This window comes from Stigmatopora nigra, chromosome 11 (genome assembly GCF_051989575.1).
Source record: "Stigmatopora nigra isolate UIUO_SnigA chromosome 11, RoL_Snig_1.1, whole genome shotgun sequence".
NCBI classification, from domain to species: Eukaryota; Metazoa; Chordata; class Actinopteri; order Syngnathiformes; family Syngnathidae; genus Stigmatopora; species Stigmatopora nigra.
Window position 1 is genome coordinate 3808106 of NC_135518.1, and position 278425 is coordinate 4086530.

Here is a 278425-nt window from a genome sequence, read left to right on the forward strand (position 1 = left end):
GTAAGGACTTTGCATATTCCCCCCGGGCCTGCGTCGGTTTTCTTCAGGTACTACGGTTTCCCCCCACGTTCCAAAAACATCTTAAAGCCGCACATCTGCAATTTTTTTGTTCAAAACTGCATTCAAATCTGATGTACGGTATTTTTTCCATTTTGTCCTTTGTTTAACAATCAGCCTAACGCACACATTCTCAGAAATGTGTAGTAATATGTACAGATATTGCAGAGCTCACCAATTATTTCTAGCAAGAGGTCTAGCAACTCAGTCACTGAGCCAAGGTACCACCATGTGGAGAAAGGGGTCTAAACAAATACTATATGAAATGCATTATTTCCCTTGTGTTGCACACATATATGATCCTATTTTCCGTGAATGGTCCTCACAAGTAATTTTTGTCCAAAGTTATGCCTATTTTGAAATGCAGCTTGATGTTGGCAATTTTAACAAACACAACACAATCTGTGTGTACAAGAGACAGGCCTTTCAGAATTTGTTCTGAGCTAAATTAAATAAGATTCCCTTCACGAATCTTACAAGATGAAAATTACATATTTTCATGTATTTTATATATTTCATTTTTTCATATATTTATTTTTGAGTGTTCTGAGATATGACAAAGATCCAAATTACGAAATCACCCAAAAATTTAAAGGAATTTCCTTTTCTGTTAACAACCACTATCCATGTTTCAAGATTCTCTCTTACATACCTGTTCAACCACAGCTAAATGTTTCCTTTATTAGGATTACAAAACCCCTTATTGAGCAATTAAAAACTAATTTTCATGTTACCTCACATTCCTTCATACAAAATTTCACCCCTTGAGACACTTGGACCAAGTTTAGAGAAACGTGAAAAGAATTATAGAATTTACACATTTAGTATTGCTCTACTTATCAAATGTTCAAGTTCCAAAAATGTCTGAAATCAATTAATTTGGTAAGTAGAGGTACGACTGTAATCACAAATGAAGGCAATGGAATCCTTATTAAAACTGGTAGAATTCTATATTTTTTTCCACAAAATATCAGATAACTCCAACCAGCTCTAAAAAATAAAAACAAAATTACCTTTTATTCACATTTGGAGGCAGCATTTAGCTTTTGTCAAACAGAAAATAATTCAAAACTTCTACTCTTAAACCATGAGGAAAGAAAATACATTTGATAAGTCTCTCCAGTCATTAGGAATTTCAATGGAGAGTAAAAAGAGGCATCATTAGAAATGTCATTTTCTTTATAATTTATATTATCCATTTTGTTCACAAGGTTGCTGGTTCTCCAGCAGCATACTTATACATGATTGGGAAAAAAAACATAAAAGTCAGAGCCTTTGAGGCAGTAAAAAAAACAAACAATGTCCCTAAACCTCTGCAAGCTGCATCAATAATGTCAAATTGTATAAAGGTCTTAGGCCCTGCAGGACTCGTTTGATTTATTACAAAAACGAACAGACGTCAGCAACTACTTTTCATACACCCTAAAATTGTAAATAAACCCGACTTTGTGATTTAAATGAGCAAAGAGCACAATATGATGTTGAAATGTGAACCACAAATTCAAGACATCCTGAGTTAGGGAAACAAAACAATTAGACGGTGGCCAGAAGTAGTGCAGGTCACATTTGTCCTAAGGTTGCTGCTGTTGTTGTTGTTGTTGTTTTTGTGTTTGTCACTTTGATGTCAGTCCAAGCAACTTGGCTTGTAGTCCATTATATACCTTCTGTGTGGAGCCTTGCTTCAACAAGTTGCGAACACCTGCAAGAACAACTACAGTCATTGAGGCGTAATAACAATAATTGCACAAATAGTACTTTAAACTACATGTAGTATCGAGTTGACATTAATGCTGCCCAAGAACCAACCAGAGTTCGACACCCTTAATAGCTAGACGTAAAACACAACCTCTAACCGCTACTATGATAGCGCAATCTCGTGCATGTACACTACAATCCCCTACTACTACGTTCTAATATCACCATTACCACCAACTACCGCCACGTTTTATAATCTGGTGCGTCTTATACTATATATGTAACATATTTTAAGATAGAAGGTAAAATGTGCGGCTTATACTGAAGAAAATACGGTGTTTAATTATGAATATATAATGCGCAACTAAATGATCATTTCATTTACAAGTAATTTTTCTAGAAATTCAATAGAAATCAAAAACAGGATAATAAAACAACTAAAGGTAGTACATGATGACTCAGAATGACCCATGCAGGCAGCATATATGCAGATTGTAGAAATTGAGAATTCTATATCTGTGTTCAAAATGCCAAACATTGGGAGCCTACTGAAATTGAAAGCGTTCAAACTTAAGCTATTGTTTTTAATGATTTCTTTACCACTCACCAGATTTCTGCTTCTCATCTAACTGCGTCTGAGGGAACTCCACGTCAAAAGTGATGATGAGTGAACCACGAAGGTTGATGTTTTCGAAATTGGGCAGTCCCTCACCTTTCTTCCACATCCTGGCCCCGGGCTTGGTTATCTTATCCCGCATGATATGCACCTAATCAACACAAAACAGGGATATAGCACTTTGACAGTACCTACAAATGATGGTGATCTCTTGATAAAAGTACCTTGTGCCCATCCAAATGAACAATGTCCATTTCAAAGCCTACTAGCGCCTCCACCAGGGAGATGGTAACATTGGTATACAGATCATCTCCTCTGCGCTCGAACACGGCATGCCTACGAAAGGACACGCCTTTTTAATCCTACCTTCATCCTTTGCACAAAATGTAAACTGAAGTTATGAATGAAGGTGGTTCCTACTTTAAAACTTTGATGCGGAAACGCAAATCTCCGGGTTCGCCGTCGATGTGAGGCTCTCCTGTAAACAAAATCAAACAGATTTTTTGTTTTTTAATTAAATTAAGTAATAAGTTACTAAAGAAAGAGTGCATTAAAAAGGGATGTCAATTTTCATTTTGACAGGAACAACATTGTAATAATGGTTGCCACTACTGGGCCATTACGACTTTCAAGCCATATCATTGTTTAATTTTATCAATATATATCGTAAACATACACAACTAATTGATGAAATCATTAATATTAACGATACAATTAATTGTTTGCTTAGGTATTATGAAAGAATTGTTCAAGGTTTGTGATGATTTCACACTCAAGGGGGGAAAAAAAGATAAATCTTACCTTAGAAAAGTAAAGTAAACATAGATAATTTACTAAACCAAGGCTCAACCTCAGTGATGTGTTATTTTCGTCTATATTTTTGTTCGAATGCTAGTTATGACAATATTGTTAGAAGCACACTATTGCAGCAATCTACCTTAGTTGTACATCTAAGAATATTCTTACCAATTGCACTTTGTGATTGATGAATTAGATTACCCCACCGAAATTATTTATGCAACCAAGGTGACTGAACGGGTTCATTTATGATCCCATTGACTTTAAACAGGAATATTTCTTCATCAATGATTCTTTGACAATACTTATCTAGTATTGTATTTCTAAAACGGACAGGCAACCACTTTTTTCTACAACAAAAAAACCTGATGCTTGCGCTGATGAGCCGCTTTAAACCCACACACAACAATAAAACATGATACTATCGTTTTTCCAATTAGAAATAATCCAAGCCTTTGTAGAGGCATGATTTTGATTGTAGCAGCAAAGGTACTGATATTTGATTTTATGCAATGCATCTGTATCATAAATATAACTGAGATAATTGTAGCCCTGAAGCTTACCTTCCCCAATAAATGGATACTCCATCTCATCTCTAACTCCTTGTTCAATTTCCACCTCCAAAGTTCTCTCTTCATTCACCAGCCTGGCACATTTCGACAAAGAATACAAAAATTCACTGTTGAGAGCACTTTAAAGGGTTTCATTAGATAAACATCAAACAAGAGGTGGTGACTCACTTTACGTTAGGACATTCATCGCACACCATCTCTTGGGTCATCTGGAATCGGCCCGGGCCGAGCTGAGTGGTCCTCATCTCTGGTCGACAATTGCACTTCCTTTGTCCGGGGGCCTCTTTGGCTACTGGTTTATTTCGGACTACCTGAGGCGCAAAATAAAAGAATGCTTGAAAGAAGGCCTTTACAAAAAGTACAAAATATAAATACTCTGTCAGTAATACTTGTGTGCCTCCTGACATGACCAAGCAAGCTGTACACAGCCTTAGAGCAGGGGTGCTCATTACATCTGCTGCTAAGGTATTACTTGTAGATTGCCTGAGAATGGGATTTGATTGAGTCTGTTTGTTTCCTTCAGGCCTGAAAAATTCTCCGTTTGTGCAGCAATTTTGCAATATGCTAAACTTAATACTCACCAAGTGTGGTACTAATAGCCTCACCTAATATAAATGACTTGTCACAGTTGCTTGTTCAGGTGTTCCTTTAATGTTGAACAGCTTCATTTTGGCACTTTTTGTTGGTAATCCCTGCCTCCAACCTCAGTGGGAGTTGGCATATTTATTCGAGTATAACGCGCAAAATTTTGTACCAAAAAACTGAAGCAAAGTTCGGGTGCACATTTTACACGAATCCCATTCGACTGTGCATGGGCAGGATCTGACGAAATCGTCTACAAGCATGGTCATAACATGCATTTTCCACATGGGACATTCAACTCACCTCAACAAAATTCCCAGAATAGACTTCTTCAAGTGTGACCTCTAAATCAAGTACAATATCGTTTCCTCTGGGGATATTTCGGTCCTGCTGCTGTCGGTTACCTCCGAACATGAAACCAAAGTCGCCAAAGAAACTGTAAAAAGATACAGAAAAAAACAGACAAAAGAATTGTAACTTGAAACAGTTATTCATATCACTAGTCTATGAAATTAGCTCAAAATTTTCAGGAACAATACACTTCAAATATCATATTTTGGTTTTTCGAAAATTACAAAATAACTTTATTATTTGCATGTTTGGCTGGAATACAGTGAACATGTATCCCTGATAAATCTTTAAGTTATAAATCCATTATGTCGCTTGAGCAATTGACTGCTTTCCAACATTTATGTTTTTATTTTTTTATTTTGTGAGATGTTTTCATACATATTTGATTTTAATTCTATATTCAGTGACTAATAAACCAAAACGATAAAATAACTAACTAAAAAATAGATAATTGATAAGATGATTGACTTAATTATAAGTAGTTAATTAACAATCAAATTGAAAAATTACAATTTCCAAAATGTAATATCAGGGTCTGTCCAATTTTCCTATCATCCTCCATTTATATTAGCAATTCTAACCTGGAGAAGATATCATTGTGTGAACCGTGGTGGCCTTCTTTGAGTCCATCCTCTCCATATGCGTCATATTGTTTCCGTTTCTCTTCATCTGACAGTACCTTTTAATAAAATACCAGAACCACAAAAACATTAGATTAATACACCTTTGAGAGTCAATCAAAGTCAGAATGATTTTCATGATGACAAAATTGCACAGCTCTGAATTAGGTGTCATTAACACTGTAAAGAAGACGCTTATGCATGCGTCAGTGGTTACATGTTATTAATGAAGAATGTATGAAACCTATTTTTAAACATTTATTTTCTGTATTGCTTATACTCACAATGGAACATCAATCAATTTTGGGCAATAACATCAGTATTGTACTTATCTTGACTGCTCCGAATTGATATAAACTTGATTTTGAAAATAATAGGATCACGAACTTAATGTTTAAATAAAAAGGGGAGTTTGATGAATATTGCGGTTAATGCAGACCAGACAAACTGCATAGGTTGAAGGTATGATATTCGAGGGATTACTGCCCAGAGTACAGGTGTACCCTTTATTTTTGAAGGTACTACCACGTAAGCCAATCAGATGCAGCCACACAGTCGACTTGACAAATCATGGCCAGCATTGTGTTTCCATCGGCAACCAAATAGCAAAGCTGGCCGAATTCCCCGGGATCTTCCGGGAGGTATTTCACGGCAAAACCTCTTTTTAAAAAAAATACTACATCTAAATCTTAGTAGGGGAATTTAAATATCATACTTCATAAGCTGCACCCAGGTCGGCGAATTTGTCCTGCGCTTTGGGGTCATCTTGGTTCCTGTCGGGGTGTAACTGAAGAGCTAGCTTCCTGTAAGCTTTCTTGATGTCCCTAACTGATGCACTCTTGGTCACCCCTAGAATATTGTAAAAATCTCGCCTAAAAAAACAAAGAAATTAATCTTAAATACAAATAGAACAGTATGTCACAACAATTATCCCGATGCTAAGTAAAAAGAAGAAAATGGCAGCGTTATGAGAATCAAAAGCACGGTTCTTCTCATGTAGTCATTCGTTGTCCCTTTCAATGACAGTATAAACACAAAAAAACGTACAAAAAGAAAACAACCACTTTAGAAGCTTTCTCGCTCTGCTGGTTGAACCAATCACAGTGGAACATGTGTACCAGCTGGCGATGCTGCGTTACAAGAACTCCGGTACAAAACCAACGACTTACCCGGCAAAGACTGCTGTGATTACCCAGAGAATGAGGCAGCACAAGGTGCACAATTTTACCCCTTTCGTAGCCATAAATAAACCCTCGATTAGATATATTTGAAGAAATTTTGAAAGAAGAACCGGCTTCTTGTGAAGGTTGGTTAGTATAGCTGCCAGTTTCACTAAAGCCCTTTTCCGGTTTGTCAAGGAAGTCCCGCCTCCCGGCAACTGGATTAATACCCCGCCCCTATTTAAAGTGATATGACACCTTGAAATGAACGCGATACAGGACATATATTATAGCACGTATATAGGTTGCTCATATGTTCTCCCAAGACCTGTGTGGGTTTTCTCTGGGTTACTGAGATAGCATACATGGGTGCATATACATAACATATATAGTATGCAAATCAATGGAACTGGTTTGGTTTGTTCTGTCAAGAGTTTAGGTTGAGGTTGTCAAGTTAAGCAAAACAAAACAAACACATCAAGGTGAAATCAGACGGTGTAGCACTGTAATATACTATTTGATATACTATTTGATGTTTTACCACAATTAAAATTAAATAATAGAACAAACATTTTAATTAATGGTGATAATAGTTTCATTTGTACTTGCTAGCGCATGCGCATGAGGATAAGCAGTGGAGGCTGTCTCCCTCCTTCATGCGCATGCGCTATCGAAGAGGGAGGCTACCCTGGCAGAACACTGGAAACACAGGGCGCCAATAAGAAGTATACGTTGGGGAGAAATGTTTCTAAGCTCGCTCATATCGCTGAACAACATCCGAGGATATTAGATTACTTGTAACACCTGAATGATTTGGAAATTTCGACCAGGTTTTCTTCCGCCAAAATGGAAAAAGCCGATGTATGGCCCTCAAAGAATGCTGAAAGTAAGTATACACTGACATGAGTAGCGTTTGTTGGTTTTCATTGGTTAATTCATCACTTTAGGCTAAAGCATTTGCAATCATTATCTTTTGAGCGATCAAAGAACAAAAACACACATTTGAAGGGTTAAAAGCACTTCTTGTTACTTATGAGAGAAAAGAAAGCGCATTAATGCGTTCGATTCCGCCGAGGGGAGGCGAGTGCAAAGTTTCTACTGCAATTAGTAAAGGCGGCAGAAGTCTGGTTGCTATGGAAGCATAAAGTGCCACCATCTTACGTCATATACATAGATGAATACATTTATATATTCATGATTAATTGGTGTTCAGCAGCGCGGTAAGAGTGGATACCGCGTCGGCCTCACAGCTCTGGGGTCCGGGGTTCAAGTCCAGGTCCGTCCATCTGTGTGGAGTTTGCATGTTCTTCCTGGGCCTGCGTGGGTTTCCTCCGGGTACTCCGGTTTCCTCCCACATGTCAAAAACATGCATGGTAGGCTGATTGGACAGTCTAAATTGCCCCTAGGTATGGCCTGGCCACAGTCCCCCTCCTCTGGCCTGGAGTTAGTTGGGATGGGCTCCAGCACCCCCTGCCACCCTAGTGAGGACAAATTTGTTCACAACTTGAGATGAGACCTCCATATTCATGTTTTTAATAGGGAGTACAAATGTGTTACTTTGAAGAGTAAATTTTAAGAAAAATTATCGCACGTGGTATTTTTGAGATAATGTATGAATCAAAAGCACATTATTAGGGTCAGTATCATAAGGAAGTCAGTAATTCATCCAGCAATGGTTATTTTTCCCCTGCAAAACAGAAAATAACCAACAAATAGTAAATGTTAATTTGCCAACATCACCTGGTTAAAAAGAGTATAGCAACTTTGTAAGTCTTGTGCACATATAAGCCATACCCTTGATTCAGTCGTCATTTTATTTAGTTATGAATACGGTTCATATGCAAGAAAATACAGTAATCCAATTTCCAACATTTTCACAGACTTGGATCCAGATAGCGTAAGCATATGGCCACGTATGGAACCCTTCCTCCTGGGTGTCCTTCAGGTGAGTGACCAATAAATGAATCTTTCCTGCTTACGGTTCTAAATTTCCTCAGGTGTCTCTGATCTTAGGTGGCTCCCTCCTCCAAATTTAGCCTCCACTACCTACGTAAGATGGCCACCTACGTACGCACCCGTGATGGTTGTTTCCCCTCCTTGTCCTGGCCCATGTGGAAACACATTGCTTGTGGCAAGCTGCAGCTTGCAGAAGACTTGGCCTGGCTCTACTTCGAGACCTTTGACCTTTTTACTAGCCACTCAACTGCAGACCGACTGGAGTGGGCTGAGAGTCTTTCACAGTGTTTAAGCAAAAGTGAGCTTGACCAGCAGAGGGGAAAGGTAAAACAAAACAACATTTTAAAATTCATAACTGTTTAAACTCTAACTGGTGGCAGATTTATATATGGAGCACATCTATTTTCAGCTGGCGTTTACTAGAGTATACAAAGCCTACCATGTATTGTTTTATTGATTTTTTTTATATAGAGCAGGACATGATGTGCAGTTCAGGAGTGAAATGTACTGTAGTGTCTGCAGTATGTCAAACATAAGCAGTACACAATCATCCTGTTTTATGTTTTTGGGATACGTTAAACATAAAAGGCAAATACAAAAATGACTACAAATTTTAACTATATCGCAATTAGGCAACATTTCATTTTTAACTAAGACCTCAAATAATTTATGCACACATTTATTTTCCGTAATACTTATTCTCACAAGGGTTACAAGGGGATGCTGTAGCCTATTCCAGCCAACTATGGAAAGTGGGTGGCACGGGTGGTTCACCTTGTTTTGGCTGTCTGCCAATCGCAGGGCACAAGGAGTCCGACAACCGTTCACGCTTAATTAATTAATCATTAATTGATGTTTCTTGTTTTCCCTTAGATGTCTGTGGACACACTGCAGTTTCTCCTTTTCCTCCACATCCAACAGCTTAACCGTGTGTCTTTGCGTAACTCTCTCATTGGTGAAGAATGGCCCAGCCATCGTGCACACTCTCCGCCAGAACGTGAGGCCAAGACCAACACCCAGAATAAGGTTATCCTCTACTACTTTAGTTGTACTATACAACTCCAACCATTTCATAACTTGGTCATAATATTGAATCTTAGCCAATAAACGAGTTGTATCCACATTTGTTTCTTCCCCAAAATACCTTATCTCCAGTTGAAGTACTACATTTGGTAGTGGACATACCTCCCGCAATCATGCATGTTCATACATTTATACCTCTACCTTTTGAAGCGTGGTCATTGAACAAAAACAGTGCCTTCGAGTAGAAAATGTCAAGAAAAACAATGTGAAACCTTAAAAAAAGACAAACAAAAACAGTGCCTTAGAACAGAAAATGTCAAGAAAAACAGTGTGAAACAGTGCCTTGGAGTAGAAAATGTCAAGAAAAACTGTGTGAAACCTTGAAAAAACACAGATTAAAACAGTGCCTTGGAGTAGAAAATGTCAAGAAAAACAACAAACAATTTTCAAGCTAATCACAACCTGCCTAGACCCGTGTGATGTGATTCTTAAACATTATTTTTTGTGTTCAGTAGAATTGGGACGACCAGGCCCACCTTTCATTTGTCCAGAGCCACCTGGTGGAGCTTCTGGAGCTACTGGTGGAGCCGGAACAACTGTCCGAGTCAGGAATGATACCGCGTGATTGTCAGGTACCGTATTTATTAGAGTATAACAAGCAAAATTGTGTACCAAAAACGTTCGCGTGGCCGTTATACATGAGGTCTTTCACTTTTATGACCAAATCCTGGTGAAAACCTGCCGTCTGTAGCTGTTATAATGGTAGATGTAAAACCTGTCTTTGTCTGCCAGATGGCGCACAAGAGCTCGTTCTCCCAAAAGCCAACCCTTTCCAAATAGGCCATATAGGGGGAGGTAAAATTAAAAAAGGTTGCTCCAGAGAAACGTTAGCAAGGCAGCCTCTACCTCGAGTCCGCCCAGAGAGCGCTATCCTCAGATAGGCTTCGCTGACACTGGCCAGTGCTCACACTTATAAAAAATAACTCAAGAAGAATGGCATCCATTGTTTGGTGAATTAGACTTTGAACAATTTTAAATATTATGATGATGAGTTACAGTTTAAGGATTTAGAATTGCATATTCTATTGTAGAATTGTGTCTTTACTACTAGTATTTTGTTTTACCAGGTTTCCGTACCCTATGTTGTGAATAAATGTTTTGTCATGGCGACGTGCTCACCATTTGCCAATTATGAGTACCAGTGCAATCTTTGGTGCGACCTGAGGAAAAAGTGAAAAAAAAATGTATATCAATTTTTAGTCACAAATTATGGGTGCATGTTATACTTGGATAAATAAGGTATGTGTAGATTAATGGTAGCTAACACCACGTAAGAAATGGCTGACCTGCACCTTGTCTGATACCAGATTTCCTTGGCGGCTGTGCGTAATTTGGGCCTGCTCCTGGAAGGTTCCATGCACCCGGGAAGCTCTGTCCAGCCTGTCCATAGGTTGCTAAGTAGAGGTCCGCTCCAAATGCACGCAGGTTACTCTGCGCTCAACCATTCTTTCCCGCTGTATCAGCTTATCGCCTGTATTCAACACCACCTTACCTCTAACCCTTTTGGCATAACATCCTGCTTGCGCTCCGGGAAGAGGGTTGCCTGGGCCCAACAAGGTACCCTTAAGCTTTAAAATTGCACAAATCCTCTCTGTAAAGCTTCCGCTGACATTTTTCTTGTTTTTTTAGTGGAAGGAGGCATAAAGCGTGCCAAGATAGCCCGAAACACTCATTTGGCCCCAGCAGGGAGCAAGATGGTGCTCATGTCTCAGGTCTGCAAGCAGACCCTGGCCAAGACCTCTGACAAAATGACGGGAGCCAACATTAAGATCCACCGATGTTCTGACGCCTACATCTACCTCCTCTCGCCTCTCAGGTTAATAGTCACTTTCAATTCATGACAGAAAAGTCGGCAGTTTAAGACACTGGAAATGAAAGTATAATACATTTACACAAGTTAGTCAGTAAAATTGTGTTCTTCTGTATCAGCGTAACATCATAAAATACAGATGGCATCCAGGTATTAATAGATGCATTTCAAAAGATCCTTTTTCATAAATGGCAGAAAATACCTTATCTTTATGAATACCTATGTTGTTTTAAATGTTTTATTAATTTTATTATGATAGACACGCTATTATGTATAATAACACAGTTTCATATTTTGTTGTCAATGTTTTATATTACAATTATTTTCTAAATATCAGAGATTTTGAAATCTAAGCAAAATATTTGTAATCAGAAACTCAATTATTATATATACATATAGTAATAGTAATGTATGTGTATGTATGTATATACATGTATGTATGTGTATGTATATATATATATATATATATATATATATATATATATCTATATCTATATCTATATATATATATATATATATATATATATATATATATATATATATATATATATATATATATATATATATATATATATATATATATATATATATATATATATATATATATATATAATATATAAATATATATATATATATATATATATATATATATATATATATATATATATATATATATAATATATAAATATATATATATATATATATATATATATATATATATATATATATATATATATATATATATATATATATATATATATATAATATATAAATATATATATATATATATATATATATATATATATATATATATATATATATATATATATATATATATATATATATATATATATATATATATATATATATATATATATATATATATATATATATATATATATATATATATATATATATATATATATATTCAAAATACCATTTAAGAATGTTTGTACACTTTCAGATACATGCATTTACTCATGCACTTTATCCAGATTCAACATTTTTACAGCAATTTGTCTGTCAACTTAGAAAATGTATCTTGTTTCTATCAAATTTCCAATTTGAGTAAAACCTTTTTACTTTGTTTCTAGGTCTGTAAATGTGGACAAGTGCAGAGATTGCACAGTGGTTCTGGGTCCAGTGGAGACCAGCGTGCACGTGCACTGCTGCCAGAACATACGGGTGGTGTGCGTGACAGGCAGGCTTGTTGTCGGGGCCTCGTCGCGCTGCATACTTCATGCCCTGACGCCAACACGCCCGTTGCTCCTGCCTGGCAATACTGAAATCACCCTGGGCCCCTTCCACACCTTCTACCCATCCCTTGAAGATCACATGGCCAGCGTGGGCCTGGCAGTGGTCCCCAACTTGTGGGATCATCCGCTAACGCTGGGGAACGACTCAGTAAAGGCCTCCGCTAACCCGGACTTGACTTGCTACCGCCTCCTGCCCCCAGAGGAGTTCCACATGCTGGTGGTGCCTTTCCAAATGGAGGGAGATACTTGTGAGGTGCCGGGGGGATTGGCTCCTCGCTATCAAGCAGCACTTGACGACAAGCAGAACAGGATACAAAGATGGCAGAAGACAGTTATGGAGGCTGGGCTTAACAAGTAAGTAGAAATCATTATAATAATAGTATTGTGTATAGACTTGCTTCAGGCAGCAATCGTAATTGATTATATGCCAACTCCCACTAAGTGGACTATTAATGGTCAACTCCAACTATTGGACTGAAAGCTGGAACAGAAAAATTAAGTGGAAACACCAAGTCGCCCCAAAAATGTGGTTCAAGAACTGCACGTTTAATTGTGCATGAACACATTTTTTTCTAGTCAAGGACTACACTTTATTTGAAAAATAAACTTTGGGAAGACGGAAAACAAGCATGTAGTACTTCTTGAGTGCCGCCCCATTTGATCCAAATGGAAAGTCACGGCTGCTTTAACAGGTATATTAACCCTCCCCCAAAAATATTTTGGGTAACACACGCAGATTGACTGGTAGATGTATTTTTCCACTCCATGGGGAAAGAATTTGGATCGAGAATTGAAGTCAACAGTCAATAACAGGGTTAGATAATGTCAATGTGGCGGTAGTGCTACAATTGCTCGAGGGCTGCTGAACTCTATATGACCCTGACTTCATAATGTAACAACTGAATTGTTTCACTTAATATACATAACTACAATAGCGAAGAACTACACCCGAAAAAAACACCACTTGGATAACATCAGTCACTATGACATACACCTCAACCAAAGTCAAACAATTCAGGGAATGGCCATTTCATAATGGAACCAATACTACTCGTCCTGCAAAGATCAATTATTACTGAAGAGACATAATTTACTAATGTTCCACTTCACTCATTTTACAATATTTTGAAGTGTTTCAGGGATAAGAGGTTGTAATTGAGGTGTGCCCTGCTTGAAGTGTCTTATCCAAGTCATTTTTTTCGTAATTGCAGTGGTACTTAAGTATAAGTGTTGCCACTTCCTGCAAAATATGTCACATTAAGCATACAGTATATACATAAAGGTCTTAAAGCTATTTGCATTTGCTGTGGGTGTACAGAACATTTCTAGTACAATGTTTTGTTGTAGCTATAATACTGTACACAATAATGTCACATTTTATTGCACATCATAACCACTACATAGGTATTTGTTACATAGTGTAGGTGGTAAATTGGAACAATTAAAAACATATTTCCATTGTCGTATCCTATTTTGATATATTTTTCAGAGGGTGGGAACACAGTAATTTGTATTTAGTTATTTTATATATATATATATTAAAAATAAAAAAAAATAAAAAAACTATATATATATATATATATATATATATATATATATATATATATATATATATATGTATATGTATATGTATATGTATATGTATATGTATATGTATATGTATATGTATATGTATATGTATATGTATATGTATATGTATATGTATATGTATATGTATATGTATATGTATATGTATATGTATATGTATATGTATATGTATATGTATATGTATATGTATATGTATATGTATATGTATATGTATATATATATATATATATATATATATATATATATATATATATATATATATATATATATATATATATATATATATATATATATATATATATATATATATATATATATATATATATATATTATAATTAATTGATTTAGTAATAGATATGATTATCAAGAAATGAGTAAATTGACATACGAGCCTACTGTATAGTCAATATAAGTGCCAAAAACACCAATAGCACATTTACTGAGCAGGTCTTCTTGTGTCTGTTGATTACTCCTAAAATCTGTTGTCTATTCTGTGAAAAGGGAGCAAAAAGGCAAATTCCAGGAGCTAGTGGAGGCAAAGTTCTACACGTGGCTACAGGAAACAGGTCACCGGCAGGAACTGGACAGCCTTATCCCGCCTTCCGTGTCCTCACTGCAAGTGTCTAATGGGTGCTCAGTCACTGAGATGCCAGTGAACAAAGTCATGTTTGTGAAGACAGGAGAGACGATTGAACAGTCACCTATGGCTTGTTGAACCATTGACTCTCTTCATTGTGCGAAGGACTTGCCCATAGTGAGTACTGTTGTTTTTTTTTGCATTCAAACTACTGAAGGGAAGGACAAAACTTGTCGTTTTGATTGATTATATTAATATTGTATAAATGTGAATAAGGCTAGCATTCAGTAGCTCACAGACTTCCACAAAACCTGAAAATAACAAAGCAAATGTTTATGATTGAACCATTACAAATAGGAAATAGAAATGGTATTCAAAGGAATTTGAAAATGCTAAAATAGCTGATTCAAAAAATGGTTTAGCACTCTGTATTTATTTGATAACCAGTTGAAAGTCTAAATATCATTTTGGAATCGTGCTTTGTTGAGTGCTTCAGTACAACAAGAAAAACGACTCCGGTAGAATTCCCATTTTTTTCAGTTATTGGAAATGAGATCTATATATTATGCCTTTTGTTAGGTGATGAATATAGAAATACTAAGTCAGTCATGTATGTAAGTTTCAACTCACGTGCTTCCAAGTTTATTTTTCTATAAAACCATTGATTTATGTATATATTATATTTTTTAACAAATTCATTCAGCCTAAATGGCTCCTTGTTTGCACTTCTTTTGTTTAATATGTTAACGTTTCTCTGTACATCAGAAATGTATATATGGTTTGATTGTAAATGCCCCCCCCCCCCAATAATGAGCTATTAAAAAAACAAGTTGCATATTGAATTGGAGAAATTTACAGTAAACACGTGGTGCATCCTTTTGTTTCCCTAAAATAAAGATATTCATGTAAAAATCTTTTGTGACTTTATCATTTTTTTCATTACAAAGATTTCAAATGACATGGTGTCACTGGACAGCATCTGGATGCGTCCACAAGGCAGGTGGGGGCAACCCAGGGTAGCTGGCACATAAAATATGTTGGGGGGAGGACTGGTGTTGGATGCAGCGAGTGGACGAGTGGGGTTATTGGACGCTTACCATGCCCCGCATTCATTATGCAGTAATCCTGCCTCGCTTTTCTGGAAAAACTGAATAGCGCTAGAATCACTGACTCAATTTTTGGATCTCATCTTCATGACAAAGCGATTGTTCCCCTGCTTGCCTCCCACTGTGGAAAGGCAGGGCTATAAAAGGGAGTCATAGAGGTCTCAGTGCAAGATCGAGACCTCAGGGCAAACACCGACCGCCACCTTAGCATCACAGAGGCATTACCGAAACAATCTATCCAAGATGGGCAGGGTGAGTTGAGGCAAAATTCGTTTCCCAACTGGGTCTTTGGATTGAAGCTCTAGTTCAATTCAAAAGTAATTCTTATCCAAATCGGAAAGTAAGATATTTCATTTTATTGCTGAAAATGTTCAATATTGTCTCGCCCGAAGATTGTCTTCTATGAGGACAAGAACTTTCAGGGTCGCCGCTACGAATGCGACAGTGACTGCTCAGATTTTCACACCTATTTGAGCCGCTGTAACTCCATCCGAGTGGAGAACGGCGCTTGGGTGGTGTACGAGCGACCCAACTACTTGGGCTACCAATATGTCTTGACCCGGGGCGAGTACCCGGAGTACCAGCGCTGGATGGGCCTCAATGACCGCGCCAGCTCCTGCAAGATGATCCACTTTGTAAGTTGGACAGTTTATGAGAACATTTATTACCATGCAAAAAACTTGTGGTTATCTTAATGTCCCGCTAACCCATTCAGTCGTTACCCCTTAAAAATCAATCTATACTTGGACAAGGCCCATGTACAATTGATGAGCTTTAAGGTCAATCTTAATGACCGATTTTTCCAAACTATGTCTGATCCCATGTGTGGGTTGTCTTGGCGAGTCTTTTTCTAGACTCAGTTTGGTTCGCGGGCTGCATTAACATCGATTTCATGTGGGCCGGACCATTTTAGATTATAATTATTATTATTTTTTTTTAATCGGATTAAAAGAAATGGATCAAATGCCCCAAATTTAGATATTTTTAAATCAATGCCCAAAATTTAGATTTTTTTAAATCAATGCCCAAAATTTAGATTTTTTTAAATCAGATTAAAAAAAATGGAGCAAATACCCAGAATTTAGCCTGCTTTATTTATTTATTTTTAAAATCGGATTAAAAAAATGGATCTAATGCCCTAAATACTCATTTTTAATACATTTAACTGTTTATTTGAGATTTTTGTTCTTAGTATGGGAAAATGTCTTTTAATCATTTGTTTTTCACCTCAAAAAGAAACAAAATATTTATTTTCAATAATAAAGTGGATAACAGAAAATGTTTTTTATATATTTTGGATTTTACAAAATGCTTCTTAAACAAAAAAATTAAAGATTAAAAATTTGCAATCATTGATTTAAAGGGGAAAAACAGGAAATATAATATACATGTATAATCTTCATTTGAATTTGATCCTGAAACAACTTTTCTAGGCCACACAAAGTGTTGTGGCGGGCCAGATTTTGGCCCCCGGGCCACAACTTTGACACCTGTGTCCTAGACTATCTTTGTTCCTCTATCATTTCAGGCCAGCGGGGGTCTCTACAAGATGCAACTGTACGAGAAGGCTGAATTTGGGGGTAAGGCTTTTGAGGCCACAGAAGACTGCCCTTCGCTAATGGAGAAGTTCCGCTGGAGGGAAGTGAACTCGTGCAAAGTCTCCGACGGTTGGTGGGTGTTCTACGAGCATCCCAATTACCGTGGGCGTCAATACTTCCTGGAAAAGGGCGAATACCACAAACCCGGTGATTGGGGCGCGGCAAGTGCTACAGTCCAGTCATTCAGGCGCTTCACTCAATAAGTCAACCCTTATCCCACCACCACCTCCTCGCTCAGCCTATGCCATGAGAGGAAATTAAAATTAAGATATTTCCAACTAAAGTTAGCAAAATAAAAGCCTATCCAGCAGATTGAGATGTCTTTCATTTTAAAAAGCTCTGCAATTCAACAGTTTGTGTGCTACAAATTCTTCTGTTGACACTTGAAGTGAATGTAAACAAGTACTGTTTACTTTAATCATATATGAGTGTGATGCTACGACTCCCTCACACTAATAGAAAATCCCATTTTGAAACTTTATCCCTCATGCAACATTTACCTAACCCTAACCTGTGTCACAATTTAACATTAACGTTTCTTTTAAACATAATTCCAGTAATGCTGGTTAAAGCTGAAACCTTACCTAGAATTTTAACACTGGACTGTCACCAAAATTCTGCAATTCCCATCTGAACACAAATCTTTCTTTAAATCCTAATTTCAAACTTTAATCTTGTTTTGAACAGATAACCTTAGTTTAAAATACCAGAATCCTTTGAAAAGGTAAAAAACAGCTCTGGCTTGAAACTTTTAACCCTTTAAAACAGGCCCGTTAAACTGATTCTGCAAAGTGTTCTGGTCTTTGTTCCAACTGATCCAGTGCTGACAGTTTAACCAATGACGGTCTTCTAAAATAAGTAGGACTTGACTACAATCAACTGACTACACAGTTATCCTTTGGTTTGAAAGAACACCTGTACCTCAATTTACAAAACCCTTTGTAGCGAGAAGTTGTCAAATGACAAATAGGGTCAAATGGAAAGACATTTCCAGCTGAGGCATGCTACATTTGCAGTCAAGTATCCAGTTGGGAAAGAGAGAAAATTGTGATTGTATTGCTGATGGAGAAATTAGAGGAGCTCACAAATGTAGGAAAAAAATGATTATACAAGTGGATTTCATCACCAAATGGTGAAAAGGCAAGTTATGCACATTCCATTTTGTTCTTGTTTTGTAGAATCCTTAAAATAAAAATGACATTTTTTTAATGTCCTCATAGCAATAAAACAATTCATTAATATTGGAATGAAGTTAAACTTGAAGCGGCATCCATCATACAACAGAGCAGTCATGGGACGTGTCACTCTCTATAAAATGCACTTCTGGTAAAATAAACACAATCATAAATACCCATGATGTATTTGTAGCCAACCTAGTTATTTTGATAATAGGCTACTAAAAAGATACATACAGTAGGTGACGCGTTCATTCTTAGGTTTCCATAAAGCGTTTCATTTTTTGGCGGCTCCAGACATTGTATTTTCTCAGATATATACGTCGTATTTGTCGCTAAAAAAATGATGACTGGCTCAAGGGTACGGCTTATATGGGCACAAATTAGAAGTCTTCCAAAAGCAGTGCAAGATATCACTGAAATTTCTTCGTATATTTTGGTAAAAATAAAAAATAGTTCACAAAATTAAATTAGATGTTAACATTTTGTTGAGTCAAATTAATCAAAATTATTGTTATTTTGATATTAGCACTGGGCTGAGGTCTACAGTGACAAGTTGAGGGTTGAAATGTGTCCCGAAGGAGAAACAGTTCCCACCTCCACCAACCAGGATCAGCTCTGTTTCCTTCTCGACCATCAGTTCAGAGCAGAACGAGTGCAACATTAAAGGCCAAGGCACTGAAGTCTATGACAGGAAAGAAAAACCCAGTAAGATCCCTGTGTAATCATGTTTTGAGTGTTTTTAACTGACCGTATCTATCTTGAACTCCAGGCTGCAGTGCGTGGAAAGGTTGACCATGACCACACCCGGAACGCTATCTGAATGTAGCCAAACTCCGCCCACCACAATCAGGTAATCGTCAATCACATGGGCACCATGGGAATATCTATGGGACAATTATCTCAGATTATTTAATCGAGTGGTTCTCATTTATTAACAGTGCACGTAGATAACGAATGAGGCAGCCTGGCGGTGAGTGGTAAGCGTGTCGGCCTCACAGCTCTGGGGTCATGGGTTCAAATGCAGGATAGTCCACCTGTGTGGAGTTTGCATGTTCTCCCCAGTTTTTTTGGGGGGGTTTCCTTGGGTACTTTGGTTAGCTCCCTCATTCTGAAAATATGCATGGTAGGCTGATTGGACACTAAAATTGCCCCTAAGTATGATTGTGAGTGTGAATGGTTGTCCATCCCCTTGTGGCTTTCAATTGGCTGGCCACGGAAGTCAGCTGAGATAGGCTCTAGCACCCCGGGTGACCCCTTGTGAGGATAAAGCGGTTTAAAAAGTGAATGAATGTATAACAAATACTAATTAAAATGTGCTGTCTGCAAGTTTGTGCTAGAAAAACAAACCTTTCTTTTGTCATTAAGAGAAATCCTAACTGGTTTTCTAGCTGAATTTTCTCAATTTTATGACATTTTCATTAACCTGGCAAGCCAGTTTGAAGTCTAATTTTCTATGGATTGGGCTGGATTTCAAAATCGATGCTAGAAGTGGGGCTAACAAGCACAAACTGTTAAAAATATAAGAGAACACGATATATTGTTGTCTGCGGTACCGGTACTTTAAAAAAATAATAATAATAATAATTAAGAAAAAAGGACAAACACTCAACGTCTGTTCAAACAGAGATGTCAACGTGATTAAAACCAAATTAAAATTGATTATGATTCATTTTCCAAGATTTGAAGCATTAAATAAATGTAAGAAATCTACCTGGCACAAAGAGGGGGTTGAGCGTCTATTTTCTCCCAGCAGAAGCCTCTCTTATTTTGCTTCATCATGACAATGTCTCCTAGTGGCTTCCCTCTTCTTCCGTGTCCTCCGAAGAGAACCAGGCCTCCCTTGTAGGAACATGCTGAATGGGAATGGCGAGCCTCTGGCCCTTCACCTTCTACTGTCATCTGAAAATGTTGAAAAAAATAATACTGATCTTTTTTTTTATTAAAGGTTGGCTATTTGTATGTTTTGTATAAGTATGTATTGAAACATTGAAAATTAAAAAACAAATCTCTCTACTCCAACTCTTGAATAAAAACTGTAATCTCCACTTGGCTTGCAAAATGTCTCAAAACCAACCATGACTGGTTTTAAAATCACACTCCCCTCCATTTAGACCGCTCTTTTTTTTCACGATCATTATTATTATTATTTTAAACAGATGATTGCCACATTATAGCCCACATAATTTGTATTATTGTCCCTAAAGTATAAACTTTGCGTATATATATAAGATATTGACCCTCCCCAAAAGTATTGTTTACATTAATTTTTCATACTGCTTATCCTCATAAGCATCACAGATCATTGTTCAAAGTGACAACTTGTTGGTTGTTCAAAACAAATAAAAAGTAAATAAAATGAAATAAAATTCATTTGTTTCTTGTTTCTGTTCTACTAAAAACCATAATCTGACTGCATGTAACAGCCAGTTCTGATAACTCTACAGTACATGTATGTTTAACAACCAATCAAAAATCAGAACCTCAGTCCAGTGCTGCATATCCAAATCCAGGAAATAACCATCACCCAAAACACCTTCAGACACATTTTTTCCACCAAAGACAAACAAGAAGTCTTTGCCTAAAGAAAAAACAAACAAACCTGTTTAGTTGCGTTATTATATAAAAATTACATTTATACAAAAAATACCTGGACTTTACCTTTATGTGAGACCAAAGTGGCAGAATGTCTCCATCTAAGTGGTGGATGAGCACCTGTACACACCATCTGTTCCTCATTAAGTTCAATTACACCTTGAGGACCAGGTGAATCTTCAAGATGGAAGCTGATTTTATGAAGGTCCTCAATTGGGTTTAAAGGAGAGGAGCGTCCGCCATATATTAAAGTCCCTCCCCCAGGAATAGAAGTAGCAGTGTGGTAAAGGCGAACACCTACGGAAATGCAAAGTATCTAGTTTACGCTGTCATGAAAAAAGATGCCAAAAAAAATGATTAACTCACTGAAATGGGTTGAGGATTCGACATGGACGGATCTCCAGCCTTCACTGCCTTTGAGCAGGACTCGATTCGGAGCCCCCCGACTGGTCCTGCAGGATCCTCCGGTGAGCAGGATGTGTCCTCCATCCAACATTGTAGAGGCCATCCCGAGACCCTCCACGATAACTGGTTGTGTTTTGACAAAAAGGGCAACAGAGTTCCAAACTGGCCGGTGGAGTGGCTCTGATGGAAGAAAAATATAAGTAATGCAAAATGAATAAGATAAACACAAATGAGAGCAATGGGGGGGAAAGTACCTGTAGGATGAAGGAGCAGCGATTTTGCTGTGAGTGAACCTCGAGAAGCTGTTAGGATAAAGTAGTGTGAGCATTTCTGGTGCCACTCCTGACGAATAGAAGGGATATCATTGCAACTTACATTAGAAAATGACCATACAACTCTTTATGGCAGTTTTGACATTTTATATTTTGGGGTTAAAATGGCACGGCATATTAAACAATAGTTACTCCTTTTCGGGTTTTAATTATTTTTTTAAATTTATGTATTGCCTACAACACGCGTCAAAGTGGCGGCCCGGGGGCCAAATCTGGCCCGCCACATCATTTTGTGTGGCCCGGGAAAGTAAATCATGAGTGCCGACTTTCTGTTTTAGGATCAAATTAAAATGAAGAGTATAGATATATATTAGATTTCCTGATTTTCACCCCTTTGAAATCAATCATTGTCATTTTCTAATCATTTTTTTCTGTGTTTTTAGTTCAAAAATAATTTTGTAAAATCTAAAAATATATTTTGAAAAAAGCTGAAATATACATTGTTTTAGATCTATAAAAAATGGAATATTCAGGGATTTTAATCCAGTTCTTTTAATCCATTTATATTTAAAAAAAATCGGGACGTATTTCTTCAAATCTTTTCATGTTTGTTTCTATAATGAAACTGACCTCATACTCATCAAAAGGCTCCAAATGTTCAACTCGGCATCTCTCGTCATCATCAATCAGACTGAGGAAGAAATCGTTCATATCCATACAAACACACTGCTCCCATCCCTAAAAATCAACAAAAATAACAAACACACTCAATCAATCCATCTTATAAATTTTCAAAGTGTTAAATCTTGTATTTTCTCAAATAGTGGTTGTCCTTTCAACTGGAAAGTATATGAAAAAAAAAACGGTCGACCTTTTCCAACCAAGGGAAAAAAGTATAACAATTGTCAGTATCTCGTTTACATTTATTTTGATACCTAATCATTTGAATTCCATTTCCAACCAAGTAACATTAGCACCTCTGGATAATGTGTACCGTATTTTCACGACTATAAGGCGCACCGCATTATAAGGCGCACCCTCAATGAATGACATTTTTCCCATATATAAGGCGCACTGTATTATAAGGCGCACTGTCTATTTTGGAGAATATTTAAAACTTTTAAGTGGGCCTCATAGTCGTGAAAATACGGTAATTGCTATTGACTTCCAGGTATGAAGCACTCACTACACCGTCACCTCTAGAGCCAGCCATTGTTGATGTTTTGGATTTTTTTGTATACAATCTTGCAGTGGGGGAGGAGCTATATGATGGAAGATGTTGTAAACTAAGATGGCATCTGCATATTTAACAGTACTGTTTCAGTTCGGGCATTTGTGTTTTTATAATATCCGACAGTGGTGTTTTTTCGTTTTCGTTTTTTTCCAAATATAAGGCTCACTGGATTATAAGGTGCACTGTCTATTTTGGAGAAAATGTAAGACTTTTAAGTGCGCCTTATAGTCGTGAAAATACGGTAGTTATGATAGTTTCTATGTGCAGTAATAAAAAATGTTACGAATGTTATAAATATCGCTTTACTCATATAATATCTGCAGTCAATGTACAGGTAAATATGGTATTTTTACTACTGTAATTCTGCAAATACTGGCCTTGTCAAGGAACCTGTTCTTTTGCGCGTTACAGTCAGGATACTTTAGGAGCGCATGCAGAGTAGAATTCAGTTTGATGAAATGCTCCTGCATGATGCGACCAAATGGATCTTGGGGATGAATCTGTTCGTACAACACAAAAAGAGCCTCGGGAAAGCGCCTCGCTGCCCAACTAATGATGTCATCTGATCTGGAGGAGCATAATGTAGAAAAAAATATGATTACACTTATATAACTAGACCTCCCAAAATGTCGGTCTATCTTTTGGCAGCATATAGTATAAATATCACCAGAAGAACAGTTTCAGCCACAGGTGTCAAAGTGGCGGCCCGGGGGCCAAATTGGGCCCGCCACATCCTTTTGTGCGGCCCTGGAAAGTAAATCATGAGTGCTGACTTTCTGATTTAGGATCAAATTATAGTATAAATGTCCTAATTTTCCCCTTTTTAAATCTATAATTGCCATTTTTTAATAATTTTTCTGGTTTTAGTTCAAAAATAAGTTTGTAAAATCTAAAAATATATGAAAAAAGCTTAAATAAACATTGTTTTAAATCTATAAAAAAAACTATTTTAAAAAAATGTTATTAATTTTTAAACAAGTCTATGTTTTGACTTGTATTTAACAACATAACAGATGAGATGCCTTTATTTATCAAGAAAACAGACAGACAAAATAAATAGATCTTGCCAATTAGAAAGCGCTTTGATTGTTTTTGGAGTTTCCCCAATTCACAGGCAGTACAGGAAACTGTAGTATCTGTATTGCTCACTGTTGTGTTTCCATGTAAGTGAGAACCACTTCAGAAAGAATCAAAGTAGGGGCAGTCAGATCCAGTCCTGCCATTCCCAAAGCTTCTTCAACTTGGGTTTCATTTCGCATATCCACCCCAAGCAGGTTGTACTGACTGCTAGACACATACACAGGCCCTAGAGACACATTATATGATCAGTTATCGATCTGCCTTGTATAAAACTACTTGTAGAGAAAGTGCATTTTACCAGTCGGAGAAAGTTCAGGCTTGGAGTGCAACAATTCTAACAGTGACACATTGGACCTGATCAGTGCCGCCTTTCGCCGAGTCACGTCTGGGAAATCCACCTCGAAAATGACTGCCCGGTCAAGAGCCGCGTCGGCGTACAGACGGAAATAAAGCGAGTCGAATCCAGCGCCGAGAGACAAAATCTACAAAAAAAATGATTGATAAAAATTGAAGTAGCAATTATTTGCTTTTGTGATTAATTACATATTAAATGAAAGAAGTTGGCTTGCCTGTCTCTTAGCACAATGTTGTGTGACTTTTAGGAATGACCGCAAGCAGTGATCCACTGCCTTCCATCGCACGTAGTAGCCCCTAAATAGAGTAATAATACAATATTTTATGCAACATTGTGGATTTGTAAACCCTATATATAGAACTGACAAAAAGAAAGAAAATGATGATAATGTTTTGCTTGTAGTACTCTTTTCTGCTCTTTAATTCTGAGCATTTGAACATCTTGAAGAACATTGGATGAATCATGTTATTGATGCCATTGACATTTTTACTCAACAAAACCCCCTAGCACATCATATTAAAAAAGTATATGCAGCCCTGCAATCATTATAAACAGTTAAACTGTTATTCTTCAATTTTGTGAAGTTTGCTGCAGGTTGAAATAGCATATGACATATTTTGATGCCCACCTCACTGAAATATGATGAGATTAGCCTGATGTGGTGTAGGCACATTCAACTGTGGGCATGAATGGATTCATATCTTCTTGCTGAGTATTCATTGAGTAAGCCTTTTGATTACAGTAATCCCCCGAATATTGCGATTAATGTAGACGAGACATGGCCGCGATATTAAAAAAAATTGAAGTAGGGTCAAGCCTATTATAACTACCTATTTTTTCTCTCTTCAGTGCCGAGTCCTTGTAGCAAGAGTGGTTTCCATTCACGAGTTTTAGCGTGGATTTTCACTTATTTTTAACTTTAAAAAAATCATCTTTAAAAATAATTAATAGCAGCGGGGAAAATCCCAAATAAGTGAATTTACGATAATCGAGGGAAGATTGTATACCATGTTCATCAAAATCAGTGAGGGGAAAAAAGCCAGTTAGAGACCTTGAACTAGGACAAACATAATGGTAAAGTGAGTACAAGTTCATATCTCAAATTTCTCGTATATTGGGGCACTCGTATATCAAGGTATTATTGCACTTGCTTTTTTTTAAATGTAAAAAAACTTTAAATGACAACTACCATGAAACGTTATAAACCACTTTTTTTAAACTGCCTTACCGTGCATATTTAGCATACTATTTCAAACATGTGACATGAGATCACATGTCACTGTAGACAGGCATGGCACATTCATTGGTTACACTACTGCGGTGCACGTAAACAGGAATGTATTATTGTCTGGCAAGAAGGAGAGCATTGTATCAGACCTGTTGATGAGTGGAGCTCTTCTCGCCACTTTACACACAAAGTGCTGCAGGAACAAGTCGTGGAAGTAACCCTGAGCTGCAGCAGACACTTTACTTACAACGCTGCTGTCATTGGTCCCCTGTACCTGAAAATACCACAAGAACTTGAAAGCACCAGAAGCCTGTATTCTGTCAGTGTAAGTCCCATTCAAATAACCTTACCGCCGTATCCGAACCCTTCTGCTTCTTCTTGTTAGCCATGCGTTCAATAAGCTCTCCCGTTATTTATGAATGCTACGACAAAGTCATTTCAAGATGTGGTATATATTGTGTTTATCCACTTATAAAGAGTTCAAATCATCGCTCACTCGTCTTCACTCGGCTTCGCCATTGAGAGCTGATCTGTTACACAGCGCCTCTAACAGGCCTGGAGAAAGCCAGAGAAATTCCAATCAATGCTTACACAGCAGGGGTTTAATTTTCCCCACTGCTCAGCCAACTATTCATTGCATCTCTTTCCCGTCCAGATTGTGCATAAAAAGCAATACCCTTTGAAAATACACAATTCTTTGGATGTGGATGTCATTGAACGCATCATTTAGCCATATACAGCTCGGGCGTACAGATATCTTATAAGGGAGTAAATCTCTCAAAGCGTAGTCGACTGCGTAAGTAAGTAGTGGCCATCTTGCTTCTTGCTCCTGCATGATGCGAACATTTGCAGCAATCATTTTTGCAACCAAAATACTCTCAATTTGCTGAATTCCATGCAATATTAGACACAATCTGGATTATCATAAACAGCATCGACGCAGCTATGATTTGGACTGGATTTTGGGGAAAACAATCTAATATTTAGGACGCATTTAAATAACCGCATTTGTAACGTTTACGAAATATAGACAGTAAGTTGGAACTCGAGGAATTTATAGAAGTTTTTAATTTCATTTTGACTGAAAATTTGTCTTTAGCGAACGGCTTTGATGCAACACGGCCGACAACAGATAACGCGTCTTCCAACCGGCTCACGGCTTGCATTGAAAATCTAGCCTAATACATAGACATGATATCGATACACGGGCCTTCTTGACAATGCGGCATACGAAGCGCATGCGCCATTCTCCAACAGGAAGCGTTTGGCTTCAGCCAGCTGATGTTGCTCCATTAATGTCAACAGTCTGGACAAGTGATACCTTTTAGGGTAGGTTTCTTTTTGCTTGATCTAATAGTCTTGACATGACATTAAAAGCCCGATCTTGTTATTTAAATGCATGGTCGCTTCAGCATACTATCTTTCATGACGTTCAAGCCGTGGCCAAGGCAAGTGGTCAATGCTAGCGACCCAACCAACGATAACATCGCATGGCGTCACCACTGGAATAAACAAGGAAGCTAATTATAAAGCTTGTTCAAGGGTTATTGTATCCTGCGAGAATCCTACGGTTATAAATTTAGATTTGATAGGTCAGACAGAAGACAGCCTGCCTTATAATCTGTCTGTATTTCTCAGATAATTATAAATATGATATATCAAATCTAAATGTATATATGTATGTATGTATGTATTGATATATATATATATATATATATATATATATATATATATATATATATATATATATATATATATATATATATATATATATATATATATATATATATATATATATATATATATATATATATATATATATATATATATATATATATATATATATATATATATATATATATATATATATATATATATATATATATATATTCTGATTTATAGCATACTTAATGGTTAAATTCATGAAATAACAACAACTGATAAAAAGACATACGTAATCAATAAATAATAGGTCCATAATAAATACATTAAATAATATTTATGATACAAAACACCAAGCCTGTGCACCCAGGCAGTCAGTGTTGTCAGAAGCACTCAACCTATCCCAGCCTAGTTAAGCTATTGTGTCATCAAGCGGACCCATTGTTTTGAAAAACAACAGTTACAAGTTTAACTATGTTTCGCCAGAACCTATTTGGAAAGAAGACAAGTAAGGAAGCAAAAGAAGTGAGACAGCAGAAGAGGAAATCCTTGACAAAAGAGGTAAAAATGTACATGATTTTTGGTATTTTAAGTGAGAACGATCAAAGGACCAATCCTATCTCTAAATTATGCAGATTAATTGTACCAATGAATTTTGGCAATACCATCAATTTATTTGATCATAAACTCTCAGTCTCTCTCAACTTGATTTGCAAAGCTCTGTATGCACAGGGGAGGGGCACTTTATGCTCTGTTGTGATTGTGTCACACTTCAACTACTTAAAAAGACACAAACCGTTTTATTTCTACACCGTGGAAAGCAACTATCATCGCAGAACAGCTAACAAATTCATTAATATACAGTTTCAGAGCGCACGTGGGCCACTCGTTTCATCTCCAACGACGAATTAAAAAGGCTTTCGGGGAGGAGAATATTTTCCATCTTCATGCCTGCCATGACTTAATTTGGCAGACTGATCGAAGTCTCCCTGTATCATAAGCATTGTTCAAGAGCCCTCTCAGGGTTAGCACTGGGTAATGCAACATCTTAGTCTCGTCATAATTGAGTTCGCCTCAATAAAATATATTCAATATTTACATGGAGAAAACCCACAAATGACCAGTAGAACTTGCAAACTCCACACAGTAAGGTCAGACAGAAACTGGGATTGAGCCCTCGATCTGAGAACTCCGAGGTCAACGAGCGAATCACTCTCCCGCCGTGACCAATGTTCCCTCTAATTTTTCGTTGGTCTGGGCAGAAAGACGACCTCCCTGAGCATACTGAGTACCAGTGTGAGCGACATCATCATTGCTCGCTATGGGCACACCAGTATCACACCTGCCATCAGCAGGTGCATGTCAATGTTCCCTCTAATTTTTCATGTAAAACATGCTGTAAAACACAAGAGTAAATGGCGCCATCATGGGGAACGGGGTAAAAAAAATAAAAAAAGTTTCGATTTTATTTACTGCGCGCCATATGATTGCTGCTGCGCAGAGAAGATGAGAGTAGTGCGCAGCTTAGAGGGAACATTAACTGGGACGCCCGGAATGTTAATATGATATTATTTCTTAAACTCACAAGCTATCAATATACATATGGATGTATAATAATGTATGTTCATGGACAGCCTTTTCCATGTATAAATAAACCAAAAATAATCTAATGTGATAAATTAAGTTACGTATTGTTGTGATTTATTGGCCCAGTGGGTTGAGTGGTTAGCAACTCAGCCTCACAGCTCTAGGGTCCTGGGTTTAAATCCAGGTCTGCCCTGGGCCTGTGTGGGTTTTCTCTGGGTACTCTGGTTTCTTCCCACATTCCAAAGACATGCATGGCAGGCTGATTAGACACTCTAAATTGCCCCTAGGTGTGAGTGTGAGCGTGAATGGATGTTTGTCTCCTTGTGCGCTGCGATTGGCTGGCCACTAATTCAGGGTGTCCCCCCCGCCTCTGCCCCAAAGTCAGATGGAATAGATCGCAGCACCCCCTGTGACCCTAATGAAGATAAAGCAGTTCAGAAAATGAGATGAGATGTATGTCCATGTGATTCATTCTTACAACCTCCTCTCACAGGGCAGTCAACACATCAACTGTGAGGACTTGACCCCACAGGTTGTAGAAAAGAGCAACAAGCGGCCTTCCCCTGACGGCGGCGCCCTCACGCGGGTCGCTATGAGCTCAAGAGGGAGTGGTGGCCGCTCTAATGGCATGCTGACCCAGACCAAGATCTGCCAGTTCAAACTGGTGCTGCTAGGTGACATGGCAGTGGGAAAGTCTAGCCTGGTGCTGCGATTCGTCAAGGGACAGTTTGATGAATTTCAAGAGACGACCATAGGAGGTAAGGCCCGATGGATATTCTTCATGTCATTTGCATTTTTGACATTTTTATTCGTGTCCTAGCTGCCTTCCTGGCACAGTCGGTGTGTTTAGATGACACCACTGTCAAATTTGAGATCTGGGACACAGCAGGCCAAGAGCGTTACCACAGCTTGGCACCCATGTACTATCGAGGAGCCCAGGCTGCCATTGTGGTTTTTGACATCACCAAGCCGGTATGCAACTAACATATTCCACCATTGCTTTTATATTAAGGGTTAAAATCAATAGATTTTAGATCAGGGGCCTGTTTTTTGCTCAATAAAATACAGGGATCGGGTTGGAGGTGACTGATTACATCAGTAAATCGTCAATTAATTATTACAGCCCAACTAAATAAATCACTAATGGCAAATTATTTTTTTCCTTTTGTTTAGAATGTTATTGCCTGTGTTCATTAAGTCGTTCTCCTCACTTAAATCTAAATCTGTGCGCTGAAAATGTCAAGTCGGCTTCAAATCATATTTTTAAAATGAAATGCGCAAAGTATAAGTAGGAAATACAAAAATACAAATATGCATTAGGTGGGATATTGATAATAAAATAAAAAGCAATTTCAATAAGGATCGTAAAAGACAAAGATAATGTGTGGTGTGACTCGTCTTCGGTATCATCAGGGTTTTATCTGCTACTACTCATTACATTTTAAAATTATACCTCTATGTTTTTGGGTGGCTGCGTTTTAAATGTATCAAATTTCATCAAGTTTTTATTATTATTATTGCTGACAAATTATTCCACGATAATTGTCGTTTTATCCCCTCAGGTCTAGTTTAGCCTATCACTACTATTCACAAAGTGAGTCTTTGGGCACAGCATATTGAGAAATTTGGTCGTGGTGGTCTTAAAGTCTCTTCCTCAGCGCTATTCTACTCACCCAATAACAGCAGATCCGAAAGAGTCATGTTTTTATTGCACGGTTGTGTTGCTTCATTGGTCGCCTGCGATTGAGGACTAGTACTGAATAAATTATTGGATGAGTGTATTCATCAAATATTCATATGTCCTGTGTCACCATTTTTGTGTTGAATTACACAGGAAACCTTCGAGAGGGCGAAGGCCTGGGTAAAAGAGCTTCAGAGGCAGGCTAGTCCCAATATTGTCATTGCTTTGGCGGGCAACAAGGCCGACCTGGCTGAGAAGAGACTAGTAGAGTATGAGGTAAGCAAACCAGCTTAATGATAAATATATGAATGATGGAAAATTGTTTCCAAAACACCAGAAAATTTGGCAATAGAAGTAAATAGGACCTTAATATACTATTAGTAAGATGCATTTTTTTTCAGAAGCATAAATTCTCCCAGCAATAGGCAGTCAAAGGGTTAAAATTGTTCATGAATGTGCCCTAATTTGATTATTGTGTGTTGATGAAGGAAGCACAGACCTACGCTGATGACACTGGCCTCCTCTTCATGGAAACTTCGGCCAAGACGGCCATGAACGTCAACGAGCTTTTCCTGGCCATCGGTAGGCTCCTATTTGTCTCGGTCAAAGTTCTTTCTTCGATCTTTGTGATATAGTATATATATGATATACAGGGTGACCCAAAAAGATGCGTGCCAATCAGTTTCGAAAACGTTTCCATTGGTACGCATCTTTTTGGGTCACCCTGTATTTAAAAAGTGAAATTGCTGATACAAACAACCAATGATTTCTCAAGGAAAATCTTGAAAATCAACTGGACTGCCCTAATTCATACAACATGGAAATGAAACTTGCAGAACAGAAAATGTTCAGTGACAACAAAAATGGCATGAAAATCTCAATTCATTCATCCATTCATTTTCTGACTAGGGTCGCAGGGGGTGCTGGAGAATATCCCAGCTGACTTCGGGCCAGAGGCAGGGGACACCCTGAATCGGTGGCCAGGCAATCGCAAGCGACAAGGGGACCGACAACCGTTCACACGAACACTCACACCTAGGGGCAATTTAGTGTCTCCAATCAGCCTACCATACATGTCTTTGGAATGTGGTAAGAAACCAGCGTACCTGGAGAAAACCCACACAGGCCCAAGGAGAACATGCAAACTTCACACAGGTGGACCGACCTGGATTTGAATTTAGGACCCCTGTAGCTGTGAGGCTGACGTGCTAATCACTCAAACCGCCGGGCCATTGAATCGCAATAAATAGTTTAATTTATCACATTAGATTATTTTTGGTTTATTTACTTTATCATTTTAACAAAATAGTGAAATTCTAGTTTCTTACATTGCTTTCAACATGTCAGGTTTGGACCCCCAGGCTGACACTATAGGTGGCGACCGCCATCTAGTGTTATATATGAGTAGTGCAAACGAATGTAGGCTGAACTTAAGCTTCTTGTGCACAACACACTCAATATTTTCATAATATGAATATGTATATTTCTTAAATTGACATTCCTTCATTTGGACTGCGTGTTTATACAATGCACTCTTGAAAGTATATAGTAATTCCTTAAAATCAATATTAGTGCTACTTTTTTAGGCTGCTATTTATGTCCAAGCCGAGTACTAAATCTATTTTCCAATGGATGATAAAAATCTGACAGTATAGGCCTATGTATATGTTGCCAATTAAAAGTATATTCTTGCTTGTATTCCTGCAGCCAAAAAGATGCCAAAAACAGACACCCAAAACCCGGCACATGCTGCACGACATCGAGGAGTCAACCTTCAGGACCCTGACGCCCACTCCACTAGATCATGCTGTGGTGGGAACTAGACCACGCACATCCTCTTCATATGTGACCTCCACTACTGAAGTCAGAAGCATCCCATCTTCTTTAGCCACCCACCTTGAACGATTGTCCTTATTGTGATAAAATCTAGCCAAGGAAGAGCAAAAAAAGCAACAACATGGAGGATGGGAATTGTGAATATTATGCCTTGTATCATTTCAGCTTGATTCCAGTCAGATAACCAACACATAGTACATGTTCAAAGCAAACAAGCAGACAGAAGTATAAGATGAAGTAAAATAAAAGACGCTATGTGCTAGACAGGCTTTATCTGTCCACTCCTCTGGGTCCTTAAACCAACATAACACATTTAATGTGAGTGTGTTTTCATGTCAAGGGCCTATTAACTCTACACTACGAGACAAAATACAGTACATGCTATTGCTTTCTCACATCATAGCAACAATAAAGACTCAAGCCAGAGTGTATACTCTTTTGACATATTGCAAATTCAAATATAAATAAAAAAAGTGACAGAAAGCACAGAATAGTATTGATTATAAATGTAAAGATCAGTGTAGAAAGGAAGGAAAAATAAGGATAGTAACGTGAATTAATTTATTGTTTAATAGAATGTTTGGAGTAAGTTTTGTGTGAGGTGTACGGATGTTGAAAGTGAAAATGTAATAAAACTTAAACGATGAGCTGATGTTGAGAAAATAGTTGTGTATTAAAATTCCAATTGCTACTAAAGCTTGATGCAAACTTGAATATGGACATTGTGTGTTGCCCCCTAACTAAAAATACTATAAAATAATGATTAATCCACCTGCAAATTTACGTGTGCACAAAAATGTATTCACACATTTCTGTGTGAATAAAGGCACCACTAAAGGAGGCTTGCATGAGTTTAACTGATCATAGCTTTAGAAAAATGGCCTCAACAAGTCATAACTACACTGGTTAAAAGGGGCAGGAAGGAATATGTTAATTTAAACATGAAACTATATCTTTAAGTTTAAGCATTTTTTTTATTTGTAAATTTCTGTACAGCATTGCATAGAAATTGACTTGAAACAATTAAATAATTAAACAGTTTAAAAAACAAATCCTGTTTAGAGATTGTACAAATTTTATTTTAAGGATACAGATTTTTATCTTTTTTGCTGTCTTCAAATCACATTTACAAAAAAAAATAAGCATTTTCCTTGTTTTTTTGTTTCTATTTAAAACAGAAATGACAGTGTTGCAGCTAGACATGAACAATTAGGGGAAATCCCCCTTTACACAAACAAATGTGAAAAGGACACCTTCAGTGGTGAGGGTACGGGATACGTCTTAGTAGACGATTTGAATGCAGTTTTTGCCAAAAGTTGGCAAATTTACATCTGTAGGGATGCACCGTGGCCAATTTGCGAATTTGGACTCCAGTTTTTCAGAAATCAATATTTGTTTGTACCAGGGTGTTGCATTTTTTAGGTCGGAAAGTGCAGCTTTGGGCCATTTTTCTCCGTATTTGCTCAACTTTCAGATCAAAACTACTGTTTTGTAAAAGCACCATGACGAAGATAACATTGAACGTGCATCATTTTCCAGGACAACATTGCACAATCATTATCCAGGTCATTCGTGTTGTCTTTCTAAAAATTGATAAAAACCCTCAATTTTGGACACTTCCTGTAATGTATCCAAAACAGCAGAATGCCAAATTACGAGCCCGAAATGATCACTTATTTGGGTCTTTTGCCGAGTCATACGCAGTTTCTGGGTATGATGACAATTAGGCTTTTGCTGTTGATTATGACAACAAAGCCTATGTCATATACACATTTATTTCCTATTTATTATTTCTTTGTGTTTGTTGTTGTTATTTGTGCACAATAACTATTAGATTTTTCTTTCCTAATTGAAACTTAAAACGTATGTAAATAATTAAATGAATTACTTTCCTCATTCAATTATGAAAGTAATTATGTACCCGTATTTAAGACAAAAGAGAATATAAAATATGATTTTACATCACCATTGGCAAGTAGAATATTTTCAGACTCACCAGAAGAAACAATATAAATTTATCTCGCGTGGCCCAAAAAAGAAATGAATACAAGTTGGATGAAGTTAACCAATTTTTACCCACGGTAACAAGATTTAGATTTGTACAAAATGTTCATAAGATTTGCATAAAATGCAGTCCTTGATATCAAGTAAGAAAGGAATTACAAGCTGTCCTCAAATGAAGAGAGCGGGTTAAGGAAATTTTAAATAAGGCTGCCTTTTGTGCACAGGTATTAAAGAGCATTAAAAAAATAAAAAATAAAACAACGACGGAGACGACACTTGGATCTTTTAATGGGTCACCTCAAAGTTGTCCTGCATCTCATGATAACACATTTTGGCTGTTATATAGCCATAGTCATTTTGCTTTGTTGATCTGGACCCAACACTCACGTCACATCAACGCGCCTAGTTCTTTGGAATTTCGTGTTGTAGTGCAGTTTAATTCTATCGAATTTTATCTACTTTTTATTATTATGGACTAAAATTATTTGATAATTATTGTTATCGTTTTATCACTCAGGTCTAATATATAGCATATTTGTCTCTCCTTTTGGCGCCAATACGCTACAAAGTGGTTGAATCCCACAATCCTGCAGTCTAGATGCCACACTGTTAATAATGCATTGAAAAAAAATAAAGTTTTCCGCTATTCATCACAGTCATCCTCCACTGTGGCGTAGATTATTTGGTTCCTCCGCTTGATTTGCGGTGTCGTGGTCTGACCTGAACCTGCTACTTCGCTGGTTCTTTTAAGAAAACGCTCGCCGTCTATATCATTGTCACTGTCACAGGAAGGAAGTCGGGGAACTTCAGGTGTCGACTGAGCGTGGGGAGGCAAATCTCGGAGAGGCGGTAGAAAAATGGGTGATACTTGGGATTTAGGAGGCGGCAGGACCATGGTTTTGGGTGTGTGGGTGTTACTGTTGGAGGGTTTTGTATCAGTGCTGCTTTCAGTGCCTTCTTCACCTTCCTCTTCATCCCATTCATCCTCTATGGTGATCTCATCAGGATTAAAGGACGTGCCCGAAACATCAGTTGGGTATTCGCTAGGCTCGTCACCACTCTGAAAGTCGCCTTCCTCCTCTGTACGAGGGCCACTAGTGGCGCTAACCTGGCCTGCTTGGGCGTAGAGATCTGTAAGGCCCAAGATGGCACACAACTCTGTGGTCTGGGGGTTGGTGTTGTAACTGGGGGCAGCATGGAAGTGAGGATGGCTTGGGTCGAAGGGCTGTACAGTCTTAGTGAAGTTGCTTGGGATGACAAGATTGCCGTTGAGCTGCTCCACCACTTTCATTAGTGTTTCTTCAGAGACTGTAAAGTCCCACCTAAAAGCGGGAAAACCAGAGGTTATGGGTAATAACTTTGGGGTGAGGTAAGATGAAAATATGTTGGGCAATGATCAGCCTCCTATTGGCTGACTGAAGGTAAGTGAGAATTAGTGAGAGGTAACTGATCCGCTCGGGAGGTGATGCGATGTATTCACCACGGCAGAATGCCAAATTACAAGTAATTATCACTTATTTGAGTCTTTTGCCGGGAAAGGTACCTTATGGAGAAGCACTGCCAATTCTGTCATACGCAGCTGGGTATGATGATAATTAGGCTTTTGTCGAGTCAATGATGATGACAAAGCCTATCTCTGATTATTATTATTACGATTATTACATGATATAACATATTACTGTATTTTCTGAACCATAAGGCGCAAACTAAAATAATTTTCATAAAAGGTGGCGATAACACGATAACGGTAACTAGTCCAAAATATTTTTTGTAATCAAAAACTAAGTGTTTGATAAAAGTCGATAAGTTTAAGATGCAATTACACCATCAGTCACTAGGCTTTAAACCCAATCACCAGACCAGGGTTCGACAATAATGACTGCCTGAATGCCTGGGGCATGAATTATTGATCAAAATGTTAAACGATTTATATTTATTAGTATTCCTGAACAGAAAATGATGTAATGATTTGACTTCTTACTTCCTAGAACAGCCCAATGAGTCATGTTTGGCTGTAAAAAAAATAATTTGATCTAAATTTGTATATTCTATCATTTTCCTAAGAGACAAGTAAATAAATTTAAAGCAAAGTAAATACTTTAGTGTCGCATTGCTCATAAAAAGTACACACCGTTCATGCAGGCCATTATTTTCAGGAGGGTTCCATGGATGAGAGCTGGTTCTCTGCAACTCATTTGTGAGCTTTAGTATGGCAAGCCACTCGGGGTCATATTCCAAGTCATCTGATGAACCGGCTCTTTCTGGTAAGTCTACAATCTACAACAAATTTATTGACGTCAATTTAGACCATCTTTCTCCTTCCAAACACACAACATTCCATTACCTGCAGGAATTCTCGATAGGGCAGACATTTATCCAGAGATAGGAACTTTGTGGCCTTTGGGGCAGTATTGGGTTTTGCCTGGAACCATGTAGAAAAATATGGCAAGAAATAAAAACAGTCAAATTTGAAACAACTTCCGGTTCAATTAGTCTTACCGGATGTTGCTTCACGGCAGCAAATTTGACGTGAAGATGTGCCGAAAACCAATAGCTGGGCTGAAGGTGCTCTAGAAGCTCGGCGGCAGCGGGACTCCCCAGAGAGTTGCACTCAACCTCGTGTCGCAAAAACTTCTTTTTACGCAGTAGCTCTTTCGTGGTTCCATGATGATAGATTCCGCGGGGCCAGTCATGGCTCATGAAAATATCGATAGGCATGCAAATCTAATTGGGAATGGATTTAATTTGTCAATCATTTCATTTCCACGAGAAGTGGGTCTTTGAAAGTAAAAAAAAACATTTCAGTGGACAAAATTGGTTGTCATTGGGGGTTTCCTTCCACATGCATAAAACATGCAGCATATGCTGATTTAATAATTCGGGGTGTCCCCAGCTGGTGCACGTAGTTAGCTGGGATAGGGTCCAGCACCCATCATTTTTCTCAGAAACTACATCATGTAATGAAGATAATTCCTGGTTTTTACACTCATTAGGTCAAAATTAGCCTAAATATCAATGAGAAAATACAAATGCATACTTGGCAAGAGTTTGGGCCTTAGAAGGTTGAGTCATGGATGTCAAACCAGTTCTAAAGGCCAGAGAGGGTGCAGGTTTTCATTTAAACCAAAAAAATAGAATACATTTTGCCAGTGTGGTGTTGTAAAAGTTCAATCAGTTGATCAGGAGCTGGTTTCAGAAGAAACCTAATTGGTTAAACTATCTGTGCAGTGCAAATGGGAAAAAAAACCTGCACCCAATGTGGCCCTTTGTGGAATAGTTTGGACATCCCTGATTTAAGCATGTTGCTTAGTTTCTGAATTATGAAAGAAAGAACCACTGTGTTTGAGTGATGATTACCTGTTTTAGTTTGAACACCTCAATATTTCGCACATGATAGACACTTCTCAGCGTTCCAGGATTGTAGGGTGGGAATTCATAGTGACCTGCAATGAGCACAAACACTTGATGGCACACTGCTTTAAGATGTGTGATAGGTTTCAGTGATATGAAAAAAACCTTTTCTGTAGTCATGTGACTTGAAGATACCAGACAAGCCGCCAATTCGTATTCCTTTGTAGCGAACCACCCCAGCATAGCCTTCAACGTGAAATTGAATGTTAATGAAAATTTACTTGAGAACCTTTTGTTATACCTCTTGTTTTTTTTGGGCACATCGATAAAAATTAGACATATTCACTTGGGTGTCACATCACTTGTTCTGCAGCATCCCTAATTTGAAGCAAGAACGCATAGAATACTTTAGTACTACCAGCAATTGGATGAAATGTAACATTTCTAACAACAACAACAACAACAACAAAAAACAGCACTACCGCTCTTGCCTGAAAGCCCCTTACCAAGATATATAGTAGGAATAATTTATAATGTAAAATCTGTAATGAAATTTGGTGTATATAATCATTGTTCCTTACCTAGATAATATATATTGGGAGCCACCCAGCCTCCATAAGCGAGCTCCTGCAGGTGATTAGAGGCCTCATGGTTACCACCAATGAAGATGGTTAGAATTGGAGCTTTTTTCTCTCCAGAATAGTACCTATGAAAAAGGTGATAGTTAAAAATTGACTCATGAATAAAAATAAACAAAACATTAGAAAGCAACGGCACTAACTTGTAAAACGTCTGCATGGTTCTGTACTTGACAGGCACCGCCATACATGTGAGGTCTCCTTCATTACGCACAGCTTGGAAGTCACCACAGCAAAGCAATAGCTCTACTTTGACGTCCTCCTTTTTTTCCAAGTGGGCAATAGTCTCGTAGATCTTGTCCAACTCACCATGGCAACAGCCCTCCACTGCAATCTTCATGGTTGCAGCCAGCAGAGGCGATCTTGAGTCTCAGCTCTATTGTTGTTAAAAAGAAAAAGAGACGAGAAACTGACCTAATAATTCTGCTCAAGAAGACATCTTTGAATGATTTGACGTCATTCAAAGAGCGACTCTTCACCACCGAACAAATAAATCCCACGTGTATACTATACATACGATCGATCAATACATTTAAATATCGTAGTTACAATAGTTTCCATAATAGCTAAAAAAAAGGTCCTAAACACCAGCATTTTTGTTTTTTCGTCTGTTTTTTTGTCCAACTCAATTCGGAACTCGAACACATTGGCGAATAACGCACATCGTCTCAAAACAATTGATCTTTGAAACAAACAATCACTTACGGAGGCGTACACGATGGGTAAAGGTGACCAGGCCGTTATGCACACCACAATACCTCCAAATGGTAAATTAATTGCAATTTTTTTTCCTGAACAACTGTGCAAATGCTGGAGATCAAAATGAATTTCCCACCCCACGTTCACAATCCAGTGCGCCTGCGCAGCAAGTCAAAAACAGGCATTTTATATTTTGATCACCAACGGTAGATTCAACACTTCCAATAACAATTAATATAGCAATGCAACTATTGTGAACTTAAATGATTTTATTGCGACCTTTGTGCACACATTCTTAATTTAGTTGTTTGCTTATCTGGTGGGTCGTGTTGTGACGAATGTACTATGGAGGGACCATTTACGTCACGCCTGTGTTTACTTGCCTGACAAATCCATTGGCTGTCAGACGGACAGCACGCTAAATTAGCACTGTTACTTTGAAGCTCGCAATCAATTCGTGCCCACTGCACAGGAGATGCACTTGACTTGTTTAAATTATAAAAGTCAAAGAAGACTTGGATAGACTTTATCCAAATTTCTTTTTTAAAAGTCTACCTGAAACCGCTCCGAGGGGGAGGGGGAGGGTTTTCAAAGTGTTGCGCCGATTGGGGCGCCCGATCGGGGACGAGAGATGGCGTGCTTGTTGGAGGCCCCTCTCCGCATCAGTGTGCTGTCTGTGAGTCTTAACTTTTATCGCTTCAATCAGTAGTTTGCACTTCGGCTGTGTCTCCTCTTTCTCGTCCCGTGTTAATTGATGAAAAATAATTGAGTGTGTACTTGTCAAACTAACGCGGTTTGCCCGCTATTAGCATATGGCTAAGTCAATGGCTCTGCAACATGTAGCTCTATTAGCGTTACGCCTACTGGAGCGCGCACCAGAAAATGAGCACTCGTTTGTTTTATATTGTTCGCACGGACAGGCGGTGACAGTCGGAATACTCCGGTTCACTTTTACGGTGTGCTGTTCGGGCAAGTAAAACGAGCGCCACGAGCTGTCAGTGTCTCTCGGAAGGAGTTAGCGGCTAACAGCTACGAGTTACCACTACTACTGTTTCTCTTCACAAAAAAAGTGAATGCAAAAAATAGATTTATTCCTTAAAGTAACCACACTCCCCCCACGTTGTGTTCTGTCTATAAACTATATTGATCGTAAGTTAGCAGGTGTCAGGTGCTCAAATGGGTAAACTCTCTGACCCTTGTTATGCATTATTTATTATGCATGGAAATAGGTATGAGTGATGTGTGGTCGTATTCGTTGCACAAACGTGTCACTTGGTGCTATGACGACTGTATCCTTCTGGATGTTCATTCATTCATTGCCCTCACAAGGGTCGTGTGGGGTACTGGAGCGTATCCCACCCAACTATGGGCACTAGGTGGGGTACGCCCTGAATTGGTGATCAGCCAATCGTTGGGCACAAGGAGACGACAACCATTCACGCTCACACGCTTACCAATTTCTGGATGTCACAGATAATGGCGAAACTTTTAGAGAAATGTACTCGTATTTCAAATTCCCCGTACATCGTAAGTCAAGGTATTACTCACACTTATACCAAGAGGCAATTTAGAGTGTCCAATTCGCCCACCATGCATGTCTTTGTTTGGAATGTGGGAGGAAACTGGAGTACCTGGAGAAAACCCACAAAGGGCTGGAGAACATGCAAACTCCACACAGGTGGACCGACCTAGATTTGAACCCAGGACCCCCGAGCTGTGAGGCCAACGTGCTTACCACTCAATCCGCCGGGCCGCCTATCAGTCGATCACTACTTTTCTAATAAATGTCTCATACCTTTGTAGTAAAATTGCTTTGAAAAATTATTACAACCCCCCCCCCCCCCCATTGCATGCTTAAACTTTTTAACGATCTTTTTTTTGTTGTACGGTAGGAAGTTACTGCCACAAGTCGACATTATGTGGACCGTCTGTTTGACCCCGACCCACAGAAAGTACTGCAGGGAGTCATGTAAGTTCATCTCACACCAAGAAATGGGCCATTTTAATCAAGACTGATTACCACATTAGCCCTATGTATTATCTGATTTTAAATCGCACTAGCCAAAGAATGAACAATGAAAGGTGAAAAAATATTTATACTATGTCGCGGTCAAATATAAGATTTTTTCAGAAACGAAAAAAAAAGTTCAATTAACATTAAAATGCAAACAACAGACAAATTATGTATCTGTTAATAACATCAACACTTTTTCTTATAACTATAGCCTAAAAAACAGCACAACAAAGCAAGTTGTTTTCAGTCAGAATGGTTAAAAAAGATATAAGCCGAGGCCCAGGCAAAGTGCACAAAAAGTGCGACTTATAGTCCGGAAAATACGGTATGCATTTATGTAAAAATATGTTGAGTAATTGTATTGCATGAATATGTTGGCACATCTCGCCCATGTCTTTTTGTGAACAGTACAAAGTAAAGGCAAATCTTCACAAACACTATTGTCATGCACTCATCTTTTTGTGTATTGTTTGACTCCACAGTGACATGAAGAACGCCGTTATTGGCAACAATAAACAGAAAGCCAATTTAATCGTCCTGGGAGCTGTGCAAAGGTACGCAATTTTATTTCCACCTCCTCTCCAACTGTCGTACAGTCGTTGATCCATCCATCCAGCTACTAGTATTCTTGCTACCTCTACTAACACTACCTTTTGTTGTATGAATGGGAATAGTAGGGTACACTGTTGATTGTACCTTGTGCCATGCAGTTGAAAAGCATTTTTTTGTGATGCCATTTTACATAAAAGAAAAAGTGTGTGCACACATGTTTTTCTCTCTCAGCTTTCTTCAGTGCCATCTCTAAAACTTAAAAAATAAAGAAAATCATTTCTATTCCCTTAATATTATTGGGCACCATAGTTTTATGTTATATTTTGAAAGTTCGGTCTGTCATCTCAAGCATCTTCAGATGTGTTACACAGAAGCATTTATGTGTATATTTACAATGGGGCAAATAAGTATTTAGTCAACCACCAATTGTGCAAGTTCTCCTACTTGAAAAGATTAGAGATGCCTGTAATTGTCAGCATAGGTAAACCTCAACCATGAGAGACAGAATGTAGGAAAAAAATCTGAAAAGGATATTGTTTGATTTTAAATGAATTTATTTGCAAATTAGAGTGGGAAATAAGTATTTGGTCACCCACAAACAAGCAGGATTTCTGGCTGTCAAAGTTATCTGTATTAATAGCATCTGTTTTAACTCATTAGCGGTATAAAAGACACCTGTCCACAACCTCAGTCTCACACTCCAAACTCCACTATGGCCAAGACCAAAGAACTATTGTAGGTCAAAAGAGACAAAATTGTAGACCTGCACGAGGCTGGGAAGACTGAATATGCAATAGGTAAATTGCTTGGTGTAAATAAATCAATTGTGGGAGCATTTATTAGAAAATTGAAGACATACAAGACCACTGATAATCTCCCTCGATCTGGAGCTCCATGCAAGCTCTCACCCCGTGATGAGCAGAAATCCCAGAGTCACATAGGGGAACCTGGTGAATGACCTGCAGAGAGCTGGAACCACAGTAACAAAGGCTGCTCTTAGTAACACAATGCGCTGCCAGGGACTCGAATCCTGCACAGCCGGCCGGGCGTGTCCCCCTGCTGAAGCCAGTACACATTCAGGCCTGTCTGTGGTTCGCTAGACAGGATTTGGAAGATCCAGAAGAGGACTGGGAGAATGTGTTATGGACAGATTAAACCAAAATAAAACTTTTTGGTACAAACACAGGTTCTCGTGTTTGGAGGGGAAAGAATACTGAATTGCAGCCAAAGAACACCATACCCACTGTGAAGCATGGGGGTGGAAACATGCTTTGGGGCTGTTTTCCTGCAATAAGACCAGGACGACTGATCTGTGTAAAGGAAAGAATAAATGGGGGATGTATCAAGAGATTTTGAGTGAAAATCTCTTTTCATCAGCAAGGACATTGAAGATGCATTGAAGATGAGACATGGCTGGGTCGTACAGCATGACAATCATCCCAAACATACAGGGCAGCAAAGGAGTGGCTTCATAATAAGCATTTCAAGGTCCTGGAGTGGCCTAGCCAGTCTCCAGATCTCAACCCCATAGAAAATCCGTGGAGGGAATTGAAAGTCTGTGTTGCCCAACGACAGCCCCAAAACCTTTACTGCTCTAGAGGAGATCTGCATGGAGGAATGGGCCAAAATACCAGCAAGTGTGTAAAAAGCTTGTGAAGAGTTACAGAAAAAACATTTGCCCTCCATTATTGCCAAGAAAGGGTACATAACAAAGTATTGAGATGAACTTTTGATATTGACCAAATATTTGTTTTTAAACATGATTTGCAAATAAATTGTGATTTTTAAAATGTCATTTTCAGTTTTCTTTTCCACATTCTGTCTCCTATGTTTGATGTTTACCCATGTTGACAATTACAGGCCTCCCTAATCTTTTCAAGTGAGATAACTTGCACAATTGGTGGTTGACTAAATATTTTTTTGCCCCACTGTAAGTGGATAAGTGGATTTGTCTTATATCCCTTTTACAGGTTACTTTACCTACTGCAGCAGAGCTCTTCCAGCTTGGAGCTAAGGACTGATTGTGCTGTAGTGTTGGGCAGCCTGGCCATGGGCACAGAGAATAATATCAAGTCCTTGGTGGACTGCCACATCATCCCTGCCCTTCTACAAGGTTTGCAGTGCAAGCACGTACACATTATTGAAGCAGAGTGTTGTGTTCCTCATAAGTAAACATATTATATATTGTATTATATGTATGTTGTTGCCTACAGGCCTATTGTGTCCTGACCTGATTTTCATTGAGGCGTGTCTTCGTTGTCTCAGAACGGTCTTTATCAGTCCTGTCACTCCAGTGCAACTGCTCTACACTGTAGGCTCACTTCCTATTGTTTTTCTCTTGATCAAATACTCTCTCATCAAAAATGAAATTGGTGTGTTTGTGTTCCTACTAACTACAGGACCCCACTGTGATCCCTCATTTAATGTCTCTTCTGAGCCGGTCACATAGAACGCAGGAGTACACCACGCAGATCTTCTCCCACTGTTGTAAGGTATTTGCTGGTATTGCTTCACACAAAGATTGAGTACTCATGGCAGACATTTTTCGTTCATGTGTTGTTTTGTTTTCAGACTCTAGAGCACCAGACAGTTCTGTTTAACCATGGTGCTATTCAGAACATTGCCCCTTTGCTAATATCGCCTTCTAATAAGGTATGTGGCTGTCTTTTTTGAGGTGTTTATTATATTTGGGTATACTTGTGGATATTCTCATTTATTGGTGCCTTTTTTAATTCTTGAATTTTTAAAGCAATCACTAATGCATTTCTCTTTAATTTAATATTTCAATTTGACAATTTTCTATCATTTGAATTTCATTTTAGGCAGTGATAAGTGCAAACATTTAATTTCCACTTGTATGGTATTTTAATATCTCAAATTAGATGCGAATAATGTCATTAACACACTTTTGATGAATGCCATACTGACACTAATCAGGCACATACATACAAATGCAAAGCACTAATGTACACATCTATTTTGTTCTTTCAGGTCCGTATGCAGGCTCTAAAATGTTTCTCAGTGCTGGCGTATGAGAACACTCAGGTTTCCATGACGCTGGTTAATGGTGAGTTCTTTAGCCTGGAGTTCAACACAGTTGAGCCAAATTTGAGCATTTTCTCTCCTCCCTTGCTATCAAACTCACTAAAGGCCTGACCAAAGCATGCACACAGCACATTACCTAAACATGAGTTTATTTTAATCCCTTGTGTAGCGGTGGCTAGTATACATATATCTTTCATAAAAAAAATTAGGGCTAAAAGATAATTTCACAAGTGCAGCCTCTAGGTCAGGGGTGGCCAACCCGCGGCTCGCGAGCCGCATGCGGCTCTTTGCCCGGTTTCATGCGGCTCTTACGTCCATATCAAAGTTTGTATTTGTGTTTTATTTTTTTTTTTTGCGTGTGCGCTTCGCTTGAGTTCAATACGGTATTTTCGTCCAATGCGCATGTGCTTGGGATGAAAATACCTCAAAGTTTCCCAGTAGGAGCAAGGTCATTTGAGTAAACGTTTTTAACAGAGTGGGAGAGCTCCCGTGAACCAGAAGCGACAATGAACGGCGTCGCGCACACAAAAAGTATCCCAAAGATCGAGCGTCGGCTGAAAAAGCCACACCCCCTGCGAGGCAGACCAAGGCGAGAGTGCTCAGCCGGGAGCAGCCAATAGGAGAGCGAGGTGTACACCCACGTGGTGGGCGAACTAGCGCGCCCACCACGTGGGTGTACACCTCGCTCTTCTATTGGCTGCTCCCGGCTGAGCACTCTCGCCTTGGTCTGCCTCGCATGAACATTGTGTGTGCACTGTCTCACACAGACAAACTCTCAGTTCAACCAAGTCCACAAACAAAAATATAATAATTTACAATAGCGTTTTTCTTTTTCTATGCATGTTACTTAGTGGGACTTCTGTCATAAAATCAGCGCCTATTTTTGCGCAACATTCGCTCCTTGTGAGCTGTCATTTATTATGAATGGCTTTTAACTAGCGAAAAGCCATTCATAATAAATGACAGCTCACAAGGAGCGAATGTTGCGCAAAAATAGGCGCTGATTTTATGACAGAAGTCCCACTAAGTAACATGCATAGAAAAAGAAAAACGCTATTGTAAATTATTATATTTTTGTTTGTGGACTTGGTTGAACTGAGAGTTTGTCTGTGTGAGACAGTGCACACACAATGTTCATCGTTGATAATGACTGGCCTGTGCTGTTAGTACTGTAGGAGTCAATTTATGTCATTACTATGCTGGTGTGTGACATTTACAATAAATCTGTGTGATGTGGCTCTTTGCGGTAACACAGTAAAAAATGTGGCTCTTTGCGGTAACACGGTAAAAAATGTGGCTCTTGGTCTCTGACTGGTTGGCCACCCCTGCTCTAGGTCAACCCACATCGACTCATCATGTCTATTCACAATAACATGCCCCACTTGACCATCACTGGCTGCAGATGATCATGTGACATTGCTTGTACATTATTTAGTGTTACTGGTCAACAGCGTATTGGCCTATGCAATGTACTGATTATAATTGCGATTGAAATATGAGATGAAACAATAGAATTTCACGAAACAACCTAAAGCTCATGTAATTGTTGGACACAAATGCGAAAGTAACTCATTGGGTTTTATCACAACTAAAAGAGGAAATGTTCTCTTCAATTTCCTGACCTTAGAAAATAGGCTTAAACTTCATTCTTCTACTACTACTCTTTGTTCTTTCTATTTTCTGGCAGTCTGGATGCCTTGTGGCACCATGCTGCCTCTAACAGGTCAGTCTTGCTACTATGACAGACATTGTTATGTGCGTCCTGTGTTGTGTTGGTTGTCTTAAGTACGCATATTTGCGGCACAACAATTATTCTTTAGAACATATCCTCAGTTATTTGCAGAAAAACTCAATCAAGAAACAACTATTCACTATTGTAGCTGTACTCAGACCAAAGCAATGACATTACTTTAGTGAGCTGTTTCTGGAGGTAGATGTTTTATTTTGACAAAATACTAATCATGTGGCATATTATTGAGGTTATAATTAGTATAATATAATTAATTGCAGATATATACGCTATTTAGGGTCAAGCTCTGTGCCGAACACCGCGGTAATCAGGGAACACTATACACTCTAAAAGCAGTAAGCACATCTACATTGATGTATGTGGTGTGTGTGTTGCTTGCTTTAGCCAGCACTCCTCACGTTGAGAAGGTTTTGTTTGTACTTGCAGTTCTGGTAGACGGCGAGCTGCTATCTCAGGTATTTGTCCGAATGATGCAAAGGGATCAGCCCATTGAAATGCAACTAACGGCAGCCAAATGGTCAGTGGAGTGTAGTTGATGAAATGCCTCATGTTGGCATGTTTTTGACAAATGGTCTTTTTTCTACAGTCTCACGTACATGTGCCGTGCCGGCGCCATCAGTACAGATGACAGCTGCATTGTCCTAAAGGTTGATTTCATTTCTTGCTCGCCAATATGTTTGGAAATGTTTTCCTTACTTTGCTGTGGGTGCAGACACTACCGTGCCTCGTGCGCATGTGTAGCAAGGATCACCTATTGGAAGAAAGGGTAGAGGGAGCTGAGACATTGGCCTTCCTAATGGAGCCTGATGTGGAATTGCAGCGGATCGCCAGCACTACTGACCACCTTGTGGCCATGTTGGCCGACTACTTCAAGTACCCCAGCTCTGTGTCAGCCATCGCTGACATCAAGAGGGTGTGTTGGCATTGCTGTTGTTTTTGCCAGTATTTTAAAGGTTGGTTTTATTGAGTTTCTGTCTTTGTAGTTGGACCATGACCTGAAACATGCACATGAGCTCAGGCAAGCAGCATTCAAACTGTACGCTTCGCTGGGCTCCAATGACGAAGATATTCGCAAGAAGGTATGTCGTCCATACTTTTTAAGTTTGGCTGAAGAACTCACCCATCCATTGTTCCTGTGCTCAGGGCAAATTGCTTAAAGTATTATTGGGGTATCATCTGCTATCTTTGTGGCGGAAAAAAATATTTTGGAGGCTTAAAGACTTTCAATTCAATAAAATTAATCTTGAGGTATCTATATGCACTAACAAACTTTTTAAGGGGTTTTCAATAATTATAAATCCTGTTCATAGATGGGTATTCCCTTAACCACCAAGAATAGTGGAACCCTACAATATGCAGTGTATTGAAATGCCTTTATTTCTTGTTTTTTTTATCTAGATCACAGAGACTGAGAACATGATGGACAGGATAGTCAGCGGCCTATCAGAGTCCAGCATTAAAGTTCGCTTGGCGGCCGTCAGGTGAGAACATCGTTAATCTCTTGTGCGCATCGGTGGCGGGCCGTCCATTTCACACCAAGGCTTCAGTAGTGCTCTATCTGAATCAAACCAACCCTTGATAATTATTTGATGACTATAAAACTTTAACTGCAGCAACACAAAAAAAACATCAATAATAACCTCATAAATGTGCAATATAATTTTGTAATATTGCCACATTTTAGTAAAAACATTGCAGTCACTCCCCGAAATGAAAGTCCCTGCTAGCTGAAACAGTCTAGCAGTCTAATTAATATTTCCCTATTTTTCTTTACCGTTGGATTATAGAGCTCTGTTACCCTGCAAACTTGCTCACTCATTTCCCTATTTTTCTTTACCATTGGATTATAGAGCTCTGTTTCCCTGCAAACTTGCTCACTCATTTGTAAATCCACTCCCCAAATTTTTCAGAGAGTGCCGTTGCTCGTAAGTGTCCGGCAGTGCTTTGGTGTCGCGTTCCTGCCTTGGTTAGGCAAGTCAAATGTAGAAATCCAGTATTTCTCCAAACACCATGTCAAATCTGTGGCAAATAACAAGCCCTCCGCAGCATTGCAATTTACTGTATTCCTCAGAGCCTGTGAGCCAGGGATACCGCTCCATAGTTATGGGCTGTGGGTGGACCCTACCACAGCTGCCTTCGGTCTTTGGTGGCCAGCCATTCGCAGGGCACGAGGGGCAGTGGAACAATTCACGCTCATACGTAGTGTCCAACCCGCCTTCCATTCACATTTTTGGAATTTGAGAGGAAACCAGAGTACCTGGAGAAAATCCATGCAGGAAAACATACAAACTCCACACAGGTAGACTAACTTGGATTCAAACCCAGAACCCCAGAGCTGTGAAGCCCACAACCTAACCACCCATCCCCTGGGCCACCTTAGGATCAGTGTGTGATTAATTTTTTTTTTAGGCCAGCAGAGAAGGCCTTGCAAAGCCCTGGTGGCCCTGACGGCCCACCACAGGTGTGCTACATGGTACATTAAACATAACCTTTTAAGTAAAGCACATAAAATACTCATCTTCTCATATACAGATGTCTTCATAGTCTTTCGCGGTCAGTACAGCAGCTGAGAACCAGCTTCCATGACCACGCCGTGTGGAAACCTCTTATGAAGGTTTGTTCAAGTTGTTTCATTTGAATGAATGAGAAAATTAAATGTACCGTGGTACCACGAGATACAAGCTTAATTCGTTCCGGGATTGCGCCCGTGGCTCTGGGGTGCTCGTATGTCAAGGTACCATTGTACAATAATACCTCGACTCACGAGTGTCCGAATTTACGAGAACTTTGAGATCGATAATTTTTGCCTTGGGATACAAGACAGCGACCATACGAAATGATTCCTGGTGCGGCTATCTGAGTATGCAACTCATTTTTAGAGGATGGGAACAGATTCATTTACATTTTCGTCTTTTCTATGGAAAGAATTGATTTGAGATCCAAGTAAATTCACATACGACCTCGGTCCCGGAAAGCATTAAGCTCGTATCTCAAGGTATTACTGTAATATTCTTGCATTTATCCCTATAAGGGAAAATGAAAAATAAAATGAATTTCATGATTCACTTGTGAATTTCGTGACAAGTTCTTGTGCTGGTGTGCTTGCTTTTCATTTAGCTTTTGCAAAATGCCCCTGATGAAGTCTTGGTTATGGCGTCTTCCACACTATGCAATCTTCTGCTCGAGTTCTCACCCAGTAAAGAGGTAGACAAGCACATGCACACACACACACGTTGGCAAATTTCACTACGTACATTTATTCAATAAGTGGACAGTAATGCCAAAACAAAAACAAATATTGTTCTACATTTGAATAATTTATTTTGGTTATTTGGCCCTGTAGTGGATAGTATACATGTAATTGTTAAGCTGATGTCGTGACTGCATTTAAGCAGGTTTGGATTAAGATGGTTAATTCAACGTATTAAGTAAAAATTAATGATTACTTCCTTAAAAAAATATATTTTATTACAACGGTACTATTTTAAGTGCATAAAACGTTTTCTTGTTTAGTTAAATAAAGGTTCTACGTATGAAACAAAAAAAATCAAGTGTCATGTTTATCAGAATTTCAGAAGTTCTCCTGCCTGACATTTTTGTCTGGAAGCAAAGTTTTGACGTAAATTGTCAGTTACTATGTGCATTGAATATGCATGTTTATTTCTGGCCTGCTTGTGTGTGCAGCCCATTCTTGAATCAGGCGTCATTGAACTGCTATGCAGTCTTACTCAAAGTGAGAGTCCTGCACTCCGGGTCAACGGAATTTGGGCCCTAATGGTGAGAAGTGTATCCCGGACACGCTTACCCTTCAAATCAACTGACCCAGTTTTGTTAACTGTATGTATTGGTGTGTGCCTGTACTTGTGTACACAGAATATGGCCTTCCAGGCAGATCAGAAGGTAAAGGTGGAAATTGTTCAATGTTTGGGCACGGAGCAGCTCTTTCGTTTACTATCCGACCCTGACAGTAACGTGCTGATGAAGACTCTTGGTTTGCTGCGAAATCTCCTGTCAACACGCCCTGTGAGAACACACACACGAAACCTTGCTACCTTCCCAGTGTTGTTTTTAGCGCCCCTTTCAATTTTCGTCTTGGTTGTTTGGACAAAAATACGTATTAGTCTGAGTCTTTGAAGTTACTTCAAAATGTTTAAGCCTTTGTCTAATCTTCGTGACTGAATACTTAGAACTCCTTTGTCTAGTTTTATTTGGTAAATCCTAAAAATGTCGAACTTTATCAGTGACAAGACCAAACATGGTAAGGTTGCAGGCCGACTAATTCACTACACGTACAATAGGCAAATGTCATGCGTTGTGAAAATATGAGAGACAAGTATTTTTCGTATTTTCATATTCCAGGATTCACAGTACCTAAATAGGTCAGAAGTTTTTCTTTTTAATTTCTAAAACTGAATTAATATTGAGTGTCAATTTCGTTCAAAGTAGTGCTGGCCGATATGATGACATATTTTGTGAAAACAATAGTAAATGTTCTATCTTCATAATTACCATCTATCATTTATATTATGATTTATTGAGTATAGACGGTGAATGCAATCTGAACAGAACTGAGCATATGCACTGTTGTAACCTGCATATGGACTGTCCAAAAATGCAATCTTTTTATGGTTTCCAAAATCGTCTAGTCATAGTATTACCCGCAATTTTAAAATAGTATTTTCGTTCCTATAAGAATGTCAGAGATATCCCGATATACATTTATCTTGTACCATCATAGAACGTTTCACATTTGAAAACAAATCTGTCAGAATCGTTTTTAAACACTTTTTTTCGTTTTTTTTCTTCCTGTCAGCACATCGATCAGATCATGAGCTCTCATGGCAAGCAAATCATGCAGGCCGTCACGCTCATTCTGGAAGCAGAGCACAGCGTGGAAGTCAAAGAACAGGTGAAAAGAGCCTGAATTAGCCATGATTATATTGGGATACCATTTTTTTAACATCATATCTTTGACCAGACCCTGTGCATTCTCGCCAACATTGCCGACGGAAACACGGCCAAGGAGCTCATCATGACCAATGATGACATGCTACAGAAAATAAAATACTACATGGTTAGTCTTTTACAATTTGTTTTTGTATAAAGTATGTTTTCAATGTTTTACACCAGGTCTACAGTGGTGCATATGTAATGTGAAGGAAACCGTGTGTCACTTCAAAGCAGAACTTTTTTGATCTAGCTCTGACCTTTTTCAGCTGAGTTTTGCATTTCAGTAATTAACTTTGCTCCAGCCACACATAAAAAGAGCACAAATGAAGCCTCTTGATTTCTTTTCTACAAACATGAAGCTAAGTGTGCATTCTCATGAATGACAAACACAATTAAGAAGCATTAATCTCTCTTTGCAAGAACACGGCAATTGCTGGCAGCCAAATTCAGATGGTGGCTTGCAATTTTGATGGCTTTTTGCACGGCAACATGCTCGTTTCATAACATAAACAAATTTAAATGAACTCGATTATGATGCAGACACACTCAAAAATGAGTTTAATCTAAACTTAATTTTAATTTTGTTTTATATTTTTATACCTTTCCTTCGTCCAGGTTGGCACTGTTTGCCCCGCCTCCACCCTTGCTTTCACTATCGATGGGCTGTTTGCTTTTGTATTCCCTTCAAAATATTCTGAAAATGACGCATACAAATGTCCTCACAATAGGATAACGCACGACCACTTGCCAACGAGAAGTAGTCTTGTATTAGCGATCGCTCTGCCAACGGGAGCTGACAGGATAAGAAAAAATGCAACGCGGTGCTTGCAGAGACATTACAAAGAGGGAGTTGCGACCAGAGAAATTACACGAGGGAGTTGCAGGGAGAGAGCCCCTAATGTTTTTATGAGCAGCCAACGAGAAATTATATATACTACTCGTATTAGCAATCGCTCTATATTCCGCGCTGAGTGATGGAAAAAAACACTGAAAACAGTGCAACGCTCAGCCCAGTGCTCGTAGATATCTGTTATATACGAAAGAGATGCAGCAAAATAGACAGTGCGCTAAAATCATACACAGCCTCTCATGTCTTGGCCACCTGGCTTTCTTGTATCTCGAAATATGTCTTGCATCTAGAGATAATCATTTACTCGAAATGTTACTCGTATCTCGAAATGCTCGTATGTCGAGGTACCACTGTACTGTATAGTTGTATTGTAAGGGGCCTTTTACCAGCTATATGGCTATATTTGAAATGTTTGACATATTTCTCTAACCCATAGGGGCACTCCAATGTGAAATTGCAGCTTGCTGCCACCTTCTGCATCTCGAACCTCATCTGGAATGAGGAAGATGGTAAAAACAGTGTTCAATCATTTTATTTACACATCCATTCTCAGTGGGTTGGCAACAAACAACTTTATACTAAAGTTAATATAAGAAAGTCATTGTGGTTAATCTCTACTTTTTCCATTTGCATCAATTATGTTCTGATTTTGTTTGAATGTTATGGGAATATTTTATCTTTATTATCCATATCAAATCAGTATATTTTCAAAATGCGTTAGTGTTTGATTATATGGAACTGAAAATCAACCCTTTATCAATAGGGAACATGGTGTCATTTTGGAAGATATTCTTGCAAGGCCAGATCTTGGAATTTTGATATTTTACACTTAATTTTTGGGTAGAAGGGGCAGTTGAAGAATTTAACTTCTTAACGTTTCAATAGAAACAAATGACATCAATGGTAATTTATCACCGTCCAGTTTGAGGAAATGTCTTAGATCTGTTTTTTTTTCAGGTTCTCAGGAGCGCCAGGACAAGCTAAGGGAAATGGGATTTGTGGACATGTTGCACAAACTATCACAGGCCTGCGACGCCAACCTCAGCGACAGGTCAGGTTCTCAACTCACCCTCAGGCCCTCGTTTACAACTGTTTGGAACCAAAAGACAATTGTTGCGCTAAAAAAATCTGTTTTGAAAACTGGGTTAGATGAGAAATACAAATTTCAGTAACACGCATAGCATAGCAAACGTGTATACATTTATGTTCAGGTAGGCTACAGAAGAAGTTCAGCACTTTAAATCAATCATGCAAAATGGTACAGATATGATATGAAAAGCAATTAAGCAATTCAATTCAATCAAACCAAAGCATCAGTACGATACCAAAACAGCCCTAGCAGCTGTTGCTGATTTAACTCCAGTAGATGAAGTACCGGAATACTTTTCCTTACACCTGGCCATATGAATCTCCCTATTATCTGCGGGCCCCACAGCTGGTATTGCCCCTGCTAAGTCCACACAAACTGAATAAATTCACTCTGGTGTCCCTACAGGGCCAAGGTGGCCATGCAGCAGTACCTGGCATGAACACAGGCACCCATCGGGGAAGACGTTTGCTGTTATGGTCTGAACAGCTGAGACTTTTTGAGTTGCACAAAGACACCTTTTTTTCAAATGGTATTTTTCCAGTTTACCTTGACGGTTTGGAGACTCACTATTTTTTGTGAAGCTCGGAGGTTTTTGGTGTGACAATTATCCTGTCATGGACTCCACTTGTTGAATAAACTGGATGACAAGTTTTTCCTCTTGTTGTTATTTTTACATGATTATTCAAGACGGTGCTTTGCTTCTTTTTCCTCAAGACGAAAGGACACCTTAAGAGGGGAACCACACACTCAGCTATTTTTAAATGTGGATGTTTTCATTCTTGTGTATAGATACCTCATAAATCTATATAAATGAGCATATAAATATATCTATTTTTTGAATGTTATTCTCTGTCTTCCCGTCATTTCATATAGGCGTTCCAATTGAAGCCATTGTTTTGCCACACTCAACACTGTTGCCCTCCCGTTTGTGTTAAAGCAATTCGACAAATCAACTATTTGTGCAGATTGCAAGAAAATATTCTGAGAAAAGCCCACCTGTGTGAATATAAGTTGAACAAAGTCAGCATATGTTATCTTCTCCCTTGCTTGGTCTTTCCCACACATTTCTGATACTCTGAATGTCCTCACCAAAAATATATGCAGTCCCTACAAGCAGTTCATACATCCATTGTTCTTCCTATAAGTCAAAGTCTATGGATCCATTTTGTCACGGCGGCAACACCTGTATCAGAGAAGCTGTTCAACTCTTTCCCAAAGCTTCACAAAGCGTTCCGGCTTCCACAGTCTCCTCTCAGTTAAACATTCCCAGAATTACTCACCAACGAGGTGTCAGCAGGCATTATAAAGAGATGCCCGATCCACCTCATCTGATTCTTTTTAATGCAGTGGAGCAGCGGCTCTAATCGTAGCCCCTGGCAGATGATCGCGTTTGTCACTTGACCTAAAAGGGAGAGCTTAGACACCCTGCGGAGGCAACTCTTTTGACCACCTTGATCTGGGATCATTTTAGGGTTGCTTGGTTTTGTTTAGCTTATTCCCCATTGGTGTCCTGTCTGAGTGATTGCCCATTTGTGTTCAGCTGCCATTTCTCCGCCCCTGGTGTATTCCCTGCTTGCTCCCTCGTGTATTTCCCAGGTGTTTTTAATTGTCTCGTCAACCCATGTCAGTCTATTTAAACTCCACTGCTTGTTATGTCATTCAATGGATCATCTGCTTTTGTTTGTCCAAGCCACGTTTCTACATTACCTCGATCCATGTTCCATGTGCCTCGTTTTTCGCTTTCCCGTGTCTCCCCTTCTCAGGTTTGGTTATGTGATTTGATTTCCAAGTCTTTGTTATTTTCGAAGATCCTGCTTAAGTTATTAAAGTTTTGGTTTGAGTACCACCTCCCATGTACTCGCCTGCTTCCTTGCGATTGGGCCCTAATTCCTCGTTACCTCGCCACAACGTCTTTCCAGATACATAACAAATCATCTTTGTTAAGTAAATATTAACCATGACAGACTTTTGCAGAGTCTCACTGATGACTTCTCACCAATCTGCCTCTTGATCGATCTCACAAATAATACCCTGAGATACTTAAAACTTTTCGACCTGTAAAAAGATCTCGTCCCTGACCCGGAGAGGGTATTCCACCTTTTTCCATTTGAAGTTGACAATGGTCTCAGATTGTGAGGTGCTGTCAGTCACTCCTGTGGGAGTTGAACATCATGGTCTACTCTACTGCAAAAAGCAGGTACTGAGATCTAAGTGCTTTTTCCCTACTATAGTCTGTGTTGACCCTACATGGTGAACCAAAATGTCTTGGAATCTATCCATAAGTGACCTTATGTGAAATTCCGTTCTCCCCTACTGATTCATGTTGAGTCTATGACCTGGTAGGAGTTCATCTCTTTTGATTGTTATTTCAATCTTTGTTTTAAGTTAAACCGCTTTGCAGATTTGAGATCAGTGAGGGTGTAAGATTCCACTGTTCCTGATTATATATAGCTTCCCAATTTTTTATTTTTACACGTCTTGGCCAGGCCACATGAACCCTGAACGCTAATATTAACCTACTGACCCAATGTCTCACTACCCAACCAGAGCAAAGTTTGAATTGGTGGCCAGCCCATTGTAGGTCACAAGGAGAAGGACAACCATTTATGCTCACAATTTAAGGTGTTCAACCAGCCCACCCTGCATGTTTTTGGGATGTGGGAGGAACTGGATTACCTGGAATAATTTAAGAAACTTATCTCGGGGTCTTGTTTAAAAGTGATGGAAGAATGGAGTTGGAGATCGACAGTCGGATCAGTGTGACTTTTGCAGCGATATGGACTGCATCGGTCCCTTGTGTTGAAGGAGCTGAGCCGAAAGGCGAAGCTCTCTTTTTACCGGGCAATCTACGTTCTTACCCTCATCTATGGTCATGAGCTGTAGGTCATAACCGAAAGAACAAGATCCCGAAAACAAGCAGAGAAAATAAGTTTCCTCCAAATGGTGTCCAGACTTTCCCTTAAGGGTAGAGGTGAGATCTTTAGCCCTGGCCCGAAAACCGACCTGAAATTCAGGTGGAGTCAGGGCTGAAATGTCAATCCGTACTAAGGTTTCGGGTCAGACTGGGAAATGAGAAAACCCCACAAACTTCACACAAGTCCATCATTAAAATTAGAAAACTTTTTTATTGTCGTAGCTCCTGCTCAAGTGTTGTGTCACTCCGGAAGAGGATTAGTGGCAGTCAAGAAAATATATCGGTTTAGCAGAATTCTCCTTTTAAAGTCAGATATCTCATTTAAAAAGTGATAATTCTGCCAACTATTGTTTTTAAATTCACTGGTCCTAATCATTTTCCAAATGTAACAGTTTTTTTTTTACTTCTCTCTTTCTCGTTCTTTTAAATATTTTTTTATTTTTATAATAAAATACATGTTAGACCTGCAACTATTTTTTCTTTTTTTTTAATACAAGCAGCTGACCCAGTGTAGCTCCAAAGCAGGCACATTCCTCATGCAACAAAAGCTACGACATGCATTGGATTGACAAGGTTTTTTTTCGCTTTTGGTAACAAAAAAAACAAAAACAAATAAAAATTAAACAATACAAAAGCAATTTCATCCCATTCCAAAGAGATTCCTTGTCTTGTGGGAGGACAAATCAACAGAATGATATTACAAGTAACATGGTGCAACATTATCAAATTATTATTATTTTTTTTTACAGTTCTGTCGAGTCTCTCTTACCTCATCCCCATTTCATTCATATCACAGGTAGCGTTAGTTTTTTTTAGCAGGAACGGCGTACCGCTTTCGCAAAAAAAAAGATTTAGAAGGTGAACACGACTGTGTGTCTGCTACATTTCCTAACAAAAATATTCCCTCCACAAGTACCAAAAATATGTGTTGGAATCAAGGTGCAAGGTATAATTAGATGGCTTTTATTTATGTGAATTGTTCCAAATGCCTGCTCAGAATATCAGTGTTGATGTAGACGAGAAGGCACCAATGGTTGGATGGCTAAAGCTCAGGAGCAATGTGAAAGTTGTCTGGATTAACTGCAATGACGCTATAGGACAGTTATCTACTTAATCAATGACAATTTTGTCCTTGGCACCCACCATTAGTTCATTTCAAAATGTCATTAAATGGGTTGCAGTTTGCTTGATTTTGATAGTGGGTAACCATCATTAGATTTAGGCACAAGGGCCAGAAGACCTTTCAAATTAGTAGGCTTGAAAATTAGGAAAATTAGCTATTGAAACATTTATCCTCAGCCTTTTTTTGGGTGTCAAATGTCAATCAAAATATTCAGAGTTCTCATTTATACATAGTGTAAAAATTCTATTCCCTGAAAGTTTGAAGGTGGGCAACTAGAAACTATTACTAATTAATACTGTAACTTATTTTCCGGACTATAATAAGCAGTTTTTTTAATATGGTTTGGCCAGGTGGTGGGGGCTATATGTGAAATTATTCACACGTTATAAAATAATTTTGATCATTGATGTAATGTTTACACTGAACTGCAATAGGGCGCTCCAGGCCTGTGTCGATAATGTCAACATTAGTGGTGGGTGGACTTTTTGCTAAAGCCCTCAGGGGGCGCTACGGCAAACCCGAAGAATTTCCGGTAACTTACAAAAAACTAAAATAATAAAAGTAATTGCTTTTTGTGGTGTAGTTCTCTTGTGAAAAAAACTTCTCCCTGTTTTTGCTTTTTATCCTATTTTAACTATCATTAATTTTATTTTAAATGCCTTTCAAGGTGACGTATGTTCTTTGTTTTGGATTGTATCAAAGAAAATTCCCCCAAATGCACTTTTTTACTCCAGTACAGCTTATATGTGTCTTTTCCCTTTCATTGTACATATTTTTGACTTTGTGGGACTTGTTGTCCGAAAAATACAATACTAAAATATTCTATGAAATTATTAGGTTGTCATTGGGAAATTGTTAATAGTTCCTTAACATTGTGCTTAATCAACTTTCATTTAATACCTGCTGGTTTTTCTTTTATCTACTCAGCTATCTTCAATCCAACTGTATCGTTTTTTGTAATGATTAGAAAACGTTTAAAAGCGGCTGATAATTATGGCTATTATGAATGTGTAGCTATTATGGGCCAAATATTTAAATTCAGGACTACTATAGGATGTCTTCAAAATTCAGAAGAGTCTTCCTTACAATATACATTGACTCAGTCCCTGAATGTTACAATACCAAACAATTGAAACCTGACTATCGACATTCGCTGCCTAAATTACGTTGAGTCCATTCAAATTCCTTCATTCATTCATCTTCCTTACTGCGCATCCTCGTAAAGGTTCAGGATAGTTTATCCCAAATGACTTCAGGCAAAAGGCAGGTGTATACTCTAAACTGGTTGCCAGTTAGCTTCAGGGCATACATCGTGAGAGAAAAATGCAGAAACTCCAATAAAAGTAGCAAATAAATTATAAATTGATTTGGCTACCTATTGTACTACATCAACAGGATTTTCTCTTTTTTGGGATTAATTAAGTCATTTGAAGGTTCAAAAAGCGGTTATATTAGATTTTTTTGCTGTCAATTGGCATAAGTAAAGGAAAAACAGTACAAATGTCGATAATAATCCACTTTATACCTGGTATTTAGGCGCTTTATATGCAATCTAGCTTTTGACATTCAAAAATATACCTTGCTTTGAACTTCAAGGACTTTTTTGGATCTCTCAAAAGGATAACCCTTATAAAACCCCAATCCCTGAAATTTGCTGTATGGAAAAGGATGTATAGACTTTTCACACGAGCGACCGTTTGAAAATAAATCCGATTGTTCTTCTAAGATTTTTGTATTATGGTCATGTTTTACCTGTGGGTCCCACTATTAAATTCAACAACAATTTATTTTTCAAAGATTATAAGTTTGTTCTAAGTGGATATGAGAATGCAGTCGATTGAAAAGTACTTAGAAGTAAAAACATTGGATTTTAGTCTTAGGAGATAAACCATTTGCAACTGTGTCCTATTTGGAAAGCTACTCCCTGAAAGTTCATTTTAAAAAGTTGTTTGTAAAGATAGTAGTACTTAAGTATGGCATTTTATTTTATACTGAAGGGTTTTTGCTGGCTTATCTTCCAAATCAAGAGGGTTTATCCTTCATTAGAAAAAAAACTAACAAATAAAACTCTTAAATTTGAACAATAGTTTGACTCCTGGGCACTTAATGGAAAACCGCTTTTGTTATGGTAGAATGAGCCATTGGAACACATAACCAATTTTCTCCCATTACTTTTGAAGTGTAAGGGCCATGAAAGAGTGACAAACATCCTATAGGTGCAAATATGACTCGACAAAACCAAATACAGTGACATTAAGAAACATAAATGGTGTGTCCAAAACCATGTCCATTTCCAACTCAGCATAAGAAAATTATAACTTGAGTAGACTTCTTCAAGGAAGTTCTACTACAGTAGTTTCAGTGATGGACCTCCAACCGCTGATATACTGTAAGACAGGGGTGTCCAAAGATTTGGTGGAGATGGCCATACATAGAAAAACGTCATGGATGTTTTCACCCAAAATCTAGTCGGCATGTAACAATTCATACATAAATACAAGCTGCAGCCTTGGGTGTCCTGGTGCTAAATGCATATATGGACACCCTTATGCTTGAATATAGTTTCATCATTGACAATCAACGACGGGCATAGAGGTCCAACAATAGAACACCGTTCGAGTTCTACTCAGGGGGGCAATCTTATTAGCCCATGTCTGTGTTTTTCAGTTCTTTTTACTTCTTCATTTCTTGTTGCGTCCTTGTCAGTGTTAGGTGTGCGTCCAAGGATTGGTTCGCAGTTCGTGACATATACCTCCTCATTTTGTTTTCTCATTTGCAAGAATAGTTGTAAATCAATTAGAATTTCTTGCTACATCACCTTCCATCTATTCTGTGAGTTTTTCTTTCAGCAATATAGTGGTACTATCACTCTAAAGCAGTGGTTTTTAACTACCGAACCTTACCAGTTTCATATGCGCATTCACCGAACCCAACTTTAGTCTAAAATAAAATGATATTTTTCAAATTCAAGATATATAAATTCCTTCCAGCACTGATTGGCCGATCTGCAGCCGGTAACGGTCAAGCAGGGCATGCTATCGTGAGTCTATGTGTCATGATCTTCGCAGTAGAGGCTCTATCGAACCCGTGAGACTGACTCACCGAACCTAGGTTAAGAACTACTGCTCTAAAGCATGTGTGCAATTGACGGGTTGTGTTAATTCCTAATTTTTAGTGTGTGACGCTAGCATAACCATGTATGGCCAACTGCAGAGGCCTCTCCGGCCGTAGTTTGGACACCCCTTAAGACAACCTATGTTGTTGACTCTCAATCGCCTGTCCACTGGAAACCTTTGCTCCTCATACCAGATTTCCCTGATCTTGTGTTTTTGTTCTCATTATTTTCTGTACTGCTGTCCTTCACTCCTCCGGCTCATCTTCATCAATATAGCTGATGTGCTCCGTAGAGGCCCTCCCTTCCCCTACCTCAGTGCTCCATTGCTCCATCTCTATCTCCTGAGGAACACTGTCCCCTGGCCAAGTCCGTTGGCGAACGTGCGAGTTCGAAGCCCGTATGAGATGCAGTTCGGTGGGATTTCTGCTGGCTGAGTCTAAGGAAGAAGGCAGGGAGAAGAGGCAAGGCTGAGCCGTGGCGACGGTTGTCACCGGAGGGATGGGTGGAGATGGTCTCAAACAACGTTCGCCGGGGGAAGATGCCAGAGATGGTGGTGCGGAAAAGTGTGGGGGCAAAGGTGTATCCTGGGAGGGTAGTGGGGGGATCAGGCTTCTGCGACAGTTACCACTGGCCTGCCGCAATGGGTGGCAGGAGGAAAGGGATGAAGAGGAAGAGAGAGACATGGAGAAAGAAAGCGATGGTGACGGTGTGACAGACGCTAATGGGGGACAGTCCTGCACCAGGGACATAAATGTACCAGAGACTGGGGACCCCTCGAAAAGTCTGTCCTTTTCTAAGGGGAGATTGTTGCAAGGGGGTGTTGAGGGATGAGGCCTTTGTGGTGAGTGAGGAGTTGGCAGAAGGCATTGCGGCAGGTCCACCTCTTCCACATCCCCACCGTCCAACAGGGAATGAACATCGGGTCTCAGCACAGAACACGGCGTAACAGGAGCCGGCGCCATCAGGCTGGCGCTTGCTGACAGCCGGCTGGTGCTGCAGCTGGGAGGCGGGGTCAGATTTGGCACAGCGGCCACCAACAGGGGCTGTGGCGCTCTGTGAATGAGGGGCTTCAGTAGGAGTGTCATTTCCTGAATCTCCTGGCTGAGTTTGGACACTTGTTTGGACAAGGTAGTCATCTGTAAGGAGAATAATGAGAACATTTATTATTCAAAAAGATTAAAAAACAACTAATTGCCTTCTCCAAATGTTGCAGGTCAAGGGAATTATTTTTTTCCTATCTGAGGAATATGTTCAGGCAGAAAGGTTGTTCCAAAATTGTTGTTTTCAAAGCACAATGGATATACCAACAGAAAACGTATTGTTTTACATTAGTAAAAAATGTATATAGTGTTATCTCTACTTACGAAATCAATTGTTTCCAGGAACATAGGTGTCAAAGTGGCGGCCCAGGGCCAAAATCTGGCCCACTGCACGTTTTGTGCGGCCCGAGAAAGTAAATCATGAGTGACACTTTCTGTTTTAGGATAAAATTAAAAGGAAGAGTATAGATGTATATTATATTTCCTGATTTTCTCCTTTTTCAATCAATTTTTCTGTTTTTAGTCCAAAACAGCATTTTGTAAAATTTAAAAAGGAATATAAAATATATTTTTGGTTTTCCACTTTACTATTGAACATAATTAGAAAATATTTTATTTCCTTTTGAAATGAAAAATAAATGATTAAAAGACTTTCTCTTATTAAGAAAGAAAAACTCAAATAAACATTGTTTTAGATCTATGACACACTGAATATTGAGGTTTTTTTTAATCCAGTTCTTTCAGCCAAATTAAAAAAAAATCTAAATATTATATTTAAAATGAAATGAGATCAACAGTATACGATCAGGGTAACAGCCATTCATATTTAAAAACTAAACTTCTTCAGCCATTTCATCCATATCTCAAAGCACCACTGTAATTGACATCTACTTTTATCATTGAAATAAACTGAATTTTCAACACTAGACCGAACAAAAGCACATATTTGTCATCTTTAGATTGATAAAAAATTCTGAATTGTGTAAACAAACCATGAAAGAGAATGTACAACATAATTTTGATTGACTAAATGTTTCAATACTTTGAACATAGTGAGTCAGAAGCAGTACAACATTGTGTTTTTTTATTTATTTCTACATTTTCTTTGTGAAAAAGTAACTTTTTGAACGTGTTGCATTGAAATTTATTATGGTGAGTGGCTAGATGATGAAATGTGTAGAGAAGGAATTTGAGTTATTTTTTAATGACTAGGAATGATGCATACTCCTTTTTTGTATGTATTTGACAAACCAAGTTTGGTAATTAATCGGTAACATCAAATAATTATCAAATCAATAACAACTCACTTCCTCTGTCAACTTCAACACACTCTGCTTGATCTCAGTGGACTCTCGATTTCCTGCACACACAAATAAATACAAGCACATTCTCACAGATATATTACACGGACACACTGCAAAGAATGTTACATTTTGAAAGACTATAATTGTTTATGTGTATTACCTGGATACGGAGAATGCATGGCTGCAGGTGACATGCTTGGACTAAACTCAAACTTCTGAGATGACATAGAATTGTTCTCCGTTTCGATGCCATCCACAAACCTAGGCAGAAACCTTATGGTAGGTTTTTCCATATAACAGAACATGCCGTCATGGCTGCACATGCATCAACTAGCCATGTGAAAATTTGACTTTGTAAGAACTGATTACATCTGCTTGTCCAGCTCGGTGTGAATGAGCTCCTGATACAAGACGCCTGATTACTGGATAAATGTAATCTTGGTCAATCACTCAGTTCATTCTAGATAGTTTAACTTCTAACCTCTATGTGGGCTACAGCAGGGATTTCAAACTCAATTTGTTTCCTGGTCAGCATTAATGGCAATTTATGTGTTTTCCGCACTATAAGGCGTAAATAAAAGACTGCAATTCTCTTAAATTAATTAATCAGATGTGCCTTATTGGTTAATCATTGTATGAAATTCTCTTTAGCACAGTTCCATCTTCAATAAAAAAACGGTATATTAAAAAAAAGATTGGTTCGTTGTAATTCATCTAAGCCACACCAGCTTGTAATGGACCTACTAGGACAGGGGTAGGGTAGGCTCGGGAGCCACATGTGGCTCTCTTGATGAGTGAATCTGGCTCTTTGATAACTTGTGAGCTAAAAATGGAAATTGCTGGTGACAGAACTGAGATATTACATCTAGAACTGCTTTAATCTTATTTTTTTGCAGTAGACTCTTCTGGAATGCCTCATCTCATTGATTAGCAACAGCATGAGACTATTTTAAAAAATATTCATTTTTTCCACTTTAAAAGTGGTGAAATTACAAAAAAAAATTGAAAAGGCACTCGTTTACATGTATGTATTTTGACTTTTAAATTCGTTGTATGGCTCACAAGGAATATGACATGTACTTAGTGGAGATAAAAACAAGGCATAAAAATGTTGCTCAATAACGACAAATAATTCTCAACAAATATGGGAAATGATCCAGTCATTTCATTTGTCCCCAAAATAGATACAGTAACACCATGACATACGAGTTTCCCAAAATTGAGTGTCAACAAAAATTAGTACAAAAATTCACAAGGAATATGACATGTACTTAGTACATGTCATATTCCTTGTGAGCCATACAACGAATTTAAAAGTCAAAATACATACATGTAAACGAGTGCCTTTTCAATTTTAGTAGTCCTAGTACTACTAGGACATGCATTTTTAGCCAGAAATCAAGCAAAATGAACATATGTTTTAAAAGCTTTCCAAAAGTCTGTTTACCTGGGGCTGAGCTCTGCAGGTGCCCTTGCAAAGCTGAGTACAGGTATCTGCAAGGTGACAGGGCGAGATTGCTCAGCCGCGGCACGAAAAGGCCTCGGGGGCAACAACGGGGAACGGAGTGGGGAGTTGAGCCCCCGACTGAGGCGCAGAGGTGAGCGGGGTGCACGGGACACCAAATTCTGCTCCTCATCTCCTCCTTCCTCATCTTCCCGGATTGAAGCCAACTTTTTCACCAGGCCACCGTTACTCTCCCAGTCGGCCTGACACACACACAAATACACACAAACATGCTTGGAAGTCAGTTTGAGAGGAGAAGAGCAATTACCATATTTTCCGAAGTATAAATTGCTCTTTTTTTCTGTAGTTTGGCCGGGCCTGTGATTTTTTTCTCAAGTGCCACTTGTGTCTTATATTTTCTTCCACTCTGGCCCTCGATAGCTTGGTATGTTTTTTTTTAGGCAGTAGTTATTGACCTATGTTTGTTATTGGTTTCTGATATTTTTTTGAAATCTTCACCATAAATGCAATTTATACTCATAATTTTTTTAAATTTTATACACATATTTTTTTCCTTTTATTCTGCATTATTTATTTCATTTACTGTGCGTATTGTGCGTATTGTGCAAAATACGGTACTTTTATCGTAATGAAAATATCACATTTTTTTCATTCATTTACTGAACCGCTTTATCCTCATTAGGGAGTGCTGGACCAGAGGTTTTTGGAATGTGGGAGGAAAGCAGAGTACCAGAGAAAACCAACGCAGGCCTGGGGAGAACATGCAAACTCCACATAAGTGGACCAACCTGGATTTGAACCCAGGACCCCAGAGTTGTGTGGCTTAGGCACTAAACACTCATCCGCCGGGCCACGGGTATGTGTATATATATATATATACATACATTTTAAGTTTCATACATGCATTTATTTTTCAAGAACTGATTTATTTTTCTCGACATGTTGGCCACTCACTCCATTTAAACTAGGAGTCCTCCCAATGATCATAACTTAACAACAATGTTTATTGTTGTTCACCACCATCATCAAAGTCTACAAGATGTTTTATACTGACTGTGTACAAGTGTAGTGATTGCGGTACTTGAAGCTCTCTTTGATTTCGGATACCGTTAAACATTGTATACTACTTTTTTTATTTGTTTGCAAGCATGGACTTTTTCTGGCATCATCTTGATCCCATTAACAATATTTCTGCTGCCCCTCTTTTATGGCACACTTACAGCTGAGTTCAAATGATAAAAGAAAAAAAGCTACTTCATACGAATTTGTATCCTCATTTGGATAAAAAAAAAAGTCTATGCCAATGTTAGACAACCACTTGCTGGCATTCATTTACATGTTTTTTTCTGGCTTTTACACATCAGAAAATAATTATTTCTGCTGGGATGGAAATGGAATAAAGGTGTTTTTCCATTCATATATTCATTTTTTAAACCGCATTATCCTCATTAGGGTGGCAGGTGGTGACGGAGCCTATCCCAGCTGGCTTTGGGGCAGAGGCAGGGGACACCCTAAATCAGTGGCCAGCGAATCACAGGGCACAAGAAGACAAATAACGCTCACACTCATACCCAGGGCCAATTAAGTGTCCAATCAGCCTTCAATGCATGTCTTTGGAAAGTGGGAGGGAACCGGAGTACCTGTAAAAAACCCAAACAGGCCCGGGGAGAACATCCAAACTCCTCACAAGTGAACCGAGCTGGATTTGAACCCAGGACACCAGAGTTGTGAGGCCAACGTGCTAACCACTTGCACCGCCAAGCCGCCAATTGATATCTTCCCTTTTAAATATTGTGAGTATTTAACCTCTTTTGTTTGTGATGAACCCTATACTATTTTATTTTGTTGTGATATCCTAATGGGTGGCCCGGTGAGGGAGTGTTTAACGCGTCAGCCTCACAGTTCTGGACTCCTGGGTTCGAATCCAGATGATGTCACCTCTGTGGAGTTTACATGTTCTCCCCGGGCCTTTGTGGGTTTTCTCTGAGTACTCCGGTTTCCTCCCACATTCCAAAAACATGCCTGGTAGGCTGATTGGACACTCTAATTTGCCTATAAATATGAAAATCACCAATTTTGTGGTGCATTGGCAACTGTTACAATTACGACCGCACGCTTTCCACTCGAGGAAGAAAAAGCCAGTAAGTGTATCTTTTCACCAGTAGGTGGACCACTAGCACCGTTTCATACTGGTAAAGAATTCGACGTGCTTAGACGCTCACTTATACAAAATGTTCATCTTTAGAATTTTACCATAATTATGTCAATGTGATGTCAATCAATTTTATGATATTGGATGTTTAATACTGCACGTTATGAGATACAAAATTTACTATTACAAATAGATATCTGCTGTGCAAAACCTCCAAAATAGGCAATATATTTATTAAATTTAACTTAGTGACAACTGAAAGCTCGGTTAATATGTCTGATCACGTGTACATACTCAGTCAGAGTCATGAAGTAAAGAATGCTGATTTAGTTATCATTCCTCCTTGAAAGGAATAATCAATTCAAAATAATATGCAGGTGGTCTATGGTGAATTGTTGGATTTGAGTAAAATATGGGTTCCAATGTGATTGAAGAAATAGCAATACTATAATAATAATAACAATAATAATAATAATGATAATAAAAATAATAATATTCCAACTAATAATAATAATAATATTTCAACTAATAATGATACAAATAATGATAACAATCTCATTTCATCTCATTTTCTTAAACGCTTTCTCCTCACAAGAGTCGCGGGGGATGCTGGAGCTTATCCCAGCTGACTCTGGGCCAGAGGCAGGGGACACATCCGAAAATGGTCAATAGGAGCAATTTAGATTGTCCAATCAGCCTACCATGCAAGTTATTGGAATCTGGGAGGAAATGGGAGTACCCACAGAAAACCCACACAGACCTGGGGACAACATGCAAACTCCACACAGGTGGACTGACCCTGGATTTGAACCCAGGACTCCAAAGTTGTGAGGCTAACACACTAACCACTCACACCACAGGGCCGCCCGCAGCACTAAGTAGAATGTAAAGCCAAACAGATGAGCAGTGGCGATTGATAAGACGGTTAAAAATTTAAATACGAAAGCTAAAAAGTGCTATTTAATGCTAAGCTATTTTTAATTCTTTATTTGATTTTTTTTAAAATGTGTGTTTGTGTACTTTGTTGACTAAAGTTAGCTTCCTCCTTACACATATGCACCCGCACCAAGATAAATTTGATTATTTGTTATTCATTTTAATGCATTAATGAATCATTTTGTTAACATTGTCATTTCTGTGTGTTTCTCATACCTTAAACACAAAAAGGGTGTAGTTGGGATTTATTTTTTAGGACCCTGGAACAAATTATAGAAGCCTCATGAAATACTTCTCTTGGTATGAAAAATCCAGGTTACAAATCAAATAATTTCATCTGTAAAAGTGCCATTAAATTTAAGAATTGTCTGTTTTGTCTACAAAAACAATAAAGCATTATTATATCTCTCTCTCTATATATTATCTCATTATGCAACCAGATTTCCTAATTGCATCTTCTTCATTCCTCATCTTTCCCACTTGGCTTTCTCTGCTTCACTGCCCCTTCCCTCCTCCTCCTCATTTTCCTCCTGTGGCACTGTGATTTATTTTTAGCTCCTCTTGTTCTATTCTTAGATTTCATTTCCAAAGGCATCCAAAGCGACCTTGCATGTGCAATGTGGGGGCGTGATCATCAAGTGTGCGCAACTTTGCTGCGACACTCTTGTCTGTGTGTGTGTGTGATTGTAGCTGGAATGTGTTTGTTACTAAATGAACAAGTACGTGCCTTTTCACACACTGTACTTATCAATCAATACAAGTACTTGCCCTTGACTAGAGAGCAGGCGTACATAGTAGATGTACGCTACATGACAAAGAGATCCGTGCTAATCAGTCATGTTGTATGTGTGAGATGTTCTCAGGAGGTCCTTGCCACAAATCGATGTTCAGAATTTAATTCAAAACTACAATGACAGCCCAGAGTATTGCGTACACCGGTAGAATAAAATGGCGTCCAAAGCAAATAGTAAGTCTATCGTTCTGTTTATTCAATAATTAATACATTAACTAGCTCCTCCATTCAGTCAGTTCTCCATTCATCAGCCTATCCATTGCAATGGCACCTTATTTCATCCACTCATGTACTTAGTGTTATGTACGCTTCGGTTGCAGATTCGACTTGACATGCACAAAACTGCACGGTGACAAAGACCAAACGTTATAACGCAAGACAAAGCGGTCGATATGGTCATTCTTCTAAAAACTGAGAAAAGATAAGAAAGATAAAACGGTTAACAAAATGTATTTTGACGTCTAAATAAAAAAAAAAAGCTCTATCTTGCTTAAAGCGGGAAAATCAGTTTTAAAGGCCAAAATGTGCATTTGTGTGTGGATGATATGCAAAAGTGAAGAAGTTATTTTTGTGAATACCCTGTTGCTTGTGGTCAATGTTTTAGTCACTTATCCACAATCGATTCATTGTTTTCCCATCTCTTCATCCATTCATCCATCCACCCATTCATCCATCTTTAAGACTGTCATCCATCCATCCATCCATCCATCCATCCATCTATAAGCCAGTCATCCATCCATCCATCTATAAGCCAGTCATCCATCCATCCATCCATCCACCCATCCATCTGTAAGCCATCTATCCATCCATCTTTAACCCAGTCATCCATTCATTCATCCATCCATCTTTAAGCCAGTCATTCATCCATCCATCCATCCATCCATCCATCCATCCATCCATCAATCCATCCATCCATCCATCCATCCATCCATCCATCCACCCATCCATCTGTAAGCCATCTATCCATCCATCTTTAACCCAGTCATCCATTCATTCATCCATCCATCTTTAAGCCAGTCATTCATCCATCCATCCATCCATCCATCCATCCATCCATCCATCCATGCATCCATCCATCCATCCATCCATCCATCCATCCATCCATCCATCCATCCATCCATCCATCCATCCATCCATCCATCCATCCATCCACCCATTCATCCATCTTTAAGACTGTCATCCATCCACCTATAAGCCAGTCATCCATCTATCCATCCATCCATCCACCCATCCATCTGTAAGCCATCTATCCATCCATCTTTAACCCAGTCATCCATCCATTCATTTATCCATCCATCTTTAAGCCAGTCATTCATCCATCCATCAATCCATCCACTCAACTTCGAGTCAGCCATTCATCCACCCATGCACATGAACATTTGGCTGGTAGTGTACGCTTGCTTTCCTATTTTGTTTCTTTGCATCAACTCCTACCAGAAGAAACAAGAAAAAAGGATGTCAGCTATGCAAGAAACATGCTCCTTAACTGTTTTCCCTCATGCATCAAACTTCTCTCATGTCAGAACACGCGCTCACTCGGACTGCAGTAAAAACAGTGCAGTGGGGGAGGAAGAGGAGACGCCAGGCACAGTCATCCTCCTACTCCTCGACTGGCTGGGGTATTTTTAACCACCCTGATCCAATCTTAGCAGCAGCTGCAGGGGACACAGCCAGCCAGGGAGAGCCCGTGCTTCCCCCCTTCATCTCTCAGCTCTATTTTTAGCTGCAGGAAGGCTTCAAACAGCAGCGCTGAGCTATTCTCGGCTCCTACTCCTGCCGCAGCACCCGCCGCTGCACTATTTGTGTGTACGTGTGGCTGCACACTTTGGTGTAAACATCCCAGTGCATGTGTACTAAATTTGCATTAGCCAGATCATGCATGGCCACCATGCATTAGAGCTGCTCTTAAGGTGAGCATTCCCTCAGGATGTTATTTTGCATGTCAGTGGCTTCACATGTACTGTAGGTATGTGTGAAGTGCACATACCATGCATTAGATTTGAATGTACATATTTTACTTACATACTTACACGTATTTTACATCTACAGTTGCCTTTATATGTTTCCTATTCTTACATCAGCGTGATATAGGATGGCATGAATATCAGCCGAATCTAAGCAATTATCCATCGCCCAAGTAAACTGAGCCAACACATTGTATTCACACAAGTTTAAACCGGGTAAATCCCAGATCATTATCACACTTTAGTTAAGTATAGTCATGACTTGGTTCGATGTGAAAAAAAACATACACGCACATACAAAGACACTTAAGTAATTTTTGAAATATTTTTAACAATGTGATGCCTAAAATAGGTCAAAATGGGAATAAGGTAGAAGGGTGCAAGCTGTTTTATTTGATCACAATTAACTTTGTAAGTGAAATAATTTTAAAGTATTTTAAACAATTTGATGTCTAAGATAGTTTGAAAGGTGAATCTGGTTGAAGAGGGTAACCTTTTGTTATTTGATGGCAATTACATTTGTAAGTTAAATCATTTTACAAAGAGTAGGTTTTAAAACATAACACCATAGTTTACTATTAGTGCCGGCAGTTAAATGTGTCAAATTAGGTCGTTAACGCAAATTGCATGCGCTCTTAGTTAACACTTTTAGTAGAGGCAAGAACATTCATAAAACTGGCTATCCAAATTGTATTTACTGTAATCTAATATTATACTTTACTAGTATAGCTGTTTCATGGCGAAAGTTAACTTCGTAGTTAGGTAAATGAATGTGCTAACTTTAAAGCCATGTTCTTTTTAAGTAAACATGGTGTCCACATTATCGCCATGAATCCATTTTAGGTTTTATTTTTGATATCACATTTTGTGAAAGGATGCTAAATCCTTAGCTCTGCAGTGACTGCTGCATATTCAAAACCATTTTGCTTTAGGATGTTGTACTGGTATTGGTTCAAAACACCTACATCCCTTAAAACCCTTCGGTATACTTGTGCCTGCATTGGCTTGTGCCGTTGGTGTCACAAAACTTGTTGGATTAGCAACTGTAATTTAGGAGCGGGTAATGTGGTACCTCTACATATGAGCAGCTCTACCTACGAGATGCTCAAGATACGAGAAAAAATTCGAGATGCGAGAAAGCCAGGTGGCCATGGCACTGTCTTTTTGCCGCATCTCTTTCATGTATAAAATATATCTACAAACACTGTGCGGAGTTTAGCATTCCCCCCCGTTTTTTCCCACTGTTAGTTGATTCATAATATTAACGCAATCTGTCTCGGTAACACATCCTTACTCATCATTCTACATGCCTTATACAAAGTGAACAAAATGGATCGGAAGAGTTTTGCAAAGAAAAGGTGAATGTTGACAATCAACATTTAGCGCGAAATAATTGAAAAATATTTGTGGTGCACGTGTCACCGAGCTTGCTTGGCAATACGAGAGGAATATGTCAACCATATCCACCATCTTGATGCAGAAGGACGCAATTAAGGAGAAGAGGCCTTCCAAAGGACTAACTATAATTTCCCACTGGCGCTGTGACATTCATGGCAGAATGGAGAGCCTTCTTTTATTGTGGATAGAAGATAAACGTAACCGAGTCAACTATATGTGAAAAAGCCAGCGGAATTTACATGGATTTGATAATGAAAGGGTCTGAAAAGGGGGAGCCTTCAACACCTTCAGAACCCTTTAAAACGAGTCATGGCTGGTTCGGAAAAAAAAGAACTGAAATACACTCGGTAATCAGACACAGGGAATCAGCACATTCCAATTCAAAAGCTGCGGTGGCATTGATCAAGACATTTGCCTCGATTATTTCCCAGGAAAGTTACATCCCCCAACAAGTGTTCAACTGCAACAGATCTTTTTTGGAAGAAGATGCCCAGGCGGACATTCATCGTAGCAGAGAAGAAGGCACTACCGAGGCATGAACCTATGAAGGACCGCTTAAATCTACCCTATGCCAGCGGTGACTGTAAAATTAAGCCACTGCTGGTGTACAATTCGGAGAACCCGCGTGCTTTCAAGAGACAAAACATCTCGAAAGAAAACCTACAAGTTGTGTGGCTCCCTAATTCTAAAGCTTGGATTACGCATCATTTTTTCACAGAATGGGTTAATCTGTGCTTTGGTCCAGCAGTCAAAACGTATTTGACCGAGAAAAGCCTGCCAATGAAATGTCTCCTGGTCCTCGAGAATGCCCTGGTGACCCTCCTGCTCCTCGACAATGCCCCAGGTGACCCTCACACAACGAACTCTGAATTCAGCATTGACAAAATTGTGGCCAGCTTCCGCTGAGAGAGACTTTGATACAGAAGCCACTGCTGTACATGATGAACTCGTTGTCATGGATGATATCATGTCACTTGGAAATTCCTTGGGGCTGGAGGTTAACGAGGCAGATGTGAATGACCTAATCGCCGAGCACCGCGAAGAACTCATGACACAGGATTTACTCAAGCAACATTTGTTGCCGGAACTCAGTAGTGAGGAGCCGGTGGAAGAGGCGGGGCCCCTGGCTACAAAGAATATCAAAGACATGCTCGCGAAGTGGCAAGAGTTTTTGGATTTTTTAGAAAAGAGGCACCCAGACTAAGTGGCAAGTGGTCAAGCGTTATCGTATTGTGATGACATTTGTGTCATTTTCAAAATATTTTGAAGGGAAGGCAAAAACAAACAACTCTTGATGCGTTTGTTTTAAAAACTCCGGCTGAACATTCTGGTGGAATTAACCCGTAGAACAAAGGTAAAAAAGATTAAAACAAAATTAGAATTCAGTTTTGTGTGAAGTTACATTAAACGTATGTTTAAGTGTGTCTGTATATATTAATCCAAGTTATTAGAACAAATAACAATGTTTTTCCATTCCAATATCATTTTTTTGGTGTTTTTAGAGGGTTGGAGCAAATTAATTTGTTTTTAATCCATTTCAATGGGATACGTTCGCTCGAGTTACGAGATATCGACATACAAGCTCAGTCCCGTAACAAATTAAGATCGTATGTAGAGGTACCACTGTATTTCCAAAAGTTACATTAGATCCAGTCAGATGCATATTCATCATTTGTGTTCTTTATCATGACTGGGTAATGGCATGTGGACTTCATGATTAAAAGATGACTTACATCTGAGCCGTGGCCCTCTCGCAGGTTGTAGGTGAGGTCATGTTGGATCTCGCTGATGAACTTCTGGGCATACTCTGGGTAGAGTCGTAACACTTCTCGGAGGCCTTTTAAGCTGATGTACTGCAGGTCGCAGTAGGTCAGTGCTTTGACATTGGCATTGGTTTTGATCACTTGCTCCTTTGTTAGTGAGTCAGAGCCAATCAGATCTCCTTTACCTGCATGAATACATCCACAAATCGATTGAACATCAATGGAATGTGTTTATAAAATACGCACTTCTGATGTAATAAACGATAGATAGGCACATGGAGCAAAGAATCCAGAATCATTAAAATATTCGGAGTGTTCATTGACAAACGGCATTAAAATTAATTAAAAACTGGGACATTTTAAATCATTGATAAAAACAAAAACAATAACATCCCCTGATTTATACCCTTCAATGGCCCTGAATGTCTCCAAAACCAGGGAACTCATCCTGGACTTCAGACGGAACAAGGCCGCTCCGCTCTGCTGATCTCACTTGGAATACTGATTTATTTATTACTTACTTATTGATTATTTATTTGTCTATTTGTTTGTTCTTTTATTTGTGGACTTTGTGGTACAATTTATTTAAAGTATCATTACACTTGTATAATGACAATAACAGCATTAAAATACATTCACTTCAATTCACCCAAAACCATGAAAATAATTCAAAGACATTTCCATGTCTACTCTTATTTTGTGATCATTATATTATACTACTTCATCACATTATTAGAAGTATATGCTGTATTAAACACATCTGCTATCCATATATTAATTAATCAATGGCTCTCTCTGTTGGTCTACAAAAAAAACGTCTCAAAATGTGATTTATATAGAAACTCAGTGATCCATCGATTCATTAACATTGATGAACTGAATGATGTTGCATTGGTGAATAGATGGATAAAGAAGATGGATGTTTCATGGAATCTGTATTTAAAAACAGAGGACAAATGTCTTATTTGGATACAGGACACAGTGATGAATAGCAGAAGGTAAAAAATGATTGAAGAGTGGGTAGAACGAAGGATGCCAATTGTTTAAAGGGCAATACATTAAGAAAAAAAAGTCTGCAGTATGGACATATTTAAAGGGGGTGATTAATGGCCGGAGATAAGGATGAGCAGACAGCAGATGGTTAAGTGATTGGGCATATACCGTAATTTGTACGAAAAATGTGTGTTTGTGGTTGATAATATGGAGGTTGGCAGTTGGATAATAACGTAATTGTAGCGATCAGCAAAATGATGATGGATGGATCATTTTCATAAATGGGTTAAGGGAGCAGTATGTAAAATTTGCCCTTCAATTATTTATTAAATGACCCTAATATATCAAGAGGCATTAGAGAAACATGTTTTCCGGATATAATGCTAACATGGTTCAGAACGGTGAAGCCAAGATTTTAACCTTTAAAAGTCGATAGTCAGGCCCAAATAGTTACTGTTGTTATTCTTATTCTGTGTTTTTAACGGATTTAGCATTCAATGATAGATCGTATGGCGTAAATTGACATCTCTGATATGGGCATTTGGAGCCAATATAATTTGCAATGACCTTGATAGGATTTTTTTTTATATCACAAACTAGAATTCATGTGGCTTTGTTGTTCACAAGCTGGAATAGACGTAGCCGTGGTCATGACCTTTTGCGACAACACGCCCTTTTCTCAGCATCCCTTAAGTCACGAAAGCATAAACTTTAATAGCAAGAATCAATTCACAATAGATGCCAAAGTTGTAGGTGATGTACGTTTGATTTGACCTATACTGCTTTCCTGTATGGTAAACTGACAATAGACATATAAATTCTATGTTAATTTTGTGGAGCATCTGGGTCCACTGAAAAGGGAGGGTCTTTACATGTGTTTGTGGAAGATTTTTTTTCTTTATGGATGGATCAATGTATTACTGATTGAAATATGTGTTGATATGTTGAGAAAGGCACATTAGTTGTAATGTTTTGCATTGAGATCAGTTGATTGACTGGGGCAAAGAAAATTCTTATAATTGGTATGAAATTGTTTTATTTCCACTTTTTATCAGCTGACACGCAGGGTTGCACCTGTACTGTTAACTGGATAAAGCTGAAGATTTCACCATGATAAAACAAAATGTATTCACGGCATACGGTACGGAAACCTGGTAAAACAAACTACCAGTATGAACACAATTCTGAAATTCAATTTACAATTTTAAATCCTTAAAGTCTAATTCAACATTATAATATTTAAAATGTTACAAAGTCTGATTCATCATCCTCATCAGGTTCACCAAACAATTGATTCCATCATTCTTGAGTTAGGATAGTGCCTCCTGGGCGGGAATTTAGTGGATGCCCTGCTAGCGTTTCTCTGGAGCAACTTCCTTTTATTTTACCATCCCTATGAACTTGCCCGAAGGCCATGTAGAAAGGACTGGATTTTGTAAAAAGAAGGTATATTTAATCCCCTGAGAAAGGAGGTATAAATTTAACTGCTTTGGGACCTGGTAAATCGGACTCTCGCACGCCATCTGGTGGACAAAGACAGTTTTTACGTCTCCCATTATTAACGATATGTAGGGGACTTTTTCACCGGTGGAGGGTAATTTTTCACCGGGATTTGGTCTTGAAAGCAAAGACTTCATGTATAACATGCACCCGAAATTTGCTTCAGTTTTTTGGTACAACATTTTGTGCATTATACTCCAAAAATACGATAATATTCATAGATTTTAGAGTGTCTGTTCACATGAGCATCGCTATGCGCAGTTTATTAGCAACTGTCTTTTTTATCGGAATGCAACATTAGTATGGTAATGTAGCATGATTGCAAGGCACTCGAGGCAACCCAAAGGGACAAGGATATCGTGAAATTCAATATTTTGATCCTTGTTGCAGTATCATATTTGGCCATCAGTCTTACATTTTTATTTTACACTTTGAAGTGGAGATCGTAACATTATTGGTGCACTAACAAATCACTGGCAGCAATAATAGTAACCGAAAGTGAAGCCATCATCATCTCCTCTTGGAGCTCTCCCTGTGTGCTTGGAATCCTAATTTGCAGTGCAGAGGAGAGGATAGGGCAGGAATAAAAAAAATACTGATGGCATGAAGAGGATGAGAGTGAATGAAGGAAATGAAGCTGTAAAATGGGATAAGGTTGGAAGGCATGAGAGGGCTGAGAAGAGAAAGACTCAAACCACCCACCAAAGACTTTGCAGATGTCCCTCCCTCATTTGTTTATCCCCCCCCCCCCCCCCCCCCCCCTATTCCTGTGTGTGATGAGCAGCAGTTCGCCTGACAGAGACCGCTAACAGCTTTGGGGAAATCTGCCGTTAATAATTGCTGCAAAACGTTCAACTGAGCAGCAGATGGAGCTCCCAAAGTGACACTACAGACTCGATGTTCTTTCTGTAGCTGCATGTGTAGAGCACAATCTATTTCTATTTTTTATTTTTTTTATTGTCAGTGATTCTAAGCTTCTCTTTTTACTGTGCTACCTTTACCCTGAAATGGCATTGTGTTGCAGTATGGTGAAAAACAATGTTTGTCTCCAAAATCTATTTTTTGACACAATCCTGTTATCACCCTATCTTATTAAGTTTTCCCAGTTGACTGGAAAAGTGTGAACACGAGGAGCATCCCACACACACACTTGATTACAATGACACTCAATCGGCTTCTTTTTAATTGCCGTTTGCAAATGTGCTTAGTTTTTGTTTCTCAAATGCATTACAATGCGTATACAAACATGTTATTACATTCTATTTCAAGCTCAACAAATTTATTTTACACTGTATTAGCCAATGTATTGCTTGTTTGGATATGTGGGGTCTTATGAGAATTAATATATAATTAATCAAATAAGAAACAAAATGTACTAGTTAGTTGCTTTTCATTTTCCATTCCAACTTGGAACTGACTGAAAGGGACTTGTACAACAAAGAAAATAAGGTAAGATAATATGAATAAAAAAATAATACGCAGTAATGTTAAAATGGTACATAGGCTGTCACAATGGAGGCCAAAAAAATTGCTTCTGCACCAAGTGAAGTGAAATAATATACAAATTGCAATGTTATCCTTTTACTTTAACTTAAGCAATGTTAGATGTTTTTATAACATTTAGTAGGCTGCATTTAAATGTAGTGGTTGAATATACTATATAATTTGCTCTAACAACAATGATGCTTAGCCTGTTTGCTGGAATCTATCGCAGTCAAATAGGGGCAGTAGGCAGGGGACACCCTGATTTAGTTGTAAGCCAATCGCAGGGTACGAGGATATGAACAACCATTCACAAATATACCTAAGGATGATAGTGTCTACAACCAGCCCACCTTGCATGTTTTTGGGATGTTGGGGAAACCGGAGTACCGAAAAAACATCTATATAGGCACGGGAAGAAAACATGCAAACTCTACAAAAGAAGGTTGGAACCAACTGGAGATCCTACCCTCAATCTCAGAACTACACCATGCCACCATCATATTACTAGTTATGTATGAGTGTGAACCATTAATGGTTGTCAGTCTCCTTGTGCCCTGTGATTGGCTGACAATACCCAATAGGTGGCTTGGTTGGCCTCAGCACCCCTCACAACCCGTGTGAGGATAAGCGGCACATAAAATAAATGAATGAATTACCTAACAGTGATTCATAATAAATGGTGAATGTTATTTTTATTCATGAGATGAATTCTGCCATCTCGTGATGTAGAGGTTTACTTGCTTGACTTCAACGCAACCTGTCGCGGGCTCGATTCTCGTTGGTGGCGGATTGATTAAGAGGGCGTAGGGTTGTTTGTCTCTCTATGTGGCCTATGGCTGACAGGCGACCAGTCTAGTGTGCAGTCTGCCCCTGGATTAGGCTCTAGCAACCCACACAACCCTTTCGAGGATGCGCGGTATGGAAGTTGAATAAATGAATAAATAAAATAAGCTTAGCTAGCATGGAAAGTCTTGGGACTGAGGATGCACATTTCAGTTTGAGGCTTACTGGAATGGTTGATTGTAGTCCTTTTAATAAAAAAAAGCACAGATAGGAAAGATATCTAGAATGGAAGCAACTATTAGATATAGTTTTGTTATTGTGACATACATCATGTTATTGTTAGATTGGGTATGGACAAATAAATTGACCAGATTTCATTGTGAATGATTTTGAATAATTTCAAAAACAAGCTGCAGGTTTTTTTTTGTTTAGTTTTTTTGCAATGGTGTCAGGGGATCCAAACAAATATGTGTACACTTGGCAAGATAAATAATGCAAGCATATTAATAATGTAGTTAGTAATCTATTCAGTTTTAAAATCAGCACAATCGTGTGCTCCTTTGTTTGATATGTGTTCGTGCGCTTTGGTCAAGAGCAAACGTGGCTTTTGGCACTTGGATATAAATCCACTTCAACTTGCAGATCTCCACGTGTTCACCATTTGTTCAAGACATCTTGACCTTTTCGGGAAGTGAAGTTGGAGATGAATACACGTGTCTTCTGTACACACACACACACACACACACACACACACACACACACACACACACACACACACACACACACACACACACACACACGCACTCCCCTGCTAGAACACCCCCACTATCACACACTAGCAATAAGGCAGGAACAAAAACAATAATGCAGTTTGCAGATGGTCAAACACCCTGAGGAAATTAATTGACAGGAAAACATTAAAAATATTCCATAAAAGTCATTAATATTTTTTCTAGTCATTGTCCATTGATCACATAATATTCCAAAGAAATACCATTTCATCTCATCTCATTTTATGAACCAATTTATCCTCATTAGGGTCGTGAGGGGTGCTGGAGTCTATCCCAGCTGACTTGGAGCCGGAGGCGGGGGACACCCTGAATTGGGGGCCAGGTAATCGCAGGACACAAGGACACAAACAACCATTCACACTCACACTCATACTTCGAGGCAATTTAGAGTGTCCAATCAGCCCACCATGCATGTCATTGGATTGTGGGGGGGGAAACCAGAGTACCCAGAGAAAACCTGCACAAGCCCGGGCAGAACATGCAAACTCCACACAAGTGGACCGACCTGGGTTTGAACCCAAGACCCCCAGTGTGAAGCTGACGCGCAAACCAATCGTCCGCCAGACCGCCCCTATAAAAAATCCCATTGCAAAAGAAAAGCAGACACCTTAATGTCTCAGAACCACAGTTAATGTTGTTTTCATGGTATGATACTCACTAAAATGAGTTTACACAGTGAATACTGCCCTCGTGTATGGCAAGGGGATTGGGACAAGATTTCAGTGATAAGAGCCTTTCAACCATACAGGCCACACAGTGGTCCCTCAACCTACAAATACCCTAACTGAAGTTTTCAAGCTATGAGTTGTCTCCTGGTCATTTATCTTATTTTTGTTTTGTGCTGTCAACCAAATTGTGAGTTATGAACAAATTAAGTGGCTGGAGCTTATCCCAGCTAACTTTGCAGTAGGCGGAAGACACCCAGAACTGGTTGCCAGCCAATTGCAAGCCCTCATATAGACAAATAATCTTTTATATTAACACCTGAGGAGAATTTAGAGTGTTCAATCAAACAGCAATGCATGTCTTCAGGATGGAAGCTGTAATAACGGGAGAAAATACATGCACACAAGAGAACAGGCAAACTCAGAAAATGAATGAATGAGAATAAAAAGGTTCTTCAATTTAGTTGGTGAATTACAAATTATAAATTAAATTATTCTTGTTAGCTGGGAGAGGCTCCAGCATCCCTGCAAACATCGTGAGGATGAGTGGCTCAGAAAATGAATGAATGAATATTCAGTTTCAAAGACCACGATTCAAATCCAACAATACAGCTTTAACTTATGTAATTCAGATACAGTTTCATGTTTCACCCATTCAAGTTTCGGATTTAGTTTAGAAAATCAGATTCAATCAAGTATCAGCCCATTCTATTCACTGAAGTGTGAAATTGAAAATAATTATGTAGTGTTAGTCTGCCAGGCAGTTTAGATGAGTGATTGGCACGTCAGCCTCACAGTTCTGGGGTTGAGTGTTCGATCCCAGGTAACCAAACAGTGTGTAGTTTGCATTTTCTCTCCGGCCTTGTGTGGGTTTTCTCCGGGTACTCTGGTTTCTTCCCACATTCCAAAGACATGCATGGTAGGCTGATTGGATACTCTAAATCGCCTCTAGGTATAAGTGTGAGCATGAATGGTTGTCTGTTTCCGTGTGCCCTGCAATTGGCTGGCCACCAATTCAGTCTCCCCTAGTGTGCCATGATAGGCTCCAGCACCCACACAATGATAAGCTGTATGCAAGATGAATGAATAATAACAAGCCTATTGTTGTATATGGAAAAAGCGCACTCACCCAGTATGGCGAGTACAGTATTGTCTTTTAGGACTTCCATGGAACCCGAACACACAAAGTAGATGGCTTGCAGGGCATCTCCTTGCCTGATAAGGAACTCGCCAGGTGCGCAAAAGGACGTCTTGATGATGAGCGAGAGTGAGCGCAGGCAACCCCTGCTGGCCGACTCAAAGAGAGGGAGCTGAAGCAGTTCCTTGTTCAGGTGCATTGCAATGTCAGCCCGTAGCTCATCCGGGAAGTCCTTCAGGAGCTGAAAAGAGAATAACTTTTCTGATGAAACATACATAAACTAAAGGCAGAGCTGCAATAGTTTTTATTAGGGGTGCATATATTAATGTTAGCAAACAGTGTACAGGTCTGTTAAGCAGGCTTACAATATTTGTGATTTGTGACAATGTTGCTGAATCACATGTACATTTTCACTGTTCATTTTCTCTCTCTGTAGTACACACTTTCAGAGAACAAGAGAAAGAATAGCGTTCCTTATAATTGTAATATATCAAAAGTATCAAGACAACTTTCTTACCTCTTTGTCTGACTTTATTAAAATTCCAGGGATTATATAAATGAATTAGGGCTATCAAGGATCTAACCATTAGTAGTTAATCAGACTCAAATATGATGTTCTACGTTAAAATTTCTACGCTAGCGCTGACAGCCCTTTTTAATGTTGAATGTTGATAACACATTTGAAGACTAGTTGCACCAACTCTCAAGCTTCCTCAATACCTTACCCCTGGCCGGACGTTTGGTCGCTGGACATTTGGTCGCCGGACGTTTGGTCGCCCGGACATTTGGTCACCGGACATTTGGTTGCCGGACCAAACGTCCGGGTACCCAATTTGTTCCGGCGACCAAACGTCCGAGTACCCGATTACCTTGCTGAGAATGTAAAGCTGGACCACTGTTGCTCAGCCAGGACAAAACCAATATTGCTACTCCTGAAACTGAGGCTCAACTTCCCAATGGGCCATCCACTTCAGTACCTCTGAATAGACCTTAACAGGGAAGCTGAGGAGTGTGATCCTCTTGTAATTGGAACACACCCTGCTATACGCCTTCTGGAAAAGGACCACTCTAGTCTGCCAATTAATAGGCACTATGTCCACGTGAGGCATGAATGACAGCCAAGAAAACCTCTTGAAATCCAGAGCCTTTAGAAAAACTGCCTTGTCAACGAGAAGTTTTTTTAACTACACCTTAGTGAATTCAATACCAGTGAAAAGAGCTCGTCCCAGAGTCCCCAAGGTCTTCTACCTAATCATAAGGCATGCTAGTAGAGTTGAGAAAGTCTTCGAAGTATTCAGCCGAACAACTCACATCTTCAAGTCGAGGTCAAGTGTCCCATCACGACTTTACACAGAATTAACGGTACACTGCTTTCTCCTTCTGAGATGCCCGATGGTTAACCAAAATTTCTTTGAAGGCATCTGTAAGCCCTTATGTTTGAAGATGATCTTCATTATTGACAATCTTCGACTAGCGTCGATATTCAATGATTATATCTAATTTTTATTTCAGTTAACAAAAATGTTTTTCTTTTCCATTCAATTTTCCCTTTTTTTATATTTTGCGGAACAAGAATAACCTTGTTTGTTATGCTATTGAGTTTAAGGTTGATTTATTTAATAGGGCACAGCACATATTAATGGACATATCTATATTTACGGTAATGAACATACATATACGTAAATATGTCAGACTATAGCCAAGGGCTAATTGCCATCTTTAGTCCCTTGTGTAGTAGGTTGAAGATAGATGATGACACACACACACACACACACACACACGTAGCAGAGTTTTAGACAGCGTCGTGATCGCAGTTTTGTTCGTCTAATAGTTAGGCTTTAAGATGATTGGCAAAGAGATTCAGAGATGGGAGTTCACGAATATTCATTGGTATTGAGTTCCAGGTATTTGCGGCACGGACAGAGAAGGTGCTTTGGCTGAATGCACTCTTTTTGTAGGAAACTACACAGTCACCTCTAGAGCCAGGCCTTTTTGATGTGCTGGATTTATTTTGGTCAAAATCTTGCAGTGGAGGAGGAGCTTTGTGTTGGATAATTTTGTAAACTAAGATGGCATCTACATATTTAACAGTATTGTCGCAGTTCAGGCGTTTGTGTTTTTTTTAAATATCTGACAGCTATGTTGCGTTTTTGGCTTTTGGGCTAATACTTTCAGAACTTGCTTATAATTGGTTTTAGTGCTGTTTTACAGGCCGATGACCAACTTGTCAGGCAGTGTGTCATGTGTGATACGGTCATTGTATCAAAAATATATATGATTCAGGCATTAGATTGTTTCTAATGAACCTACAATTTGACAAATTGAATTAAATTGTATTATCTATTGGTTAGAGACAAGTTGAGAGTCAAGAGTGATTCCTAAGTATTCAAATACTTGGACTACAAGGATTGTTTTTCCTTGGACACTGTTGTTTGTCGCTCATTTTGAGAAGTATATACATAAAGATTGATAGATTGTTAACCATATGATAGGTGGGATTTTTCAAGCCACTTATTGACGCTCGTCATTGCATCTGTGAGTTCCTGTGCAGTGTGTTTTTTTGTATTTCGCGTGGACATCTAGAAAGGCATCCTCGGCATGCATTTGGCAGGTGACAACTGAAGGACAACATCATGGCAGATCATTTATGTAGACTCATGAGCAGTGGACTTGCACTGATCCCTGCGGTACCCCAAGAATGTTATTCGGCGAAGTAAATTTTGTGTTTTGCAAAGCGGTTCAGAAAATGAGATGAAATGAAACATCAATAGAGAATGATGTTTAATAAATTCATGCGGCTGTATTTGATGTTAAAGTCCAGTATTGACAAACTACTTGCAGAAAGAGACACAAAAAACAAAAAGTAAAAAGTAGGGAGAGTTTGAGGCTGCATGATTTGGCGACGTCAGCTTGTCTCATTGAACATTTAATTTTCACATTAAGTGTAAAATCAAATCAACTCACCTCACTGACATCAATGCCATTGTTGACTGACCAAGTTGTCTGGAAACATTCGAGCATTCGTTGTTCCAAGGCTTTGGGCAACCGATGCACTCTTATGAAGTCCTTTAGGTCCTTTGTACGCGTATGATAGAGCGAGCGGCGCGAATACATCCTCTGGATGATGGCGGTCACGTTGCCAAACACCACAGCGTGCATCAGAGCTGTCATAAAAGCAGTCATTAAATTAACAGCCACAATCACATTATAATACAGTCTGCCATGCAATTCACAAGAAAAAAAGACAAAGGAACAAACAAAAAAAACTATCAGACCGTAAATGTGTAGAATAGTGACCATGCTGGCTGGGTACAAAAGAGATATCACTGTTGCAAATCGTGCCAAAGCACAATTGCGAACCGCTTGTCGGAAATTTTCTATTATGTAGAAGTCAGTGGTGGATTGGCAGTGTGTTACTCTGTGCTCTCTACTCTGAACAAACAATCAGAGGAATGAAAAAGGGCCGGCTTGCTTCACAAACATCATTTACATGTAATTACAAAGTTGAAGGCTTATATCTAGAACCCTTTTCGAACTCCTTTTAAATTTTCATTTCGTTTATTCAAAGAAGCAGAAACTATAAATGAACATAGAGCATCCTTAATGATGTTGATTGATTTTGTTAAGCAGTTTTCTTTTCCATATTTGCTTTTTCTTAATGTTTTGTTTTTGTTTCTAATTTAAGTAAAAGTCACATTTCTAAACTATAGAAATCCTGTTTTAAAGTCCCTGGGCAAATTGGTTAGAAATTTGAGGCTTTGGGTTTCCCACAATTTCCAGTGGTTTAACAGTTATGTGCTAGGAATGAACTAAGAATAAACTAAATTCATGGAACAAATACTGGACTTAAAAGTAGTAGATCAATAGTAGAGGAGTGAGGATTCAGTTTATAATGATTCAGTTCCTAAGGCATTTCACATTTGACAGTTCAATTCAAGGGCGATACCGTTTCTTTTAGAACACTCTGATATGAAACCTATTAGTAAGTAGAACATGTATGTGCCTAACATGAGGGCCTGTTATTTGAAGACTTAATCTCCAAACTGTGTGGCGATGTGATATCTATAATAAATTATTAACAAGTAATGTAAAAGAAATAAAAGCAGTAAATTCGGATAAAATCCTGCTGTGTAGGTGTTGGACTCCTAGCACACATAGCAATGCTACACATTCATGTTAAGGAGGGACTTATTTTTCAAATTGGTGCAAATATAATTTGATTGAGTCCATCCATTAAAGAAGAATTTTCTGTACAAAATGGTGCCACCACTTGTAAAAATTGATCAATACTGTTTTTTTTAAATCTAGTGTATGTAAGACGATCCATTGATCCCCTTTTTGTGATCTAATGTTGAGTATTCTATCATTCATATTTCAATATGTGGGCACTGACAAGGGTTTTTCCACACACCTTTAATCATTGACAAAGATTGAGGATTATTAAAAATAAAATTGCATGTATGGGATGTTTCTGCATAGGAATAATGTTTGTAGGTTTATCAAAAAAAGTTTCATCTCAGTAGGAATATTGCTATCAGACATTAAGAGCAATTGAGGCAATTGATAATAAAGGATAATGAGATAGACCAATCACACTGAAAGAAATCCAAAAAAATGAGTTAAATAGGAACACATGATCATTGTTTTGAAGGGAATTCAGAGCGACCACATGTAGCTCAGAGAGAGGATAACATTCAGTAGGATTAATTAATAGGGCACCACCCTTAGCTTCCTGTCTCTTCACTTTCAAATTCTCACCTCTCTGCAGGAGTGAGCTCATTATAATGCAATGTAAAAAAAAAAAAAAAGTTGGTGCCTGAACTAAATATAGAGAATGCTCAGCGCAAGCATTATTACACACAAGATCGTACACATTGTTGACATTCATTTAAGCTTGATAGCAATTTATAGAATTATCCAATTACTATTGTTAGGTTAACATTGTACATCTATCTAGATTTGGTATAAATCAAAGTTATTTTGCAGTATTTCCTTGTTTATAAAGGATTCTTTTCTTTTCATCGTCAAACCAAAATGATTGATTTCTGCATCTTTTCGACCAGAGGCTCATTCATTCATTTATTCATCTTCCATAACGCGCATCGTCGAAAGGGTTGCTTGTGCTAAACCCAACTGACTTCATGTGAAAGGCAGTCTATACCCTGGACTGGTCGCCAGTCAGTCGTAGGGCACTCAGAGAGACAAATGACCGTACGCACTCAATTAAACTGCCACCAGTGGGAATCAACCCCACACCTGCCCGCACCAAAGTCAAGCGGGTGAACCTCTACATTACAAGGCGGCTTGAGGAGGCTCACCGGTCATATTTTGTGTGTATATTGGATAGAAAACCCTACTAAACGTACTTGTGTTTATTGTGTGAAGTAAGTCCAATTTTCCAGGCAGATTTTACTACTCAAGTTCAGACAAAATCCCCACAACTACCCTACCTAATAATTTATCATCTGAAAATATTAAAACTTTTATAGTGTTGAACTTCTGGCGATGTCGGGACCAACAACATAGGATAATACATTGTTGTTTTGGTTTACATGTCATTGTTAAAAACTTTTCCTTGGCAACTAGTAATTTGTCACCTGGTTAAAGTCTGTGCTCAACACACTCAGTTCACTGCTTGATTTGATGGAAAAAAATAGAAGCTTACACTTGTAGTGTTTGTAGTTCAGCATATTTCACAATATTCATTCGGTCATATTGTACTGCGTACTCGGGGGACACCCTGAATTGGTGGCCAGCCAATTGCAGGGCACAACGAGACAAACAACCATTCATGCTCACACTTATACCTAGGGGCAATTTAGAGTATCCAATCAGCCTACCATGTATGTTTTTGGAATGTGGGAGGAAACCGGACTACCCGGAGAAAACCCACAAAGGCCCGGGGAGAACATCCAAACTCCACACAGGTGGACCGACCTGGATTTGAACCCAGTCCCCCACTGCGAGGCCGACGCACTAATTAATCACTTACACGCAGTTCCATTTTCCGAATATAAAAATTCAATATCTTGAAAAGTAAATAAATAAATGCTGGCCGCCGGAGCAATGAAACTAAACTGATGAGTGTGGAGTGTTCGAAATTGCATACTTTCCCCTACATTGCTTTGTATAATGACTATCTTCTTGGACATTGCCGATATGGGACTGTGTTATGCACATTTTTGGTTTATTTTACAAAGGAAAAGACTAAGGTCTGTATCAGTGAAATGTAATCAATCAAATTCTACAAAGTAGCCACTGAGGTGATAATTGGACTTTAAAGGGCCTTGGATTGCTTGAACATAATAATTCTCACACACACATTAAACAAAATCAGTTATACATTTCACTTAAGGCAAATAAAAACAATGCAATTTATAATTGTATTGTTAAAACATTTCAGACATTTGAATAAAAACTGTTCTTTTTAGCAAAAACCTAAAGTAGCTAAAACATGACTATGTTGGCTGATGTTGCATTTTGATTTAAACTCAATGGCGCTAAACCAATCGATTTATCGATCAGATACATGTACATCATTGGTGTAAATCCTCCACTTACCGCCAATGAGCATGGTGCAGATGGAGAAGATCTTTTCTGAGTCCGTGTTGGCAGATACGTTGCCGAAGCCCACGCTCGTCAGGCTGCTTAGGGCGAAGTAGAGCGAGGTCACATAGCTGCTCCGCATGGACGGGCCTCCGCCCAGAACTCCCAAACCTCCTGCTGACGTGCCATCGACGGTTGATGCGTTCCCCCCATAATGGCTAAAATTCCAGGAACCTTGACCCGGTGACTCTGAGCCCGAAACGTTCCCTTGGCTGCTGTTTGCTGGCAAAACACTGGAGGATGTAGGGAAGAGTGCGGCTAGAGGTGAGAAGTATGGTGTTCCCAAACGCTTGGCCAACTCATGCAGCCAACCTTAATAATGGAGAGCAAGGAGAAATGAGAGAGGGATCAGAACAATTTAACAAGTCATTTATGAACAAAAGCTGAGAAAAATATCAATGTAATTTTGTAAATCAGAGAAGCAGCACATAGCATCTCTCAGTTCTCAGTTCTCAGATCAAGGCTTCAATACCCGGTGGATTTCGACCTTCCCGTGTAAAGTTGCATGTTATCCCTGTGTCTGCGTGGGTTTACTCCAGATTCCCCGGTTTATTCCAATCAAACATTCAAAAAATATACAAAACAACGGTTGTCCTGTCTCTTCATGCCCTGTGATTGGCTAGCAACCAATTCAGTGTCCCTTTTGTTATGGATGAAATAACTATGAAATGTTCAAAGATATTTGAATACCAAATTCATCAGTTGCATGTAATTGTATTAGAATTTTCATTTCAGTTTTTGATATGGTTGGTCGCCATTTAAAATAACCTGTTATAGAAAAATAACTAATTTCTTAGAAAATGCAAATGTTTCTTTTTTTACACAAGATAGTAAATACGTATAACATTACCTTAACATACAAGTTGAATTTTTATTAAGTTGGCTACTCATTTTACTTGAAAATAGCCCAATTGCATCCAGAATACATGCCATTTTTCTATCTTGTTTGACAAAATAAAATAGCCATCATCAAATGCCCTTACCCAGGCAACCCGGCCTTACCCTATTTTCATATTTTCTGGAATAGGTAGGACAGTATATATAGCTCAAACTAAGAACCTACTGTCATCCGGGTGTCTGCATTTCAAATGATCTTCTTTACATGCCTGGCAATTAGTTGACACCCAGTGCTAATGATAGTGGATCACATTGTTTGAAAAAAGAAAATACAGTACTATTAACAGTGTTGTTGACTTTCACAGCCAGCATCAAGTTTAAAAGTTTGTGGAGGCATGTCAAAGCATTAACACAACCACAAAAATAAAGAAAAATTCAAATGCTTTCTTGGTGTTTAATCTGAGTAGTCTTTGACAAAGCCTCTGAGAAGTAGTGTCAATGCGAATTAGCATTAAAACTTTCCATGAAGACTTTTGCAATATTCACTCACTAGTCATCAACCAACAAATCCTATCTATGCGGAAATAAGTCATGTAATGCCAATGACGAGACATTTCAAAGGGCGGGGAGAGAGCAACGAATGCAGGCTGATGAATAATTGAGGGAGAGCTTGAGAATGAATGAACATAACGTGGCCAAGCTCAACCTAGCTTCTGACTGCACTACATGAGGGAAGAAAAAACATACAATATGGATGGTGTTGCCCATTGATCCATACATAAGGCTCACTATCTGCAGTATCTATAGAACCTGTCTGCCAGGCTATCTATTGTATCAATCTACCAAGCCAACTACCGAAAAGCAGGTAGCTTCCTGGTGTTTTTCACCTATCTACCAGCATTGTCATTGAGAGGGATTTTCTCGGCGAACAGATTGCATCATTCTCCAAGATTCAGGACTCAAGTGGTCTACGGATTGGTAGATGGTGTCATGTCTGTGTTCTCACTGATTCCTTTTTTCATATCAGGATCTGTTTGAGCCGAATGGGTAGTGCTTTGCTGCACACCTGTGGCATATTAGGTGCACTAAGTATTTAAGGCAGAATTGGTAAGGGTTTGTGATCATCCAGTCAGAGGCATGGAGGCAATCAATCCCTTGCTGGCTTTGTTTATTAACGCAATCCAAATGTGGCAGACTAATCGATTCAGTAGTTTTAATTTCTAAAGATTAATTATTAGATGCCTTACGGCTGACTGACGACCAGTCTAGCTAGGGTGTAGTCTGCCTTTTGCCTGAAGTCAACTGGTATAGGCTTTAGCAATCCCTCCAGACCTGCAAGATGAATGATATTATTACATTTTCAATCGGCAGATTTACTTTTAGAGTGGAGGTTTGTAAATGTATGCTATTTACCATTCAGTAGATCTATGTGAATGGAGCTTAAGATGCATCCGTGCTGGGTAACTTGGGTTGTGTTATAATGCCTAAGCCTCAGACTTTGTACAAATTCATTGTCTTCGGGACTTATGACAAACTTTGAATTTTGTAATCCTTTATAAAACCTTGATAAAACCAATAAGAAGTTGTCTACATACTGTTTCTTTTAACGCATATACCCACTGGTATATCTGGATTTCTTGTATCTGTTTTTTTAAGAAAGCTGATGGCAACGTTACATGAATTATTTTCTTGTACAACTTCAATAGTTATGGATTTGTGAGAATCATGTTTGTTAATTTTAAATACAGAATTCTTGCATTTAATTTATGTGTAAAAACATTTGTCTCACTTTGCACTCTTTTGATGATATAATTTAAATGACAACCTTGACATTTTATGTTGAAATTGCTATTTTACAAAATAAAAGGGGATCCAAGATATGTTTAGCATGCTTTTTCTTTCTTCCCTTCTTCCATAAAAAAAGTATCTGGAAAAAATATTGCATGAGTGATCTAATCCATACCAAGAGTTTTTGTAACCATGACACTGAACAGCTGTGAAAGGTTATATTTTATAACGAGGTCCACTTGAGAATGATTCTATTCCGTGTCAAATATCATATTTTTATTTGAAGTAAAGTACATTATCTTGTTGTAAGAAGGGTGGAGGAAATCAAATCTACTCGTGTTACCTTATCTTCTCACCCATCCATCTATTCTCTCAATGCACTAAACCTTATCAGGATGGCAGAGAAGTAGAACCTGTTCTTGCTTGCAAAGACAAATTACAGTCTGAAATAGTCACTAGTCTGTCACAGGGCACAAATTATGAAATGTGTGAAGTGAACACTCTTTGCCTGCACAAGTCATCATCAATGACGACTGATCTTTTTACACCAAATTGCTACTTTTCAAACGTTGCGGTGAAAAGCATTTTCCAGATGCTAGATGTGTGCTTTTGTTGGACGTAAAGATGTTTTTTTTCTCTTTAAAGAACATTCTAACTGTCCATGTTACTGTACGATTTTGTCCTTAAGACTGCAGCTTTTTTTAATCACTCAATCAGCTATAGTGTAAGAAAGAAAGTTGTATAAGTGCATATATAATAATATGTGATATAATAATTTGCATAAGTGTATATATATAATATGTAATATAATAATTTGCATGCTTTTAATACTACTTTCCCCCCCCCAAAATGTGAGGTCCATAACTAGTGTGCAAACAGCAATTTGATTGGATACATCAGGCAGCAAGCACAAACAAACACATGATGCTGCTTTAAATAACAGTTGACACTGATACTAGATTAAACTGGCTTGTATCAACCTATGTTACAATGCCCCAGGAATTTATTTGAATTCAGTTAAATTAATTACCAACCAGTCTTAAGTGTAGTAATTACTATTAAATTTATTCTTTCATTCATTCGTTTTGTGAACCATTTTATCCTCACTAGGGCCAATTTGGGTGCTGTATCCTATCCCAGCAGACTTCGGGCCAAAGGCGAGGGACACCCTGATTAGGTGGGCAGCCAATCGCAGGGCACGAGGTGGCGGACAACCATTCATGCTCACACTTATACCCAGGGGCAATTTAGAGTGTCGAATCAGTCTACCGTCCATGTTTATGGAATGTGGGAGGAAACAGAAGTACCCAGAGAAAACCCACGCAGGGAGACCATGTAAACTCCACACATTTGGACTGACCTAGATTTGAACCCAAGGCCCCAGAGCTATGAGGCCAACATGCTAACTACTCAAGCTGCCGCACAGCCCCATTTTTTCTTTCTATTCTTATATTAAATTTCAGTTTGCCAGCATCGAGTGGTGAGAACAATGCCTCACAGTTCTGAGAACAAAGGTCCAACCCTGGATGGTGTTGTAAATACAGCACACTCATTTATCAGTATTAATTAACTTTAATTTTTGTTCAAAAAGGTTACTATCAAGGAACCGCACTTGATATGCCCCATTTCTTTTCCCGGGGGTTATGGGATGTTTGTTGAAGCAGACAAAACACCTTGGAATTCGAAGCAGAAGCAACTTTTGTATTCCTGGCAGGGTGTTGGAACAGAGTAGAGCTCTATGGGTTTCTCCTCTGCTGAGGACAACACAGTCAGCAAAGCGTGTGTGCGTGTTTTTTAAAAATTGTTTTTGTATGTAACACCTTTGGACTTTCAGTCTTTTGGAACATCTGCTGATGTAAATCGATAGAGTACACTGCTGAAAGGATAATAGTGCGGATAATAGCGCGCACAATAGTACAGTATTCGTCAATTGGTGGAAAAAGGGAGATGAAAAGTGAACACAGTGGATGGCAAGCTAATAAGGAAAACAAAACAAACTACGTAAATGATAAAATGTTTTCTTAGTCGTCAAAGGTGGTTAAAAGAATAGATTTATTTGAAAGGTGACTTTTTTCTATACAAAAATAAAATGTTAGGGGCGATAACCTACTATGTAGTGACCATGTACTGAATTAGACAAAATGTACAGACAACATTTAAAAGTTATCTCCTACCCTTTTGAAAACCTTCTACAAGAAAAATACCTATATCAAAAGTTTTTACAGTTTCACATCTTTCTAAAATTATGTGAAAGAATCAGCTCATGAGTGAAATCAATGTAACTTTAAACTTTAACTTTCAACTTATTTTTTTTTTAATTTATCATTGCACCATGTGTAAAGCTATGAAACCAAATGTCTTCCTGCTTAATTTTGAAAAGGCCTCAATGTTGGAGGACAACTCACCAATGTCCCAGGATCCTGGACTCTCGATTTCCTTGCGTCCAATGAAGTACCATACGCAAGCCATCCAATGGGCCAGCAGAGCAAACATGGACATAAGCAGGGTGAGGACTACAGAGCTGTACTGCGAGTAACGTTCCAACTTCTGCAGGAGTCGTAGTAGACGAAGCAGACGGACAGTCTTCAATAGGTGCACCCCAAAGTACTGCGGAAGATAGCCTAACATTAATATAATATCTCCAATTTTCATAATTCCCCAAAAAAGAATAACATCCTAACCAAAACACCGGCACCTATCAAGTAGACACATGATCAGAATTGTCATATAACCATATTTTCCGCACTATTTTTAAGGGGAAACTAAACGACATCAATTTTCTCTATAGTTAAAAACCAATGTTAATACATTTGGTACAGTCGCTTTTGTTTTCAATTACAGAGGTCAAACATTATCTGTACTTTTTCACCAGGTTTGCATCCTGTCTTATGTGCAGAAAAACACTCACATGGTGCTACCACCCTCATGCTTCATTGTAGGGATGGTGTTCTTGGGATGGCACTCATCGTTCTTCTTCTTCCAGTGGAATTATGACCATAAAGTTTTATTTTGGTCTCATAAAACCACAAAATGTTCTCTCATGACTCCTCTGTATAATCCAAATTTTCAAAAGCAAATTGAAGACAGATCTGGCATATGCTGTTTTAAGCAGAGGAACCTTTGGTGCCATGCATGATTTCAAACTATGATGAGTGAGTGTATTACCAACAGTCACCTTGGAAACAGTGATCCCATCTCTTTTCAGAGCATTGACCATGTCGTCTCGTGTAATTTTAGGCTTATTCCTTTCTTAGGATCATTGAGGCCCAACGAGGTGATATCTTGCATGGAGCTCCACTCCGATTAACATTTTCTAATATTTCCTCCAATAGGTGACCCTCGGAATTTTATCTGATGGACAGGTGTTCAAATACTTACGTATTTGAATAAATCGTTAAAAAAAACAAATCATACATTGGGATTTCTTAGATTGTTTCTCTCACAGTGGACATGTACATACCTACTACTACCACTAAGACCACTACCGCTACTACCACTACTACCACCACTACTAATACTAAGATCACTAGTTTTACTACTACTACTACTAAGACCTCTACCTCTATCACCACTACTACTACCAAGACCATTACCTCTACCACAACTACTACTAAGACCACTACCTCTACCACCACCACTACTACTACTAAGACCACTACCTCTACCACTACTACTACTAAGACCACTACCTCTACCACTACTACTACTAAGACCACTACCTCTACCACAACTACTACTAAGACCACTACCTCTAATACTACTAAGACCATTACCTCTACTACTACTAAGACCACTACCTCTACTACTACTAAGACCACTACCTCTACTACTAAGACCACTACTACTATTACTAATACTACCACCACTACCACCATCTTCCACTACTAGCCCCATCATTACTACTTCTACTGTTTTATAATCCAGTCCGCCTATATATAAAACAGCTTATTTAGATAGACCATTCATGGAAGGTGCGTGTTATAGTGCGGAAAATACAGTACTTGGAAAAAGAGAGACATTTCCGATAACTTTTTATATTTGTATATTCTCCAAATTAGAGTACAATCTACACAACATGACTACTCTGAAGCGGTCTTCTATGACGCTAAATTGTATTATTATTCCTAAATCAGGACTAATTACAAATGCAACACTCACCACGCTGACATTGAAGGCATAGAGTAGGTCAAAGGGTAGGGCAGCAATGAGGTCCACAAAAAGCCACGTGGTAACGTAGTGAATGCAGATAGAGCGAGCGTCATACACCACCTGACCCGAGGTGCTAACGAAGGTTGTCCGAAAGTTCAGCACGATATCTGCAGGTGACAAATGACACAACAAAAATTATTCTGTGTCTAACACAAAAAAATCACATTGTCTTATACATTGAACTACTTTATTGCAAAATTATTTGACTTAAATCGCATGACAATAATTTTTCATATAAAAGATTTACGTGGAACTGATGGGTAAAGAATAAAGAAATATACAAGTTTGGAGCCTTAAGGGCAAGCACTCCTTAGGTCCTATAAATGTTTAAAATTTAAAGTATGTATTTTTAGAACATAACAGCTTTTATTGCCATTGATCTTCACAAGCACAGAGCAACAAAATGTTGAAATCCTCATAAGAGAACAGTGACATTAACAACAGACATATAAAGGGGGGTCGGTGGAGTGGCTTTCGGCGCTGCTAATTGCCACAATGAAAGCAAAATAAGACATTGCATGAAGTGGGAAGAAAAGTATGGAAGAGACATCTCAACATTCAGGTAACACAATAAAATTAAAACAAAAAATTCTAAGAACTACATTTAGGTTGAGGCGGCCGAGCGCTTGAATGGTTAGCGCGTCATCCTCATAGTGGGGACCTGGATTCAAAGTCGGTCCACCTATGTGAAGTTTGCATGTTCTCCCTTGGATTGCGTGGGTTTTCTCTGGTTACTCCAGTTTCTTCCCACATTCCAAAGCATGAATGGTAGGCTGATTGGACACTCTAATGTGCTCCTAGGTATGAGTGTGGGCGTGAATAGTTTTTTATTTGACTGAGCTCTACGATTGGCTGGCCACAAATTCAGGGTGTCCCCCACCTCTGGCCCAAAGTCAGCTGGGATTGGCTCCAGCATGTGAGGATAAAGTGGTTCAGAAAATGAGATGAGACATTTAAAGTTGAGCGAGGGATGTGTTTGGGGTCAAGTAAAAGGAAAAGTTAAAAAAAACAACTTTTTTAAAGGTAGATTTGCCATTAATCAGATTTTTTGTGTTGTTTTTGCAAAAGAGAGTGATAGTCAGGACTACAAAGATTAAATTCTATATGCAATACACCTTTACTAATTGCTTTGAACCTGTAGGAATGAATACTTGGAATTCGGGGGGAAAAAAACTATGCTTTGATTTGACCAAAATGAATATCAAGTGGGCGGGTGTTCGAGTGGATAGCATTACAGCCTCATAGTTCTAGGATTAAGAGTTTGATCCTAAAGCATACTTGTTAGGCTGGTTGAAGACTCAAAATTGCCTCTAGGTATGAGTGTGAGCGTGAATGGTTGTTCATCGCCTTAGTCCGAGTGATTGGCTCGGTGTCCTCATTTTGGTTTTATTAGTTGGCTGGGATAGGCTCCACCACCCCTTGTGAGGCTAACCAGTTTGGGAAATGAAATAATGAATAACAACTGAAAAAAAATCTTATTAGATTATTTTAAAATAGTTTGATACCCAATTCTGTTCAGAACAGATGTCTTATTGACTGACTCAAGGGCCCACCACTACAGTGGGTGGATGGAGTAATTTGATGAAGAACTAGCATTCACACTTTTTGCATTAAGAACAATTGCTAATCTATGGGCGATGGTTCACATTTCCGTTGCTGCGACTAGCGGGCTTCTTATTTTCTAGGAAATGACTGAAGCCATCAGATTTAATGTTCACTTGCAAGTGGCTCATATTACTCACTTTGATTTTTATCATGATGGCAATTTATTTGAATACTAATTCAAAAGGACTGTATTATCACACTCCTAAACTATGACAGTAAAAAATGATCAGTTATATAAATTGGCATCTAAGCTCAAAATGTTTCCTGGAGTCTCACCTAGCATGAACAAAATCTCCACCAGGATGTCACTGACACTTGGGGGACTTCTGGGGGTGCTGCCTTCATCTCGCCCGCCCACCACAGTGAAGCACACATTATAGGGCACAGTGACAGCCACGTAGAAGGTAGCCAACAGGATCAGCCAGTCCCAGCCGGCTTTGAAGGTGCCGTAGTGGAGTAGGATGAACCGCGACTTCTGGATCGCTGCTACCTTGTACTCTGGGATTGGAGGTTTCTCCCCGAACATGTTCTGCACAGGGAAGGGCAGGAATATGCAATGTCTCATGCATTATAATGGCTATGCACACAGCCCCAACCCTTGGCCACAGCAGTATTGTCACTCACAAATGTTTTTAGTCCAAACACCTGTGACTAGATGACATGACTAGCATACATTTATTTCCTGAAAATTAAATAGCACTTGCGTATAAATGTGAAATTACTTAATAAAAATCCAAATGATAAAAGTGAAATTACTTAAAAATCCAAATTATATTAAGTAAAAAAAATGTTAATAAATATAACCTTCCCAGCATACAATTAAAACTATTAAACATTTGCAATCAAGTAATACTAAGAGACATATTCAATATTCTTTTTTTCTTCTGAAAATGCAGAGCACAAAATAGCAATTAGAAAAACTAGACATCAAGTTTAACACATCACCCCAAAAATATAACAAAAATCTGATTCAAATTATAGTTATACATTTCAATTGAAAATATAGCAAATGTAATCCCTTTCTCCCCCAATTTGGATTAAATATGTCCTTTTTTTGTGAACAAATCAATCCAAAATAGCATTTTAAGGTGACCATTTCTTGTCATTTAATGAAAATTGATTAATTCTTGTGGTAATGGACATGCCTGGTGTCTGAATCATTTAATTGTGTCTGGTTCATGTTATATAGTTCTACTATTTTTATAACAATGTGTTGACCAATTGCTTGAAAAATATCTTACTCTGGCCAAGATGCACTCAATGAGTTTGACATTTATACCGTCTCGTTCAATCTAAATAAATACCTTATTTTCTGGCCTATAAATCGCAGATGTTTTTTTGTTTTTAAAGGGGGTCCTTGGTAGTCCGATTTAGGCTGTTAAATAAAAACACGACTTAAAATCGAAATTTAAATTATTTTTGCCATTGGCGATGATGACAAATATAATGAGATAGCAGAATAAACCCTTTAAAAGTATTCTTTGGATGTCCTGAAGGGTATATTTTGATTCCACTACCTTAGTGGCTAAAAGCAAGAGTGATGATTCACAGAAACAGTGATGGAAAAAACTCAGCAAACAGCTTTTAAAGTCCAAACTTTGTAAGAATTTTATATTTTTACAAAATGGTGTGGCAATAAAGTTCATGTGTATAAAAGAACATGAAATATAAGAATAATGCTACCAAATGTCTACTCAAGAGCATGCCCAAAAACCCTTTTTACATACACTTTTATTTGCCTACTCACATTGTTGAGGTTGAGTTTGCTTTTATCTTGTTTTTGGAGATGTCCAGAAAGGTGGTAGAGGACAGCTCGACTGCGACGGCGGTTTGCATTAAAGCCAGGCGGCCGTGTAACCCGATGAACTTCCAGACCCGTCTCCTCATCTGTAGATTACATAACAGGTTCAAACAAATATTCAAAGATTATAATTGTGGCTTGTTTAAAAGAATAAATGTGTGTTTGAACGACACTCGATGAGAAGAGGGAACTGCATTTCACTCTAATATTTTGTGTCACTGCCTTTATCTTAGATTACACTATGTATTCAGTGTGGCAATGTTTCAATACGTTTTTTCAATGTCACAGCATTTATTTTCATCAAGTGTTTTCATTCATATTTCAGCAAGATGTTGCAAAGATGACGTTTTGTGAATTTTTTACTAGTGCCTTCAGCTATGTCTGAATCAATCCAACCCTCAAAAACTATTTTATGGCTATAAAAGCTTTACTGCAGCTACAGCTGCGACACACAAAAACATCAATAATAACCACATACAATTGAAATATTATTTAGGAATATAGCCATATTTTCCTCACGAAAAATCCTTTTTATCTGTACACAAAATACATCCTTCTTTCTTTCCTCCTTTTCTATATCGCCATCGAAGCTAATACTGAAACCTGAGCTTGTCTTGTCGTAATTCTGGCATGTTTTATTCGATTTAGTGCTGAAAATGTTCGTTCCTGGTTGTGTCAGGGTTGCTTGCTTCGGAGTTGTCCAAACCTTTCTTATTGATGTCCAGCTTCTTTTCTTGAAAAGTCCAATCATAGTTGGTGAAAGTGATGACGTATCCCTATGCCTGCGAGAAGGCATTGGTGCTGCCAACTCGAAATTTGATCGGTTAAAGCAACAGTTTTATCTATGCTTGTTTTATGCAGCAGAGCCTGCAGAATCAATTGTGAAGGCCTCAAGTCAGGTTTCTGACCCTGGCAACAAATAATAGCTGAAATGTGATTGGTTAGATGCTTAAATATAAAAACACATCTGGAAGCAGCACAACCAGGGGAAAAGCAATGTAAGGAAGCCGACAAACAATTTTGAATTATTTGATAAGTATTCATGGACGAAACAATTAACACCAGTCTGTGATTCAGGCATTTTTTAGGCCAGCAGAGAAGGTCTTGCAGGCTTTGACGGTCCACCACTGGGTCTGATGCGTCTAAATTTACCATAAATAGGCAGATGAAGTGATTTACACATCATGCCTATTGTCATCATGCCTTACACTGTACTTGCCTGTGGTGGCAGTGTAATGATCTGGGGTTACCATAGTTGGTCAGGTCTAGGCTCAGAAAGTGAATGTTGCTCAATGAACGAGGTTAGCTGAATATCTTAATAAATGTTGACCAGAGGAGTTGTGTGTGTCTCGATATTTCACCATTTGAATATGTAGGCTTCTGGTAATGCTAGGATAATTCTTTCATTCATTTTCCATGCTTCTTATTCACACGGGGGTCGCAGAGGTTTTGGAGCCTATCTCAGCTAATTATGGGCAGTAGCCAGTTGACAGCCTGAATGGGTGAATAGCCAATCGCAGAGCGCAAATTAACAAAGAACAAGTCACGCTCACACTCATAACCAGGGACAATTTGCAGTATTCAACAAGCCTGCTATGCATGGTTTTGGGATGCCTGATGAAACTAGAGTTCCTGAAGAAAACACAGGCATGGGATGAACTGGATTGAATTCTTAATCTCAGAATTGTCAGGCTGAGGCAGTAACCACTCTCTTTCACCGTGCTGCTGTCATGCCATACAGTACATTATATTATTTTCAGATAGCGTCCCTTGAGTGGTTTGTGATCAATAAAGGCCTTTGTTTATCAATATTCCACTTGGATTGCAGGGAGGAAAATATGTAACAAAAAGGAAAGGCCTCAAGGAGGACTATAGCTTGCTTCTTCATTTTCACACATCTACTGCTGTCTCAAGGGTCTTAATAAGAAGCAGGAGGGTGAGGGAAGGCTGGACATACATTTTGAATTATTAAGGTACTGTTTTCATGCAATTTGTGTTATGTGCACAACCAAGCAGGGGCTCACACCATTTTTGTTGCCTCTTTCATTTTGTTGTGCTGCAAAAAACATTGCTGCATTTTAGCTGTAATAAATGGGCTTTTCTCTACGATTGTCTTTTACACAGAACCCTGTATAGAACAACGAAGGTGCGGTACTGCAATATTTTTGCAAAAGTGCATTGCAACACAGCATTCTGCAGTAATAGAATTGATGTCACCAAAAAAGCAGGACATTACTAGCGGTTATGGGCAGTGTGAAAATGGCTTTGTTTGCTCTATGAATGTTTTGGGCATTAATTAACATGATTGGAAATTATTCCCAAACTAATAACCAGTCCATAGTCTTGTATTTTAAAGAAATGGTAAGATATCACCCAATAGAAGTCCTTATCAAAATACATTTTCAATATTAGTACTATTGTACTGTACTGTACATTTTAGAGCATCAGCAGGTCTGAGTAAAAATGCAGCAACTAAATTTATATGAAAACAATGTATTTATATTTGTCTTATACTACGTGTAAGATGACGTATGCTATAATATTTTCATGTCGACATCGATACCCTAAAAACAATTGATTCTGCGATACAATTTTGCTACTAAATAAATAAATATACATCTCATTGTTTTACTCATAGACACTTTCAGTGCCATTGTTGATGACAGACGTCTATCTTGTCACAATTAAGAACATTTTTAACTCTTTAAATTACTTTATCGCTGGTACACATCCAATCATTTTGAAGTGGGAGGCTGGTAGCGAATTAACATTCATTACAAAAGCAGCCGTAGATTTAACAAGGAATCTGCAACAAAGTATTCTACATTTCTATCAAGAGTAGTAGAAAAATCAAGTTCACCCCAAGACACCAAATATCCGGTGATCTGTGGTTGTGCAGTTTTGAAACTGTTGCAATCAAATATTGTATCCACATACAACAATTCACCAAAACCTTTGACTATAAAGATATACACTTTATCAGCCTGTAAAAATATACAGTAATACTCACTTGATGACTGTATAAATTAGTATTCAAAGTAGAGGAAAAAAGTAACATCTATAGTCCTGAAAACTAGTCTAAATACAGCTCAATCACCTGTGTCAGGTCCTTGTTCTGAATCCTGGTCTTTCTTCTTGTCGGTGATGTCTTTGTGGGACACCAGGAATAGGACCACCTCACCCTTCTCATTCTTGATGGGTACAATGTCCAGAAGGCACCAGAACTGTGTGCCTGTATGCAGAAGAATAATAGTAAACATACAATCCATTACATATATCTACAGAACACATTTAAACTTTCTTTCAAAAGTGCAGAGTAGTTTTTTGTTTATTACACTGGCATTAAAGAGTCCAATACATACTGGCTTGACTGCTAAAACAGGCTGAGTGTTCTTATTCTTGAGGGCTGATTAGCTATATCCTGGATTCAATATATAGCATTTTTTTCATGATCTTTGTGTTATGTGTGTCTGTTGACAGGTTTCTCCAGAATGCTGCTGATAGAATGTTTATTAGTACTACGACATGAGTACACTTACCCTTGGCTGTGCACTCAGCTCGTCCCGTCAGTCGCAAACTTATGGCCAAACACAAATAAGGTTTCCTAGCCAGATGGCTTTAAATTAGATACGATTACCGGTACCTACATCCTAAAAGCATTGACAGAGTTTGTGCTGTGAGGGTTGCTTATCCCCTGCAAATAGGTATATTATTAATACAACTTGTGGTTAATGAGGCCATTTATTCTTCTAATAAAAAAGGTAGCCCTGCGGCTTGAGTAGTTAGTGTGTCAGCCTCACAGCTCTGGGTTTAAATCCAGGTCGGTCCACCTCTATGGAGTTTACATGTTCTTCCGGGCCTGCGTGGGTTTTCTTTGGGTACTCTCCCACATTCCAAAAACATGCATGGTAGGCTGATTGGAGGGTTCAATCAACAAAAAATGCATGTCTTTGGGAAGGAAGCTGGAATAACGGAAGAAAACCCATGTAGACAGGAAAACAGACAAACTCAGAAGATGAATGAATGAAATTAAAAAGGTTCTTCAATTTAGTTGGTGAATTAAACATTTTAAAGTAAATTTTTCTTGTTGGCTAGCAGAGGCTCCAGCATCCCGGCTCAGAAAATGGATGAATGTATGTTCAGTTTCAAAGGCCATGATTTGAATCCAACAATACAGCTTTAACTTATGTATAATTCAGATACAGTTTTAGGTTTCACCTATTCAAGTTTCAGATTCAGTTTAGAAAATCTGATTCAGTTTCTGATGGCACAAGTATCAGCCCATTCTATTTACTGAAGTGTGAAATGGAAAATAATTATGTAGAGTTAGGCTGCCAGGCAACTAGATGAATGATTGGCACATCAGCCTTACAGTTCTGGGGTTGAGTGTTCGATCTCAGGTAACCGAACAGTGCGTAGTTTGCATGTTTTCTCCGGCCTTGTATGGGTTTTCTTCATATGGTCTGGTGTCCTCCCACATCCCAAAAACATTCAAGGTAGGCTGGTTGAACACTCTAAATAGCCTCTAGGTATGAGTGTGAGCGTGAATGGTTGTCTCTCTCTCAGTAGCCAGCCAATCACTGGGCGTCCCCCCATTTTCGGCCCGAAGTCAGCTGGGATTGGCTCCAGCACCCATCGCGACCCTAATGAGGATATAGCAGTTCAGAAAATGAATGAATGAATAAATAATATTTTAACTATGCAGAACAATTTGTTCCAACTAATGGAGAGCAGTTGATTCGTGTAGCGAAGGCAAAGCCTGGTAGTTGAGATGGCAAAAAGGATTTGGTTTTACCAGCTTTGAGGCAATTTGTTGAGCCTAAAGGTATGAAGTCATTTGTCTTCTGGCCAAGATTCACCCTCCCACCAACCAAGGAATTTTTTGTCTCCTTAAACAGCCTGACGGACAGGCCGAGAGGCAGGCGGACAAACAAACCAACATGCTATCCAAAGCCCTCATTCTTAAAAATTGGATCACTTTGTCCCTGTTTCAACTTTCTCTGTGACAACTGAAGCGATTACTAAAAGATACGGTCAAACAAAGCCAATATATTTATGTATTGGTAATGCTTTTGTTTTGAGTTCCTGTGACTCTTAATCCCTCGCAGACGATGCATGGCAGTTAAGGATACTGTTTCCTGCATGACCTTCCCAACCCCAGTGTAGCAAATGTGTGTGAATAATACAGGAGGACAGAGTGCCTGATTAACCTTATTAAACATATTGTCCTTGTTTGTTTGGAGTAAAATGGTAAAATTAAGCAGCAACATGATACTGCTGTTTTGTTTCAATAATATTTGTCAGAGACTAAGAAGCGTAAGATAACAAAGGAAATACAATTGGCAAATAGGTGGCATAATATTTATTTACGATTGCAGTAAATATATTAAATATATTTTTTTGTCAGTAGACAGTGTTGTATTGTGAGTTTAATTCAGCCATGATCTGTCCATGTGATTACCCATTGAGTTTCCCCGCCCCTGGTATATCTTCTGCTTGCTGCCTCTTGTGTTCCTAATTCTCAAGTCAATCCAAGTCTGTCTAGTTCAGGGGTGGGCAAACTTTTTAGGCCGGGGGCCACATTGACTTTAAAAATTTGACAGATGGGCCAGGTCAGCACAAGATATGATACATATAAAAAACTGCATCCGTTAACAGTACATATGAAACATAAACAGAAAAAAAGTACTAAAGTATTAACATACTCATCATTCATCATTAAAGTAAAAAGTATAAAGTACAAAGTAAAGTAAAAAATGATTGTAATAAGAAATATTAAAATGTAATTTAAAAAAAAGATAGAGGGGCTGTAAAACACGAAAAACAAATAAGAGAGGACAGAGCTACTGCCACTGGCTTCCGCGTGACGGCGCCACCTTGGGGGAAAAATTTAAAAAATAAAAAATACATTATTTGGACAACGTCGGCGGGCCGGATTAAAACACCTCGAGCGTTGGATGTGGCCCGCGGGCCGTAGTTTGCCCATGTCTGGGCTAGTTAAACCCTGTGTTTTTTAGTCTTTGTCGAATTGTCCGCAATGTCCGTGTCACATGACATTGCTCTGCGTTTCTATGCCATGATCCTCGTTTCCCCGTGCCTACCGTCAATCCTTGTTATTTTCCTGATACCCTCGCCATGTTTTATTAAAAGTTTTGTTAGCGCACTATTTCCATGTCCTTGATTACTTCCCCGCATTTGGGCCTATCTACGCTCCACGCCCGAGCTTACGTCACAATGTTAAAAGGAGTAGAGCCATGTGGACTCTAGAGGGTTGTTCAAAACCCAACTTTGACAACTGAGACACCATGGAGAGAGAGCAGCAGAGATAAATTAGAGATAGACTCACATGCTATTGCAGATGTGCCCGTGAACATTGCCTGCAGGCAGTAAGATTGGGAGGATGTTCAGCTGAATAAAAGTGAAATGTGTTTGCTCACAGTTTTTCTCAAGTCAATTCATAAGTAAATTCATTCATTTTCTGAAACGCTTTATCCTCACAAGGGTTGCGGGGGGTGCTGAAGCCTATCCCAGCTGACTTTCAGGCACGAAGCGCTGGACACCCTGAATCGGTGGCCAGCCAATCGCAGATAACCATTCATGCAAACACTCATACCTAGGAGAAATCTAGAGGGTCCAAACCATATCATGCATGTCTTTAGAATGTGGGAGGAAACCGAAGTACCCGGAGAAAACCCACGGAGGCCGGGGGACACCATGCAAACTCCCCACAGGTGGACTTGGATTTGAATGTAAGACTCCAGAACTGAGAGGCTGCCAGAAACCACTTATCCGCCGGGCCGTCCATTTACAAGTACAGACAAAGGCATATCATTTGGATCAGGAATGTAACATGTGTAACGCGGGTAAGGCCTGAACAAACACTAAAAGCCCATTATATGTTGAAAAATGTAAGGCGTTACTTATTTACAGCAAAAAAGTAGTTTTTTTAATGTAATGTAACACATGTAATGGCACTAGTTCTAATAGGAAGTTACTTTTTAATCAGAAAAAAAGACCATTGATAGTGTTTTAATTTGACGCACCTTCTTTCTTGTAGAAGACCAGTTCAGTTTTGAACTCGCGCCTGTCATCCAGGGCTCCTTGGATTTGCGAAGTGAAGCGGTCACTGGTCTCAGGGCCATACAAGAAGTGGCAGGCACAGCTCTTCTGCATGAGCTCTGCACGAGCATAGCCAGTGAGCTCACAGAAGCCATCTGAGCAGTAAACGATGGGGTAGAGCGACTGCACCTGTGCATTGCCCAGCACAAAGTTGCTGTCTGAGACACAAGACATGAAAAAACACATCAAAATGCATGACTGTATCACCGTGCATCAGAAAAAAAACTCAAATGTTCAAGAATTATCATCCCAAATACAAGCATGAATTTGCGTTTTAGTTCGAGGACACAACAGGGCCAGGGTGGCTTAAGCAAAGACGATATTTTCTAGAATATAATCACACCTGAGTGTAAGTTGCAATAGCCAAAGAATACATAATGAAGAGAAAAAATATATGTCACACAAGTATTATTTTTATACATTGGCCCAAAGGCAGTTGAGATAGGCTCCCGCACCACCCACAACCCTAGTGAGGATAAAAGGGTTCAGAAAATGAGAGATGAGATAAAATCTGCAAGTTGATGCACTAACATTTGCTTCTGTACTTAAAGTAGACTCATGTTTTATTTGGACATAAATTTAAGGCCTGTCGTACCCACAGTGCTTTTTTAATCTTTTAGAGAAAACGAGGTGGAAGATTTGTAATCTAAAAAAACACACTGGCCAGAATAAATAGGCTTTCTTTTTAATGGTATGGTTTAGTACTTTTTGCATTTAAAGGTTATTTCTAAAATAAATGCAAATATATATACATTATAGTTTTAGGTGAAAAAAATCACCTTAACATTTTTATTTACTAATGCAAACATTTTGATCTGTCTCTTAAATTATGATTTAACATTATTTATTCATTCTTAAATCTTTAAATTAAACATGATTTTACATTAGCCTTACTCTTGAGTTTTGTGTTTGAATTTAATTAAAAAAAAGAAGTGATTGTCATGACCCCCTGGGGTGCGTGACGAGGACAGAACCCAGGATTATAGGGAGGAAAAAAGCAGCAAAAGTGCTGGCGCAAAACTCAGGGATTTAATGACAAAATTGATTCTTGCAAAAGTGACAAATAAACAGGGGAGGACTCACACCGACGAAGAGGCAAAAACATGACTTCCTTGCACAAAGTAATACTACTCCCATAAAAACTTCACCAAACACTTGAGTTGAAATACCTGAACAAGGGGTCTAATCAGAAAATAGAAACAACTGACCAGGAGAGGAAAGGGAAGCCAGAAGGGACAAAAAAGGCAAAAAGCACACACAATGACCAAGCACACACAAAGAAAACACACGCACACACCTCCACTAAAAGCCCAACGAAATATGACATCTGTAAAGCATCGTTCTGTCATGGCAAAGCAAGTGGGTAGTTATAAACTTGTTTTGATAAAGGGACATGTCGTATTTATTGTTTCCCTAAAGGAGTCATTCATTTTAAAACATTTTCTCTTTTGGAAATATAGATGTATATTTATTTAATTTATTTAGACTATTTATCGGCCATTCACACATGCAGTATGAATCATTAGTTTGCATTATTAATTTGCTTTATCAATCGCAATGGTTCTCCCATTCACTCATTTTATCACATAACCTGGACTGATCATGTGACAAACGAAGGTTGCTTGACTTGGACTTCACTTAAATTGACCGTCCATGTGCCGTGAGAACATCAGACGGGTGTTTATCTCCTCTACGGCTACAATTTCTGCTTGATAATTAGCAATCAGTAGAGGATCGTTGTCAATGTGTTTATATGTCATTCTGCTGGTGCTGATTCAGTTAATAGCCGGCAGGCACAAGAAAGGGGCAAGTAGGTTGAAACCAGCTTTGCATCCGTGAACACAGAAACCTTGTTATGTTACATTCTGTGTGTGTTTGTGTTTTATTCGAGAGAGAGAGAAAGTGAGTTAATCCCATAGAGAACCAATAATTACTGTGCTGTCTCCACATCCTGTTAGTTTGTTCCTCTCAATGGACCTAAAGATGTCAAGAAATAAAAATGATAATAAAAACCCTGATAAAGTAAGAGAAAGTTCTGTTCAATGCTCCGAGGCTGGACACACACACACACACACACACACACACACACACACACACACACACACACACACACACACACACACACAATAAAAGCATGTGTTGCAATTGTACACTTTGCAAAAAAAGCTGCAAATGCCCACAAAATTCACATTTATTACAATTTATTTTGGAAACTTGGTGGTTCTAACAAGACTAAATCTCAGTTGATAAATATTTAACTGCAAATATTCTTTAAGTTCTATATTTTGATTTGTAAGATAAGTTGAACATATTCCAAGCATCAGATCTGGTGGTTCTGATGTCAGCATTATGATGCTTGCAGCCATTATGAGACATTTGATTGTACTTTATCCTAGTTGACTTCATTAGACAGTTTGTGCACACCCTTGACGGCCTGGCAGTTAAAGTCTGTTTTTCTTAATGTCTTTTGAGGACATCATTTTCATCATTGTCATTTATTTATTTAACTCAAGTGACACAATACAACTCTGAACAATCAGAGACTTGGACAACAAAAGCAATGATTCTAGTCTTTTCAATTCAAAAGTGATTAACTACATGTTACATACAAGTATTCAAAGTCCTTTGACTTGATGCCATCTTTAAAGATGCACCATTAGCAGCAATGGGGGTTCACTGGTCTAGGACATTTTGACATGGTCACAAGGGTATAGTATCAACCATTTTGATTGCAAGAAGACCTCTTTAGCACATGAGCCAGGCTGCCTCTTAAATCTAAGGAGAGTAGAATTAATAGAAGAGCTGAGTTGAGGGCCGAGTTGTTGTTTGAAGTCCAAATTTTCTGATTTGGATTCACCTCAATGCGCAGCTTGGGCTTTGATATTAGTTCTCTTTAAAAAAATGACTCTCTTAACAGTGCAGGTGTTGGTAAAAACTTGGCTGAGTGCCTATTGGTCTGGGTTCATGAATGATTTGTATTCAGCAACGGATCCCATTCATAAATATAAATAATCTGGCCTTTACCTAATTTGGCTGTGTTGTGTTTGGTAAGATTTGACAATCTTAACACAGCATTCATGCATTAAGATTCAGTTCCATCAGAGATCAATAATTCAAGTCCTATGAGATAGAGAATTTAGATGATCACAAGTTATGTATGTACCTTTGGCTCAATGAATCCCTGCCAACCGCCAGAGGCAGTACTGAAAGCACTAAATGAACCCTTCGTGCATGAGCAAGTACTTTCAGCACCATCCCTGGTGGTCAGCAGGGATGAAATAGAAGGCATAGTTTTTGGCATTTTCCATTTTATGCTGGCTGTGTAACATATTACTATAACAACATTCTATTATTTTCTAAAACGCTTATCCACACAGGTGTCGCTGGGGGTGCTATTGCCTATCTCAGCCAACTATAAGCACCAGGCAGCTGATACCCTGAATTAGTTGGCAGCCAATCGCAGGCACAAGGAGACAGACTACCATTCATGCACACACCCATACGTAAGGGCAATTTAGAGTGGTGAACTGCAGTACCTTGGAGAAAACCCACGCAAACTCCCCACAGTGAGGAGCCATCTAGGATCAAACCCTTGACCCCAGAATTCTGAGGCCAACTGTAACAATAGTACTTTTCATATTAGTTAAAAATAATGTAAGCCACATGTGTCTAAGTGGAGGCCCGGGGGCCAAATCTGGCACGCCGCATCATTTTGTGTGGCCCAGAAAGTAAATCATGAGTGCTGACTATCTGTTTTAGGATCAAATTAAAATTTCATGATTTTTTCCCTTTTAAGTCAATAATTGTAATTTTTTAATCATTTTTTTCTGTGTAAAAATCATTTTGTAAAATCTGAAAATCTATTTAAAAAAAACTAAAATAAACATTGTTTTAGATCTATAAAAAACTGAATATTCAGGGATTTTAATCCAGTTCTTTTAATACATTTCTAAAAAAAATAATCTAAATACTATATCTAAAATGGTCTGGCCCACGTGAAGTCAAGTTGACGTTAAATCGGCCCGCGAACCAACCCGAGTCTGACACCCTTGAAGCCATTAATCCTCTTCCGCCAGCTGCTTTTCCTATTGAGCCTGTGATTTTTCGGATGCCCAGTCGCGGTGATTTGTGTAATACGAGTCATCTGTTTGCTAATGGCTAACACTTAATTGCTAAACGGTTTACTGCAATTTCTTCCAACCCTTCAAAATGTCCATCCAATGCCCGCTTTTATGAGTACAGACATAAAAGCACATCGGTTAAAAGCAGTAAATATTAACTGTTTTTATTATTTAGTGCGTCATCACAGTAGTTGTTGACCTGAGTTCAAATCCAGGTCGGTCCGCCTGTACGGAATGTGCATGTTCTCCCGGAGGCTGTGTGGATTTTCTCCAGGTACTCCAGTTTCCACCCACATTCCAAGTACATGCATGGAAGGCTGATTGGACACTTTAAATTGCCCCTACGTATGAGTGTGACATAAATGGTTGTTTGTCTCCTTGTGCCTTGCGATTGGCTGACCACTAATTCAGGTTTTCCCCCGCCTCTGGCCAGAAATCAGCTGGGATAGGCTCCAGCACCCCCATGAACTTAGTGCGGATAAATTGGTTCAGAAAATGACATAAGATGAGATTGAGTCCAAACTCTTCTACAGCGTGCTAACCTTTTGGTACGTTTCCCCATTCTTCCTAGTGAATGGAAGGCCACTGAGGTGTTGGGTGATAGGCAATGGTAAAGCAACTTTAGCAAAAAAATTAAAAAAATAAATTACAGAGGAAGAGTAGAGTATTTATATTTTAGTTGAATATTAAAATTTTGTTAGATGTCTCGTAATCTTGGAACAAATCACATCAAAAGTTTCACAACCTGGAAATATCATATGCAGAAGATTTCTTAAGTAGAAGTATCACTGTATTCATTCATTCATTCATTTTCTCAGTCACTTTTTCCTCTCTAGGGTCGCGGGGGTTGCTGGAGCCTATTGGTGGCCAGGTAATCGCGGGGAACAAGAAGACAAATAACCATTCACACTCACACTCATACATAGGATCAATTTAGAGTGTCCAATCAGCCTGCTATTCATGCTGTTGGAATTTTGGGAAGAAACTAGAGTACCCAGAAAAAAAGTCCAACAGACCTAGGGAGAGCATGCAAACTCCATACATGTGGACCAACCTGGATTTAAACCCAGGATCTAAGAGCTGTGAGGCCGGCGTGCGAACCACTCGAGCCGCAGGGCCGCCTTATATTACATTCAAAGAAAGAAATGGCCTCAAATTAACCACAACTTGTATTAATAATACCTATTTTCAAGGGATAATCAAAACTCACAGCACAAAGTTGTATTATTAGTGGCCCGCCTGTATCACTGTAAATTAGTTGAAAAGTATATGTATGTGATATTGTTAGAAAAGACTTGTTTGTGAAAATACATACTTATTACTTGCTGGGAAACCCATTTTTAGAGAAAATAATGGCATTGGCTATGACCGACAAGAAGCACTTGTCATATTTAATGGCTACATTATGCTTTATGCCCTAATGCAAGGCGTGTTGCCTTGGAAGCATTTTTCAACCATAAAAATCCTAAATATGAATCAAGTTCAACATTTAATATTGTTGGCTCCAACCTGTTTAAAACCCTTGACAAATACACTCTTAACACACTTCAGATACAAAGCTCATAGGATAATTTTATGAGACAAAATTATCTAATATTTGACACCCATTTCAGAAAAGGGGAAAACAAAACATTTATTAAGCCTTTTTTCACATTTTTGGTCAAGTAAGGTATTGTTTTAAGCATGTCATATGATATGAAGAGGATGTAAAAATAAGAAAAATAAAAATCCATAATGCATTGCCATCACCACATGATTATAGTCTGAACAAATCATTCAATCGCATTGTTATGCTGCTCACAGAGACAAAGCATCTTGGGGTGGTCTCCTAATCCACAAGAAGCAGGTAGACATACAAAAAAAGGAAACAATCACAATCCAACAGGTTTTACCAAAGACAGGTTGCCATTAGATTGTCATACTTTATTCCTTATTTCGGCATATCTGTTAAGCATCAAACCAAATTTTGTTGTCACATTAACATTTCTTCACAATTGCAAATTGGAATTGGCATAATTGGTTGCATAGAACATGTTGTTTGCTAGGCACTGCTCAGCTGGTGAGATACGCTTTTATGAATGCAATAGCAATTGAGCAAAGCCGACTCAACCTTGAGTGAAACGCACATAGATAGTACTCTCAAAACTCAACACTGCATTTGCAAATGCTGTATTTATTCATGTTGTTGGTTGCAAAGCCCTGTTCTTTGCTCCAGGAGTCACTGCTGCACACACCTAATCGGGGAAAGGTAAATGATGACAATTCCTAGTTTACCTCCTTTGCAGTAATCATTTTATTCAGGAGCGTTTTCAAGTTCACATGTTTGGAATGTGAATATAGTTTGCTTGTCCTAAAGCAAAGGTGTGAGCTTCCAGGTCTGAATGTGACCACTACACCATTTTACTGTATGTAGCGAGGGGTGCTGGAGCAAATCCCAGCTGTCTCCAGGTCAGAGGCGGGGGACACCCTGAATCGGTGGTCAGCCGATCTCAGGGCACAAGGAGACGGACAACCATGCACACTCACACTAATACCTAGGGGCAATATAGAGTGTCCAATCAGCCTACCATGCATGTTTTTGGGATGTGGGAGGAAACCGGAGTACCCAGAGGAAACCCACACAGGCCCGGGGAGAATACCAAAAAAAGCAATAACAATGTGCAATATTTAAGAATTTACCTTGCCCGGACGTGACTTTTTATATCACTTATTTATGTTTTTTACTGAGAAACACGCACTTTGTGGAGTCTCCCCAATAATTTCTCTATACACAGCTGTTGCATAATGACAATAAAGGCTTTTGATTTATTAATTGATTGATTGATTGAACATGCAATCTCCACACAGATGGACATGACCTGGATTTGAACCCAATACCCCAAAACTGTGGAGGTGGCACACCATACACTCACACCACTGTACCTCTTGAAAGACATGGTTACCTAAAATTACATTACCTTTATTCATTTATTTTCAACACTGTGTCTTTCTTAGGGGGTGCCATAACCTAACTCGACAAAAGGCAGACTACACCCTAAACCGGGGGTGAGCAAACATAGGTTCTGGAGCCGCCTGGGTCTCTCTAGCGCTGCACTAGTGGTTCCTAGGAGCTTTTTTAAAAACGTTCAAAAATGGGGGAGAAAAATATTTTTTTTGTTTTAATATGTTATTTCTAGGAGGACAAACATTCTTAATGTTTTCCAATACTGTAAGAAGGTGTAAAATAAATATTTAATTTGAAAAGAAAAAAAAATAACAGTGGATTCAAATTGGACAGAATCATTTGCATTCATTGCCAATGCGGAAGGATTGTGTGAAGTTGTCAAATTACAAAATGAATCATGTGAAAAGACATTTCCAGGAAAGGCATGCTAGTTTTGCATCCGAGTACCCATTTGGTGAAGAGAGAAAAAGAGCCATTCAATTACTTCTGGAGAAATTAGAGGAACACAAAAAGAGATTTGAGAAGTGGATTGCATCTCCAAATTCGAATAGTGCAGCCCTTGAAGTTTTGTTGCAATCGGGGAGATAATAAAGTGTGGAAAACCATTCACAGATGGAGAAGGGACATGTTATGCTCACTCCATTATGTTTTGTATTTGTCAAATGCTCCAAATAAAAATAACATCAAAAATCGTATTTCTTTAATCTCCTCAAAGCAATAATACACAATTAATTCATAATGTAAGGAAGTTAATTTTGAGTCGGCATCGTAGTGAATGCAGAATGGACTGGAGGGAAAATTATCATTTAATCATGAATACTAATGATATATTTGTAGCCCTCTGAGTCAATTTGATAGTAGGCTAATATAGACACATAGTGCATGTGTTGAATTCATTATAAGGCTTATATAAGGCTTTTGTTTTTTTTGCAACTCCAGATATAGTACTTGTTTTTTTTGTTCAATTTGTCTCTTTGAACATTTTGGGGGTGCCGGCCCCTGCCCTAAGGCGTAAGACACAAATCATAGAATGGGAATCAATCCCATGCTACCCGCACTGAAGTCAGGCGAAAAAAAACACTGCACAATCAGGTGGCTTCATCTTCCATCATTAAAAAAAAAAAAAAATTCCACTCTTTTTGTTTAACATCATAAATATCTTAGTTTATAAGTGTTTATACTCTTGAGTTAAATATAATAGGCCCTGTTTTGATGTTTTGTTTTTCAATAGAGAGAATGGGTGTGCCAATTTTCCATGTTGGAAGACCTGTGTGGCTGAAATGAATGCTGGAGAAGGGAATTAGTGTTCATTATACTTTCAATAATTTATTTCTTGAGTTAACATCAAATAGCAACAATGAACACTCGCGGATCCATCATGGAAAAAAACATGCAGAGCTGCTGTACAACTGTGATGAATTCCATCCCATTTGCAGCAACTTCACATCACTTGTGTGTGTGCTTGTAAATTACCGTATTTTCACGACTATAAGGCGCACCGCAGTATAAGGTGCACCCTCAATGAATGACGTTTTTTCCATATATAAGGCACACTGTATTATAAGGCGCACTGTGTAATAAGGCACACTGTATTATAAGGCGCACTGTCTATTTTGGAGAAAATTTAAGACTTTTAAGTGCGCCTTATAGTCGTGAAAATACAGTTATTGCTATTGACACACAGGTATGAAGCACTCACTACACAGTCACCTCTAGAGCCAGCCATTGTTGATGTTTTGGATTTTTTTTGTATAAAATATTGCAGTGGGGGAGGAGCTATATGATGGAAGACATTGTAAACTAAGATGGCATCTGCATATTTAACAGTATTGTTTCAGTTCAGGCGTTTGTCTTTTTTTAATATCCGACAGTGGTGGTTTTCTGTTTTTTCCATATATAAGGCGCACTGGATTATAAGGCGCACTATTTTGGGAAAAATTTAAGACTTTTAAGTGCGCCTTATAGTCGTGAAAATACGGTAGGTTCATCTGGTAGCTGCATATTTCATAAACAAACGTCACAATATACAGTTTATATGCTCATATCTGCTTTGCTATCAATGACACATTTCAAGGTCAATTCAGTACCTTGTTCAGTTTACTGAAACACACTTTTGGCCTCATGCTATGCTGTCAAATCTTTGAATTCTACCTTCCGAGTTCCTAAAATAAAGTCATAGAAAAGCAAAGTATTATTTTAAGACATGTTTCAACAGTCACATAAGACATTTTTTTTCTAAAAACTGTCACCTGAGATTAGAAAGAAAAATTTTAAACTACAACAACTTTTTTTTCTTGTCAGCGCAAGCATTATGCATATTTATAAAGGTATGAAAAAATCCTTTGTCATTTCTTTGTGTGAATTCATTGAAAAATTGAATACAAATGTCAACTTTGATTATTTTTAAACATGTATCCGTACTTCAAGGGTGTGGATATTTTGGCCACCTCTGGTGTTGAACGAATATTTAATATGAATATGCTATCATTTCATTTCTGTTAAAGCGTCATGCAAATTGCAGGCTGGCACAATTACTGAAAAGAGAAGAAGAGCTATTTAGCTCTAATTTCTTGCATAATGGTGTAAGAGTTACAGTATTACTCTAATCCTTATACTTTATAACATTCTCAAAATGAGTCATTGTGAATTCCACATGCAGAAGTATTGTCAAATGGTGAACTTGGGTCACTTTAAATGGATCGTTGTGAAGGGTGATGACCATTACTGCAAAGGTTTCCAACCTGATGGTGCACATCCAAAACAGGAAAAACACATTTACTTCATTTTTTTGTGTTTTTGCCAGGTAAGCCTCTCCAGAGAAGAGGAGAAAAAATATAGGTCACAAGAGAGGTCCTGTGGACTGCTCAGGGAGTACTTGGATACACCTAATAAAAAATTGCAGGTGTAAACCACTCAGAATTAGTTTGGTAATGCACCATGAATTTTGGGGGAAATCAAGACACCAATTCAAATTCCAATGGGCACCATCACATTTGTTATGCATTTCTATCCTGAACAGATCTACAAATTAGTCATGCAAACACAACAACGTGATCAGATTGGTTTAAAGATCCCATTTCATGTAAGTTTAGTCATTTACGGGTTCCTTCAAAAATCAAGACTTGCATTTTGCTTGCAGGTTATGTTCCAAACAAGGAATCTTTGTCAGTGCAGAATTTTTCTGCCACATTAAACAAGTTGACACAAGGAAATACAATTAAACAAGCACGATTCATTCACCCATTTTCCATACCGCTTAACCACAAATGGGTCACTGGGGGTGCTGGAGTTTATCCCAGCCAACTATAGGCAACAGGCAGGGGACACCCTAAATTGGTGGCCAGCAAATCACAGGGCACAGAGAGACAGAAAACCGTTCACAGTCATAACTAGGGGAAACTTAAATTATTAAGCAAGCGTACCATACATGTTTTTGTGACGTGAAAGAAAACAGTACCCGGAGAAAACCCACATGGGCATGTAAAGTACACATAGAAGGTCCGGAACTCGGATCGAACACCCGATCTCAGAACTATGAGGCCGATATGCTAACCAATGCGGCCAATGGCCTACCCTAGGCACAATTCATCGTAAAAAAATATTTACGTGGAGTTTTAGGTAAGTCTAATATTCATTTTTTCTTATGATTCTTCTACCAGAAGAAGTAAAATGAGCTACTTTGTGTGTGTTTTTGGTCTTTTTTTCACTATTTAATTATAGGCTTTTGCTAAAATAGCGCTAAGGGAATTTTTAATTTCCCAGATAATAGCTTTTTAACTAGTATGGCTAGAAATACAATTGACTGCATTGCAACTATATTCGTCCACTAAAATCCTTTGCATTCTGAAAGAAATATTTTTTGGCGAAAAATATTGCTGTGTGATTAAAATGTGTTTAAGCATGATTACTTAACTACAAATCACTGTATTAATATTTTTATTAAATTGACTCCCACTCCAATCATGATGTATAATATTTATTCAAGCTCTTTAATAAATTAAAATTTCCCCCTAAATCCCAATTATGTCATATATTCTAGTTATTAAGGTTTTTTCTTCTAGACTGTGCATTTTTGGGCTGGAAAAATTTCTACTGCAAAAAAATACGGCTTCCTGTGAGTGTTTTCAGGATTATATGTTCAATTAAACAAGTGTAGATTCCATTGAGTATGCCCCTTTGAAAAAAATAACAAACAAAAAAACAAAATGAGATTATCAATATATTCAGTACTTCTACTCGTTCAGACATTTGTGTTTGGTATTTATATATTTATTACTCTTGGCTGACTCACTAAAGGTTGAAAACAGAGACAGGTTACTCATCAAAACTCCTGGAACTACATATGCACAAATAATTAGGAAGACAAAACATCTAAAATGTGTTTTGTCTTTAAATAGTCAACATTGGCTTATTCTACCATGAGAGAATGATGAGTGGCTGTTGGCACTTTAGTTGACAGACTGGATGCTCTTGTGTGGGATCAATGCAAGATTATTGACACATGGATGCCAATGCTGAATTCAGAGGCAAAAAATAGCTAACAAGCCTGGCCACTGATTTCTTTATTTTGTTTTAGAAAGGAAATAGCTGTCTCAAGAACAGACATTCCCACCACCATATGGACTGTATATGTAAATTACAACAATTGGCAATATTGTGCAGTTAAACCTCATTTTATTTGGTAGTTTAGTGTTGTTAAAGATCATTTGTTTGCCATGTTTTGTTACATCACACAAGGATTAGGTTTGATATTTTTGTGGGCACTTAAATGTGGAATCAATTGAAAGTGGGTTGTTTGTGTTCCTATAAGCGTGAAAAGAAACAACTGATTTCCAAGGAATGTTTGGAATTCATATGGTGAAATAAAACTACTGTTGTCCTTCACTAATTTGCGGTTTCAACATTCGCAGCTTCAGTACATCACGCTTTTTAAAAACATTAAGTATCAAAATAAAAAAAAACTAATAAAAATGTCAAAATTCAAAATGAAACTCGCAAACAGAAGACAGGAGATGAAGCCAGGGCATCGCTTCTTCTTCGACACTGAGTGCCAGTGTTTTGGGGGATAATTCGGGGGATTATTGTATGTACGGATTAGGATCTGTCCTATGGAAAAAAGTATATTACTCATTTCTAAAACGAATATGATTTGAATGCAGAGCTTTTTCAAATTATTTCTATTAGCTACTGTAAACTCCTTTTATGTAATAATTCATACCAAGGATGATTCATTTGATCCAAACACTTGAAATAACAAATCATATCAAATCAGTGTAACTGTTATTTAATATTGCAATAATTATATAATTAACTGGTTAGCACGCTGGTTCCTGTGTGGTGTTTGCGTGTATTCTCTGAGCCCGCACTGGTTTTCTCCGGGTACTCCAATTTCGTAGGCTAATTGAACACTATAAATCAAGGATGGCGAACAAGTTAGACACAAAAAGCCAACAATTTAAACTGTGAGAATCAAAGGGCCACAGCACTACATCAAAAGTAGCATAAAAAGATTCAATCTGCCAAATTATTTTTTAAATATAATTTCTTATTTGTTTTTAATGGGCCCGGATGAAGGTGAGTGTGTTTTAAGAGAGAATAAAAAAGGGGAAAATTAAATGAGGCAAAGAGCCACAGTATAAACAAAATAGGATAAGAAGCATAGAGCTGCATTCATTTTGGCCAAGAGCCGCGTGTTTACCACCCCTGCTCGAAATCATCTGTCCTCATCCAATGGTCCGTGAGCCACCAGGTGCTGGTCCATCAGAAAAATAAATATTAACATTTTAAATCTCATACACACGAGCCACTGGTGTGCTACAGTCCACACTTTCAAAATCACAAAGACTACAAGCCAATCACACCTTAAATCCAACCCACTCAGTTCGGCGGAAATTTTTGCCCAATCTGTCAACACCATCTACACGTTGCACACTCACTAAAGTGCTTGTCACCCCACAACTAACCGTTGCAGCTCGAAAGAACAAAAGAGCTGTCAAGTCGTTTTTGTAAGGATTCAAAATTGTATTGTCCTTTAGATGACACATGCTACTCCTATTTCTGACAAGACTGATCTTTTCTTGCTTTATTTCTAATTAGGTGCATTCCGTGTCAATTCGGAAATCACAGTTTTGTAAACGATAACTTCAATTGCAATCCAGCAAATAATATTTACTGAACATAAAGCTATATAGTTGTACTTCTATTTACGAATGCCTCTAAATGCCGTGGAATGAATTTGAGAATTTACATATAAAGTACTACTCCACTTACGGAAAATCCAAGTTACAAAACAAGTTCTGGAACAAATTTAGTTTCGTAAGGAGAAGTACAAATGTATTAAAACCTGTGCAAATCAAGTACAAAAAAAGGTATTGCATGTAAAGCCAAGAAAAACAAATCGCTATCTCCCACATAAGGCTGACGGCGTACTGTGAGTATGTGTTTCTCGATTTTGACATGTTGTTACCACCCCTAATTCACTCATATGGTCCTCCCTTAGGTGCAAGTCACCGAACAGCTAAAATAGGCTCCAAGACCCAGCGACCCACTTGAGGGTAACCATTACACAAAATGAATGAATGAATGAATACTTCACATCTAATGTGTAATAAATTCTGTGGAAATAATCTCAACCGTAGAAAAGGTTAGGATCTTGCATGGAGTTCACTGGATCTCATTAATCTGCTTTCTTACTCATACAGTAAAAAGGCCTGTGTGTGACATAAAGGGTGCTTGAGTTCCTGTTAACGACATTTTGTGTTTGCTTTAGGCCATCCACAATTCAAGTGTCAGTCACAAGTACTAGAAAGGCACCAACTGCAACAGCAAATAAGGAGGAATTACAAAAACTAACCCATATAACAAGACTAAGTAGTAAACGCAAAGGGCCTTTCTCTGAGTCTACACTATGAACAATATATATATATATATATATATATATATATATATATATATATATATATATATATATATATATATATATATATATATATATATATATATATATATATATATATATATATATATATATATATATATATATATATATATATATATATATATATATATATATATATATATATATATATATATATATATATATATATATATATATATATATATATATATATATATATATATATATATATATATATATATATATATATATATATATATATATATATATATATATATATATAAGGTGAATTGGTGGCCAACCAATCACAGGGCACATGTACACAAACAACAGTTCACGCTCACACTCATACATAGGGCATTTTAGAGTGCCGACCATGCATGTCTTTGGAATGTGGGAGGAAACCCAAGTACCTGGAGAAAACCCACGCAGGCCCGGGAGAACATTCAAACTCCACACAGGTGGACCGAACCCAGGACTCCCACTGTGAGCCCGCTGGGGCACCCCGTGCAACAGCATCCAGGCAGAATAATAACTAGTGCATCATGTGTCCAATAGCCTGCCACAATTAGATTGCACAAGCTGAGAGAAGAGGAAGGAGAGAGACTGTGCATGATTTGTCTGTCAAAGCGAGTCCTCCTTCTGTCTGACAGATAGTGTGCTGATTGGTTTAGTCAGCAAAATTAGCAAATAAGCTTTCAGTGTGAGCGCGCTTCAATTTACTGTATCGAATCGACGGGGAAGTTAACCCTAGTCTCAGTCAAGGTAATTCGCGAGATGTCAGAGGGAAAATTCTCTAGTAAGAAACAAAAATACAAACCTCACTTATAGGGAGAATACACCAGTAAAGGTATTTCCAGCTAAGGTGATAAATTATGACACTGTTGTTGTATTGTGTTTAACAGTATTGCACCTTGACCATTTTGTATTATCCCTGGGTATGAGTGTCTGTGTGTGTGTGATTGAGTAGGTATACTCTATTACTACCCACAATTAGCTGGCTATTTTTTTGTTTCACATTAATTTTTGTGTTCATCTTGTAGCATTCTTCTAACTTTCCTCCTGTAAAATATTGCAAACATATTCAATATTAAATAGATTTGATCCTGTTAATTGTCAACCCATTTCTAGTTTCAAATTTCTTCTCTCTCAACCCTTTGGTTGAGTGGTAGGCGCCTCATTCTCAATTTTCTGAGATCAATTGTTCAATACCAAAAATGAATGAAAACATTTCTCCTGCAACTTTGTACTCAAAGAGAGGGCATTGCATCTTCTTTTCACCAGATCCCTAATATTACTTGTCCCTAATATTAATTGTTGGTTAAGAAGTGATAAGAATGTAAAGTATCTGCAAATGTGCTTTAGTGCATGTTCATTCTTTCATATGAGGCTCATCTACATACATGTGTTTAGTGCCGCATGCAGTCTTGACTGCATGAAAGGCTTTGGCGGTAATGGCGTTCAGTCTCCTGGGACACTCATGATAGCTGTAACGGTGATGAACTCTTTAACCTGCATCTGAACTCTCCCAAAGGTGTGGACACTTTGTGAGGTGACTTTTTATGACCTTTCGCACTATGGTTTGGATTTTCAAATCAATAGAAGCAACTTGCTTTATTGATATTAGCATTAGAAAAGCCTTACTTTTGTTACTTTTAACCTGTAGTGTTTCTTTTTTTATGCAGTGTTCACTTAATTTGAATTTGGTTGAAGTTTGATTTGGATTTTGTCATCGTTAATTTCATTTGATTGATTAAAAGAAAAAACTACTTTATAGGGCATTCCATGAAGATATGTGAACAATAAAAAGTGGTTTAGCGAGGATAATCTTGATCTTGACACTAGGAACACCATGAAAATGTGTAATAAACTCTTATGTAATATGAGAAGTAGGATTATCTCACCTGGATTTAGTTACATACGAGTTATTGTCACTGATGTGGACAGTGTCAGATGCAGCCATAGCGAAATGACCCGGCCACAGGCTGCGTTGGCAAGCTTATTCGAGTGACTGATTCACACATGCTTTTTCTTCTTCTCCTGTTCTATCCCTGTTTAACTAGCCTGACAGAAAGCTACGGCTGGGCAGTGATCCAATTAACAGCATCAACAAACTTTTAAAAAATAAATAAATAAAAGATCAACATTCGCTTTTCTCTTTGCAACATATACAAACATTATCCACATTTTCTGCTCCTTTTGCAGAAAGGGAGAATTGATTTCCTTCTCTGCTTTTACAGCAAAAATGTTGTCAGTACTCACTTTCCTCAGATCAGCACCAACTATACATTTCCATCAGTCATCTTTATTGACCAATTCTGGCAAGCATGCCACTAGTATAACAAAAAGTACATTTAGGATATAAAACCTAAGTACAGGGAGCCATTTCGCAATGTAAGATTGCCAGTAGAGCATAGGTAATGAAAATTGAAGGTTATGCAAGCAATATAAAGCATTGTCCAACAATAAGAGACAACAAGTGATCATTATTATTATCCAATAACAAATGAGCATATCATCCAGAATGTCCTAAAGAGAGGTATACCAGCAGTTTAAATGGTATAAGTGGTGGTATTGTTACCATATGTAAATGCTGAGCAAAATGTATATTCCGTAACGACGTAATAACAGTGAAAATGGTATAGCTGATGAAACAAAATTGTGCAAAAATTGGTAAAACAAGAATAAGTTGCAACTATGGATTTGTAACTTGTTAATAAGTTAATTGCCTAAAGGAAGAAGATTAAATACGAGCACACATCTACTGAATTTTCTCATCAAGACTTGTGTTTAGGGAACAATAATAGGGGACTAGGCAAAACAGGGGGGGAAATCCATCCTTTCACTTTCTTAAAGAAACCAACAATGATTGAGAAAGACTCTTAACAACAATTAGAATGTTTTTAGTACAATTTTAAAAAAGATCAGCTGTATTATAAACACCACCAGTCACATCTTCTGTGTCATGGTACATTATCTCACTCTTTAAACACTCATGTAGAGTATGAGTATACATATGACATGTGCCTGTGCATGCTTGATCTTTTCGATAAGAAACACACACACACACAGACGTGTACGCACACAACCCAACATAGACAGTAAAGTTGTGTGTAGGTGCACGTGTGCTCATACAGAAGCGTTGTCTTGCAAAGACACCAGCGAATGTTGCCTGGCGACAGGTATCAATTGTGGCGCGTTTCCGTGGAGACAGTTGAGAGGGTGGGGCATTTGAGGGGAAAAACACAGTGCCTCTTTCCACCACCCCAAACAATGGAAGAATTTCAGAAAAAGTCTTGTACAAGTTACTGAAAATGTATTGTAGCAAGAACTTTTAAAATTAACCCAGTGGGAAAAAATGTCATTGTTTCAAACACTTAAACATCAAGTAGAGAATTGCAAAACCAGGATACCCAAAACTATTTCTTCTATTTACAATTATGCCGCTTAAACCTGAGTTTTCCTCTGTAAAGCAAAATTAAAAATGCCATGCTTAATATATAACAATAGCATGCATCAAATGCTGGTGCCAAATTGAAAAGATTTCAAGTGACATTTAAAAAATATGGCCAAACTCTATAACTTTTTTATTGTTCACATCTGCAAAATAAACTACGCAGTGTGGATAATCCGTATTTTGGGGGGATCACTCTGTCTTAACTTTAATGACAAAGATTTGATGTGAGAAATTCCCTTTTACATCTGAAGATAGTCAACCATAGTAAAAAAAAAACGTATATAGTGTGGACTTTCTGTGTGTGGCTCCAGTTTCTTAACTAGGTCTACAATGTCTTGTGTGTCTTGTGTCTGTTTTGCCACAGCAACCAAGACATACTGGATGAAATAAAGTTCTAATCTAATCTAATAGCCAGTGACAATTTATTTTGGTATGACTTAACGGTTATATACACACACACACACACACACACACTTACACACACACACACACACACACACACACACACACAAATGCATATTTGTATCTTTACAAAGACATAATGGATCCACTCCACCAAAGAGATGGGGAGAGCAATGGTGAGTGGACATAGGAAATTAAAGTGCTCATTGTGCATAAAACCACAAAAATTAATAATCAACTGAATTGAGACTGAGTACTTTTCTTTTTCAGAAGGTCTTGGTTTGTTGCCGGAAAATGAAAAACATAAATACTATGTTGAGATTTTGTTTTAGGCCACTCGATGGTTCAATGGTTCTTTTGCCTGACTTTGGTGCAGGCGGAGTGGGATCGGTTCCCACTTGGTTGTGTGATTGTTAGCGGAATGATTGTCTCTAGCCATGTGTGCTCTACGACTGAATTGCCATCAGTCTAGAGTTTAATCTGGAGCTATAGTAGTAATCGTAGTAGTGGTTAGGAGATCTGTTATACATCAACTAGATGGAGCTGTGCTAAAGGGAGTTCCCCACAATGATTAACCAATATTGATCCATATATAAGGCGCACAATTGGCTTTTGAGATAAGGCTTTTAGTTGCGTCTTATAGTGCGGAAAATGAATTATTTATTGAACTATTTTTGCACTGGAAATTTTTGCTATATGAAGTTATATAAAAGAAAATGAAAATCAATATCTTGTTAACTTTAGCAAATAAGGATACGTATATATTTAGCAACCTTCTGTCTGCTGTGACTCTATGTTGATCTGATACTTTAAAATTTAAATATTTTTAATGACGCCTGCTGCTAGTAGTATTTCCATTATTTTTAATGAGAACATTTGTCAGAAAATAACAAATTATGAATACGTCTTAAGTAGAAAACAGATCCTAGTATTGAAGTACAGTATTTCACTATTGATATGCCAAAATATCCAATACACAAAAATCATATTTTAACAATTTTAAATATTTCTGTTCTTAAATCATGATTACAAGAAGTGAAATGCTAACATTTTATTGTGTGAGAATACCTGATAAATCATAATTGGGTATTAACATGCGCAGAGCAATTCACATAAGGGCTCACTAATTAACAGGCCTTGATCGACTTTTGCAATCAGCAGCCTTACAATTGAACGATAAATCAGGTGTTGGATTTTCAGAGGCCTGGGACATGAGCTATTAGTCATTGGAGCCAAAGAAAGTTATTTCCACAAATATAGGCACTGGCAAAATGGTGACATTGCCATCAATCGTTGTGAGCATTTGGTGGAAAGGCAGGCTAACAAAACTTTATTACTTAGTTATCATTGTGGTGCGTTGCATTGAAACGCAAGCTGACACCCGCGCGAGCCTGCCCAATTTCAAGTCAATTATTGGAACATAGATACATGATAATGGGAATATTGTTCCGTGCACACTGTGGCTTAGACACAGTTTAAGCATTAACAGCACTTTAGGAAATGGTCGAACATAAACGGAAGTTGATCATACACACAAATGTGCACACACAAACACACATTCTTTCACCATGGAAACACAGCATTAGATGGGAAATGCTCCGCTCCCATCCCATCTGAAATATTTGGTGTGTTTAGAAGAATGTTTCCTCAAAGAGGCAATAAAAGGTTTGTCCAGCCCTCTTCGTGAAGCCATAATGCAACTGCTGGCGCCTCCAAATAATCCTGCTAAATAATACATGAAGCCAAGCCCGCAAACAAAGTCCAACCCAATTTCAAAATGGATATGAAAAAGCATTTAGGAAAATGCTATGTTGAATGACAGAGATTTAGATTTCAATGTGATCATTGCACATTGAAAAGTACCTTTTTTTCCATTTTTGTATGTTTTGCTGCCATAGATGGAGAACCAAAACAAAATTAAAGACATGAATGAACAGGCCAGAAAGAAAATCAAATATGTATACCTACAGTGTAAAGAAATATCAGACCATTCTGAGTGGTGGAGTTATTTCATCTTACGTTCCTCCCTCTCTTAATCCTTTACGGGACATTTGGCTCTGACCTTTTGGAGCTATGATTTTAGAACGAGGTGTTTTAGGAAGAGATCTGGCCCGCCGCATCATTTTGTGTGGCCCGGGAAAGTAAATCATGAGTGCTGACTTTCTGTTTTACGATCAAATTAAAATGAAGAGTATAGAAGTCTATTAAATTTCCTGATTCTCCCCCTTTTAAATCGACAATTGCTATTTTTTTAATCCATATTTTCTTTGTTTTTAGTTCAAAAATCATTTTGTAAAATCTAAAGATATATTAAAAATAACTAAAATAAACATTGTATCTGGTGCTAGCTGAATTAGTATTCCATATACCACGTTCGCTAGACTTTTCTAAGTGTTTTAAGGTATCTAAAGTAAAATTTTAGAAAATGCCATTTTTAATGGTATTCTTCTAATATGCTGCAGTCAATATTTGTCAAACTTAGAAAAACGTCAGATGTATGTGCAAACCCTGTAGAAATGCCCTACTCTCAATTGAAAAATATCAGTTTCGATGGCTTCATTGTATAATAGATTTAAGTCTACCATTTAGTTGTACATTGCATGAATTCTGTTAAGCAAAACAATAAGAATTTTTTTCCCATGAGAACCCACAGTGACACAATTATCACTAACAAATTGAAACCCCAACTCTCCTGCCTATAAAACTAGGTTCTGATTTTCGATATTATCTTCATTTCAAGAAAAGGGCTCTTTAATGGTTTTAAACCAAAAACATTAGGTTATCATGAGACTCACTAACATATCAGTTGTGCTGATGCTGCATCCAACAAGCAGAGTCCTGAAACCAATCATGCAGCAAAGAAGAGTTTGATGGGGACATTCAGCTGTGTGTCGCATGTGATTTGCTCGTACTTGGTCTCATGCGAGCACCACAAATTAGATAAATGAGTCAAAGGGCTGACACAGAAATGGACTCTCTCGAGGTAATAAAACTCAATGGAAAGCTAAGCTTGTATTTTGAAATGAAAAAGCCCTGGGAGAAATTCTGATGAATCCAATTGAATGTTATTACCTAAAAGAAATCCTGGGTAAGCCTGAAATATTAGGATGTATGTGCGTTTTCCAGAAGTTGCCATGTTAGTATTTAATTCCTCAATTGTTCGCTCACTGTGTTTGTCTTTACAAGTGTTTCATGGTTAGTATTTTTGATCTTTATTGTTTTTAACAGTTATTTGTGTTTGGATGTTCTAACATTTGGTTGCTCTTTTCTTTTTGAAAATGAATATTTTCCTCGTTTTTTTTTCCAACTACAATGCTGCCTCTGCATCCTGTCATGTTTTGATATCTGCATTTTTGTTGAACATAAGGTGGTTTTATTTAAAATGTTCAATGGAAGTGTGTGCTTAGCCAGTAACTGTGAGCTTTACACTCGTACAGGTCGTACACTACGGTATCGTATCGACGATCAAGAGACCTCTTACATTGCTAGGATTCTGTAAGTGTCTGCGCCCCGTCTGCGTCGTAAAATTCATGAATGGTTCTTTCAATTGGTTAATTTTTAGTGGTTTAAGGTTCTTTTAGGAATTTGGAATCTTAGCATGCACATACAAGGCGAATAATCGTGGACATTAAAATTACCACCCTCATTTTTAATTACCATGTGCTACATGTATTTATTGGATGTCATGACAGGCTTGCACAGGAATTTGGAACTACACAATTACAAATGAAACTAACATATCTAGATCTAGGAAACTATTCTCATCCACTTTAGCATGTGTTAATAAAACTACGAATATAAACTGTAAATGACTTCTAAAGGCTTTTAACTCGTATAAGACATCAATCAATTGCCCTGCTATAAATCTGCTTCATGAGATCCCATGTACAAGACTTCATCTATTGAAAATCATCAAACGTGTCAATGTTGGCTAACACTTAGTGAGTTAGTGAGTGACTAAGACGAATTATGTTACAACTGTGAACTTACAGTTTACACTGACACTTGAGCTAATGATGGCAGGGAATGAACAGTGACTGTTGAAACCACCAGCCTACATAAGCACAAACTCTTAAACATTACAGAATTTGAACATACGAGCATTGACAATCAACATTATTGTTTTCTGAAAGGGTCACTGCTCGCCAAATACGCCAAAACACAGCAACATAAACACACAGCAGTCCAGTCCCGGTTAAATCCCTTCCCACTCCCCTTATGTATGTGATAGGTTCAAGATTATAGTAGTTTATTGAGGATTTAAGGTCATACTTTTGTGACACTTAGAATTTGAAGTTAGAATCACAAGGAACCTTCAAAATCAATAAAAAAAAGCATACACTAACAGTTTTTACTTATTTATGGAGTTTTATTTACCTTTTGTTGAGAATTGCCTTACAACTAGTGGTATACTAATACCACCGATTGCTCCCAATACCTGACTGTGTAGTACGAGTCATTACAGATATTGTACCATCACCACATTTAAAAAAAAATCTTCCAAAAAGTTTTTTTCCAGAAGTGTACATCCCATATTGACCTTACAAGGGAAGTACTTTGTCCTGTATTATTATGAATCTTGAAATTTGTAGAATGATTGAACAATGATTGTGTGCTTTTTAAGAATATTGTTGAGATTAGCGCCTTGGGAGACGACGGTTTCTACTTGTGCAGAAATGCAGATCTGATCGGAGCAAGAGCCAAAGTGGAGGAAATTAACAATTTGAAACATATTGCCCACATCTCCGATGTGCATGAGGTACACTCACATCAGATATGACAAATATAAATGCAGTGGTACCTCTACTTACAAAAATAATTGGTCCTGAAGTTTTTTCATAACATGGATTTTTCATAAGTAGAGGCATATTTGACATTGGAGTAGTATAATTTGTTTCACAATCATTAATACTACACACTATAAACCCTTTAGAATTATAAAATTATACCAATTTTGTAAGAACTATGTATACAGATGCAAGACAAGCAAAAATACAAGAAACTTTTAATAATTAAGCCATTAAAATGACACTACAACACTGAGCCAAACAAAAACCTTTCAAAAACAACCTCAGTTAAAACATGCAATTTCTGAAGGGGTTCGTGTACCTCAATTCTCTCTTGCTGGTTTTCTCACTTATCACTCACATGGTGCCATGTGGCCTAGTGATGCTCCTCGTGGTGCATTTGCAGGCCAAGGGCTGATAGGTGAGCGAGCAACAGCACCCTGACTATAAAGAATTGTGAAGTGGGCTATGCAGTGTGGATGTTGCTGAAAAAAGGAGTAGTGAGTATGGCTTGAATGGCGGCTGCAGAAAGTGAAATCTATGGAAGCATTGCAGCAATTCCTTGTTATATTTACCAACGTAGCGACGTGTGGCTTGATTTTTCACCAGTGAATTTGTAATTGCTTACCAGGAATCGCTTTGTATTTGTGTCTTTTGTTAAATAAATATGGTTATGTTACCTGGTTTCTCTTTCCGTCCAAAAAAAATTTCCACATCTCAAAATTCTGACCAGCTAGTCCAAAAATAGAGCTACAACCTCTAATTAAGCTGCACTTCTAATGGAACAGCACTATGGAGGAAAGTTTGAAAAATAGAACGGCGTGCCGTTGAAATAGAGGTTTTACGGTATATGATATACCTATGTTTCATAAGTTGGACAAAGTATTGTATCTTAGATTTTACATATAAAAGTGTTTTGTCATGTGAACATTTTGCATATTGAAGCGTTCGTAAGGACATTACCAGAAAATACAAAATATACATTTTAATGAGAACATTCATTTCAGCAGATAGATCGTGGTGCTGAGTGGAAAAGGACAACGTGGGTATAAAAATTCAACTCGAAAAAGTGCCAAATAAAGGTCTTGGAGGTAGGCCAGCCAGAAAGGTGGGAAGCGGTACGTCTCCTTGACTAACTTCATCCAAATTTTGGTGTCACATTCCAAGGGTATAAAAAGTCATATTTAAAAAAAATATGTTGTGATAAGGAGAGCTTACTATCAACCACTATGCCAAAGTTCACATGGCCAGGCAGTAATCTTGTTTTTATTTACGTACTGGTAATGAAAGAAATAAAAACATACGTTTTCAAACTTTTTTTATGGTTTGGGAATTATTTCAGAGATTTTTTTACGAAAAAAAAGGCTTGCAACGACCACCTGCAGCTTTATCCAGATGATTTTTTGTCGTTATTGCATTTTAATCATCACATAAAAACCAGATCAAACTGCCTGCTCGCTCCACAAAGTCCACACTAGGTTACAATCTCATCTCCCGCTGAGAAAGGTTCCCCTCACAACAATGAATGAGATACCTACAACTCTGCATGTGCCAGATAACATCCATCCTCTTTATCTTCATCTTAAAATCATCTCAGCTGGAAATGAACTTAGGCAAAATAAACTTTCAGATTTGGTTTACAACATTTCCAAGTTAGCACAATGGGTAGAATTTGCAGTTTGTTAAGCTAACTTTTTAATAAAATGAATCAACAGTGAAAACATGTTTTACTTCAATAATATATTTTTCTTTCATGATTTTTTCCCTTTTTTTATTCATGCTGACAGTTTTGCTATGAAGACATCAAAGACGCACGTTCATCACATTAAATGATGTGAATTGGGTAAAAGACAATGTCATTTCCAAAGCCTGTTAAATTAAATTCTTGAGATGTCAAACTACTGTTGACATATTCATTTTCCTTGCAATTGAAACTTGATGGAGTTAGCTGCTTCAAATCTCCACCAAAACAAACTGAAAGGTCATGCTCTTTTTTGTTGTTGTGACCTTTCTTTGAACATCCTGCAAAGCAGTTTTAGTGTTAACCTTCTACAATTTGTATTCTATCCCCCCTAAAAAATTAAAACTTTTTTGTAAACTTTCAGGTGTATTCATGTCCTTCCAAAGCGCAACAAAACCCTGTTCCTTATTTGGTTTTCTTTCTGACTTTCTTTTAACTCTATTTGACAGACAAAAGGTATCTTTAGCTCAAAGGTGAAGGTCTTGCGATAGAGACAAGTCAAATAAAGACACATTTGTCACGGAAAATACAGTTGTATCAAAAGTTAAGTTCTAAAGTAAGTAATTCAAAGTAATGCATGTGTGAAAATCTATTTGTCTCTCCCAATGAAATCAATGACAAACAACACTATGGCACAAACTAGAAATAATCAAACAAACTGAACATAGCAAACAACATTAAAAGAAAACTGATTTAAAAAGTTCCATAAAACTTTGCAATATCTTTCAGCAATAGACTGTTGCACCCTCATTGCACCCTCATTCCTCCCATCAGCTGCCAGGCTCTTTAACAAAACAAATGGCTGGGTGTTAAGATCTACCGTATGCATGCATGGACATCTATGTGTATGTATGTATATGTGCTTATATAGGTATGTGTATGTATGTATGTATGTATGTGCATATATAGGTATGTGTATGTATGTATGTATGTGCATATATAGGTATGTGTATGTATGTATATTTGTGCTTATATAAGTATGTGTATGTCTGTATATATGTGCTTATATAGGTATGTGTATGTATATATGTATGTGCATATATAGGTATGTGTATGTATGTATATATGTGCTTATATAGGTATGTGTATGTATGTATATATGTGCATATATAGGTATGTGTATGTATGTATGTATGTGCTTATATAGGTATGTGTATGTATGTATATATGTGCTTATATAGGTATTTGTATGTATGTATGTATATATGTGCTTATATAGGTATGTGTATGTATGTATATATGGGCTTATATAGGTATTTGTATGTATGTATATATGTGCTTATATAGGTATGTGTATGTATATATATATATATATATATATATATATATATATATATATATATATATATATATATATATATATATATATATATATATATATATATATATATATATATATATATATATATATATATATATATATATATATATATATATATATATATATATATATATATATATATATATATATATATATATATATATATATATATATATATATATATATATATTTGTATTAACTTACTTATTACCTATCTATTTATGTCTAAAATGCCTTTCCTATTTCTGCATCCTCACCCTCTTGCTAATGAATGTTAAGAGAATCTGCATGCAGATGTTGATACAAGTCACTAGTAGAATCCCTTTGAAAACATCAATGAAAGATTCTAAAAAGAGAGTGAGAAGTGAGTGAGAAGTAATGAGGGAAATGGTTTTGGATGTAGAAGCAAATTACTGAAATGGAATTGAAAATTGACCAAAGGAATTTCTTTTGAACCAAAGTTTTTCCATTCAGAAGGCTTAAGTGACGTACACAGAAAAAACAACTTTTTTTTAGTATTCACAATAAAAGTTATATTTCCGAGGGAGTCTTAATTTCATACAAATGAAGACAAAATATTTGCATTTTTATATGCAATTCCATACAAATGAAGTCAAAATATTTGCATATTTTATTTCACCTAAGTTTTAGGAACAAAATAAAGTTGCATTTTGGGATAGTAAAACATTAATTCAATCATTTTCCAAACAGATTATCCTCACAAGGGTTGCGGCGGGTGCTCGAGCCTGTCCCAGCAAACTACGGACACCAGGCAGCGGTCATCGTACTAAATTGGTGCCCAGCCAATCAACACAAGCACAAAGAAGAGCCATTCATGCTCACACTTATACCTGGGGGCATTTTCGAGTCTTCAATCAGCCTATCCTATATGTCGGAGGAGGAAATTGGAATACCCAGAGAAAACCCATGCAGGACCTGGGAGAAGATACTAATTTATGTTCTAATGTTCGGTTTTCAGTTTAGGATGATAATTTGTTTGGGTGTATCCTCGATATATAATACTATACACTTTTTAAATTAAATAAAAGGGGATTCTCTGTGGCCTGGTGGCGCGAATGGTTAGCGCCTCGGCCTCACAGCTCTGAGGTCCTGGGTTAAATCCAGGTCGGTCCATCTTTGTGGAGTTTGCTTGTTCGCTCCAAGCCTGCGTGGGTTTCTTCCGGGTGTTCCGGTTTCCTCCCGCATTCCAAAAACATGCGTGCTGATTGGACAGTCTAAATTGCCCTTGGTATGGGTGTTAGTGTGCATGGTTGTCCGTCTCCTTGTGCCCTGAGATCGGCTGGCCACCAATTCAGAGTGTCCCCCACCTCTGACCTGGAGACAGTTGGGATTGGCTCCAGCACCCCCCGCTACATACAGTAAAATGATGCAGCGGTCACATCCAGACCATGAATCTCACACCTTTGCTTTATGACAAGCAAACTATTGGTGGTCAATTAATCAAGCATAAGTTTGAAAGCATTTGAATACATTAATTTTAAAATGCAGGAGATGTAAGCCACGATAGTGCTACTGCTATATGGCACGTGGCATTTATCAGAGTGAGGACAGTTCGGCAACTACGAACACAGGAGAGAGAGAGAGAGAGTAATGTGGAACCTTGCTGGAACGACATGATGGATCTTCTGAGAATGATAAGTAGGGTCTTTTCCGTAATGTTCTCCAATGCTCTTGATTTATAACCCAACATCAAACACCCATAGTCAAGCCTGAGAAGCTATATGTTCCATTAACATATAATCACTGTTTAACTTATGGCTGGCTGAGGACAGAGCATAACATTTGAATCATACATGCATATTTAAGGTGCGAATTGAGAGTGGAGCATTATAATGTTCTCAAAACATAAATTCTTAAGCTTTATGGTAGTTTGACACTGTGAGGATGCTTAAGTTACATTTGCTAAACAGCAACGTATTTGCGATTCAGCAAGATGTGCCTATGTTAATTTAACACACTGTATTGGATAACGGCCTGTAAAATGCAAAGAGCTATGAACCGTATTTTCGCAACCATAAGGTGCACTGTATTTAATAGCGCATTCTTAGTTAAGTGAGCTATGTCCATATCTAACACATGCATGAGCATGTGGTAGATACGGACATTGCAAAACATTGCAGGCACGCTAAAGCATTCGCTAAAACCTGCATGCTCGCATATGTTTCCTTTGTAAAAAGGCAGCTGGGGCAAACTAAATTCAGCTTTACCTTATTGAAGTATTTCACAATGTACTCACACTACTTTAGATCAATAATCAAAGTCCAGCTAGGTTGCCTCTTCACATTGGCAGTCTCATTTCCATGCAGAACCTCAGAAACTGCTTTTACGGAAGAAAGGTCGTTCAACAGTGCAAGCAGGCAAGTTAACCAAATTCGGGCCAGTTCCTCCTTGTTTCCGTGGAAACCCAGCTTCGTCTTCTTGGCTTAACGAAGCTTGTCTTCCTGATTCCTACACATGTGAACATTGGTTTTGTTGATGTTGAATTCCACCATTTGCTTGCAGTTTTAACTGTGCTTCGTAAGCTATTTTTGCACATTTTTATTTTCAAATCCATGTTGTTTTTCACAGTACCTACTTTTGACATATTTATCTCCTGGGTTATGCCTTTATCGTCCTCTTACACGCCCACACTTCCCCCTTGATGCCTGTATGCTTTCCTCAGTTATGTCTAATTTCCCCTATAAAAGTGGTGTGTCTGCTGGAAAGGCCTGTAAGTTGTCATAAAAGTCAGACAACATGTAAATATATTTGGACTTGATGCACAGATTAGGTGCATCGCATTATCAGGCACCCCGTCCATTTAGAAGAAAATTCAAAATACTAAAATACTAAACAATTCAGCCTTGATTTCAGGTGTGTCATAGGCTCTAAGTCAATTGTTTGTACACATAATTTAACAATCCCAATAGCTAAAAAAACAAAATCATATTTCGGGGGCCTCTCGATAAGTCACTGTTTTTCAAATGGAAAAAAATGAGTCTATTTGATTGTGTTTTAGCAGCAGCTGCAAACATGCCGGATTTCATAAACATGTTGCATTTCATGCAGTTCTTCCGGGAAAATTCCATTTGTGGTGCTGATTCCCATCCAGACGGCTTCATGCTCCAGTGAGAGTTGAAGATCGTGGGCTGATGACTATAACGGAATTACATTATCTGCTAGAAGCCGATATGCAATTTTTCGGCCGACCTATCATCGAGTTAGTGGAATTTAGGAGGTCTTCAAAGTATTTGGGCCACAGACTCACAATATCCAGAGTCGAGATCAATAGCGGCCCATACAGGCTATACAAAGTGTTGGTGGTGCACTGCTTTACACTCCTGAGACGGAGAACTGATTTTTTTTTAAAGCCGTCCATATATCATTCTCCATAATGTTGCCGAACTGCTCACATGACTAGGTAGCCTCCTGCTGCTTAGCTAGCTGGCACCAATCAGCTGTCTTGGGTGACCCGCAGGGCAAATAGGCCCAAGAGGACTCCCCCTATTTTCTTCTACCATTTTCAGTTTAATATTCTTTTTTTAAAAACTACCATAAAATGTACAGTTACTGCAGCACTGATGCGTTTGTTTTTCCCATATGGCTTTCTCAAAAGAGCTGCAGGGGGTGCTGGAACCAACCAGGGGCACCAGGTGGGGGAGACTCTGAATTGATGGCCAGCCAATTGCTGGGCACCAGGAGACAATCAAACATTTACACTTTCACTCATACCCTGGAGCAATTTAGAGTCTACTACTTAGAATGTTTTTCGGGATGTGGGAGGAAACTGGACTACCTTGTGAAAACCCAAGAAAGACCAGGGAGAACACAAAAAGTCCAGGTGGGTAAGGCCAAAACTGGTATTGAACCGTGAGGCCAATGTGCACCATAAAATTTTATTAATAGTAATATTCTGGAGAGCTGTGATAATTTAATTGTAAATTTTACCTAATTTTACTTTGACCGTTCAAACGTAAAGTATGAGACCATTTAGCTTTTTCTATTAACCTAAATGCATATTTGTGAAACAGGAGGAAGCCATTGCTAGGAATAATAGAAAAAAACATTTTGCACTGGAAAAGCAGTTTTTACTGAACCTCAGGGTAACCAAAAGGTCACATTCCCTTCACCCTTGAAGTTTCATCAAAATTCTATTACTTTCCAAAATTAATAATTGGTTCTAGGCTTAACCAGCATCTCAGAACAAGTTTTAGCACACCTTGCAGTATGAGAAGACATAAAAATTGTGTTCTGCACGGTGAATTGTTCAAATGGGACCGATTGACATACAGTAAATTCTCCACATCCACAGTAACCGACTGGGAGCAAATATTACCTATTTTTCCAGAGGTCAATTCTCTTCCACAAGGAGTGCAAGTACCCATTTCCCCGAGGCATTTAAGGCTTCGACCAGCCGTACAAGTGAGACAATCAAAACACTCTGTACCTAAGTTAATGGCCTACTTTCAAGATGCCACTGGAGCTAATCGGGATGCCTTCTGGTGCATTTACACCTTCATTAAACTGTAAATTCAAGAATAAAAGTAGTTAATCATTTTCCCACGCGCTTCCTTTCAGAAATAATTTAATGCAGAAATGTATGTCCAAACATAGACATAGTCTCCCATGAAATTATTCTCACATTAAAATTACTTTATATATAGGCCACCTGATGGTGGATTGGTTCCTTCAAAAGTCTTTTTCAAGATCACAACGGGTTGCGAGTGCTTATTTTTGCTGTCTCTAAATTTGCCATAGAACTGACTGGCGATCAGTCTCAGGCGCAGTCAGCCTTTCACCTGAAGTCACCTAAGGTAGGCTTCGGCACTCGGTGACTCTGACAAGGACTACCATTAATGAAAATTATGTCATTTTCTGAACCGCTTTATCCTCACTAAGGTTGCGGGGGGATCTTGAGCCTATCCCAGCTGACTTCGGGCTAGAGGCGGGGGACACCCTGAGTTAGTGGCCAGCCAATCGCAGGTGCAAAGAGGGACAAACAACCATTCATGCCCACACTCATACCTGGGGGCAATTTAGAGTGACCAATCAGCCTACCATGCATGTCTTTGGAATGTGGGAGGAAACCGGAGTATCTGGGGAAAAAAACATGCAGGCCCAGAGAGAACATACAAACTCCACACAGCCTACCTGGATTTGAACCCAGATCCCCACCGTGAGGCCAACATACAAAATACTTATCCACTAGGCCACCCGTAATGAAACTTGATGAATGAAAAAACAGTTTTGTCATCAACAACAAAAACCTGTTTTGTTCAAACACAGGCGGTGGATTGTATCCAAAATCTGTTGAAAGCCCTTCTGTAGCCTCATTCAATCAGTACACCGTAACTGGGAAACATTTGTCCTTTAAATGTTGGGGAGTGGTAAATAATCCCAAGAAGCTTGTAACTTATTCCATTCTTAGAAGGTAGCTCAGTCTTGAGTCAGTAAAATGACGAAATGTTGTATGTTGATTACATACTGAGTAAAAAGAAAGCTGAGAATGTTACTGTGATATCATTAAATGTCCATAATCTATAATCTCCTGTTCCTACTCCCACCAGGGGAAAATGATCCAGCCCAAAATGTACCAAGCCATTCTCTTTCTCACATTAATATCTGGAATGGGAGTATTTTTCAATCTTGTGTGTTTTTGGTGCGGCTTAGCTCCAATTTGTGTACTTCTTTGTAAAGAGTCATTTCAAATATTTCTTGTCGTTCTCCCTCGTTGTAGTCAGTGATTTTATTTGTTGACCAAGTCCATTATCACTTTCTCAGAGAGAAAAAGAGACCTTGATAGAGTTCTAGGTTGAGAAATAATTGCACCATTTTGGCACATCCCATTTTTAGAATGAAGGGACCGATCATGGCAAGGTCTATGTTTGGGCATCATGCCCAGGCGCCAGTTTGACAACATTCAATACAATAGGCAGAAGCAAAAACAAGTTGTATAACAGAGCCATAAAGACACAAGCTATTTGTCCATTGAGTTGTAACATGATATACTTGATGAAGTACATTTTAGGCATCATTACAGAAAGAAATAATAGTTATCCATGTGCCATAAATTCTTTTAATATTTTACATTGAAAAGCAGTATTGGCTTCACACAAAATTAAATCTTTACACTTTACACAATCGATTCACTCACAAACGTGGGATCGATTCCTGCTCGGTGGTAGTATAATTCTAAGTATGAATGGTTGTCCCTCTCTGCGTCCAGTCTAGGGTGTAGTCTGCCTTTTGCCCAAAGTCAATTGGGATAGGCTCCAGCAACCCCTGCATCCTTTGCAAGGATGCACGGTAAGCATAATGAATGAATACACTTAAAAATAAAACTACTTTATGCAAACCATTATGGTACAACTGACAAAACTATAGGAAGCAGCTACTTGTTGTGCTAAAGTTTAAAATAATGTGTGCACAGTGATGTATGGTGGCATCTCTAATTAAGTGTCTAGGTACAAAATGTTCAGTTTACACAAAATCTCATATGTTTCATGTTTGACTTCTTGGTTTTGTTCGTAGTCTTGTGTACCTTCGAACGGATTTGGCCTTTTACATGTAAATTGCCTTTATGAAATCGTTAAAAGTGATGAAATCACTTTTAGGAATAATTAACTGTAAGTAGAGGTACAACTGTATTTTGAGTCATTTAGGCATGTCACCACCCACAAATCATCAGTTATGCACATCTATATTGTAGCATGTGGCACATTTTATATTTATTTTTTTCAAGCATTCAAATTCAAACAGAAGTTAATAGTAATGTTAACTTAACAAGTGTGAAGGGTGTGTATTTTTTAATGTTAAACTTGCAATAAACTACAAAATGCAAGCTTTGGATTGTTGCAAGTGTAAAGATACATATTTTTGAACTGGCAGGTGCTTTGCCATTTCGAGCATCTTGTGCTGGGCCCTAAGAGGTTGCGGATCTATAATCCTTTTGTCTATCACCTTTTCCAGAGTGACCCAATATTCTCTGAAATGCCTCGAGGAAAGCTATCTTGTAGTTGTATGAATGGCCTCCCTTTTATTCTTGTGTCAAGATTCCTCAGCAGATTCTGCCTTCCCCTGGGGAAAAGGGTCTGAAATGGAATTGATGTAAAAAGCCATTGGCCTTTTAACACTATCCCACAAGTACTCATATGTGCAGAATGGCACAAAGCTGCAGACTACACTGTTTCACAGACAGATCGTTTTTTTTGTTCACTGATACAATGTAGTAGGCAAAGCCTATTATTTATGAACAATGTTCTTTTTCACTCGAGAAGTACTTCAAATTTCAAATCACATCTTATAGACTTGCGATCCGGTGGACTTAGTGGTTAGCCTATTGGCTTCACACCTCTGTGGTCCTGGGTTGTGAGGATGAAGCAGTTCAGAAAATGAATGAATGAATGACAAATCTTAGACTAGTTCAGAGCACTGATCATAGTTTGAAGGCGCTGTAAAGTCATTTTGATGATTTTCTTTTAGATCAATGAAACCGTTTCGAAAGTAAATCCTGAAAACATTGGCACAAGTTGAGAACATGTGTGATCTGATTCACTAAGCGACAGGCAGTAAGTCTTTTGGTCTGATTTATGCCAGTTTTTGTTCTAAGCATGTTTAAAACATTGTTTCAACGAATGCATTGTTGTCACCACGAGTTTATACCCAAGGTCATCACTCCTTTCTGGCCCACTCCTACCACTTAATAAGTCAGACGATGTTCCATTTTAGCAAGGACCAATACATAAATGCTATTAGTATGCACATTTCCTGAATCCCACAATGCCTTAAACAAAACTGTGATGTCATTCAAACTGGTGAAGAATGAAGCGATAAAAAAGGGACTACAAACCACACAAATGGAGAACTATTTCACGGACTACCACCTGCCTTTCTTATTGGAACAGTTGGTATGTTCCATTTTGGAAAAACATGCATTGCCGAACCTCTCTATACACCATTAAGGAGGGGTGTGCTATTCATCAATCAGCATCTACCAATAGATTTCCGACCAATAATTTGTAGATAGCAAGACAATTAGGTTGGATCCAACATGTTAGTTTCAGCGATAATAAATTTTGTTTCTCTGCAGCATAAAGCCACTTCTATTGGTGGTCTTGTTGGTCGATCTAAAACCAGGAAACAATCACACATCTTAAATGATAGCCTGTAACTCATGTTTGTTATGCTGCGAAACATTCTCGCTAATTTGTGTTGCTGTATGTATATTTTTGACCCAGCAGATTTGATCACTTTTTCTGTTAACCCATAATAAAGTCATAAAAAAAACTTTATGAATGTTTTTTTGTGACAACGAAGTGTCTGTTCGAATTTCTCTATCAGAGAAAAACCTAAGCTGTAGAAATAACTGGCAACTCATGAGAGCCATGACATTATGTTCTTCACAAGTGTATGTAAACTTTTGACCTTGACTGTATATTTCTCGAATCCCCTTCTGGCTTGAGTATTAAAGTTTTGTTAGGGCACTCAAGCACAATCGTCCATTACCTGCTTCCCTGCATTTGGATCCAACTCCACTCTCAATGTCGCCCAAGACGTAACAATTTTAGTTATAATTTTTTAATTGGTATTCCTAATACTGTCAAATAATCGTGATATAATAGGAAACAATGTGTGTACTTCAAAACTCCGACCCTTAATTAAGAGGAAGGTTAAACCAAGTCACTAGTAACTGGCATTATCCCACTGTATGACTATCACCATACAATGTCCATAGAAAAATACAACCTGACACCAGGCCTTAAGACAATGACCAAAATGACACAAAAACAACAATATAGGTGTTAATGCTTTTCTCTCACTCCTCTTGACACCATCCACCCACTGCAATCTGTAAAGGAACACTGAAACAGAAAGAAAAAGGAGCCCAAGACGTGACCATACGAAACTCACCATTGAGTTCAAATTTACTCAAACCTACAGCATTTTAAACTAAATATCATATGTTGAGTTACATCACTTTGTTTTAAGACTACCCAAGAACCACACAAAACGAGCAGAGATGACAATAGTATTCACAAGTAACGGGATTTTTAGACTATAATTCATACATGTTTATAAGTTGCTCAAAGACTAGACAATGAAGAAAAAAACAAAAACAAAAAAAAATATATATATATATATATATATATATATATATATATATATATATATATATATATATATATATATATATATATATATATATATATATATATATATATATATATATATATATATATATATATATATATATATATATATATATATATATATATATATATATATATATATATATATATATATATATATATATATATATATATATATATATATATATATATATATATATATATATATATATATATATATATATATATATATATATATATATATATAATTTTATTTGATCAGAAACCAAGAACAAGCATATGTTATAATAACAATAGTAAAATGGGGAATAACAAGCTGAATAGGCATCTGTTAACATAACAGCTTTTCAGATAATGATAGCCTAAAAAATACAGGCTGTCAGTGGTCAGAGAGAAAAAAAACAACATAATAATTGCAATTGAGTCTCAGTCGCAGGCCCAGTCATACTATGGATATGGTACGACTGAGGGTCCGGAATATACAGTAGTACAATAAGTTGGAGTGCCGAGACCTGTGTGAATAATTTTTGAAAAAAAATAAAGAAATCAACTATATTATACTGGTATAAGTAGAAATACTGATTAAACTCTTGTACTTAGTAGGTGTTTTAAATTCCAAAAACAAGACTCAAAAAGTGACTTGGGTATAAAAGTGAAATTGCTATTTAACATTATATTTAATTTATAACTTTGCACAATGGACATTTTTATTTAAAAAATTGCAAAAATAGTTTAAAGCTTTTAAAAACTTAAAACGTGCACATTCCATAAAAAAAATGTAATGTTTACACGGTGATAAATGTTACTTTGGTCGGCCTAAATATAATTTATTTACATTTAAATATCTAAAACACTCTTTATGTACTCCTCAAAAAGAGCAACAAATAACAGTGACCCCAATGTTTATGTCCAAGTAAAAACAATCAATGTAGTCCAAGAATTTGAATACCTACGAATCACTCTTTACTCTCAACCTGTCTTTGTACGACAAATAAAATAAAAAAAAAACACGCTAAATAATTTAAAATAAAATTTGTCCACTTTTAGGTAATCTGAGTCAGTGTATGTATGTGTATGTGTGTGTCATCATTTATCTTCAACCTACAGAAGGGAATAACGATGGAAATTAGCCCTCAGGTACAATCTTACATATTTACTTATATATGTTTATTAACATGATTATAAATATGTTCATTAATATTTGCTGTAAAATAAATCAAACTCAAACAGAGTCTAGAATATCAAGGGACCTTTTTTTAGTTTGATGTATAGTTGCTTTTTTTGCAATGCAAATTCTACAAGTGTTCTCGGACTTGATTACAAATCCACGCATGAGCAAATATTGTTCAGTCATTGGGAAAAAAAAAGGCCTGGCTTTGACATTAAATATAGCAGGAAAAAAATACGGAGCTGCTATGCTAATCAAAGAAATTCCTGATAATGCCTGTGGCTGCAGATGCATGTGATGTGCAAAACAGTGTGTGATTTCACTGTGTGGGGTCATTTTCAAACATATAGCAAAGAGCACCACGCGAACTGAGAAAACTGTATGGTCAGCTGTTTCCTGGTTAATATTCCTGACGGTTCAAAAAGTCCACGCCACAAACTTTTTGCATTTAGTATGGATTAAACAGTGCAGGATTAAATGTGCCCTAAATTAAGAATACTGCATTGTATAAATAATATGATATCACTTTCTTCTATTAATGATTTAAATATTTTTTGCACAAAGATGCGAACCCTAAACCTTAGCTTGGAGTTTGTTTTAATTGTTGTTTTTGAAATTCATTCTAATGGAGAACTAATGGGTAATTTGGCACGTCTCTTGAAATTGTACTTTTTTTAATACCTGCTGTTGTCAAGTTCAATCTAGGTATGTATTTCTATAAAATACTCTCTGATGTGACAATTAGAATTCATGTTATTTTTCATAATTTTAGTTCCTTTTTACTAATTCTTTTTGCCCCTGTCTCTTTTGTTGTGCTTTTTTTTAAAATCATGACTATCTATCAGGTTGAAAAAGCTGGAAGAAATAATAAGAAGTGTTAAATGATAGGATATTGTCAGTGAGAATTAAAGGAAAGAATAGTACACAAGACAGTGTTGAGGCCTGCTATAAGTAGTAGAACTCAAGGTACTAATGTTCTCCTAAGGAGTGACCAGGTTGGATAGGATTAGAAATGAGATAATAAGGGGTCAGAGAGATTAGACCTGGATGGTTTGGGCATGTCCAGATGAGAGATAGGGACTAGATCGGAAAAAAAGGATGTTGAGGGTGGAACTGCCTGGTAACAGGGAAAGAGGTTTGCCTAGTAGAAGATGTATGGATGTAGTTTGGGAGGACATGAAAGTAGTGGACAATCATGCTGTGTTTTTTTAATGATAATTTACTGAAAATGTGTAGGTGAGGATGATGCAAAGAACAAGGTGAAGTGGAAAAAGTGCACTCGCTCTCTTGACCCCTCACGGGACAAACCAAAAGAGAGGTTTTATTTGGCAGCAAGAAAGACAAAAGGTGGAGTCATGAAAAGATAGTTACAGAAAAGTTAAATACCTAGGTATAATACAGAGTAAATAAGGAACTGATTTGCACTATGTATCTTGGTGTATGGCATTCTGTTATTCTTGTGTTGATGTGAATCAGATGCTGTATTGGCCTGTTGGCTTAATGATGTGAATGTATGTGTTATGCACTGAGGAGTAATGCAAAAATCATCCCTTTCATTTTCGTGTGTAAATCATATCAAATAACCCATGTTGGAATGAAGTCAATATTAATATCGCTTCTTCTGCAGTCAATATACCGCATCGCCCTTTGAGACTATGCAGAGAGATCAATTTGGTCGGCGTTCTTCATCCAGGGAGTTTCGCTGGTATGAACTAGTGAGTATGCAGTAGTTGTGCAGGTAGAATAAATGACTTGCAACTTCACCACTATTCTTTCATTCATTTTCGGAATTGCTTATCCTCACAAGGGTCGCATGGGTGCTGGACACCCTGAATCGGTGGCCAGTTAACTGATCATAGGGCACACGGGGACAGACAACGATACAGGCTAAATTTCATACTACGGGGCAATTTAGAGTGTTCAACCACCCTACCATGCATGTTTTGGGGATGTGGGAGGAAACCGGACAACCCGAAGAAAAACCCACGCAAGTTAGTGGTGATAACACAAATATGAACACGGAAAGATTTCAGACGAGTTCCCAAGAAAAATATCATCAATTGGTTTTAAATTGGAAAGGGTAATTCACTTTGATTCTTTAGTTTATTTAAAAAATAAATGAAATAAAATGAACTCTGCAAATAAATTGACATGCATTGCATTTCATTTGTTTCTTCATGGCCTGGTGCCTCTTCAGCTTGTTTTCAGATAAGTAGAACAGTTCTAGCTGTAGGTGCAAGGTCAACGACTTCCTCTTTTGAATGAGCATTGCCTACTTTGTTTTTCTGAAGGTGCTTTCAAATTCCAAAAAAAAAGCAATAGGAGATTTTTAATTGCCTTTTTGTATAAATGCGAGTGTATTGGCTGTCTCAGAATGGCAGTCGCACATATGATGAGTAGACAGGTGGGGAAACAGAACAATGGTTTGGATGACAGCTGTCAGCTGATCAGACAGTGACGAAGACCAGAACAATAATAGAGACACAGCAGAGACAGAGAGCGAAGAAGAGAAAGCACAAGAGCAAGACACGTTTATAGACAGAGGACAAATTTGCCTGCTATTTGTTATCTGATTCTGACTTCACACCTCAGCTCAACAAAACCCTCATGTGAACAGAATAAAACCCTTTGCCATGTCTGCAAGACGGGGAAGATATGAACACTAGAAGACCCACAAGTTCCTGCCTTCCTCACACCTCTTTTGTCTGGGTGTCCTTCTTGTTACTCTATCAGTGGTCTCAAGACTGTTGGCGGGGTTGTGATGCCTCCTGCGTCTGAGCATCCTTCCCTGCCTTGTGGGGTGGTTGGAGGTGACTCAGAATGTCCGAGAGACCACACTAGCTGACAGTGTCTCAGCCACCAAAGGTGTGGATGGAGGGGACATGCCATGCTGGTTGTCAGGGCCAGGACAAGGCCCCCACGGTGGGCTCCTAGACGAGGGAGACGCACACCGACGAAAGACAATATAACTGTAGACAGAAAATAATCGCACACCCACGAAAAAAACACTGAGTTTAAATACACAAACAGAGAACCAGGTGAAACACATTTACATTCACACGGACAGGACACACACAAGGCGGCCAGGCGAACTAGTGGTCACCGGGTCGGCCTCACAGTTCTGGGGTCATGGGTTTGATCCCAAGTCAGTCGTCACTATGTGTGGAATTTGCATATTCTCTCTGAAATTATGTGGGCTTTCTTCAGGTCCTGTGGTATCCTCCCACTTTCCAAAAACACCCATAGTAGGTTGGTTGAACACTTTAATTTGCCCCCCAGGTATATAAGTGTGAATGTGGATGGTTTTCCGTCTCCTTATGCCCTGCGATTGATTGGCCACTGGTTCAAGGTGTCCCCTGCCTGGTGCACATAGTTAGCTGGGATAGGCTCCAGCACCCTCTGTTACCCTTGTGGGGATAAGCAATACAGAAAATGAATGAATGTACCAGCCATGCTATGGGATGGGTGTTTCATGATCTAGGGGCTATATAATATTCAAAGTAAATGTGCACAAAATATAGAATTTTCATCAAGAACAGGTAAACTTTATAAAACCTGTTATCTTTGAGAACTGACCCTTAAAATGTCTGTGCATGCCTCTGATTCACATCAGATTTAAAGAAATGTAGTCACATGCATGGTAAAATGTTTAAAAATAAATAAATACAAGGACCAATGTGTTACTTGGACATTGGTGACAATATTAATGAACATAAATGTACCACCTTTTCCTACTCTTCCATTATGGTCTGATTTGTTGTTCCCATGTCTTCCCTTAATTTGTCAGCTCCTCGCATTCATTAGATGGGCCTATCTATCTACCTATTTGACTTGTTGCTCCAGAAGGCTGTCATGCAGCTGGGAGTTCTAGAAGCAACTGACCTTTAATTATGTCATTAATATATTAACAATTCTGTATTCTTTGGCTGGTGCGGCTTTTAGTCCGTGAAATATGGTATATGCAAAAACACTGCAAGAATAGAATACGACTGATGCAACAGATGCCCCCATCCCCCTTTTTTCTCTCCAATATTCATGCATGGTTATGAACAAATAAACCCAAGGCATTTTTCATCCATTTCTTGCCACATGCAAACACCATTCTTCAACTGCCGGTAGTATTGACATTTAACAAAATGTAAACATTTTATATGAACCCATGAATTTACTACATATACTTCATTAATCTGACTGTACACTGTGACATAACGGCATGACCAAATGACTCTGATAGGCTATAATAAGAGATGTGTTTTTAAAACGCGGCAGTGGCTTAAAGCCACAGTTGCACATTATGCACCCATATCAGGTTGTTGGATTCACACATTCAGCCAATTAATTTGACACTGTATAGAAGTGGCGTACTAGTCAGTCAGTTGTTTCTCCAAGGGGAATATGAATAAACGGGCTGAAACACATTGATTTTTTGGTTTAATTGCAAAAGCTTGCATTCTGTGGTGTACATGTATGGACAGAGATACTAGGATACCAACAAAAAAACAAGAGGAAAATGATGAAGCTGCTGCTACACTCATGTGCATTTACTAATTTGATATGCGTGTTTTTATGGATGGATTTATTTACATGTAGACTGCAAATTATAGTGGTAGAGTATGAAATAAATATTTTTCTTTTTTGGTAAAATTAATCATTCATCTCCTATACTGTCCATCCTAAAAAGGGATGCAGGGGTTGCCGGAGCCTAACCTAGCTGTCTCCACGTGAAAGGCTGAATACACCCTAGTCAGGTTGCCAGTTAGTCGTAGGGCACACAGAGAGTCAAACGACCATTCGCACCCCCAATAGTACCATTACCAGCAAGAATTGAGCCCATGCCTTCCCACACCAAGGTCAGACGAGTGAACCACTACACCGCGAGTGTACCACTGCACCATGAGGCAGCTTGATAAAATCAAGTTGTAACATTTACTCTATAAGATCATTGTAACAATTTGCATCCAGAAGTTGGAAGAAACTGCAGCCTATCCCAGCTAACTATGGGCACCAGGTGGGAGACACCCCGAATTGGTGGCCAGCCAATCGCGGGGCACAAAGGGACTGACAACCATTCGTGCTCACACTCAGACCTCAAGTTTTTAACCAGCCTATTCTGCATGTTTTTGGGAAGTGGAAGGAAAGCGGAGTACCCAAAGAAAACCTTTATAAGCCCAGGGAGAACATGCAAACTCCACACAGTGAGGACCCACCTTCAACTCTAGAAATGTGAGGCCTACACTCTAAACACTCAGGCATTTTTATAAATATGAAATAATATTCTATGGAACAACACTCTCATTAAGATCCGCACCAAAGTCAGGCAAAAAAAGACCACTGCACCATTGGATGGTTAACATTTGTATGAAATAAAACTAAATCAACATAGATGAGCAGGCGTACACAAATACATAATGCAAGACAACAAAAGACTTATGTCAAAAGCCTTTTGTTGTTCTTCTAGTATCCATGATCCACAATCTACACACACACACACACACACACACACACACACACACACACACACACACACACACACAACAACAGGTTTGAATATATAATTTTAGACCCACAAAAACCTACAGTACCTGTTGGTGCAATAACAGGTGCACACATTGCCCGGTCACCATGCTGGAGAAGTCAATATTTGCAGCAATTAAACAAAAGCAGGAAGAGATTAGCAAGTGGAGCATCATGTACAGCGAATGATGCCATAAAAGGCTCATCTAGCATTCCCAAAACAAACACATGCAAGGGTGGACACACCCTTCATTGAATATCATCATACAAAGATGCTAAAGGCCGATATCGAATCTGTTGCTGGGCAAGTCAGCAAGCTGCAGTGTTCCACTGTCTTTAGATGCCAGTTGCTGATCCCTTGGCTCAGGCTGCCACTTCGTGTTTTGGTCACTTGGTGCTGACTTATTTCAGATGGCAGCTTGAGAAAAGGTACTCAAATAAAGGAAAATTCAACTCTGCTCACAGTCATACGACTCAAAATGACAACGTGGTTGTATTCAGTGAATGGAAATTTTCATTTTTTCAGTTCAGAATTACATTACATTTTTTAAGAAAGAATAGCTTTCTTGCACTAACTACTCATTATAAAATATAAAAAGCCTGGATCATAGCCAGATAGAGAGGAAAAGAGTACAAACATGAATATTCATCAAAATTATCCTTTTGTGTTGGATTATAAATTAAATACTGAATTGAGTCCTCATATTCATTTATTCTTTCATTCATTTTCAAAGCAGCTTATCCTCACGTGGATGCTAAGGTTTATTCCAACTAAACAAAGGCAGTATTAACTTTCTCCTTATATTTAGGAGACATGAATGTACCCTTAACAAAATATTATCCATGAGCACTAACCCAATAATTAAAACCAAAATGTACTATCAGCTTTATGTGTTCCATCTTGTATAAGGTATGAGAGATCGGTATAATGAATATTGAACATATTAAAATCATTTTATTTTAAACTGACTCCTTTACCATAATCTGCAAATTTAGAATTATATTTAAAAGTAAAATGGTCAAAATCAAATTATTATAATAATATAACTCCAAAATCACAAGGGAACCTCAACAAAAGGACAACAGAGCCAAATGTCTGGAAACCGGCAAATACTTTAAAATTGATTAATAGAACAATATTCGGTATTGTCACACAAATTCTGTACATTGGGGAGACCAAGGTTGCCAACGATCGAGAGTGGGGTTCCATACTGTACATGAAATTAACTAATATGGTTGTAAAGGTTACTCACCAGTAATATGCCCTCTTTAAATATACTAGCTCGAATCAACAGATTTAACCAACGCATTTACCAAAATTCCGTGCTTCAGCATCATGCCATCTACATAAGAACTACTCTACAATAGTATAGAAAACAAACTCTACTTCACTTCACCAAAAATGAATAATGTGAGCTTTTGTACAGCAGTTTTTTTTCATTATTTTTTAAAATGAATGCTGAAAACATATCATATTGAATCCTTCATTAAACTTCTTTTATCCATTTTTTTTCTGCAAAGACTGTCACATGTCATGTAGATGTGCACATTTGCATCTTTAAAGCCTACGGCTACAGTATAAGAGGTGTATGCATCTATTTCTATGCTGTACTGTACAGCCATATGTGCCTGTTTTTTATTTAGCATTTATTATAAGCAAAGCTCAAAAACACCCTTGCGGGGCATCAAATGCTCCATCTGGGCACTTAAGATGGCAGTGCAACCCGCATCATAAAGTGAGTCACATACAACCTATTTGCAGACATTTCATTTCATCTTGCCAACTGAATGAATATGCATTCCACATTAGTTAATAACAAATTCAATGACTGGCAACTTAGTTTTTAAATTACATTATATTCCCCTTTAAAAGTGACTTGATAGCACTGGCTGGTCAGCATCTGTTACATATCTAAAGTTTCATGTGTTTTTGTAGCTAAATGCTTGGTTTTTAAATTACATTATATTCCCTTTTAAAAGTTACATGCATCTGTTACACATCTCAAGTTTCATGTGTTTTTGTATGCATATGTTCACCTGTGTATGAATATTAAACATATTTGTCTAGTGTTAGTATGTTAATGTTGCCATGTCATTTTATTTATAGATTTGAAGATGAAGACATTGGCTCATCTTCAGGAAATGACACGTAAACTAAAAGTTTACAATTTGCTGTTTACCATGGCGGTATAGTAGTATGGTGGTACCTAACTTTAAGAAATTAATTTGTTCCGGAAGTGGTTTCGTAACTTGGATGTTTTGTAGGAAGAGACCTATATTAAATTCAATATACATCATTCTCGGATGGCCACCGATTCAGGGTGTCCACAGCCTTTGGACTGGAGTCAGCTGGGATAGGCTCCAGCACCCTCTGCGACCCTACTGAGGATAAAGAGATTCAAAAAATCAGATGAGAGATTCGCATAATTCATCCTCAAGCTTTAATACCCCCTAAACTCTTGAAAAATGATAGAAGTATTTCTCATCTAATTTTCTGAACCGCTTTATCTCATTAGGGTCACGGAGGGTGCTGGAGCCTATCCCAGCTGACATTCTAGCACGAGGCTGGGGACACCCAATCACAGGGCACGAGGAGACAGGCCACCATACACACTAATACCTATGGGCAAATTAGACTGTCCAACCAGCCTACCATGCATGTCTTTATAATTTGAGGAAACTGGAGTACCCAGAGGAAACCCACGAAGGCCCGAGGGGAACATGTACACTCCACACAGGTGGACTGACCTGGATTTGAACCCAGGACCCCAGAACTGTGACACCAACGCGCTAACCACTCAGCTGCTGGGCCGCCAAGAAAAGGATAAGAAAACAATTTATTAACCCATTAAAAGGAATAAGAAATGCAAATTCAATTGAGTGAAATTGTGAGTGGCAGCTGAATAAACTTGAATTGAAATCTTTTTTGTCATTGCACATTGTACATCGTACAACAAGATGCCTTCCAGGTACAGCCCACCCGGACAGTTATAACATATTTACAAATATATACAGTACAGGCCAAGCTGCCTTCCGACTCTCCATTGAGAGCACCCTGGAAACAGTGTGAAAGTGACAACAATGGGAAACTGCCATTCCCCACGGTTGGACCTGTTGGCCGCTAACCCTTCATGGGCTGGCTCTCATTACCACCGACAGTGTGCTGCGCTAAGCTGGGTTACAGCATCATAACAATGGGAGGCCGGTGAGGTGTTGGGAGATAGCCAATGGGAAACCCAATCTACCACAATAATTAAAAAACAAATACTGGATACAGGAAGTGTATTTAAGTTTCAGGGGATGTTTGATTTCATTTTACGTTTCATAACATGGGTTTTGTTTGTATCTTTAGTCATTTTTTTTCCCATGGGGCGTTTTGTAATCTGAATAAGAGAAATAGTGATACAACTGTTGTTCTTATGATTCTACATTTCATTCATCATTCATTTCATCCATCATTGCAAAGGTTGCGAGGGTTGCTGGAGCCTATCCCAGCTGATTTTGGGTAATAGGCAGACTACACCCTAGATTGGTTGCCAGTCATCCATAGGGGACACAGACAGACCCACAAACCATCTGCACTCATAATCATACCACAAGCGAGAAGGAATTGATCCCACGCTTGCCCAGACTGAAGTCAGGCGAGTGAGCCACTATATCACCAGGTGGCTTTCCTTATGATCAGAACAACATAATTGAAAAATACAAATGTTAGAGGAAAGTAATTTACCGACCGAGTCCATTAGGTTGTAGCTAAGCAGCAAGTCCTGTGCTTTAAAATTGCATCCGCTTCCTATCAGGGGGTATTAACCAAAAAAGCAAATTAAGCCTTGGAAAATAAGACTTCATAAAATTCATTAGCTGCTGCTACAGCAGGCTCAATGCTCTCCTTCTTGCTTGGATAACCTCCAGCACAGATGGATTGCTTGGTTCGAGTTGTACATTATATTATTTGTCTAAAGTAAGATCGCAATCGTTAGTCAAATGTAATGTAGTGTGTACATTCACATTTTAAAACTATTTTAATGTCTGTTATCATAAGCATGTATATGATGTGCTTTTATCAAAAATAAAAATCCCCAAAGATCAAAAATCATAAAAGATGTTAAACATCAGTTCTTGTCTTTCTTGACAAGTGTAATCTTCAATTCAAATGTTGTCCTCTACCCGCTAATAAATTGTTGTACTCCAAGCAAAACCTGGAGGTTGTTGTCATCAATCATAAACCGTTCAAGAGACATATTCATTCATTCATTTTCCATAACGCTTATCCTAAAAGGGTTCAGGTGGGTGCTGGTATCTTATCCCAGCCTATATGGGCACCAGGCAGGGGTCACTCTGAATTGGTGGCCAGCCAATCGCAGGACACAAGGAGACAGACAACCATTCTGAGCCTAAATTATTATAAATTCACACTAATGTATTAACACCATTCATCAGCTACCTACGTACATGAGAAAGGAGGAGGCAAATGATTGGCAACTGACAAAAGATACAAAAACACACTTTAAAATAGAACTTTACCATATAAAATTATTAATAATACATTCATTCATCTTCTGTGCCACACATCCATGCAAGGGTTGCAGGGTTGCTGGCACAAAATTCTGATTGTAACCTGAATATTTCAAAACTAGAGACATTCGTAAGTAGAGGTACCACTGTATTTATCTCGAAATGTTAAACAGTTGACGTGCTTAATGTACAATAAGTGCCACGGTATAACGATATTATTCATTCATCTATTGTACTTTTGTACAAACCCTAACTCCACTTAATTCGGATTTAGTGTAAAATCTAGATAAACAATTTAAATGATTTGCAAAGCATTTTCAATCTTTAATCAAAAGAATCAATATCCACAAGAAGAAAGAAATTACATATTACTACAGTTGAATCTAATCCTAAACGTTTTGCAGTTATTTGATTTCTAAAAAATAAGGGAAAATGTATTATTATTATTTTTATGTTTTATAATTAGGAGTTAAAGGACAATAATATAATTTTAAAAATCATTGTTTCCAAGTACTTGGTGTTTGCTTACTATGATTAGCTTGGATTGTGAGTCCACTTCGGTGACCACTGAACACTTTTTATTATCTACTGCAGACAGTCCCTTGCAAAAATGTCTGCTTGAGATCCATCATTAATGCCAAGAGAATGTGTGTGAATGCTTCAGAGTAGATAAGTCACAAACCCAACCAATTTAGACGGCACCGTGGTAATTAGCTCCTTCTTAATTCATTTGCCCTGAAAGGTATAGTGATTAAACATGATCGGGTAATCGTTCTTATCACCGGGGAAATTGTTAAATTTAAAATTATAATAATGGAGGACTCACAATTGTTTTACACAAGGCTTTTCTTGATTATAATAGTACTTACAAACTGGGCTAATTAATGTGCTGTTGTCCTTTTCAATCACAGGGGACAAAACTTGGGAATGCATTTTTAAGGCATTCAGCAAGCTTAAATGATTGCCACAAAACCAAATGTCTAGGTTAGTTGTGTCACGCTTTCATTCATTCATCTTCCATACAGCGTATTCTCATAAGGGTTGCGGGGGGTGCTGGGGCCTATCCCAGCCAACCACGGGCAACAGTCAGGGGATAACCTAGATTGGTTGCAAGCCAATTGCAGGGAACAAATAAAAAGACAACCACTTACAATCGCACCACAACCGAAATCGAACTCAGACAGCCCACACCAAAAATGAATTTTAATTGATTAGGAACTAATACTTCTAATATTTTAGCCAGTATGGGTAATTTAGAAATTACTCATTTGTGTAATGGAGATATCAAACCCATCTTCCAGACAGTTTGAATACTCTCAGTAATGAATGTCAAATTAAAATTATGAGTCACAGGATCTTCAACTTTCTGCAGTTGCGGGTGTGTCTAACCCACAGGTGTCAAAGTGGTGCCCCCGGGGCCAAATCTGGCCCACCACATCACCTTGTGTGGCCCAGGAAAGTAAATCAACAGTGCCGACTTTCTGTTTTAGGATCAAATAAATATGAAGAGTATAGACGTGTATTAAATTTCCTGATTTTTCCCCCTTTTAAATCAATAATTGTAATTTTTTAATCCATTTTTTTCCAGTTTTAGATCTATAAAAACTGAATATTCAGGGCTTTTAATCCAGTTCTTTTAATCCATTTGTACAAAACAAATTCTAAATATTATATCTAAAATAGTCTGGCCCACGTGAAATCAAGTTGACGTTTAAACGGCCCGCGAACCAACCCAAGTCTAACACCCTTGGTCTAACCGATGACCTCCATTGGATTTCTTAGTAGTACTAATTGTGCAAAAAGTTTTATATACAAGAGTATAGTCTAAAAGAAAAGTTGTTGGAAGCAGAGCTAGCTGGAACAATAGTATCAATAGTACTGCAATTCATAATATGTGTTTGCAATGAATGATGTAATTAAATGATAAGTATTCAAAACAATAAGGTCTGGTTAAATAGCAACACCACCCCAACAAAAATAATAGGTTGATAGGGTTTTATAATAGGGTGGATGAACTGATAGGCCGAGAGCAATTGACGAGCAAGACAAGTTTAGTAGACAGTCTCTCTCTCTCTCTCTCTCTCTCTCTCTCTCTCTCTCTCTCTCTCTCTCTCTCTCTCTCTCTCTCTCTCTCTCTCTCTCTCTATCTCTCTCTCTCTTTCTCTCTCTCTCTCTCACTCTCACTCTCACTCTCACTCTCACTCTCTCTCTCTCTCTCTCTCTGGTGAGAAACAGTTTGCTATGATGCTTAATGAATGAATGACATAATAATCCGCAAATTCTTAATGTATTTGGGAGCAGAAACAGATATTTTGGACCAGATATAGTTATTGTTATAGCAAAAACATCCCTATTGAGTTCACCCATTGCAATTAAGGAAATCAAAAGTCTCCATCACAACTGAATTGTCTTATTCAGTCTTTTTATAATGACTCCATTAAGAAGGCTATATTGTGTGATGTCATCTTAAGATGGAAAGATACAAACTACTCTACTACATTTATTCATTAACATTTAATATTTCACTTTTACCCACGAATTTGTGAAAGTTACAGTTATCAATAACAAAAGGGGGTTGCAAGGAATGTGATTTCTAGATGCGCTCTCATCTGCATTGAATCAAGTCGTGTTATTAGTGTAAGCTACACTATGTTGTACCCCTGTCCAAATGTCCAAAAGCAACGGCGAACAATAAAGGACTGTGAACACATCCCTGTCTAGTAATTCTGAAAAGCTTAAACTGAGCGGACATTGTTTTGTCTGTGATTAGGCCTATTCTAAAGGCGGAATTTTCATACAGCAGCTTTAGCCCTGATTGTTTTGTTAAAACACCAAACAGTCTGCCTCATGTCACTAGAAAATCTGTGTTCATATCCCAGCTCAGGCCTTTCTGGAAATATGTTCCCTGAAATGACTTCCCGCCAACAGTACACTGTTTTTTTTCCGCCACACAAGATAACAAAATCACGCATGTTAAGTTAATGGAAGACTGAAAATTCATCAATAGGTGTTAAATTGTTAATCACCGCGTGAATGATTACCTACTTTTCCACTACATGTACCAGCCTTGCAGTTGACTGATGAGTCTAGAGTTGTCACTACATTTCCTTCAGAATGAGTTGTGATGGTCTTGAAAAGGAACAGAAATGAACCAAATTTTCTTCTGAAGAGATTTATTCATCCATCAATGATCTCAATAACCTTTTTTTTAACCAAGGGTAGAGGCGATATTTTCACTGAGTACAGTACTTAAAGTATTTACATGTTTTAATTTACAGATTATATTTAAATATTATTTCATTACAATCTTTTCATATGCCTATAACTGTAACATTTAATAAGTTCACTTCTTGATAATTGTATTTGCATCTTTGTAAATCTTTGAAATTTACATGCAATATGGGAGTAATAATAGGGGCCCTACTTCACGGTTTTTTTCGATTAGTCTGGCCATTTCTGGTTCCTCAACCTAATCCATTTACTTTCCAGATTGTTTTTGTCGGACATCCTTGAAAGAATTACTGTATTTGAGATCCTCCACAACTACTTCATTTTGTACATTTTGGGGGAGAAAATAAAAATAATGAATCAGGTGCTTATTTGAATGTTGGGTGTATATGTGGGTGAAACCAAACAGAAAATAAAAAAGGGGCCTGAATGAATCACGGTCATTTGACATTAATTTGGATAATTACGAAGCAGAGGTCACTGTTATGGTCTCAACTGGGGAAATTAATTTATCACCCGTTACAGATACGAGCAGGTTGAGGATTAATCTTCATGTTCTAAATGACTCCATTTTAAATGGATTAGTCATGAATTGAAATCTGCTTGATGTAAAATGTACAATTAGTAGTGCAGAAGTCATATGTTGAACAGAATACTAATAATGTAAATCATTATCAATGTTTTCTAATGTTTAACATAACTGGTGTCATTGACCAAACAGCTTAGCCAAGGTGTTTCCAAATTCCAATGTGTGGTCCATTTAAAGCCCAGAAGTGCAAGAACCCTGACAGCCACCACCAGCTTTAAACATCATTCATTCATCTTCCACATCCTCGAAAGGATTGCGGGGGTTGCCGGAGCCAAACCCAGCTGTCTTCGGGTGAAAAGCAGACTATACCCTAGACTGGTCGCCAGTCAGTCATAGAGCAAACAGAGAGACAGACAACGACTCACTCTCAAAATCACACTGCCATGGAGTGGGAATTGAACCCAAGGTTAGGCGGAAGAATCTCTGCATTATCAGGTGCATCTAAACGTCATCTAAAAGTAACTTTCATTTAAATGACTCATGAGAAACAAAAGTTTATGCTATTTAAGAATTTGTACTTGCATGATTATTATTCATTTATTTATATTAGTGGTGGAGTTTGTCCAAATAAAATGTTGGCAATATTCTGTGGGATTGGTTGGAAACCTATATGCAATCCAAATCTCATTTTACAAGTTTTCTTATTACATCTGTTCCAGCCATAAGCGTTAAGCACACAGAGGTACATGGGGACAGATATACCTTAGACCAGAAGATGCTCAGAGGCTGATCTGGCCTATCAAACATACACAAGCACTTAGGCTCCTGTCTCAAGTGAATAAAGCATTCCAAGAAATGGACTTAGCCTGGTTTTTTGACACCTTATAAACTGTTGCGGTACAGAGAGTTACAATGTAAAGACCGAACAAAGTAAAAGTAAACAATAATTGATATTCCGTACCACTTATCTCACATGGGTCACAGGGGGTGCTGGAGACTATCCCAGCCAACTATGTACACCAGGCAGAGTACTACGTGATTTGCTGGCCAGCCAACCAGAGAGCACAATGAAACAATTTAGAGCAGGGATCGGGAACCTTTTTGACGAAGAGAGCCACAAACAATTCATATTTTCCAGTGTTATTCCTTGTGAGCCATACTACGAATTTAAAAGTCAAAATACATACATGTAAACGAGTGCCTTTTCAATTTTTTTTAGTAATTTCACCACTTTTAAAGTATAAAAAAATGAGTATTTTTTAAAATAATCTTTTGCTATTGCCTATCAATGAGAGGAGGCATTCCATAAGAGTTTACAGCGTAAAATGAAGATTAAAGCAGTTCTAGATGTAGTATCTCAGTTCTGTCACCAGCGGTTTACATATTTTAGCTCACAGGTTAGCAAAGAGCCAGATGCTCTCAGCAAAAGAGCCACATGTGGCTCCCGAGCCCCTGATTTAGTGTTCAACCAGCCTACCATGCATGTTTTTGGGATGCCGGTGGGAACCCTGGGATTAAACCCTCAATCTCAGAACTGTGAGGCCGATATACTAAGTACTCGGCCTCAGGGCAGCCCTTTAAATTGTACATTCATTTGTAAATCCATTGTATAAGAAGATAAAATGTGTGCAGTATGCCAACCACAAGACGTGTTACTGAGGTTATTAGGTTGCCAGGTGAGAAAGCAAGTAGGCAAGCCTCCTTACGTCTGCAGGGTAAGAGCATCGAGCCTGTTAGCTCGCAAGCAACATGATCTCTAGCGCCTTTCATCATAAAGTGTATATCGCAGCCACAAGAAAAGCAAGTGTGAATGCTGTATTTTTAGGGCTCAGTCACTTAAGGGTATGTCAACATGGCCTTGCTAGGCAGGGTATCATCACTTTTTATGGTGGGGACCAACCAATGAGTGGCTTCTGAAAGACAAGACAGTTTTGGAATTAGATGGTAGTTTAGTAAAGAGCCTGATATGGTAGTCAAGTTGAGAAAAGAGCGATATATTGGGATTTCATTGAATCCACAAATAATGGCGGAAGAGCATTTAAGCAAAAAAAGACAAAGTCTTCTTTTGTTCCTGCATGACTTACACGTTTTTTAGGTCTAAACTGAACCTTGTTGACTCCCAACATGACAGCATGATAAGCAAAGTGTTCAGGCTCTAACTTGATTAAGTACCAAGCCGAGGCCCACTCAATTAATAGGACCAATTGACTGGTGCAGTCCTTGCACGGCGGCTGCTACCAGTGGAATAAGCACAGCAACAACAAGGCCAAATGAACATTGATTAGGGCTTATATATGGCATTTCTGGGAAAGAGTTTTCCATGCTCCCACTTTCTCCAAAAATAACAGTCACCACCTCCTCCACCCAAAAAATAAATGAATAAATAAAATAATGTTGTAGATGTGGATCTATTGATAGTTTTGTTAAGTACATGCAGGAAGCCAGGAATATTTTGACACATTTTCTATTTGCAGGACTGCAGTAAGTGCTAAAACACATGGGATTTGTTACATTATACAAATTAATGACTTATTGGGAGGAAATTAAAGTGTCACTGGCAGTAATTTAGCTTTTGGTTGTGCAGATGCATCCAAAACTTAACAATGAACATCCTATAGAGTGTGAGTTAGAGTTGATCAATGGCAAAGCTCAGAAAAATGTTGGATACAACTAAACAATACTGCTATGATTTTTTAAAAAAAAGGTCCTAATTTACACCCCGGGAGCAAGAAAAGAGAGATTGGTGATCTTCATTCTCTCTTCATTCAGATAAAAGACAAGGATATGCATTGGAGATCTTTTCGATCATCAATGAAGATAAGCAGTATAAACACTCAATGAAAAGAAATGAAATCCGCCGTTAGTAAAATAGACATTGGCAACGATAGAAACATGATTAAAAGAAAGATAAAACTGTGATATTTTGCAAGGTGGCCACCATTACCACCATACACAAATTTATAGGTATTCAGATTTGGATGATGCCTGATAATCAAACACACACATGACCTTTACTACTCCTGGGAAAGCATTTCTTCAGGAAGTAAAGTCATATTGTTTCCAATCACATGGCAATGTGACACATAATGGAGCAGCCCCTCCTCCACTTAGGATGGCTAGTACAGCAAGCCCCCTGCCCCCAACTATCACCATCACCACCACCATCACCTTCCTCATATCCAACACCCCCGCCCAGTCTAATAGCTGAGACCAGGCCACAAAGGATCCTTGACATCTGTGTAGTTAATTAGAATGACTGTACATGAAGCCGCTAGAGATGTGTAATTATCAGCATACTGGCCGGGTGAGGGACATTTTCTTATAGTGAGCTGCATAGCGTTTTTAAGTGACTGGGGCCAATTCATACAGTGAAGGACTGAAACACAAAGACATGGTTTCCCCACACCCCATCTTTGTGTGTGTGTGTGTGTGTGTGTGTGTGTGTGTGTGTGTGTGTGTGTGTGTGTGTGTGTGTGTGTGTGTGTGTGTGTGTGTGTGCTTGCACAGGCTGTGGGTGGATGCATTTATGCACTGTCGCCTTTTTCTTCCCATGCAGATGACACCATGATTATTAGAGACAACAAGATGCAGAACTGTCTTTATCTTTCAATAATTAACAGCGATGAGCATCTTCACACACATGCAAGGCAGTAACAGACTTTGCTGTCAGTCTTGCCAAAACAAAAGGAGGACAAAAGTATTCAGAGGCCATTTGGGCAAGTGACATTTGCTTAGCAAAATTGAGTTCTATCATGTATATATATATATATATATATATATATATATATATATATATATATATATATATATATATATATATATATATATATATATATATATATATATATATATATATATATATATATATATATATATATATATATATATATATATATATATATATATATATATATATATATATATATATATATATATATATATATATATATATATATATATATATATGAAAATGATAGAATTCATTTTTTTAAAAACATTAATTTTTTGTAAATTTATTTATTTTATATATATTTTTCCACAATTTTCGCGCCTTCACTTATCGTGAATTCGCTTTGTGATTTTTCTCTGCTATTATTGAAAATATATAAATTTATATTTTATTTTTTTAGTTCATAAAAATGTGAAAATCCACGCCAAAACTCGTAAGTGGAAGCCACTCTTGCTACTAGGACTCATCACTGAAGGATAATGGGGTGACCCTACTTCGCTATTTTTTTTTATTATCGCAGCCATGTCTGGTCGACATCAATCGCGATATTCGAGTGATAACTGTAAACATTCATATCGTCACAAAGATTGCAGTTTGTTCTGGAGCCTATCCCAGCACCAGGCGGGGGACACCCTAATCCAGACCTGGACCATCCGGTCCTCGACGGCTGCTGTTGCAAGTTTTTGTTCCAACCAATCCAACACAGACAGTTTCACTAATTAGATTTCTGCTGAATCAAGAAAGACCTGACTACCATCCACTGATTGCACTTCTAAAATACCAGATTGGTGGAAAGGTTTCCTCTTATAGGTTGGAATGAAAACATACACCCACTGCGGCCCTTTGTGGAATTAATTGCTCAGGTCTGCTCTAATCGGTGCCCAGCCAATCGCAGGGCACAAGTAGACGGACAACCATTCACGCTCACAGTCACACCTAGGGGCAATTTAGAATGTGCCACCAGCCTACCTGTATGTTTTTTAGGATGTAGGAGGAAACCAAAGTCTGAACCTTAGTTTCAAGTCCACTCCTTTTTAAATAACAACACCAAGAAATTGTGTGTAAGTGGGTGAAACCACACAGAAAATAGTCAAAGAAATTGCCTGCCTACGCATACCATGCGTTCAATTGAGCATGAAAAAGTAAGTATAGAGTTGACCATTGTCCATGCATTATTCCAACCAGTGCCACAAATATTCAGTGTGAAGGGACAGAAGGAAAAAAAATCTCAAATGCAATATATAAGCATCTCGCACCCGCCCACCTGCCCAGCATGAGCTTGAACACAGGCTCATTGCTTCTGCTCAAAAATCACTCTTGCCAATGGCAAAATAAAATCCCCAGCAAAACTGCAAGTAAAATACTCAACCACACGCTCCTGCAAACAAGCTGTATTTCCATCACCTCCCCAGAAAAGAGCTATAGGTATAGGACGCTTCATTCAAAATGCATTGTTTAAATTATTCTATCACTTATGAATGAATAGACTGGTGTTTATTCATACAGTATCACTATGATTTTTTATGTATGGAGAAGTGAAATGAACTAAGTTCCATTAAAAAAAAAAAAAAAACATTGTTCAATCTACTCACGGGTGCCATCAAATCGTGTGGCGATGGTGTCCAAGAAGGTGTTCTGAGGGGCCAGCAGTCCTCTCATCACCGGCATCCTGCTCCGGGTGGACTGGCTTCTCCTGACACGGCGCCCCGGGGCGCCGCTGGTCTCCTCCTCTCGCTGCTCAGCCCCAAAGCTCGGAAGGAAGCAGGAGGTACCCGGTGCGCATCCCAGCCCCTGGAGGAGCGCACCGATCCGAGAAACACGCGGCGGCTCCACCTTGGCACCGCGGGGGCTGTGACCATAATCAAGCCCAAGACGGGAGAGCGTGCTGGGGGGGTTTGGCGTTTGGGGTTAGTTAATACGCACCTCCCTGCTGGCTGGTGCGCAAAGGTGAATTTGTTTTTACTTGCAAAAACAAAGAAGACACGCTGTAAACAATGGATGGTTGGACTGTGACTTTGTGGTGCTGATGATGTGTGAGTGAATCTTATAGCGACAAGCTCCTCCTCCTCATCATCATCTCGCTCTCTCTCGCTCTCTCTCTCTCTCTCTCTGTCTCTCCATTTCTCTCTCTCTCTTGGTCTCCCCCTCTCCTTCACCCCCCTCGCTTTTCCCCTCCTTGGTTATCAAGGGAGAGCAGATGCCAAGTCACATGACGCCTGTAAGGACCTAATGATGTGGCTCTTTTACTTTAAGGTTGGAGAAAAAGAACTGCCAGTTCATGTTCTCTTCTTGGTTGCTTTTGTTGGGCAGGTGGCAGGTGCATAATTACATGGACAGTTGCCGTGTGGAACACCCCCCCCCCCACACACACACACACACATAAAAGCCTCTGCACATTCAGCAGTTTAAATGCATGGTGATGTATATGAAAAGGAAGACGATGTCCACATTTTCATGACTGAATTTGATTAGAAAAAGATTTTGCATGGTGACCTGGTAGTGTGAGTGATTAGTGTGTTGGCCTCCCAGTAGTGGACCTGGGTTCTAAACCAGGCTGGTCCACCTGCATGGAGTCTGCATACTCCCCCTGGACCTGAATGGGTTTTCTATGGGTAGTCTGGTTTCCTCCCACATTCCCAAGACATGCATGGTAGGCTGATTGGAGACTCTAAACTGCCCAGTTCATTCTTTAAGTTTTTTTCATAAAATCCTGCATTTAATCAGATTTTGACTAATGCTTGTTTACAATAAAACATGCCTGCACTAAAATTATTTTTATTAATTTCATATTTAACAAAAACTTTAGGGCTGAATGACGTTGGAGAAACTCATTGAAATAAATCATTGTCCTATTTGATTATTTTATACAAAGTAGTATACAAAAATAATCCTCCTAAAGTTTAGTTTCAGGATTAATCGGGATCAAATCGAATCTTATCTTTCATATGAGACAATAAGCAATTCTGGTGTGAACAGAGGCACCTGCAGCTTTGCAGGCTCTCCTTTGGTGCCCCATAAATGCTTGAAAGCAAGAGGAGTCACTTGAACAGGAAGCTAGTGCTATCTTGTGGTTCAAAAGATAAGTACAAGTAAATGTGTGTATTTTACAAAGAAAATATTAGTGAATGCATAAATAATTGAAATGTTGCCTTTTTTCATTGGGTTCGAATCCAGATTGCCCCTCTCCTGTATGGAGTTTGCATGTTCTCCCTGAGTTTGAGTGAGTTTCCTCCGGATAATTTGGTTTCCTCCCACATTCCAAATACATGCATGGTAGACTGGTTGAACACTCTAAATTGCCCTTTAGGTATGAGCTGAACATGAGGGGTTGTCTGTTTTCTAATGCTCGGCTATAGGCTGGGCCCCAATTCAATGCTCCCCCGCCTCTGGTCCATAGTCAGGCTCCAGCACCCCCATGCGACCTTAGTGAGGACAAAGCGGTTCAGAAAATGAGATGGTGAGAGGTGAGTGTTGCACCCCTAACCAACTTCATTTGAAGGAATAGTAAATTACTATTCCTTCAAATGAAGTTGGTTAGGGGTGCAACACGCGATAACCACTACACTATGAACTATTCAATAGTTCATAGTGTAGTGGTTATCGCGTTTACCTAACATGGGAAAGGCTCCCTGTTTGAAACATCATGCACATTGTTATTTGAATTGTTCAGTACACTGTTTTGCTGTTTAGGATGGGCCTGCTACCTATGCTTCTAAAGTGTAGTTTCCATAGTGTAGTGGTTATCACATTCGCCTCACACGCGAAAGGTCCCCAGATCAAAACTGGGTGGAAACAGCTTTTGCTTGGATGGTTGAATTGTTCCCCAAGCAGTACACTGTGTAGGGATTTGGTAGGTCCTGCTTCCAAATCTTCCTTGAAAAAGCATTTTCCATAGTGTAGTGGTTATCACATTTGCGTCGGCAGCGAAAGGTCCACAGTTCGAAACTGGGTGGAAACAGCTTTTGCTTGGATAGTTGAATTGTTCCTCAAGCAGTACACTGTGTAGAGATTTGGTTGGTCCTGCTTCCAAATTGTTATTGAACAAGCAGTTTCCATAGTGTAGTGGTTATCACATTCGCCTAACACGCGAAAGGTCCCCTGTTCGAAACTGGGTGGAAACAGTTTTTGCTTGGATAGTTGAATTGTTCCTCAAGCAGTACACTGTGTAGGGATTTGGTAGGTCCTGCTACCAAATCTTCCTTGAAAAAGCAGTTTCCATAGTGTAGTGGTTATCACATTTGCTTCACACGCGAAAGGTCCCCAGTTCGAAACTGGGTGGAAACAGCTTTTGCTTGGATAGTTGAATTGTTCCTCAAGCAGTACACTGTCTAGGGATTTGGTTGGTCCTGCTTCCAAATTGTCATTGAACAAGCAGTTTCCATAGTGTAGTGGTTATCACATTCGCCTAACACGCGAAAGGTCCCCTGTTCGAAACTGGGTGGAAACAGTTTTTGCTTGGATAGTTGAATTGTTCCTCAAGCAGTACACTGTCTAGGGATTTGGTTGGTCCTGCTTCCAAATTGTCATTAAACAGGCATTTTCCATAGTGTAGTGGTTATCACATTCGCCTATCTCAAGAAAGGTCCCCTGTTCGAAACTGGGTGGAAACAGTTTTTGCTTGGATAGTTCAATTGTTCCTCATGCAGTACACTGTGTAGGGATTTGGTAGGTCCTGCTACCAAATCTTCCTTGAAAAAGCAGTTTCCATAGTGTAGTGGTTATCACATTTGCTTCACACGCGAAAGGTCCCCAGTTCGGAACTGGGTGGAAACAGCTTTTGCTTGGATAGTTGAATTGTTCCTCAAGCAGTACACTGTCTAGGGATTTGGTTGGTCCTGCTTCCAAATTGTCTTTGAACAAGCAGTTTCCATAGTGTAGTGGTTATCACATTCGCCTAACACGCGAAAGGTCCCCTGTTCGAAACTGGGTGGAAACAGTTTTTGCTTGGATAGTTGAATTGTTCCTCAAGCAGTACACTGTGTAGGGATTTGGTAGGTCCTGCTACCAGATTTCATTTGAAGAAGTGGTTTCCATAGTGTAGTGGTTATCACGTTCGCCTCACACGCGAAAGGTCCCTAGTTTGAAACTGGGTGGAAACAGAATATACTTCGTTGTTTGAATTGTAAAAGTAGTTCACTGGATCAGGGAAACACTTGGGCCTGTGACCAAATATGTTTGAGGGCCAGGATTTCCATATTGTAGTGGTTATCACGTTTGCCTAACACGTGAAAGTACCCCTGTTTGAAACTGGGTGGAAACATAATACTATTTATCATTTGAATTGTTTATCAAGCCGTATACTGGATCAGAAAATTGTTAGGCCTGTTACTAACTTCATTTGAAGGAACAGTTCATAGTATAGTCATCGTTTACCTCACATGGGAAAGGCCCCCTCTTTGCTATTTAAAATTGTTCTCCATGCAGTTCACTGGATTGGGAAATCTATTCAATTTTTCTTTGATTTAGAAAATTATGTTTTGAATATATCTGATTGATTGTGTTGTAATGTAATGTTAAATTGCATTTTGGTAAATGAAAACCTAAATTGAAAATCCAAAAACATTTACATATATTTGATGCTAAAAAATAAAATTATTATTTTTTGGGAGTATACGAAATACCGTTGATTTAAAACTAAAATTGACTTGTTGATTTTATTGTATTTTTTTTTTTATGTAATCATAGACCTAAAATTAGTTAAAAGTGTAACGACAGTGTATACTATCTAGTAAACTCGCAAGACACGAGGGCACGCCCACACAACCCTTTGGTCACGTCTGGTTGGCTTATAAATTTTCTTTCCGTCGGTGATTGGTGAATGTGTTATCAAGCTAGCTCGAATGGTAGGAAGCGACAGCCAAGCCAACCTGCCTCTTGTCGCTCCTTCCATCAAGCCTCCGTCAGCCCTCCCGTCCCGAGATAATTGTGCGAATTTCACCGCCTTCTCCAAGCATTTTTATTTGCTAAATAAGGTGAGTCTGCAATGTTTTAAGATATTGTGTCTTCGTGTTAAACTGTCGAGCAAGAAAGTCAGTAATGCAATTCCCCTTTACTGATTAGCAAACCAAGTAAAGCTAATATGCCTGCCACTTAAAATCTCGAGAAGTATGGACTGTCCAAGATGAGACAGGAAAAATAAACTGTTTTACAATCAAAAATAGGCGTAGGGATTGTTTCCATGTTGAGAACTTTTTTTCTCCATTTTATTAAACTGCTCATTCAGTTCACGCAGTACTTCCCGTTTGGCCGTCTCTCTGGATTCTTGCTTCTGGAGCACCCCTCCCCATCAGCTCATTCTCAAGAATTGTGTAACTTTCCATTTTTAAGCTGCTACTGGTGGGAACACTTTGGAAGGAAAAAACTCCCTTTTGCAGGGTTAAATGTGCAAATCGGATTGAATGCCGGGGGACTTGTATAACCACTCCTCTGTCACACAATGAATGAAGCCATTCAATGTGGCACTCTTTTGCTTGTTTTCCTTGTGCACATCCAGGATCAACAATGGCTGCTAAAATCAAGGCTGGTTCTGTGGTGGAAATGCAGGGCGATGAAATGACCCGGGTGATCTGGGAACTCATCAAACAGAAGCTCATCTTCCCCTACCTGGAGCTCGACTTGCACAGGTAATAACAAAATAGCCCCTATTGAAAATGGCTTCAAAACAACAAAACAATATATTTGCTTTTGCAGCCCTTGTACTGGTAATACATCCATGAACAACCTTAGCAAGCTAGTAGAATATGGATGGACTTTACTTTGGATGGCAATTTAGAGGACCTTTTATCAATGTTTAGCCACATTTGCATAATCATTTGCCATCAGGTGCTGTAAAGTTTTTTCCCGCCCATGCTCGCAAAGTTTCAATTTAATTATTATCCAAACTATCAAAAACTCAAATCGCTTGCAGTAGCGAAAGCTGTTTGTCACTCTACTATAGCAGTATTTAGATGACATAAATAGCATTTATTTTTATGAGAGCAAGCACACTTTGCTACATATTTAGACTTTGTAACCCATTAGGCATTGTTTGCTTAAGGAAATGTTGCAACCATGTACTATGTCAGTGTCACATATGCATTTGCAACTCAGGGCACCTAAATAACATAACTTGTCAAACCTGATCTTTCTTTCCAAAACGTTCCTCTCACTCTTTTGTTACACGTCAATTAATGAGTTTCACATCACATTGTTCGGTGTAAAAATAGAGCAAGTAGGTAAAAGGTCTTGCCTGTTCTTGATTGTAGACTTTAAATGCAACCGTGAGATGGGTTGGAAATGAATGCTTTTTCGTCATGCAACTTTTCGGGTCTTTCAAGAAGTACAATTATAATTGAGAAATGAGGTCAATCTAGGTTGTAGCCCACTGGCAACCTTTTTTACATTCCTACTTTTTCAAATCTATCACAGCCATTGTGCTTTACCACGGACAGTTAATTTGCCTTTGCAAGTAATTATAATAGGCAGGAAGAATAATATAACCTATAAGCTGAAGACATTTTTTTGTGCTGATTGGGCGTATTTGCCAAAATTTGAGTTTACAAATGTACAGCCCAGAACATAGCGTTGTTGTTTTTTCCCCCGACGCTCCAAAATAATTTTCGACAATAATCATAATGTGCACATTAGATGTAATGGATTTATATATATTTATATACTTTATATCTAATCAGTCTTGGGCAGGGTTAGGTAAGCTATTCCACAAAGGGTCACAGTGGGTGCAAGTTTTCATTCCAAACCATTAAGAAGTCACCTTTTCACCAATCAGGGGGTTGCTGCTTATGGTTTTCTGCAGAAATCTCATTGGGTAAAGTTTATTTGCTGGATCGGTTGCAACAAAAACCCACACACACAGTGGCCCTCATGGACCAGTTTTCCCAACCCTGGTCTAGGGCCTAGACCCGACATGGGCAAACTACGGCCCGCGGGCCACATATGGCCCACTAGGCTTTTCAATCCGGCCCGGCGACATTGTCTAAATAATATTTTTTTCCCCCCAAGATGGCGCCGTCACATGGAAGCCAGTGGCAGTAGCTTTGTCCACTCTTATTTGTTTTTTCGTGTTTTACAGCCCTTACATCTTTTTTAAATGACATTTTAATATTGCTTAATACATTCCTTTTACTTTACATTGTACTTAATACTTTTTACTTTAATGATAAGTGATGAGTATGTTAATACTTAAGTGCTTTGTTTCTGTTTATGTTTCATATGTACTGTTAACGGATGCACTTTTTTATGTGTATCGTATCTTGTGCTGACCCCGCCCATGTGTCACATTTTTAAAGTCAATATGGCCCTCGGGCCCAAAAGTTTGCCCACCCCTGGCCTAGACTGTATACTCTGCTTTTCCCCCAAAGGCAGTTGGAATAAGTTATACATATCTAACTTGCAATTTTGAATACCAGAAACTGGATAGTGATCCCTCTATAAATTAACTTTATAGAGGTAGGAGGTGTTAAAAAAATCGGGTTCAGTTTAGGTGATTTTTGCTGCTTTGACTTGAGGATCATTGAAAAACTAAATTGTCATGACACGTAACTTTTCAAAAAAGCAAAGAAACAAAATGTTGTTATTGAGTGGTTCGTTTTTGTGTCACTTGACTGACAATGTTTTATTTCATTATCGGCTTAGTTACGACCTTGGAATGGAGAATCGTGACGCTACAGATGACCGGGTGACGGTTGAGGCAGCTGAGGCAGTACAACGCTACAGCGTGGGTATCAAGTGTGCCACCATCACCCCAGATGAAAAGCGGGTTGAAGAGTTTAAACTGAAGCAGATGTGGCGCTCGCCCAACGGCACCATTCGAAATATACTGGGCGGCACTGTCTTTAGGGAGGCCATCATTTGCCGAAACATCCCCCGTCTAGTCCCCGGCTGGGTCAAGCCTATTATCATTGGCAGGCATGCCCATGGAGATCAGGTACATCAACTTACAGCCTTCAGTTACAGTATTTTGATTCTTTATACAGTCATACTTTGAGATATGATCCCAATACGTTCCGGGGCCAAGCTCATATCAATTTATCCATACCTCAAATCAATTTTTCCTTTAGAAAATAACTATAATAAAAATGTATCCGTTCCCACATCTGAAAAGAAAACACCTAAAAATAGGATATTACATGTCAAAACATGTTTTTAATTGTTCTACTTCACCACATACGCTCAGAAAATTGTCGTTATCTCTATAATTTTCTGCCGTCAGCTGTACAGTAAGAAGATGGTATTTCACAAACTGAACTTTGGACTGTCATGTTCTGACTCGCAGGTCAAAGTCAGCAGTGTTTTAGCCCCAGGTTTTAGAACTATATCAAGAGTCATGTGTAGAAAGTTGTGTAATCTGAATGAAAAGCTCTTTTGTTATCATTTATTTCAAATTCATCAACTCCTTCAACATGTTCTACGCAGTACAAAGCCACCGACTTTGTGGTTCCCGGGCCAGGCAAATTGGAGATGATTTACACGCCCGAAAGCGGAGAGCAGGTCAAGTTCGTCGTCCACAATTTTGAAGGTATGTAGTATGTTTGCACTTTGCTGTGTAGATCCATGCAGCTGATAACGCTCACCTTTCTAGTAATGTTTTTTTCCCGATTAGAACAACAATTTAAGATGCTCTCATGGGTGTTAGCTAAACTCTACCTTTTATTCTTTAAACTTTCTTTTTCTTTTTAAATCAAGTATCTCCAATCCCAAATAAAACGGAAAATTCACTTTACAGTGGTACCTCGATGTACTATCGTAATCCGTTCCCGAGACTGAGATCATATGTGGAGCTTTTCGTAACTCAAGCGAAGATTTCCCATTGAAATAAATTGAAAACAAATTAATTCGTTCCGACTAAAAAAAACACCAAAAACTGGATATTGGATTGGAATTTTTTTTTTTATTTCTTCTAATTTGCCATCTTGAGTGGGACTCAATGGACTGGCCTTGCAATACAAATAATTTACAATCAACTTTAATACAAAATGCATTTTATCATGAGGTTAATTGTTGGAATATTCAATCCAATATTCTATTGTAGAATATTCTAGATTGAAAGTCCCAATATCATTTATAATGTGTGTTTCTTTGTTGCAGGCTGTGGGGGTGTGGCATTAGGGATGTACAATACAGACAAATCCATTAGGGATTTTGCTCACAGCTCCTTTCAGATGGCTCTGGTTAAATGCTGGCCTCTCTACCTCAGCACCAAGAACACTATCCTGAAGAAGTATGATGGGCGATTCAAAGACATTTTTCAGGAGATCTATGAGAAGTATGTGCACACACACATACAAACACTTCTTTCATTGTATGCTGTCTCCCAAGTCAAACATGTGACTGTTAAAAGTAATGTGAATATAGTACACTGCCACTCTTGTATATCAGGTCAGATAAAAAATATCTGCAGGATGACGGCCAATGAATCTAAATCTCCTAAAATGGGTCTCCTGTATAGCAATGCACCACTGTAGATTGTTCTTCAAAGTGCTAGTAGTTTAACTCCAATCTTTATCATACTGTATATCATTTGAATTACATTTACAATTCAGTTACCCCAAAATTGAAGTTAGGAAGTTATGTTAAAAATAAAATCTAATACAAACAATCTCTAACCTGTTTTTAATTGAATATGTACACTATAAAGACGAGATATTTAATGTCCAAACTGATTCACCTTTTTTTTAGTAAATAATCATTAACTTAGAATTAGAACAGTTGTAACACTACATGTAAAATAAAGATTATGATTTTAAAAAATAAATTATTATTACTTTTGCTTTGACAGGGAATACCGGGCTAAGTTTGAGGCCAAAGGTATCTGGTATGAGCATCGGCTGATCGATGACATGGTGGCCCAGGCCATGAAGTCGGATGGCGGATTTATTTGGGCCTGCAAGAACTACGATGGGGATGTACAGTCCGACTCTGTTGCTCAAGGTTGGTACAATTGATTTTTTTTAGTTTATGGGTGCCTGCATTTAAAAGAAAAAACCTTTTAAAAATTGTTATTTATTTTTTTACATTTTAAACAATATAATTTTGTTTATAACGTAAAAATATGATTTTAACGTAACATGAACTGGAATTTGTCAGGTCAACAATACTTTTGGTGACGTAAACTGTGTCACCACAAAACTGCTTTTCGCGTAATATTAAGAGATTGGAGTCATGTTGGAGGGTTAAATCCTAACCTTGCATAGGCATTGCAATCGTGTGTCGATGATAACGGGAGAGGCTGCAGTGAATGCTTATTCCTGCTCTAATTGGTCAATCTCCGAGTGCCCCTAAGTCATGCCATTGCGCGAATCATACTCTCTTGTACCTCAACATAAAACAACACATACTTTTTCCTTTTTTTTAGGTTAGTTAGTTGGGTATAAATCCTTTTTTCTAAATTCCGCAATGCATTGAATCCACCAAAGTAACTCAAAAAGTATTGAGGGATCACTATATTGTTTCATGCAGTGATCACAAGGTATGTACTATATCAACATACAACTACTGAGCTTTTTATCGGCGGCCAGGAAAATCAGTAGATTGCGGGAGATTGGGTCCTTGAACAGTAAATCTTGGAGGTTGGCGCACTCCCGTTATAGAGTTGCACAACTTACTTGATGAATGTTTTATTTTTTAATTTTGTAATGGTTTCTGTTAAGAAACCATATAAGCATTTATGAAGTCTGAGTTTGATAGCATATGTGACATGCTAAAGTGTTTAAGTTATTAATGATTGCATGTTGGGGATTACCACTATTTTTCGATTTGATGTTTATCAGTGTTTGATTAATGATGCCTTCATCCAAATAGCAAGAGTAAAATGTTAAAGTCTGTATCGGTATTCGATTATTGATGTCTTGGTGTACATACGTTGAGGCACAGGAGATTTTTAGTCATTACAGTAAAAGTTGGTTGAAGAAAACAACTAATCACTGCGTCATTATTTCTCCCTGTGTTTCAAGCAATGTGAAAATGCAGGGTGCAACACATAGTTGAGATTAATTTATCAGAATCAGTACCAGTAACTTTCCCACTTTTAGGCTATGGCTCTCTTGGTATGATGACCAGTGTGCTGATCTGTCCCGACGGACGGACCGTAGAATCTGAGGCGGCGCACGGCACAGTGACCCGCCACTATAGGCAACACCAGCAGGGCAAAGAAACCTCCACCAACCCCATAGGTAGTGAGCAACAGCGATAAGAGAAATGTAGGTGTTCTTTTCTTGTGAGAGTGATTGTAGAATTTCTTTCTTTGCAGCGTCTATCTTTGCATGGACAAGGGGTCTCCTCCATCGGGCAAAACTGGACAACAACCTGGAGCTGCGTGTGTTTTCAGAAGCATTGGAGGCTGTTTGCGTAGAGACTATCGAGGCGGGCTTCATGACAAAAGATTTGGCTATCTGCGTCAAAGGACTGCCAAAGTTAGTCTTTTTAAAAAAACATTACAAGTTGGGGGTGGCATTGAGTTGCTAAGGTTTTCATAAGTATCATATGGTATCTGGTGGACAGATTTTCTTACCAATCTTCTTCTCCTGCAGTGTTACACGTGCGGACTATCTGAACACCTTTGAGTTCCTGGACAAACTGGCAGAGAACCTGAAGACCAAGCTTGCCAGTCAACCCAAGTTGTGATCCACAAAATTAAAAGAATTAAGTGAAAACCTTCATTCATTTCACCAGATAGACTTCAAACTACATCTTTGATCATAACTTTACACAAGTGGAGTGGAGTGACTACTCTAATGAAGTACTACATAAGACACAACAAGATTTACAAAGTTATAAGTTGTTTTTTTGAATCTCAAAATATCAAATATACTTTATGTTTTGGGGAGATATACTTTTTTGGCAGTGTCAACTGACAAGCTCTAAGTCTAAGCAAATAGATTTTTAATCATTCTAATAATAATAATAATAATATTTACTACCTGTTTTCATGTTTCACCTATAAAGTTGAATTCATTGTTATGTTTAGAAAAGTCTTTGTATTTCTTTGTGTCGTATGTTTGCCTTTTTGTAACAGTATCTTGCTATAGAACTTTATTAAATTGTCTGTCTGATGGATTTTTATTTGTGTTTAAATTTTGTTCATGAAGAGTGGAAAAGGGTCAATTATGATCTGGTGCTGCATTCTCGGTCAGCTTAGGCTGCTACAGGGTCCTTAAACGGCGGCTATTTATGTGCAAATTTTGCGTCTAGGGGTTCAAAGTCCATAATAAAAGAGATACTTGGTTGGTAGAGGCAGCTGGACTTGTTACACTTAAGTTTTTTTGAAATAATTCGACACAGACCTGGCTTAATTAGGTGCATATCCATATAAGCACGTGGAAATTTTACTGGGATCAGCTACGGCACCCCCTATAAAGATAAGCAGTATAGAAAGTGAATTAATAATGATGGTCGATGATCACATTTTTTTGTAAGGTTAAAACGAACATTTGGACAATCAAAAAAGACAAGAAATGGAGGATGAGCTTGAGTTGAAGAAACGCATTCAAAGACAAAAGGTGAGGAGGACAAAAAAGACATTTTCTTTTTTTAACAGCTTTTGGTTTTTGTCTATTTAGATCCGATCCATGTCTATAAACTGTAATTTTAAACGTTTGACGTTTTGACAAAAATCCAGATATTTTACTAAGATAATTGAAAGTAGCAGTACAAATGCACTCGCTAGGTGGCAGTGAAGGCAAGCATCAGTAAGGACAATACTACTGCCATGGTGAATTTAATAAACGTCACACTTCAGAGTGGCTCTGTATTCCTAACACTTTTTTTGCGATTACTGCATATTGTTGGGGTAATCTTATTAAATGTAATGAATTTACTGGGAAAATGAAGTCAATAAGTAGCCTATTGAATATAACTTTTTTTGTGTATAATACTACTTAACTTTTCACCTTTTGGATTATAATTCTATTTTTATTATCATTTTTTTTATTTCAATAATACAATATACAATAATACATGAATGGATTCAAAATATTCTCTCTTCTCATAATTTTTATTTGGAAAAGATATTGGAAAATCAATCACATAATTTCAATTAAATTGCCAAAAGAAGTTTTCGATAGAGACATTCACGCTGGGTTGACTTAAAGTTTGAAATTTTACTCAGCACATTTTTCATGTACGTACAGACAACATCATTTACATTATGAGCTCATATTCGTTAAATAATGTAACATATTTATTCTGTGATGCTTTGCAGGCAGAATGTCTAGACTCTAGAGGAATGTCAGCGGAAAAAGGAAGAGGAAAGACAAGAATGACTCCAGGAAGATTGTGCCCAGTGAGTCAGCTGTCTCAATATTTTATCCATGAACACAAAATCCAACCATTATGCAGCAATACCGTGTGTTTTAATTTTTCATTTTAAGAACAGAAACAAGCTTCAAGCACCATTATGCTTTTGCTTCTAATAACTTGCTACAATTTTTAAAATATTTTTTTTCAATTATAATAATTTCAATATAACCCCGATATGAGAATTGTAATGGGTGGCCCAGTGATTGAGTGGTTGATGTGTCATCCTCACAATTTTGGGGTTCTGGGTTCGAATCCAGCTCAGTCCTACAGGTTGGAGTTTGCTTGTTCGGCCTGCGTGAGTGACCTCTGGGTCTTCCAGTTTCCACCCACATTACAAAAAACATGCATGGTAGGCTATTTTGACACTCTAAATTGCCTGGATGTATGAGTGAGAATGTGAATGGTTGTCTGTCTCCTTGAGCCCACCTCGTGCCCGAAGTCAGCTGGGATAGGCTCCAACACCCGCCCACGACCCTTGTGAAGATAAAACAGTTAAGGAAATGAATGAATGAATTTGCATTTTAAAGTCTTTTGACACAATCGGGCAGATGTTGCATGTGTATTGGGCAAGAATAAATCACTTAAAAGACTGCTGTATATACATGGTACTGCAATGGCTTGTTCCCTTTTGAGTGACAAAGTTTGTCAGCTTAGCAACCGTAACAAAGGGTTGCAAAAGGTCAATTATCCACAGTTTTTTCCTTTCATTTTTAATATGTATATTTGTTTGTCCAAGACTAAATAAATGCATTATAGGTAATTGTATTGTTTCCTGATGGGAAACCCAGATTGCTGTATTAATCGTTCATAATTTAGGCTCTTGTTTTTAAAAGAAAGCTAAAACAAAGAAAATAAATTGATCCTTCACAGTCTAAAAAATTCTTATTAGAGTGCAGTAAGCCTTCCTGGACAAGCTAGATCATTGCAGTAAAGGTAGTGAGGCAAAATCTCTGTGCGGGGCTGTGTCAGGCAACGGCCGTCTAGCACATGTGGACAAGAAACACCTGGATCCAATCCAGAAGACAGCAGCCCAGGCCTGGCAGAAGAGACTGGTAAACTAAACACAATTATATCCAAATAAGTCCTTCTTGTGGATGTGTTGTGCATTACAACTGATCTCCTAGGTGAAGCTAAACCTTTTAATATATATATATATATATATATATATATATATATATATATATATATATATATATATATATATATATATATATATATATATATATATATATATATATATATATATATATATATATATATATATATATATATATATATATATATATATATATATATATATATATATATATATATATATATATATATATATATATATATATATATATATATATATATATATATATATATATATATATATATATATATATATATATATATATATATATATATATATATATATATATATATATATATATATATATATATATATATATATATATATATATATATATATATATATATATATATATATATATATATATATATATATATATATATATATATATATATATATATATATATATATATATATATATATATATATATATATATATATATATATATATATATATATATATATATATATATATATATATATATATATATATATATATATATATATATATGAATGAATGAATAAATTCAATTTGCTGAGTGCAGCTTATAGTCAGTTACGTGCCATAGTGTAAAAAAATGTCATTGACTGTTAAGGAATGACCCTCTTATTTCTTGAGCTGATGGTAAACTTCCCAAACGCCAGCAGAGATTTCCTCGAGGGCATTCTTGAGCAGTGTGAAGCTAATTACGATCGGGCTTACACTTTGCTCAAGCCCAAAATGACTTGAAATACTTATTTCAAATGAAATACTGCAATACTACAAGTCAACTAACTCCATATGATAAGAATTGCTCGTTAAGATTTTGCTTTGACTTTGGTTCTTAGTTTTTTTCTTTGATGCAATATTATAGTTCATTTATTCAATGGGGAATATCTGTTTGATATATAAGTATGTCAAATGTAATTATTGCCCAACCCTGATCTTTTATGTACTTGGTGTCTTGTCTGTAAGCATGAGTGAGTCATATTTTTTTCAAACACGGTTTCAGAGTTTCGCAGAGGGTCAACGACATAACTCATCATCTTTAGCTCATAGTTGTGGGTCTTGATTGAATCAGTGTGTGCATTTGGAAATATGACAGTTCCACCCAAAAAACGTAGATGATGCATCCTCTATGTGTTTTTATGAGAGTAATATGATGAAGAAATCATTGGGAGTTGGACTTTAGATCATATTTAAATGAGCTCTGCTACGCATCATCCAAATGTTACATTGGGCGCACAAGTAGAAATATTTACTACATGTTGACAACTTTCTCATGTTGGGCCAGTGGAAACTACATGTCATTGTTTCGCATTTTATTGTAGATGTTTTCCTCTTCCAAATCACAGAGATTTTTATTAAAATGGGAAGATGCTTTATATTAAATCTGGCTCTCTGTTTCACCGCTTTGTTTGGGTTTGGCAATTGATTAAAAGCGTAGACTAAATCCGTAAATTTTAAGGGAACATGTTGTAGGAAACCCCCCCAGTCAAAAGCTTGTCTAGATAAAAGACTTTAGTATCTGAACTGCCTGCCCACCAATTTAATGTCAAATCATGCAACCAAAGAACTCTTTTGTTATCTGGTCTGTTTTCAAAATGTTTATATTCTCTATAAACCTGACCAATAAATCAATTTTATGAATGGATTAAAACAATAATTACTGTTGTTTTTTTCCAGTTTCTTGCTTTGGTGCATGTTTTAACTCATGAGTTATGCAGTATGTACAAAAGAGCCATTTTTTCTTCTCATATTAAGCATGCATGTGATTTGTTAGGTTTATCATTACTATATATTTGCTTATAATAAAATCATTATATATGTGCTTGCAATGAAGAACGCTTTACCTTATTTTGTATATTAAACACTACATATATTATCGCTTTGCTTATGAGGAATGTTAGATTGCTTTGCTTATTTTAGATATTAAACATTACATATACTAACGAGTTATCAATATTTATATATGTTCTTGCAATGAAGAACACTTTGCTTATTAGGAGTGTTAGGTTCATCATTATTATAAAGGTCACATTAATACAATGGAGTTTTAATACATCTCTTGCAAAAGAAATGCTTGCTCCAAAGTTAACCAAAACACCTTTGCTTTACTGCTTTGCGGGAGAGAGGAAGTGAGAGACTTTTAGATTTTGTCTCAAGGTGGGGAAATGAGTTTGCAGCAGGAAAATACATGCTTCCATTAAAAACAGCTCATATTTACTCACAATAGTTAAATAACAAGTATCCCAACCCAATGGGCAGAGTAAAGGAACCAGTAATTAGAATAAACTATTACTTCAAATGAATCAAATTAGGTAAATAAAAAAATGGAGTAAATAAATGTGCAATCGAATATAAATAGATACGTTTCTTGAAATGCAACACCTGAAAAGCAGTTGAGACAAAAGTGGCCTTCATTATTTTAGTACGAAAAGCAGGTGCCTTCCACCTACAGCTTGAGGGCAGCAATACAAATTCATTTTAATTGGTAAGATAGAAACACTCCAAAATCAGTGAAAACCTGTTAGGCAATGGACTGTATAAGTCAGTGAGTTGGGTTTGACTCCTTATAGTCTTACTGAGTCTATTTTTATTGGCCAGGCTCAGGTTTCCATACCAGGCACACAACAAAAAAAATCAATAAAACTAAAAAAGAGAGTCATCAAGTCTGAACAGACATTAAAAGAGTGCATTTCAAAGTATATTTTGTTGTCAACAACCACTCCCAAGTATTTATAGCTTATCCACAGGCTTAATATCTAAACTTTTGATGGTAGTTAGAGCAAAGACTTGACTTCCTAAAACTGGTTTATTTGTTTTCAAGACATTCAGTAGAATAAAAGACTCATCACACAAAGATACAAAATAGCTCATCTCGTTGAAGAAAACCAACAATGACAGAGGCGTCAGTAAACTTAATAAAATGCCTATTTACATAGTTGCTGTGACAGTCATTTGTGTACATGATTCATAACAGAAGGGAGAGATGGCAAAGTTGAGGAGCTACAGAGGACTGCTGCATACAGTAATACATTCACATATTAGAATAAAATTTCGAGCAAATATTTGTGTTGAGATACGAGACAAATTTTGAGGTCCGAGCATACAAGACAGCCAAGTTGCCGAGACATGAGAGGATTCTTATGATATCTACGATCACTGGGCGGAGCATTGCATTTTTCCATGTTTTTTTTTTGTTAATCAGTGCAGAATTAATGGAAAAACAATGGGTCCTAAGAAAGCTGGTGCAATAAAAGGTAGTGCGAACAAAAGCCGTGTGATGACAATTGATATTAAGCACAAAATAATCGAAAAACCCGAGTATGTATGCGTGACTGAGCTGGCTCGACAATACCCATGGACAAGCAGGAAGTTCGCATCGAAAGACATGGTGGAATGCTTTAACGTTTTTGCCCCGGTTATTGCACAAGAAGGTTTAAATTTAATGTAGTGTAAGATCAAAACTTTCCAGGAATCCCAGCTAATTTAATAGAAATTTAAAGTTTATGTTATGTTACGAGCACTTTCATCAAGCTTCTCTCCCTTTCTCTCTCTGCATTGTACTGAATAATATCTCATTTTAGTATTAACCATCTTAACCACTAGTTATTTGTTACTCTGTTAGTAGATGGTGAATTACAACCAATAAAAATATGTTTTTCCATTTTAATATCTTGTTATTTGGTGTTCTTTTTCAGAAGAGGTCAACAAATTAATTTATATGTAGGTAATTTCTATGGGAAACGTTGATTTGAGATATGAGTAAATTGACATGTATCACAAGGTATGACTGTACTTGAAAAAAAAGCTATGAAAAACAGTGACGGACAAACTAAAAATGACAAACAATTGACTCCTGTTTGGTGCTTGTTGGATTTGATTATTCAAGTTTGATGAAACGGAACATTTGGGAAATTTAACAATGATCTGAGATTTACCAATTGCGTTTATATATGCATTATCATTGTGGATGTTACTTCTTTAAAAAGTGTTTTTGCATTAAATATGAGTGTTATAATGGTGAGATTATCTGAATTTGTAACCAATCAGGTTACCTACAATATCACAACAAGAAAAAAAAAGTTTGTATTGTTATTTCTGATTTTTTTTATTGACAAACCACTATCCTCCATCTACTATGTCCAGTTTTAAACAAATAAATATGCCTAAGAGGTAGTAAAGAAAAGAAAAAAAGAAGTTGTGTTTTAGTTGGCATGTGTTTTTGTGCAGAGCGACATGACTTTATTCCGCCGGTGGTGATCCACCCTCTGGGAATCCCCTGACTCAAACTGTGCAATCGGCCAACACACATTGCATTGACGCGGGTTTGCGTATTGTTCGTGTTGTTGTTCGGCCCTCAAAGGCCACTAAATTCCTACAATAAAAGCATTTGATTCCCAACTTGTGCGTGTACCTGCTTCTTGTTCTCCGCCTATTCTCGTTGGACTGAAACAACCCATCCCACCCCTTTCGTTTCCCCCAATATGACGCATTCCAATACTCTGTGTGTACTTCTAGGATTAGAAACATGTGCTCTAAAGCCAAAGAATGTTGTCTGTCTTATCGCTAACACCTTTTAAAAAAATGACTTTTTCTATAAAGACAAGCGGTGTAAAAATGACTGTTGATGCGAGACTACTTTCTACAATCAATACCTGTTTTCTTTGTCTCTCTCGCTTTGTCAATCAATGCCACATGATAAAATCACTCTAAAATGTAATGTCTTAAAAGTTTGTAAAATTCAGCAAGACATTGACCCCATTACTCAGTGATGGACCATGATTCATTTTGATTGTCAAAGAACAGAGTTCTACAACACCTGTACATAACCTCAATGGAACAGCAACGACCCAATTAAGAAAATCTTGACATCCGTTTCATCTTTCAAATTAATTCAATAATATGTCATTCATTGGGGAAAATGGGTTCTCAGACCTGCCGCAAAAGGTGAATAACCGCATTGTACGGAAACAGTGTTTTATGGTGTGCATTTAATATTATTTGGAGTTTTAAAACCCTATTTGTACTATTACTTAACTCAACCATTACAAGACTGTTCACTATCACTGCACTACCAAGAACAATTGTAACATTCATTCCTTTTTTTTGTACTGCGAGGGATGTTGGAGGCAAGCCAACCCAACACTCGGGCAGGACACCCTGAATTGGTGGTCACCTAATCCCAGGGCACAAGGAGACAAGGCACTATTCACTCTCACACCCAAGGGCAGGGGTGGGTGAACCAGTCCTCGAGCCCACTGTGGGTGCAGGTTTTTGTTCCAATCGATCCAATCATGAGGTTTCTGCTGAAACAGCACCTGACTGCAATCCACTGATTGTACTTCTAAGATACCAGATTCATGGAAAGGTTTCTTCTTATAGGTTAGAATGAAAAAACGCACCCACTGCGGCCATTTCTGGAATACCTTCCCCACCTCTGCCTAAGGGAAATTCAGTGCGTTCAACGACCCTACCGCGCATTTGCTGGGATATGAGAAGAAAACCCATGCAAGCCCAGGGAGAACACGCAAACTCCACATTGGAAGGTTTGAACCTTTGCTCTCAGAACTATGAGATCACCCACTATCGAGTCGGTGTCCTGGAAATAATATTTTATATTTAATGAAATAAAAATGATCCTGTACTTTTTGTTGAGATGATATTTGGATTCAAAGCCAAAGCAACTTCCAATCGTTCTTTCTTACTGAAAGTGATGTAAGATATGTTCTTATGTTAGCTTCATCCTTCTTGACATTGCAAATGGTAGATTCATTCATTTATCTTCCATACCAACCCATCCTCGAAAGGATTGTGGGGGTTGCTGGAGCCTAACCCAGCCAACTTTGAGCAAAAGACAGACTACACCCTAGACTGGTCGCCAAACAGCCATAGGGCACACAGAGAGAAAATTGACCTTCCTCCCTCACAATCATATCGCCACCGGCAGGAATCGAGTCTGCTTCTGGCTGCACTAAAGTCAGGGGAGTGAACCTCTACACCAAAAAATTGTTTTTTTCTAGCTTACAAATTGAACAGTGATTTATATTGGCAGTGTTTGATCAATTTCATATTTGAATGTGAGTCAGTCAGTTGGTTTTCTGTCAGTTTAGAGTATAGACTGCCTTTTGCTCAATAACATATGGTCCAGTACCTCAAGGCCTTGACCAGGATAAGCAATGTTCAAAATTGGTGTTCATTTCTTTACATTTTTTGTCCAGTCTTAATGTGATTCCTAAGAAATGGACACTGTAAGCCTTCTTAACTCATTTTCTCATAGAGTAAATATATACAGGTGTGTGATTTACTTGGATTTTCGTGTGTAAAAGTTTGAGGTAAATTATAAGAATGAGAAAAAAGTAGATAATAGCTGACGAGACGGTCCTACGGATGTGGTAAGGAGGAGTTTAATTCTTTGTGGTTATATCGGGGACAACAATCATGTTTATGGAGAGGTTATAGTCAGCGTCACTGTCATTGAGCAAGCCACAATTGGATGGAATACTATACATTTTACAGTACCTCTCCAGTTGCAATGCTTTCATTCATTTTTCATAACAGCTCAGAAAATCCCATCAACATTTTCTTGGATTGCTTTGGCTCTTGGATGCACCCAAGTTGCCCTGCCCACGTCTGTCGGTGCAGCGGCAACAAAAACCACAGAAATGCTTTGCCAAGGAAAATACACCCCGATTCAACCATGTCAACTTGACTTTTTTGACGGTTCGTGTTTATAGTGTTCTAATCTACTGCGTTAGATTTGTTTAATAATGCTGTGGAGGTGAAGTAAGGGTGAAATTTTGAAACAGAAAACAGATATTCACCATGATTTTTTGGAAATTACAGCGGAACGCAATGTAAAGTCAAATTAATGTGACTTTAACCACAATTTATCAAGTGGCAAATATCAAACCATGCTCTTCTGATGTAATGTCATCTTTCTGTGAACATATATATAGGATAGAAATGTAACTTTGGGCAACGACAATATAAAGTTTCATGATAGCATTTGAGCTGGAAAGGGAACTTACTGCCACAGTACAGGCTTGTTTTATCTGACTGCTTAACAGAATATGGACTCATCAATATGACGATGTTCGTTCTACCATATGCTGTGGATTAGGATAAGGCAGTGGTTCTTAACCCTAATAAAGGTACCGAAACCAGCAGGTTTCACCTCCACATTTCGTATTTTCTAAACATCTCTTCTGTGTGCTTATTGAGGTTAAAAGCACATTTTTAAGTTCTTAAGTTAATTCGTCTTTTTTATTTCATTTGAAATGGTCATGTGAGGTACATTTACATAGTTTCTTTTGTGAGGTTGATATAGTCTGTTTTCTTTGTAATTCTGATGATGTCTTCAGTTGATTCTTTGTTATTATTATTATTTTTCATACTTTTCGAAAGCTTTTGTTTTGAGTTCATTCAAATAAAGATGCCTGTAAAATATTCTGCATGGGATATTGTTCTGGTACATTTCATCATAATAATTACAGTATGACAGAACAACAAAATGCTTTTTAAAATCCTATGTTTTGTATATATATATATATACATATATATAATATATATATATATATATATATATATATATATATATATATATATATATATATATATATATATATATATATATATATATATATATATATATATATATATATATATGTATATATATATATATGTATATATATATATATATATATATATATATATATATATATATATATATATATATATATATATATATATATATATATATATATATATATATATATATATATATATATATATATATATATATATATATATATATATATATATATATATATATATATATATATATATATATATATAACTTTACATTTCAAAAATAACTTGAACAACACTAAAGGATTGTGACGTTCCATTTTGGAGATTACCCATGCACAAATTGATGACTGACTTTTTAACATCTATAAAGCAGTTGATTTCCCCTTCTGAAAAAAGACCAAAATAGTTTGTTCCATCAATGCTAAAGTGTCACAGTGGTGGTTTGCTCAGTTTGCTTGTTGGGCTGGGTGTTAATCTGCAGTGCGGTCGCTTCTATATGTTATTCTAAGTTGAGGTTTTGGGTAGCTGGTAGACTGCCAACTGGGAACGGGGAAAATTGGGGCTGCTTGTGGTCCAGTGGGTGTCAACTGGTTTCTCATAGATCCTTCACACGCATCATACAAACGTTCACATTAATGCAACCTTCTCTTGGAATATATATTTTTTAAATATTTAGTGAGATGATTGGGTTTTGATGTGACATTTTGAACAGCACAAACTGCTTGCTGGAGGTTTCCAACTTAACAGGAAAACAATTCACTTTCTTTTACAATTTTAAAAATGCTTTTGAATTCCGATTTCATATCAATAATTCACATTCTGAACAATTACTTTGTTATTCTTCCCCACTCAACCGTCATCAAAATGTAAATTTATCCAATAAATAAGCCACATTGGACTATAAAGTTAAGAGTTCATAGCGAAGAAAGTCTTATAGAGCAAAAATTACAGCTTTTCTTTCGACAAGACACCAATGCAAAATGCTCACCATTATGTCACTTTAACACGAGTAGTATCATATAGTCCAGTTAAGACAACAAAATCGCTCCATGCCCTGAAAGAGAAGAAACTTAAATCAGGATGCTTTTGACACAGTAATGCTTTGTGGGAAAACATTTTGCCCACTTTTGGACAATAAGGGGAAAAAAGTAAGATTTACAACCACTGAATAACATTAACATGATTTGCGACAGCGGCTCAATTCAGGAGAAAGAAAGAATTACGCAAACAAGTGAACCCATAAACATAGGTCAACTCCTTCCTTAAAAACATTCCGGCAAACAAACCCATTGACTCAAAGTCAAATTTTCCTTTCGGACCTTGGCCGGAATGACCTGAGGTCGACCCGCAACCTGTGGTTGGCTTTACTCGCCTTGTGTTGGCTCGCCTGCAGCACTTCATCAAGTTTCTAATGCTTTCTCAGCACACTGCAGCAGGCTATGTTTGAACATGGGCCAACTCACCATAATTATGTTCTTTCAAGCAAAAAAAAAAAAAGAGAAAATAAAAAGAACACGTCCCTCAAACCTCTCTTCTCTGTCCAGTTGTTTCATGCAATAAATCATCTCCTGGAAAAGTGAATCCACATTAGGTTTGTACAATTTAAAATTTGGGCAAAATTTACACAAAGGAATACAGATATGTACTCTCTCATAAATGCCATAATCCTCAATTCAAAATAATTTGGCAATTACAGAAATATTGATGTATGCATTCATTTATTGTTGATGGTAGTTAGTAGGTGTGTAGTTTAAAAATGTAGGTAATACTTCATGTGCAAAATCAATTTTTTGTCTTCTCACCTTTATTTTTAGATCCATCTTTGACACAGATCATTAGTTTTGATAGAAAAGCCATACCAACACCAAAGAAAAAAATTGAAATTATGCTCCGTTCTGAGATGTTACACTAGACCTTTAACTTTAAACATTTTTGCATCTTTGGTTTGTATTTTGGTTATATTCATCCGATAAAGGTTAAGTTATATGAAGGAGTTGTAGAATTCATAATTGGGGAACGCTTACTAAAACATACAAATCCAAAGTTACACATATTGGATTGATATAATCAGCTAGTCATTCATTATTATGATGTCAGAGGAAACAAGAGCACCTGGAGAAAACCCATGCAAGCTCAGGGAGAACATGCAAAGTCCACACAGTGAAGTCAGACTTGAGTTGAACCCTCAACACTTGAACTGCGAGGCTGATGCACTGACCACTTGACTGCTGGGCCACCCAGTATGATTTTAAGTATAGATTAAATAGATTTAATTCAGCAAATGTGGGTTTCTGTTCTGTCTTTTATCGCAGATAGTTACACTAACAGTAACATTCGGGCACTTTTAATTCTTGTGATCACCTGTTTGCGTTCTTAAAATCTACTGCATAGACTGTATTCATACTTTCATTCATTTATCATGTGCTTTGAATTACTTCATCCGTACGTACCAAATATTGATGTGCTGCCAGGAAGCTGTCAAGTGTAGTGTCCAATTCCAAAGGGAACCAATTCCAGAAATGGCGCATTTTACTAATAAAACAAAACTCTCCATGGAAAAGCTTTGATTTGTTTAAAGACCTCACGTAAACCATCATTGTTACTATAAGTCCTTTTCTTATGCCATTCTTGTCGGCAAAGTTGTTATTCTTCTTCATATTTTGGGAAATACTTCAAAACGACACCCTCTTCTGGAATCATTTCTAAATATTCATTGAGTGGCAACAAGTGAACATCTATTTGTCATTCTATTTTTAGTCAAATATGACAGTGGTTTGCGCCTCCGCATCTGGAAGAAATATCAATTAGAACTTTAAAACTTGTGCAGGGTTAGGGTTAGTAGTGGGGAAAAAAAGCCCACACAAAACCAGACGACGTGAGCAATTTGAATACAGACACTATCACAGCAATCTGACGTGAAACAACACCCACGGTGCTGAGACGAGGATTATCAGTGACACCACTGAACCCCGTTATTATTATTATTTTCTGATGATTAGATGAAACGTCTGTGGAGTTTGTGAATCACAGATGATGAGGTGTTACGCCGACCACACCTTGGAAAAGGAGAGCTGTTGACCTTAGATGCTTTCGTATTGCTTGGGCGAGGTTACACACATTGTGTGCCTGTGTGAAAATGTATGTGTGCGGGTGAGGGAGGGTAGGCAAGCCTTTCTTGGCTTCTCAGAGTAGGAACGTCACATCAAAAGTGTCTGAGATGCAACAGCGAGCGTGGCTCTGGCGTCACTTTTGAGTGCCGTCTTGTCCTCCTACGCCTCTTGTCGGCACCTCGGTGAAAAATAAGCCGTGACAGAGGAAGTGAAGGGTGGACAGACTGAACTCATTGGATGACTTGATAGATTTAATTTCCAGAAACATGGCACTTGATACACAGTAAAATTAAGTTTAGACTTGACTCGAGAACTCTATTGGGGGAGGGGGTGGCCTCTATTTAAATACAGTGGTAACTAAAAGTTTCATTTATTCTGTTACAAAGTCCATACTAACATTTAGTGGTGTTCCAAATCAATTTAACCCTAGGAAATATTTTAAATACCATTCCTTTATTCTAACCCTGAACATCCCGCCATATTTTATTTGTTTAATTTTTGGGAATGAAAATTGTGAGTTATTGTAAAATATAAATAGTCTCAAATTTGGAGCTGCGACCCCTTCACTCTCGGTTGCGAATCATTCCAATGAAAGTTGGAGATCACGTCTTGATGAAGCAGAACAGAAACACATATTCTATCCGTAAACATCATGAACAGAATCGGTAATATAGAGTAGCTGTGGCAGAGATAAAAACCCCACGCATAGACCAGACTCTTTCACTGGTCATAGAGGGACATGTATCAGGGATTCCAGAAATAAAAAGGGGAGACCATCACCTAGGTCTACCAAAAGGGGTTAACGACACTGTCTCCACATCACTTCATTGTATGGACTCTTAGGTCGTGTTTCCGGTTGTTATCTCAACATAACATTCATCACAAAAGAGGTAACGTAAAATGAAAGTCCTCACTGTTGGAGGATCTACCCAACCGGCAATGTTTTAGATTAGGGGTCTCCAAACTATTCCAGAAATGGCCGCAGTGGTTGCGGGTTTTTGTTCCAATCTATAAGAGGAGATCTTTCCACCAATCTGGTATCATAGAAGTGTAATCAGTGGATTGGGGTCAGGTGCTTCTTGTTTCAGCTGAAACCTCATTGGTTAAAGTGTTTGTGTTGGATTGTTTGGAACAAAAACCTTCACCCACAGCGGCTCTTGGGGACTGTTTTGGAGGCCCCTGTTTTAGGTCATATTAATAACATTGCCAACATGTCATACATAACCACTCTGTAATATAATAAAAAGAAGCTTCATGATGATTACTAGTTTCCATTTTTTGGGGTGTAACAATAATGCATAATTGTGATTTTGATCATTATTGGGAAGAATTCAAATGGCACAAGTAAGGATGACTATTCAGAAGGTTTTGGCTGTGAACTGTAATGCATTTGGTTGCTATAATGAAACACTCCTTTTGAAACAACTCAAATCCAAATTGTTTATGTCAAGAATTGTGTCCCCTTAACACAGTGGAAAGATTAGATTTTTCATTATCATGACAGATCCATAAAAACTGTATGACAAAAGTTTTGCCCTTTATATTCACCCTTCACTCCTTCAGTTAAACCTCGTTTCATCTCATTTTTTCAACCCCTTTATCCTCATTTGGGTTGCGGGGGGTGCTGAATCCCATCCCAGCTGACTCCGGTCCAAAGACACCCTGAATCTGTGGCCAGCCAATTGCAGGGCACAAGGAGACGGACAACCATACACACTGACACCCATACAAAGGGGCAATTTAGACTGTCCAATCAGCCAACCATGCATGTTTTTGGAATGTGGGAGGAAACCAGAGTACCTTGAGTAAACCCACGCAGGCCCGGGAGAACATGCAAACTCCACACAAATGAACTGACCTGGATTTGAACCCAGAAACCTAGAGCTGTGAGGCCGACGCGCTAACCACTCGCTCCACTGGGTAGCCAGTTAAACTTTTTATGATTTTAAACAGATGGAAACATTTACATGTTGAAACGTGGGTGACAAACAGTATTCCACTCATGTGATTTAAAGTGTTTAGATATTCTTTTGTGCTGTGTTGATGGTTCCGTCATCACTGAACGAAATCGCCTCTTTGACTAAATGTAACTTGAGTTGCAGTCACACCAATTAGACATCTGCATTGTTCTCTGTGAATAAACATCCAGCTCTCAATTTTTCTGCATTGTATACACTAAGCCTGCAAATGCGCCTTGGAAAAATGCTCAAAAGACTCTTTCCGTTGAGTGTGAATTATTGTTTGTGTCCTTGTGCACTGCGGTTGATTGGCAACAATTTCAGGGCGTCAACACTTGCCTTTTTCTACTTTAAGCTGTATGGAAGATGAATGAATGTGAAAGGCAAAAATACTCGGAATCAATAATGAAAAATAGCACTGTATTGGGAATTAATCCATTCATCATTTTAAACACTGCTAATCCTGTTTAGGGTCACAAGCATGCGTGAGTAGAGACTTCTCCAGAATTGTTGTCATCTTGTATTTGTATTTGACAATTTGTCAAATTCATTTAAACATCTGAATAAACAGTGACTGTTTAACTCCATAAAGGCAGGCTGGAGAATCGAATGGAATGGGGACTATCATGGGTTAATGCATTTTTATAGGGGATGCAACATAGTAGAAATTCTTGGTTTCAGGTTTTCAGCAACACTATTTTGGTGAATAAAGCATTTCAGACCAAAACTGAACCACATTTTAAGCCACATTTCAGACCAAAACTGAACCACATTTTAAGCCACATTTCAGACCAAAACTGAACCACATTTTAAGCCACATTTCAGACCAAAACTGAACCACATTTCAGACCAAAACTAAACCGCATTTTAGCCACATTTTAGACCAAAGCTGAACCACATTTTTGGGCCCATTTCAGACACAAACTTTTGCATCTGAAATTATTATCATTATTAAAGGTTTTAGTCAATTTCAAATTTGGCCACAACACAAGGCAAGAAAATAACAGTGCTATCATATTGTCAAATGGATTAAAATATGAAGGTTGTATTTAAAAAAAAAGAAAAAAACAGGCCACTGGAGATCAACAATTACATCATCACTTAGATTAATGGTAACAACCATCAGGATAATAAATCAAAGCCATATTGACATGTTTTGGCTTTTTGTTAAGATGTGATGATGCCCCCGAGGTCACTGACGTCTGCAGCTACATTCTTCCTCAAGTGCCTCTTGAAATTGTGCATTAATTTGTTCGATTGAACACAGCTTACCACTTGAAAAACAATAAAATGAGATGGTCTCGCGCTACCCGTTCCAGGAACCTTAACAATAAACATTCGGTTGCATCTGGTCAGTGTCAGAAGCCTTGAGAATGGCTTCCTAACTCACCATTAAGGGGTATTTTTGCTCACCCCTCTGCCTGTTCCATGTATTTGAGTTATTCTTATGGAGATAAATCAGAATGGTTTATTGATACCTCGGGGAAAGTGACTCAGTACGGGAAATTATAAACACAAAATACAAGTTTGTAAAAATGGATTGATTCAAAAAATGTGTTCCATATAAAAAAAAAACGAACAAATTGTATATGATGGCTTATGGACAATAGGCACAGGACAGTTGGCAAGCCTGATTACAATGTGAAAATTTTCCTTAGTGAAAGTAGAAAATCAATCTACCGAAACTTTTTGTTTTTGATCCTTTTAAGAAATATTTCTGGCTAATTGTTACCTGATTCAATATTATCTGAGTTGTCATTGATACTAAAAAAGTAGCCAAATTGAATCAAACCTAACAAATCGCATTCTGTTAAAGTAAATGTGAAGACAGCGAGATCTTGTCTTAAACCAAAATAACAGCGAAATCAAAACAAGAAAGGCGAATGCAGTTGTCAAAATATTCGCAGGTAATAAGTTTTGCAAATGAAAGAATAGATGGACGAAAATAACTGTTTTGATTTCCGAAAACATTGGGTCTGAGGGACCCCCATTGGTTTGAAAATATGGGTCATTGCATAAAATCGGTGTCTATTATCCAGGGACGCAGGCAAATGATCATACTGCAACAAACTCAAAGCTCTTTCCCCAAAATTATATGAGGTCGCATTGAACTTCCACCATTTTAAAAGCATTTGGCAACACCCTTAACTCTAAAGTGTATTTATTTTCATTCTTAGGGGTGGCGAGCGGCCCAGCGAATGTGTGGTTAGCGCATTGGCCTCACAATTCTGGGGTCCTGGGCTCAAATCCAGGCGGGCTCCACTGTGTAGAGTTTTCATGGGATTTACTTGGGGTCTTCGGTTTCCTCCCAAATTCCAAAAACATGGATGTTAGGCTGGTTGTACATTCTGAATTGCCATTAGCTATGAGGTTGAGCATGAATGGTTGTCCATCTCCTTGAGCCCTGCGATTGGCTGGTCACCATTGACTGAATGAATCAATTAAATGTGATTAACAGGTCTTAAACAGTTATAAGTATGGGTATGACTGTGCAACCCAAGGGCGAAAAGTCTTTATTCTCCCAGTGGAAAGACTGATGTGCGGTGTAAATTGCGATATTGACCAAGCAAGCATCATTTCTCTTTGTGCGTATGTGTTTGTGTGCTAGCAAAGAGGCAACACTTGAATGACTCACACTTGCATATTTTGGCTGATTTTGCACCTAAGGCCATATTGACCTCCTACTGTTTATTTAGTTTATTACAGGATTATTATATTATGTCATGTTGAAGGTTTCTGTGCCTAATTTCACTTGGCATGCACTATCAAGGAAGTTGCATATTTCTGTGATGTAGTACCTATGTGCGATGGCATGTTTGGAGGTGTGGACTGTTTTCTCTGTTTTCGAATGGGCGAATGAGTAAGTGAATGTTTTGCGTGAGAGTCAATCTGCCTTTCATGTGGTCACTCCATTTTTCCATAATTGCATTTACTGTAACGCTATTGCCTACTCGTGAGTCCCCACAAAACAGACACTTACTGCATCACAAGCTAAACCTGTATTGTGAAATTTTCTAGTGTTTGGCCTGCAGCTGTAAAGATCACACTAAATACTGGATATCAAAATACATTTTCATGTCTCGTTCAATTCTTGGCACCTTGTGCAGTCATTAGTGTCGGCAGTATTCCTTAACATTCCTCCAAGGGCAAAGAAAACCTGGTAAGGCTGTCCAAAAAAATGTTTTACAAGCCTCAAAATACTGTATGTCTTAAAGTTTTGTTTTTATTTTTCAGAATAACAGCGTTTTACTTGGTTACTTCGTTTAACTCTGCATGATATGCAGTGATATCGTTACTCAAGATTGGTTTATGCTTGACACATTGAACATTCAGCGCTGAAATGAACCATGGAGTCCAGCTAGCATGCGTTTTGCAGAATTTATACTAGGTCCAGTCTGGCAATATTCTCTCAGACTATAGAAATCAGTGAAAAGCATTTATGCGAACTGACATTACACTATCCACTGTAAATTTCACTTGCAAATATAAGATTCAGTTGGAAATCATAGCGCCCTATTTTCAAAGACTTACTTCCCTTATGCCACAGCACAAAATGCACCACAAATGTATTTTTGCGCCAGTGTAGACCATATCCAACTTGTTTTAGAATTTTCTAGACCGGGGCATCGGCCTCATAGCTCTGGGGTCTTGAGATGAACTCCACCCCTGGTCCACCTGTGTGGACTATACATGTTCGCACCAAGCCTGCGTGGGTTTTTTCCGGGTACTCTGGTTTCCTCCCACATTCCAAAAGACATGCCTTGTAGGCTGATTGGACACTCTAAATTGCCCCTAGGCATGAGTGGTAGTGTGAATGGTTGTTTGTCTCCCTGTGCCCTGCAATTGGCTGGCCACCAATTCCGGGTGTCCCTCACCTAGGCCCAAACTCAGCTGGGATAGGCTCAGCACCCCCTGCGACCCTAGTGAGAATAAAGCAATTCAGAAAATGAATGAATGAATGAACAGTTTGCCCCAATATAGATAGATATGCCAAGCACAGTTGAAAAAAAGCTCTATTATTAACCTCTGTGAAGTTGGTGGGGTGATACCTGAACTTGTTGCCTCCTAATCACAGGGCACAATAAGATAAACAACCATTCACACTCATAACCAGGGACAGTTTTCAAGCATTCAATTAGTCGAGCTTACATGTTTTGGTAATATGAGAGTCAAGCAGAGTACCTGGAGAAAACCCACACAGGCAACCTGCAAGACTCGTTAACCCACCCATCATCAAAACGACCAAAACCTGTTCTAAAATGCCTCTTCTCATAACATTCTCAGCAATGTCTAGATTTAGACTGCATACAATATTATATTATGAAGACCAACCATTCGCATTCCAATTTTGTACAGTAAGATGTGTTACCTCTAAATATATCTACGTACATACGCAATTGTGTCTTGTATTTTCCCACAACCTTATGTTCCTTTTAATGTCACTGAGTTCATCATCGTGACTATACATAATTTACAACAGCTGTTTGTGTGTGTACATACGTGTGATTTGTCTTGTGCTGTAGACTCTCAGACAGACTTTCAGCAGGTCATGGATGGCTGGAAGAGTTGGCTCAATATGGCGTGTTTGTTTCCAGTATTTGACGGGAGCATTAACTAAGAGTAAATAAGTTTCTTCCTCTTCAGGATGCATTCAGGTCATAAATGTTCTTTCTCTGCTTGTTGGCATCCAGAAATGAATTTGATCACAACCCAAGGTCAGCTGGGTTCTGGTAAAAGGATGTTTGGCAGAAGTGAACAAACACCAGGTTTTTTTTAATTAGTTTGTTTGGCTATTTCTTGTCTGTACTTATTTTTCTTATACTGTTTATTTATCTTTTTACTAATTCTTTTTAAAAAAATGTGTTTATTTTGACAGAAAAAAAATTAGACCTAGGCGAAAATGAGACATATTTGCATTTTCTTCGGTTTCACTATTAAGACAATTTCCCAATCATGGTTGCCAAGGAATATGTTTCTCCAAACCAAAATAATAAAGTACATAACTACTACTACTATTACTCCGAGCCCATCCCAGATGACTCTCAACTTATTTCTAAGGGAAAGCCCAGACACCCTGCGGATATTTTAAAGGCGTGCGTAAAACAAAAGACTTGCAGAAATATGTTTTGACGTCACTTAAGGTGAACAACTGAGCAGCTGACAGTTGACACCATAGTGGCTTCCAATGCTGGATCACAATCCAGTTGTGAATCACTGGCTATCACTTTCTATAGATTAGACTTTTAGGAAATTTGACTGAGGAGATGACTGAGGGGAATTATATAGTTCTTAGTTGAAAATATAAGTTGATGTCCATTTTATAGAGCACAGTTGACAGTCAAATTAAAACAAGCACCACAGTTTGCCTTCCAAATATTCGCTATGCCTTTTTTTCACCCTCTCTGGTTTGTGTGCAACCTTTCCGATGACGATAACTCACTCTGAGGCGTGATGCTTTGGCCAGAAATGTCTGGCGTTAGCCAACGAAAGTGTAATCAATTCAACTTAATAACTCTTTAATCTTGTACGTAAACTTCATCAGCTACAAATCTCCCCTGGAAATCATGACAATGGGTGTAATCAGATAGCTGGAGAAAAAAAAATAAACATTGATTTTTCAGGTCTCATTGTGTCAACAAGCGTGGCTCGCAGAGCAGATTTCTGCAAATGAATGACAAGCGCTGTTTGACAAGATGTTTCCCACATCCAGGAAGTCAATTGGGTTTCCTTTTGTGGGGCCTTTGCATGAAATGTCAAAACTATCACTGGCATTGAAACATATTACTACTCTACATTCCAAGCTTTAATTTACAACCCAAGGATCGTCGTGGGTTCCTGTCGGGTTCAAATGAAAGTCTTTAAACATCAAGATTTCACAATGTGGCAAGAAAATTTCCCTTCTAGCTTTCCTGTTAATCACAACTGTCTTTGAACTATAAAAACAAAGAAAATAAGCTTTTGCCTAAAAATCCTCCCAAAATGAAGAATTGGGATGATGTAGTGTTCATAAAGGCCACTTACTTGGTGGTGTAATGGATTGATCGCCTAACTATGGCCAGGATCAGGCTTGATTCCTGCTGGTAACAGTAGCATTTTGAGCACGACGATTCACGAATGGTCATCTGACTGGCGACCAGTCTAGGGTGTAGTTTGCCTTTTGCCCAAAGTAGGTTGGGATAGGCTCCAGCATCCCATGCAAACCTTATTAGGATGTGTGGTGTGGAAGATTCATTTAGAAATAAGATAATTCTTTAAGATATGTCCATTAAGACAGTGGTCCCCAACCACCGGTCAGTGGACTGGAACTGGTCCATGAGCCACCTGGTGCCGGTCCGCCAAAATAATAAATATAATAAGGTTTTCAATATCGGCCTCCTACTTGAGAAAAGTTGTTATAATAATAATAGCAATAAACAATTGCTATTATGCTTGGGACTAATTTTTCTTTTGAGGGGGGTGGGCGTCGTAGACGACGTTCGTGAACCGACCCCTCCCCCACAGATTTTTGTCTTAATTTCTTGACCTTCCCATTAGCCGGTACGCAAGAATATAGAACTATTTTTACCGGTCCGCGGTCAGAAAAATGTTGGGGACCGCTGCATTTAAAGGCTTTGGAGAACAACAAAAATTATCTTACGATTGATGTAGTCAAAAAACAAGGATGTTCGTTGATACTCTGCAAGCAGAGAAGAAATTGGTCCCAGCTGAATCACATTTATGTTGTGCCAGTCCAATATGTGTTTGAGTGAGTGAATGTTTGTATATTCCTGGTGGTTTGGGAAGTCTGGGACATGATTTTGGTTTTAGTTGTTGACACTGTCCTGGCATATCCCCGTATCTGACTCATTCCAACAACTGTCCACTCTAGGAAAAGAATTTATATGCTAATAATACACTGTCCTCATTTTTTTTTTAGATTTGTTATTGTATTGGTACAGGTGTTTTTCCAGTTTAACAAGAATCTGATATGTGTTATCCGGGGATAACAACATGCTGTTCATATTGTGTGCGATTAGTCTGGGGATTCCCTTAGCATGTGCATCTGTGGTTGGGAGTTTGCTTTTTGTAATTTTTTAAATGAAAAAAAGGATTTGACTCCCAATGGGATAAAGTTAAAACCTAGATGAGTAAGTCTTTTTGTGTTTCTGCATCTATCTCACTGTTTTCGTTGGGAGTCTATGTGTGTGTGTGTGTGTGTGTGTGTGTGTGTGTGTGTGTGTGTGTGTGTGTGTGTGTGTGTGTGTGTGTTATAGTGCTCTTTAACCACAATATCTCTCTCTTGTTGTTCCTTTGTGTTTTATTTAACATTCCCCCTGATTTACTGTGTGGGCTGCCCTAGTGATCAGAGCCCAAAACTCTACAGGGTTTTTAGGCGTTGTGGACAATAAAACGTGAAATATTATATGATATTAAACTGTTTGAATTCCCATAAGGTAATCGAGAAACAAAGTAAATTGTGGGAATCAAGCAACAAAAATGCACATCTTGTTGTTGTACATACAGAACTAAAATGCTCTTTGAAATTGAGAAAAAGTTCTAGATGAGTAGCATCGTTAAAGCATAAGTACAAGAATTGCCATGGCCCAGTGTGTGAGTGGTTAGGACATCGGCATCATTGTTCTGGCATCAAGGGTTTGATCCCAGGAGGGTCCTCACTGTGTGTAGTTAACATTTGTGGATTCTCACCAGATATTCGAGATTCCTTCCACACTCCAAAAAAATGCAACGTAGCCTAGTTGAACACTCTAAATTTCTCCAAGTATGAGTGTGAGCATGAATGGTTGTCCTTCTCTGTGTGCTAAGTAATTGGCTGGCCACCATTACAGTTATATGCCTGATGCATGAAGTCAGCTGGGATAGGCTCTAGCACACCTCGTGACATTTGTTAGATGGTTTCAAAGACATCTACGTTAATTTTGAGTTACCCGTTATTACATTTTGAGCAATTATAACTTGGACTTTTTGATTGATTTCAACTATTAGAGGATGCTGAAAAAGCCTGATCTAAATGCATTGCCTAAAAACAACATAGTGAAGCATATAAACCTGCTTTGTCCTCGTTAAGGTTGCAGGGGGTGGTGGACCCTATCCCAGCTGAATCCAGGCCAAAAGCGGGGGACACCCTGATGGCCAGTCGATCGCAGGGCACAGGTTAGCGCATCAGCCTCAAAGCTCTGGACCCCTGGGTCAAAAACAATTGCGACGAGGATGGGATTCGAACCCACGCGTGCAGAGCACAATGGATTAGCAGTCCATCGCCTTAACCACTCGGCCACCTCGTCTAAGCTTGCTGCAATATGTGAACCTGGGGCAACCAAAGAGCCTAAGTTTAACCTATAGCTGACCCCACAAGTTTTTTAGATCAAGATGACAAATACTGGAAACAGCATGTGGAAATGTTTTAAGATCAGGCCTATCAATTTGAATGATGTATTATTACAATGTAAGATATGGAGTAGGAAATAAATTGCATGAAAAACCAAGTTGTTGCTTTAAAATTTGAGAACCCTAGTAATAAGCATTCAGTGCTATCAGCTTTATCACAGTATGTCCTATACACAAAGGATGTCTTGCAGACGATTACATGGTGAGGGAACAAAAAAAGTCTCTTTTCTCTCTCACGCCCATGAATAAACCTTTAAATCTCACCATTTTATTGTTTCAATAACATCAGTGTTCGCATTAGTCAAGTAGCTGAAATGCCAGACATCAAACACAAATGTACTGTACATGTGCGCCAGTAATGGGGTGAAGGCCGACGGCTTATGAAAATAGCCTACCCCGCTGACTCAGCAGAGAAGTAGAATGGAATTTAAGTAGATATATGTGTTTTAGCCACAAATGTATGCATTGATAGCGCACTAGCCAAAGCCAATCATTTTGTGCACTCTATTTCCTCAAAACCGCAAAGCCTCGTAAAGGGTCGATGGCCAGGGTTCATTAATTGTATTATGTTTGATGCTTTATGTGCCGTTCCTCGAGAATGGAAAAAAAAACACCTCCATCAGCTTTCCAGCACCATGTTTTTCTTGATAAACAGTTCCTCTTCGTCACAAAGCGTCATTGAGGATGTAGAAGTCATGTCTCGAATCAAATGGCATGTAAAGATAGTTTTTAAAGGGCATCAGGTAATGTTAAAAGAACACTTTTCATTTCCCAAAGTCCATTCCCATTGCTTTCTTCTGCCACCACCAGCACTTGTGTTTTCACACATGTGCGCAATAAAAATTTTCAAAAAAGCCAGTGAGACTTTTATTTCTGCCAAATGGGCTGGTTTCATGTAACAAGTGAAATTCCTTTGTCGATATGTTCGGCTTGTTGGGGGGATGAACACGTTTAAATGCTTTGTCTTGCCCAAAACTGGGAATATATTCCCACGCTCGCTTTTCAAATTGAGATTTTTCATGAATAATAATACTGGGATTGGTTGGCTAGCTACTGCAAAGTAGTTTTTTTCACCAAGATTCAACTAAAAGAAGCTTCCATTCATCCTTTGCCCCAACAAGGGAAGGAAGTATAAGTCGCTATACAGTAGTTTCATACTTCTGCATTACCAACACACACAGAACAGTACATATTGTAGTAAAACACCATAACACCATTGGTAGCAATTGTAATGGCCTGCAACGAAATACAATTACAACAGTTTTTGTGTGTTTTATTTTATTTTACAAGGAAAAGGACTATGCTTGTGCTTAAGCAAAGTCCAATCTAGCAAAGTTCGGGAACTAACCACCCCACATGGTAAAAGGACTTTAGTCGCCTCATTTGAAAATTTGAATATCCTGCAAACTATGCAGAATTGTCTTCAGTCTTTCACATTGTATGTTTGCAGTACTCAAACAGAATTTGGCGGTTGGAATTATTAAGATTGTTTAAAAATGATGTGGATTTATGCCATGTTCTTTCTCTTTGTACTTCCTTACACTCCGTTCCTCCAAAACCTATTTTTTTCCTGCTGCTTTTTCCTAATAAACAAATAAAAAATAACAATGGCAGTACTCTTAACTCCCATTTGAACTATAAAAGTCTTCAGGCTTTAAAGACACTCACATTCTCATTCTCTACATCTAAGCATGAAAAAATATATACATAAAAATAATGAATAAATATGCCAAGTTCTTCTATTTTATTTCATTTACTACCATGATAAATATTTCCACGAATGACACAGTTTGAAACAAGCAAGCTTTGTTTTGTCTTTAACTGCAAGCTAGAAATGCAGAACAGATGTGAAGGAATATATGTGTTTAATAAGTTTATTACATGTTATGCTTATTGTTGGGGTCTGGAATGCATTCCTTGCATCAAACAGGCATTCACTGTTCAAATAATTTAGCAGTAATACTTCAGACACTCAAGTACTGAACAAATTCCATTCCTCACCCAATTTTTTCTTTGCAAAAATCTGACTTTTCACTCACATCATGGAATTGTTTGAACATTCTGTGTGGTCCAGTCCTTCAATACAAGCATGTGAACCATGACCATTGTGTGTGCGGTGACCGCCTTACCGAGTTCTCCAAAATGTCATGCAGGTACAATTATGAAGCTAGGGAATTCTCATCATGATTTCAGTCAGCTTCTATTTGGGATTCATACAGACTATTATGGTTACTTTTCTTATTGAGCCTCAGGAACTGCAATGACAGACAGAGTGAAGAACTTCTAATCAGCGTGCTGATATCCAAGTAGAATAGCTTGATCTAGATTTCTAATTTAGAAATATATAGTGGTTGTGGTTAATGTTGTAGTGGGGAATTTGCCTGACTTCGGAACAGGCAGCGTGGGGGGTTCATTGTTGATGTCAATGGTTTTCTGTCTCTGGGTGCACACTACAACTGACTAGCAACTGCGATCAAGAGAGGTATGGCTGGTGTTGTAAATGGATAGCTCAGTAGCTGGTAGTTAATAATAATAAAGTTTGCTTTCAGAGTTGCCTCAAGTATTGGTTGCATCCATTCATTGGAGTAAGTAACTTAGAGTAAGGGTATTAAATTCAGGTTGGTTCACGGGCCACATTAATGTCAATGCAATTTCATGTGGGCATGAAATCATTTTAGATCTAATATCCAGATTTTTTTTCATTTTTCAAAATTGGATTAAAAGAACTGGATCAAAAGCCCTAAATAGTCTGTTTCTATGGATCTAAAACAATGTTAATTTGAGCTTTTTATTCTTAGAAAATGTCTTTTAATCATGTTTTTAATTCAAATGGAAACAAAATATGTTTTTTTAAATGGAAAACGGAAAAAATGTATAATATTATTTAAATAAATAAATAAATACATCTAAAAAATTGTCATCTGGCACTGCCAAAACTAAACAAGTTCTTCCATCGACGAGGATGGGATTCGAACCCACGCGTGCAGAGCACAATGGATTAGCAGTCCATCGCCTTAACCACTCGGCCACCTCGTCGATGTTGTCCTCACAGTAGAAGTATTTAATGTCGGAAATCAATTGTTACATGATTTCAATATGCCTTAAAATAATGTTTTGGGGTGTTTTTTTCTAATATTAAATTGTGCACACAGTTGTAAAAAAAAAACGCTTCGGGAATACAATGATAAATCATCTTGCACAACCACAAATAAATGTATTCGTCAACCGACGAGGATGGGATTCGAACCCACGCGTGCAGAGCACAATGGATTAGCAGTCCATCGCCTTAACCACTCGGCCACCTCGTCGATGTGTACAGCCATCTAGAAGTATAAAATCTTCCAGACCGAATTTGAATAATAGTTAGAATAACGGGTTAGGGCTAGGGTTATAAATATATGAACACATTGATAAGTTAATCAATAATAAATTAACTTTGTTGATAGCATGGACGACAAGGATGGGATTCGAACCCACGCGGGCAGAGCTCAATGAATCAGCAGTCCATCGCCTTAACCACTCAGCCACCTCATCAACACATTGCACATTAACAAGATAATTAGGCTTAGGATTAGGGTTAAGGTTAGGGGTCAGGGTTAGGGTTCGGGTTAGGGTTAGGTTTAGGCTTAGGTTTAGGGTTAGGGTTAGGGTTAGGGTTAGGGTTAATCTTTTAATGATAGTTACATAATTTCAATATGCCAAAAATAATGTTTTGGGTGATTTTTCTAATATAAAAATGTGCACACAGCTGTGTAAAAAAACTGTTTCTTAATATATTATTAATTGGTTTAAGTAAACTGGAACTGATTGTGCAAAAGTTGTAAATAATGTTGTATTAAACCAATTCAAGATCTTTCAATCAAATAAAATCGTGCTATTTTTGGCTACTCAAATTCTGGAATGAAAGATGTTTCTCTGGTGCATGAGAAATGGTCATTAAGTCTGAATTCATCATATAAATCCCAGTGGGAACTACATACACATTTCAAGAGAGTGAAACTTTATTACAAAAGTAGTATTTTTATTTAAACACACAAACATAAATAAAAATAATAATAATAAAAACAGATACAATATTTTCATTTGAAATCAGGTATGCAATCTTGTGGCATAGACAAATCCATCAGTTTAGGCAAGTGCACACACAGTTGTCAAAATTGAAATATTTAAATATGAAGTTAGAGCTGAAGCTCTCATGTTTTAATGAAAGAAAAATGCGCTCCTACAGTTTCCTAAGTGCTGCATAATGAATGATGAATAGACATAAAAATATACATGACTTATTTTTCATTTACATTGAAAAGCCACTTTAACAATGACCCTTCTATGTACTTGTATAGCTAATAAATAAATAGTGCATATTCCCATTTACCCCATGAGGGACTAATGAAAACCAAGGGAAAAAAATAAGTTAAAGACAAACCAAATTCAATTTGGTTCCTCCTTTTTGTTTTTGAAGAGTCTTTTCATGTCATTCCAGAACAAACAGTCCAGCTGCCTGTATCATTTTTAAACACAGAAAACCAACCTCGTTGTTTGTCAAAATTCAGTCAAACATGTCAGAATGACAATTATCCATCAGAGCACATTTGTGACGCTTTTGTTGGAACTGGCTAAGTCAATGAAAGTAAGATTAGCCAGAGTCAAAAATTCACAAGATAATTCAAATTGTGATGAAGAGCAAGTGACTATGATGTCACAGAAACCAACATCAAATTTCCAATCAAATAACGATAATCTACAGGGTAAAAATACAATAAATCTGTTTTAATGTATTTCTTCTTTAGTTTAAATACCTGTCTTTGTCGCTGTTTATTTGCTCAAAAGAATAAAAAGGTGTGAAAGGATACTCTCCAATTCATGTTGATAAGCAGAGAGCTGCCTAAATGTAATCATTTTAATATCGTAAGGCAAGGATAATGGTGGAGTTAAACTACAGTATTTCTGTGTTCCAGAAACAGAAAAACCTATTATACAATCAGCGTTGTAAAAACTGCATGAAATACTCTAGGCACAACTTGTATGGGGTCCGTAATCTGCGTAAAAACATAGCCCTAGTGAAGGTACCTCGATTGGCCCGCCTGGATCCCGCCAACATAAATCATTTTTCACCCCAACAAAACATTGACTAGTGCAGCTGAGGAATACAATGGTCTGGCTGGTGTTAAAATGCAAACAGATGCTGCATGAGCTTCAGTGTTAACACTGACTCGATTAGCAATCCCTCACTTGCGCCTTGTCTGTGTATTATCAGTGCTTAAAACAAACTAAAATGAACACGAGTTTAAAACAAACAAACAAAAAAAAACTGCAAGGCAAGGCTACATTTAACCAAGTCGAGTGTGGGTTTTCTCATGACGAGACAAGGGCTGTGTAAAACTATTGAATACACACACATTCAGTATATCAGTGGTTCTTTGGGGTCACTTCAGTAGAATGGCTGCATGCCACGTGTATACTCTTTCAAGCTACCCAACTTTAATTGCCCCAAAGTATGTACCCTCTCTTTCAGGGTCGAGTGCCCATGCGTTGGAGACGGTCACGTATAAGGCATCTCCTCGGTCTAGCCAAAGGCCTCTGCCCTGTTGGGCGCAGTACATGTTATAGCTGAAGCTGTCCCAGCGCTTGGTGCTGCCTGTCTTCATCAGCAGTTCTTTTTTGCTGTTCTGCTTGATGCTCTCGTGGTACATATACTGTATGAGCTGCACGTTGCTCACATCAATGGTGGGCCCTCCAAAACCGGGCTTATAGTAGCGGAAGCAGGTTTTGGCGTACACGTAGTAGAAGCCCGACCTGTTGACCAGCAATTTGCCCCTCTGGTAGTCCATCTTGTGACTGTCCCCGTGTACTTCGTCCCAGTCGATCATGACTGGATCTGGTTCTGAAATGACAAAGAGAGGTTTGAGCTAGATTTACATACCATATTTATTGGAGTTTAACGCACACCTGTGTATAAGGCGCACCCATACTTTGTGAATAATAATTGGCATACATTTTTTCTTCACGTTTTCTCAGCTCACACTAAGAATTGTACCATTGCCAATTACTAGCAAATGCTGAACACATGTCGCTACATGACAAAACATTTATTCACAACATATGGCATGAAAACCTGGTAAAACAAACTACCAGTATGAACACAATTCGCAAATGCAGTTTACAATTTCAAATTCTGAAAGGCCTATTCATCATCATGATATTTAAAATGTTTCAAAGTCTGGTAGAATGGGCTCTCTTGCGCCATCTGGCGGACAAACAGGTTTTTACGTCTCCCATTATAATGACTGCAAAGGGGACTTTTTCAATGGCGGATGCCAGTTTTTCACCGGGATGTGGTCACAAAAGCGAAGATCTCTTGGCTACGGCACACCCGAACTTTGTTTCAGTTTTTTGGTACAACATTTTGCACGTTATATTTGAACAAATATGGTAGATGCTACCAGGCTACAACGTTTGCTAATGGTTGTGACCCAGCAATATCACATTCTTAGTCTCGCTCAGAAGATACCTTACCAAGCCCCCCTTCTCATAAAGACGCATGCTTGTACGTATACCGATATGACAATACCGAAATATCATGTAATGTGAAAAAAGAATTGCCCTTGAAATTTCGAGTCAACCTATTTCACTTAAGGACAAGTTAATAATATAGTTAGTGCCTTAACCCTTTCATGCCGGAGTTATGATGTTCATTCCGCCCATCCTCGAAAGGTTTGCGGGGGTTGCTGGAGCCTAACCCAACTGTCTTAGGCGAAAGGCAGACTACACCCAGTCAGTTGTAGGGCAGGCACACAGAAAGACAGACAACCACTCACAAAGCCAACAAGTAGGAATCGAAACAAAACTGCCTGCACCAAAGTTAGGCGGGAGAACCACTACACATTCTCTATGCATACTCTCTTTGACACTCATTGATTAGCATCAGCCTACCAACCTTTGGTACTTTAAAATTGCACACATTTTCATGTATTTTGACTTTTAAATCCAAAATTGTGGCTTTCAAAAAAACTAGATTTCAAAACATTAATTGATTATGTCACTCTCTGTCAAAAAGGTTCCCGGCCTGCCCTAGACTATAGACTTGCCCTAGACTATAGACTTCCCCATCTGCACTACCTAACGCAAAAAAAAAAAAAACGGCCAGTGAAAATGTAAAAAGACCCCAGAGGCTTTTGAAGAACTCTTGGAAGTCTCACATCTTTTCTCTGGCATTTCCACTTTAGATTAGATTACATCAAACTTTATTCATTCCATACTCGGGGAAATTCAGTTTGTTGCAGTAGCAAGAAGGTGAAAACACAGACAGAGGAAAAGAGATAATGACGGAGAAGAAAATGGACACAAGTGGTGTTAACATTCAGACATTTTTTTTGTTGAAGAGTTTGTTGGTTTTGATTTCTCTTATCTTGTGTACAGCACTTTGCTCAACTGCTCTTGTTTTAAATCCATTCATTCATCATCTGTTCTATTTACCCACACAAAGTTCATGGGAGGGGGGTGCTGGAGCCTATCCCAACCAACCACAGGCAGCAGGCAGGGGACACCCCCAATTGGTTGCCGGCCAATCGCAAGGAACACAATGAAACCAACAATGTTTCCAAAACCACGGAACTCATCCTGGACTTCAGATGAAACAAGACCGCTCCGCTCTGCTGATCTCACTTGAACTATTTATTTAATAATTTCTTATTTAGTGATTATTTATTTGTCTGTTTGTTGTTGTTATTTGTGCACTGTGGTGAAAGCTTTAAGTCTCATTATACTTGTATAATGACAATAAAAGCTTTCAATTGAATTCAACTGAACTCAACTCAATTCAACCACTCACAATCCCACCACCACTACGTGGGAATCAAACCCAGACTGCCAGCACCAAAGTCAGGTGAAGAACCACAGCACAATCGTGTGGCCCATCGTTTTAAATGTGCTTCATAAATAGAGCACAAAAAGAGTACACATTTAGTACAACATTAAACATTATTCTGTAGTACTCTATGATAGCGATGACGTCATTTTAGTGCTGTATCGTTTCCAATATTGGTGCAACACCAATAAAATCAATACACTTGTACTACTTGGTAGCTGCCAAGTAGTAATATTCATGGTGCCAGTAAAAATTGCAAATAATTCAACCCACACATCGTGGTTGTCTAAATTGGCTCAAGGATGGTACTAAACAATAACAAGCTGCTTTGGGAGTGACTGTTTTCCCAATATCTACTAACCAACTTTATTTTATTACAATTGGCTTTAGTATTTAAATACAAACACACTATTAAACTATTTTCTAACAAGTCAATAAATGTTTTGCTTGTTTTGTTAATGTTAGTTATTAGGGAATTGTTGGAAGACCATGTTAAAGGAAGAGTTCCATGGTCGAAGAACTGAGGAAACTGAGAGTGGCATCATTTGAATTGCATGCACTTAATTAATGTAATCAGGACTTACTTCTTGCATACTGTTTATCCGCCTTGATGTGTAGGTGGGCGGAGGGTGGTTTCTTCTGGTTCTTGAGGTGTTGGTTCTTCCTGGTGTCTTTCAATGCGTTTAGAACCGGCTCCGTCTGCACTTCCTACCGCAAAGACCGGTCGAGAAGACAAATGGTCACAAAAAGGCCAGTGAAAATGTAAAATGACACTAGGAATAAACACATTATATGTTTCACCATAGTTGTCACTTGAAATAATTGTTGAGACTTTTTTGGTGTGTGTACTTGACGGATGTCGAGACAGAATGCACACACGCACTGTCTCATTCAGTCCAAACATGGTTTCCAAGCAAGTAAACAGTTACCGCCAACTCACAGCTGGCTCTCAAACAGTAATATTTACAATCTGAACATCAACACTGCAACTCCAAAATCATATTCCTGCTACAATTCTGGCTACTGATAAGGAGAAAAAGATCTCTGGTTGTTGCCATGGTGAGGGCAAATTTAACAACAGGTTTTTTGACATTTGAGCAACAGCCTGGAGGTAATTTTGTCGCTTAAAATGAATCATTTAAGATTAAGATATATGTGACTTACCAGTTATACACAATTTAAATCTTTTACAGTCGCTCAAATGTAAATTTCTGTCGAACTAATGATTGATACTATTGTTAGTATCCTCTTATATTGGTGGCTATGACAGTTCCACCCATATATTTTTTCGATACTGGTTAGTTTTTTTCCCAAAGGCGAGCAGGAATTAAGTGGTAGTAGTACTGTTGAGCAGCAAAACAGCACGTATAAATAAACATTTCCATTCCTGTCTTCACCCATGAACAGCTCTATTTTCAGTAAACCCAGAAGAAGAAAAATACACACAAGAGGAGTCTCTAGAACTGTAAGGCAGAAGTGTCTAACACATCCTCAACTGTATGACAGCCATTAACATGGACTAGTCTTCATTTGCGTGTTATCTTTAAAAGGACATATTTTTATTTGTAGTCCCAATGGCAAGTTGTCACTGCCTGATCACCCGGAAAAGAGGATCATTCCCATTTGTTGTCCCTTCTAAAGTGTTAAATGTGGGGGCATCTTAATTGATCGCATGAATTGTAATGGTCTAACGCAGGGGTCGGGAACCTTTTTGACGAAGAGAGCCATCAACAATTCATATTTTCAAACATTATTCCTTGAGAGCCATACTCAGAATTTAAAAGTAAAAAATACATGAAAATGTGAGCATTTATTATTCATTTCATCACTTTGAAAGTAAAAAAAAAAGTCCAAATTCTTTTGAGAACATTATTTCACTGTTGCTAATCAATGAGTATCAATGAGAGTATGCATGCAGTCTAATGAGTCTAATGAAGAAAAATTATGATTTAAAAAAGGCGTTAGAGATAGTTTCGCTGCCACAGTGCCGGCGTGACGCTCCCATTGGGGGACTCTCACCAGCGGTTCCCATATTTTACCACACAGGTTCGCGGAGAGCCATATACACCCATCAAAAGAGCCACATATGGCTCCCGGGCCATAGGTTCCCTACCCTTGGTCTAACGACTCACGTGGTGTAGTGAACCATTTTAGTTTTGCATGTTCGGTTCACTTGACCACTCTTTAGATTTAGTTTTATGTATTTCTTTTCTTTATAACATGCATTATTAGTGGGAACTAACTGCTGCGAAACACAATGAAGTCCTATGGGAGCTTCCGCATGGACACCTTTAGTGTTGGACTGAATAAGTACTTAAGACTTTACAGGGATGATAAGTTTTCATTCATCCATTTTGTGAATCACTTTTCCTCCCAGAGTTTGTGGGGGTGCTGGAGCCTTTTTCAGATGAGTCAGACTAACTCAGATTATCAAAAACCATGACACAAATTCGATTGTTAATATATAAAAGCATTCTAATTGTTACCCCCGTTTTAATGTGTACCGCACTTAAAAAAAACACCAAACTGAAATTATATTATAATGCACTATTACCTGCAAACTTTTTAATTATAAGTTTATTCATAAACATTTTAATTTATTGTTAATGAACTTTTTAGCATTTTATCCCAACTATTTGCCTGTAAAGCCCTTTGCGATCTTTTCGTGGTTTAGGGTTCGACTATAAATAAACGTAACTGACCATAAAAAGGTGTGCGTGAATGTTCCCTCTCAAATTCTGAGAAGAGTTGGCAAATAAATGATTTCTCAAATGATATTCCAACAAATGCTTGTGTGATGAGTCAGTACAACCCTTCCAATAAGTATGAGTAAATGCTCCACTTAATATTGGCGTTCAAATTGAGACATCATAATTCAAAAAAAACCTCATCTCAGCCAGAATTAAAGGATTCACCCAGTGGGTGTTTATCTTTCTCTTTAGTTTACAATTATTTATTTAGCTGGATAAGCAGTATAAATAAAAACTGTTCACGGAAGAATATCAAGAAAAATGTCCAGTTCACTATGAACATTCCCAAGGTCGAACACAAGTAAAGCATGCCAAGACCGATGAATGAATTTATTCATGCATTCATTTTCTTAACTGCTTATCCTCACAAGGGTTACAGGGGGTGCTGGAGCCTATCTCAGCTAACTATTGGCACCAGGCGTGGGAGAACAGCCTGAATCAGTGGAAGAGCAGCACTATTAAATGAAATGAAAAATTTACAGAATGGTAGTGGAGAAATGAAGCTGGCAAAGTTGAAGATGCTGAAATTCTATATTTGAGAAGTAAGGATAGATAGCATCAGGACTGACCAATCAGTTCAGACTGGTAGATTTGAAAGTAAGGTAAGGTCATTTTTTTCAATGGTTTGAATGTATAGGGACAGTGGACAGAAATGACAGGCAGCTGTACATGAAGTTGCAGTCAGATGCAGACAGGAGAAAGCTAAACATTTACAAAGATCAACAACATCCTCGAGTCTGATCCCCCGCCCCCAAAGTGGTCAAGGCAAACACTCAGAAGAACTTATTTGAGCATAAGGTGAAACCTGGAGACAGGACCACATTTGGGAGATTCTCGCTTCCAGAATGTGATTGAAACGACAATATTAGGAGATGGAGCTTTTTAAGATATTGACAATCTCACAAAGCCGAAAGATTGTTAAGTCATCTTTAGCAAGGGGTCAGGAATGTAGGACTCGTGAGCCATATCCAACTCTTTTGGTGAGTCTATGTATTAGGGTACAAACTGTGTTATTGTTGGCAGGTAGCACTTTGAATCAGTTGATAGCCAATCGCAGAGCTGAACGAGACGAACGCTCACACTCATACCAAGGGACAATCTAGATTGTTCAACAACTCTAGTGCATATTTTTTAGAAATGTTGGAGGAAACCAGACTACCCAGAGAAAACCTATGCAGGCACGGTGAGATACTGAAAACTGGACAATAGAAGGTCGGAACCCACCAGTGATTTCACCCTTGCATCTTAGAGCTGTGACGGAGGACGTGCTAACCACTTTGACCTACACGACCCTAACACAGCTGACTTCAGGCGAAAGGAAGACTATACCTTAGACTGGTCGCCAGTCAGCTGTAGGGCACACAGAGAGACAAACGACCATACGCACTCACAATCATGATGTCAGCAGTGGAAATCGAGGCCGCGCCTGCCCACAAGAAACTCAGGCGAGTGAATGTCTACACCACGAGATCTTTAACAAGCAGGCTGTTTCACATTTTTGCATGTAATTATCTGGACAAGACCCAACATATTCTATGTCAATAAAGTTAAATATTAAACCTCATCTCATTTTCTGAATCGCTTTATCCTCACTAAGGTCTGTTTTATGGCTTTGTTTTTCAATGAGTTTATTAAAAAGGGATACAGAATATATTGTGTATTTTGCTCATTTTATTTACAGAGTAGGTTCTTAATGTTTTATGTGATACACACTAGATAAGATGGGAATGCTACCCATTCTCACATCTAGTTTACCTATCTTGCTGTCAAGCAGTTGCAGGTCTTTATTCTCAGTTTCATTTTAATCCCCATTGTGTGCATTTAGTTTTTTGTTTGTTTGTCTATTTTCTTTTAATATATACACTGAATTTTGCATAAAAATGTCTGGCGACCAGTCCGCCTTGCACTTCTTGCAAACTGCTTTAGATCATGTACATGACACAGTTCCATTCTGTAATATAATGCCTATAAAGTATCAAGAATGGCAACATGATAGTGGTGATGTTAAAAGTTGGATCAAGTCCAACAAGTCGCCACTAAAGGTTCAGGTACTGAACACATGGCTCATCTGTGTCCTTGTTCATGTGTTTGTTGGGTGTTTGCAGATATAAATATTGGAATGCAGAGCTGAAGACTTATCAATGAGTTTCTGAGTTGGTATCCTCATGATGTATTATCTTCATTAAAATTGTAGGAAGACCCTGTTATGACCTAAAATGATGCGTACCAATGGAAACGTTTTCGAAGCTGATGGGTACGCATCTTTTTGGGTTACCATGTACTTTATTTCCCCTGTGGTTAAAATTTTTCGCAAACAGTACCGTTTGTTAGGCATCCAATGTCAAATTCAATAACAATCATTCTGATCAAGAGACAGACAACCATTTGCACTCACAATCACACCGCCCCCGAGCATGAATACGAGTGAACGACTACACCATCAGGTAGGTGACACTTTCATTAATAAATAATATTTTCTTTCGTCAGAGAAAGCTTACCAAATAAAAATTATGATATTGACGTGAATTCCCCAAAAAACAACTATGAATTTGCAGGCTTGAATGATATTTACACACAATTGTCAGTTATGCCAAAACTCGACAAATTTTCCTAAAATGTAAGCAGTTTTTTCTTAAATATTTATTTAGAATGTATTATTTGCATCACTTTCTTGGGTTGTTTCATTGGGCATTCACTTCACCAGTATTGTATACGATATAAAATGATTACAATGAATTATACTCACTTCTATGAGCCGATGTGGAGCAGTGGTCAAATCTACCTGGAGACGAAAAGGAAGAAAAGGCAGAGGTCATTACACCATCTCAAAGAATGTGCTATGTAAGCACTTTCTTGACATTTGGTAGTGTTACCCGTTAAAACTTTCGATAAAATCCAGGCTGCCTGTCTCGGGGAATGTGTGTATGTGTTAGTGCAAGTGTACGGTGTGTGGGAGTGTTTTCCAAAGTTATTTTCCAAAGTGTACTCAGCATTCCCAAGCAGCAGACTTACAAGACAACATGATTTGAAGCATGATTTTTTTGTGACTGTATCAACAAGTCCTAAGGGCTCACATACAATGAGGGGAAGAAAAACATTTAATGCCAATGATAAGAGCAACATTTCGACACTTGGCGGCAAGATTGCCAGGAAAAGTCTTGCAGGTGTTGAATGTGGATGATGGTCCAATGCCAAACTGCCCTCCTCCTTCCTAAGTCATGTAAGCAGGCGGCCCTTGTCAACGGCTTTACAAAAACTCTGTATGCTCATCTGCCAGAGTTTTCCAATGAAGAAGAGTCTGACTGATGGGTATTGCTAGATCATTCCAAACCAGTCAAATTAAACAACGTCATTCTTCTCTCCACTGCTGGCCTACACCCAGCAACAAATAGCGCTTAAAAAAACAAAGTATCCCTCAGTTGAAGAATAAATGCCAAGGGTATGTAATAGGTTTACTCATATTTCTTTAATATGGATGTCAGATGTCTTCCCTCCACCAAGCAGTCCCTACTTCCATATTGTGGTTAAGAGCAGGTCGTGAACCTGCAAGCTTTAGTACTTTTTGCCAAGTCTGTGCAGACTGAGCTACATTTAAATGGCCAATTTTACTAATTCTATTTCTGATGTTACTAGTCCCGATGGATGGATGGATGTTACTATCGCATGACTACAACCTCAAAAATCAGACGTCTCCAATAACTGATTTGTACAGATTAGTGGACTATTAGCCTCTACATTTTTTCTCTCTCCTTTTGAACTCTGTAGCTTTAATACTAAAGCAGTTGATTAATAGATTTGAGTATAAGGTTGGGTGAAGTTGATGGGGGTTCAGCTCAAGTGAGGTATGTTCTCATTAAGAGAAACTGATTGTTCTGTTGCTAATTCAGTTTTTGAAATGTTTAACCCTTTGCCTGCCTGGTGCGGGGAGGATTTATGCTTCCGAAAAACTGCACTTGACTCATAATAGGTTCTATTTCCTTCTTTTGCAAAGTTTTCTGAGGATAAGGAGACCATTTTCTTTCTAAATCTACCATTATTAACTTTCTTATATAATTCATACATTTATTATTAGTATTTTTTCTCATTTCATCACTTGTTTTCTGAACCACTTTATCCTCATTAGGGTCACGGGGGGTACTGGAGCCCAAAATTAATAGCCAGGCATTCACAGGGCACAAGGAGACAAACAACCATTCCCGCTCACACTTCGGGGCAATTTAGAGTTTCCAATCAACCTACCATGTCTTTAAAATGTGGGAGGAAAGCGCAGTACCCAGAGGAAACCCATGCAGGCCCAGCGAGAACATTCAAAGTCCACACAGAAGGACATGACCTGGATTTGAACCCAATTTAGGCCTGTCACGAGACTGTTTTAATTTTCGCAAAAATGTGCATCAGGCAGTTAAAGGGTTCAATTGTGTAGGAACTATCGTTTGTAATCACATCTACTTTGATATTCTATTGTTTCCTTTGTTACTGCCTCCAAGGTTTCTCTATACAGTGACATATTTTAGCCCTCATCTTTGCACAGCTTAGGAAATTGGAAAATGTATAATATATATTATATTAATTGTAAGGAAATAAAGAAAAAAATGAATGAGAATGCTAAGTAGTATTAATCTTCCAGTTTCAAGCCTGGCTTCCAACCAGGACCAACGACAATGGAGACAATAAAGACTGATTGTATGATTAAAACACTCTAAAGTCCTCTATGGTTCTGAATATGAATATAGCTCTTACCAATAGAACCACCAACTCCATAATTGAGGCAAAAAAAGAGCAGAACCATGGAGTTGGAGTTGAAATGTCGTAAAAATGAGGCGCAATATTTTACGACAACAAATCTTGGTCTAAAAAGAAATAGTAGATTTGGAAAATGGATAATAAAAGAGTAAGAAAGTGAGAATATGAGTCATAGTTGCTGATTCAGTGCCCGCAGGTGACTCCAAGTAATGATTATGTTCAAGTAGCATTTACGGCCACATTACTGAAATACTTCTTGCTTAGAGTATACTTTCCAGCATAAACACTTATAGTTAACTTATACAGTAAGTAACAGTTATAGCGTAAACAAAGAATTGGCTAGACTTTTCTATAATTTACTGTATATATTAGATACCAATATTATGAAACACTGAGTCTTGTTACTATGTATTAGAAGCAATAACATATGCAGTATAATAATGTATTTAGTGTATAGTGCGTATGTAGAGTTTGCATGTTGTCCCAGGGCATGTGTGGGTTTCTTTCAGGTACTCCGGTTTCCTCCCATGTCCAAAAACATGGATGGTAGGCTAATGATTGATTCTTTCCTTGTGCCCTGCGATTCGCTGGCAACCAATTCAGGGTGTCCCCAGTTTGCTGCCAGTAGTTTACTGAGAGGGGCTTCAGTGGGAACCTCCCCAGTGACCCTTGTGAGTATAGACAGTCATGAAATTTAATGAATCAATAGATTCAGTATATGTATGTATTATTGTTTTAGAATGTGTACTGTTGCCATTACAAAAAATATGTAAGTCCTCTATAAAGGATGGAACAAGTGCTGGTTTCAAGGTGTTTATTTGTCAATCCAATTTGAAGTTAACTATAAATACGGCAATTAAAAGAATAGTCAGTTTAACCAAAGTTTATTTTCAATTAAACCTTCAAGTAAGGTAACTCGTAGTGCAAATTGTTAGGGGTGACTGACCTATATTAGTCGTAACAGGAGAAGTCTTATGGTAATCATTTAAAGAAAAGGCATCTATGACTTTAATTTAAACAAAGCAGCAAAACACACACACATACGCTAAAGAACATCCAATACTTAGAAGTACGGTAGAAGAAAAATAACTAATCTGTAATTCACCATTTAGATTACTAGACAGTAACCGCAAATATCAAAAATGTACCCCATTTTTAGTAATCTGTACCCAAAGATAACTAAACTGTACCCACATTTGAATAATCTTTACCATCAGTTTGGTAATCTGTCTGCCCTTCACGAACAAAGTTGTTAAATGGTAACTAAAGCACATTTTCTTTGGAAGATGAACAATATAACACCAGGTGTTATCATTTGCATATATGCTGCTTTCATGTCTGTGTGGTGTTGATTTTTTTGCTTAGCTATGTCTTTTCTGTTTCTTAAGTAGCCGTATTAGCAGTGATTGGATAAATGTAGTGTTTCTAATCGTCAGTGCAACATGTAAGTAGGTGCTTTTTTTGTCTTGGTGTTTCGAGTCTCCACCAAAAAAGGGTGATAACCATTTCTGGGTCATTGTTAAACTGTATCCACAGTTCAACTACAGTATAACAATATGTGGCCTTAGATTACAAATGTGTGGGTGCAGATGACTAAATCCTGGGTACAGATTCGCTATAAAAAATATTTGTTTTCCCCTGGCATCAAAGGGGCTCGTGTATAACCTTTCTGCTCTGTTGGACAATCTAAATTGCCCTTAGGTGTGAGTGTGACCGTGAATGGTTGTTTGTCTCCTTGTGCCCTCCAATTGGCTGGCCACCAATTCAGGGTGTCCCCCGCCTCTGGCCCGAAGTCAGCTGGGATAGGCTCCAGCCCCCCCCAAGAACATAATGCACATATCCTATCATCTTGCAATATTTATATCTACAAGAATAATATTTCTGCTATCCTTGTGTGAATACCGTGGGCTGAGTAAGCTTGAATAAAGCGTAAACATAGTCACCATTTCAATATGAAATAAGCATAGCTACTTGATAGGAGTGAGTGAGGTTTTGTAAAGGCACTCAGCAAAATGTTTATGCAGAAGACAAAGTGAAGGCATATCATTCCATAAACACATTAAGAGACCAGCAGAAAGTTATCCAGATGCTTTCCAGGTGAACCCAAAGCACCCTGACACAGCTGAATGTGGTCTGCTCCCTTTTGGCTTGTCCCGACAAGACCATCATCCAACTCCCCAAAACCACCAAAAAAGTCAATCGTGGCACTAAGAAAATATTTTTCCTAGATGAAAAGAGTTTTCTTAATGACCTGACAAAAACAAATGAGGCATGTGGATTATTTTGTTTTGATTCGTACGTTTTATTTTTGTTGCATTTTGCAAGTTGGAACACCCCCTCCGAGTCCTTATGAACTTTTAGCAAACTGTCTTGTCATGTCGAGGATGCTTATCTTTCATTCATATGTAAAGTATCTATATATACTTATTCATTTACATATATATACATATATAAGCGGGCCAATGGTGCGAGTGGTCAGCGCGTTAGCCTCACAGCTCTAGGGTCCTGGGTTCAAATCCAGGTCACGTCCACCTTTATGGTGTTTGCATGTTCTCCCTGGGCCTATGTGGGTTTCCTCTGGGTACTCCAGTTTCCTCCCACATTCCAAAAACATGCATGGTAGGCTGATTGGACACTCTAAATTGCCCCTAGGACAGCTGGGATTGACTCCAGCACCCCCGTGACCTAAATGAGGATAAAAGCGGTTCAGAAAATGAGATGGGATATATATATATATATATATATATATATATATATATATATATATATATATATATATATATATATATATATATATATATATATATATATATATATATATATATATATATATATATATATATATATATATATATATATATATATATATATATATATATATATATATATATCCCATTTCATCTCATTTTCTGAACCGCTTTATCCTCATTTGGGTATGTATATATAAAATCAAAAAAGAAAAAGTAGAAGATGAAGAAGAATAAGAAGGAGAAGAAGACCTTACCTCCTGCAGATAACCCGTCAAGTGTAGCAGGATGGCCACGCTGGAGGCCACCTGAAGCAATCCCATGATCGCTAAGGTGCCGAACAAGAGCGGCCGATGCGAGTGCTCCGAGCCGGTGGTGGGCTGGAGGCGATGGTGGCCGGCTTCCACGTCCATGGTCGTGCGAAGGTAGCCTCGATACTCGCCATGGGCGGTTGCCATGCTCCTGTGCGTGCGTTCTTGTGGATGGATTCGAGGTAGGCGCTTAAGTGAAGCAGCGTCAGTGTGTGAGCGTGTTTGTCCGCGGTGAAGTGGGTGGGCCGAGGCTCAGGAAGAAAGTGTCAAGTGAAACGCCTGCTGTTCCTGTTCCACTCGTGAGGCGCCTGCTTATAGTCCAGATGGAGCAAGTAGATTGAGGTAGTCCTTATCGCAACCTCATAATGACGTGATCCACCTACTCCCTTCAGCGTCCACACCCCCACCAAGTTACATTCCAGCATTTATCAAAGGTTATGCAGGTCCGCTGCACAGCATGAGCGCATAACTTTCTGCACATTGGGCCCCCATGTGGTCAAAGGGCACCATCACATGTCAGAATCTCTAGAGAGGTATGGTTGTATTTGTTGACTGTATTAAAAGTATGGTTGTCCCACTTGGTGGAAGGGTTTTTTGGGGGGCTGGGAAAGAACTAGTACCGTATTTTTCGGACTAAAAGTCAAACCTGAATATCAGTCGCATGACCCAAAAAATGTACAATGAAACGAAAAAAAACATAAGTCCCCCTGAGAATAAGTTCCATTTATGGGGGAATTTTATTTGATATGATCCAAAATACACAGCAGACATGTTATCTTGAAAGTCATTTAAAATAAATGAATTCACTAAATCATAAAATTAGTGGCAGTCTCACAGTTCCTAGGTGCTGGGTTCAAATCCAGGGTTTTTTTCATTACCTATACCATGACAATTTCAAGATAAAATACAGAAGAGAGGAAGTGTCGTCAGGCCGGCATGCAAGGCTTACGATGCTGTAGTAAAAGAGTAGTAGAAATGTGTTTTGAAATACATATTGGTGACGACCTAAATCAAGTTTTCCAGGAACAAGTTATTTTAGGCATCAGCCTTGACGAAAAATCGTGAGGTTCCTTACTCCCCCAGCCTATAAAACCTACCACTCAGCACCAAGAAACCTCAGCAAACTACAATCTTTTAATCCTCTTTTATTGGGAATGTATCAAACAACATGCATGATTTTGGTTAGGCTTGCACAACCACACATTATTATTTCATTGCAGTCCTATATTTTGTCTGTGTGCATATGTGTGTGGGAGGGGGCTGGGACACAAGACCACCGTTTTGAATCTGCATGACCTTTTGAGCTTGGCAAGACCCTGGTCCTTGGCACCAGTACTGGATGTGGTGCTGTGGTGCTGTCTCAACATCAGGGGGTCGTTAATAACGCCGTGAGAACCTATTTTGTTTTGAGTCGGGTTGCAGCTATTTCCTGTCAAAATCAGGATCTGTGTGCTGTGTCAGTGAAGAGTGAGTAGAGGGCGGGTTGGTGGCATTTGGATCCACGTTGTTGTTTGAAACCTCAAACTAGAAAAGAGATGAGTGGAATAAAATGGGCAACTTGAATGTCAATTTACAGCGCTTTGGTGGTCTGGAAGAGTGAAACTTACATTGCCAATATTAATGACAGTTTTGAGCCGCCAATGAAACTAATTTTTTTTTGGAACATAATAATGAAACCTTTTTTTTTCATTCATTTATCTTCCATACCGCCTATCCTCGAAAGGGTTCAGGGGTTGCTGGAACCTAAACCAGCTGTTGTTGGGCAAAATGCAGACTACACCCTAGACTGGTCGCCTGTCAGTCGTAGGGCACACAGAGAGACAGACAACTACTTGGGTACGGGCACTCTGGGTTCGGTTCCCACTTAGTGGGGGTGGTCTGACCAATATTATATACATATACCGTATTTTCACGACTATACGGTGCATCGTATTTTTAGCCGCAGTGTCAGTAACGAGTGCTATTTCTGTATTTTACACACACAAAAGACGCACCGTTTTCATAGACGCAGCCAGGCAAATAGTAGCTAGTTAGTAGCTAGCGTTACTATTTCAACGCTGTCTTCCATGCTTCATAAAGCTGTGTTGATGCCGATCGCCAGGCCACAATCCATTGGGTGTATTGACAAAAGGACTATATATCCCAGCAGTCACTGCGCAGTACTTTTTCTATGGGAAAATAGTATAGTTGGGTGCTGCTTACCGTAGTTGTGAAAACGTGAGAGGATAGTGTACCCTCACGACTGATTTGTTTTATTTTATTATGATATTTTTTTTAGTATTGGTCCATATATAAAGCGCACTGGATTATAAGGCGCCTTGTGTATTTTGGTGAAAGCTTTTGTGTGTGCCTTATAGTTGTCAAAATACGGTAGTAATATTAATGTCATTCCCAACAAAAGCAATTCCATAGCGCATGGAACCTGACTTATATAAATATTTAAAAGATATTGCTTTTTAATGAACCTAATGTGTTTCCACGTGTTTGCCAAATCACAGATCTTCTGACCAGATGATTTATGAGTCCTTGATGAGCTGACAAGTTACAAATGATAACTCCAGAAGAAGAACACCAGTTTTTAAAACAAGTCTTGTTATTATTTTCTTTTTATAAAAATCTGTCTTTTTCATCTTATGGAGAGAGTGTATTGTAGAAGTCATGGAGGGCAATAAATGTGTCTCGTCCTCCACTCCCACATCCTCTGTGGTAACATGCACTCTCCAAGTCTTCCATGCAACAGACAAAAACATTTGAAGGATCGTCTTTCTTCACGCTTGAAGCAATTGGCTCCATAGCAACCGCGTTGTACTGGCTCCTTGTTTATGCTCCTCCCATCCCATACCACCATCACATCACATAAGCCTGTGGTTTAATCAAAAGTTTATATTTGAATCTAGGGGATGTTCCACTCATTAGGAGGATTGGGTTTCACTTCATATATGTGGGATAGTGAAAATAAAAGAGTGAGTGAGGATGAATGACTCCAACATGTTAGTGGAAATGTATATATTATCTACACATGTACATTATGGTGTGACATTATCTTATGGAATATTAACCTTTTGGTCATGGCCTGAAGAAACATTTGTTTTTTAAAATGCTGTCGAAAATATGGTTTTCCCAACATATTTTTGAAGCAACCATGTGCAACAATTCAGCATGTTGAGTGACTGTATTCTTTCCATAAATGATGAAAGAAATTTTGAGTCTTCAATAAACGTGACGTGCTTTGTAATTTAAACACTGGAGTTTTTTAAGGGTTGAACTGATGTTGAGGTTTTCATCACTGGAAGGAAGCTCCCTAGTCTAAGGAAGGCACAAGCTTGTGACTTGGCAATACTTTGATATTACCACTTTTAAAGGTAATACAAAGCAGCAAAAAATATTTTTTAGGCAAAAACATTTGTTCCTGTGCTGCATTTCTACATTTACTATATTTCCTTCTCAGAGGATTCTGTACAAATGGAAAAACTGCACACACACACACATACATGGCACAATAGCTGTAGAGAAAGTGAACTTTAGCGCCAAAAGTGGAATGCTCCCAGCACATAACTCCTCCTCTCAACTCACCACCCACCTTCGGTCTCCCACATCCGCTCACCCCTTGCAACTTCCTCTTTACTCCCTGGCTTCCTCTCATCTCTCCCATAACACACGTCATCTCTACATTGTTCATAGAATTTGCCTCAAGTGCTATAAAAGTGATCTTCAATTTTTATTATATTTTTGACATTATTAATCGCAATTGGATGGTACCTATGTCAGATTGTATGTGCAGTATGATGTAAGCTTCTGCAGGAGTTTTTTGGCGCATAAGGAACATGGTGATGGGGAGTTGTGACCGGTGTTTTATTCTTTGTACAAATATGGTTTTGTCCAACAACATGGCACCGTTTCGACCAAGGGTGGGCAAACTTTTGGGCCCGGGGGCCACATTGACTTTAAAAATCTGACAGATGGGCCGGTGTGAGCACAAGATACGATACATATAAAAAAGTGCATCCGTTAACAGTACATATGAAACATAAACCGAAAAAATGGACTCAAGTATTAACATACACATCACTCATCATTAAAGTAAAAAATATAAAGTACAAAGTAAAGTAAAAATGAATATATTAAGAAATATTAGTATGGAATTTAAAAAAAGATAGAGGGGCTGGAAAACACGAAAAACAAATAAGAGTGGACAGACCTACTGCCACTGGCTTACGCGTGATAGCGCCATCTTGGGAAAAAAAATCAAAATAAAATAACATTATTTGGACGACGTCGGCAGGCCGGATTAAAAGGCCTCGCGGCCCAGATGTGGCCCGCGGGCCGTAATTTGCCCATCACGGTTTAGAGGATTGCCAAATTTGATGGCTCGGACCAGGTTGTCATCAATTTCCGGGGACCCTGATTTGTAAACTTTGTGCCCTATTGATGATTTCTCAAAGTATATCCATGGTCTTCATCATTGTCATCATTGTTGTCCTCTGCCTCTTCTTCCTCACTCCTTGATTTAATAATTTCGATGAGATTTTTGTCAGTTCAGGGGCTTAAATACTTCTCAAGCATGACTCCATTGTCATGTCTGAGAAGTCTAGTGTCTACTGTTGAGTGATGAACCTCTTTGGACGTAAATCCCTCAATATCATGCTAGATTTTTTTCGGCCTGCGAGTTTCAGTGCAAATTTATACTTTAACTGAATCTAGAACTATGTTCCGGTCATCATCCAAGTGACTTTACTCGACAAGTACAGTCTGCTTATGATATGTTTAACGGGTTAGAGGACCCTAAGGAACACATAGGCAAGATGTGGATGTAGATAAATGAAAGTTTATTTAACAGCGTACACGGGCAGAAGTATCAGGTATAGAAAAGGCAAGAGCAAAGTCAGGAAACCCAGGGAATCAAATAGATCACATGAGGAGAAGGGGTGAGAAGGTTGTGGAGTTGGCTTAGAAACAATATCCTGGAATAAGAGCTAAAGGTTCTCTTACCAGTAGTCAAAACACAAAGCAAGCAGAATGACTCATTGACAAAGCTTAAGAATCGAACTGACAACAAGGCGCCTGACTCACGGAGTGTTTTGATGGTGGCTAACACCATCAACAGCATCGTCAGTTCTTTGGCCATAAAACACCTGACGCAACTCCACCCATCTGAGACTTGACTTGCAAACAGCCATTATACACCCTGGGATGGGTTTCGCTTCTTGGGGATCAGCCAGAGCTAACAGTTCAAACTAATTCATCAAATGAGGACAAACAGGCTCAAGGACAGCTTCTTCCCAACTGCCATCAGGTCTCTGAACCTGCAGCAACACGTGACGTGACGACTACACATATCCCTACTATGAAATTAAGTCAAGTCGAATTGAAGAAACAGGAAGGTTGTTTGGTGCAGATCTACCTTCCACAGGATGACTGAGGGAGGGTAAGTATAAAGACAGAGGTAAGTGATCCATCTTATTCTTGTTGGCATCGGTGAGGCAACTTGTAGTCGCCGGAAAATGGCGCTCAAGGCGGAGAGCTAACAAGTATGAATATGTCATAAATAAATGTCATAAATGTGTCTGGCCTGGGAAGACGAACTTGTGGAGAAGCACTATACAATTTCGTCATACGCTGCTGAGGGTATGATGACTACTAGGCTTTTTGTCAAGTCAATGATGACGACAATGCCTATGTCTGATTTTCATGTCTTTATTTATCCACAGTGGGTGCAGTATTTCATTCAAAGCAAATAAGACAACACCTTTTCACCAATCTGGTATTTTACAAGTGTAATTGGTAAGTGCTGCTTGATTTAGCAGAAACCTCATTGGTTTACCTGTCTGAGCTGGATTGGTTATATTACAAAAACTCAACCAAAGGTTTCTCACAGGTGTAAGTCAGACCAGTACTATAGGAATTTAGTACAGTTGTTCAATACAAAACATTTTAAGTTAAGCAATATGCCTGGGATGTCTGGTGTGAAGTGCTCTTTTGAGGTCATGCCATAGCATCTCAATCAGGTGAGGGTCAGGACTTTGATAAGGCCACTCCAAAAGCCCAATTTTTGACATTGGTTTGGGTCAGGCCCCTGTTACATCATCCATTCTCTGTTGAGAATTCATTAGCAGGTAGCTAATCTTAATTTTTCCTGCAAAATGTCTTGGGGATTAATTTTTCCGTCGATGACAACAATCCGTCCTAAAGCAGTCTCGAACCATAATGCTCCCTCCACCATTTTTCACTGTTTTGTTGAGGGTTTGATGTGTGTGCTGACAGTAGGGTTATGGAATATAAAGGTGGTACTTTGCAAATTTCAAATTAACTCATTTCTTGTTTCATGTTGTAAACGCTATTGTAAATTTGACAAGTTTCTTCATCCTATATTCCAGGTTCCTCTGTACCTCATTATGCAGTCTGATCTGTGCTCTCAAGTCAGCATTACAGGAAAAATAAACCTTGGGAACAATAGTGCTGAGTGTTCTCCATTTGTGGACAGTTTGTCTTGCAGTGCTCATGAGGTCATCAGAACTTTTAGGGCCGTGTTTTTATACCCCTGTGGGTGGCATAGTATCTGGTGTACTGTGATAAATAATTCACTTTCATCTAATTTATATATTTTTAATGGTGAATAAATTATAACATAAATGCAACAATAATTAATGGCCAAACACTCCTGCACTGATTCAACAAATGAACAATTGGCAGGTGGGCTGTCGAGGAAAAGAAAATGGTTTGTGATTCTTTTAAAAATGATCCTTTCAACCGATGGGCAACCAATGAGCAACCGTCTACAGAAGGTTTAGAACAGAATCATCAACTAAAAGTTATGCAGGAAACAAACATGGGGTCAAATAGAGTAGGAAATAGACAATTAACTCATAAAACCAGGTGGCACAGTAGACGAAACCCATATTATGTGCAACCACTGTTAGAGAGTATTAAGTTACCACAATTGTCTTTTGAGCCACAGGTATCATATATCAGAACAACACATTGGTGTTGATACTGGTATTAGCGCATAGGCCTCACAGTGGAGGACCTGGCTTCAGATCCAGATTGGTTTACCTGTGTGGAGTTTGCATGTTCTCTTTGGGCTTGTGTGGTTTTTCTCCAGGTACTTTGGTTTCCTCTCACATTCCAAAGATATGCATGGTAGCCTGATTCGACTTTCTAGATTGCCCATGGGTATGAGTGTGAATGGTAGTTTTTCACCTTGTGATTGGCTGGTCATCAATTCAGGGTGTCCCCCACCTCTGGCCCAAAGTCAGCTGGGATAGGCTCCGGCACCCCTCACAACCCTAGTGAGGATGAAGCGGTTCAGAAAATGAGATGAGATTAGTTTAAGCAGACTGTCTTTGTCTAGTGATGCAAAGATGAGAATGTACTATATGACAAATCTAAGCAGAAATTCATGTGATCTACTTATTTTTCTTGCAACTGGAGCCTATACATAAAAATGTTAGGAGGGAGAGTGGATTTAATTCTTTACCAGGTTACCTTTCAATGAAGTTTAACTACAGTGTTTGCTCACAAACTGTTAGCACGAATGGTAATCTGTTGCCATGTAAACAAACAGTAGATGAACACGAAGAAGAGACACACAGACAAGACATAAATAGCAGGGCAAATCCAAGCCATGACATCAGCAGGATCTCCTGGACTTGACCCACACTTCCCTGCTGTTATGGAAGAGGTATGATGATGTCATGAAAATAAAGAATTCATCACATTATTCACATTTGCAGAACAGACACAACAAAGTCTTTTGATTTGACTTCCTCTTTTTCTCGAGTGTCATGTGGTAATAAGTTTTTGATGATACTGGAGTCATAAGCAGGGGTGTTGTCCCGCCCGGTGTCCACTCTCATCCTCTTCCATGATTCATCTTTTCCCTCCTGCAGGGAAATGCTTATCTCGAGCTTGCTAGAGCACCCTCCGCCCCTCCGCTCTCACGCTGCTCACTTTCATAGTGCCAGGGGTCAAACACACATACACAAACACTATGAAGTGGAGTACAAGACAGATTTGACATCTACAGTTGGAAAAGAAGTGATAACAAATCTTACTTATACTTGACTGAATGTTTATCAACAGTTTCTGGTGCTGGCAATTCTCATTTGATTATGGATTTAAAAACATCTACAGTTGGCTGGTGTATCCCTCCCTCTCAAGATGGGATAAGCTCCACTTATTAATTATAATAACAACTAGGAATAAGTTTTACCGAAACTGGATTGAAAAAACAGTTGATTTTAGAAAAAAAAGCCCAGATATTGGGACACTGCATTGCTAAGAAATGCTTCAGGCAAAGAAAGCCTTCCAATAGAAATCCCCAAATTTCCAGGAATGGAAGCAAAAGAAAATAAATTATTTAGGGAAGTAGGATGTAATTCATGCAAATTGGTACTGCACCAAAAATACAATCGTTCAAAGATTTTCCACTTCACGTTTTGGGATTACATTCTGAATCAAACTTTCTGTAAATCGGATTTCCACATCAATAAATTATTAGTGCTAAAAGAAAACGTTGTTGTGTACTAACTAGCCTGTCAAATGTGAATAAAAACATAGCCAAGTCTTCAAAAGTAACTAACTATGTTTAAGGCTTCGAAACAAGAAAAAAGTGGGTTGACTTGTCAGGTCTTGAATGAAAACCCTTTATCAATTAGCTACCTCTACTCTTTTACGACGTGGAAAATGGATGCCACGTTCTCGAGAATATTTCTTCACAAACTCATCAAGGCTCATCACATGCCTCACTCCGACCTAAATGCCAATGGGGCTTTGCGAAATCATGCTCTAGGAAATATATAATTTACATCTCACAATTATCTCTAGAAGTAACGCCACGATAATAGGTATAATTTTCCCGCTAATTGAGTGATAGGGTATTGATAACTACTTTGCAATGAGCCAACAGACTCTAATGTTTGCATGCCAACAACATTTAGCTAAACTTTGCCAGAACAAGAGTTTGTTACGATGTCTCAGCAATCCAGCAATAAATTGTTCTCAGTCTTTGCTAGTTTTCAGCATGTATCTTCAAACATTCGGTATTTCGTGTAATTGGGAACAAAGCAAAAATGGACTATATTGGACCTTTGAAGCAAGAAGTATGTTGATTTTGAATGATGCACAATCCAAGACAACAGTCAAATAAGGCATTTCAATTTGGAAGACGTTTCACAGTGTTGTCATATTTTCTAAACAGGAGCATAATTGTGAGTGATTATCCAAGAAAATAGGGTTTCTGCCAAGTCTGGCTATGAACTCATGGTGTTACATTTTTCATTATTAAACCTGAAGTGGTTTGTGCGTCAGCCTTCCATTTCTGAGGTCGAGGGTTCGATCCCAAAGCAGTAATAGGGATTTATTTTGTTGGGTTTTTACCATGTGTGAACTGTCCTTGTGATTTCCCATTGAGTTCACCTGTCGTTTCACCTGTCCTCTCGTTTGACCCAGCTGTTTCTGATTGCCTGGTCAACCCATGTTTGTCTATTTAAACACTGTGCATTCGTCAGGCCTGGTCAGATCATCTTGTTTACCCATGTTTTTCCTTGTGCTATTGCCATGTCATGTGCTCCTCATTTCCCTGTGTCTTCAAAGTAAGGTTTGTATTTCTTCTTTGTTCTTTAAGTCCTTGTTATTTTAATAACTTTGGAGTTTTGTTAGTGCACGCTCACTTGGCCTGCTTCTCTGCATTTGGGTCGTAACACACTTCGCAATCTCTAAAACATAGCAGTGGAAGTTTGCATGTTCTCCCAGGGCTTCTGTTGGTTTTCTCTGGGTAGTTTGGTTTCCTCCCACATCACAAAAACATGCATGGTAGGCTAGTTGAACACACTAAATTGCCCCTAGGTATGAGTGTAAATTATTGTCAGTCTCAATGCCATGCGATTGGGTGGCTACCGATTCGGGGTGTCCCTGGGATAGGCTCCAGCACCCCCTGTGACCCTTGTGGGCGGTTTAGAAAACCAATGAATTATCCTTAATATTTCCCATTTAAAAAAATAAATGTAATAATTTTAATATTTGGGTTATTGGCAAGACACTAATGGGTAAGGAAGAGATTTTGACTGATCTTATCTGCCTAATGGCTCTATTTCAAATAAAGAAGACTGTTGATTTTGACAGACGCTTGGCAGGTTGTTAAGGAAAGACTGCTTCAAGCCTTAAACACAAAGAACAAAGTTATCAGAGACGAATCTCATTTTTATGTTGATAAAAATGTTTTCCATCCATATATCCCTCCCAGGATGAAATCTATCAGGGTGGCGCAAAACTGAGGTCAATCCCAGCTGACTTTGGGTGGGAGCGGCAGATGTTTCAAAGCACGCATAAAGAAACAGACACTGGAATCCCCCGCACGAAAAAGTATTGAGATTGAATGCAATGGGACATTAGTAAGCGCCACTTTGACATCTAGAAGAAGAATGCCGGAAAGAAGCCAAAATGCTGCAAGTGGGTTCATTTTCAGAGTTGATTGAACTAGATGAAATCAAGAACCATTTGATTTTGGAATGGCACGGAATGCAAGATTTGTGATGTAACTGGGGCCTGTCGTCTGTTCCATAACAAAAAAACATGTCAACCACGCAAAGGAATTACTGCCAGACAATCTGCATATTGTAATTCTCTATTTTAAGCAAAATGTTTCAGGTGAATTCAATTCAGTGTTACCTTGTTCCTCTAATCAATAAGTAACACCAGATATCTTCATACTACCAGGAATCGCTGGTCAATATAAAAGAAAGAATCTAGTTTAGTGGAATAAAATAAAGGTCTAAACTTAAGGTGCAATTTGATATTTTTTGGCTTTAGGCACAACTTTAAATATCTCTGCCAGACATTCTCAAACTGATCTAGTAAAACAAGCACCCTCTTTTTTATCCAGTTTTATTAATGGTCTAGGTGACATGGTGAGAAAATGTTTTTCAAATGGGTGTCCCAGGTTCCTCCCACATTCCATAAACCTGCAAGTTGGCTTCAGTGGAGACTAAAGACCTCTGCTCTAAGTCATCCATTTTTTGTACTGCTGACATGAAGTGTCTTGGGGGGTGCTGGCGCCTATCCCGGCCAATTATGAGAAACCAAGTGAGGACATCCTGAATTGGTGGCCAATCAATCGCAGGCCACGGGGAGAAGATACAAACCCAGCTGGGATCAAACCCTTGACCCCAGAACAGTGAGGCTCATGTGTTAACTACTCATTCATCGAGCCCACCCACTCTAGATCAGTTGTAACCAGCCCAGTTTTCAAGGCCTACTGCTGGTCCTGGTTTTTGCTAAAACTGATCCAGCACAATAAGTTTAACCAGTCAAGTTTCTGCAAAAAACAAAAAGCAGAACCTGTATGCAATCAACTGAATACACCTGTAAGACACTGTACTGGTGAAAAGATAAGGACTGGATGAATTTTGGCCCTGTTCTGGCCTTCACATTTTTCGCATCTCATTTTCTGAACCCATTTATCCTCATTAGAGTCGCAGGGGGTGCCGGAGCCAATCCCAGCTGTCATTGGGCCAGAGACAGGGGATATCCTTGATAGCCACACCCACTCTAGGGTCAATTTCGAGTGTCGCTTCAGCATATCATGCATGTTTTTGGAATTTGGGAGGATACTGGAGTACCCAGAAGAAACCCACGCAACATGCAAAGTTCACACAGGTGGACCGACCTGGACTAGGACCAAGGACCCCAGAACTGTGAGGCCGACATGCTAACCACTCGCTCCACCGGGCCACCCCCTTCAAATCTTTTACACCAGATATCCTGCAACTGTGTAAGACTGTTGAACTTTGTTAAAACAAGGAGGCAATTGAGATTGAATTAGATGATCAAAATGGTGGAAATGAGTCAGCTGCAGGTCATCCCCCCCCCTCTCTCGCCTCACTCCTTCCTTCCCTCCCTCACTAATTCATGAAGCTTCACACCTATTAAATGTGTGCTGATGAAAGACTGTGCACATGAAACAAAACAATGGAGAGTTTCTTCCTGGCGAGGTAAACAAAAGGCCCAGGCGGGATGATGTAGCCGGTTTTCCCCTCCCGACACAAAGCCCGGCTCACAGGACTCATGGATTCCACGGATTTGACTCAACCAACACCCCCTTCCTCCATTCCTCCCCCCATCCAGTAGACTCTCCCAACAACCCAGCCGTTTGTTGCTGTTGGGTGGGAAGTGATGTCAGCAGGGGATGCACCACGCCAGGACCCTGCCTATCTGATGTCACTCCTGTCTGTGCAGAGACGACAAGACACAACACTGTAAGGCTTCTTGGATTGCTGACTGATGATTTTCTACTACACAATAACTGGTGGGATCCTGAAATGTGTGTTTGAAATGAGTTTCGAATCGAGATAACCTTATAGCCTGAGCAAAATTCCAGTGGTTTCCAACTGAATGGATGAGGGCTTTCTGCGGTTTTGCGATCCCAGCTGACGCGACGTCAAAAGCAATAACGGTTACTGGCTAAACCACACCAACTTTATTTGTCTCGCTGAGTATCAAGGCTATATATGCACTGATAACATAATGTGACCACATCTATTATAGAACACAGGACCATGTGAAGGACCATGGAGGAGTTTGATGGTGGAATACACCTAAACCACTAAAACTATTATTTTCTCGTACAACCAGACTATAAAAAAAGATTTCATGAAAATTATATTGATTGGAAACATTTCAAGTGTGTCCAAGTCTTCAATAATTGTTGCCATCACATGCAATTTCTGAGCAAATGACAGAAAACATGTACTGGTTTTAATCCCAGTAGTATAGTCTCAAAACGTTTACTGGATTTTAAATTTATTCCTTTGTTTTTATTTTGTGTTTATGCATTGCACCACTGTTTCAAGTTCATCTGGATATCTGGCAAAAGAGTATGAACATGGCTGTGTGTCCATATCTGCAAAAAACTTTTTTTTTTAATTTCCTAATGGGACGTTAACAATGCTTTTGTCAATATTTCTAATGTTGTGGTTTACTTGACAGACCTGATGTTGGCCTTTAAGAATTTTTAGATGCTCTGGACTTCAATGTTGTAGAATAATGTAGTGATTCTCATATCCTTTCACTTAAAGATCCATGAGTTTTATTGTTGACTTGAATTTGAAATGTGTTCCACTTAGTTTGCCTCAATTCTGGGCTTAGTATTTCTATATGTCAGTGTATTCCTTTAAATTCTAAAATACAGTTTCACTTGTCATATAGTATTTTCAATTACCAAATACAGCATATGGCTATATTTTTTTTAATTGTACAAAATAAGTTATGTTGGATGGTGATAGTTCCATCAAATCATTGATTTTCTTTAACCAGTGTTGAACAAGAGGTCGCAAACTCATACATATTTTAGGTGAATTGAATCAGCTTTTAGGGAAAAAGGCAGTCTACACTAGATTGGTCGCCAGTCAACCATGGTGTACACAGAGAGAAAAAAAAAATACTCACAACCATACCGCCACCAGCAGGAATCGCGTTTGCTTGAACTGAAGTCAGGGAAGTGAACCACTACACCATGAGGTGGGGTATATTTATTCTACTTTTCATTAATTATGAAATGATGTACTTATCGTTTAATTTTACTTACTAATATGTTTATTTAAACCAGTGATTTTCAAACTTTTTTGGCCACCGCCCCCTTCACCGCCGGGCCAAAATGCCAACGCCCCCCTCTTTACCCCTTTCCAACGAACGCTAGAACGACTATATTGCTAAATGTCACTGGTCTAAAATGATTTCTGTCGTGATGATGAGAAAATCGCGCACGTATAGTTGCTTTCTGGCAGCTATAAAAACTGACTTGCATGTGGAGAGAAGCTTAAATAAATAGAAGACAGGCGCCTCAGATATTATTCGCTAATTTCGTTTCTTTTAATAGACCAATGCGCAGTTCACCTCGAATCATAAAAATTGATAGCTGATGCATTAAGCCGGTCGCTGTGCGCATACGTCTGTGGTTAAGCGTTGCCGGCGCGCTATTGTGTGCTCCTCTGCGGCTGACTGGATGGTGGTGGTTTCCCCAGTCGCCTGCATCGACGATAAACTCGCGACAATTAGTGATATACGGTATATGCGCGCTGCTCGTGAGCGCTCGAGCAGACAACGTTTCTTGTTTCAATAAAGCTTGTTTTTTGTCGACTTTTTATTACAGACAATCAATTTTTCCGGTCTTTCTACAAACCCCAACGTCACATTTTACTGTAATTGCTCCATCGCCCCCTTCACTATTTCAACGCCCCCCATTCGCCTGTTTATTCGTCAGCGCCCCCCTGAAAGTTCACACCACCCCCCGAGGGGCGGTACCGCCCACTTTGAAAACCACTGATTTAAACAAACCCTTCTTCACCTTACCTAAGACAACTTAACCTTACTCGCAGGAAGAAAAAAAACATTAAGTATAATAAACATCATTTATTCTTTAAATGTGTGACTTATTTAGAAGTTTGTGTACAAAATTAACATTATCAATACTGTCAAACACCATTTGACTTTAAGGTCAGGGGTGCTCAATACGGGGGCTCAATTACCGCTTGTGGCGTATGATTGTGAGTGTGAATGGTTGTCTGTCTCTGTGTACATTAGGGCTGAATGGCGACCAATCTAAGGTTTAGTCTGTCTTTACAGGATACAGTACATAAGCTGAATGAATGATTGAATAAACCACGGACCCAAAAATCTGAAGGAATCGCCCAATATAGGATAGAATAGGATGAAATGAATTTACATTCTCTTGGGAAATCAAATGTAAATAAATGATTGAAACCCCCAACAGTCTCCTGGGTCATCTTGAAGAAACATCAAGTACAAATCACATACTCGGCGCTATTAATTGAACGGTATCAAAAAAATGATAACATTTCTCAAAAGACGAATTGAGTGTGGACGAGGGAAAAATCACGCCCTAGAAAAGTATCCTTCTCTGTCGACGATGGGAAGCCCATGGTTTCCCGCTGCAACGTGTTTGGACAACAGCCTCAGAATCATGGCTCGGAGTGGGGATCAAACGGCGGTTTCCCACGGAAAGACAGTCCGCTGTTTTGTTGACCCAGCTGTGCACTCTGGCGCCCTCCCAAGTTCAAAAACCCTCTCGCCAAATTGCAACGTCATTCGATTCCCTCGCTAACGCTCAGACGAATCTGAGACAAGAAACTGAAGTCAGGTGTTGGGGAACTACCAGGGCGCTTCCAAAGTACCTCATTAGTGATTGTGTAAGCTTCTGGAAAGATGATACAGAAATTTCACAATACCAATTATACAGCACGCTATTGAAAAAACACTTTTTATCTTTTTTCTTTCATAATATATATTTTACTTCCTTTTGTGTATAACTAGAAACGTATGACAAATATGTCATGTATGAAGATGGCTTTCAGTCATATCCCGTATGTAATTTGGGATGTTTGTACCATTTGAATAGTGTCTAAGTAGATCTGTTGATAGGATTGGACAAAGGCATTCTATTATACTGTCTACTAAGAGCTTTGGAAGGGAGCAAGGAGGGATGTCACTTTGATTACATTTTTTTTCGGCCAAAAAGTCACTCATTACGTTGATTTTCTTCCTGAGTCTTCTAACAAAAATTCTACTATATGTATATTCAAGCATATATTGTCCTGAATACACTCCAATTCTTTGACTATTCAATCAAATGTGTTGCATCAAGAGTGTGATATTTTAGGGAGTTCAACTATTTACTCAACAAAATATTTGTAAAAGTATTATCTTTAGTGCAGGGGGGCTCATTACTTCACTCGCCAAGGTACTATTGGTAGTTTGCGATAAAGTAAGATTTGATCGAATGTGTTGGTACCCTTCGAGCCTGAACAATGTCTAATTTATACATCGCAATGTACCCAATGTACTACGTGCACTTTTTGGAAGATGTATCGCTGACTTGAGTTTGATTTATTTGATACGGGACAGTACATATTAATGAACATAGATATATTCATGTTAATGAACACATGTAAATGTGTAAGATTGTGGCCGTGGGCTAATTTCCATCTTTTGTCCCTTGTGTAGGCACAAGATAAACGATGACACATACGTAGCACAATTTTAGATATCATCGTGATTGCAATTTTGTTAGTCGAACAGCCAGCCTTTAAGATGATTGCCGAAAAAGTTCAGTATGTTAATTGGTATTGAGTTCCAGGTATGTGAAGTGCGGACAGAGAAGGTGCTTTGCCTGAAAGCACTCTTTTTGAAGGGAACTACACAGTCACCTGTAGAGCCAACCTTTGTCGAGGTGTTGGAATATTTTTGTACAAAATCTTGCATTGGAGTAGGGGCTTTGTGTTGGAGGATCTTGGTAAACTAAGGTGGTTTCTGCATATGTTCTATCCGGCTAATCGGGATCTTCTTATGTGTTGTCCCGACAGCCTTGTCTAACATGCCACAAATGCTTGTGAAGTCTGTCCTTTCATTTGGATACATGAAGTGGCGTGCCATAACTATGCTTCAATTCGCTGCCCTTTGTAAGTAAAGAGTCGCGTCCCCGCTGCCCTTACTTCGAACTCAAGGCCCAGTGCGATCACCCAACATACACACACAGACAAAACACCTCCAAGGCAAATTTGAGAATTTTAAAAGCATCATCACAGGTCTCTCTTGGCTCTCTCTCTCTCTCTCTTGTGTGTTACAAATGCTGACATTATAACAAGATAATTGAATTGTACCTTGCTGGTTATTCAAATTAAATCAACATAAGTGGAAATAAATCTCAATATATTTCTTAATATGTATATATATATAGATAGAATAGATCATTTTTTCACTAGGTGATGTCTTAAGCATATAAACATAACAGTCAAACTTTTGTTCATGGCCTGGAGGAGAAAAAAAAAAAGATTATGGGAGGTTGGCTCCTTGAAAAGTAGATCATGGATAAAAAAAAAAAAACAAGTGTGAACACCGGACCCATAACTTTTTTGCCCTTTGTCGGCAGAAATGGGGCCTAGTAACCCGAGACCATAGCAAAATATTATCTATAGTAGACTTTAGTTAATATACATTTCCTTGTTTATGGTTCTCTAGTTGTCAAGTAAAATTTTAAAATCGATATCGCTCTTTGCTATTCAAATAATCACCCTTTTTTATCTAGAGTTGCAGCTCTAGCATGCAATTCAGTATTCAGACTTCACAAAAACCAATTTGGCTTGGCCTCCTGCCACGGTTTCAAATGGTTTGGTTTTTCATCTCATTTAACATTGAAAAGGGTTTTGTGAGATTTATGAGTCTTCCATATATTTTATCACCTGAATCCAAGCTTTCCATAAATGACGGCACTGCACTCATTTATTATTTCATTTCGGTATGCTTCGCCAAGACTAGGAGGCGGTTGTCATAAGTATGCATTCCCTGAGGTATCATTCAAAAATAGCCTGCAATTAACAGTTTCTACATTGTACTCATTCTTCTTTCCTGTTTTTTTTTTTTTTTTTTTTTAATCTTCTCCCGCATCCCAGACAGACACTTTCATTCTTGAGCACCACACACGCGCACGAGTGTTGGCTTATGGCACGAAGACCTTACAGTAATAATAGTTATCAAATCACACAGCAACAGAAGTGTTGTTTTTATCTGTTATTGAGACCGACATTGATACAAGACCACAGGCTTTTTTGGTTTTGTTTGTGCCTGTCGGACAGACAAATTTTGACATACTTTTATGTGCAATTACAGGATGCTTGTTAGCTGTGACTCAATGCTTGGTGTGTTGGCCCTTGGAATGACAAGCAACAACAGGTATTTGAATAAGCCTGTCCGCAAACACATCCCTGACAGGGTAACACAATTACTTCCATTACACATCAGATGTATTAGTGTGTGCAGGTAATGTCTGGCATGAGGGTTGTGGTTGACAAATTAGACTGCATTGTAGGACTTGTTAATATCTATTTGGTGGTATAAAAAATAGAATTTGAGATTCTTTTTTAAATGTTCATTTGAATAGACTGCATAGAGAATTTATTTCAAATCTGCTGACACTTCTGTGTATAAATACAAATACTCATTGATTAATCATTTGATGACACTACATTAAGTCATGCCATATTAACCAATAATTTTCAAGAAAATATAATAATGTACACCTGTTTGAGGGAAAAAAAAGCCCTTGTTAATTTTTTCAACATATTGTACTAATATTTTTCCATTGGCTTTAACACTCAGCAATCAAAATAGATTATGAGCAACAACTTGCTCAATGCTCTGATGTTGTAATTGTTGTAATTTTTCTTCTATTGAAAAGAAATATCGTATATAATGAAAGCTTCTGTGCATGAGCCTCTTGAGGAAATGCAGCAACTGATTCCTAGTTTTATCACACCACCGAGTCATGTTTTCATGGGAAATGCAGGTGGGGATTAATTGTGGTTAAGGTATCATTTGACAGGTGTCCAATTCAGGGAGGAGTTTGCCTTTCACCTCAGTTCAGCTGAAATAGGCACAAGGTAATAGGACAGCTGATTTTGGGCCATGGAGACATTCTTACCAAATGTTTTAAAAATGTATTGTGGCCTACAAGACCAATGATGTGAGTTCCACATAAAAATTAACAATTAAAATTTTGAATATATAGTGCTAAGTAAGGGTGGCCTGGTGGAGCGAGTGGTTAGCATGTCGGCCTCACGGCACTGGGGTACTAAGTTCAAATCTGTGTGGACTTTGCATGTTCTCCTGTGTGGGTTTCCTCAGGGTATTCCAATTTTCCCCCACATTCCAAAAACATGCATGGTAGGCTGATTGGACACTCTAAATTGCCCCGAGGTATAGGTGTGAATGTGCATGGTTGTCCGTCTCCTTGTGCCCTGTGATCAGCTGGCCACCGATTCAGGGTGTCCCCGGAGTCAGCTGGGATAGGCTCCAACACCCCCAGTGACCCTAATGAGGATAAAGTGGTTCAGAAAATTAGATGAGATGAATAATATGCAAGAACTTTTTGTATTAAAAGGAGCCACACGTGTTACCACATAGAAGCTTTATTGTCACACTGGTAAATAAAGTGCTAAAGTCAAGCTTACAAATGTGTATTCACTATTCAGCATTGTCACTGGGGAGAACACTTTGCCTCAAGTAGTACCACATTATATTTATTTTTATATATATATATATATATATATCCATAACTTAATTTTTAAAATATCTATTTGGCAGGACTTTACATCGAAGCAAAAAAAACAACAACAACCAAAGTGTTAGTGGGGGGCACGTTGTAAAGGGGTGCTTTAAAACCAACACTGGAATACAACAGCAGCGGCCATTTCACAAAACTTTGCAGGTGCACATCCAGCAAGCACATACACAAGCTGGAATGTTAAGGGAATGATTCTGTACAGCTCTTTCATAATTTGTTGTACATTCCTTTCATCTCAGACACTCTGCAAGGTTAATTGATAATACTTAACCTCATTTTAGTAAATACAGTGTGACAATTTTTTTAATAGTGCATTTTGTGATATAATTAATGAGTAAACAAATCAGACAAACACTGTTTTAGAATGGTATACTTCGAAAAAAGACCATTTCAGTCAGCAGCCTATAGAATTGCAGCAAGAGATGGAACAGAGCTTTTAAAATAAAAAGCTCGATCCATGCATCTGACCAACCACAACAAAATGACAGATGCAAAGCTATGCTTATATTACAGTGTCTTCAACCAATGCTTACCTTCATAACTATGTCGTCAATGTCAGACAAAAATTTCCTAGATATAATTTAATTAATGTCAAATATTTAAAATAGCCAGCTGTCGTTATCTACACATTTTCATCTTTGAAAAATGTTGGTTTAGATTCTCACTCAATAGCAATGGTGGCATATATGGCCTACAGGTTAGCCACCACTGCGATACGACCATTAAAGTGCATCTAAGTATTCTGTTGTGCCCGTTTATGCAGATGGAAACCATTGGGGAAGTTGTGGTCATCCTTCTGTGAGGTGACATTCTAACTGGAACTTGTGGTCAAAAGTTTTGAGGCTATCTGCGTCAATAGATCTATCCTGATGAGGACACAACATGGATGACCCACGCTCATGATGGTGGTAGTCAAAAAGCAGGTTTCAACACTTATGCCCACAAATGTTTTCTAATTTTATCTTGTGAATCTCAACCTGGCAGACAATCCAGACTTGCGAAGGTATAATATAATCATTTGATTGTTAAAATTCAGTCAGCAAATTGGACTATGCTCTTTGACTGTAACAAGCAGTCTTTTGATTCACTCAAATTTGCTTGTCTTGTAAACAATCGGAGAACTGGATTCTACAATGTTATTAATGAGATAGTCATGGGAATGGACCATATTTAGTTTCAATGTGAGTGAAAGTTAAACAATACAATACATCATGAATTTTGTTATGACTTTCTTTGGCGAAAGTAAAGTTTTGCACAATATAATTGAAGCCTGCAAATAAGTTAAAAATGCTGCAGTAAGCCTTCTGACGAGGACGACAAAGTTGAAACCTATTACTTCAATACCGGCCAACTTGATCAGACAACTAATCCACTTGCAAGGTGATTTGAAGGTCTTAATATTTACTCCAAATAGTACTACATGCCTTAGTGTCTTCTTTTCTTTTGAATTAGTAACATGTACATTGGCAACTAAGCATCTCTTAGTGGGCCCAAAGGCAAAATAGTCTGCAAGTTTGAAAGCAATCGACTCAGTACTCTTAGACACCCAACTTTTGGGTATTACATTGACTACTAATGTAAAAACACAATGAAAATGTCACTTGCAACTAGAGTGTGTAATCAGAACCCGAGAAAGAATGGAGTCTGAATTCTCAAGTGTGTTCTGCAATGACAGAATCAGTGATGAAAGGTTAAAATTCAACTTCATACTTTAACGTTTCCTGCAGTGATGCATTGAAAGCAATTGCTACGTCAGAAAAGCAATTCTACTACATTTTGGATGGTCAAAGGCATATTTTGCAGCATTTCTGTGTAGAGGAGGCTGAGCAAAAATGTGTTAAATACAGGGAGGGATTGTGAGAATGTTAAAATTACATTTGAATGAAAGTGGAGGATGACAGACAACAATGGATCCACTTAATGGAAAAATAGAAGTTCACATGACCCTTCTTTGATAATAGAAAGGGAGTTGTGTTCCTGTGGTGGTCACATGTGGAAACATCAAGGTTGCCAAGGTGGATGTGATGAACTCATTGGCCTGGCAGCCATGGGGATCCCCTAACAATAACAACAATATACAAACTAACTCTCTGCTTCACAAATCGGCTTGCCAGGTATAAGCAGGATGGGCCTTCCGTTTAAGGAAAGGGTGTGGTGGGTTTTGATGTGTTAAATAAACATTTGCAAGGATATTAGGCAATTAAACTGAATGGTGTAATGACGAGTCCCGCACTCAGCTCACATCATCCTCTGATGGAAAAGGGCTCTAATAACTTTTTTTGACAGAGGCTTAGGTGTGCTCCAGGAGCCACTTGAATAGGGTGATGCGATGTGAGTCTCTGACCAACTGTGGTGTCTCGTCCAATGGCTGAGGCTGAGTATGTGGCTCTTCACAGTAGCGCAAAAGTAACTGAAGTAGGTCTCCAACTCTCATTTTCTTCTCACGCAGCCTTTGGACCACAGTTGGCAACTAAAATTACGTGCGGTGAGGGGGAATAAAAAAAAATCACTTACTTTACTCAAATGATAACATTCTGTACTTGCATTCCAAGATGTCCCTCTAAGGGGGGGACCTTGTGAACACTTTCTGTTTTAGTTCCAAGGATTGCTTTGAGTAAAAGGCAAGCTTTTGACAACATATTACCTGCTGGAGCTCTTTTTCAAGACTCAGTTGAATCAGCGGCACACCCGCAATAGACGCTGCCACCCACTGCAGCAAGCTCCTCAGCTGGGGGTCGAGGGTCATGTGTTGAGGCCCCCTCCGGAGTTCACGGATGTCTGAATTCAGGATGATCAACAAATTCCTGTTTGCTGGTATCTGTGTTGCGTCCAGACACAAAGTTCCTGGAACATAGCACAAGATCATCTGTTTACAATTGAATAGAAAGAGCTACTATGGAGAAGCAACAAAAACTTTTGCAGAGGGTATGCAATTTAAAAAAAAAAATTAATAATACATAGTCACTCCTAGCATGAATGTACCCACCAGTGATGTAAACTAATTAAATGTAATTAAAAAAGGAGATTTTTAAAACTATAGTCCTCTATATCTTTGCTTTGCGGTGACCAAAAATTAATTTGGTAGCTTATCTATTTCTAGGGATATATACATGTCAATTCCTTAAACCCATTATTTATTTATTGGTTGTGAATGAAGTGTATGCTGACCTAACATCCCATGTCAAAAATGTTCGCTCAAAATTTGTTTGTTTAAACTGTTTATGAATATTTAAATGTTCAACTTTTTATTTTCAGTCTGCATTTTTATTAAAACTAACAAGAAAAAAATATTTTTCATTAAGAACATTATATACCATGAAATTAATATGGAGAATTTGGGTAACACTTCATGTTGTTTCTACCTATTAAATAGTGTATTTTTGAGCTCCTAATTGCTGTTTTGAGATGGCGCATAGGCCAATGGGCTTTGTTTCGTTCCTTTTGCAAATTCTAAAATATACGTATAAAGTATGTCCCTTGAAATTGCACTGCTTTCTATACTATCAATTGTAATCATCGAGTACTTTGACAAAATTATTCACAGCACTTGCAGATATTTCAAATGTCTAGTAGTGTTATTAGGAAAACAAAACCAAACTTAGGATTTACAGGATTCTATAGTCAAACTGTGAATTTAGGCTTTTGGAAGAGCAGACAAGGAAAAAAAATCAATGTACGTGTGGGGTCAGGGTAACACAGACCTCAGAATAATGAGTGTACACGATGAATGAACGTCAATGTGGCTAACTCGCACTATGGGGGTGGTAAAATCCCCTGCTATGACACAGAGACAGTCAATGGCAGCGGATGTTAATGACTGGCAGGAGCAGACTCAACTTAAATTACTTTTGCCCACTCATTTATCTCCGTCGCTTTTATGTTACAATGACTCACGTTTTAATGAAGGTGAATTTACACAAGAATAAAGGAACCCTTACCATTAGATTCCTCTTTGACATCAGTGTCTTTGTCATCTGTATGGTCACTGTTGGATAAGGCACGAAGTGAAATGTTAATACAAACCAGTTAACAAGATGTTTCCGTCCTGCAAAATGACTTCCAGCAAGGTTGTTTTTTTTTTTAAAGACAGTTACGAGAAGATTTAAGAGGAACAAAGTAATTTCTTAATTTGGATTTTTTTTTTGTGACGTTGATTTTGTCATTTTGAATTTTTTTATGACGTGGATTTTTGTCTATTAATGATGTTTCAAACTTGGTTCTGAGTCACTGTGTGATGTACGATGTTGCATAAAAAGAAACACTTTTTCATCCAATTGAATGGTGAAGTGTTTCAACCCTTTTGAGAGGGGCACAATAATTGGTAGTACGTGGCTGTACATTTACCAAACAGTTGAACTCATGAAGTGGTAGAAACCTTCTCAGCTGTGAAGTTCACCGAAAAAATTTCAAGTACAGGTAAAAATCACAATGCCTTGAGTTACTATGGCCATGCACTAATTAATTTATCTTTCAACATTACATTTCCTGTTTTTAAACTAATGAAAATTTCAAGCCCAAATTATTTATATCATCCCTCAATAGTGCTGCCTCTTCCAGGGAACATTACTTTTTTGTCAAGGCAAAGACTATAGTTTCAGAATTTTTTTTTTCATAACTGTGCCTTCATGTGGTTTCCCAAATTCTGACACTTCCTAATTCACATCACTACATCTTTGCAAAATGTGGTGAAAGCAGGGTATATTTATGTGAAAGGGGACCTTTTATTATCATTAACTACAAATCTCTCACAACCCTAAATGTAATTTTATCAGGTTTGCACGAAACTACATTGAAAAGGGTCAGAATGTCCTTTTTCAAGCTATTTTAATTGTTCATATTTGCCTGCCTCTGCCAAAAGCTTCTCGTTAAAATGGAAATAATGGCTATTATTTACACTTTTTCCTTACAACTACAAATCATCAGTAAAAAAAAAACACAAATTAATTAGTGAACATGATTCTTTTCACTGGTATTAACTTGATCAATGTTTTGTCTTGCGATTTAAAAACCCCTATCAGGGACTGGTATCGTAAAATGGGTAAATTAAAATCTAAGACCCAAAGTGGGTGTCATTATTGCTGCCCGACTGGTTTTTATAACCATAAGTAATTGTCTTAGAAGCAACTGCAACCATTTAAGATTTTAACTGTTTAAGCATGAAAAAATATTTAAATGCAACGCCTCTTTTCAATGACCTCTAAACGACACAGGCTTGTGCATCTTGGTTGTTCAGTAAACACTTTCTGGAGAGACTAACTTACAAATCAAATACGGGTATTGCAGCTAAAACAAAGACACCATAATTCTGTGGTGAGTTGTTGACTTACAGCCTAATACCTCAGGCCAAATGCTATGAGTGGTTGTTGATGAGTATAAAAATAGTCTACTCGAAACCCAAAAGGGAAACACCCAAGACTTATTTTGTGGTAGTCTACAAATATCATCAAAACACAAAACGAGGGATTCCCTTTTTTTTAAAAAAAACTTAATGCTGATCAGAACACTTTAAATAAAAGGAATTGATTTTGTACCAAGTCCCTGTGGCTTGCTCTTTTTTTTCCACGAGGCTGTCGTTAGCTTGTGATATGCCAACAGAAACATATAATATCATGAATAATATTATATGATATGATCCCCTATTACAATTGTTAACTACATTCTTAGAGTTGGAATCTCCAGGCATGCTTAAAATAACAGTAACATGGAAAATGAGGTGGCAAAAACTAAGAATAGTCTATCTATTAATACCTTTCTGGCTACCAATAGAGGACATTTATAAACCTCAAATAGGTCCCACCCAGTGCATCCAATCGCATCTTTGTGCACTATAGAGGACATTCAAATCTTTACAATGATACCAAATTTATTTTGCAGTATTCCAATTACTTCATATAGATTGGGGAATTTCAAAATAAATGTGATTAGACAACTTTTTTTTCCTGGTATACAGGAGGATATGTTGCTGTATTCTAGGTTTAAATAAAAAATGTTGCTGTAAATGGTGCTACAATTTGCAGGTGTAACTCTAAAGACTAGGAAAAGTAGTGAAAATCTCAATTTAATAACAATTTAGAGATCAGATGTGCTTCAGTAATAGGAAAAAACTAATGGCATGAGAAATTTAAATCACATGGATGATATGCCATTATACAGGATATTTTTCAATTAATGAAGAATTGTATGGAAATGATACATGTTTGTTGTGAGTCAGCCAATGAGAGCCTAGTATAGTGTAGCAGAGTTCTAAAGTGGGAATCAATGCATCAGCGACAATATTTATTATAAATATATTTACTTTTTGGGGGCATTTTGTAAGTCGAGGCACTCATTTGCATATAAAAAGCTTTCGTAACCTGAAACGTTTGTACCTAGAGTCATTTGTAAGTAGAGGCATTCGTAAGTAGGGGCATTTGTAAGTAGAGGCATTCATAAGTAGAGGCATTCCTAAGTAGAGGCATTCCTAAGTAGAGACATGACTGTAGAAAATTCTGTAAATCACTTCGCAATTCTTCCCTTTTTACAGTGGTCTCTGATTCCAAAGAACATTGAACACCAACTGACCTGTCTGAGGGTGAGGATGACATGTGTTCCTCAAAGGGCTCTCCCTCCAGGCCAAGACTGCTCCAGCTGCTGCTATTTCCATTGCTGCTGAAGAAAAGAGGCCAGTGATGGACCAAGATGACATAAGACAATCAAAAGACGGGTTGCATTGTAATCATTATTATTACTTTGATTTTAGTTGTTTGAAAAAGCAGCAGAATCTCACTTAAGATGCAAATCAAAGTTAATGACAATGTGCATCACAGTAAGGATGGTGCATGGAAGAGGTTTTACGTATTTATTTTGAATTTAATATTATTTGCCTATGCAGATTTCAACTAGGAATTAGAATGTATGTCATGGTGGGAACTGGTTCCTTTTGTCCATCAACATGCTCTAAAATCCTTTGAGGATGAATTGTATTTTCCCTTTAGTCGTTTCATCAGCTAAGCGGAAATGGTCACAACAGGCCTTTAAAGGGAGTCTAATGAATCACACATGGCGTTGGACATTGTTCCTGCAGAAACAACGCCTGAAGAGACAAAAGCAGTCTTTTAAGACCCACCTTTAGAAAATATTATGACACATTAACTCAACCTCCTCTACAGTCAAGGCACTGTGTTCCTTTGTTATCTGGGGAAAAGGCTCTCATTGTCAGGCTTCTTTTTACGGAGAGACCCCCATTTTGACAAAGAAAATAACTGGTGTGAAAACATGTTGAAGGAGGGGATACTCGAGACTACTATCGCCACACGTCAATGCCCACTGGAACATTCGCAACTGGTGGAGATGAGACATTTTTAAAGTTGTGATGCTAAGGCAACACTGCTGTTCTCAGTATCAATTTAGGGGAAGGGTACGTAGGTGTTGGGCTCAAATTGAATTCGTAAGTGTGCCAAATGGCTTTGATCTAATGTAAGTCTTTGATAAGACAGTAAAAATGAAAAGCTTTTACCAGTGAAAATTTATCCACATGCACAAAACTCAAGAGATGCAGAATGATGACTTAATTTTGTTTAACATATGCAGAGTTGTTGGATAGTCAAGGAGTCAATCGCTTTGATTCTGAACATTGTCAACATCAAGTGGCAAATCAACAAGGCTTAAAAATTATCTCATGTATGTTGTCAGCACAAATGTGTGTCTGCCAGCTCTCAGTGCGGATTCATTGGTCAAAGCACAGTACAGGCCAATTTTAATATATCACTAAAAAAATATGACTATCCTTTTGTGTGACGTCAGGAGTAATTCATCATCCAGGATGTATACCTGTCACTGAGGTGTAGAAAACTGCTGTTATCCTCCTCGAAGCTAAGATTGGACCAGCTGCCCAGACTGTCATCCCCAACACTTAATTGCTGGGACATCGTGGACTCAGTGGTTTCTCTGCCTGGAGAGCTATATGCAAAGTAGAGCAATATTAGATTTGCAAGAAAAAAAACAACAACTGTCAAATTCACTAGTAATGTTTAATAATATGCTTTTAAAAAAATCTGGATAATGTGGTAGTTAAGTAGGCACACCGTACATTCCACCTCTTGAACACCCCAGCAGTAGGAAAGCTCTGGTGGACCATTGTCTATGTGGTCCATGGGTGCTATTGCTTAAAGTGTGCAAGATAAATCATTCTGCAAATGCTAGATTTTGAGCTTGGTCACGGTTTGACATCACACAATGCCTCATCATGCAAGTAAGTGCACTTGCTCGCTTCATTTGACCGGCGTCCAAAAGGGACCAAAAGACCGGCGACCAAACCACGGGTGAAAAGGCATTCAGTTTTATGAAAAATAATGTGGTAAAAGAGAACCTTAGTGCCACTTTTATGATTGTATAACAGGTGTCAATCAATGTTGCTGCTTGTACCTGACGCTGGCCGCTTGGCAGACATTGAGTGCAGAGGTCATGATCTCAGCAGTGAGGCTTTCTGCATAGCTGGTTCCATCATGGCCAATGCCACTGTCTGCGTTGAGACTGGTGTTGCTCAGCTCACGTTTTGCATTCTCCATTGCCATAGCCACCATCTGATCTGCAAATGCCGATTTGTGTTCCAGGTCAATATGGATTTTAGGAATCTCCAGCCCGTTGAGGGTCTCTGGCCTTCCTTGAAACGGTGGGCCCCTTTTCCTCCTCTGCAATATTGACTGGGAATGATGCTGATTTAACTTGGTGCAGCATGGGCATTCAAAATTCTGACAGTAACGGCAGGTCATCAGTCCCTGGACTTGACCTGATCCAGTTGCTCCAGATGACCTTTGCGTGTGCAAGCTTTTGTCCAAGCCAGTTGTCCTCAAATGATGCTGGGAAGAATGCCGTACTGAAGCCAGGCTCATCTTTAGTGTATCATCAACTATTTTCCTTGCATAGTGCTCAATGACCTGCATCATCCTACTGTTGTGCCCTCGATCAAACAGGTTTCCTGTGCTATGGTAACGGCTCACCTTAGAATCCTTGGATAGTAAAGGGCAAGAGAATGAGTTCCTAATGAGGTTCTCAGTCATATTTTCAAGTTTGGATTTCTTATAAAGACAAGAGTCAGTTAGAGATTTTGAGAGGCGCAGAGAAGATAGACGAAGTGTTCGTGTCACATCACAAGTGATACTGTGTGCCAAAGATTCTGCAAAGTTCACTAGATCAACACAGTCTCTCTGGTTCTTTCTGCAACAACAGTGTATATCCTCACATGAAGAACAAAGACCTGACTGAATCAAGTCCTTGCTTGCAGTGGACTCACTACTAGATGTCTTCCATTCATCCGGTAACGACTTGGAGGGACGAAGGCGAGTGCCGGCGGATCTTTGCTTCATTTTGCGACTAGCATGAGACAAACCTTGTTTTATGGACCGGTAGGCTAGACGGCTGGCATATTGATCAAGGACCAACTCCCGACTGCCCCCTTCCTTTTTGAGGACCCTAATGAGGTAGCCGGCATATTCATCTGTCACACTCTCACAGCTGTGAAACGCGGAGGACAATTCCGAACTGGAACCACTAGATCTGGAAACAGGTGAGCGTAACACTGAGGCCAGGAGATTGTTGGACCATTGTTCAGCCACCCTCTCCACCCTCCAGTCCCGGTTTTGATGTGTGCTTGCAAGAGAGGGATGGTGGTGGTGGTGCAAACACTCTGAGCTAAGAAGATCTAGATTGTTTCTTGGAGAAGCAAGATACGAGCATTCCTGAGCAGAGCTTACCATCTTCTTAACATGACTGATTACTTCCCCAGCCACCTCACCCGCATACACCCATAAGGAGTTTAAAGTCTGCTGTGAAAATTGAGCTACACTGTCACGCCTTCTCTCACCCGGGGCTGCAAATTCCCCAAACTCATCATCAACTCCTAGATTGTCTATCTCAGTTGCCATTGAAACTATATGACAAGCTAACTGCTCAGCATAATGAAGAGCTTCCTTGTTTGAAAGTCTGTGAGATGACAACTGCTTAACTTCCTGCGGACGGCATTCTGATTTGTCAGCATCACTTTTAATAGGATCTTCTGGTAATTCCTCTTCTTCTTCATCCTCATTACCATCTGCCTCCTCGGAAAGAGATCTCATCAATTTTAACATAAACTCGGTCTTGTCTGCCTCTGGGCTCTTTTCTGATGGACCTAGACCAGGTTCAGGGTGATAGTGTGGGGTTGGAGGTGGGGTAGCAGGGGAAAATTCTTTGGCCAACTTGCTTTTTAACTTTTTGGAGAACTGTTTTATTTGTTTCTCCCTGGATATTTCACCTGGCTGCTGCGGGGTAGAAGGGGGAGTGCTAGGTGTTCGACCAGTTTTTTGCCCCAAGTTTGGAGCATTTGGTACATGCAGAGTCGCCCCTTGGCTCACAGCTGTCTTGGAAGGAAAACCAGCACAGTCATCTAAACTTTTCTTCATTTTAGAAGTGCTTACAAACTCACAAGCTTCAGTCACTATCATGTCCAGCATGTTGCCAGTGAAGTTTTGGAATGGTGCCTTTTCATATGGGGAGGCTTTTACACATGTGGGCATTGGATTTACAGGGTTGGAAATGTGAGTTTCCTTACATGTAGTGTTATCTGAGGAAAATGTTATTTTTTTAGGACTAGTCTGTAACGTATCTGTTGAACTGGAATCGTTCTGGTCTTCAGAAACCTTTAGATAAGATATGGCTTGGCCTGCTTGGGGCACAGGGATACAGCTTGCCATGCCTGACACAGTGAAAATGGCCTCTTTCACCGAGCAGGGGGCACTATCTCCTGAGGTCCCTGAAATATCTGCTGAGGTTCCATCAATAAGTTCCTGGCTTGCAAATGTACTGCATGTGTGAGCATTTACATTATCTGCGTTAACAGGAGAAACACTGATGGCAGCTTGGCTAGTGAAGGTAATGTCAGCCTGAGAAAGCTCAATAAATGCCTCCTGGATAACAGACTCAGATAAGTCTGAAGCATAGGAAGTAACCACCTCCTCCTCTTCTTCCTCTTCATTCACATGGCCAAAAGTCCAATCAGTGGGGGTTAATGGTGTTGACGGATGGGAGAACTGACAGACCTCCATTATACCTTCAAAAACCAGCTCTTCTGCTAAATCTGCCGCAAACTGGGTTACTGTGTTATGGAAAATCTGCTTTTTAACATTCAAGAACTCTTTCAATGCACCTGATACTGCCTCACCAACCAGAAAGTTTGCTAGCCCATTCATCGCACGCTTCTTCAACACATAGGCCTGCCGCATACCAATTTCATGGAAGGCCATTTGAAATACTGAGGAGGTGAGTTTAGCAGCTAAGTGACACAAAGTGGTGGTGCAAGAAGACACGCCTTTTTGGAGGTCTCTCAAAGCACTGCCCAGACTCATTTCTACAAGATCAGTAGCAAACCTCTGGATTCCTCCCTTCAAAGACTGTGAAGTCTTTTGTAGCTTGGCAACAGTCACCGTCTCTTGGATATCAGACAGCTTCATCGTGTAACCTAAAGGGTTGGTGAATTCCTTGTGGCAAACACAACTGAGATTTTTGTTGTCATTAATGTCTGTAGCAGACTGGTACCCACAAACGGATCCAAGAATTTCTTTTGAGAGACTGCTGGCAAAGTCCGAGTAGGTTTTATACAAAGAACAAAGATCTTGAGGTTTACGTAATTCAGTGTGGCACCCATCCTCAGTTGGTTTCCAGAAATATTCCAGTACACCACTTGAATCTATTAAGGGGCTAAAGGCAGAGGAGCTAACTGGACTGAAGAGTGGAGCAGCATTGTCCTCAGAGCAACTTTGCACTGGATGTGGGGAGTCAGGCACCTCAGAGTGAGGTCCATAGGGGGAAGCTGGTTTAAGGGGAGTGGGTTTTTTAACATTGGCTGGGAGAATTGGTTGGTCAAAACAGTGAGGAAACATGCCTTTTGTAGTATTGCCTTTGGACACTGAAACAACACTGTTAGATTCCATACTACGTGTGGTCGGAGCACCTTCATTATCCATAGGTAGTGTGAGAGTGCCGCTTTCTGAAGTGAAGTCTTCTAGGTCATCAAACTGGTCAAAGCTGTCAAAAAATTCACTCACTTCAGAGTCTGAGTCTTCCACCCTATCTCTAGGACCTCCTGGTACCTGAGGAATGTCCAGTTTGGCTTGCATGCTTTTCTGGTATCCCACCTCATCAAGGAAAATGATAGGGCTTGGGCTTGAGCAGTCAGATTCTTCGGACTCACTGATGTGAACTGTCGGTGAGGATAAAGGAGCTCGTTGACTGCAGTAGGTCCACTGAGTTTCCATGCTGGAGGACTTCTGCACTGTGACAGATACCTCTGGCCCCGGTTTGTGTTCCGTCACATACTTCTTTAAAGATGAGCTTATTATAATGTGAGAGCCTGAGAGTTCCTTTCGTCTCTTGTGGGCAGGAACTGTCTGTGACGCCATGTCACGTTTTTTAGAAGTATGATAGGCTTCGGGTGTCCATGGAAGTCAGTGGAATAGAGAGAAAAAAGACAGATTAGATAATGCAACAATGTCTTGACTACATTCCTAAAAAACACAACCTACAATGCAAAGAACTAGCATTTACTTCTCAAAATCTTTATTTTACACAAGGTACATTACAGTGGCCGAGCCTTATAATTCCTGCTTTCTAATGGTTGGTAAGATCACATCAATTTGGCTTTTCAGGTAGAACTCAGTTTTGATCCAAAATTGGTAAAGATGAAGGTTTGATGAGCTAATTGACTGGTCACACCCACAGGGACACTAGGCATTACTTTTCTAGGACATTCAGGGGCATTTCTTGATTAAACTTGTGGCTTGGCTCACTTTATTATGCTTTGATCCATTGCTTATGTAATAATGTACTGACGTTTTAGTGACGCATGATGTGGCTTCAATTTGTGTTGTTGCATACGGAAAACCAGCTGGAGTCTGGCACTTGGTAAGAACCAACAAAGCACTAGAACCACCACCAAACAAGCACTCTCATTTAGTGGAAAAGGGTTATTATTGTTCACAATTAATCTAAATAAGATACATCCAAGAACTCTTTGAAGATCTGCCAATGCACTGAACTGATCAGCATGACATACTTGTACAGGCTAAAATTTTTGACACTATTTCAAGATTAGAACAGAGCTTCAGGTACTTTAATGGGCTGAATACTTGCACCAAAAAGAGCTGCTGGGTTGTCCTACGAATTTAGAAATGTCCATAGGACAACGAGGACGAGGAGTTAGACTATTATTTTCCTCCCGGCCCATCTACCTGCCCTCGTCAAAGGCATGCGAAGCAAAATAACAAAGCCACTGCATATTATGGTGTTTCAGACTCTGGTTTGAGCCTGTATGGTACAATCTCCTGTTTTTGGGACTAACAACTTTCAATGTTAGATTCCATAATAAAGACAGGCTTAAATAGTACTCTGTTGCTATTCGTGGATTATTGCACTCAAATTATTAATAAAATGACTTCATAAACCCTACCAGACTTGAAGGTGTGCCTTTATTTTACACATGTACTTGAATTTATTTGGATTGGGGCTTTAAACTGAACTCTTTTTTTTTTTTTAGATTTTCTAGGGATTTTTTTTTTCACAGGATCTAAGAAAGTTACATCTGGATTAACTATGTCTGAAAGTTCCCGAATATGGGATGAATAAAGTTATCCAATCCAATGTAAGTAATCAGTCTAGGGTAGGGGTCTCCAAATTGGTCCTCAAGGGCCACCATGGGTCCAGGTTTTTGTTCCAATCCAGCACATACAGTATAAACTATCAGGTTTCTGATTAAACAAGCGGCGTCTGACTGCAATCAACTGATTCCACTTCTAAAACACCAGATGGGTGAAAAGGTGTCATCTTGTTTGTTTAGGAATTAAATCCTGCAGCTACTGCAGTCCTTTGTAAAATGTTTTGGAGACAATTGGTCTAGGGTGAGGCAAGTGAAAATTAACTCATCATTGTCTACAAGTGTGTGATCCGACATGATAAATTCATGGTTTAACAAGGATTGCAAGGTTGCTTAAAACCTACTCTGGTATTCATACATAGGAGTTAAGTACGATGTTATCAATAAATTTCCGAATGAGGAAAATATTTTCAGGGCAGGACTGGTCAATTTTTGCCATCGTATTAGAATAGCCATAGTAATTAAATTATTTTATAAAATAGTGGCAGTGCTGCCTAGACCAAAGCATACAGCAGATATGGATTCTGCACAGCAAAGTTAATGATGGTGCTGCTGCAGTATGAGGCTATTTTAGTGCATCGGCCTAAATATCAACATAAGGTTTCAATCATATAGTATTTTCACTCAGCAGAAGGGTATAGCCGTGCAAGCATTACAACTTACAGGAGTTCTCTCCAGTTTCATCTTCCTCGAGATTCTCCAGTGCAGTAACAAAATCATCTTCGATAGAGGAAACTGACTGGTTGGTGTCATCTTCCTCAGACTGCGTTACATTACCCCTGTGGAGACTTTGCAACTCCAGGGCATAGCGGACACCGGTGATGTAACACCCAATTAGACCTGTCAACGATGTGAAGGATGCTGGATGTTGCCCGGTGGCACCAAGGTTGTGTCGAAGGACACATACTGCCTTGACCCAACACTGTGTTGAGGGATGGAGGAGAGAAAAAAAATAAGTTCTTCTCAGGTTTCGAGGGGAATGTGTCTGGTCGTAGCTGGTTTGCATGCAGTGAAGAATAGTGTAATTTGGAAACAACATAATTTTTTAAACCTACTTGAGGCCCAGTGTCACTGTGCTCTTTAAGTCTTCGGGAATCTTTGAGAAGCAGAACCTCATCATTTTTCAAGGTGTGGACATGGAAGGTCCTGAGCATCTCACACATTCCAGCTGGAAGGGATGCCAGAGCCTAAAAGAACGATGGAGTATATTGAGGCATAATAATACCTTTGACTGTCATGTGTATATGATCAATCATATGCTTGAGTCTAAACTTGTAGCGCTCTATAAGGCCAAGTGAAATTGCCACACAACATATAGAAGACCACATTCAAGTGATTTGGCATTCTATACAACTTAGCTAAGGAGCTACATTACTGTAACCAAGCGCATAAAGACAGTATATTCCTAAATGAGATAATTAGATGACAGCTTGTCTTTGAATTCTTGCAACTGAAAAACATCCTAACAGCATAATGTTGCACCACAGCTTAATTTTATGAATTGTGGTATTGACGTTGCCTGTTTTTCTCCAAATGTAGTGGCTGACATTCACTCCAACAAGTTTGGTTTCTGTCTCATCAAATCAGACAATTTAGTTTGCTGAGATCTACGCATACATCTCAAAACTCCAGCCGGGATGCCGTGTGGCTTTTACAAAGCCGTGGCTAAAGCGTGGATTTTGTCTGGCCACATTAAGGTTCTCTTCCCAAGAGAAACTGCAGAGCTCTAACCATCTGGTTATGAGTCCCATTCCTGACTAGGGCCTTTCTCCACTGGTCACAAATCTAAGATGTCTGGCCAGCTTTAGGAAGAGTAATGTTTGTTGCAAACTTCTTCCAATGATGGATAATGGAGCCCACTATGCTAGTTGAAACTTTCAAAGCAGCACAGATGTGTATATACAGTTGTGGTCAAAAGTTTACATACACTTGTGAAGAACATAATGTCAAGGCTCTCTTGAGTTTCCAGTTATTTCTACAACTCAGACTTTTCTCTGATAAAGTGATTGGAACAGATACTTCTTTGTCACAAAAAAACATTCATAAAGTTTGGTTCTTTTATGACTTTATTAGAGGGTTAACAGAAAAAGTGATCAAATCTGCTGGGTCAAAAATATAAATACAGCAACACGAATTAGCAATTTTGGTGACTTAGAAAGTGGTGTCAGCGAAATGAGCTCCACAGCATCGCCTCATTACTTCTTGTGAGTGATTATGAGTGACTACAGCTGGTGACTTCTCTGAGGCCATTTAAATAGGGCCTCATTGGATGCAAACGGCCACAAACGCTACAATGGGAAAGCCAAAGGAGCTCACCATGGATCTGAAAAAGCGAATCCTTGACTTGAACAAGTCAGGAAAGTAACTTGGAGCCATTTCAAAGCAGCTGCAGAGTTGTCGAAATAACTGGAAACTCAGGAGAGACACGACATTGTTCTTCACAAGTGTTTGTAAACTTTTTACCACAACTGTAGCTTATCCCAGGCATGTGCCGCAAAACCTATGCCTGCCTATGAGGCCTACAGACAACTCCTTTGTATTTATGCTTTGTGCCGCAAAACCTATGCCTGTCTATGAGGCCTACAGACAACTCCTTTGTATTTATGCTTTGTTTGTATTTTGACATACTCTGTAATCCGTAACACCTTTTATACGGACAGGTGTGTGCCTTTCCTAATCATGTCAAGTAGACTGAATTTAGTGCAGGTCCTTTGTAACAATGTTCTTGATAATAAACAGCGCTGAAAAAAAGGCACCTGATTCACAGCATCGTCGCTTTCATTCTGACCTGGCAGACAGACATAATGAACCTAAAAGAGGATAAAAAGCACTCATGTTAGCCCATGCTTTGAAGTATGTATATATGTACAGTAGTAATACCTTGACATACGAGTACGAGAAATTTGGTGTACGAGAAAAATTCGGAGCAAATTTTTGCCTTGAGATATGAGACAATTTTGGGATACGAGGATGTGAAATAGTTCCCGAGAAGCTTCTTATAAAGACGGCATCGCTCTTTCTTTCCCACTGCATCTCCCTCGCATAAATATATCCACAAGCAGCGGCCGTACCGGTTACATTTTTTTACGTGTTTTTTGCGTTAATCAGTGCAGAATTAAGGGAAAAACAATGGGTCCGAGCCGGCTCACCAATACGAGAGTAGGATCTCAACAATTGGTACCATCCTTAAGGATTCTATAAAGGGTATCAAGCCTTCCACAGCACTAATCATCATTTTCATCCTGCACATTGACATTCATAATGAGATGGAGAGCCTCCTCTTAATATGGATAAAAGATAAACCGTTAGTGGGAGAGCTGGCATACACTCAGTTCTGAGGCACGGAGAAGCAGCGAGTTCCAACTCGAAGTCGCGGTGGAATACATTAACACCTTTGCCTCGGTTATCGCACAAAAAGGTTTAAGTTAAGTGTAACATAGGATTAAAACTTGTTTTTAAATGTGTGTCTATACTAATATAAGTTAATTTAAGTGAAATTAAAAGTGTAAATCATGTTACGAGCTCGCTGCCGTCCGTCAAGTCCCTCTCTTGTTTCCTGTAAGCCGCTACCGTATCTCTGTACTGAATGTCACATTTTAGTATTGAAGATCATAACCACTAGATAGGTATATTTACCTTGTGAGTAGGTGGTGAATTAGAACAAATAAAAAGATGTTTTCCATTGTAATATCCTGTTTGTAGTGTTTTTTTCACAAAGGCGGAACGGATTAATTTGCATTTAGTTATTTTCTATCATAAAGATCTATTTGAGATACAAGGAAATTGACATTCGAGCTTGGTCCGTGAATGCATTAAGCTCGTATCTCAAGGTATTATACATAGGCGTGTGCTTGAGACAAACCTCTGTCACTTTTGAACTTTTAGATGGGAGTTCCAGGTTGATACCGCATAGATCCTTTCTGCTCCGTAAGAGGCTCTTGACAAACTGTGCTCCGGTGTCACAAATAGTCTGCCAAAACAAGTGGATACTCTTAGCTAACAGGTAGACCGATCAACAGAATTTAAAATTTGATGAATATACTCCAGTTCTTTTTGTCAGACTCGAGATGTTATTCTCGTAGTATAACTACGACCTTATTCCTATTGTAAAACTACGTCTTTATTCCTGTAGTAATACTACAACTTTATTACTGTAGTAATACAACAACTTTATTGTGATACTATTACAATCTATATATTCTCCCCTGAACAGTACGACTATTTACATGAAATAATACTTTAAATGAATTCTCACAGTGGTGGTTTTAAATCCTAATATATAGTTGTTGATTATAATTTGATATGTACGCACCAAAAGCAAAAGGATTTCCTTATTGATGTATACACAAGAGATGCACAATATTGTTCCAATATTACTACATATATACACTGTGTATACATACTAATACATTTATCTATAAACATTTCATACATATTTTTACCCTTGCAAAAGTAGCATGAATTATGATCACTTTACCTCTTTTCTGACAAAAGCCCTTGACCTAATTGGGGCTCCTCGAATACGTGCACAAGCATCCATGTCAACCAGAGTGGCCCGCACACCTGAAATTAGATCACATTCTTTAGAGGTGGAAAACATAAGAAGATAACATGAATCAATTAAAACATTAAAACTTTTTATTTTATTTTAATATTTTATTCTGGCTCAAGTGAAATCTATTCTTAGTGGCACCTCTTTCATGTCCTTGATTAATCTATTATTGCCTTATGATTTCAAATTAAAGAAACGGAATGTTGAACTTCAAAGCTCAAACAGTTATGGCTATTGAAAGTTTTATGTCATACGCCAACTTTTTCTATTTGAAGGCCCTCATCTGGTATTAATATAGGGCAGAGGGGGGCAATATGTAAATAAGGTCATTCATTCATCTTCAATTCAGCGCATCCTCATCAGGATTGCTGGGGCCTATCCCAGCCGACTTCAGGCCAGAGGCAGATGACAACAAGGAGACAAACAACCAATAATGCTCACTCATACCTAGGGACAATTTAGAGTGTCCAATCAGCCTATCATGCATCTCTTTGGAATGTGGGAAAAAACAAGAGTACCTGGAGAAAACCCACAGAGGCCCGAGGAGAACATGCAAACTCCACATGGGTGGATCGACCTGGACTAGAACCCAGGTCTCTCACTGTGAGGCCAACACGCTAACCACTCAGCTGCTCAATTTATTATCTGTTCCGTCTATTTTCACAAGGGTCGCTGGGGTGGCGGAGCGTATCCCAGCCAACTATAAAAGTTAGGGAGGGGAAACCACAACTGCCACAATGAAATTTCCCAAATACTGGATGAATAAAGTTATCCAATCCAATGAGACAAACAACCATTCACCCTCAAACACAGACGGCGGTCAGAACCCACGAAAGATTGAACCCTTGATCTTAAAATTTTGATGCAACTCTCTACCATCTTGCTTATGGTGCTCCATTATCTTTCCTTATATTTATAGTCATTTACCTTTTTTTCCATGCCACTTACCCTCACAAGGTTTGTCGGGGTGCTGGAGCCTATCCGAGAAGTTCTGACCCAACCGGGGATTCAACCCTCAAACTCAAAACTGTGAAGCAGATGTGTCAACCAATCTTTCACCATGTCACCCATTTATATATATTATCTATATTGTGTATTATCTAGATATATTTATGGATTGTAATGTACATTATTGTACTTCTGCAGTGTACTGTTTTGTGTTGTATTTTTGTGATTGTTTAAACTGGAAGATATAATTTAAACAAGGGAAAAAAACGTTGTGTCTGGACAATTGATCGTGGGAAGAGCTTGAACTCAGTTTTCCCTCCTTGAATAAATACATTTAGGGCTGAGGTAAAAATAGTTATATATCATTAGATAAGGTTTTAAAAGAAAAATTGCAAACAATAATAGCTAATGATACAGACTGTGCCTCTGGCCTCACATTGTGGATGCTGATGTTGATATACTGTTGTTCAGACGTTTAACATTAGGACGGATAAAATAAATACGGGACAAATACACAATATTCTTTAGATTTAAAAATAATAATAAAGGGGCGCATGCTCGTTGAAGAGCTGTCAATCAACTAAGCTAGCAGGGATAATAACAGGCCGCAGTAAGCAAATGCCTTGCTGTCAGCAAAGACAGCAGCTAACAACTACTAAGCAAAATATTGTCATTAGAGACGTACCCCAAAGACGTTAATAACAGCGTCATGCATGCAAAATATAGACATGGTCACTGTGGCATGTAGTTTACCTGTGGTGCTCGTTGATGTTGTTCGATATCAGCAGCGTCGCCGTCGCTAGACACTGTGCCCTTCCAGTGCACAAAATCAGCTCGGGATTTTTCAAGACTTCCCATTAACAGCCTACGTGAAATAAACAGTCCCTTCATTCAGCCTTATGAAATCGACAATATTATCATCACAAAAAGAATCAAAGTGTTCCTGCATTTGTGAATTTGAACGTGACGTTGACGTTGTTAAATAGGAACGGGTAGTCGCTCGACGTTCACTTTGATAATTTTCATGAACGCAACTCAACTCTCTTTTCTGAATGCTGTGTGAAAATGTGAAAACCCGAATATCCAAGACCTTACTAATCGAAGCCTGAGAAACAGCGCAGCTTAACTGCGTAGGTTCGAATCCAGGTCGGTGCTCCTGTGTGTAATTTGCATGTTCTTCTGAGCCTGCGTGGCTTTTCTTTGGGTACTCCTTCCACATTCCAAAGACATGCATGGTAGGCTGATTGGACACTCAAAATTGCTCCAAGTTCAGAAAATGAATGAATGAATGAAAGTGAAATGAGAAGCAATAAAAGTCGTGTGAACACTCATTGTTATGATTTGTTCCTCAATGAAATGTGATTGAATGTGTGTCAAAAACAGCCTGAGAACATATGTGAATATCAAAAGGGGGGTACCCTGGAAATGCCCCCAAAAGGATGGGAAATTCAACAAAAATGATCATATATCGACCATCATAATTATTTGTTTGAATGTAATGCTTTGAAATTCAGTACAAATGCATTTTATTAAATTTCTTTTAAACAAATGTGAATCGGACACAGCTTCTGTGACCAAATGTTGAGTAGTACAAAAGACACAAATGCACATATATGTCAAGACAAAGTATGTATAGACATTATAAAACGCTAAGCTACATCAGTGACATCAGTACATAACTATGAAATGCCAGTATTAAATCTAAAATGCAAGTTTTTACATGTGCAGTTTGTCCAAGTGATCAATAGGTGGCAGTAGTTAAACACTCATCCTGACTACTGCACAAGTGTAAGTCCATAACTTATAGCATCCATCCTTTTAAAAAACAAATTAAAATGTTTCCTGTGATCACTTAATATTCTTATATAATTTATCATGTTCCATGCTTTTTTAGAGGTTTTGTAATACTTTTTAAGATATAAAAACAAAAGACCTATACGTTACACTCGGGGAAATGAAACATTGTGTGCTGATGGCAATAGTGGAAGTCATATAGTACACAATATTTGTCCACACAAAGTTAAAAAAAAAAACTAAACCAAAAACATTACAAATCCAGGTAATACACAATTTCAATATAAAAAATATGCAGGGAGTAAAACACATTAACATATAAATACTGTACATTGTGGGCTAATTCAAAACTAGCATTCAAGTTATTATTTTTATGGCCGCACTTTTGGCCAACGTCTTCCTCAAAAGACACCTTTGCATCCTAAAAAGTCACATACTTCCACATGCATACACAACAGTGGGCCTTTTTATTTATTTTTTTGTCCCGACAGGAAATCCATGTCATCTTCTCTGAGCAAAAAACGACAGAACCAAATGCTGTTAAACCGATGTTTCCGACTGGAGAAGAAGCACAAACTTGTGCGATTTGGGATCGACGTAGGATTCGGTGACCCGGATGTATGGGATGCTCTTGACGGTAACAGCCAGGTTGAAGTCAAGGCAGCGGAGTGTAAAGTCAGCACCATCCTTGACGCCACTGGTGACCGACGCCTCGCTCACCAGCGTCCACTGGTCGGCCAGCCAGCGCTCAGGGCCGTACTGCAGTGTGGGGCCCGGGGACAGGTACGTCTCTAGGAAGGCCTAAACAAACAAACAAGAAATCAAAAAGCATTCAATTCATTTTTTGAAAAATATATGTAATTTGTAGGAAAACTAATTATTAAAAGCATCCCAGTGCCGACAGTGGTTAGCTCATAGTTCTGGGGTCCTGGGTTCAAAACCAGGTCAGTCCACCTGTGTGGAGTTTGCATGTTCTCCCCGGGCCAGCGTGGGTTTCTGCCAGGTACTCTGGTTTCCTCCCACATTCCAAAATCATGCATGATAGGCTGACTGGACACTCTAAGTTGCCCCTCGGTATGGCAGTGAGTGTGCATGGTTATCCATCTCCCCGTGCCCTGCGATTGGCTGGCCACCGATTCAGGGTGTCCCCTGCCGCTGGCCGGGAGTCAGCTGGCCAGCCAATCACAGGGCACGAGGAGACAGACAACAATTTAAGGTCACATTCACAACTAGGAGAAATGTACAGTGTCCAATCAGCCAATCATGTGAGTATTTGGAATGTGGGAGGAAACATATTATAATAATAACAATTTGAAAGGTAAAAGTAATTAAAACATTTTATACATATAATTGCACATATATACCACCAGCTGCTGGAATCAAGCCCAGGCCTACCCACAGTGAAGCCATGCGAGTGAACAACTACACCATCAGGCCACTCCTTTTATTATATATACACATATTCTATTTAAGAATTAATACATTACAGCAGTGTTTCCCAACCACTGTGCCGCGGCACACTGGTGTGCCGTGAGCAATGGTCAGGTGTGCCGTGGGAAATTGCAAGAAGTCATACAATGTGATATTGAGAGAGAAAAATTAATATGAATATAAGGAGATTAAAATGGAACTATTACAAGGTTCAAGTCAAAATATGATGGACGTTAAATTGTAGATTATACTATTATTTGATTCAAGTTGTGAAACAGTAATTTTGCTGCTTATTTTTCTCTAAGTCGAAACGGAAGTTGTCTGGTTTCTAGGGCATCAACTTTTGCCGGCGTGAAGTCTGTGTGAGCACAACATTTTTTGCGAAATATTAGGAGATTTAAGTAATATTTGGAGAAAAATCATAAAATGATGCGATCAATAACTTTACTTGGTTATTTGCATCAATCAAACCGGAAGTTGTTCAGGGTCCACAGGCCAAATTTTCGTGACATTAGGTCATTGTGAAAAATTAGATTTTGGAATAATTTTGGATGCGATTTCTGCTGATAAAACTTCGGTGAGAATAACTATTATAAATATAGGCGACAAAGATTTTCAGATGGTGGTGTCCCTTGAGATTTTTTTCAATGCAAAAAGTGTGCCTCGGCTCAAAAAAGGTTGGGATACACTGCATTACAGTATTCACATATGCATATAATTGTGGAAAGTTTAGTATCTACACTTCTTGATATTTTATGGATGCAAAAACATGTACGAATGGTAGAAATAATAGGGATGATCCTACTTTGCTTTTTTTTTTTAATTATCGTGACCATGTCTGGTTTAGATTATCCGCAAAATTTGAGGGAATACTCCAATTCAGGGTGTCCATCGCCTACTACAGTTGGCTGGGATAGATTCCAGCAACCTCACAACCTTGGTGATTATATGCAATACAAAAAAATGAATTAATGTAGCAAATGACTTTCTTTCAAAAAAAAGAAATGTAAAAAAATATATGAGAAATGATAATAAAATTGCACATCTTCTACTTAGAACATAAATAATAATAAAAAAATAAATGAATACAAGAAAAGTACAAGTGGAGCAAACAATCATTCCACAACATGAAGACTGATGAATCAACTGACCTTGGGGCTCATATTATTAATGAGACAGAAAGCCAAGTGCTTCTGGATGCTTTCCATGCTATGGCACTGCTGCCTCCTGGTGGTGCGGAGGTACTTCTGCAAGGCACGTGCCATGGAGGGGAAAACGGCCAGTGCCGCTTCACGCACGTCCATGATGTCTGTTGGGGATGCGCGCTCGTCCTCCTTCTTCATGCGACGTACGTGCGTAAACGCCTCTTCCACCGCCACCACCAACCTTAACAAGGATACCGTCCGTCAAGGTCATAAATCATATTTATAGCCCTGGTGGAATCCATTGTTTTCAAAGTTAATTCATTAGTTGTTATTTTTGCCATGAGTCCACTCACAAATCATATAAAAGTATGGTAACATTATTCTGGCCTTCTAAATGCAAATGTGCATTGAAACCAAACCCATCAACTGATAAAAAAACTGGGCCTTTTGATTAATTGACAATCATCCTTTTGTCTTGTTTCTTGTTTCTTACCTGGCTTTGCGTTTACGGACTCGCCTCTCGTAGTCGGCCTCTTCGTAGTACAGCTCGTTGTGAGCGGTGTCTTTGCGTTTCTGAGCGGCTGCAATGGCAGCCTGGGACTGGCTCCCGTTAGCTGGCGGCGCTCCTGCTGCGCTCCCTGGAGCTGCGCTCGACAAAAGGAAAATCGATGATGTTATCTTATGATGTTACCCAACTTAATCCTTCTGGAGTGTGACGAGACACTTCACACTCTTAAACTCAACATCACTTACATCAATGTTTCTAACGTGGATTGGAGATCACACATTTTCAATGGCAGGAAATAAATTATTTGTAAATATTTTCATTTTATTCAAAACTAAGTTCTCCTGTGTTTCTTTCTATATTTTTCATGTTTCAAAAAAAACAAAAAAAACAAAAACAGTGAAGCTCCATTTATTTATTATAATGTATCTTTTAAAAAAGATACACAATAATGCACTGGCTCTTTCCCGCAACTTAGGCGTAGGCAAGTGAGATCGTAGTGTCCTCACAGGGGTCGCGGGGGGTGTTGGAGCCTATCACAGACGACTTAAGGCGCCAGGAGGTGGACAATTGGTAGTTAGCCAATCGCAGGGCACAAGGAGACAGACAGCCATTCACGCTCACATTCACACCTTGGGGCAATTTCGAGTGTCCAATCAGCCTACCATCCATGTTTTTGGGATGTAGGGGGAAACCGTAGTACCCAGAGAAAACCCACGGAAACCCAGCAAGAACTTTCAAACTCCACACAGGAGGCTCTGGAAGGCATTTCTTCATTTAATTTATTCAAAATATTTATTCAGCTCAGGATTTTTTCTAAAAATCAAAACAAGCGAATATTTAAATATGCTTGTTAATACTGTTATTTATCAACTTTACATAAGTACATACCTAGGTACCTTTTTATTCCTTTTATTACCATTTAATTAAAAAAATAATACTTCATTATGTAATGATCTGTATGTATTATACTTGAGACCTGACATCCACAAACATATATGGTCACAAGATTTTGGATCATGTAGGCCACATTAAATGTATTATTTTGGCCTCCATAACACAAAATGTAACGTCCACAAAAGTGGACGCCAGGTTTTTTAAATCACTTGTGAAAGGTAAAAAGAAAATAAAGCTATAACATTCACTAATCTGATGTACATGTGGATGCAAAATGAGATTGGTGCAGGTGGAAAAAAAATAGAACTTAGAAAATGGGAAGCCTAAGTATGTGAGAAATGAATTATTTAAAGCTTGAAATCCCACCACCCCCCTAGAGGCCTTTCTGTTGAAAAGGGGGAGGGGGATATTCAGCCTTGAACTAACATTCTCTCAACTAGAGGAGCATCTGCAAATACGACATTGTGACGTTACAGGCTGGAAGAAAGAAATTGTAGTGGGATGCAGTGTACTCATTATGTCACACACGCAGTGATTTCCTGTGAAAGTGGCTTGCAAGTGAAGGGAGGAGTCAGACGTGGCGCTACTTACGATTCTGCAGCAACCTTCTCAGTCTGTTTCGCAAGGCTGCTCAAAGAAGATGTGGCCAATTAGCACACAAGATGTGGTGGTTAGTGCTTTGGCCTATGCTTGGGGGTTAAGGGTGTCAGGTTTTTTTTTTCTAACCGTGAAAAAAGAGGTATTTGCGAACTGTCGTCAAGGCAAGAGACAATTCCTTTATTATGGAGGAGGACTGCCATAACTAATCAAAAATGAATCAATGTTGAAATAAGTTCATTATCCTAAAAGTTGATCAGTAAGTGCGTCAACCTCACAGTTCTGGGGTCCTGGGTTCAAATCCAGGTAGGCCCACCTATGTGGAGTTTGCATGTTCTTTCCGGGCCTGGGTGGGTTTACTCCGGGTACTCCGGTTTCCTCCCACATTCCAAAGCATGCATGGTAGGCGAATTTGACACTATAAATTTCCCCAAGGTATGAGTATGAGCGTGATGGTTGTCTGTCTCCTCATGCCCTGCAATTGGCTGGCCACCAATTCAGAGTGTCCCCTGGCTTGTGGCCGATAGTCAGCTGGGATAGGCTCCAGCACCCCTTGCAACCCTAGTGGGGATAAAGTGGTTCAGAAAATGAATGAAAAATGTTTGGCGAAGTAGTTGGCCCGTGAATACTTAGTTGTATATACTTATACTATTTAAGTACATTCATTTTCTGAACCGCTTATCCTTAGAAGGGGTCGCCAGGCGCTCTAGCCTATCCCAGGCAACTATGGGCACTAGGCAGTTTCACTGCCAGTTCAGGGGACATAATGTGTTGTAATACTTAGTTAAAAAGTGAAATACATATGGAAAACACTCATTGCCAGAAATAAATGTCCATTTCATTTCAACTAGAAGAGATCCTTTGATGGTTGAACAGTCCCTCCCAGTTAAAATATATTAGATGTATATTCCTATCAATAGCAGCAAAGGAATTAGGGACTCATAGCAACAAATAAAAAAAAAAGTTTGTGTCATTAATGTATTTTTCGTAGTTGAATCGGGATTATATTGTAGACCGCATATGGGGATATACATGTATCATGATACATATTGTACTGTGAACCCTATATTATCATATGATTCTATTGCCCTACTATACACAAACTGTGCCTACCGTCAACGTTGTAAACTTTGAATCCGGCCGGGTGCTTGGCGGCACGGTGTTTGGTGGCTGACAGGAGGGCTGGGTTGTGCAGCGGGAAATCTCTGTAGTAATACTCCAATACAGTCAGAGCTGCGTTTTGAATGCTGCAGGGCACAAAGGAGACGAAAGCACCAAAAGATATTAAAGGAAGAAACAAAAACAAAAATAAATACTTTGATCCTGAGATACATAAGATTTGGACTACGTCTTAAAATAGCATTCACAAAAGTTTGAATGGATAAATAAATGCTTCAATGATTCAGCAAAAATTATATATAATAATTACATCTTAAAATGAATCAATATAATACATAATGAAATAAATAAGAGGGAAATGCATCCTCTTTCAAATTAGTCTTGAAAAAAACATTTTAAATTTTAAATGAATCTTTAAAAATCTAGAAATAATTACATGAATCTAGACGGCCCGCCGACTTGAGTGGTTAGCGTGTCGGCCTCACACTGGGGGACCTGGGTTCAAGTCAGTCCACCTGTGTGTTCCTACGTATGTATGAAGTTTGCATGTTCTCTCTGGATCCGTGTGGGTTTTCTCCGGATATTCCGGTTACCTCCCACATTCCAAAGAGATGCATGGTAGGCTTATTGGACACTCTAGGTATGAGTGTGGGCGTTAATGGTTTTTTTTGTCTTCTTGTGCCCTGCGATTGGCTGACCACCAATTCAGGGTCACGCCCGCTGAAGTCAGCTGGGATAGGTTCCAGCACCCCCCGTGACCCTAGTGAGGATAAAGTGGTACAGAAAAAAGGGATGAGAAATACATATATCTTGAAATACGTGAAAGTTGAAAGAAACATCAAATTTAAAATACCCAATTAATAACATAATTAATTAATATTACCTGCCATTGACAACGACAGCCATCTAATTAATTGAAATCGGAGAACTTGTGTGAATGTTAATCTTTCAGCACCATCCATGGTAGCTGATGTTTGAATAATGCATTTATTGAATTAACTTTGGCAGTCATGGTCAATCATTAACTAGCAAAATTCCCGAATAAACCGGGTTGGACAACCCTCACTGGCCAATTGGCGCCCAAAAAAACAACAGAACCTCCCATACCTTAGTTGCCCGATGTTGTAGTATCTCGTCTCTCCGTCAGTGGAACGAATGACGCAGATGCTGTAACACGGTTGCAAGTGGCGCAACTCCAGCAGCACCACGGCCAGGTAGTGAACAAAAAGCTGCGAGTCCACCAGTGAGACAGCAAACTGTACCACACCGTGGTAGTCCTCGTCCTGTGCGTCCAGTATTCTGACTCCATAAAAGAGCCAGTAGGACATGGCCAGCAGGAGTGTGAGCGTAGAAAGAAAGGCCCGGCAAGCACACACCCGTGGCAGGCTGGCGCGGGCCGGCCGCAAAAACAGCGCCCAGATGGCCGTCAAGAGCATCAGCAGCTTGAAGGAGAGCGAGAGGAAGAGACCTTCGCAGGCGGCGCCGCAAGGCTGAAGCCTTTCCGGCCATATGACCACGGGTAGAAGGAGGAAGACCAACGGGGTGGCCAGTACCAGCACGCCACCGCACAGCCCCACCGCCAGTGGCAGGTAGCGGCGGAAGCCTCTAGCACGGTCCTGGAGGCCCTTCCCCAAGCCCACCACTTCCTCCTGGGAAATGCTCAACTCCGACGTGCCCGTCACTGCCGTGGTGGTTTCGCCCCAGTTGTCATCCTGGAGGGGAGAAAAAGGGAGTACTATGAGTAGTGGCTTATTCAGATTTGCGGGGGGAATTAAGATTGTCAAAGTTAACTTTGAGCTGCCATTGAAGACAAAAGATGACCAACCAACCCATTTAACTCTGCCAGTTGAAATGGATTGGACAGCTGTTGGCGTTAAGGTGTGTTTTCAATGTCATTTACACTTACTCACACTGGCAGTGAATGAGTTAAATACGTCATTAAATGTGCCAATCTCATCTCATTTAAATTTCTGAACCGCTTTATCCTCACTGGTGTCACCAGGGGTGCTGGAGCCAGCTTACTTCGGGCCAGAGGTGGTGGACACCTTGAATTGGTGGCCAGCCAATCAGAGGGCACAGGGAGACAAATTCATGCATTCATGGTTACACTCATATCTAGGGGAGAATTGGAGTGTCCTATCAGCCTACAATGTGTGTCTTTGGAATGTGGGAGGAAACCAGAGTATCCATAGAAAACCCACACGGATCCAGAGAGAACATGCAAACTCCATACAGGTGGACCAACCTGGATTTGAACCCAGGTCGCCCAATGTGAGGCCGATGCGCTAACCACTCATCCGCCGTGCCGCTAAATGTGCCAATATGTACAATATTTAACTATAAGTAATTTACTCATATTAATTCCCTTTTTCAATTATTATTTCAATTGTTTTAAACCCAAGGCCCCCACTGTGAGGCCGACGCCCTAACCACTCAGTCAGAGCCCCCTAAATGTGTTATATTTTTATTTTAACTCATGTATTTCCAGATTTCTTTATAAAAAAATGAACCATATTTTTACAATGTATTTTCCTTGATTTAATTTTGACGGTTTGATGGGCATAGACAAACACAATGACTTTAATTAGATGTGCAATTGGGCTGGCAGGGGATTTTAGACTGGTTGTAAACACATCAGTGTGACATCATTTGAAAGCATTTTTATTCCCAATCCAACAAAAGCAAAATGAAGAATATGAATGTCATAAGACCCATTTCTGCTTTTTCTACATTATATCTATTTGCAGACTTTTAGACAAATCTTCAGACATGCTTTGAAGCATTTTTTTTAGGGCACCGCACACACAAAATAGATCAATCCCTCTCCCTGCTCATCATCATGAATTAGTGTTACATTCCTCTTTTCATAACTGCCAACACTTCTAGATTGTCACTCATTGTTATAATTAGCTATTCACTGTCATTCTAGTGTGAATACACGTTGCATAATTCTGTCACCATGTAAGGATTAAAAAAAAAGGAAAGAACAACCAAGGCAGGCATTTTCAGTCAAGGCAATTTTCATTATTGTATTTTTATATTTTATGGACACCTTGGGAGCCACTGACAGGGCGGTCCAATCCATTTTGACTGGGAGGGGAAAATGAATGAACGTCTCCTCGTCCCTTTCAGTCCAAATGAAATGGAGGTTAAAGGCTGTCGAAGGGGCTAAAAGATGAGCATTCACAGCCAGTCCAACCAGATTAAATGAATAACATGGCTGTCATTGTCAATGTCAGGTATTGAGTTAATGTGCACATTTATAAATTGTTCATTTATTTATTAATTTTCCATCCTGCACATCCTCACAAGGATTGTGGACTACACCCTAGCCTGGTCGCCAGTCAGCCGCAGAGCAAACAGAAAGACAGAAGACTATCCACACTCAGAAATTTGGTGTTTTTTTGCATGGATATGATCAGCCTAACTGTAGAAAAAAAGCTTTTCTTTCAGCAAAATACCCTGGGCACCTTCTGTTAATTTAGGTTTTAATTTTAGGTCACCTTCCATGGATTTTTAGTCATTTCTGGTTCACCATCTGTTTAGTATGTTCATTTCCTTTGCATTTTGAGGCACGTCCTTAAGAATGTATTGTGGTGATGGGCCTTAGAAACCCTCAAATGTTAATTCTTTGGAAATTCATAGTATCTAAATGGGTTTGCCATAAAGAGTTAATGAATTCCTCTACGGTGGAATGAATGGGGGCAGGGAAAAAGAGAGGCGATGTCACTTGTGAATGTGAAGGTCGATTACTGCATGAGTATGTCTCTTCTAATGCTCATTTTGCTCCCGTACAACAGTGGTCTCTAAAATATTCAACAAAGAGCCACAGAGGGTGCATGATTTCATTCCAACTAAACAGGACAGCATCTTTTTACCAGACTGGTGTTTTTGCAATGAGTTGATCTTAGTCAGGTGCTGTTTTTTTTTAACAGGATCCTTATTGGTTAAACTCTCTATGCTAGATTGGATGGAAAAAATAGCACAATAGCCAATTATGTTATCGATCATGCAATACTTTGTTGTAACAATATTCAATCAGAATAGCATTACTTCATTAAGGTCAATATACATCCAATTCATAGGGGCTGGGAGGATCCCAGTCAAAAAAGGATTGGACGTCTATCACTGTAAATCGGAGCCAAAGAGTAAATACAACTATGTTGGACAATTGTTATAAATATTGAACACTTTTGGCTGTCATTCTGAGATGTCAGTAAACTTTCCTTTATTTCTGAAATACTTTTAAAAAATCCTTTAAAAAAAATTCAAGCAAAAATGTTATCTTTTGATATCATGATGTTTTTCATGTAAAGTGAATTGTTATTTTTTATTAATTTACATTTTTTAATGAAGAAAAAGGATTGAAACATTTGGTAAGCATTCACCTTTTACCTACATTAATAAACTCAAAATTAAAAGCAGTAAATATTCTATAACATAACATAAAAGGGGGCAGCAGATATTTTGGTCTATTCATGTATACATTTTCCATACCGCTTACCCTCACAAGGGTCGCAGGTGGTGCTGGAACATATCCACGCCAACTCTGGGCCAATCAAAGAGGGCATTTTTCATACTTTCTGTTTTAGTGAAAAACCTGAAGTCGATGCACATGATCCACTTACACAGGCCACACAAAACGATGTGGTGGGACGGATTTTGTTTGACACTACTGCACTAAACAATATCCTTGTGACAGAGCTAATACATGAACTGCATGAACATTGAGGATTATTGAGATTAACGCTGCACTAATCAGGGCAGCAGATCACCACATTAATGCAAAGATTGGACAGAGAGGCTCAAGAAGGAATTAGCGCAGTGTCACGGGCTGAGGCCAGGGCCAAGCTGATTGTGCGCTATGGCTGTTATATGCTAAAAAACCATAGACATAAGCCCCGCTGGAGATGGACCAGAACCAAAAGGCCTTCCATCTGGAAACTAGTGCAAGTGAAAGCTAACAAAAGTTCATTCGCTGCTAGCTAAATCACAAATGAACGTGTCAGCCAACCCACTTCAAATGGGATTGGATATCTCGCTCCATCAATGGACACCCCCAATGACTTAAGAAGTTTAAAGAAGAGGATATGGACCATATCTGACATCAACAATGTCTCTTAACAATTCATTCATTCATTCTTTTTTTGAACCGGTTTATCCTTACTAAGGTCACGGAGGGTGCTAGAGCCTATACCAGCTGACTTTGGGCAGAGGCAGGGGACACCCAGAATTGTTGGCTTCCCAATCACAGGGCATGAGAACACAAACAACCAATCACACCCACACCTATACCTAGGGGCAATTTAGAGTGTCCAATCAGTCTACGATGCATGTTTTAGGAATGTGAGAGGAAACCAGAGTAGCCGGAGAAATCCCACGCAGACCCAAGGCGAACACCTTTTTAAATCATATTTATTCTTCATTAGACTCTTCTACATGCATACTATCATTGATACTCATTGGTTAGCAACAGTGAAATAATGTTCTCAAAATAATTCAAGACTTTTTTTTACTTTCAAAGTGGTAAAATGAATAATAAATGCTCACATTTTCATGAATTTTTACATTTAAATTCTTAGTATGGCTCTCAAGCAATAATGTTTGAAAATATGAATTGTTTATGGCTCTCTTCGTCAAAAAGGTTGCCAACCCCTGTACTAACCACTCAAGCCGCCGGACCGCCCCTCTAAACAATTCATCCACTCTTAAAATAGTTTCATAATAGATTATTTCATTCATCATGCAAATGAGCAAGCGATTCCCTTCAAAAGAAAATGCATGGTTTAGACTTGGGAAACCCGATCTGCTGCCCTCTGGTATCAAGTCCAACATCAGAGCTACAAGGTGTTATTAACGTGTGTGCGAATACGATCAACGGCACCTCTCAATTTTCCTCAAAGCACCCAAAAATGATCTAAGGTAAAAAGAATTTACAACTAGTGCATATTATCTTACAACGTACACAATGGATGGAAGCTTTGAGCTGGATGTCACATGACATTGTGGAATGTGATTTTTTTTCTTCTTGGTAAGATGAGAAGAAAAAAGATAGCCTCATTATTTCTTTCAAAGAAGTTGACGCGAGGTGTGATTTCTACCAAGCAAAAGCAATTTTGACAGAAAATGATAACAAGTGCATAGAAAATTACAATTTCTATGAATCTTTATAATATTGGGATCCAACTGTAAGAGTAACAATAATCCTTTGGTGATCTCTTGACACTATTATACTGTATATGTTTGGATGATACTAAAACAGTATACAGGGATTAAGCGCTGTGATTACGGCTCACGTGGATCATAAGTGAAGGGTTGTCACTATGAATCAACAACAAACAACTTTAACATTAATGATAGCTACAGCTATTTGATGAATCATTTGGAGGCATGTTGACCTAGGACATGTCCAAATCCTCTTCTTTAGACTGTACATTTTAATCAATTTACAACAGGGTGTTAGGGTCGCGGAGTGCTCGAGCCAAACCTGACATGACCAGGCTGATTACACCCTAAATTGGTCATAGTCAGTTTTCAGATTGAGGAAATAAGGGTTTGTGGGAGGTCTGCTTACCTGTGCCTCGTCCGGTGGATCAGCTCCCGGCGAGGCTTCTCCAGGTAGCGGCTCGCCATTGTGCACAGGTGAATCCTGGGAAGACGTCTCTGGCGGATTAATGATGACAGATTTTTCCGAGCGGCTGCTGTCTTTACTGCCGCTGACCTTGTGACGTTCGCGGCCTCGCTCGCTGGACGGAAGACAGAGAGGATGGTGTCAGGTCAAGGCGGTAATTGTATTGTGGCATTGGCTTTACAACAATATATGATCAATTAAAATCTTACTGACAAGGAAAAAAATTACAAAATTTAAAAATCCTCCCCATACAGAACACCCCATAGTGCAGTTTTTCTCCCATCTAACTTTGGTGCACGGTGCGTAGGATCGATTCCCGCTTGGTGACGATGTTTGTGAGTGAGAATGGTTGTTTGTCTGTGTACTACAACTGACTGGCGACCAGTCTGGGGGGGTAATTTGCCTTTTGTTCAAAGCCAGCTGGGAAAGACTACAGTACTCCACTTGTGGATAAGCAATTTGGAAAAAGGAAGGAATAAATGACTTTGCTGATACATTTCCCTTCCCAATTTAATGGCACATTCAGCTCCCATAAAATGGAAGAAAAACTGTTGGTTATTATTATTATTTTAAATTCTTGCCATTGCCCCAAAATTAATAATAAGTGGCTGGGGAATAGAACAAAATGGTATCTAAATTCCAATGAAAGTTACCCATAAGCAGAGGTGGGTAATATATGAAAATATGACTTATGTAGTGTAGTAATTCAAAAAATATTCAAGTACAACTGAAAAAATATTTGATGAAAATAATACTCAAATAACTACAAATAAATCATTAAGTTCCATAAATACATAAGGCTGAACTTTTTGCATGGATTGATTTTGTGTACCAATGCTATAGTAAGATAATAGTAAATAAAATGTTCTTAGGCAACAAAAACTCGATTGATTAATAAGTGGTAATTGGACTGAAAATATTGCTTTGTGGCACCACTGAAACTCACCCGTGTCGATTTGACCGCCCAGAGCGGCTAGAGTAGCCCGAGTGGGTGGACTCGGTGTCCATTCAGTCTGCTAGTGGGTTTCTTTCTTGTTGCTATGGGAGGCGGTGAAATGTCCTCGGGAAGACCACGGCGGTCGCTATGGAAACAGGCCTATAAAAGACCTTAGGAATCCACGGCCGGTGACTACAACCTTGGACAAGTTTTTTGGCAACTGCACTGACCTGGAACAAAATGGAACAACAACATTATTAAGGTTTTCGTTTTACTTAACTGCTGTAATGTTATCTTCTAGTCTTCAATTAAAAGCAAGACACCATGTCACTGTGATTGGCTGGCTACCAGTTCAATGGCAGTAATAAATTAATGAAAATCTGTATAACATTTTGAATGATAATTTTATAAATACATGAGATTTATTCTTTTTAAACATTTTAAAAGATAGAAGAAAATATCTTGTATTTGAAACATATTTCTTTTTGTTTATGATAAAATCCAACAAATTGTGTTTTTATTTTTATTGTATATTCAAAATATTGTAGATTTTTTTTAGAGGTTCACTCGCCTGACTTCGGTGCGGGCTGAATTCATGCTGTGGGCGGTATGATTGTGGGTGTGGATTGTCGTTTGTCTGTACGGGTGCCCTATGACTGACTGGTGACCAGTCTAGGGTGTAGTAAGACTTTTGGACAAAGTTCGCAGGGATAGGCTCTGGCAGTCCTTGCGAGGATACGCGGGACAGAAGATGAATGGGAAAAAAAATGAATACCGTCATCAGCACCCAATGAGTTCATTTATGAAACTATACTAAAGTTGAGGTAGCCCGGTGGTAGATTGGTTAGCATGTCTAACTTCACAGTTCTAAGATTGAGGGTTCCATCCACGGTGGGTTTCAACCTTCTTGTTTAGACTTGTTTTTCTGGGTACTATGGACACTGGTAGGGTGGTTGAACACTTCCCTAGTTATGAGACTGAGAATGAATGGTTGTCCATCTCATTGTGCCCTGTGATTGGCTGTCAACCAATTCAGGGTCTGGTCTGGCTTGTCTGGTATCATGGTTGGCTGGGATAAGATTCCAACACCCGCCACGACCCGACGTGAGTAAAAGCGGTATGGAAAATGAATGAATGGGTTTTTAGAAAAATACCAACGTTAAGAAAAAAATTAAATTTTTCCCTATGTAAAAATAGGAATACACAATTACAACATTTATCTACATTTAAACACAATTGAAATCCTATTTACTGGACAAGTATGTGTTAAAAAGTGTGGATCTTAATATAAGGTGTTCCTGCTTTGGTCTGATATAAATGCTTGAAACCAAAGCCTGAGCTTGAACTCCTGAGTGTGTGATAAAAATCAAAAAGTCAATCATCTGCAGTTGAGAAAGCCCCAGATGTTTGATTGTAGTGATGATTTTCAAGTGTGTGTTTAATAACACTCATGTTTTATTCATCGCATATAGACAGGCATTCCTTTCAATGACAGGCACAGAGCTGATGTCTTGTGTCCGTTGTCCTGGCAACCACCTGTCTAGCACCCATTAGAAGCCCAGTCTTGCATGGAGATAATTCACTATACAGATTGTTTACAAGCTATTTGTCATCTCCAAAGCTACACCTCAATTACCCTACTTATTTCCATTTTTACATATTTATTTACATATGATATATATATATATATATATATATATATATATATATATATATATATATATATATATATATATATATATATATATATATATATATATATATATATATATATATATATATATATATATATATATATATATATATATATATATATATATATATATATATATATATATATATATATATATATATATATATATATATATATATATATATATATATATATATATATATATATATATATATATATATATATATATATATATATATATATATATATATATATATGCATATGAAATTTTTCATACATTTTCAAGGTAAGCATACAAAATGTTTTAATTTTCATTAACTCATCTGTGCAGTCCATTTTGAGTCTGTCTCTTTATGGCAATGGATGCCTCGCACCGTCAAGAACACTGATTATTTCTTGCCAACGTCTCCTCATGAAAATTGACTGGACATATTTTCCTGTCAAGGGCATCCAACTACTTAAAGAGTGTTTATGCAGGTGTAAATGAGGCGCCATAAGATGCCATATTTGTTTCTACAGCTGGACCATCCATTGTTACTGTAGCAACGGCGGATCCAGAAGCCTCCAATTAAATAATAACAATCAATCACACTGAGGGATCAGAAAGCCAGACTTGTTTGTGCGCATACAAGTGGGGGCGCGGAATATTTTTCAGCGCATACAATGCCCTGGCGTTGCACGCTTAAATGAATAAGCTGAATGTTTGATTAAAAACTGTTAACCTCGCCTCCTGGGTCAGAGGAAGCCAAAAGTGGGCCAAGTTGAGAGGTGCCATTGAACTGGGCCAGGCGGAAAAAATATCCCCCACAGGGCAAAAAAAAAAAGATCTGTTTCAAACAGGCAGAATCGTATTAACTCAGTCACTGGTATTCCCGGTTTATATTGCGGTTGTTAGTAAACAGTGATTTTTTAAATAATAAAATGTCATGTATCAAACTTGAGGCTCAAGGGCTAGACTAGGCCGGTACATTGTTTGGGTGGTCGCAAATGTAAATCATGTGCATTGACATTGTATGTCACTAAATCTGGATACCTTTTTTTGCAGAGAAATAAAGAATTATTCATAAAAAAATAAATATTCAATAAAAAGTGGGGCGGTGGAAAAGTAGTTTGTACATCCGCATCACAGTTCGGGTAATCAAGAGATCAATCCCCAGTGTGTTCCAACCTTCCTGTGTTGAGTTTGCAGGTTCTCCCCGGGTCTACGGGGGTTTTCTCCGGGTCTTGGTTTCCTCCCACATGGATGGGTCTTTAAACACTCTAAATTGCCCCTATGTATGATTGTGAGCACGAATGGTTGTCCATCTCCTAATGCACTGCGATTGGCTGGCAACCAATTAAGAGAGTCCCTTGCCTGCTGCTGCTTCTGGCATTGGCTCCAGCACCCACCCCGATCCTTGTGACAATATCATAATAATTGGAAAATGAATGAATGGATGTTTTAATTATATAAATAAATATAGTAAAAACAATACATATGTATATCTTTTGTACTGTATATCCTCACAAAGGGTTGGAGAGGTTGCTGGAGCACATTCAATAATAACACCACCAAACGGTAATCGACTACAGGCCATGTCAGGAGAGTGAACCGCACCACCATCAAGTGTCTTATAGAGTAAATAAACATAAATAAATAAAAATGGAAAAGAAGAAGAGAAGATTTTGTTTGTGTCAACAATGTCTATACACCAGTCATTGAATATCCATTTTTTTTTGTCTATTCATTCATCCATTTTCTGAACAACTTGCCTTCACGAGTGTCTCGGGAGGTGCGGGTGTTCAACCAGGCTTCATGCATGTTTTTGGGAATTGAGAGGAAATTGAAGTACCCTGACAAAACCCACACAAGCCTTGGGAGATCATGCAAACTCCACACAGTGAGGACCCACCTCGGATTGAACCCACGATCCCAGAACTGTGAGGCCATCATGCTAACCACTCGTCCACTAGGCCATGTTGTGTATTCATTTGATCATTAATATATTGCGACAGCACTTAGTTGTTCGACTTAACGATCCTATGAAAGAAACCATAACTACAATGTGACCCTGTGACAAAGATTTTGACACTTCTTCCAGTAGCAGGTAATAATATAACAATATGTCAAATTCCTAAAAAAAATTAAAGAGATTTCCCTTTGAGGCATTTTACTGTAGAAAGCAGCACGTCAAGTCACGGGTGAGTGCCCATGTTTGCGCTCGAGTACCCCGGGAAGAGAGTGAGGAGCGAGAAAGTGACACTAATGTAAAACAAACACTCATTAGTGTGTTTATTTTTTGGGTCATCACGTGTGAGCGCATCCAGTCGTTCAATGAGAAAACATACATTTTTAATGTAATATTGTCAGACTATTACAGGCAACAAGGTCTGGATTTGTAATCTCTTGGTGCCGAGCTACTTTAAATCAGGACAAATGATCTTTTAATATTTAAAAAAATAAATAAATGAGGACAAATACACGGGGGAACTTGTGTAAATATTCTAAGATTTCTGTAGTCCACCAAAAAAGCAAATTCTTAGTAATTAATACAAAATATATAGTTGCCAAATGGAAGGCACAAGGAGACGAACAACCATTCACGCACATTTAGAGTTTTCAACCTGCATTTTTTTAAGATCTGAGATGAAAACCAGAGTATAGTCATACCTCTACTTACAAATGCTAGGTACGAACTCCTTTGATATGTAAATGTAAGTCTCAACATAGAAAAACAAGAACCAAGTTATGGAATCCCTCCAAAAAATGTAAATGCCTGTATCCGTTATTTTATCACAAAGTTGTCCCAGTAACATTGCGCCCTGCTTTATTTCCATTTTAAGCCTCCCACAACAACGACTCTCTTTTGATGGTCGTTTGTCATCATGGAGTTCTTTATTTAAAATTATTGGTGCGAATGAAATAAACGGTTTCTGTTATTCAGAGAAAAATGAAGATAAGAAAGCGGCGTGTGGTTGACTGATATTGCAAGGCAACACAGCTGGCGGTAACCCACCTACAAGCATCACTATGCTATTGAGGTAGAGGGAAGAATTAAACGCCTTCTTGGGATGGCCTCTTTGCTGAATGATGAAATGGAGAGACTGTTAGTCCTCTGGAGTTCTATTTAATGATAAGTGTTCATGTGCTAACTTTCCCTTCCTCCTTACTGTAATGTATTGCACGAATAGAACATGTTTCTGCATCCTTGTTATTCATTTCAATACATTAGTAAATAATTTTCTCATCATTTTCATTCATTTTGCCTGTTTCTCACATCTTCCATGAAAAAGTAGGACACTATTATCATTCAGTTTTTAGTTGGTCGTTATTTTTTTGGAGGACCGTGGCAAGTATTACAGAATTAGTACATATAAAGTACTGCTCTACTTACGGAAGATCCAAATTATGATAAAAGTTACGGAAACAATTAATTTTGTAAGTAAAGATATGACTGTACCCAGAGAAAACCCACACAACTACACACAGTGAGGACCCACATTCGCAAACATCTTGATGCTAATATTAATGAAGATGGGTCCTTTATGTATTATTTATTTTACATTTTTTAAATGAAAAGAAATACAAAATGTTAAAGATCTGTAATGAAAACAAGATTCAAACCTGCATGGGTCTTCTCTGGTTTCTTCCCACATTCCAAAAACATGCGTGGTAGGCTTATTGGACACTCTTAATTGCCCCTAAGTATGAGTGTGAGTTTGTATGGTTGTCCGTCTCCTTGTAACCTGCGATCGGCCTGGCCACCGATACAGGGTGTCCCCCGCATCTGGCCCGGAGTCAGCTGGGATAAGCTCCAGCACCCCCGCGACTCTAATGACGATAAAGAGGTTCATAAAATGAGATGAGATGAGATGAGGTAAGATTAAAACTTAATTGTGTGTGTGTGTGTGTGTGTGTGTGTGTGTGTGTGTGTGTGTGCGTGCGTGTATAGTAATCTAAGTTCATGTAATTAAAATTTAAAGTTTATGTTACGAGCGCATCCATCAAGTCTCTCTACTGTCCTTTCTTGCTTTTCCGTCCAGTCTTTACTGATTAATGTTAAATTTAAGTATTGAAGATCATAACCACTGGAGAGGTATTTTTTACTTTGTGAGTAGGCAGTGAATTAGAACCAAAAAAAAATGTTTTTCCATTGTAATACCGTTTTTATGGTGTTTTTTTTCAGAGGTTGGCGACGATTTAATTTCTATTTAGTTCATTTTTATGGAAAAAGTTGATTTGACATATGAGTAAATTGACATATAATGTCAGTCCCGGGAATGCATTAAGCTTGTATCTTAAGGTATCACTGTAATATTAATCGAATGCTCCGCCATGCATCGACACAACCCAAAAAGGAGTGTTTCCTTCTTCAGCTCCACTAACATCAAACCACCCAACAAAGTGAGGTAAGGAATGCAAGATCCGGCACCTTGAATGACCCGGCCCGGCCCACACTTCATCACATGCTGAGGCCTAGTTGCCATGGCACCTGCACCCCCCCTTAGCACCACACCTCTTCATCCTTGTGATCTCATGCGCGGTGACAGACGTCCAATTCTTTTGAACTGGGAAAGGGCGGCAGTGAATTTAACATTAGTTCCTTCTATGCCAGCCCTTTCAGTTAAAATGGTTGAGCATCTACTAACGACAAAGTCATTGAAATTCAGAGCAGAATGATGAAACGAGACGGATGATTGAACGCCTGTCATCCTTGAAAGGAAATGGAATATTCTCGAAATGACTTCATCCCTAACAGAAATCCATTCGAACAGAGAATATGGCAGCGAATGAACATTCATGCATTAGTTGCCACCTTCCCACTTCACATGAATTGGACGTCCATCGCAGCCGAAGGCACACAATGAATTAAAAACGACTACATTCAGCTGTACTAGCAATGCGATGAAGAGGTGCCTTTTTCTTTTGCATCGTTCAATAAATGACAAAACAGTATCAGAGTTGAATTTTAGGCCATCCAAAACGGGCTTTGTGCAGGGCGTCACGTGACCAAAGACCTGATTTAACGCGCTAATGCAGTCGCAGGTAAAAGGCGAGCAGTGGATTCTCCTCCACGTGGATTCAATTCATCAAAAACGACGCTGCTTACCTTTCTCCCTCATCGTTCCTCACGTGGAGAGGCAAATGTGGCTGTTCTCACTAGAGCGAGAGCGGCCATTGTGCAGACGAGAGGAGGACCCGGAGCGGAAGGCACCGTGAAAGCGAGCTTCTCTTCCCTTCTCTCTGCCTTTGCTCACACACGAACATGGTGATGAATTCAATTAGCGCGACGACGTCTGTGGCCGCAAGAGGGCACTGTTTCAAAGCTGCAGTTTCCATAACGTTATCGTAATGCGCATGCTTTGTACCCCGCCTGCCTACAGCAACCTTGTAACAATAAGCAGTTCAGAAAACGAATATATGAATGATTATTTAATCATTAATAGACGTTTTTTTAAACCTTTTTTTTATTAAATGTGTGACACCATCTTAGGAAAGTATCTAAGCTACATTGGTATTATTTTTAGGTCATTCAGAAAGTTAAATTGTTATTATTTAATAAATAGTGGGTTTTTGATATTTTTCAATAACTAAGTGATTTTCAAAATTAATCAAATGTTGCTTCCAACACAGCGACAATAAAGATTTAAATGAATAAAAAAATAAAACATCGGCACATTAAATGATTCTCATGTATTTCACAGGGAAAGTTAATAGTTCTTGTTATTTTCATAGTGTTTGCTATAAAGAAAGGCAATCTGAAATAAATACAGGTTTTGAAAAAAAATAGTTTATTTTATTTAATATATTTCCTTAATGGAAATTTGATGTTACCAAAAGTCTCTCAACAGTTGTAGAGATTCACATAATCCTCCCAGTCCTGAAGGATTAGACATCTCTTGCCGTTAACGGCATCCAGTGAGTTAATCATCCAACACATGAACGTCCTTCATAACCCCAGTCCCATTTGTGGCCAGTGTGCACCCCCCTCACCACTATCATCCTCCTTTGTGTACAGCGCAGAAAGCGTGTAATACTACTCCAACCACAACGGATGCGAATAATGTCCCTTACCCCCAAGCCACATCACATCATACAGCAGGGAGACACATTATAAAGGCACACGAAGAGGAGCACAGAATACCCATGACTAAGAACCAAGGTCAACAGCGGGGTCACATGCACCGCCTTTTTTTTTTAAACAAAACTCACAGAATCTATATCCCAAAAGAAGTTGTTATTTTTTCTGTCTGGCTTGTTTTTACAAGCTTATTAGTATGCATGTACATCTTTCTTTGTCTCTACAGAGATGGATGGCAGTCATCTGGAGAAACACCTGCCCCTCTATAGGGAAAGCCCACCCCTAATAAACTCATTCATCTTCTCGCAAGGGTTTGGGGGTTGTTGGAGTGTACATTGGGTGAAAGGCTTACTACACCCTAGACTGGTTTCTAGTCAACCGTAGGGCACACAGAGAGATGCCCTATGATACAGACCTCCAAGTGGGAATCGATCACACGCTTGTCCGCACCGAAGTCAAGGGAGTGAACCCCTACACCATCAGATGGCTCATCCCTATTAACCGTTTTTAAATTTATACAGTTACTTTGAAAAAAGCGGTCAGAAAATTAGATGAGAATGAGACAAGATGGGAGGATTTAAAACTTAAAGCTGAGTGGTTAGCGCGTTGGCCTCACAGTGGGGGACCTGGGTTTAAATCCAGAGTGGTCCACCTGTGTGGAGTTTGCATGTTCTTCCTGAGCTTGCGTAGGTTTTCTCCAGGTACTCCCACATTCCAAAGACATGCATGGTATACTGATTGGAAAAACCAACTGATGTCATGAAAAAAAACATTGGATTTGGTTCAAAATACAAATAATTACCTTTTTCTCCTTTGATGGGTCAAATCCTTAGCATATCGGCAGAAGAAATAATGTACTGTCTGACAACTCTTTTTATACCCAGTCACGGTTGACAGAAACCTTGAAGTTGCAATGGTACACTCTAGTGGTAGTTCATATGTTTGCATCTTGTTGCGTCTGTTTTTTGGGAGTTATACACAAGAACAAGAAGAAATCACAAACAAAGCATTCTAGTCAATTGCAGTTATCATTTTCAAACTGAAATATAGTTATTTTATTGTATAGGGACTTAACAGTTTCAGTCCCAATGATGATGATAGCCCTCCAATCAAGGGACATTAGTAGTAGTAGTAGTAGTAGTAGTAGTAGTGGTAGTAGTGGTAGTAGTGGTAGTAGTAGTGGTAGTAGTAGTGGTAGTAGTGGTATTAGTGGTAGTAGTGGTAGTAGTGGTAGTAGTGGTAGTAGTGGTAGTAGTGGTAGTAGTGGTAGTAGTAGTAGTAGTAGTAGTAGTAGTAGTAGTAGTAGTAGTAGCAGTAGTAGTAGTAGTAGTAGTAGTAGTAGTAGTAGTAGTAGGAGTAGTAGTAGTAGTAGTAGTAGTGGTAGTAGTGGTAGTAGTGGTTGTAGTGGTAGTAGTAGTAGTTGTTGTTGTAGTAGTGGTAGTAGTGGTAGTAGTGGTAGTAGTGGTAGTAGTGGTAGTAGTGGTTGTAGTGGTAGTAGTAGTAGTAGTTGTTGTTGTAGTAGTGGTAGTAGTGGTAGTAGCATACCTGTCAACTGGTACGTTCTCGCCGTAATTGGTACAACTGAAAGCCCATTTTTATATTGGTACGCTGTACACATGAAAATGGTACGCTAAACGGTGATTTTGAGAAAAAAAAATAAATTAAGGCACTTTCTAGCCATTTTTCACCATCCGCCATTGTTTCTTCCCGGAAACGCATGTCTGCCAAGTGATATATGTACCGGCGCCTCTGATTGGCTAAAAAAAAAAGATCATGATAAACATTTCGTTTTGTAACACTTTCACCATGTGATTTCCGTTTCCTGTTCCCTTGTTTATGTTTACTTTCATTTTCTACTTGTTGTTCGTGATTTTTTACAAAAAAGTAAAGTGGTAAGATTTTCCATGTATTTATACATATATGTAAGGGCGAAAACAAAATTTGGTAAGATCACAAATGGTTCGAGGTTGACAGGTATGTAGTAGTGGTTGTAGTGGTTGTAGTGGTTGTAGTGGTAGTAGTAGTTGTTGTTGTAGTAGTGGTAGTAGTGGTAGTAGTGGTTGTAGTGGTTGTAGTGGTAGTAGTAGTAGTAGTTGTTGTAGACATGACACTGACATAAAGACTCACTCACAATCACAACGTCACCAAGTGGGAATTGATCCCACGTTGCCAAAGTCAGGTCACTACTTTCCACGCCTGCTTTTCACAGCCTCTCACATTTATTGTTGAAGCACTAAAGAGCACCTTTCACTTGGAAGCCAAGCTGAAGATTGACTTCGGATCTCGCTGATGAAACATGAGCGAGTGGTGTTTACAGTTCACTGAAAACTTGGAGATATTTTGGCTGCCTGAAACCTCCCAGGATGCTAAAAATGCAACATCTTGTTGAACTATTAGGACGTTTTGACATTAGCTCAGTTCATGTGCGGTCCTTCGACTGATGTCCTTTAATTAGCAGTTGCTGTTTGTGTGCTTTAAAACTACTTATGTTTAGTCAATCTATATACATACACAAAAGTCTAAACATGAGTCATTTGGTAGGAACACTTATCATGTAGGCCCCTTACATCACTATGTATAAAAAGACCCTGTCAAATTCATGGAAAAAGACAAACTGGGGAAATGTTTACACTGAAATAAATTGCTGTAAAATGATTATGTCTTGACTGTTGATTTTCCAGCAACACAGTGGAAAGCTATAAACAAGACACCAGAGGGGTTGAAAAAAGTCATTATTTATTATATTATTTAATTTTTCATACAGCTTATAATCACATGGGCTTGTTTGGGTTTTCTTTGGGTACTCCGGTTTCCTCCCAGATCTCCAAAACATGGAGGGGAGGATGGTTGAACAATGTAAATTGAACATTTTAGGATTTGGGTGTTTATTTTTTTAAATTTTATGTATTTTTTTTCGGGTTAGGGCATCAGGGAGTTAGGGATTGTTTAAAGATTGCCTTTTGGTTTCCTCTTGAAACAGACGGATTTGAATTACCCAAAAAATAATCGTTTATACAGCACACAATACTAATATACAATAACAGTTGGCTTGTAAGTATTTAAATTGCCACAAGAGGTCAGTAGAGCCAATATTTGGTCTTAAACCAGAAGCGGAGCTTGATGCTCATCCATTGCTATTGATAGTGAAAGAAGTCAAATCTATTAACATTGGGATGGTTGAATTGGATGGCCATTTTTCAGGGCCATTGACTGGGATAGACGTCCATAACCGTTTGACTAACAGGGCTGGCAACGATTGAACAGTCAATCATGGACAACCATTCACATGCACGCATATACCTAGTGGCAATTTGGAGTGACCAATGTTCATTATCTGAATCTCTAAATTGGTGGCGAGCCAATCGTAGGGCACAAGGAGACAGACCACCATTCACGCTCACACTCATACCCAGGGGCAATTTAGAGTGTTCAACCAGCCTACCCTGCATGTTTTTGGGATTTGGGATTAATACCCGGAGAAAACCCATGCAAACTCCGTGGAATGAGGGATCAAAACCTCAAACCCAGGACTGCGGTGCGCTAACTACTCGGCCACCGGGCCGCCTTGACCAATGTTAATTTAGAAAATAAAATCATAGTCGTTTTGGCAGTAGTAAAGCTGCTGATTTTTATCGTTAGTTTTAGATTTGTGAGTGGTAATATAACAGTCACTGCAATGTGGGTATTTTAAAAACCAGATCCCCTTTTCAACATTGCTCGTTTGTCTGAGTTCATAAAATGAGCTAATTCATTTTTTGGGGGGTTATTTTTTTAAAAATTGCTTTTCATGTTGCAACAGATCACTTTCTGGTGACTCTTTCTTGTAGTGCAGCATGACATAACATCTTTTTGTTCGTGAAAACCTACAAGTGACTAGCCAAACAAAATCCATGTGCCCAAAACACTTGATCGGTTGGTATGCATGTTGTAAAAACACAGCGTCATAAACAGCATATTTTCTGTAAATCTTTAAGAACGCAGAATTGACGGGTTCCCCATTTTACCCCCTTGGAACCCACACATAAAAGTTGCACCATAATCTGAAGCAGACCTGCCGTGGGATAGATGGCACATGTGAAGAATTGGACTTCCAGATGTGTGCCAGTTCGTGTTCGTGTTTGATGCGCTTGTCTCTTTCCATTGTGAGCGATAAAGCACGGCAGAA

The 278425-nt window shown here is 38.5% G+C and overlaps 12 protein-coding genes and 11 non-coding genes across 28 annotated transcripts; 12 read left to right on the top strand and 11 right to left on the bottom strand.

Annotated features, from left to right (window-relative positions):
• Nucleotides 1-1043: 1043 nt before the first annotated feature.
• dnajb11 (DnaJ heat shock protein family (Hsp40) member B11) lies at nt 1044-6663 on the bottom strand. Its single transcript, XM_077728779.1, has 10 exons — nt 6461-6663; nt 6007-6163; nt 5253-5350; nt 4624-4756; nt 3907-4049; nt 3730-3812; nt 2789-2846; nt 2593-2704; nt 2360-2519; nt 1044-1756 (listed from the first exon to the last, which is right to left on the bottom strand). Exons 1-10 carry the CDS (start codon nt 6532-6534, stop codon nt 1671-1673), a joined length of 1104 nt encoding a protein of 367 aa, XP_077584905.1. The 5' UTR covers nt 6535-6663; the 3' UTR covers nt 1044-1670.
• A 437-nt stretch (nt 6664-7100) lies between these two features.
• On the top strand, nt 7101-15634 carry tbccd1 (TBCC domain containing 1). 2 transcript variants are annotated; one of them, XM_077727951.1, is made up of 9 exons: nt 7101-7337; nt 8332-8396; nt 8465-8731; nt 9281-9433; nt 9946-10062; nt 10798-11047; nt 11120-11306; nt 12395-12910; nt 14645-15634. In XM_077727951.1, the coding sequence occupies exons 1-9, from the start codon at nt 7298-7300 to the stop codon at nt 14856-14858; spliced, it is 1809 nt and encodes a 602-aa protein (XP_077584077.1). In that variant the 5' UTR covers nt 7101-7297; the 3' UTR covers nt 14859-15634. The 2 variants fall into 2 exon arrangements, with proteins under 2 accessions (XP_077584077.1, XP_077584078.1); XM_077727952.1 differs by having other exon boundaries at nt 8488-8731.
• A 278-nt stretch (nt 15635-15912) lies between these two features.
• On the top strand, nt 15913-17736 carry crygs2 (crystallin, gamma S2). The gene is made up of 3 exons (XM_077727953.1): nt 15913-16078; nt 16219-16461; nt 17355-17736. Exons 1-3 carry the CDS (start codon nt 16070-16072, stop codon nt 17625-17627), a joined length of 525 nt encoding a protein of 174 aa, XP_077584079.1. The 5' UTR covers nt 15913-16069; the 3' UTR covers nt 17628-17736.
• Nucleotides 17737-18860: 1124 nt separating this feature from the next.
• On the bottom strand, nt 18861-26160 carry lcmt2 (leucine carboxyl methyltransferase 2). Its single transcript, XM_077727400.1, has 14 exons — nt 26119-26160; nt 25918-26042; nt 24755-24836; nt 24484-24667; nt 24255-24411; nt 23483-23672; nt 22502-22609; nt 21854-21941; nt 21561-21779; nt 21261-21491; nt 21083-21180; nt 20314-20501; nt 19351-19486; nt 18861-19284 (listed from the first exon to the last, which is right to left on the bottom strand). Exons 1-14 carry the CDS (start codon nt 26155-26157, stop codon nt 19114-19116), a joined length of 2016 nt encoding a protein of 671 aa, XP_077583526.1. The 5' UTR covers nt 26158-26160; the 3' UTR covers nt 18861-19113.
• On the top strand, nt 25859-33186 carry rab5b (RAB5B, member RAS oncogene family). 2 transcript variants are annotated; one of them, XM_077727399.1, is made up of 7 exons: nt 25859-26093; nt 27917-27991; nt 29511-29775; nt 29838-29989; nt 30852-30974; nt 31187-31280; nt 32406-33186. In XM_077727399.1, the coding sequence occupies exons 3-7, from the start codon at nt 29610-29612 to the stop codon at nt 32519-32521; spliced, it is 651 nt and encodes a 216-aa protein (XP_077583525.1). In that variant the 5' UTR covers nt 25859-26093; nt 27917-27991; nt 29511-29609; the 3' UTR covers nt 32522-33186. The 2 variants fall into 2 exon arrangements, with proteins under 2 accessions (XP_077583525.1, XP_077583524.1); XM_077727398.1 differs by lacking the exon at nt 25859-26093 and adding an exon at nt 26957-27097.
• Nucleotides 33187-34526: 1340 nt separating this feature from the next.
• dbr1 (debranching RNA lariats 1) lies at nt 34527-40095 on the bottom strand. Of its 2 annotated transcripts, none has more exons than XM_077727397.1 (9): nt 39782-40095; nt 38671-38903; nt 38471-38595; nt 38055-38135; nt 37896-37981; nt 37038-37262; nt 36883-36960; nt 36670-36815; nt 34527-35860 (listed from the first exon to the last, which is right to left on the bottom strand). In XM_077727397.1, exons 2-9 carry the CDS (start codon nt 38865-38867, stop codon nt 35182-35184), a joined length of 1617 nt encoding a protein of 538 aa, XP_077583523.1. In that variant the 5' UTR covers nt 38868-38903; nt 39782-40095; the 3' UTR covers nt 34527-35181. The 2 variants fall into 2 exon arrangements, with proteins under 2 accessions (XP_077583523.1, XP_077583522.1); XM_077727396.1 differs by lacking the exon at nt 39782-40095 and adding an exon at nt 39233-39548.
• Nucleotides 39592-54128, top strand: armc8 (armadillo repeat containing 8). The gene is made up of 22 exons (XM_077727395.1): nt 39592-39902; nt 41119-41195; nt 41723-41794; nt 43763-43905; nt 44006-44103; nt 44192-44284; nt 44364-44444; nt 44784-44859; nt 47014-47104; nt 47174-47234; nt 47300-47500; nt 47571-47666; nt 47986-48068; nt 49120-49201; nt 49705-49791; nt 50272-50364; nt 50461-50610; nt 51401-51496; nt 51566-51661; nt 52824-52896; nt 53345-53438; nt 53883-54128. Exons 1-22 carry the CDS (start codon nt 39858-39860, stop codon nt 53914-53916), a joined length of 2022 nt encoding a protein of 673 aa, XP_077583521.1. The 5' UTR covers nt 39592-39857; the 3' UTR covers nt 53917-54128.
• A 6394-nt stretch (nt 54129-60522) lies between these two features.
• On the bottom strand, nt 60523-160288 carry kcnh3 (potassium voltage-gated channel, subfamily H (eag-related), member 3). The gene is made up of 15 exons (XM_077728433.1): nt 159879-160288; nt 104689-104922; nt 100743-100877; nt 97592-97731; nt 96121-96373; nt 94189-94346; nt 92436-92637; nt 87361-87717; nt 83764-83963; nt 80791-81040; nt 73415-73629; nt 64421-64680; nt 63134-63234; nt 62977-63029; nt 60523-61765 (listed from the first exon to the last, which is right to left on the bottom strand). Exons 1-15 carry the CDS (start codon nt 159952-159954, stop codon nt 60875-60877), a joined length of 3525 nt encoding a protein of 1174 aa, XP_077584559.1. The 5' UTR covers nt 159955-160288; the 3' UTR covers nt 60523-60874.
• Nucleotides 160289-162008: 1720 nt separating this feature from the next.
• Nucleotides 162009-162081, top strand: trnav-cac (transfer RNA valine (anticodon CAC)). The gene has a single exon. It is a non-coding gene; the product is annotated as a tRNA-Val (tRNA).
• A 253-nt stretch (nt 162082-162334) lies between these two features.
• Nucleotides 162335-162407, top strand: trnav-aac (transfer RNA valine (anticodon AAC)). Its single transcript has one exon. It is a non-coding gene; the product is annotated as a tRNA-Val (tRNA).
• A 90-nt stretch (nt 162408-162497) lies between these two features.
• trnav-cac (transfer RNA valine (anticodon CAC)) lies at nt 162498-162570 on the top strand. The gene has a single exon. It is a non-coding gene; the product is annotated as a tRNA-Val (tRNA).
• Nucleotides 162571-162660: 90 nt separating this feature from the next.
• Nucleotides 162661-162733, top strand: trnav-aac (transfer RNA valine (anticodon AAC)). Its single transcript has one exon. It is a non-coding gene; the product is annotated as a tRNA-Val (tRNA).
• Nucleotides 162734-162986: 253 nt separating this feature from the next.
• On the top strand, nt 162987-163059 carry trnav-cac (transfer RNA valine (anticodon CAC)). The gene has a single exon. It is a non-coding gene; the product is annotated as a tRNA-Val (tRNA).
• A 90-nt stretch (nt 163060-163149) lies between these two features.
• On the top strand, nt 163150-163222 carry trnav-aac (transfer RNA valine (anticodon AAC)). The gene has a single exon. It is a non-coding gene; the product is annotated as a tRNA-Val (tRNA).
• A 90-nt stretch (nt 163223-163312) lies between these two features.
• trnav-cac (transfer RNA valine (anticodon CAC)) lies at nt 163313-163385 on the top strand. The gene has a single exon. It is a non-coding gene; the product is annotated as a tRNA-Val (tRNA).
• Nucleotides 163386-164052: 667 nt separating this feature from the next.
• idh1 (isocitrate dehydrogenase (NADP(+)) 1) lies at nt 164053-171336 on the top strand. The gene is made up of 9 exons (XM_077728625.1): nt 164053-164258; nt 164780-164909; nt 166918-167209; nt 167698-167800; nt 168370-168547; nt 169061-169212; nt 170313-170453; nt 170531-170693; nt 170811-171336. Exons 2-9 carry the CDS (start codon nt 164788-164790, stop codon nt 170902-170904), a joined length of 1245 nt encoding a protein of 414 aa, XP_077584751.1. The 5' UTR covers nt 164053-164258; nt 164780-164787; the 3' UTR covers nt 170905-171336.
• Nucleotides 171337-194557: 23221 nt separating this feature from the next.
• trnas-gcu (transfer RNA serine (anticodon GCU)) lies at nt 194558-194639 on the bottom strand. The gene has a single exon. It is a non-coding gene; the product is annotated as a tRNA-Ser (tRNA).
• Nucleotides 194640-197696: 3057 nt separating this feature from the next.
• trnas-gcu (transfer RNA serine (anticodon GCU)) lies at nt 197697-197778 on the bottom strand. The gene has a single exon. It is a non-coding gene; the product is annotated as a tRNA-Ser (tRNA).
• A 190-nt stretch (nt 197779-197968) lies between these two features.
• Nucleotides 197969-198050, bottom strand: trnas-gcu (transfer RNA serine (anticodon GCU)). The gene has a single exon. It is a non-coding gene; the product is annotated as a tRNA-Ser (tRNA).
• Nucleotides 198051-198194: 144 nt separating this feature from the next.
• On the bottom strand, nt 198195-198276 carry trnas-gcu (transfer RNA serine (anticodon GCU)). Its single transcript has one exon. It is a non-coding gene; the product is annotated as a tRNA-Ser (tRNA).
• A 472-nt stretch (nt 198277-198748) lies between these two features.
• tnfsf11 (TNF superfamily member 11) lies at nt 198749-213474 on the bottom strand. The gene is made up of 4 exons (XM_077728111.1): nt 213104-213474; nt 208103-208138; nt 203191-203314; nt 198749-200623 (listed from the first exon to the last, which is right to left on the bottom strand). Exons 1-4 carry the CDS (start codon nt 213302-213304, stop codon nt 200211-200213), a joined length of 774 nt encoding a protein of 257 aa, XP_077584237.1. The 5' UTR covers nt 213305-213474; the 3' UTR covers nt 198749-200210.
• Nucleotides 213475-232254: 18780 nt separating this feature from the next.
• Nucleotides 232255-252485, bottom strand: akap11 (A kinase (PRKA) anchor protein 11). 3 transcript variants are annotated; one of them, XM_077727746.1, is made up of 13 exons: nt 252203-252485; nt 251450-251528; nt 250427-250512; nt 249812-249919; nt 248706-248759; nt 247005-247136; nt 246613-246871; nt 240690-244725; nt 240096-240224; nt 238848-238934; nt 236225-236271; nt 234931-235130; nt 232255-234756 (listed from the first exon to the last, which is right to left on the bottom strand). In XM_077727746.1, the coding sequence occupies exons 3-13, from the start codon at nt 250487-250489 to the stop codon at nt 234577-234579; spliced, it is 5295 nt and encodes a 1764-aa protein (XP_077583872.1). In that variant the 5' UTR covers nt 250490-250512; nt 251450-251528; nt 252203-252485; the 3' UTR covers nt 232255-234576. The 3 variants fall into 3 exon arrangements, with proteins under 3 accessions (XP_077583872.1, XP_077583871.1, XP_077583873.1); XM_077727745.1 differs by lacking the exon at nt 251450-251528; XM_077727747.1 differs by lacking the exon at nt 251450-251528 and having other exon boundaries at nt 238848-238931; nt 252203-252484.
• Nucleotides 252486-252958: 473 nt separating this feature from the next.
• On the bottom strand, nt 252959-273482 carry LOC144204666 (vang-like protein 1). Its single transcript, XM_077728768.1, has 8 exons — nt 273289-273482; nt 266515-266735; nt 265512-265683; nt 260045-260649; nt 258932-259065; nt 256313-256463; nt 255826-256060; nt 252959-254044 (listed from the first exon to the last, which is right to left on the bottom strand). The coding sequence occupies exons 2-8, from the start codon at nt 266574-266576 to the stop codon at nt 253784-253786; spliced, it is 1620 nt and encodes a 539-aa protein (XP_077584894.1). The 5' UTR covers nt 266577-266735; nt 273289-273482; the 3' UTR covers nt 252959-253783.
• Nucleotides 273483-278425: the final 4943 nt, after the last annotated feature.

Coding starts and splice junctions, on each gene's coding strand:
- dnajb11 (XM_077728779.1), bottom strand. CDS start 6,534: ATGGCTACGAAAGGGGTAAAATTGTGCACCTTGTGCTGCCTCATTCTC. Junction 6,164..6,460: donor ATCACAGCAGTCTTTGCCGG/GTAAGTCGTTGG, acceptor TTGTTTTTTTAG/GCGAGATTTTTACAATATTC. Junction 3,813..3,906: donor GATGAATGTCCTAACGTAAA/GTGAGTCACCAC, acceptor GAAATGTGCCAG/GCTGGTGAATGAAGAGAGAA.
- tbccd1 (XM_077727951.1), top strand. CDS start 7,298: ATGGAAAAAGCCGATGTATGGCCCTCAAAGAATGCTGAAA. Junction 8,397..8,464: donor TCCTCCTGGGTGTCCTTCAG/GTGAGTGACCAA, acceptor CTCTGATCTTAG/GTGGCTCCCTCCTCCAAATT. Junction 11,048..11,119: donor GGTTGCCTGGGCCCAACAAG/GTACCCTTAAGC, acceptor TTGTTTTTTTAG/TGGAAGGAGGCATAAAGCGT.
- crygs2 (XM_077727953.1), top strand. Junction 16,462..17,354: donor CCTGCAAGATGATCCACTTT/GTAAGTTGGACA, acceptor CTATCATTTCAG/GCCAGCGGGGGTCTCTACAA.
- lcmt2 (XM_077727400.1), bottom strand. CDS start 26,157: ATGGCTAACAAGAAGAAGCAGAAGGGTTCGGATACGGCG. Junction 26,043..26,118: donor AGAAGGGTTCGGATACGGCG/GTAAGGTTATTT, acceptor TGGTATTTTCAG/GTACAGGGGACCAATGACAG. Junction 23,673..24,254: donor ACTTACATGGAAACACAACA/GTGAGCAATACA, acceptor ATGCTCCTCCAG/ATCAGATGACATCATTAGTT.
- rab5b (XM_077727399.1), top strand. CDS start 29,610: ATGAGCTCAAGAGGGAGTGGTGGCCGCTCTAATGGCATGCTGACCCAG. Junction 29,776..29,837: donor TCAAGAGACGACCATAGGAG/GTAAGGCCCGAT, acceptor TTCGTGTCCTAG/CTGCCTTCCTGGCACAGTCG. Junction 29,990..30,851: donor TTTTTGACATCACCAAGCCG/GTATGCAACTAA, acceptor TGAATTACACAG/GAAACCTTCGAGAGGGCGAA.
- dbr1 (XM_077727397.1), bottom strand. CDS start 38,867: ATGAAGATTGCAGTGGAGGGCTGTTGCCATGGTGAGTTGGACAAGATC. Junction 38,596..38,670: donor ACCATGCAGACGTTTTACAA/GTTAGTGCCGTT, acceptor CCTTTTTCATAG/GTACTATTCTGGAGAGAAAA. Junction 36,961..37,037: donor CTGCCGTGAAGCAACATCCG/GTAAGACTAATT, acceptor ACATGGTTCCAG/GCAAAACCCAATACTGCCCC.
- armc8 (XM_077727395.1), top strand. CDS start 39,858: ATGGCGTGCTTGTTGGAGGCCCCTCTCCGCATCAGTGTGCTGTCT. Junction 48,069..49,119: donor GTTCGCTTGGCGGCCGTCAG/GTGAGAACATCG, acceptor TCTCATATACAG/ATGTCTTCATAGTCTTTCGC. Junction 53,439..53,882: donor GACGCCAACCTCAGCGACAG/GTCAGGTTCTCA, acceptor GTGTCCCTACAG/GGCCAAGGTGGCCATGCAGC.
- kcnh3 (XM_077728433.1), bottom strand. CDS start 159,954: ATGCCGGTGATGAGAGGACTGCTGGCCCCTCAGAACACCTTCTTGGAC. Junction 73,630..80,790: donor TACTGTACTCGCCATACTGG/GTGAGTGCGCTT, acceptor GTATTCATGCAG/GTAAAGGAGATCTGATTGGC. Junction 63,235..64,420: donor CCTGCAGAGCTCAGCCCCAG/GTAAACAGACTT, acceptor GTTTCTGCCTAG/GTTTGTGGATGGCATCGAAA.
- idh1 (XM_077728625.1), top strand. CDS start 164,788: ATGGCTGCTAAAATCAAGGCTGGTTCTGTGGTGGAAATGCAGGGCGAT. Junction 164,910..166,917: donor CTGGAGCTCGACTTGCACAG/GTAATAACAAAA, acceptor TTATCGGCTTAG/TTACGACCTTGGAATGGAGA. Junction 167,210..167,697: donor GGCATGCCCATGGAGATCAG/GTACATCAACTT, acceptor TGTTCTACGCAG/TACAAAGCCACCGACTTTGT.
- tnfsf11 (XM_077728111.1), bottom strand. CDS start 213,304: ATGGCAACCGCCCATGGCGAGTATCGAGGCTACCTTCGCACGACCATG. Junction 208,139..213,103: donor TGACGGGTTATCTGCAGGAG/GTAAGGTCTTCT, acceptor TTTCGTCTCCAG/GTAGATTTGACCACTGCTCC. Junction 200,624..203,190: donor GGATAAACAGTATGCAAGAA/GTAAGTCCTGAT, acceptor TTGTCATTTCAG/AACCAGATCCAGTCATGATC.
- akap11 (XM_077727745.1), bottom strand. CDS start 250,489: ATGGATGCTTGTGCACGTATTCGAGGAGCCCCAATTAGGTCAAGGGCT. Junction 235,131..236,224: donor TGTCAAAGAGGAATCTAATG/GTAAGGGTTCCT, acceptor GCTATGTTCCAG/GAACTTTGTGTCTGGACGCA. Junction 234,757..234,930: donor TTGAAAAAGAGCTCCAGCAG/GTAATATGTTGT, acceptor ACGTAATTTTAG/TTGCCAACTGTGGTCCAAAG.
- LOC144204666 (XM_077728768.1), bottom strand. CDS start 266,576: ATGGACACCGAGTCCACCCACTCGGGCTACTCTAGCCGCTCTGGGCGG. Junction 256,061..256,312: donor GTCCGTAAACGCAAAGCCAG/GTAAGAAACAAG, acceptor ATCCTTGTTAAG/GTTGGTGGTGGCGGTGGAAG. Junction 254,045..255,825: donor TTAATAATATGAGCCCCAAG/GTCAGTTGATTC, acceptor TTGTTTGTTTAG/GCCTTCCTAGAGACGTACCT.